General features: G+C 43.9%; 2 protein-coding genes across 12 annotated transcripts; both read right to left on the reverse strand.

Moving 5' to 3' along the window:
• Positions 1 to 5,026: 5,026 nt before the first annotated feature.
• Positions 5,027 to 52,875, reverse strand: LOC143794005 (uncharacterized). Of its 11 annotated transcripts, none has more exons than XM_077280920.1 (13): positions 52,738 to 52,861; positions 30,395 to 30,502; positions 27,459 to 27,524; positions 26,379 to 26,526; positions 25,516 to 25,633; positions 12,681 to 12,731; positions 11,958 to 12,035; positions 9,852 to 9,908; positions 8,544 to 8,603; positions 8,385 to 8,449; positions 7,312 to 7,399; positions 5,388 to 5,446; positions 5,027 to 5,312 (listed from the first exon to the last, which is right to left on the reverse strand). In XM_077280920.1, the coding sequence occupies exons 3-13, from the start codon at positions 27,475 to 27,477 to the stop codon at positions 5,081 to 5,083; spliced, it is 975 nt and encodes a 324-aa protein (XP_077137035.1). In that variant the 5' UTR covers positions 27,478 to 27,524; positions 30,395 to 30,502; positions 52,738 to 52,861; the 3' UTR covers positions 5,027 to 5,080. The 11 variants fall into 11 exon arrangements, with proteins under 11 accessions (XP_077137035.1, XP_077137032.1, XP_077137029.1 ...); XM_077280917.1 differs by having other exon boundaries at positions 26,379 to 26,529; XM_077280914.1 differs by having other exon boundaries at positions 26,379 to 26,552; positions 52,738 to 52,860.
• A 30,309-nt stretch (positions 52,876 to 83,184) lies between these two features.
• LOC143794007 (cryptic protein-like) lies at positions 83,185 to 151,685 on the reverse strand. Its single transcript, XM_077280926.1, has 6 exons — positions 151,355 to 151,685; positions 144,456 to 144,502; positions 137,968 to 138,144; positions 118,776 to 118,890; positions 89,253 to 89,365; positions 83,185 to 84,913 (listed from the first exon to the last, which is right to left on the reverse strand). Exons 1-6 carry the CDS (start codon positions 151,375 to 151,377, stop codon positions 84,798 to 84,800), a joined length of 591 nt encoding a protein of 196 aa, XP_077137041.1. The 5' UTR covers positions 151,378 to 151,685; the 3' UTR covers positions 83,185 to 84,797.
• Positions 151,686 to 288,358: the final 136,673 nt, after the last annotated feature.

The following is a 288,358-nucleotide window of genomic DNA, read 5'->3' on the forward strand; positions in this document are numbered from 1 at the left end:
GGAAACAGAAACCTGTGAAACCCATAAAGGCAACAGGTTTCTGCTAATAACCAAGAAAAATTATCTTTCACAATTGGTGCAGAATCCAACCAGAGGAGCAGCACTTTTAGACCTAATACTATCTAATAGACCTGACAGAATAACAAATCTGCAGGTGGTCGGGCATCTAGGAAATAGCGACCACAATATTGTACAGTTTCACCTGTCTTTCACTAGGGGGACTTGTCAGGGAGTCACAAAAACACTGAACTTTAGGAAGGCAAAGTTTGACCAGCTTAGAGATGCCCTTAATCTGGTAGACTGGGACAATATCCTCAGAAATAAGAATACAGATAATAAATGGAAAATGTTTAAGAACATCCTAAATAGGCACTGTAAGCGGTTTATACCTTGTGGGAATAAAAGGACTAGAAATAGGAAAAACCCAATGTGGCTAAACAAAGAAGTAAGACAGGCAATTAACAGTAAAAAGAAAGCATTTGCACTACTAAAGCAGGATGGCACCATTGAAGCTCTAAAAAACTATAGGGAGAAAAATACTTTATCTAAAAAACTAATTAAAGCTGCCAAAAAGCAAACAGAGAAGCACATTGCTAAGGAGAGTAAAACTAATCCCAAACTGTTCTTCAACTATATCAATAGTAAAAGAATAAAAACTGAAAATGTAGGCCCCTTAAAAAACAGTGAGGAAAGAATGGTTGTAGATGACGAGGAAAAGGCTAACATATTAAACACCTTCTTCTCCACGGTATTCACGGTGGAAAATGAAATGCTAGGTGAAATCCCAAGAAACAATGAAAACCCTATATTAAGGGTCACCAATCTAACCCAAGAAGAGGTGCGAAACCGGCTAAATAAGATTAAAATAGATAAATCTCCGGGTCCGGATGGCATACACCCACGAGTACTAAGAGAACTAAGTAATGTAATAGATAAACCATTATTTCTTATTTTTAGGGACTCTATAGCGACGGGGTCTGTTCCGCAGGACTGGCGCATAGCAAATGTGGTGCCAATATTCAAAAAGGGCTCTAAAAGTGAACCTGGGAATTATAGGCCAGTAAGTCTAACCTCTACTGTTGGTAAAATATTTGAAGGGTTTCTGAAGGATGTTATTCTGGATTATCTCAATGAGAATAACTGTTTAACTCCATATCAGCATGGGTTTATGAGAAATCGCTCATGTCAAACCAATCTAATCAGTTTTTATGAAGAGGTAAGCTATAGGCTAGACCACGGTGAGTCATTGGACGTGGTATATCTCGATTTTTCCAAAGCGTTTGATACCGTGCCGCACAAGAGGTTGGTACACAAAATGAGAATGCTTGGTCTGGGGGAAAATGTGTGTAAATGGGTTAGTAACTGGCTTAGTGATAGAAAGCAGAGGGTGGTTATAAATGGTATAGTCTCTAACTGGGTCACTGTGACCAGTGGGGTACCGCAGGGGTCGGTATTGGGACCTGTTCTCTTCAACATATTCATTAATGATCTGGTAGAAGGTTTACACAGTAAAATATTGATATTTGCAGATGATACAAAACTATGTAAAGCAGTTAATACAAGAGAAGATAGTATTCTGCTACAGATGGATCTGGATAAGTTGGAAACTTGGGCTGAAAGGTGGCAGATGAGGTTTAACAATAATAAATGTAAGGTTATACACATGGGAAGAAGGAATCAATATCACCATTACACACTGAACGGGAAACCACTGGGTAAATCTGACAGGGAGAAGGACTTGGGGATCCTAGTTAATGATAAACTTACCTGGAGCAGCCAGTGCCAGGCAGCAGCTGCCAAGGCAAACAGGATCATGGGGTGCATTAAAAGAGGTCTGGATACACATGATGAGAGCATTATACTACCTCTGTACAAATCCCTAGTTAGACCGCACATGGAGTACTGTGTCCAGTTTTGGGCACCGGTGCTCAGGAAGGATATAATGGAACTAGAGAGAGTACAAAGGAGGGCAACAAAGTTAATAAAGGGGATGGGAGAACTACAATACCCAGATAGATTAGCGAAATTAGGATTATTTAGTCTAGAAAAAAGACGACTGAGGGGCGATCTAATAACCATGTATAAGTATATAAGGGGACAATACAAATATCTCGCTGAGGATCTGTTTATACCAAGGAAGGTGACGGGCACAAGGGGGCATTCTTTGCGTCTGGAGGAGAGAAGGTTTTTCCACCAACATAGAAGAGGATTCTTTACTGTTAGGGCAGTGAGAATCTGGAATTGCTTGCCTGAGGAGGTGGTGATGGCGAACTCAGTCGAGGGGTTCAAGAGAGGCCTGGATGTCTTCCTGGAGCAGAACAATATTGTATCATACAATTATTAGGTTCTGTAGAAGGATATAGATCTGGGGATTTATTATGATGGAATATAGAAATATAGGCTGAACTGGATGGACAAATGTCTTTTTTCGGCCTTACTAACTATGTTACTATGTTACTATGTTACCTTTTCAAAGGATAAAAAAACCGTGTGTGATGCAACAAACTTGCATGAGTTGATCACATCGCACACGGTTGTGTATCCTGGCCTGTAGGGTCATAGCGGCGTTTCAGCAATACTTACCAAAGTTTCCTTTGTCTGTGGGTGAAGCGCTGTCAAAGCCATCCCACAGCGATCTTGCCACCTGATTCCACAGGTGCCTCAAAACAACCTGGTCCGCGTGCCGAGGGTCACGGCTGTCTCACAACGGGCCTCGCTCCTGGATACAGGCGACCATCATATTGATGTCTATTGACTCCTGTGGGTCCCGTCGTGGAACCTACAATAATTGTAAAACATTAATGTTTGCAAGCTAAATACAAATATTCCCCCACCTCCCCACACCACCCAAAAAAAAAAGTTTAACCATTGAAAACATTCCTATGTTGTTTTGAAAAATACTTACTCGCCGGCTTGCCACCACAGATTGGCCCCGAGATCGCTGCTCCTGCTGGTTCTCTTCCTCCTCATTTGAAGAAGCCTGTAAAATAGTTTACAAAAAATGTACTGAGACGTGTACAAATACAACGAATAGTTAAACTTGAACAACAGTACATCATGTACTCACCGAACTCCCCTGCGGTGTTGGTGTTGTGTGGTTTGAGTCACTGGCTATGGTCAAGATAAATTCTGCAAGGAAAAATTCAACAAATTTTTACATTTACCACATAGCAGAAAATCTTTGGAAAACCATACATAAACATTACGACCACAACGAACAGTGCACTCATAGTACAATGCCAACTGAACACGCGCTGAGCAAACAACACTGCCATACACTGAAAAAAAAAAACAATGGCAGAGACGACACAATGGCAGACTATAGCAAAAACAGAACACAACAGTCCCAGATAAGAAAAAAAACATACAGCCCCTATGTACAAATCTTTAAAAAAAACAAATATATCTTTTAAACCAAAAAGGCACAAGGCAAGGCAATACATATAAAACACCATATTTTACAATTTTCTTAAGAAAAAAGAAAGCCAAGATAACGTAAACAAAGAACCCCAGAAATACATCAGAACCTGATAAGAAAAAATACATTTCTATTAAAAAAAAAAAAAAAGTGGAACAACCGCATGCAAAACATAACAACCCAAAAAAAATATTAAGCACCATAAAATCATTGACAAATCCAAAATAAAACACCCAACAAAAAAAGGGAAAAGAAAAGTAAATCCTAGATAGACCACCATACTTTACAATAAAACCAACAAGGCCGGAGACAATGAAACGCCATCATATAACGGCAGAGATACATCACAACTACAATTAAAAAAACACCAATTTGCATTAACCAACAACAGTATAGCCGGAATACAGTACAGTACAACATCCACAACTTGCAATAAAAATTTTCAAAAAATAAAACACAAATAAAATGCACAGAATCCATTCTATACTTACAACTCTTGAAAATATTAAGCACAACTCATAGAAAAAACCCAAAATAAAACATACAAACTAAAAAGGGAAAAGAAAAGTAAATCCTGGATAGAACACCATACTTTACAATAAAAAACCAACAGGGCCGGAGACAATGAAACGCCATCATATAACGGCAGAAATACATCACAACCAGAATAAAAAAACACCAATTTCCATTAAACAACAACAGTATAGCCGGAATAAAGTACAGTACAAGATCCACCAATTGCAAAGAACATTTTTTGAAAAGAACACAAAGAAAATGCCCAGATTCCATGCTATACTTACATCTCTTGAAGAGAGCTTGTCTGGTCTGTCTTCAATGCTGGAGGCAAACTGGCAAAACAATGCATCAACCTATATTTATTATCTCTGTTGTTTGTCACTGTCTAGACACCGTCTAGACACTTCATTTGGTTATTTTATTGAAAGACGCATGCGTCGCACAACGCGCTGCAACGCATGCACTTGCGTCGTCTGCGTCGTCAATTGATTTAAATGGGGAAAAAAACGCATTGACGACGCAAAACCGACGCATGCGTTTTTTTAATAAATTTTGCCGCTACAAAAATGCAACATGTAGCGTCGGCCGCGCCCCGGCAGATGCGGCTAAACGACGCATGCGGCGGACAACGCATGACAACGCATACAAACGCATGCCCTTGCGTCCCCAATGTTAAAGATAGGGGCGCACGACGCATGCGTTGATATGCGTCAACGACGCTGCGGCGAAAGACGCAAATGTGAACGTAGCCTTACAGAGTGCTCACACTCGCACAGCATTTCGCTTTGAGAATTAGAGAGCTGTCAATCAAGCTCAAGAACAGTGCTTGATATGCAAACTGGAGGCCGTAACGGTGCACCGAGACATTGGCCATGCCGAGGGTGCACCCTCAGTTGCATATGGATTAAAAGTGACATTTTTGGCAACTACATCTCTAAAATGTATGTTACTGATGTGTTTTTTTTAAAGGAGATAAGTCCCTTATATAAATATTTTAGCAGCTAAATTTGAATTTTGGGGTAACAGACTCCCCTTAAATAGTGTAGATTAAAGGTAATTCTAGTAAGCCATCTCCACTCTAGAACAAAGGAAGGTTGTTGAGTTTCTTTATTAAGCACACTTAAATTGATACATTTTTCAGCCTGACTATGTGGGTACTACACCTGAACCTAAGCGCTGCAAACATGGCTGTAGAATATTCTCGATTGACTCAACTGCTTCTGAAGAGAAGACGCTCCGTATGAACCAACCCAGATAACCGGGATCATTACCCTTGCTGAGTGGTAATAGGTAGTTAAGCAACAGAATGAAGAAGCCAGAGAAGAAGAAAACCTTGATGTTATACCACAGAACCTTCAGCATTATGGCATACAGCAACCTGGAAAAAAACAGCTGTTATAGAGCATAGAAGATTATTATAATATGTGAATGAAGTTACGGCAGTAGAACTCACTTTTGCCCCCAAAAGCCCCAGTCTTTCTGTTGTTCTGCCTTTAACAGCTGATCCTCATCCTGAAAATGCAGAATGTATAGATTATTAGAGATTAAGATAGAATTAGTTAGAATTGGTTAGTCTTCTTAGACAATATCAGCTCCAGTATTGTAGAAAGCTCTTGGGTTTACAGTACAGAAATCATGAAGTGACTAGAACTTACAGTATATAGTTAGCTATTCCTTAATGTGGCCAAGTGTGGCTGTTATTCAATCCATACACTTACCAGCTCCAACAATATTTTGTTCAATATAATTTGACATTTAAAAAACAGAATTTGTGATTGTACAATTTAAAACGAGGTTTAATTATCATTTTAGTAATTATGTCAAGTGAATTGTCAACTAAAATGAGCACATTCAGCTTCAGCTCTGAGCAAACCTAGGATGAAATCAGAGGCTAAGGAGTTAAAATGTGATATGGTAACTGGGCTGAACTTGTCAAGTAAAGATGAGCGGATAGAATTTGAGTCGAATTTCTTCAAATTTGCAGATCCCGGTGAATTTGACCACTTAGTGATTCTAATCACAGGGATCACATAAACACATGCCTGGTGCCATTTTTAAGATTGCAGCAGTCACAGCTAATGATGTAATACGTGTCCGTGGCCTTACAGCTTTCACATCCCAAGATCTAGCACAGCCAATCAGAGGGGACTATCACAGCCAGTTTAAAAGCTGAAGGTCGGACAAGTAGCGGCATTTTCACATTTTACAGAAAAAAGGCCAAACCTGATTGTGCTCAAGTATATTGAAAATTGGAGTTGTAGTATCAGACTAATAATCTGAACATTCAAATAATAAATTTGTTGTGACTCAAATTATTTAGGAAAATTCAGCAAAGCTGGAGGATTTGAATTTCAATAGATTCTCCCATCTCTAAAGACAAGCCAATGGTGTGTTAGACGAGGGCTGCCTAAATGCTCAAGCACACCATAAGGTGGCTCTGCACATTAAATAAAAAAACCTATAAGATGTATTTTCCATGTCACTAAGTACCCCTTAAGGTTCTGGGTGGGGTTATACAGAGCTCAGCTTTTAGAGAACTGGTTGATCGGCAGCAGAGAAAACAGTTTTTAATTAAAACTGCAGCAAGCAGTTCAGTAAGTGATACATTTCTAGAAGTAGGGTCTCTACCCGTATATTATGCTGCTCCCAGCAAAAACTGGTGACAGATTCCCTTTAAGATTCTGGAAACATAGAGCTTGCTACCTCTTTGTGAGTGTCTTCTGTGTATGTCTGCATTTCTTCCATTATTACTAATACTCTCTCACAGTACCCTACATTAAATTTAAAGGGGCATACTACCACCCAACACAACCAGCCCCCTACATGGAGCCATCACTAGCAGGAGTTTAGGAGTCAGCTGCACATTATTACTCATCTCACTTAATAAAAAACAATGCCGCGAGCACATAAGGATGCAATATTTTACAAGGAAGTCTACATAGGGGTGATGGTTCTCCGCATTAGAATAATGCAATGCAATAAATATTGTCATTTTATGTTAAATGATTCCTTTTTTTTCCCCCTGCCAAACTTATTTTACAAAAGTAATTAGTATATAGAAGTGTATGTCTATAGGGGCATATTGCAGTCTTCATTAAAGTTGTATGTTAGATTATGTTTCTTACCCATAACTTCCATTAAAGCAAAAAAAATCTAAGTCTGAACAGAATCTAAATTGTAGATGCTATTTTAAATACAGTACAGAGAGATGTGATTACAATCACGCAAATTAGATCCCCTGGGGACTTTGGAATAGTGAAAAGGATATTTGTGTTTTCCACGCTATCAAAGAGTCATCATGACAAGATGGAAAGGTTATGTAGGAGGACACAACTTTTGCAGTCCTGAAAGGACACGGAGACTTGAATTCTACTCACAAGCTTGACCTGGATTAACTCATGCATAAAAGTGCCATCAACCGGGGATTGTGCAGACTTTCTAGAACATTCATCTATTGCATTTCTCCTAAGACAAAAGACAAATCAATCACATACCTCGAAACCCACCTTAGGGTCCATTTACACTGCCGAATGAGCAGGGTTAAAGGACAACCAACCGGCAATATGTTTAATGATCAGCAGCTGTTCAATAGTCTTCTTAAATAAGCCAAAGCACAGTCTGTAATAGATGGCTCAGCTCATGTAGGTTGTCATTGTTCTCTGTAGTGCATGTCCGGTTTACACAGCACTATGTGCTGCCGAGAACAATCACAATTTTTGTGCAGAACAAAGATCACTTTAGCCAGGAAAACAGCATTTTGCCCATTTTTCGGTTGATTGCCAGCCTATTTGCACTGCATGAAACGAGCACTCCTATAAATGCTCATTCACAATAATCATGCATTGTAAGTATATGGACAGGTTTGGACGACACTCTAATCTAGATGGGGTCAACAGTCAACTGATTATCAGAACAGATGTTGATAGGGCATGTCCAATTTTGATCTACTTATCGTATTGTCTCTCAGACATAAGCTGCCGGCAGAGATGTCTGTCGGAGGCTTTCCTGTATACAGTACTCCTGTGTATGCACGAGCTGGCCGAGACAGCTGTCATCTGAAAGATCAACTGAAGCATCATTTGGCTGAGAGTCGTCTAATGTGTATGAGGGGCTTTAATGTAATTGAATTATTTGGGAGAATTCAGAAGCATTGAATTTCCACATTAGTATCAATGAGTCATTTACAAGGTTCCATTGTTTTTCTTATATCAAATCAAGTACTGCCTCCATATTTTGGAAACACTATCGTTTAAAGGGCAATTCACTTATGTACAGGTCGTAACAAGGCACAATTTAGCGGAATGATCATAAAACCTCACTAATTGTTCATCTAAAAATAGGAAAACAAGAAATTTGTCTTCTGAACTCCAAATGCAAAATTACAGTCTCAATAAATCTGCAATTCTATTTGATTTAATCTGAAACAAGATTGAGTCTTATAGATACTAACAGGGAAATCTCTTGGAAGGATTCTTCTACTTTGGTCTGTAAAGCGTCCATCTTATTATTCAGAACCTGGATAGGACAAAACATAAAGAATTGTGTTTTATAGAACAGTTGGCACCACACGTTATCTAGCATTACTTCCATTACTGAAGCTAAAGCTTACCTCTATAGCAGTTGCATACTCCTTCAAGGTGGTGGTCACATATTTCTTTATGGATTCCCTCTAAAATAGACCAAAACTCCATTGTCAGTAAGTTACATCCTCATTTCATCTTCCAGGCTTCCCCTAATAATTTTACGCTGAGATGAATTAACGAGCATCAATTGATTTTATAGCTGTCTGGGCCAACGTTGCCATGATTTAATAAACCAACAAATTAGTCTAAGTTCACGTTTCCATTTGACCATCCCATTTCACTGTTCAGACAAACAGAATTCATGTGTAACAAAGATTCATTGGATTAGTGGCACAAACAAAAGCAGAGGGATCACATTAATTATTTGGGTGTTCCATTTTGAGTCAGTTTGTAGAACACGAAGAATAAGGGCAGCATGTAGAAAGTTCTGGCACAACATAACCTGAGGGAACCTATAACCCTTTACTTCTGCAATGCAACAGTTTTGCACATACTTTCCGTTTGTCTGATCCTTTAAACACACAGAGAAACAAAAATTGCCAGAAAGAAAATGTGAACATAGTCTTTTTATGTTCACATTACATTAGATCCTATGGTCCGTGGCTCCATTGGGACTTACAACCGAACCTCCGCAAAAGAAAATGAGAGTGTATGTACTGGTGATGAATAGTGATGAGCGAGTGTGCTCGTTACTCGAGATTTCCGATCATGTTCGGGTGTTCTCCGAGTATTTGGGCGTGCTCATAGATTATGTTTGTGTCCCCGTAGCTGCATGATTTGTGGCTGTTAGACAACCTGAACACATGCAGGGATTGCCTGTTTGTTACAGAATCCCCACATGTATTCAGGCTGCCTAGCGGCCGCAAATCATGCAGCTACGGGGACACAAACAAAATCTAGGAGCACACCCAAAATACTCGGACACTATCCGAGCATGCTCGGAAATCTCGAGTAACGAGCACACTCGCTCTTCACTACTGATGATGAACCATTGACTATAATGATGCAGATGGAGTCACCTTGTATTCTGTCACACATCATTTTAGGCCATATATGTCTATTGGAGGCGGGCAGCATGACAAAGCTGACTACGTGTTGCTGCCCATTCCATTAGGTATCTACAGCCAACAATTATGTACAGTGGGGCACACAGTGACTCCGTCTGTAGTCTTATACTCAATGGCCCCATCAGTGCAAACACCCGAATGCCACTTTGCGGAGGTTCAGATGTAAGCCCCGACAGAGCCACTGAACGCAGGTCAAACAATGTGAACCCAGTCTTAGACATGCATGGTTCCCCGATATACAACCCATTCCATCTACTGCTCACTTACTTTATGTGCAAGTTCTTCTATTTCCTCTTGCTCTAGTTTCTTCTTCTCCAGCCTATCCTAAAATAATAATAATAATAAGCAGAATTTCATGGTATAAATCTGAATTTCTACTATAAATGTCCTTATTTGTCTAAAAACTAACTATTTGGCTAATAAAAAAAAACTTCACAAAAATGCTTTTCAGATGAGAGTTACTTTTGCCTTTCTCACATCCCCCTCCAATCATGTGACATATGAGTTGGAGACAATGCCCAGCTTGGAACTGTTATTATACTATGGGGGTCATAGATAGTGGGGCATATTAACTAACGGTGTCTAATGTACAGAGAGTATAGACTTAGACTGAAATACACAGGTTTTATCATGGTGTCTCATGGGAGATGATACATTTTATGCATCTGTAGGCTAGGATCACACGACCATAGAGTCTCTCATTCGAGAGAATCGGGACGATTATGCAAATGACACTGTCATCAAACTCTGATCAGAGTGTTGACATAGTATGATCCAGTTCTCTCAGATGTGGGAATAGGAGCACACTGTGAGGAGAAGATGGGGAACAAAATTTCTCTATTCTATCAGTGTGTGGAGATCAGACTGCACTCAGACATCATCTGAGTGCAGTTCGATGTTTTCCATGGACTTAATGACCTGCATGACCACGTGTGATCTGATAATTGGATCAAATTCAGCCATGCCATGATTTTCTTTCCTCGGACTATCCTAGTCCGAGGAAAAGAATCAGACATGTGCGCTGCCCCATAACCTGATAATGGTCCGGGTGCAATTTGATGTTTTGTTGCATTGTACTTGGACAGAAAGTAAGGTGGTGAAAGCAATCTCTTAGACTGACATATTTAAACTTATATAATGTGGTACGGGGCGGTAGCCATGGGCGAAGTAGTCATCTCTTATGCCCGTCACATGAAAGTGAAGGTCCTGGCTGGGTGTGTGGACTTGTGCTGTGAGGGCACTACAGGCCGCATGTAACCGATGTTGCTGGATTGCCAGGACCAGATGTTCCACAGTTCAATAAGGGATAGCACCATTCAAAAATAACCTTTTTACTGAACGAGAACATGGTAGGGAATATATACAAGAGATACCAGGCACAGTTTGTGAACATTTACTTTACAACGAAGCATTTTCCCCACAGTTTCCTTCCTTCGTTTCTCTGCTGTTCTCTATGTCCACTGTTTCTCACTACTTCATTACTTCATTTAGCACTACAGCCCTACATAGCATGAGTAGTTTACTCGTCCTGCTGTTTGTTGTCCTCCTTTCCCTTTTTAGGGTGCAAGTATGGGCGGTAATGCTGAAGCTCTGCAACTTCCGCCTGGGACACTTTACTCATCCCATGAATCCCGTTCTGTTTAGGCCCGTTACCTTCAAGACATTATAAGCTCGGCTTCCTCTCCCATGCCCCGTTTCCGGAAGGTCACTCTGTCTCTTAGTCACTGCTGCTCCAAATCTCGGTATCCCTTTTTTTCGGTCTCTTCTCACTTAGAGTCACTCCAGAATGCGGCACTGCTCACCCTAGAACTTCAGGTCCACTTACAATGAACCTAATGTCCTATCTGACACTCTGACCAGAAATTGTCACTTTTCCTGCAAATAATCCCCTCCCACTCTGGGCTAGTCCTGAACATTAACTCTAATTACCCCTATTGTGAAACCACACACATTATCAATTTTGCTAACATCTTTAATGCGTGTCACAATTCATATCACATCGCATAACATTTTACATCACATAACATTAAAACTTGTTGTTTCGAGAGGGAAATGTGGGCAGGATGTCATCTCCTTACACTTACACCATCTATTAGTTGTCTAACTGAGCCTAGCGCTAAAACTGTGGTGCACAGTGTTACATGTTAATTTACACTCTTTCCAAGGTAAACCACCTTTTTTTTTTTTACTGGCACAAATTTCGCTGGAATTCTGGTACATTTATCTTATCAAACACCCTCATTATTTGTTTCTGGATGTTAGAGGAGTATATCTAAATGTATAATATGACAAGAATAAATCAATTCTATCCTCAAGCAATGACCAGACAAAGTTTGCAGATTCTCCTGCTGAGTTCCTCCTTTTATAACTCACCTCCTGGTCAATGATCTGGTTCTTCCGGATAGTGATTTCCTTTTTCAGTACCAAAGTTTCATGCTGATAGTTCTCAAACTGTGACAAGGAGAATAACACAGAGGTAGTAGGAACATGGTAATGCTAAAGTCCAGTTCACACCACAGTATTTTTGGTCTGAGAGCTGTCCGTGAAATAAACGCACAGCCCCCAGACCAATGTTATTCAATAGGGCAGTGCAGATGAGCGATTCTTTTTTCATTGACCAAATCTGGGCGTGAGAAAATTTGCAGCGTGCTCGAATAATATGTTCGAGTCCCCGCGGCTGCATGTCTCACGCCTGTAGGACAGCCGCAACACATGCGGGGATTGCCTAACAAACAGGCAACTAAAGAGGACTTGCACATATTTTTGGAGGACGCGGAAGAGACTCGGGTAGCACCTGAGCGTACTCGGATAGCACCTTATGGGAGCACGTTCGCTCATCACTACTACTCAGCTAACCATACCTGACATTATGACCCATATGCTATTGGCCCGTTTGATGTCACCTACATCTCTAATGCAATTCTTTACATTTTACACTTTAAGGTTACTGCGTTTTTTCAGGGCATGACCTAAAAGAAGAATCTGTGGTGGAGAACGTGAACATGGTATCAGGTTTTACTTCTTTCCAGGGCTAATGCAGAAATGTCAGGACAGGGAATATATAATTGTTGTCATAGAACACAGGATTACTTTTACCTGGTTTACTAGTTGATCTACTCTCTCTTCTATCTGCAGACATCTTCTTTCCTGTTAATAGATACATGTATATATATAAATATAAATATATATATATATATATATATATATATATATATATATACATGAAAATTATAGATGAGGAAATATTTCAAAATTCAGATTTAAAGAGGGGGGGCTGTAATGGGCGCAGCTGGATGGAAGCCCCCACATGACTGCGTTGCCAAGAAGGGGGTTTGGAGTTTTTGAATAAAAACAGTGATCATAGAGGGATTGGTCGGAATTGTGAATAAGGGGTGTGCTTAGGGGAGCAAGGAGGCGGGGGCTGGAATAAGTGCGGGAAGGATCACTTGTGCGGTGAATCACGAGGAGAGAAGACCTCTCACAGCTACTCACCATGTCCTCCATAGATAGCCTTGTGGAGCAGCTGCGCAGAGAATCCAGGTCCAGGAGCGATAGATGGCTGGAGGAGCAGCTCACCAGGCTGCTGGGCGTTAGCGGGAGCCAGGGCAGCAGAACCAGGAGGACGCGGCCCCCGGAAAGATTATCCCCTGAGACTACACCGCGTGGCAGGCGTAGGCCACGGAGCCCCTCCGGGGACCCTGCGGGAGCTGCGGGATGCGGCGCGACCATCCCGCCCACTCCCCCCTCCGGCAGGAATCCACCTCGTGGCTCTGCCGGCGCGAGTCGGCGACGTGGAGCGGGGACCAGTCAGGCGCGGCCCGAGGCCAGGGCCGCAACGGAAGCCAGGGCCACACCGGAAGTGCGGCCTAGTCCAGGGAGCAGAGGAAGTGCGGCGCCCTCTAGTGGCGCCAGGAACAGCCGGACCACAGCGCGGGCAGCGGCGGCAGCAGCGACAAGGGGAGCCAGGAGCCCAATGACGCCGGCGGTGATCGGGAGTTCCAGGGCAGCGGGTGCAGCGGCAGGCTCACCTCCCCCAGGTGGGCCTGGCATAGGCACCGGACGGCAGAGCAGGGCGACGGGCAGGCTGGCATCAGCGGTTCAGCTTGGCCTTGGACGCGGAGGTCGAGTGGCGGGTGCCGGTCGAGCCAGTTTTGCAGGAGGCCGAAGGGACGTACAAACAGCCGTAAGGTCAAGATCCGCCAGGAGGTCCAGCAACAGGAGCGTTTCGACAGTCTCGGTCCCCCCTGGTGACCTGGAGGCCAGGGGCGTGGGCCTGGGGCACCTCAGCGGCAGCGATGACCCCGGATCTGGGAGCGAGCATCTAGACGATGGAGCGCAGCGGGATTCCGGAGATACGGCTGGTGGGGACACAGCACCTGCACAGCCTCGTGAGTATATGTCTATTCCTCTTTCGGTGCCGGGTACGGCGGGGTTAGCGGAGGGGGTAGGGGAGGCTGGTTCAGGGCTTCCTGGTGTTAGAGAGCTTTTAGCGGGTATGGCGCATATTTTGAGGAGATTGGATGCGGGGGCAGCAGGCAGCGTGGGAGGGTCACCCGCGGGGGCTTGGTTGGTGGATTCTGGTAATACAGCCAGGGGGGGCTCTGGCGAGGTAGCGAGGTCTGGGGCTGCCACGTCGGCTCAGGCAGCTGGGGTGTCAGTGTCGGTTCAAACGGAAACGGGTAAGAAGGATGAGGTTAAATTAGATGATCGGGCAAAAGGGGAAGTTTTTGTGTGTTTTGAGGGTCCCCTCGGTGCCCATTTAAAGAAGGAGGTGAAGGAGAAGATTTGAAAGGACGAATTTGTGGAGATTTTCTCCCTCCTCCCTTTGGAAAAATTTAATTTGGACAAAGGGAAGAAGGATGATAGCAAAAAGGAGGAGGAAGAGAAAAGGCGTTGGCGTTTGATTCCGCAAACGTTTGTGAATTGGCAACAGGCTTTTGCTATCTTGGCCAGTGTGATACGAGAGAAATTTCCGGAGAATTGTTTGGGCCTTTTCTGTTATTTTGATTCTATTGGTGAGGCACATCGTACGTACGGGGGCCAGGCTTGGCTGCGGTACGACGAGCAATTTAGGCAGCGGAAGGCGGTTAGGCCCGAAATAAAATGGGATCAAAAGGACATTGGATTGTGGTTGAAGGTGATGGCCCCTGTGCGGTACGGGCAGTCCTTTCAAGGGGGTGGGGGGGGTAGTAGTCAGCAGTCAGGTCAAGTTGGAGGAGGAGGACAGGGGTCACAGGGGGCAAAAGACAAAACGGGCATGTGTTGGCAGTTTAATGACGGCCAGTGCAAGTTTGGCAATACCTGCAAGTTCAAGCACGTATGCTCCCATTGTAGCGGAGCCTCACATGGGGCTTCAAAATGTTTCAAAAAAGCAAGGGGCAAGCCAGCAGAGGGTAGCGGTCATGGGGGTGACGCCGGTGAGGCTTCAAAAGATGGCCCCTTATCTAAGTAGATATTCGGACCGGTTGAAGGCAGTGGTTATTAGGGATGGTTTTGCTGAAGGTTTTAGGATTCCTCATCCGGCTCATGCGGTCCCCTTTTCTATAAAAAATCTGAGGTCTGCAAGTTTACACGCGGATGTTGTTTCGATCAAGTTAGCAAAGGAGGTGGAGTTAGGGAGAATGGCGGGCCCGTTTGTTTCGTTACCTATGGAAGGGGTGATTGTTTCTCCATTGGGCGTGGTGCCCAAGAAGGAGCCAAATAAGTTTCGTTTAATTCAGCATCTGTCGTATCCAAAAGGTTGTTCGGTTAACGATGGCATTGCAGAGGAATTATGTTCGGTTGTATATACGTCGTTCGATGCGGCAGTGCAGTGGGTTCGTATGTATGGTGCGGGGGCCTTGATGGCAAAGACAGACATCGAGTCTGCCTTTCGGCTTCTGCCGGTGCATCCGGAGAGCATTCCGTTACTCGGTTGTTTTTGGAAAGGAGGTTTTTATTTGGACAGGTGTTTGCCAATGGGCTGTTCGATTTCTTGTTCGTTGTTTGAAACTTTCAGTACTTTTCTGGAATGGGTTGTTAGAGACGTTTCTGGTGTTCCTTCGGTCATTCATTACTTGGATGATTTTTTGTTTGTCGGTCCCCCTGACTCTGCGGTGTGCGACAATTTATTGGCCACCATGGAATGGGTGGCCAGGCGTTTTGGGGTCCCTTTGGCGCAGGAGAAAATGGAGGGCCCATGTACGGTTTTAAGTTTTCTTGGGATTCTTATCGATTCTGCTAAGATGGAGTGCAGGTTGCCCGATGACAAATTGTTGTTACTGAAGCAGGAGGTGTCCAGAATCGCACAATTGAGAAAAGTGACATTGAAGGAGTTGCAGTCGTTGCTGGGTCGCCTGAATTTTGCTTGCTGTATTATGCCCTATGGGACGGATTTTTTGCCGAAGGTTGTCCAGGGCTACGGCGGGAGTCACTGCAGCTCATCATTTCATACGTTTGAGCAGGGAGCATAGGGATGATCTGTTGGTTTGGCGGTGTTTCTTGGAGAATTACAATGGCAGGGCATTGATTCAGCAGGAAGATTTGAATGCCTTTGATTGTGAAATTTATACGGACGCAGCGGGGGGAGCAGGTTATGGGGCCTACTGCGGAGGCAAATGGAGCGTCGGAGTGTGGCCGGAAGAATGGCGGCGAAACGGGCTTACCAAAAATTTGGCGTTGTTGTTGTTCCCAATTGTGGTGGCAGCGTTTATTTGGGGCGACAATTTTAAGGATCGCCGGGTACGCTTTCATTGCGATAATTTGAGCGTGGTGTCAGTTATCTGCAGTTTATCTTCTTCTTCTCCCCCTGTGATCAGGTTGGTCAGGGAATTGGTGTTGAGGTGTTTGGAATTGAATTCATGGATTTCGGCAGTGCACGTGCCAGGTGTACAAAATACTATAGCCGATGCTTTATCTCGTTTACAGTGGGATCGATTCCGGGAACTGGCGCCGGATTCGGAACCTACAGGAACGGGATGTCCTTCGCATCTGTGGCAGATTGTTGCGGACGGGGAGGTCGTTTGATACAGTCCTCACTGTCGAGTCAGACATGGTCGGATTATGAAGCTGCATGGGAGATGTGGGAAGGTTGGTTGGTCCAATGCGGCCCAGTTGAGTCTGATAGCGATAGGACCATGGCTCTGTTGGCATTGATGGGTAAGGCGGCCGAATGGGGATGGTCCGTGTCAAGGTTAAATAAAGTTATTGCGGGTTTGGCCTTTGGTTTTCGTTTGCAAGGCTCAGCCGATGTGACAAAAGATTTTTTGATAAAGCAGGCTTTGAAGGGTTTCAGGAAAGGTAATGTGTCTTTTGATAAGCGCAGGCCGATTTCTTTTGGGTTGCTGGAACGGCTCGGGGAGGCTTTGGGTGGTATTTGTAGCTCTCAGTTTGAGGTCTTATTGTTTCGGTTAGCCTTTTCTTTGGCGTTCTTTGGGGCCTTGCGCTTGGGGGAGCTGGTGTCCCCGAATAAGTATAAGGCAGGTGGTCTGTTAGCGGAAGATATTGATTTTTGGGCAGGGGGTATTGTTTTTTGGATCAGGCGTTCTAAGACTGATCAATTCGGTAGGGGTAGGCGAGTGGTGTTGGGAAGAGTTGGTGGTAGTGGGATGTGCCCGCAGTACTGTTGGGAGTCTTACTGGGGTCTGTGGCCGAGGAGGGCAGGCCCTTTGTTACAACACCAGAACGGGGAATTTTTGTCGCGTTTCCAATTTACGGCGCTATTGAAGAGGGGTTTGGGATTGCTGGGTGTTGACCCGGGGAATTTCGGGTCCCACTCTTTTCGAATTGGTGCGGCGTCCGAGGCTGATGGGTTGGGCTTGGGCGCGGATGTGATCAAGAGGATAGGCAGATGGAGTTCGAATCGTTATCTGTCTTATGTTAGGCATTAAGCCTGGGGATCGGTGGCGAGTTATGTTGTGGTGTTAATCTTTGTTATGTTGTTTCAGGTAAAACATCCCTCCTGGCCTGGCTTGTTGGACATTCATTTGTTCACTGGGGTGCGCTTCGGGCGGACGCTAGGCCAAATGGTAGGCAATTAGGCTTTGCACGGGATTCTGTTGTTATTAGATGGTTGGGTTTTCGGGGTATGTTATGGGGGAGGTTGTTGGCGGAGGTTGCCAATGCCGCTAGACTTGATCGCCCCCCGGATATTTTAGTGGTTCATCTTGGTGGAAATGATTTGGGAATGAGGCCAGTGAGGGAATTGATTCGAGACATCCGTTTTGATTTCCTAAGGTTGTGGATATCTTTCCCGGGTGTTGCGATGGTTTGGTCGGACATTGTGCCACGGCAGAAGTGGCGGGATGCACGTTCCCACAAAGGGATTAATAGAGCCCGGGTGAAGCTTAATAGGGCGGTGGCGAGTTTTGTGTCTCGGAACGGAGGTATTGCCGTGAGACATTTGGAGCTGGAGGCTGGAGTAGGTAATTATTGGAGGGATGATGGAGTGCACCTTAATGATGTTGGTATGGACTTATGGGCGCTCGGTCTACAAGAAGGTGTGGAAAGAGCTCTAGTGGTGGTGGGGCACTCACGAGCCTGAGGTGGTCAGGGCTGTTCGTGTGTGGCGGGGGGTGGGGTTCTTGGAGTTGGTGATGATGTGGTATGGGGTTGATCTGGCTTTTGTTTACGGGCTCTGGACGGGGAGTTTACCTCGGGAGCTTTGGGGTTTTTTTTGCCCGAAATGGGTTACATGGTGCCCTTGAGCTGGTGGTTAGGTTACGGCTGAGGGTAAAGAAGTGTTTGGTTTTTCAAGTTTAATGGTGGCTTTATGCCTATTTTTTGAGCCAGATTTCTTAGCTCCAAGAACCCTCCCCTCAAGGTTTTATACATATGGTGTACATGTTGTTATTCATGTTATTGTTTGTTTGTTTTAATAAAATGGCCGCTGTGGCCAAATTATCCAAAAGAAATTTATGTGTTGTGTCTTAATTTTAATGTTTAGCAGGAGGAGAGGAGAAGGGGGACCTGGGTATGGGGGGGGATAGGAAGACTGGGTACGGAGAAGACCCAGTTTTTGGCGATACGCGGTCAAGAGGGGGGCTGTAATGGGCGCAGCTGGATGGAAGCCCCCACATGACTGCGTTGCCAAGAAGGGGGTTTGGAGTTTTTGAATAAAAACAGTGATCATAGAGGGATTGGTCGGAATTGTGAATAAGGGGTGTGCTTAGGGGAGCAAGGAGGCGGGGGCTGGAATAAGTGCGGGAAGGATCACTTGTGCGGTGAATCACGAGGAGAGAAGCCCACCCTCCCCCCCTTTTTTTCGTTTAGTTTTGAGTGAACAGCAATTTTTTGTTAACATCGTCACAGTGGCAGATTGGCGGGGGGTGGGATTCTTGGAGTTGGTGATGACGTGGTATGGGGTTGATCTGGCTTTTGTTTATGGGCTCTGGACGGGGAGTTTACCTCGGGAGCTTTGGGGTTTGGTTTGCCCGAAATGGGTTACATGGTGCCCTTGAGCTGGTGGTTACGGCTGAGGGTAAAGAAGTGTTTGGTTTTTCAAGTTTGGTGGTGGCTTTATGCCTATTTTTTGAGCCAGATTTCTTAGCTCCAAGAACCCTCCCTCAAGGTTTTATACATATGGTGTACATGTTGTTATTCATGTTATTGTTTGTTTGTTTTAATAAAATAGCCGCTGTGGCCAAATTATCCAAAAGAAATTTATGTGTTGTGTCTTAATTTTAATGTTTAGCAGGAGGAGGGGAGAAGGGGGACCTGGGTATGGGGGGGATAGGAAGACTGGGTACGGAGAAGACCCAGTTTTTGGCGATACGCGGTCAGGGATTTGCTCACATTTGGTCTGGAAAATCAATTTGGATGAAAATCATTTTAGGTGAATCAAAAATGTCTTTACTAAGAGGATGTTTATTATGCTATGGGGTCTCTGCAGACCCTAAAGTATAATAAATGGAGGACCAGGAAGGGGCAAAAAAAGAATAAAATATTATACTCACCTCGTCCCTCACCTTTCCTGACGACTCAGCTCCTTATCTGGTCCTCCATTCGCCCCTTTCAGTTTTCTCAGAGCTGACTCCTAGGACTCCGGTATGTCCTATACTGACTAGGCTGCATGAATGTCATTAATGTTTATGATCGGCGTTATGTCCCTCCATTCCAGAGCATGATGCACATCTGATGTATACGGCCTAGTCAGTGAGTGATATGCTGGGGATACTGAGGAGTCAGCGCAGTAAGACTGGAGGGAGCAAACAGAGGACCAGGCAGCGAACTGCAGGACAGCTGAGAAATAAATCACTCATTCGTAAATCACCATATGCAAAGTTTAAGCTTAATATGCTGTAACTTTTTCTGTGCTTTTAAAAGGCTAGACTCAGCTGAAACATCTATCTATCTATCTATCTATCTATCTATCTATCTATCTATCTATCTAATTATATATGTATATTTTTTGAAAATTCCAAAGAAGAAATTCCAAAAATCACAGGTACTCCAGTTACCCTGAAAAGACATATCATAGTCTCCTAGGACTGTATCCAACCCTTTTTCAAGATCTTTAGCACAAGCATAGAATTAGCAATATCAAAGTCACTTCCACATATATGGATAAGGCTAGGTTCACATTGCGTTAGGGCAATCTGTTTAGCGCATACGCAATGTCCCAAAAGGGATCACGTTTGGCAATCCCGCTAGCGCAGACGCCCGATCTGCGCTAGCGAGGAATGGACCTCGGACGCTGCAAGCAGCTTCGAGGTCTGTTCGAAAATAACGGGACATCGCTAGTGCATGCCAAAAATGGCATGCATCAGCGATGCGTTAGCGACCCGTTAGCACATTGTGGTCCCGTTACATAGCGTTAATTGCGACAATTGTGCCATGTAACGGAGTCCGCTAGCGGACACCCATTAATGCAATGTGAACCTAGCCTAATATCCACATACAGGTGCTTCTCACAAAATTCAAATATCATAAAAAGTTAATATATTTCAGTTCTTCAATACAAAAAGTGAAACTCATATATTATATATAGTCATTATAAACAGAGTTGTCTATTTCAAGTGTTTATTTCTGTTAATGTTGATGATTATGGCTTACAGCCAATGAAAACCCAGAAGTCATTTTCTCAGTAAGTTAGAATAATTAACAAAAAACACCTGCAAAGGTTTCCTAAGCATTTAAAAAGGTCCCTTAGTCTGTTTTAGTAGGCTCCACAATCATGGGGAAGACTGCTGACTTGAAAGATATCCGCAAGGCAGTCATTGACACTCCACAAGGAAACTAAATTTAGCATTTTCCGTATATACTCGAGTATAAGCCGAGATTTTCAGCCCACTTTTCGAGTCATTGTCGGTGGAGGGGTCGGCGGGGGAGGGGGAGCGGTGCTGTGACATACTCACCTGCTCCTGGCGTGGTCCCTGCATGTCTGATGGTCTCCAGGCAGCTCTTCCTGTGTTCAGCGGTCATGTGGTATCGCTCATTAAAGTAATGAATATGGACGCATATTCATTACTGTAATGAGCAGTACGTGAACGCTGAACACAGGAATATGCCGCCGGCTACCGGAGACCATCTGACAGTGAGATGCTGCCAGGGACCGCGCCGGGAGAAGGTGAGTATGACAGGGGAGGTGAGCATTGCGCGATAGTCACCTTCCTCGTTCCACCGCTGCGCGCTGCTCTGTCTTCCATCCTCTGCACTTACTGTTCAGGTCAGAGGGCGCGATGACGCGATTAGTGTGTGCGCCACCCTCTGCCTGAACAGTCAGTGCGGAGGATGGAAGACAAAGCGGTGCGTGGAACGAGGAAAGTGACTATCGCAAGTGCCGGAGGCCTGAGCGAAGAGAGGTGAGTATGTGATTATTTTTTATTTTAATCGCAGCAACAGCATATGGGGCAAATGTGTGGAGCATCTTATGGGGCCATAATGTATGGAGCATCTTATGGGACCATAATGTATGGAGCATCTTATGGGGCCATAATGTATGAAGCATCTTATGGGACCATAATGTATGGAGCATCTTATGGGGCCATAATGTATGAAGCATCTTATGGGGCCATAATGTATGGAGCATCTTATGGGCAATAATGTAATAATGTATGGAGCATCTTATGGGGCCATAATGTATGGAGCATCTTATAGGGCCATAATGTATGGAGCATCTTGTGGGGCCATAACGTATGGAGCATCTTATGGGCCATAATGTATGGAGTATCTTATGGGGCCATAATGTATGGAGCATCTTATGGGGCCATAATGTGTGGAGCATCTTATAGGGCATAATGTGTGGAGCATCTTATGGGCCATAATGTGTGGAGCATCTCATGGGGCATAATATGTGGAGCATCTTATGGGGCATAATGTGTGGAGCATCTTATGGGGCCATCAGCCTTTATGCAGCATTGTATGGGGCAAATGTTTCTATGGAGCATCTCATGGGGCCATTATTAACCTTTGTGAAGCATTATATGGGGCAAATTTTAATATGGAGCATTATATGGGGCATATTTTGTATGGAGCATCTTATGGGGCCCATCATGAACTGTATGGAGCATTGTATGGGGCTCCTGATTCAATATGGATATTCAAAAACACTTAACCTACTGATGTCTCAATTAATTTTACTTTTATTGGTATCTATTTTTATTTTTGACATTTACAGGTAGCTGCTGCATTTTCCACCCTAGGCTTATACTCGAGTCAATAAGTTTTTCCAGTTTTTTGTGGCAAAATTAGGGGGGTCGGCTTATACTCGGGTCGGCTTATACTCCAGTATATACGGTAATTTGGAAATCAAGATCCCAGAGTCTGGAGGAACAATCCAAGCTGCTTGAGGTCTAGTGTGAAGTTTCCACAATCAGTGATGGTTTGGGGAGCCTTGTCATCTGCTGGTGTAGGTCCATTGTGTTTTATCAAGACCAAAGTCAGCGCAGCCGTCTACCAGGAAATTTTAGAGCACTTCATGCTTCTTTCTGCCGACAAGCTTTTTGGAGATGAAGACTAAATTCTCCAGCAGGACTTGGCACCTGTCCACACTGCTAAAAATACCAATACCTCATTTAAAAACAACAGTATCTCTGTGCTTGATTGGCCACAAAACTCGCCTCACTTTATCCCCTTAGTGGGTTTATGGGGAATTGTCAAGAAGGAAGATGAGACACCGGACCCAACAATGCAGACGAGCTGAAGGCTGCTATCAAAGCAACCTGGGCTTCCATAACACCTCAGCAGTGCCACAGGCTGATCGCCTCCAAGCCAAGCTGCATTGATGATGTAATTGATGCTAAATGAGCCCCGACCAAGTATTGTGTGCATTTACTGAACATACATTTCAGTAGGCCAACATTTTGAAATAGATCCCTCTTTTTGTAATGACTCTATATAATATATGAGTTTCACTTTTTGCATTGAAGAACTGAAATAAATTAACGTTTTGCTAATATTCTAATTTTGTGAGATGCACCTGTATATGGGTAAACAAATGGTAATGATTCTTCACTGCTGTTTGGTTACACACTGTCTCTAGTGTATGTTCATAGTGTTTTTTTTTTTTTTGCTTTTTCTCCCTATGTCTATTGCGAAGCTGTAAGTTGTGACAACCTTTCACTGAACAGATTCACCTTAAAATGGTTGCTGCTCTGGATTCCTTGCCTAAGCTTTTGTACAAGATGTTATATAGGCTGTGCTATACTATGTGATAGCTGTACGATGCTAAGTTATGCAAACTATCTGTTCAGAGAGGAAGAGAACCTAAACTCTAGTGTCACCTATTGGAAGTAGCAATCCTAAAAGCAAATACCAAGTCTTTAATGAATCTTGGCATGCGATTTAGGATAGAAAACAAACCATACTTTTATTTGCAGACAAGTGTTTTCTGGTATTTTCCCTTCATCAATGCAAGCCAGTATGATTTGGCTAGATGAGAGGCCTCTGACAAGGGGTCTAGGGAGGAACATTTCTCCTTTTGGAGAGTGCCAAGCCGACAAAAGGGGACTTATAGGCCATGCAAATGCTTCTCTGGGAATTTAAATATTGTGATATAACTGCAAGACTTTATTGGGAAACTCGCTTCGTGTTGCCCAAGGTTATGTAGGCCTTTCTGGCTGATATAATCTTCTGTATTATATAAAAAAGTGGTGGTCATTTTTGTCAATTTATGAAAATTAAGTCCAAAAATGTTTAAAGGGAACCAATCACCCCCAAAATCGAAGGTGAGCTAAGCCCACCAGCATCAGGGGCTTATCTACAGCATTCTGGAATGCTGTAGATAAGCCCCTGATGTATCCTGAAAGATGAGAAAAAGAGGTTAGATTATACTCACCCAGGGCGGTCCCCTTCCGGTTCTGGTCCAATGGGCGTCGCGGTCTGGTCCGGGGCCTCCCATCTTCGTAGGATGACGTCCTTTTCTTGTATTCATGCTGCGGCTCCATCGCAGGCGTACTCTATCTGCCCTGTTGAGGGCAGAGCAAAGTAGTGCAGTGCACAGGCGCCGGGAAAGGCCAGAGAGGCCTAGCACCTGCGCGCTGCAGTACTTTGCTCTGCCCTCAACAGGGCAGACAAGGTATGCCTGCGATGGAGCCGCAGCGTGAATACAAGAAGAGGATGTCATTGTAAGAAGATGGGAGGCCCCGGACCGAACCGCGATGCCCATCGGACCAAAACCGGACCAGGACCGCTCCTGGGTGAGTATAATCTAACCTCTTTTTCTCATCTTTCAGGATACATTGGGGGCTTATCTACAGCATTACAGAATACAAAAACACTCACAGAAATTATATGGATCCCATACGAAACATATGTAGATCTAGATAAATATCTGACTATACCCATGTAAGTATAAGGACAGTGAGGTATACTCCCAATAATCTTAATAGCAACAAAAAAATGGAGTTCTATACACAAGTTGTAATAATAAAAGTATATTTTTATTACATAAATTAGTTGACAATAAATTAACAATAAATACAAAAAAGAAGCGGCAAGGAGACCCTAGTAAAGAACATCCTAGTCCCAGGCACAGGACTATGTAGTCATAGTGTCACCATGGTATTTAGTAAGAAGCACCAAAAAATAGTATGGTGGGTACCCATAAATAGCTAGCTTGCATTAGCATATAATATAAATCACCATACATAAATAACTAGCGATAGTTTCAATAAGAACAAGTGTCACCCAAATGGAGAGGAAACTAAGGCAATTAAAGTGCATATGCGGTGCAAAATGTCTTACCCATGGTGCAAGTAACCAGCGCCTGGAATCCTGAGAAAGTTACGCGAAACGCGAGTTAGGGGGGTCTATCCAGGATTCCAGGCGCTGGTTACTTGCACCATGGGTAAGACATTTTGCACCGCATATGCACTTTAATTGCCTTAGTTTCCTCTCCATTTGGGTGACACTTGTTCTTATGGAAACTATCGCTAGTTATTTATGTATGATGATTTATATTATATGCTAATGCAAGCTAGCTATTTATGGGTACCCACCATACTATTTTTTGGTGCTTCTTACTAAATACCATGGTGACACTATGACTATATAGTCCTGTGCCTGGGACTAGGATGTTCTTTACTAGGGTCTCCTTGCTGCTTCTTTTTTGTATTTATTGTTAATTTATTGTTAACTAATTTATGTAATAAAAATATACTTTTATTATTACAACTTGTGTATAGAACTCCATTTTTTTGTTGCTATTAGCATTACAGAATGCGGTAGATAAGCCCCTGATGCCGGTGGGCTTAGCTCACTTTTGATTTTGGGGGCAACAGGTTCCCTTTAAATTCACCAGGTCCAGTTGATTTCCTAAAATTGGACACAAATGTATTTTGCATTTAATTGATTCGCACATCTCTAATCAGTACTAAACATAAGGGAGTAGCGCTAAATGTGGTGGTGAACCGGGTTCTGGTGTTTGAAGAGCATCAGAAGCAAAAAAATTCTAAGTAGCAGATGAAACAGTAGTAGGAGGGCCAGTACAATCTCTGCATTCGAGTCCTCATACCTTTTCATTCTTGGATTGCTGATCCAACTCTGCTTCAAGTTTGTTTCGCATTATTTTAAAGTTAAGATTTTTCACCATTTTCTTCAAATCTGGTAACTGAGCTATAGCCTTCTGTAGTCTGAACAAAAATAAGATTTTATTACTATGCTTTCAGTTTTCTGTGTAAAACTGTGAATTTAATGTTGGCTGCTATGGGCAATTGTTCATGTAGTAACCCTTCCAACAACATGAACAATAATGGAGGAGTGTTTACACTAGTATTGTAAGATTCGTTATATTACTAGTTATCAAAAATGGTGTAAATTGTGCCAAAGTTAGGCTGGTTTCACACATCCATTTTTTAGTGTATGGGCTATCCATTACTTTTGCAAATAGATTGCGGACCCATTACAATCAATGTGCCTTTCACATGTCCTTTTTTTTGGTGGACAAATTGTCCTCAAAAACACAATGGAGACAGATTGTACTTTGATCTATGTTGCAGGATCAACGTCAACAGTGCTAGTCGATAGCCCTGTGAAAAAAAAAGATTAGAACAAGGGTGTAATCCATGTGCTGCCCATATTTTACCATATAATAGGTGGGAGAAGATGAGATTTTTTTTTCATACGTGAAAAATGGATGCAACAAAGATTGTAAAAAGTGGGACACACACCAAAAATGGATCCAGCACATTGAAAATAAAGACCGTCTTGTGTGAAAGTGAGCTTACTTGAACAATATCTGTTTGGAGTAAGCTCAAGGCTTACAAGTATTTTGAAATATAATTGTGATGTACCTCCAACGAAAATAAACCAATGTGTACGGTAAAAGTTGGAAGTAATATATGGTTGAGTAGAGGACGAACTAGTGATAAACTAAACCTTTTGTTTTTTTCTTGTAGCAATGCAGTTTCTTGAAACAATTCATGTATCTCCACTTCACCTTTCTCCAAGGTATCTTCTAGATAAGTGTTTTTTTGTCTAATTCTGGAACACTGTCCTTCAATTTCCAATAGGTCTTCTTTGTCTCCTGCTACCCAATGGAACAATGGCGGACTACAACATCAATTGGGAATGATGCAGAGATGTGTGAAGAAGTAAAGGTTACCATTCAATTTGTAGGATAACAATGTCCCTCTCAACAGAAGGGTGGCCTAGTCGCGCATCGGGAAATATAATAAAATCTATATAGAAGCTGCTATGATGGTGCAACAATGAAATGAACTTTATTTTAGAATGTCTAAGTGAGGATTATACCCCACAGAGCTCTGGACTCTTTTTTTTGAAGATGTATATGGAGAGTATTTCACCAAGTATACCTCTGATACAATACATTGAGGTATGTTGCTACAGAATATGAGAACAAAGTGGCATACTGTACATCGCATATAGCTTATAGGGTGCCATTGCTAAAAATGTATGCCATGTAATAAACAACATTTTCAAGTTGCATGCCAGTCCGGCACATGCCCAAAAGACCTTCGTTTAGCATTTATTGAGTCAATGCGGACCTATGGAAACATTTGGCATGATATCTCACACTAAGGCCGGTGTCACACTTGCGTGTGCAAGGTTAGAAACTCGCATGAGTCTCTCGCATCAATACCCGGCACTGCCGCCGGCACTCGGGATTGGAGTGTGCGGCTGCATGTATTTCTATGCAGCTGAATGCTCCGGTATGAACCGCCGGTGGCAGCGCCGGGTATTGAGGCAAGAGACTCGTGCGAGTTTCTAACATTGCACACGCAAGTGTGACACCGGCCTTAGTGTGAGATCCTTTGGTGATGCACACAGCCAATGTTCACACAGAAAACACAGAATAGTGTGAGGATTTGGTTTCTATGAATTTGTAAAGCGTAAATATAGGGTTTGGGATCAATGATCAGTCTATGGAAATAGAATACTTACTAATTGGTGCAGGTGCAGGATCAGGTAACAGTACGTATAGTTCACACTACTTACCTAGCACATAAGGGAACATTATGCAGTTCAGGGAAATCTGATGTCATGCTGTTCTTCTGTCTTTAACTATAAAATATTCACTCATCAGTCATTTGTCCATTTGATAAGGTTGAAAAAACAAAACAGTTCTACCAATCTATAATAATAGGAAGGCATAAATCCTATAGAGCAGATGCTAATTTTATTCATGTTATAGGAAGAATCCCTTCCCGCCTCCCAACAATGCAATCAGAATTATAAAAAATAATTTTCATACATTTTATTGTTTGTGCGCTTAGAAAATGCCAGCAATTTTTTGGGACTCTCATAAAAGTAAATGGAGAAAGTCATAAATGAGTGGCCACCTCTCTGGCCACTGTTAGAGAGCAATAGTTAGATTGACATCTATCAGACACTTATGGCATATTATGTATATATGCCATGAATGTTTCATTTGGGATTAATCCTTTATAAAGGATAATAATATACATCTGATTTTATATACTGGAGCCAGTAGTGCACAGATATAATAAAATATGTCCATAATAATATATAATAATAATTTTTATTTATATAGCGCCAACATATTCCGCAGCACTTTACAATTAAGCGGGGACATGTACAAACAATAAATTCAATACAGGTTAAGACAATTTAAACAGTGACATTAGGAGTGAGGTCCCTGCTCGCAAGCTTACAATCTACAAGGAAATGGGGGGACACAATAGGTGTAAAGTGCTTGTTATTTCAGGTCTGGCAATTATAATACATAGGGATTTTCATACAAAGCTGCATGATCCGGTCATCAGCCCGTGTGTTTAAGTGCAATAGTCAAGTATCAAGTGCAGTTATCGTGTGCATGGAGGATGTGGAGACAGATGAATAGTAGGGTGCAGATTCAGAGTAATATTTGGAAGGAGGGAACAGGGCAAAGTTAGTTTACTGAGTAGTTGGTGTGGTAGGCTTGTTTGAATAGATGGGTTTTTAAAGCTCGCTTGAATAGGTCGGGGCTAGGTATCAGTCTGATCGTCTGGGGAAGTGCATTCCAGAGAGCTGGCGCAGCACGAGAGAAGTCTTGGAGACGGAGGTGTGAGGTTCGGATTACGGGGGATGTTAGTCTTAGGTCGTTAGTAGAACGGAGGGCACGTGTAGGGCGATAAACAGAGATGAGAGAGGAGATATAAGGCGGTGCAGAACTGTGGAGAGCTTTGTGGGTGAGAGAGATGAGTTTATACTGGACCCTGTAGCAAATGGGTAACCAGTGTAATGACTGGCACAAGATGGAGGCATCGGTGAAGCGGCTGGACAGAAATATGACTCTGGCTGCAGCATTCAAGATGGGTTAGAGAGGAGAAAGTTTGGTAAGAGGGAGACCGATTAGAAGAGAATTGCAGTAGTCCAGACGAGAATGAATAAGAGCGACAGTAAGAGTCTTAGCAGTTTCAACGGTGAGAAAAGGACGGATTCTGGAGATGTTTTTAAGATGCAGATGACAAGAGCGAGTGAGTGATTGGATGTAGGGAGTAAAGGAAAGTTCGGAGTCGAATATGACCCCAAGACAGCGGGCATGCTGCTTGGGAGTTATGGTTGATCCCTCCAGGGTAATTTCGATGTTGGGTGGAGTGAGGTTAGTAGAAGGGAGAAACACAAGAAGTTCCGTTTTGGAGAGATTTAGTTTCAGGTAGAGGGAGGACATGATGTTAGAGACAGCAGACAGACAATCCTTGGTATTTTGAATTAGGGTAGGGGTGATGACAGGGGAAGAAGTGTATAATTGGGTGTCATCAGCATAGAGATGATACTGGAACCCAAATCTGCTGATTGTTTGTCCAATAGGGGCCGTGTAAAGAGAGAAGAGGAGGGGGCCTAGGACTGAGCCTTGCGGAACCCCGATAGTAAGGGGACGAGGAGAGGAAGAGGAGCCGGCAAAAGATACAGTGAAGGAGCGGTCAGATAGGTAGGAGGAGAACCAGGAGAGGGCTGTGTCCTTGAGGCCTATGGAGTGGAGCATAGTGAGAAGGAGCTGGTGATCCACAGTGTCGAATGCGGCAGATAGATCCAGGAGAATCAGCAGAGAGCAATGACCTTTGGATTTAGCTGTTATTAGATCATTAGAGACTTTAGTGAGGGCAGTTTCAGTGGAGTGTAAAGAGCGGAAACCAGATTGTAAGGGGTCGAGAAGAGAGTTATCCGAGAGATAGCGGATTAGATGGGAGTGGACCAAGTGTTCCAGGAGTTTAGAGATGAAGGAAAGGTTAGAGACAGGTCTGTAGTTAGCAGTGCAGTTCTGGTCCAGGGATGGCTTTTTAAGTAAAGGGGTTATGATGGCATGTTTAAATGAGGAGGGAAAGATACCTGAAGAAAGAGAGAGGTTAAATATTTTAGTCAGGTGAGTGGTGACCACTGGCGAGAGAGACTGCAGGAGAGGTGAGGGAATGGGGTCACTGTTGCAGGTTGTAGGCCGAGCAGAAGCGAGGAGCTTGGAGACTTCTTCTTCTGAAACAGGCTCGAAGATGTCTAGTGAGCTTGAGGTGCGGTAGGGAAGGGGATCCAGGCACTGAGGAGATTGCGCTGAGATATCCTGATGGATGAGGTTGATTTTTTCTAAGAAATAAGTGGCCAGATCCTCACCGCTGAGGTTGGTGATGGGGGCCTGCACTTTAGGTTTCAGGAGGGAGTTTAAGGTTTCAAAAAGTCGTTTTGGGTTGTTGAATAGTGAGGTGATGAGGGTGGTGAAGTAGGATTGTTTGGCCAGATAAAGGGCAGAGTTGTAGGTTTTAAGCATAAACTTATAGTGGATGAAGTCTTCTGCTAAGAGAGATTTTCTCCACTGCCGCTCTGCACACCTTGTATAATAGATACTCCATCATACTGTAGTATAACACTTCCAGTATTACATGATACACCCAGTTACGGACCAGGCAGATCAATAGTTCTGAAATGTTTATCATACTCACGAGAAAGCCCCACACACTGTACTATGCATTCCTCCACATTCTAAGACTGTCATTCTCTCTGTCATTGTGAAGTCACCATGCGTTGACCTCACAATAAGCCAAATTCACCTGAAGAGAGAGATAGATTTACAATGCATAAAAGGAAAATTAAGTGTTAATGAAAAATATGTCAAAAAGTTACTGAGGAAAGCGGGTCAAGGTCATTGTCTGGAGGAATGAGTATGACCCTCCAAAGTGAGACAATAAGTGTCTCAGAATGTATACCAAATCAGCACGTAATTGGAGACGATTTTCAGAACAAGACATATAGTGTTGAAATACAGTACGCTTAACTCCACAATTATCTTTATGGCCCGAATAAATGTCATTAGACAAGTTGGATCTCTAAGGCTGGACATGAATAATAGGAGGCAGTTGGCTAAATGATGATTCAGCTGATCGTTCAACTGACAGCCATCTCAGCCGACACTCGTTCGGTCGAGAGCTCCACATCAGCCAGCAGCTTATCTCAGGGAGGACAGTGTGATGGAAAACGCACGATCAACATCTCTCCTGGCCATCAGTCGTCTGGTACCCCAATACACATTCGATTGTTGGCAGAACCTGTCGATATCGGAGGGTTCAGCCAACTTACAGCCCCACTTCATGTTTTGTTTTTTTTCAGCCCTGGACTGGTGCTTTAAATATAAGCGCCCATCCCTCATTGACATACTCACCCTCCGGCGCCTTCCCTGGATTTCAGCATCGCTCTGGTCCCGCAGCGACATCTTGTGAGCGCAGCCAGAAGTCTGAAGCCACTTCACAAGCTCTCAATACAAGTCTATGAGAGCCCGAACGAGCTCGCCGGCAGGCCACTTTTCACCGGAGACAGACCGAAGTGGCGGGAAAATGGATGAAGATGGCGGAAAGTGAGTATATGACAGGGGCAGGGGACTGACATTTAAAGTACCATTCCAGCAGTATAATAAAAAAAATGCTGGAGTGGTGCTCTAAGTCTAATATGTATAGTGAAGGTCACCGCCTATGGGGATGAGTTCTGCTACCATTCCAGCAGTATAATAAAAACACTGGAATGGTGCTCTAAGGCTAATATGTATGGAGGCCCCGTGTATAGTGAAGGTCACTATGGGGATGAGTTCTGCAATTTACTTCCCTTTTATTCAAGCCTAAAGAAAGGTACAATGAATGTTCCTCTTACTCGCTGGCCAAGAATAAAGACTAGGTGTTCCTCATTCTCAGCAAAGGAGAGGATCTAGAGATTTGTGCCCCCAACCTAACTAGCTTTTGTATCCTGTCTAAACTCCTTTATCTGGATTATGAAAGCCTTTGACGTGAATGGGAACTGCATTGCAGCACCTGAGAATGGCCATTACACAATATTTAATACACACCATACCCAGCTGATCTGTCAAGCTGCCGGGCATCCATCCCCCACAATCTGATACTGGAGACCTTTCCCATGGATAGGTCATCACTAATTTAGTCCTGGACAATCCCTATAATGTAACACAAATTTGTAACCGACTTTCCACAGATCAAGTGCAGACCAGACAGTGTCCTGAGTCCGTCGGCCTCATAATACTGAATGGCTCTATCTTAGTTTCCCCAAGTCATTGCTCAGTGGAGAACGCTGAATTTGAAAGAATCAAGCCTGAGATGATTTAGCATTTATTCTTTTGGCATATTGTAAATCACTGGCGTACTGTGCCAGTTCACCACTAGATGTCAGTGTCACAGTTTTTATATAATCTACTAGCACAAACTGACCTTGGCTGAGATTGAAGATTGCAAGTACAGGTAAATAGATCCAATTAGCCAGCGATAACTTTGGAGATGTTTCAGGCAACTCCATTTATACTCAGAATTGCACATTTTTAATCTACTATCTCCAAGTCATTTTGCATGACCTTGCCTACCATTTAAAATAAGGATGAAAAGATCCATTCTAGTCGTCCTGGATCTTGGAATGAAAAAAAAATTGAATCGAAAAAAACCCCAAAAAACCAACATTGTTAAATTTCTATTCTACGCAAATCAGTCTATTGATTTCACTAAATATATAGATACATATTTCAGCAGCCCTGTCACTAGGCTTTATAATACCAATTGCAAATGTTACAAAAGGAAATAGAAAGGACGCGCACCCAGCTACTAGTGAGGGTGCTGAGAAATCCAGCTAAACAAATTGAAGATAGTCAGCCACACTCACAGAGATTTTGCGGTAGTCATAAACCACAGTGTTCAAAATAGTAGATAATTGGTAGAGCGATATAAAGCTTACATTTCGACCCAGGCTGGGTCTTTTTAAAACATTGCTAAAAAAAAGAGATATATACACTATATATATACTATATACAGAGATTATTGTGCTGTACACATATATAGTAAGATACATAACACAAAAACATCCAAAATTCAATCCATGTAATTACAAAATAAAAAAAGTAAATAAAATAAATTAAAACACAACCACCAAGAATAAAATGTGTTAGGCCGGAGTCACACTAATCGTATGAAAAATAGATCCGAGTGTCCCTGCCGAGAGTCGCATGAGTGTCATGTGAGTACAGTCCGATTTTTCACCCCTATTATCCGATTTACATCCAAAAGCAATGGGATTTTAACATGAGCTATTACATACAGCAGTTCTCTATGTCATTCACACATCGTTTTCAAAGGAAATATTCTTCAAAACACACACATACTGTACATATATATATATGCAGTATATATATATATATATATATATATATATATATATATATATATATATATATATATATATATAACGTATATACTCGAGTATAAGCCGACCCGAGTATAAGCCGACCCCCCTAATTTTGCCACAAAAAACTGGGAAAACTTATTGACTCGAGTATAAGCCTAGGGTGGGAAATGCAGCAGCTACCGGTGAATTTCAAAAATAAAAATAGATGCACCATACCGTTCATTATGGCCTCATAGCTGTGCCATATAGTGCTCACCACCATTCATTATTGCACCATAGCTGTACCATAGAAAGCTGTGCCATATAGTGCTCTGCACCGTTCATAATTGCCCCATAGCTGTGCCATATAGTGCTCTGCACCGTTCCTTATTGCCCCATGGCTGTGCCATATAGTGCTCTGCACCGTTCCTTATTGCCCCATAGCTGTGCCATATAGTGCTCTGCACCGTTCATAATTGCCCCATAGCTGTGCCATATAGTGCTCTACACCATTCCTTATTGCATCATAGCTGTGCCATATAGTGCTCTGCACCGTTCATTATTGCCCCATAGCTGTGCCATATAGTGTTCTGCACCATTCATTATTGCCCCATAGCTGTACCATAGAAAGCTGTGCCATATAGTGCTCTGCACCGTTCATTATTGCCCCATAGCTGTACCATAGAAAGCTGTGCCATATAGTGCTCTGCACCGTTCATAATTGCCCCATAGCTGTGCCATATAGTGCTCTGCACCGTTCCTTATTGCCCCATAGCTGTGCCATATAGTGCTCTGCACCGTTCCTTATTGCCCCATAGCTGTGCCATATAGTGCTCTGCACCATTCATTATTGCCCCATAGCTGTACCATAGAAAGCTGTGCCATATAGTGCTCTGCACCGTTCATAATTGCCCCATAGCTGTGCCATATAGTGCTCTGCACCGTTCCTTATTGCCCCATAGCTGTGCCATATAGTGCTCTGCACCGTTCCTTATTGCCCCATAGCTGTGCCATATAGTGCTCTGCACCGTTCATAATTGCCCCATAGCTGTGCCATATAGTGCTCTACACCGTTCCTTATTGCATCATAGCTGTGCCATATAGTGCTCTGCGCCGTTCATTATTGCCCCATAGCTGTGCCATATAGTGCTCTGCACCGCTCCTTATTGCCCCATAGCTGTGCTATATAGTGTGCTGCACCGTTCCTTATTGCCCCATAGCTGTGCCATATAGTGCTCTGCACCGTTGCCCCATAGCTGTGCCATAGAAAGCTGTGCCATTGCTGCTGCTGCTGCTGCAATAAAAATAATAAAACACATACTCACCTCTCTTGCTTGCAGCTCCTCAGCGTCCCGTCCCGGCGTCTCTCCGCACTGACTGATCAGGCAGAGGGCGGCGCGTACACTATATGCATCATCGCGCCCTCTGACCTGCACAGTCAGTGCGGAGAGAGAGACGCCGGGAAGACAGAGCGGCGCCCGGCGTGTGGAACGCGGACAGGTGAATATGACATACTTACCTGCTCCCGGCGTCCCGCTCCTTCCCCCGGACAGCTGGTCTTCGGTGCCGCAGCCTCTTCCTCTATCAGCGGTCACCGGCACCGCTGATTAGAGAAATGAATAGGCGGCTCCGCCCCTATGGGAGTGGAGTCCATATTCATTTCTCTAATGAGCGGTCCCACGTGACCGCTGAACAGGGGAAGACCTGCGGCACCCGGAGACCGTGGGACGGGCAGGGGGAGCGCCAGGAGCCCCGGAAGCAGGTAAGTATGCCTCAGCACCCTCTCCCCCTCACCCGCCGACCGTGACTCGAGTATAAGCCGAGAGGGGCACTTTCAGCCCAAAAATTTGGGCTGAAAATCTCGGCTTATACTCGAGTATATACGGTATATATATATATATAGATATATAAATTGACAGATAGAATAAAAGCTGGCAATTCATGTGCCGCATACAGTAATATCACAGCGTGGCAGGTTAGAATAGAATATTTAGAATAGATATATACACGTGGGATACACAGATATATAGATGCAAGTGACACACACATACAGTGGGTATGGAAAGTATAAAGACCCCTTTAAATTTTTCACTCTTTGTTTCATTGCAGACATTTGGTAAATTCAAAAAAGTTCATTTTTTTCTCATTAGCGTACACTCTGCACCCCATCTTGACTGAAACAAAAACCAGAAATGTAGAAATTTTTGCAAATTTATTAAATGAGAAAAACTGACATATCACATGGTCATAAGTATTCAGACCCTTTGCTCAGTATTGAGTAAAAGCACCCTTTTAAGCTAGTACAGCCATGAGTCTTCTTGGGAATGATGCAACAAGTTTTGGGGATCCTCTGCCATTCTTCCTTGCAGATCCTCTCCAGTTCTGTCAGGCTGGATGGTGAATGTTGGTGGACAGCCATTTTCAGTCTGAATACTTTCCGTACTCACTGTATATGTATATATATATTACATACAGGGCCGCCATCAGGGCATTACTACCCTTACTGCTGTATGGGGCCTGGTGAGCAGCAGTACAGAGGGGGTCCACGGGTCCAGGGCCCCGCTCTTGTGCTTCTGCTCTCCAGGCCACATCATGCACTAAATTTCTGTGTGCTGCGGCACACACAGCAGCACTGGGGCCCGGGAGCTTTCTTGGAGCTGTGTATGGCCGTCTAACCTTGACGGCTGCATAGCTCCTGTTTCCTCCTTCTTCACTGTACTTCCAGTCAGGTGATGACACATATGCGATGACATCATCATGAACTTGACCACATGTACCTGACGTTAGAAGCATAGATGCGCCCACAAGGGATCGTCAGGGTGGTAAGCATAAAAAACATTTTGTTTTATTTATGAAATGAATTAAATGGGAAAAGGGAGGAGGAATGGGACTGCAAATGATGACGTGGGGGGAGGGGGGCTGCAAATGATGAAGTGGGGGGACTTCACATGATGAAGTGTTTCTGAGGGAGGACTGCACATGATGAAATGGGGGGATTGCACATGTTGAAGTGTGTCTGAGGGGTCTGCACATTATGAAGTGGGATGAGTGGGCCTGCAAATGATGAAGTGAGGGGGAGGGGGACAGCACATGATGAAGTGTGTCTGAGGGGGGACTGCACATGATGTAGTGGGGGGAGGAGGGGGACTGCACATGATGAAGGGGTAGTGGGGCTGCACATGATGAAGTGTGTCTGGGGGACTGCACATGATGAAGCAGAGGGAGGGGGACTGCACATGATGAAGTGTGTCTGAGGGCGAACTGCAAATGATGAAGAGAGAGATAGGGGGCTGCAAATGACAAAGTAAGGCGGACTGCAGATGAAGTGAGGGGGGATGAGGGACAGCAAACCATGAAGTGAGGGGGGATAGGGGACTGCAAATGAATTAAGGGGGACTGCAAATTAAAGTGGGGGGAGGGGGATTGGAAATGATGAAGTGGGGGTGAGGGGGACTGCAAATGATGAATTGATTGTGATGGATGGGGGGGCAGCAATTGAATTGAAGGTGGGAGGCAGGGAGAGCAAATGATGACCTGGGGGAGAACAAATTATGATGAATTTTGAGGGTGGGGGAGTAAATGATGTATTGAATGTGGGGGAGAGCAGTTGATAGTGAATAGAGGGTGGGAGAGAAAGATGACATTGAATTGGGGCAGAAGGGGCATGTGAATATAACTAATCGGGGTTAGAGTGGGAGGTACATAGTGGAGGGCGTTGAAGATGCAGTGACTGGTAATGAATTGATGGAAAGAGTGCAGGTGTTAATTAATTTATATATTATTTGGGGAAAGTCGCTATGTATAGTTAGTGGGGGCACAGAGGTCTATTATAATTTATATTTGGAATGGTGGGTTGCATAATAACCAGTTATATATTAATCACGGGTATATGTCTGTATTCAGATACATAATCATCAACATAAACAGAAATAAATATTTGAAATATATCACTATGTTTGTAATGACTCTATATCATAGATGAGTTTCAGTTTTTGTATTGAAGAACTGAAATAAATGGACTTTTTGTTGATATTCTAAATTAGTGAGAAGCACTTGTACCAGACCAGGACAGAGGTCATATATACTACACACATGTGGCGCCCCAGGGTCCAGGTCGTTACAGTAGCATTGCTTTCCTAACGGGGGGAGTGACGTTGCGCTTGAAGGTAAGAAGGGATAACTGTAAGGGTATGTGCACACGATGCGGAAAACGCTGTGGATCCGCAGCGTTTCCGCAGCTGCGTGTCCGCAGCAGTTTCCAATGAGTTTACATTACAATGTAAACCTATGAGAAACAAAAAACGCTGTGCTGCAGAAAAAAACGCATGGAAACGCAGCGGTTTACATTCCGCAGCATGTCTGTTTTTTCTGCGGATTCCGCAGTGGTTTTACAGCTGCTCCTATAGAAAACCGCAGTTGTAAAACCGCAGTGAAATCCGCAGAAAAAAACATGATAAATCCGCGGTAAATCCGCGATAAATCTGCAGCAAAAACGCAGCGCTTTTGCCCTGCAGATTTATCAAATCCGCTGCAGAAAAGTCCCCAGTGGACCAATATACTGTACGTGTGCACATAGCCTAACCAGGTACCACAAGCATGCAACACATTCACACTCCAGACCACCAGGGGGAGCTTTTGATCCTATTTACTAGTTGACTCTCTCTCTCTCTCTATATATATATATATATATATAGTAGTCTGTAGGGAAAGTCAGAACAGTTCTTGCCAGGAAACAGACTGGATCAGTCTGAGGCAGAGGAGCTGTGTAGCCGCAGTGCAGCAGTTCCTGGAAAGAGACATTTAGGAAGTCGAATACATTGCAGTGAACGTGCAGGAGAGCAAAGCACAGGAGAGGATACCAGGGGGAGACCAGCCCTGAGCAGGCTGCCTCCTTTTGAGGAGCAGAGACCGGTAGCTGGAACACCAAGGATCGTAAGGCTCTCCACGACTTACATTAGAGACCGGCAGGACAGCTGAATTCCACGTTCGCTGTCCACCTTAGTAACCAGGAGGCACGGTGACACCCTTAGAGGCTGGGGCAAGCTAGAGTCCTTATAAACCGCCTAAAGTCACCAGTCATACGGGTCGTGTCCTATCCTATACAGGGAACAGAGAGAGAGAACATCTGTGAGGACCTTATGTGAAGCCATAGGCAGTAAGGGACTACAACACCATGGTGCTAGAGGAAGGCTTTGATTTCCACCTGGTTAAGGGGACTCCTAACTTTCCTCCAAGCCAGCCGGACCCTACCTGCCCTGTGATCTGGTGCTCTGGACTGTGGCTGCCTGAAGACTTCAGTAAACAAGGTAAAGAGACTGCAAACCTGTGTCCTCGTCCTTCACTGCACCATTCACCATCTACACATCGGGAGTCCTGGGGATATACTTCACCTGTGGGAAGTTATACCATCTAGCTGCCATAACATCACCCCAGAGGACCTCTTAAAGCAGCGTCGGTCCCCACTGACCGAATACCACAGGTGGCATCACGAACATAAACTTTATTCCCTTTAAAGACCTTTCCCTTTTACATGGGCTCCCAGGGCCACGGACCGGGTCGCCACCGTGACATCCTCATGTGAACTGCAGGACCCGGTACCCAGTACCCCACGGCCCTTGTGGGCGACACATCTTGGCGTCACGAACAGGATGGACTGACCCAGCAAATTGGGTCATGTGCACCTAAAAGACTGTGCCTGAACCGTGCTTTATTGAGAGACTGTGTACTGTGAATTGCTGCCAAAATTACTTCCACTACAGTGCCACAAGGAGCACCGGAGAAGAAGGGTGTGCCAGCGTGGGCGGTCCCAGCAGAGCAGCGCAAGGAATATGCCCGTCCCCTTGCCAGCACTGTGAAGAGAAGGAGGAGGCAGAACCGGTAATCAAGATGGTGGAGGGAGGTGGGCAGACCCCGGAGCGTGAGAAGGAGCAAGAGGACTCTCCCAGCCAACACCTGCAAGAACTGCACCCGTCACCGCTGATGAGCCCGGACCTTCTGTGGAGAGAGATGGAGGAGCTGCCCGACGTCTCCTGCGGACCCAGATGACAGTGGTGACTGCACGGAAGGAGTTCCTGATCAAAAAGATGATGACCGCACAGCGCCAAAACTTATCACCAGCGCTCACAACCCCAACGGAGCCAGAAAGTAAGACACCGCCGGAAAGCGAGATGCTGCAAATGGAGATGACAATGCCGCAGCACAAGGCCCTGCAGCCTGCAAACCAGGCACCGCAACAAGTGATCCTGACCCCAGCAGAGGAACAGATCGGCACTGGAGGGACCACATCTGAAGCAAGCATAAAGAACGACCCTGCCCCAGTGACTGACCCCGCTCCAGCGACTGCTCATGCCATAGCTACTGACCCGTTCCAGTGACTGACATTACCACGGGCACCGACTGTGCCACGCTGCAGACCAAAGAGTCACTGATAGGCTCACTCCCAGCACCATCAGACCCCCGACCTGGTTGGGGCCATTACAACATTCCCTGGGACCAAAGCTCTGGTATGGAGAAACAGCAATTCCTGGCCCAGCAAGCATAAGAGAAAGTAAATAAAAAGAAAGAATGTGACTGTAAATAGTTAAAAGTTTGCCCATTGATGCCAACAGTTTAAAAAATGACTGCTACAAAAAGTTTGTTAAACCTGACCAGGTTTCTACTTAAAGGGGTCCTTCATTTAAAGGGATCCTCTGTTTAAAGAGTTTCGTTTTGGTTCAAGGACATTTGGATCATGGACGGTGAATGATTCACAAACTGTCGTGTAAATAGTTTGCACCTTCTTAAAGGTGTTTCCTACTGGTTTTACAAATGAGCTTTTGAAAAGACTGCTTCTAACATTGCTCTGAAATTTGCTTTGTTTTACAGAGACTGAAAAAAAACCCGTTTGGCGCGGCAGGATTCCAGATCTGGATATACGCCTTGGATGGTCCGAAATCGGACCAATTGGATCCTTACCATTCCTTACGATGAATTGTCGAAAAAGAGATGGGGGATCCCATATTCATCAGACTATGGGCCAAACTCACCAATATGTGCAATCTAATGTGTGGGGGGGTCCATGACATCTAACAATATGCGTTAAGTCACGTCTCACTGTGCTAAATGTGCTTCAGATGGCCTGCACTAAGTATACGCTGTCTATTATCTTTAGTACATGTAGGCCGAAGGGTCCTTCTTCTTTTAAATACATTGCACATTGCTATCACTTTTACTATTGTATGGTGGATGCAGCTGATATTTTAGCAGATATCTACATCTTGTAGAATGTGATTAACATAGTAAATACCTTAAGATAACTTTTGTTATATTGAATCAATGCTCTTGAAACACACTAGTGCTTTTATGGGAAAAATCATTTATTCTCATACCTAAATCCTGTACCATGCCTAGGCCTTGAAGGCAAACAAGTGTCAAATTGAAACTATTATCATCCCCAGGTACAGCAGTTATTCATGCGGATATACTGTGCTCTTTGCGGCTGAAAAGCATCTCTTTGGTTCACGGGAGTGTCACACCATACAAATACTTAGGAATTACAACACGTTCCCTTTGCACCTGCTTTAACTTTACAGTGGAGATGGTTTTGATGACCAGTGCTGTGATTCATAATATATATGATAATTACATATTACTTACGGACAGACAGAAATCTTTGCTTTTACAAAGAAACATGAATCTCTGAAATCACTTCCATTTTTTTAATGAACTTTCACACTTAAATGCAGAAGAAGAAAGACCTAGATTCTCAGAAAAGTAGACACTACTACCCCATGCTACTGAATGTTTGGTCAGCAGCAGTTCTAGCCTCCGCCACTTTGTGGCACTGTGTTATGCTGTGCATGATATGCATGATAAATCAGGACTGATATGGCAGGACTTCATCACACATAAGATAAGCATGGAGTGAATAAGTACATGAAGAGAGTGGGTCCGTTTGTCATTTGTGAGGGGATTTGACTTTAACCTCTCTTTTGCTAGTATGTTTATTGTCCCTATCTTCTATGTTTAGCTCTTATGTCTCCTTACACCGGTTTAGCACTCTCCACAAGGAAACCTGTCAGTGGCCTCTCATCCAGCCAGATCAGATTTCATGCTTTGCACTAATGAGAGGCAAACACTCTGAAGCACTTGTCTGCAAAAGGAGTACCTGTATGTCTTCTAGAGGACTTGAACTTTAGTGCCATCTATTGGATGATGCAATCCTATTAACCTTTTAACAAGCCTTGCAATTTGAATATTTAATTACCTAGAGCAGCATGTCATAGCCTATAAGCCTCCTTACCATGGCATGTCAATCTCCACAAGGAGAAATGTTACCTGTTAGATCCAGTCAGAGGCCTTTAATACAGACAAATCAGATTTCATGCTTTGCACTGAAGAGGGGCAACACCTCCAAACACGTATCTGCAAATTGAGATTCTGGTTTGGCTGTTATCCTAAATCATGTGGCAAGGCTCGTGAAATTGTCACTAATGACTTTTAGGATTGCCACTTCCAACAGGTGGCCTTAGAGTTTAAATCCTCTTCCTCTCTGAAGAGACAATTTGCACATCAGAAAGATAAATAAATGTTTCTGCAAACAAAAGGTTAACTTCCATCTTATCCTAAATGATGCCTGTATAATAATAATAATAATAATATTAAGCTTTATTTTTTATAGTAAAAGTATAGTTTTCAACACTTCACATGAATCTTCTCCAGTGTCACATCATTACCAGTAAACATGCAATTTTTCATGGTTCAGTTAGAGTATTAAATTGGGAGTATGGTCTGTGTTTGTGGGGAAGGTGCGAGAAAAAATGAGAAATTTCTCATGGCTCACAAAGTTTGCCACCCTCTGAAGTTGTTTCTCAAAAGTAGGCACAGTAAAGTTTTGATCAGTGATAAATCATGATATTTTCTTATGCGGGCATTGAATTAAACAGCATCTTATTCACTTTTAGTGCCTGTTGACCCCCTTTTAAGAACAGTTCATTCAGACGTGCATGAATCAAAGACATCTATTTCTCTCTGAAGGTCTTCGGGATGCAGTTAATAGATATGTTGAAAGAGAGCTTTGGCCACTCACATTCAATGTTGTTCAGCGGTCATATTATAGGTTATTCCACTGTCAGTTTGTAGCCTGAACATTGGAATGCAAGTGAAGAAAGGGGGTGATATGGCTGATGTGATATATGGTACTGCACTGTGGAATGTGTGGTTGATATAAAACATGAACAGATGAAGAAGATACTTGTATAATCTTAAGGATCTGAACAGAGGATCAGCTAATAAATATCTAGGAAAACTTTCTTAGATTATTTTGTTAAAAGCAAGAAAATCACAATATGAAAACATTACAGAGTGTAGATTATCTTTACTAAATCAACCTAACATGGTTGGCATAAAAACATCGAAAAGAACAATTTGATGTCAGATTCCCAGAAGGCAAATGAACAATCAGATGAAAAAAGAAAAAAAGACACAATTGCATTTCCATCAGCTTATTATCCAAAACAAGTATTCTTAAAAACGCTCGTTTCCAGATAATTGGCCACTTTAAACAGGCTGCCAATCACCTGATGGACAAGCAAAGCACTCATTCATCAGATGAAATGATTTTAAGAATACTCAAAAATTATTGTTTTCAGCAGCACATGTCATGTGCAAAAAGAACATGTGCTGCCGAGAGCAATGATATTCTACGGTATGTTAAAAAACTGATTGTTCATTGGCAGTGGCAGTCGGTCTGTCCAGGGCTGTCACTAGGAATTTCGGCCCCCATACTGGCAAAATTTTCGGGGCCCCCTTGAGACTCTGCCCTCAAACTGTCCACAGCCCCACCGCTCTCTCTTGGAAAAACTCCACTTCTCACCAATCACACATTAAGAGTATGTGCACACGTTGCGGATTTGGCTGTTGTGGATTAGCAGCAGTTTTCCATGCGGTTTACAGTATCATGTAAACCTATGGAAAACCAAATCCGCAGTGCCCATGGTGCGGAAAATACCGTGCGGAAACCCTGCTGATTATTTTCCGCAGCATGACAATTCTTTGTGCGGATGTGCGGATTCTGCAGCGTTTTACACATGCTCCTCAATTGGAATTCGCAGGTGTAAAAATGCAGGTGAAATCCACACAAAAAACGCAGGAAATCTGCGGTAAATCCTCAGAAAATCTGCAGGTAAAATGCAGTGTGTTTTACCTGTGGATTATGCAAAAACTGAGCGGAAAAATCCTCACAGAAATCTTCAATGTGGGCACATAGCCCAACAGTTCCCATTACCAGATTTTTTAAGCTGCCACCACAACACGATAGATTCTTTTGGCCGGGCCCTACTCTATCTACTCTAACCTATTAAAGGGAACCTGTCACCCTCCCCAGGCGTTTGAAACTAAAAGAGCCACCTTGTGCAGCAGTAATGCTGCATTCTGACAAGATGGCTCTTTTAGTTCTGGGTGCTGTAACTGCAGAAATAATCCGTTTTGTAATTTGTCAGAAAATACCTCTCTTCAGTCAAGGAGGCAGGCCTTTCCCCCCTGCTGCAGATGCCACACAGCCGTCACTCAAGTCTTCTTGGCGCCAGGCGCCGCCTCCTCGGCGCTGTTTTGAAATCAGCCAGCGCCTGTGCTCTTTCCTCCTGCCTTGGGCAGGCGCAGTGAGCGCTGCCCGTCCTCATATGCAGTCTAGCTGACTGCGCCTGTGCGGCCGCCCTGCCTGTGAATCCCCGCCCCGCAGTGTCTTCTGATTTATTCACATTGCAGGGCTGGGATTCAAAGGCAGGGCGGCCGCACAGGCACTCGGCGCCAAGAAGACTTGAGTGACGGCTGTGTGGCATCTGCAGCAGGGGGGAAAGGCCTGCCTCCTTGACTGAAGAGAGGTATTTTCTGACAAATTACAAAACGGATTATTTCTGCAGTTACAGCACCCAGAACTAAAAGAGCCACCTTGTCAGAATGCAGCATTACTGCTGCACAAGGTGGCTCTTTTAGTTTCAAACGCCTCTGGGGGGGGGGGGTGACAGGTTCCCTTTAAACATTTGGTAAAATATGCAATACAATGTAGGTGTGTTTTTAAAATAACCAATAATATCACATAGGGACAAATACCACCGTACCATGACCAGACACCATATTACCACCACATAGTGACCTATAATACCGCATACAAAGAACAAATACCGCCACACCATGTCCAGACCACATATTAAAACCAGTGACCGAATAATATCACCTACAAGGGACAAATACCACCACACCGTGACCAGACCACATATTACCACCACATGGTGACCAATAATACCACATACATGGAACAAATACTACCACACCATGGCCGGACGACATATTACCACCACATAGTGACTGAATACTACAATACTGATCAGTAATAAAAAAAAAACACAATACTAATATCACCATATGTGCCATTATACATAGGAGATCTGTACTTAGTATGCAGCGTCAGTGTAAAGGTAATACAGTGTTCACTGGTGACATTGTACACAGGACCACTGTATATACTGTTCAGTGTATAGTATCGGTGTATAGGTAACACACTGGCTCACCAGTGACTAGGGTTGAGTGAAACGGGTCGGCCATTTTCAGAAGTCGCCGACTTTTGGCAAAGTCGGGTTTCATGAAACCCGACCCGACCCCTGTGTGGGGTCGGCCATGAGGTCGGCGATCTTCTGAATCTGGTATCGGAATTCCGATACCGAGTTCCGATATGTTTGCGATATCGGAAATCGGTATCGGAATCCACATTTAAGTGTAAAATAAAGAATTAAAATAAAAAATATTGATATACTCACCTCTCCGGAGGCCCCTGGACATCACCGCTGGTAACCGGCAGCCTTCTTTGCTTAAAATGAGCGCGTTCAGGGCCTTCCATGACGTCACGGCTTCTGATTGGTCGCGGCTGCCCATGTGACCGCCACGCGACCAATCACAAGCCAAGACGTAATTCTCAGGTCCTAAATTCCTAATTCTAGGAATTTAGGACCTGAGAATTACGTCACAGCTTGTGATTGGTCACGTGGTGGTCACATGGGCGGCCGCGACCAATCACAAGCCGTGACGTCATCTAAGGCCCTGAACGCGCTCATTCTTAAGAAGGAAGGCTGCCGGAAAGAAGCAGGGCGCGTCCGAGGGTGAGTATATACCTAATAGGAATATACTCACCCTCGGCTTCTTTCCGGCAGCCTTCCTTCTTAAGAATGAGCGCGTTCAGGGCCTTAGATGACGTCACGGCTTGTGATTGGTCGAGGCCGCCCATGTGACCGCCACGCGACCAATCACTAGCCGTGACGTAATTCTCAGGTCCTAAATTCCTAGAATTAGGAATTTAGGACCTGAGAATTACGTCACGGCTTGTGATTGGTCGCGTGGCGGTCACATGGGCGGCCGCGACCAATCAGAAGCCGTGACGTCATGGAAGGCCCTGAATGCGCTCATTTTAAGCAAAGAAGGCTGCCGGTTACCAGCGGTAAGGTCCAGGCTGCGTCGGAGAGGTGAGTATATCAATATTTTTTATTTTAATTCTTTATTTTACACATTAATATGGATCCCAGGGCCTGAAGGAGAGTTTCCTCTCCTTCAGACCCTGAGAACCATAGTATCCCATTGCACTGCATTGGGTTTCGTGTTTCGGCCGACCCCGACCCCGAATTTTTTATAGGATCGGCCGATTTCACTCGACCCGACTTTTGAGAAAGTCGGGTTTCGTGAAACCCGACCCGATCCTATAAAAATAAAAGTCGCTCAACCCTACCAGTGACGCCTCTAGGTGAAGTCTTTCATCTTCATCCAGCACAGATCAATGTCACTTCTTCCAGCCAGGGCTCGTCTCTGCAGGAAATAACACAGTTAGCTAGAGCACCGCTTGCAGAACACATTACTTATTGTTTTCCCAACTTCTACACTACACCAAATGAAGAAAAAAGGTGACAGGGCTGCCTCCCCATTTAAAACAGTATACTCAAAATATAAGATAAATACATCATTGCAGTAATAATATCCCTTAATTAGCCCCTATGGTAATAATATTCCCCATCCTGGCACTCGTGTGTCTCACTCCTGGCTCTAGCCATATGTTCTCCCATCCAGCCCTCATGAGTATCCATTCTGCCCCATGTGAGGTCCCCATCCTGCCCCGTCTATCCCGTGATCCTGCCACAACTGTCCCATTATCCTGCCCCATCTGTCCCATTATCCTGCCACATCTGTCCCATTATCCTAAGCCATGAACCTGCACCATCTGTCTCCATCCTGCCCGATCTGTCTTCATCCCACACCAAGTCTCCAATCATGCCCCCTGCGTCTCCAATCCTGCCCCCATCTTTCATCCTGCCACCATGTCTCCAATCCTGCCCCCATATCTTTAATTTTGCCCCTGTGTCTCCAATCATGCCCCCTGTGTCTCTATTCTTGCCCTGTGTCTCCATTCTGCCCCGTGTCCCCATTCTGCTCCTGTGTCTCCATTCTTACCCTGTATCCCCATTCTTGCCCCGTGTCTCAATTCTTGCCCCGTGTCTCCATTCTTGCCCCATGTCTCCATTCTGCCCCCTGTCTCCATTTTTGCCTCTTTTGTCTCCATTCTGCCCCGTGTCTCCATTCTGCCCCGTGTCTCCATTCTGCCCCATGTCTCCATTCTGCCCTGTGTCTCCATTCTTGCCCCTTATCTCCATTCTTCTCCTGTGCTTCCATTCTGCCCTGTGTCTCCAATCCTGCCTTGTATCTCCATTCTTACCCCTGTGCCTCCATTCTTGCTCCGTGTCTCCATTCTTGCCCCGTGTCTCCATTCTTCCCCTGTGTCTCCATTCTTGCCCCCGTGTCTCCATTCTTCCCCTGTGTTTCCATTCTTGCCCCTGTGTCTCCATTCTGCCCCGTGTCTCAAATCTTGCTCCGTTTCTCCAATCGTACCTTGATATCTTTCACCCTGCCCTGTCTTCATTCTTGCCCCATGTCTCCATTCTTCCCCGTGTCTCCAATCCTGCCCCATGTCTCCAATCATACTACGATATCTTTCACCCTGCCCCGTATCCATTCTTGCCCCATGTCTCCATTCTGCCCCGTGTCTCCAATCATACCCTGATATCTTTCACCCTGTCTCCATTCTGCCCCGACTCTATTCTGCCCCCTTGTCTCCATCCTGCCAGCTTGCCGCTTTCTATAAATTAAAAAAAAAAACCTTCCCTCTTACCTTGCCGCGCTCCTGCGGCAAGCGATTTTCCCTCCAGGCTGAAAACGTGCACTCGCCGGCAATTGACGATGACGTCAGACGCCGGTGACGTGTGCGCTAACGTCAACTGCCAGCCTCCTATTGGCTGGCCGCTTTAACTATTGCCATGAGGGCCCGGGTCAGGTCTGCATGGCAATGGAGTGTAACTGAACCCTGCGTCTCGGACACCGAAGAAGTGTTTCATGTGTTTCACGTGGGTTGGGGCGGCGGGAGCACCTACATCAAACTCTACTTATACATGTAAGTCCATTATAATTGAATGTGTAGTGTTTAGTGCACTTGGATTCTAAGCACTTTACTACTGAAATGCACTTTACAGTATATCACTGTATCATAGAATATTTATATGCATGCTTTAAAGCAGCAGTTTATATTTTTTGTTGTGCATGTGTAATTACAGCGCATTACACTGTAAATTAGGCACTTTACATGCATTTCAAGCTAAAAAACATATACACTGTGTGCAGAATTATTAGGCAAGTTGTATTTTAGAGGATTATTTTTATTATTGATCAACAACTATGTTCTCAATCAACCCAAAAGACTCATAAATATCAAAGCTTAATATTTTTGGAAGTTGGAGTGGTTTTTTTTTAGATTTGGCTATCTTAGGAGGATATCTGTTAGTGCAGGTAGCTATTACTGTGCAGAATTATTAGGCAACTTAATAAAAACCCAATATGTTCCCATCTCACTTGTATATATACACAAAATTTAGAAATAAACATTTCTGACATGCAAAAACAAAACCCCAAAAAATTAGTGACCAATATAGCCAACTTTCTTTATGATGACTCTCAACAGCCTTCCATCCATAGATTCTGTCAGTTGCATGATCTGTTTACAATCAACATTGCGTGCAGCAGCCACCACAGCCTCCCAGACACTGTTCCGAGAGGTGGACTGTTTTCCCTACCTGTAGATCTCACATTTTATGTGGGACCACAGGTTCTCTATGGGGTTCAGATCAAGTAAACAAGAGGGCCATGTCTTTATTTTTTCTTCTTTGAGACCTTTACTGGCCAGCCATGCTGTGGAGTAGTTGTACACATGTGATGGAGCATTGTCCTGCATGAAAATCAGGTTTTTCTTGAACGATACCGACTTCTTCCTGTACCACTGCTTGAAGAACTTGTCTTCCAGAAACTGGCAGTAGGTCTGGGAGTTGAGCTTCACTCCATCCTCAACCCAAAAAGGTCCCACAAGTTCTTCTTTGATGATACCAGCCCATACCAGGACCCCACCTCCACCTTGCTGGCGTCTGAGTCGGAGTGGAGCTCTCTGCCCTTTACTGATCCAGCCTCTGGCCCATCCATCTGGCCATATCAAGAGTCACTCTCATTTCATCAGTCCATAAAACCTTTGAAAAGTCAGTCTTAAGATATTTCTTGGCCCAGTCTTGACGTTTTATCTTATGTTTCTTGATCAAAGGTGGTCGCTTTTCAGCCTTCCTTACCTTGGCCATGTCCCTGAGAATTGCACACCTTGTGCTTTTTGTCACTCCAGTAATGTTGCAGCTCTGAAATATGGCAAAACTGGTGGAAAATGGCATCTTGGCAGCTTCATGCTTGATTTTCCTCAATTCATGGGCAGTTATTTTGTGCCTTTTTTGCCCAAAACGCTTCTTGCGACCCTGTTGGCTATTTGCCATGAAACGCTTGATTGTTCGGTGATCAAGCTTCAACAGTTTAGCAATTTCAAGACTGCTGCATCCCTCTGCAAGACATCTCACAATTATGGACTTTTCAGAGCCCGTTAAATCTCTCTTCTGACCCATTTTGCCAAAGGAAAGGAAGTTGCCTAAAAATTAAGCACACCTTATACAGGGTTTTGATGTCATTAGACAACACCCCTCCTCATTACAGAGATGCACATCACCTGATTTACTTAATTGGTAGTTGGCTCTCAAGCCTGAACAGCTTGGAGTAGGACAACATGTATAAAAAGTATCATGTGATCAAAATACAACTTGCCTAATAACTCTGCACACAGTGTATGCACAAATAGCACATTTTTCTGATAATGCTATATGCGCTATTTTGCACTTTTTTTTAGCAGCTCCTTTTATGTGAATAACTTCCTGCAGTTAGTATTTATCTATATGAACTTGGACTTTAATATAGCTTAAGATGAACTGCCATTGGATTTGCAGCCTCTGTTTTGGCCTGTATTTTGTTACTGTTTCTGTATTTTTCTATTTTTATTGTGCATAAAAATAAAAAAACTTTTTATTTCTTCATTACTGTACTTATGCACTTTTCTTTTTTGGAAGATAATTCATACTTTAGAGTTGTGTACAATAATCTGTGTTATTTGGGTATTTTTTGCATATCAGTTAATGTCTTGAGATGTTGCTTCAGGTTTGCCACATAATCTTCTTTTCTCATGATGCCATCTATTTTGTGAAGTGCACCAGTCACTCCTGCAGCAAAACAACCCCAAAACATAATGCTGCCACCTCCATGTTTCACAGTTGGGATGGTGTTCTTAGACTTCCAAGCTTCTATTTTTTTCCTCCAAACGTAACGATGGTCATTATGCCCTAAAAGTTCAATTTTAGTTTCATCAGACCACAAGACATACAGTGGGGCAAAAAAGTATTTAGTCAGTCAGCAATAGTGCAAGTTCCACCACTTAAAAAGATGAGAGGCGTCTGTAATTTACATCATAGGTAGACCTCAACTATGGGAGACAAACTGTGAAAAAAAAATCCAGAAAATCACATTGTCTGTTTTTTTATCATTTTATTTGCATATTATGGTGGAAAATAAGTATTTGGTCAGAAACAAACAATCAAGATTTCTGTCTCTCACAGACCTGTAACTTCTTCTTTAAGAGTCTCCTCTTTCCTCCACTCATTACCTGTAGTAATAGCACCTGTTTAAACTTGTTATCAGTATAAAAAGGCACCTGTGCACACCCTCAAACAGTCTGACTCCAAACTCCACTATGGTGAAGACCAAAGAGCTGTCAAAGGACACCAGAAACAAAATTGTAGCCCTGCACCAGGCTGGGAAGACTGAATCTGCAATAGCCAACCAGCTTGGAGTGAAGAAATCAACAGTGGGAGCAATAATTAGAAAATGGAAGACATTCAAGACCACTGATAATCTCCCTCGATCTGGGGCTCCACGCAAAATCCCACCCCGTGGGGTCAGAATGATCACAAGAACGGTGAGCAAAAATCCCAGAACCACGCGGGGGGACATAGTGAATGAACTGCAGAGAGCTGGGACCAATGTAACAAGGCCTACCATAAGTAACACACTACGCCACCATGGACTCAGATCCTGCAGTGCCAGACGTGTCCCACTGCTTAAGCCAGTACATGTCCGGGCCCGTCTGAAGTTTGCTAGAGAGCATTTGGATGATCCAGAGGAGTTTTGGGAGAATGTCCTATGGTCTGATGAAACCAAACTGGAACTGTTTGGTAGAAACACAACTTGTTGTGTTCGGAGGAAAAAGAATACTGAGTTGCATCCATCAAACACCATACCTACTGTAAAGCATGGTGGTGGAAACATCATGCTTTGGGGCTGTTTCTCTGCAAAGGGGCCAGGACGACTGATCCGGGTACATGAAAGAATGAATGGGGCCATGTATCGTGAGGTTTTGAGTGCAAACCTCCTTCCATCAGCAAGGGCATTGAAGATGAAACGTGGCTGGGTCTTTCAACATGACAATGATCCAAAGCACACTGCCAGGGCAACGAAGGAGTGGCTTCGTAAGAAGCATTTCAAGGTCCTGGAGTGGCCTAGCCAGTCTCCAGATCTCAACCCTATAGAAAACCTTTGGAGGGAGTTGAAAGTCCGTGTTGCCAAGCGAAAAGCCAAAAACATCACTGCTCTAGAGGAGATCTGCATGGAGGAATGGGCCAACATACCAACAACAGTGTGTGGCAACCTTGTGAAGACTTACAGAAAACGTTTGACCTCTGTCATTGCCAAAAAAGGATATATTACAAAGTATTGAGATGAAATTTTGTTTCTGACCAAATACTTATTTTCCACCATAATATGCAAATAAAATGATAAAAAAACAGACAATGTGATTTTCTGGATTTTTTTTTCACAGTTTGTCTCCCATAGTTGAGGTCTACCTATGATGTAAATTACAGACGCCTCTCATCTTTTTAAGTGGTGGAACTTGCACTATTGCTGACTGACTAAATACTTTTTTGCCCCACTGTATCTTCAAAAATTAAGGTCTTTTCTCCTGTGTGCATTTGCAAACATTAATTTGGCTTTTTCCCTCTTCTTTTGGAATAATAGCTTCTTCCTGGCTGTGTTAGGGTTGGAGTTAGAATTGGGGGGGTCCACTGTTTAAGTACATCAGGGGGTCCCTAATCGCAACATAGCGCCCACCATCGATTCCAGACAATTTTGAGATAAAAAAGTCAAACGGTGTTCCTTTCCTTCTGAACCCTGCCATGTGCTCAAACAGTGGATTTTCCCCACATATAGGGTATTCATGTACTCAGGAGAAATTGCACAACAAATTTTGTGGTCCATTTTCTCCTGATACCCTTGTGAAAATAAAAAAGTTTGGATCCAAAATAATTTTTTTGTGAAAAAAGTAAAGAGTTCATTTTTCCTTCCATGTTGCTTTAGTTCTCGTGAAGCATCCGAGGGGTTAATAAACTTCTTGAGTGTGGTTTTGAGCACCTTGAGGAGTTCAGTTTTTAGAACGGTGTCACTTTTGGGTATTTTCTTTTATATTGACCCTCCAAACTCACTTCAAATGTGAGGTGGTCCCTAAAAAATGGTTTTGTAAATTATGTAAAAATTAGAAATCGGTGGTTAAATTTTAACCCTTATAATGTCCTAATGAAAAAAAAATTGTTTAAAAACGTGTACTGATGGAAAGTAGACATATGGGATATGTAAATATTTTGTGTGACATATCTCTTATTTAAGGGCATAAAAATAAAAAAATAGAAAATTGCAAAATTTTCAAACTTTTTGCCAAATTTCCATTTTTTAAACAAATAAACCCAAGTCATATGAAATAAATTTTATCACTATCAATATGTCACGAAAAAACAGACTCAGAATCAGGGTGATCCGCTAAAGCATTCCAGAGTTATGACATCATAAAGTGACAGTGGTCAGAATTGTAAAAGTTGGCTTGGTCATTAAGTACAAAATTGACACTAAGAGGTTAATATTCGCAGTACTTTTAACCTGGTGATAAATAGGGCCATTCCTCACCTCCTGTGAGATGGGTGATTGGGTTGATGAGAGGAAATGAGAGCCTCCCCTAGAGGCTTGTAGAGTTTCAAAATTAAATATACTTTGTTTAAAAAAAAATGTTGCAGGCCCTGAATCACAGTGCCCTGGAGGTGTGTACAGTATAAAAGGTGAAGTTCACACTATATAGTATATACACCACAGTCAGTTATAGACACACACTCACCTAGCAGTGGCCGCACACTTCAGAGGCAGAGGACCGGGTGCCTTGGAGATCCAGCGTGCTCAATGATTGGATCTTCTCTTCAACGTCATCCTTCAGCGCTCAGCTGTGATTGGATCTTCTCTCCGACGTCATCCTTCAGCGCTCAGCTGTGATTGGATCTACTCTCTGACATCATCCTTCAGCGCTCAGCTGTGATTGGATCTTCTCCCTGACGTCTTTCTTCCGCTGCAGTCTGTCTTTGTACTGTGCATGGCATCCTCTTCAGCGCATACACAGTACAAACTTCAGGATCATTCCTTTTGAAGGGTGCTTTTTTCTGCTGAACGCTGCAGATGGCAGAGAAAAGAACTTAGTTTTTACAGACTGTCTGTAAATTTATAGATGGTTTGCAACCTAGAGGGGCATGTTTATTTATTTTCTTTTTGTGAGGTTCATCATACTCAGTAGGTATTTTCCAAGTAGAAGTTTTTTCCAATTATCTTATCAGTCATTTTTTTGAGGGCCACATAATCTGTACAGGGGAGCTGTGGGGCACCCATACTGTATATGGGGAGCTGTGGGGGCATCATTCTCTACATATTCTATATTGGCTGCTCCAGAGACCATCATAATGGATATAGGGGAGCTGTGGGTATAACATACTGTGTGCAGGGGGCTCTGGAACCCTCATAGTGCACATAGGGGAGCTCTGGGGTAATTTTGCTGTATATAGGGGCTATGAGGTCATATTTTTTATAGGGAGCTATAGGGCCCCATACTGGATATATGGAAGTTGTTGGGGTATCATACTGTATATAAAGTGCTTTGAGGCCCACATACTGCAAGTATGGGAGATGTGGGTACATCATACTGTTTATAGAAAGCTGTAGGGCCCCCATACTCCATATATGAGAGCTGCGAGGGCCAGTATACTAAATAAAGGAGAGATATGAGATCATCATGCTTTATATAGGGGAGCTGTGGAGACATCATACTGTATTTTGGATGATGTGGGGCCATGACACTGTATATAAGAAAGCTGTAGGGACATCATACTGTGTAGAGTGGGGCTCTCATACTGCACATAGGGGAGCTGTAGGAAAATCATACTGTATGTAAGGACCTGTAGTTCCCTAACACTGCATATAGAAGAGCTGCATAAAGGGGAGCTGTGAGGGCCATCATACTCCATATAGGGGAGTTGTGGGGCCCCCATACTGCATATAGAGGGGCTATGGAGGCCTTAATACTTTATATAGGGGAGCCTCAGGGGCCATCACACTATATATAGGGAACTATGAGGACATCACACTGAATAAAAGGGAGCTATGAGAGTATTGCATATAAGGGAGTGGAGTGGCTCCCCACCTGACATACAGGGGAGCTGCAGAGGCCATTATATTGTATATATAAAGCTGCAGAACATCATGTTGCCTATAGGGGAGCTGTGATAAAGGGTAGTTGTAAACCATCATACTGATAAAGAAAATAATTAATACAGCTATTGTATGTAATCCATAAATTGCCAATATGTTATGTTACTTTTTATATGCCAGCTATAATATATATCTACGTTATTAAATCATGCTTTTTTCAGCTAAATGAAACCTAGGCTTGGCCTGAAGATCTAGTTAGAATGTTCTGTAGGAAGCTGCTCTATAAATTAGATATTCTCATAGACACCAAGGGCACCCAAGTCTTTTCAGATCAATCTTTTGACCCTTAAAAATTTATAATTGTTTATATTTTCATTTCATTGTTTAATTATTGCTTGTGCACAACATTCTTTGCTTTGAGCAGGCACAGAAACCAATGGCTGTCAGCCAGAACTAGTTTTGCTCTGAATTATTAAAGATAATGTTAGGGCTAGCAGAATGCACCAAATAAATATAAAGATAACAATAAGGTGCGTTCGCAGCCTGGGGTCCACCGTGCAGAGATGGAACCTGCTGCTAAGTAATGGTGGAATAAGATGGCAGATGAACGCTGAACAGACGCAGGTTAAACATCACCCGGTGTGAATAGAAGTGAACTCTTACTCCACAGAGTCGCAATAGAAACGCTGTGCCCTGTTAGCAGTCACAGGGTGCAGCAGGTGGACGCTAGTGCGATCCATAGAATTCACCCCCACTACGCTCTGAACCTCGGTGGCTTTTAAGCCCGCGCCTGAGGACACCCTGAGCAGATGCTGAGTCCAAGCGGCAATTCCCACCCTACGCTGACAGAAGTGTGAATGCAGCTGTGAAGCCACTTATTAGGCGCTGACTTGTTTGCTCCACTCATCCTAATACCCAAACAACAACCAGGGGGCAGGGGATCATTTAGGAGCATTCACCAGAGTCAATCTCACAGCACACACATACATTGTCAGGTCTATACTAGCGCATGGCTGAGCGGCAATGCAAACCTTTTATAGTCGCAGGCTTCTGGGACCTTCCTGGTGGTCCAATCAGAGCCGCTACAGGACCTGAGCTTGTGACTTCCGACCTCCAATGAGAGGTCATCCCACAAGCATGCTCAGTAGACAAAAAGCAGTCCCTGGAGCATCTGCTCGCTGCTGAATAATGCTGGTTATATTAGCTGGACCTGGAATGGCAGCAGTAACCAGGCATACAGAATTAGCTTCAGCAAGACACTGGCACCAATATCTCTGCTGAGCAGGCTCCTCTGCAGCTGGGGTTCTCCCTGTACAGCTGCGGGAACTCGACACCTAATATGCCCCCCATCCTTGGGCCTCGCTACGTTTGAAATCTGCAATGAGCTGAGGAGCCCGAATGTGCTCAATAGGCTCCCAGGTCCTGTCCTTTGGGCCATGACCCTTCCAATCCACCAGATAATAGTTTTTACTACGTACCACCTAGGAGGGACACGTGAAAGGTGTTGGTGATACCTAGGCGTGGAGGAAGGGCCAACCGATAGACCACAGGGTTGACTTGTTCCAGGACCATGAGGGGGCCTATTTAGCGAAGCGCAAGCTTAGTGCACTCAAATCGCAGCCTGATGTTATGGGAGGAAAGCCACTAAGTCGCCAGGTGCAAAGGTCAGAGCGGGTCGCCGGTGTGCATCTGCAGAAACCCTCATTCTCTCCTTGGAGGCCCGGATGACATCCTGTGTGTGGTCCCAAAATGTCACATGCCTCCACCGCTGTCAGGACTCTGAACATTTTTTATAACCTTTTGTGCATTACTGCCCTTTTCCAAGATGGCATCTTTGGTCTCATGTGCACTGTGTCTTCCTGCTATAAAACTCCCCCCCCAGCCTTCAGTCTGTGCTAGAGTATTCTGCCTTGCATCCAGCTCCTGACCTCTGGTGACTCCCTGGCTATATACCTGCTCCTGTGAACCTGTGTGGTGATCCTGCTACTCAGCTCTGAGTTCCTGCTGCATACACCAGTTCCAGTAATCCTCCTTCATCTGCTGCTCGTGTTTACTTCCATCTGCATTTGCAGGACATGTAAGCTGTTTCTGCTCTGCAAGAACCTGAGACTATTGCCCAGACCTCCCTGGTTGAGCTAAGATATTATTTGAACTGCCTTATAAGCATATTTATCTGTGTTTTGGACTAACCAAGGACTTATTCGTGTCAAGTATCCTCAAGAATAATTGTGCTTCATAGACTTTCTGCATGATTGCATTTTCCTCTGAAGTTTCCTATAGACCGCTGAGCTGCATTTGATATTTGCACCAAGTGTTGTGGACTTGAGTTTCTCTCTGCACCTGTTTGAATCACCGTGTGATAATATAGACTTTACCACTTATAAAACTGTGTCCTGTAGTTGTCTTGTTCCATGCAAAGAGTCTCCTGAGTTATCCCCTATAATTATTACAACGACCCAGTCTGCCACCCTAGAGTCGGTGGAGGACACGGGCATGGGTACAGGAACCCACGGATGCTGGCCATAGTTAAGGAGGAATCGGGTCTGCCCAGTGGAGTCTGCCACGGCGTTGTTCAGTGCAAACTCTACTCACGGTAGCAAGGATGCCCAGTCATCATGCCTAGCCAAAACAAAATGTCACAGATATGTGACCAGGGTCTTGTTGGCCCTCTCTACCAATCCATTCATCTCAGAATGGTAAGCTGAAGAAAGATTCAACTCAATGCTGAGTAAGCGACAAAGCTTTCTCCACAACCGAAACGTGAACTGGGGACCCCGGTCACTGGCAATTTTGTCAGGCATGCCATGTAGGCCGAAAATATGCTTAATGAACAACGCCGCCAAAACCCATGCAGAAGGTATCTGCGGGAGAGGCACCAAGTCCACCATTTTGGAAAAATGGTAGATAACTACCCAGATAATGGTGCATCTGCGAGACTTGGGTAAGCCGAACACAAAGTCCATGCCAACCATTTCCCAGGGCATATAGGGGTAAAAGTAGCCCAGCAGGCCATTCCTGGGGAGACCAGTTATTGGTGCAGGAGACACATTCCTGAATATAGTCTCCAACATCACGGGCCATATGTGGCCACCAATACGTCCTCGCCAGGAGCTCAGATGTCCTCTTGGTCCCAAAATGTCCACCCACCCTGGATGAGTGAGCCCATGAGAGAACCTCCAGTCACAAATTAGGTGGTACAAAAGTCTTGCCCAGAGGCACAGACTCTAGGGAGACTAGGGCCACAGCTCTCAGGCTCTCTGAGGGGACAATTAGCCGAGGCTCCTCCTCCTCCTCTACTGATGACACTCTGGAGCTGGAGACAGCATCGACACAGATGTTCTTCTCCCCAGAAAGATAATGAAGTGGAAGCGGGAGAAGAACAAGGACTATCTAGCCTGGCAAGAGTTTAGTCACTATGCAGTCAGTAAATAAACCAAATTTTTGTGGTCGGTATACACTTGGAAGGGAAAACGAGCCTCTTCCAGGAGATGTCTCTACTCCAAGAAGGCCAACTTCATAGCTAGCAACTCCCGGTCCCAGATGGAATAATTCCTCTTCACCGGTGTGAAGGTCTTGGAGAAAAAGAAGCAAGGATGCTTCCAACCTTGAGCATCCTTTTGGAAGAGGACTGCTCCAGCACTGACGGATGCGGTATCCACCTCCATTATAAAATGTTTTTTCTACATCAGGGCGATGTAGGATGGGAGCACAAGCAAAATGAGACGTAATAGAGAAGAAGGCCTTGGAGACCTCCTCCAACCACAATTTGGGAGTTGCTCCCTTTTTGGTGAGGGCTACCAAGGGAGCTACCAAAGTTAAGAAATGTGGAATGAGCTGGCAATAATAGTTAATGAACCCCATAAAGAGCTGCACCGCTTTAAGAGAATGGGGTTCCTGCCAGTCCATCACAGCCTGTAGCTTGGCAGAATCTATAGTTAATCCCTGAGCAGAGATAATATAGCACAGGAAAGGCAAAGCCTCCTGCTCAAACACACACTTCTTCAACTTGGCATAGAGGCAGTTTGCCCGTAGGAGGTCGAAGACTTTGCAAACATCTCTCCGGTGGGAGTCTATATCTGGAGAGTAGGTGAGAATATCATCCAGGTAGACTACAACCGAGGTGGAGAACATATCCTGGAAGATGTCATTTACAAAGTCCTGGAAAATGGCTGGGGCATTACAGAGCCCGAAGGGTATAACCAGGTACTCGTAATGGCCGTCCCTGGTGTTAAATTACATTTTCCATTCGTTTCCCTCATGGATGCAAATCAGGTTGTAAGAACCTCACAGATCAAGTTTAGTAAAAACCCTCACTCCTGCAACCTATCAAACAACTCAGATATCAGGGGCAGAGGGTACTTGTTCTTAAGGGTGATGGCAATAAGACCCCTGTAATCTATGCATGGATGTAGTTCTCCGTTCTTTTTCTGAACGAAGAAAAACCCCGCTCCTGCAGGTGACACTGACTTCCTTATGAATCCTCTTGCCAGATTCTCCTGGATGTATTGAGTTATTACCTCCATCTCTGGGAGAGATAGTGGATAGACCAGACCCCGGGGAGGCTCAGCACCAGGAAAGAGGTCAATAGGGTAGACATAGGGGCGGTGAGGCGGAAGGGTCTCTGCAGCCTTCTTGGAGAACACATACACATAGGACCAATAGTGTTTGGGGAGAGAGGAGAGATCTGCGGGTACCTCTGTAGTAGCAACCTGAACACACTCCCTCTGACATCTACCCTCACAAGATTTACTCCATCCCAGAATTCTCCCTGAGGACCACTGTATATGAGGAGAGTGGTAGCGTAACCATGGTATCCCTAAGAGAATCTCATCAATTCCCTCGGGAATGACTAGGAGGGAGATGATCTCCTGATGAGATGGAGATATGGATGGAGCAGATAGGATGGTCTGATGAGTTATCTGTGAGGGCAGTGTCGACCCATTTACCACCCATACTGTCACTGGATTTGCGAGCATCACCAGAGGAATTGCATGCAGTTGGGCGAAGGCAGAAGACATAAAGTTGCCCTCCGCCCCGAAATCCACACAAAGCTCTACTGCATAAGTGGATGGGCAAATGGTAAGGATGTTTTCCTGACCGCTGAGGACATCTGGAGGCAAGATGTCCTGACTGCCGGCAGACATGACAGACCTTGAGTGCATGAGCAGTCCGGGCCTTAGATCCCATTCGTGACACCTCTAAGGCCTCATGTGGCTCAGATGCCTGGACCAGAGATTCCAGAGGTTTGGCGAAGGTGGGAGCCAGCCGAAACCTCTGCCTACACTGGGCTCGCTCCAACCTTCTCTCATTAAAAGGAAGGTCGATGCGAGTTGACACTGCTATTAGCTCCTCCAGTGTGGTGGGAATCTCCCTAGTGGTCAAAGCATACTTCACATGGTCAGCTAGCCCCCTTGAAAATACAGGGATGTGGACTTTATCCGGCCACTCCAGATCAGATGCTAAAGTCCGTAAGTGGATGGCAAAATGGCTGATCAAGGACGAGCCCTGTGTCAATACCAGCAGTTGGAGCGCTGCATCATGGGTGACTTGAGGTCCCAAAAAGACCTGTTTTAGAGTGCTTAGGAACTACGGAGCACTCTGCACCACATGATCGTCGCACTTCCACAGCGGCGTAGCCCACTTCAACGCCCTGTCCGACAGGAGGGATATTATGAATCACATCTTTGCCCGCTCTGTGGGAAAACGTGCAGCCAGGAGCTCAAGGTGCATTGCACACTGGCTCATGAATGCCCTACACAGCTTACTGTCACCAGTAAACTTATCTGGCAATGGGAGGTGGGATAAGGTCGGAACAGGGGTGGCAGTAGACAAAATAGCTGCAGCCATGCTAGCAGCTTTAACACCTACTGCGGTAACATCCACAGCTGAGGTTGTGCGCTCAAGAACCGCCTGCCCTCCAGCTGCTGGATGTACAGCTGCAGTCGCTGTTCGTCCATCATTACTAACCAGACCCTGGCGCTAGTATAATGTTAGGGCTGGCTGAATGCACCAAATAAATATAAAGATAACAATAAGGTGCGTTCGCAGCCCGGGGTCCACCATGCAGAGATGGAACCTGCTGCTAAGTAATGGCAGAAAAAGATGGCGGATGAACACTAAACACACGAGGGTTAAACGTCAAATGGTGTGATTAGAAGCGAAACGCTGTGCTCTGTTAGCAGTCACAGGGTGCAGCAGGTGGATGCTACTGGGATCCCTATAATTCACCCCCACAACGCTGGTGGTTGGACTCGCTCTCACCCTCGGTGGCTTTTAAGCCCGCACCTGAGGACACCCTGAGCAGATGCTGAGTCCAAGCGGCAATTCCCACCCTACTTTGACAGAAGTGTGAACGCAGCTGTGAAGCCACTATTAGGCGCTGACTTGTTTGCTCCACTCACCCTAATACCCAAACAACAACAGAGGGAAGGGGATCATTTAGGATATTCACCAGTAGTGTTGAGCGATACCGTCCGATACTTGAAAGTATCGGTATCGGAAAGTATCGGCCGATACCGGCAAAGTATCGGATCTAATCCGATACCGATACCCGATACCAATACAAGTCAATGGGACTCAAGTATCGGACGGTATCCCTGATGGTTCCCAGGGTCTGAAGGAGAGGAAACTCTCCTTCAGGCCCTGGGATCCATATTACTGTGTAAAATAAAGAATTAAAATAAAAAATATTGCTATACTCACCTCTCCGACGCAGCCTGCACCTTACCGAGGGAACCGGCAGCCTTCTTTGCTTAAAATGCGCGCGTTTACTGCCTTCCGTGCCATCACGGCTTCTGATTGGTCGCGTGCCGCCCATGTGACGGCGACGCGACCAATCACAACAAGCCGTGACGTAATTTCAGGTCCTGAATGCCTAATTGTAGGCATTCAGGATTTGAAAATTACGTCACGGCTTGTGATTGGTCGCGTGCCGCCCATGTGACCGCGACGCGACCAATCACAACAAGCCGTGACGTAATTTTCAGGTCCTGAATGCCTAATTGTAGGCATTCAGGATTTGAAAATTACGTCATGGCTTGTGATTGGTCGCGTGCCGCCCATGTGACCGCGACGCGACCAATCACAACAAGCCGTGACGTAATTTTCAGGTCCTGAATGCCTAATTCTAGGCATTCAGGATTTGAAAATTACGTCACGGCTTGTGATTGGTCGCGTCGCCGTCACATGGGCGGCACGCGACCAATCACAAGCCGTGACGTAATTTTCAAATCCTGAATGCCTAGAATTAGGCATTCAGGACCTGAAATTACGTCACGGCTTGTTGTGATTGGTCGCGTCGCGGTCACATGGGCGGCACGCGACCAATCACAAGCCGTGACGTAATTTTCAAATCCTGAATGCCTAGAATTAGGCATTCAGGACCTGAAATTACGTCACGGCTTGTTGTGATTGGTCGTGTCGCCGTCACATGGGCGGCACGCGACCAATCAGAAGCCGTGACGTCACGGAAGGCAGTAAACGCGCGCATTTTAAGCAAAGAAGGCTGCCGGTTCCCTCGGTGAGGTGCAGGCTGCGTCGGAGAGGTGAGTATAGCAATATTTTTTATTTAAATTCTTTATTTTACACAGTAATATGGATCCGATACCGATTCCCGATATCACAAAAGTATCGGATCTCGGTATCGGAATTCCGATACCCGCAAGTATCGGCCGATACCCGATACTTGCAGTATCGGAATGCTCAACACTATTCACCAGTCAATCTCACAGCACACACATATATTGTCAGGTTTATACTAGTACATGGCTGAGCGGCCATGTGAACATTTTATAGTTGCAGCCTTCCTGGACCTTCCTGGTGGTCCAATCAGAGCCGCTACAGGACCTGAGCATGTGACCTCTGACCTCCAATGAGAGGTCGTCCCACAGGCATGCTCAGTAGATGAAAAGCAGGACTTAGTCCCTGGAGCGTCTGCTCGCCGCTGATTAATGCTGGTTACATTAGCTAGACCTGGAGCGGGCTCAGTAACCAGACGCACAGTATCCGATTTAGCAAGATGCTGGGACTGACGTCTCAGCTATGAAGGCTCCTGTGTGGCTGGGGAAAAATGGGAGACCGCAGAGGACATGGCTCGAGATTCCCCTTGTGCAGCGGTGTTAACGAGACACCTAAGGCCTCTTTCACTCTTCTGTTTTTTACAATCAGTCACAATCCATCAAAATGTTGAAAAGACGGATCCTGTGCAGATTGTAAAAAACTGATGCACTGGATCCGTTTTTATGGCGGATCCATTGAAGCAGTTGTTGCCAGAATTTAAGGCTATGAGCACACGTTGGGTATGTGTCTTCGTTGCGATTTTTCACTGTGAAAGCGCATACACAACCCATGTTAAAAATAATTTAAAAAAATTAAAAAATCATGATATTCTTACCTTCCGGCGTCCCCCACAGCCTTCCAGATGCTCGCGATGCTCCCGGCTGCTCCCGTTCCCAGGGATGCCTTGCAATACAATGACCTGTGATGATGTAGCAGTCTCGCGAGACTGCTACATCATCTGGTTGCTATTGGTTTTGCCATTCACCAAAGACATCTGCTTGAAAGAAGCAACCTGATTAAATTGCTGCCAATAACTATAATTTTAAAAGCTCCTAGTAGGAAAATGATGGCTATAGCGCAGAATAAAAAAAAATAAGGTTGCTAAATAGAACAAAATATAAATGGCATACTAGTGAGAGTGAGAGATGGCAAATTGCCTTCACCATATGCGAAAAGTTCATAGTGTGGCTATATCATGAAAGATTTGTAGTAGTTACCCCATGAATGTAGCAATTAGATTCATTCAACCTGTGGTGTATGTGTAGGGGATGTGATAGTTTGATGCCTGGTTCCCCTCCCCCTTAACCCACTGTCCACTTGTCATGTGATACTGCTACATTATTTAATGTATTATCACTGTTAATTTATGTATAGTACTGCTACACATTTAATGTGTATTACCAAGGTTGCATACAGGTATTGTTACACCTTAGGTGTACTACCTTTAAGAGTCTAAATGTGTATTACATTGTCATGCTGTTGTTCCCTTAAATTGCATAATGTTGCTTAGGGAAAGTAAGTGCCCCAGGTCCGTATAGTGTTAGGGGAGTAGTACCCCAAGTTGGCCACTAGATGGGGGCATCATAGATATTAGCTATAGCATAGGGAATAGTCAGATTAGGAGGGGCACAGTGGGAATAAGTTAGTAAGAGCTTTCTGTTTTAATTAGTTGGGGCCAGGGTGCCTGTACAGCTCACAGAGGGCTAGCTAGCCCAGGGCACTTTGCACCCCACATTGTTCTTCTAAGAAGAGTGGGCCCAGCAGTAATATCCAGGGGGCCAGAACAAAGAGCAGAGAGTGCAGGATCAGCAGTGCAGTATAAGTGGGACTACAGCTGCTGAATAGAAGAATGCTGAGCAAAGTGGGAGAAAGTGCACCAAGATGTGGCAGGTTTTTGCGTGGGCTGCTATTCTCTGGACCGGGGCAAAATGCAGGGATTGCCCCCATGGAAGGCAGAAATACTGGACATTGAGGACACTGAGGGACTGTATAGTATGGACCGTCCCGAACACAGGCTTAGCGACAGGCAAGGGTCAGAGATACCAGTGTCTGACGCTGTACCAGTGTGTGCCCTGGATGGCAAGTTGCTGAGTAAACATGTTGAAGTTGAAGCAAAACCGGACTGTGCCTCTTTATTCTTGGAAACGCCTGCAGAGGTAACTGTCCTGTGCCAGGAAGACCCTGATGGCGCAGAGGAACAGCACCGAGGTACTCAGAGAGGCACACATGTTTGTATGGAGGGGGAAGGCCAGAGAGTGATAAAGGGATTGCTATCGGCCATGACTATTGTCCTGGCTCCCCCTTTCTACACTTGGCATAGTCGGCAGGATCTAAAAAGCTTGTAGCATGATCTTGGATCAATCTGACGGTATGCAGCGAGGCTTGCCACTGGCAGTACAGTTAAAAATTGCACCCACAGAGCATGTCTCCAAATTTCCCCCACAGAAGTTGATAACAAATTTCATACCCAGATAATGGCCCACAGTACCCCCACAGGCAGGGTTGCAGAGTACACACAGCGGCTTTTGGCAAACTGCTCTCACAGATATGGGTTCAAGAATGCACACATCACTCTCACGGACTCAGTTGAAGATTCTAAAAAGATTTGGGTATGCACAGTACTATAACAGAGACGGGTGCAGAGAACACGTAGAGAGTGTTTTAGTTGTCTAGTCATCAAAAGGTATGGACAAGTTGCCTGGGGTCCATGCTGGGCACATTTTAAGGAATATTAGGTTACCCACATTGGATGTGGACAGGCAAATAGGACTGTCTATGATGATCCCCCCTGCCGTGCTAAACGCAAGTTCTGACAGTAAAATTGGAACATAGCAACATAGTATTTAATGTTGAAGGAAGACTTTAAGTCCATCTAGTTCAACCCATACTCTAACATGTTGATCCAGAGGAAGGCAAAAAAAAAAGCCATGCGGCAAACACTAAGCTCCACATTGTACACTTGCTGCCGGGCAGGCCAGCACCTCCAAAGCATAAAGGGCAAGATCAGGCAATGTGTTCAATTTGACGCAGAAGTTATATGGGGCAGAGCCTTCCATGTAGACAGGTAGTCTTCTATCATGTTTTTGTTTTGCTGCCTCCTGCTAATACGGACCATATAAGATGGTGGTGCCGGATGTTGTGCTTATAAAGTTTTTACACATTTTGGCCATGCTAACCCTGCCTTTCAAGATGCTGGTGCCTCCTCCCCATCTCCTCATCATCATCATTATCCTCCCAAACTGTCCGCTGCCTATACATTTGGGTACCTGACCACCACTCTGCACTGATGAGAGTGATAGTTAATGACAGTATAAGAACATCCAGCATTCGCAGGCCAAGGGAGGCATCGCGCATGCGCAAGATTTTAATTATCACTAACTATAATCCCAGCCACCACTCTGCGCTGAAGAGAGTAATAGTTAATGACAGAATAGGAATACCCTGCATTTGCAGACCTAGGGAGGCATCGCGCATGCGCAAGATTTTTACTATCCCTGATATCAGCTCAGATTGGTGGGTGGGATTATGGTAAGTGATAATTAAAATCTTGCACATTCGCGATGTCTTCGCATGCTGAGTATTCCTATACTGTCATTAACTATCACTCTCATCAGCGCAGAGTGGTGGGCGAGATTATGATCAGTGATAGTAACAATCTTGCGCATGCGCGATGCCTCCCTAGGTCTGCATATGCTGGTTATTCCTATACTGTCCTTAACTATCACTCTGATCAGCGCAGAGTGGTGGGCGGGATTAGGGTCAGTGATAGTTAAAATCTTGCGCATGCACGATGCTCTCCTAGGTCTGTGCATGCAGGGTATAGCTATTCTGTCATTTACCATCACCGATGGCAGCACAGAGGGGTAAGAGGGATTATGGGTGTGGGGAGCAGCGCATATTCATTTTGGATTTACATATGCTTGACTAGCCAGTGCACGGCTGTGAATTCTCCCATATTTACAGCTAGAAAACCTACAGCAATAAATGTTACCAATTCTGAAAGTGCTGCCCAAGCCCTATTTCAGGATATTATTATTATCCTACTAAAAATATCACCTAACAGATTCCCTTTAAAAATGATTTTTTTTCAAAGCAAAGGTTTCAGTATTGATAAGATGCATTTATATGACACACCGTAAATTCAGTATAGTACTTTGGTTCTTTATGGATGATCATTATCCACATTAATAGTCTCCATAGTTGGGTCGCATCCTATGAAGTCTTCCATCTTTAGAAGCAGGAAGCACATAAAGCATGACTCCTGAGATCAGCTGGCTGCTGGTATACAACACATCTGAGAGCAGTTTTATTGCATTTTTTACTGTTGCAAAATAAGTTAGACATTTTGTTGGAAACTTTTTATTGATGATGTTGGAAATTGAGTACTTGTATAGAACGTTCTTCACTTTAATCTACGAATGGGTATTTTTTTCTTTTAGGATGTTACAAAATACACAAAACTGACATTGTGAGCACTTTAGAGAAGTTGCCTATTTTTTTCTCATCACTGGACTAGGAAATTTTCATTTTTTTTCTGTGTCTCTGGTGTCAGATGATTTTGCAGTCTTGGGTTGTATGATTCATTGCACTAACTTCCATTCTTATTTGTGGGAAAACACTGCAAACACTAAATCATAGCAGCAAAAGTCCTAGAAATACAATTCTAAGTGAGGAATATAACTCATGGGTAGTCACAGACAGTTACTTATTCAGAGTCAAGATGCTTATAAATTGCCAATTATTTCATTATACAGTAAGGAAATATTCAGAAAAATGCATGAACATATTAACCCATGAAGTGTAATGTTATTGCTAACCACTTATGCTAAAGGGACATTAAATCTCAAATCTACCCATTCTGAAATATTTTGTCTTCATGTATCTAGGTCGAAGAATCTTTAGAAACATTTACACACCTATTTTGTGGATAATAGTAGCAGCTCTTTTTACAAGTTTTACTTCTATAATCTGCTGACCTGAGGTTTAGTGGCTCCTTTAAAAAGCAGCTGTTCACTTATTAAACTATAAGTTGCTTTTTAATGTTGCGGCCAGTAATCACAAAAACGCGGCCTATGAGTTTACTACAAGCCAAGGACATCACTGATGCTCATCATAGCCCAATTTTCATGAGGCATGACCAATATTCACTGCACTCCGGATAGAAATAGACTCGACTGTCTCATTAGTTGAGTAGGGTCCAAAATCACTTATTCTTTTGGAGTAAATAGTAAATACCATAGCAATGCTAATGATTTGCTAAAACAGAAAAACATTCTATTAAATTACCGAGATTTTCATCATGTTCTGAGCTGCTATAATAATAAATAGGTATTGCTTATAAAGATTTATTTCAGTCATTTCTGGAATATGTATTAGAATAGGAAAGTAAAAATTGCATGCCCCTTAGATGAATCATCTTAATTGTCTGAATTGGGAAAATATCTTTTAACACCGTAAATAAAACAATAGACATAAGGCTTCTAGATAGTATTTTATTACGGAAGTGTTCAACCTCCATGTTGGGTGTAGCTATTCTAATTAACTAACATAGCAGAGAAAAATGGATGAGAAGAAATATGTGTAGTAGTATAAGTTTAGATATCAGCAACACTGACACGTGATGAGAAATCAGCTGGCCTGATCGAAGATGACAACCGGCAAAAGGAAACGGCAAAGATCAATATGATTAGGCACAGGTGTAAGGTGTATTTACCTTGGCCATTAACTGACCACTATTCAACTATACTGTAGGTAAGCAGATTGGCAGTCCATTAATACCCTGTACTTTCTTGTAAATAGAGCAGTCGGTAAAAAGATCGTTCTGTGCGTATAGAATATCAGTGTTCTCGTCATCATACAGTTAAGTCAAGAAATATTTGGACAGTGATTGAATCGCCGTGATTTGGTATCTGCATGTCACTAATCTTGATTCAAAATGAAACAACTTAGATGCAATTGAAATGTAAACTTTCAGGCTCAGTTAACCCCTTCCCGACCTGTGACACAGCGTATGCGTCATGAAAGTCGGTGCCTTCCCGACCTGTGACGCATATGCTGTGTCACAGAATGATCGCGTCCCTGCAGATCGGGTGAAGGGGTTAACTCCTATTTTACCCGATCTGCAGGGAGAGGGGGAGTGGTACTTCAGCCCAGGGGGGGTGGCTTCACCCCCCCGTGGCTACGATCGCTCTGATTGGCTGTTGAAAGTGAAACTGCCAATCAGAGCGATTTGTAATATTTCACCTATGAAAATGGTGAAATATTACAATCCAGCCATGGCCGATGCTGCAATAGCATCTGCCATGGCTGGAGACCCCGATCTGCCCCCACCCCAGCCCACCGATCGCCCCCCCAGTCGTCCTTTTTGCCCCGATCTCCGTTCCGCTCCCCTCCTCCCTCCTGTCGGCTCCCCCGGTCCTCCTGTCCGCTCCCCAGGTCCTCCGATCCCCCCCCCCCGTGTTCCGGTCCCACCCCCCCATACTTACCTAGCTCCGATGTCCCTCCCGGTGTCCGGCCGTCTGCTTCATGGGCGCCGCCATCTTGGAAAATGGCGGGCGCATGCGCAGTACGCCCGCCGAATCTGCAAGCCGGCAGATTCGTTCCTGCACATTTTGGTCGCTGTGATAAGTTCTATCACAGCGATCAAAATAAAAAAAATAGTGAATAAATCACCCCCTTTATCACCCCCATAGGTAGGGATAATAATAAAATACAGAAAATATAATTATTTTTGTTTTTCCATTAGGCTTAGGGTTAGGGGTAGGGTTAGGGGTAGGGTTAGGGGTAGGGTTGCACTTAGGGTTGCACTTAGGGTTGCACTTAGGGTTGCACTTAGGGCTAGGGTTGCACTTAGGGTTGCACTTAGGGTTGCACTTAGGGCTAGGGTTGCACTTAGGGTTGCACTTAGGGTTGCACTTAGGGCTAGGGTTGCACTTAGGGTTGCACTTAGGGCTAGGGTTGCACTTAGGGTTGCACTTAGGGCTAGGGTTGCACTTAGGGTTGCACTTAGGGTTGCACTTAGGGTTGCACTTAGGGCTAGGGTTGCACTTAGGGTTACACTTAGGGTTGCACTTAGGGTTGCACTTAGGGTTGCACTTAGGGCTAGGGTTGCACTTAGGGTTGCACTTAGGGCTAGGGTTGCACTTAGGGTTGCACTTAGGGTTGCACTTAGGGCTAGGGTTGCACTTAGGGTTGCACTTAGGGTTGCACTTAGGGCTAGGGTTGCACTTAGGGCTAGAATTAGGGTTAGAATTAGGGTTAGAATTAGGCTATGTGCACACGGTGCGGATTTGGCTGCGGATCCGCAGCGGATTGGTCGCTGCGGATTCGTATCAGTTTTCCATCACGTTTACAGTACCACGTAAACCTATGGAAAACCAAATCCGCTGTGCCCATGGTGCAGAAAATACAGCGCGGAAACGCTGCATTGTTTTTTCCGCAGCATGTCAATTCTTTGTGCAATTCCGCAGCGTTTTACACCTGCTCCATAATAGGAATCCGCAAGTGAAATCCACACAAAAAACACTGGAAATCCGCGGTAAATCCGCAGGTAAAGCGCAGTGCGTTTTACCTGCAGATTTTTCAAAAACTGCGGAAAAATCCACACAAATCCGCAACGTGAGCACATACCTTAGGGTTGGAATTAGGGGTAAGACTAGGGTTAGGGGTGTGTTGGGGTTAGGGTTGTGGTTAGGGTTGGGATTAGAGTTAGGGGTGTGTTGGGGTTAGTGTTGGAGTTAGAATTGAGGGGTTTCCACTTTTTAGGCACATCAGGGGGTCTCCAAACGCGACACGGCGTCACCATTGATTCCAGCCAATCTTGCGTTGAAAAAGTAAAATGGTGCTCTCTCCCTTCCGAGCCCCGACGTGTGCCCAAACAGTGCTTTACCCCCACATATGGGGTACCAGCGTACTCAGGAGAAACTGATCAACAACTTTTGGGGTCCAATTTCTCCTGTAACCCTTGGGAAAATAAAAAATTGCGGGCTAAAAAATTATTTTTGAGGAAAGAAAAATGATTTTTTATTTTCACGGCTCTGCGTTATAAACTTCTGTGAAGCACTTGGGGGTTCAAAGTGCTCACCACACATCTAGATAAGTTCCCTTGGGGGTTTAGTTTCCAAAATGGGGTCACTTGTGGGGAGTTTCTACTGTTTAGGCACATCAGGGGCTCTGCAAACGCAACGTGATGCCCGCAGAGCATTCCATCAAAGTCTGCATTTCAAAACGTCACTACTTCACTTCCGAGCTCCGGCAAGTGCCCAAACAGTGGTTTACCCCCACATATGGGGTATCACCGTACTCAGGAGAAACTGGACAACAACTCTTGGGGTCAAATTTCTCCTGTTACCCTTGGGAAAATAAAAAAATCAGGGCTAAAATATTTTTTTTGAGGAAAGAAAACGTATTTATTATTTTCACGGCTCTGTGTTATAAACTTCTGTGAAGCACTTAGAGGTTCAAAGTGCTCACCACACATCTAGATAAGTTCCCTTGGGGGTTTAGTTTCCAAAATGGGGTCACTTGTGGGGGGTTTCTACTGTTTAGGCACATCAGGGGCTCTGCAAAAGCAACGTGATGCCCGCAGAGCATTCCATCAAAGTCTGCATTTCAAAACATCACTACTTCACTTCCAAGTCCCGGCATGTGCCCAAACAGTGGTTTACCCCCACATATGGGGTATCAGCATACTCAGGAGAAACTGGACAACAAATCTTGGTGTCAAATTTCTCCTGTTACCCTTGGGAAAATAAAAAAATCAGGGCTAAAAAATTTTTTTGGGAGGAAAGAAAACGTATTTATTATTTTCACGGCTCTGCGTTATAAACTTCTGTGAAGCACTTAGGGGTTCAAAGTGCTCACCACACATCTAGATAAGTTCATTTGGGGGTCTAGTTTCCAAAATGGGGTCACTTGTGGGGGGTTTCTACTGTTTAGGCACATCAGGGGCTCTGCAAACGCAACGTGACGCCCGCAGAGCATTCCATCAAAGTCTGCATTTCAAAACGTCACTACTTCCCTTCCGAACCCCGACTTGTGCCCAAGCAGTGGTTTACCCCCACATATGGGGTATCAGCGTACTCAGGAGAAACTGGACAACAACTATTGGGGTCAAATTTCCCCTGTTACCCTTGGGAAAATAAAAAATTCAGGGCTAAAAAAAAATTTTTGAGAAAAGAAAAAATATTTTTTATTTTCATGGCTCTGCGTTATAAACTTCTGTGAAGCACTTGGGGGTTCAAAGTGCTCACCACACATCTATATTAGTTCCTTGGGAGGTCTAGTTTCCAAAATGGGGTCACTTATGGGGAAGCTCCAATGTTTAGGCACACAGGGGCTCTCCAAACGCGACATGGTGTCCGCTAATGATTGGAGCTAATTTTCCATTCAAAAAGCCAAATGGCGTGCCTTCCCTTCCAAGCCCTGCCATGCACCCAAACAGTGGTTTACCCCCACATATGGGGTATCATCGTACTCAGGACAAACTGGACAACAACATTTGGGGTCCAATTTCTCCTGTTACCCTTGGGAAAATAAAAAATTCTGGGCTAAAAATCATTTTTGAGGAAAGAAAAATTATTTTTTATTTTCACGGCTCTGCGTTATAAACTTCTGTGAAGCACTTGTTGGTTTAAAGTGCTCACTATGCATCTAGATAAGTTCCTTGGGGGGTCTAGTTTCCAAAATGGGGTCACTTGTGGGGGAGCTCCAATGTTTAGGCACACAGGGGCTCTCCAAACGCGACATGGTGTCCGCTAACGATTGGAGCTACTTTTCCATTCAAAAAGTCAAATGGCGCGCCTTCCCTTCCGAGCCTTGCCATGCGCCCAAACAGTGGTTTACCCCCACATATGAGGTATCGGTGTACTCAGGAGAAATTGCCCAACAAATTTTAGGATCCATTTTATCCTGTTGCCCATGTGAAAATTAAAAAATTGAGGCTAAAAGAATTTTTTTGTGAAAAAAAAGTACTTTTTCATTTTTACGGATCAATTTGTGAAGCACCTGAGGGTTTAAAGTGCTCACTATGCATCTAGATAAGTTCCTTGGGGGGTCTCCTTTCCAAAATGGGGTCACTTGTGGGGAAGCTCCAATGTTTAGTCACACAGGGGCTCTCCAAACGCGACATGGTGTCCGCTAACGATGGAGATAATTTTTCATTCAAAAAGTCAAATGGCGCTCCTTCCCTTCCGAGACTTACCATGTGCCCAAACAGTGGTTTACCCCCACATGTGAGGTATCAGTGTACTCAGGAGAAATTGACCAACAAATTTTAGGATCCATTTTATCCTGTTGCCCATGTGAAAATTAAAAAATTGAGGCTAAAATATTTTTTTTGTGAAAAAAAAGTACTTTTTCATTTTTACGGATCAATTTGTGAAGCACCTGGGGGTTTAAAGTGCTCACTATGCATCTAGATAAGTTCCTTGGGGGGTCTAGTTTCCAAAATGGGGTCACTTGTGGTGGAGCTCCAATGTTTAGGCACACGGGGGCTCTCCAAACGCGACATGGTGTCCGCTAAAGATTGGAGCCAATTTTTCATTCAAAAAGTCAAATGGCGCTCCTTCCCTTCCGAGTTCTGCCGTGCGCCCAAACAGTGGTTTACCCCCACATATGAGGTATCAGCGTACTCAGGACAAATTGGACAACAACGTTCGTGGTCCAGTTTCTCCTTTTACCCTTGGGAAAATAAAAAAATTGTTGCTAAAAGATCATTTTTGTGACTAAAAAGTTAAATGTTCATTTTTTCCTTCCATGTTGCTTCTGCTGCTGTGAAACACCTGAAGGGTTAATAAACTTCTTGAATGTGGTTTTGAGCACCTTGAGGGGTGCAGTTTTTAGAATGGTGTCACTTTTGGGTATTTTCAGCCATATAGAACCCTCAAATTGACTTCAAATGTGAGGTGGTCCCTAAAAAAAATGGTTTTGTAAATTTTGTTGTAAAAATGAGAAATCACTGGTCAAATTTTAACCCTTATAACTTCCTAGCAAAAAAAAATGTTGTTTCCAAAATTGTGCTGATGTAAAGTAAACATGTGGTAAATGTTATTTATTAACTATTTTGTGTCACATAACTCTCTGGTTTAACAGAATAAAAATTCAAAATGTGAAAATTGCAAAATTTTCAAAATTTTCGCCAGATTTCCATTTTTTTCACAAATAAACGCAGAAATTATCGACCTAAATTTACCACTAACATGAAGCCCAATATGTCACGAAAAAACAATCTCAGAATCGCTAGGATCCGTTGAAGCGTTCCCGAGTTATTACCTCATAAAGGGACACTGGTCAGAATTGCAAAAAACGGCAAGGTCATTAAGGCCAAAATAGGCTGGGTCATGAAGGGGTTAAAGGGGTTGAACAAAAGTATCCTGTGAAACGTTTAGGGATTTCAACGATTTTTATATAAAGCCTTCTCATTTCAGGGGCTCAAAAGCAATTGGACAAATTCACTTTTCCATAAATAAAATGTTCATTTTTAATACCACTGATTATGAGATACTTTTTTCATGACACATTGTACTTTATGTTAGTGGTAAAATTTCTTCAATATGACTTTTATGTTTATTTGTGGAAAAATCGGAAATTTTGGCAAAAATTTAGAAAATGTAGCAATTTTCAAACTTTTAATTTGTTTGCCCTTAAATCAGAGAGTTATGTCACAAAAAAATTAATAAGTAACATTTACCACATCTACTTTAAATCAGCACATTTCTTGAATCATAATTTTTCTTTCCTTAGGAAGTTAGAAGGGTTAAAAGTTGACCAGCGATTTCTCATTGTTACAACAACATTTAGAAAACCAATTTTTTCAGGGACCATATCACATTTGAATCCACAATATGACAGTAAATGCCCAAAAGTAACACTATTCTAAAAACTGCGCTCCTCAAGGTGCTCAAAAACACATTCAAGCAGTTTATTAACCCTTTAGATGTTTCACAGGAACTGAAGCAATGTGGAAATAAAAAATGAACATTTAACTTTTTTTCACAAAAATTGTATTTTATACCCAATTTCTCCAGAGCATGCTGATACCCCATATGTGGGGGAAAACTAGTGTTAGGTTGCACAGCAGGGCTCGGAAGGAACTCCATTTGACTTTTTGAATGCAAAATTCACTGGAATCGTTAGTCACGTCGCGTTTGGAGAGCCTCTGATGTGCCTAAACAGTGGAAACTCCCCAGAAGTGACTGCATTTTCAAATTAGACCCCTTAGGGAACTTATTCAGATGTGTAGTGAACACCTTGAAGCCCCAGGTGCTTCACAGAAGTTTATAACATAGAGCTGTGAAAATAAAAGAACATCACATTATGCCCCCAAAAATGTTTTTAGCCACATTTTTTTAAATTACACAAGAAAAAAAAGGAGAAATTGCACATCCAATTTGTTGTGCAATTTCTCCTGACTACGCTGACACCCAAAATGTGGAGTAAAACTACTATTTGGGTGTGCGGCAGGGCTCGGAAGGGAAGGAACGCATTCGAATTTTTGAATGAAAAATTTGCTGGAATAATTAGCGGATGCCATGTCGAGCTGGTGAGCCCCTTATGTGCCTAAACAGTGGAAACCCCCATAAGTGACCCTATTTTGGAAACAAAACCCCTCAGGGAACTTACCTAGATATGTGGTGAACATATTGAACCCCAAGGTGTTTCACAAAAGTTTATAGCGTTGAGCCGTGAAAATAAAAAAAATCTCATTTTTTCCAAATTTTTTTATTTTCACAAGGGTAACAGGATAACATGGACACCAAAATTTGCTATGCAATATCTCCTGAATGCACAGATACCTCACATGTGGGGGAAAACTACTGCTTGGGTGAACAGCAGGGCTCAGAAAGGAACGAGTGAACTATTGGAATACAGGTTTAGATGGACTGGTCTGCGGGTGACATGTTGCATTTGGAGAGCCCCTGATGTGCCTTAACAGTGGAAACCCCCTCAAATTACCCCATTTTGGAAATGAGACCCCTCAAGGAATTTATCTAGACATGAGAAGAGCACATTGACCCGTCAGGTGCTTCACAGAATTTTACAACGTTGATACTGGTGCTTCTCACAAAATTAGAATATCATCAAAAAGTTAATTTATTTTAGTTCTTCAATACAAAAAGCTAAACTCATATATTATATAGAGTCATTACAAACTGAGTGATCCATTTCAAATGTTTATTTCTATTTATTAGGATGATTATGGATTGTAACCAATGAAACTCAAAAGTCATTATCTCAGTAAATTAGAATACTTTATAGCACCAGCTTTAAAAATGATTTTAAAATCCGAAATGTTGGCCTACTGAAATGTATGTTCAGTAAATGCACTCAATACTTGATCCAAATCCGAAAAAACTTGGCACTCTAGATGAATAATTATCATATGCAAAAGGTTTATTGATGTGCATCCATAAAGGCAAGTCGAACGTTTTCGGTCCACATCCGGACCTTCATCAGAACAAATATACTGGATGCAGCAAGAAGTCCTGTCCACGTAGGCGCACGTGTGATGCGACCGGAGTCACTGGGTAAATGGCGATCTATTATTGCATTCAATACTTGGTCGGGGCTCCTTTTGCATCAATTACTGCATCAATGCAGTGTGGCATGGAGGCGATCAGCCTGTGGCACTGCTGAGGTGTTATGGAAGCCCTGCTTGCTTTGATAGCAGCTTTCAGCTTGTCTACATTGTTGGGTCTGGTGTCTCATCTTCCTCTTGACTATAGGATAACAAGAAGGTGAGTTTGCTGGCCAATCAAGCACAGTGATTTTTGAACCAGGTATTGGTACTTTTGGCAATGTGGACAGGTGCCAAATTCTGCTGGCAAATGAAATTTCCATCTCCAAAAAGCTTGTTGGCAGAGGGAAGCATGAAGTGCTCTAAACTTTCATGGTACATGGCTGCACTGAAATTGGTCTACATAAAACACAGTGAACCTACACCAGCAGATGACATGGCTTCCCAAACCATCACTGATTGTGGAAACTTCACACTAGATCTCAAGCAGCTTGGATTGTGTGCCTCTCCACTCTTCATCCAGACTCTGGGACTTTGATTTCCAAATAAAATGCAAAATGTACTTTATTCTTAAAACAACACCTTGGGCCACTGAGCAACAGTCCAGTTCTTTTTCTCCTTGGCCCAGGTAAGACACTTCTGGTGTTATCCATTGGTCCTGAGTGGCTTGACACAAGGATTGTGACACTTGTAGGCAAGTCCTAAATATGTCTGTGTGTGGTTGCTCTTGAAGCAATGACTCCATCAGCAGTCCACTCCTTGTGAATCTCCCCTTCATTTTTCAATGGCCTTTTCTTTACAATCCTTTCAAGGCTGCTGTTATCCCTGTTGCTTGTGCAGCTTTTTCTACCACACTTTTTCCCTCCACTCAACTCTCCATTAATATGCTTGGATACAGCACTATGTGAACTGCCAGCTTCTTTAGCAATGACATTTTGAGGCTTACCCTCCTTGTGGAATGTGTCAATGACTGTCTTCTGGACATCTGTCAAGTCAGCACTGTCTTCCCCATGATTGTGGAGCCTGCTGAAACAAACTAAGGGACCTTTTAACCCCTTCATTACCCAGCCTATTTTGACCTTTATGACCTGGCCATTTTTTGCAATTCTGACCAGTGTCCTTTTATGAGGTAATAACTCAGGAACTCTTAAACGGATCCTGGCGGTTCTGAGAACGTTTTTTCGTGACATATTGGGATTCATGTTAGTGGTAAATTTAGGTCGATAATTTTTGCATTTATTTGTGAAAAAAATGGAAATTTGGCAAAAATGTAGAAAATTTTGCAATTTTCAAATTTTTAATTGTTATTCTGTTAAACCAGAGAGTTATGTGACATAAAATAGTTAATAACTAACATTACCCACATGTCTACTTTACATCAGCACAATTTTGGAAACAATTTTTTTTTTTGCTAGGAAGTTATAAGGGTTAAAATTTGACCAGCGATTTCTCATTTTTATAACAAAATTTACAAAACCACTTTTTTTAAGGACCACCTCACATTTGAAGTCAGTTTGAGGGGTCTATATGGCTGAAAATACCAAAAAGTGACACCATTCTAAAAACTGCACCCATCAAGATGCTCAAAACTACATTCAAGAAGTTTATTAACCCTGCAGGTGCTTCACAGCAGCAGAAGCAACATGGAAGGAAAAAATGAACATTTAACTTTTTAGTCACGAAAAAGATCTTTTAGCAACAATTTTTTTTATTTTCCCAAGGGTAAAAAGAGAAATTGGACCCAAAAAGTTATTGTACAATTTGTCCTGAGTACGCCGATACCCCATATGGGGGGAAACCACTGTTTGGGCACACGACAGGGCTCGGAAGGGAAGGAGTGCCATTTGACTTTTTCAATAAAAAATTGGCTCCAATCTTTAGCGGACACCATGTCGCGTTTGTAAAGCCCCTGTGTGCCTAAACATTGGAGCTCCGTCACAAGTGACCCCATTTTGGAAACTAGACCCCCGAAGGAGCTTATCTAGATGCACAGTGAGCACTTTGAACCCCCAGGTGCTTCACAAATTGATCCGTAAAAATGAAAAAGTACCTTTTTTTCACAATAAAATTATTTTAATCTCAAATTTTTTTCATTTTCACATGAGCAACAGGATAAAATGGATCCAAAAATTTGTTGGGCAATTTCTCCTGAGTACACTGATGCCTCACTTGTGGGGGTAAACCACTGTTTGGGCACACGGCAGGGCTCAGAAGGGAGGGAGCGCCATTTGACTTTTTGAATGAAAAATTAGCTCCAATCGTTATCGGACACCATGTCGCGTTTGGAGAGCCCCTGTGTGCCTAAACAGTAGAAACCCCCCACAAGTGACACCATTTTGGAAACTAGACCCTTTAGGGAACTTGTCTAGATGTGTGGGGAGCACTTTAAACCCCCAGGTGCTTCACAGAAGTTTATAAAGTAGAGCCTTGAAAATGAAAAATCACATTTTTTCAACAAAAATGATATTTTCGCCCCCAAATCTTTATTTTCACAAGGGTAACAGGAGAAATTAGACCCAAAAATTTGTTGTGCAATTTGTCCTGAGAACGACGATACCCCATATATGGGGATAAATCCCTGTTTGGGCACACGGCAGGGCTCGGAAGGGAGGGAGCGCCATTTGACTGTTTGAATGAAAAATTAGCTCCAATCGTTAACGGACACCATGTCGCGTTTGGAGAGCCCCATTATGCCTAAACATTGGGGCTCCCCCACAAGTGACCCCATTTTGGAAACTAGACCTCCCAAGAAACTAATCTAGATGTACGGTGAGCACTTTTAACCCCCAAGTGCTTCACAGAAGTTTATAACGCAGAGCCGTGAAAAAAAAAATCATTTTTCATTCCTCAAAAATTATTTTTTAGCCCACAATTTTTTATTTTCACAAGGGTAACAGGAGAAATTGGACCCCAAAAGTTGTTGTCCAGTTTGTCCTGAGTATGATAGTACCCCATATGTGGAGGGGAACCACTGTTTGGGAACACGACGGGGCTCGGAAGTGAAGTAGTGACATTTTGGAATGCAGACTTTGATGGAATGGTCTGCGGGCGTCATGTTACGTTTGCAGAGCCCCTGATGTGCCTTAACAGTAGAAACCCCCCACAAGTGACCCCATTTTGGAAACTAGACCCCCAAGGAACTTATCTAGATGTGTGGTGAGCACTTTGAACCCCCAAGTGCTTCACAGAAGTTTATAACGCAGAGCCATGAAAATAAAAAATCATTTTTCTTTCCTCAAAAATTATTTTTTATTCCACAAATTTTTATTTTCACAAGGGTAACAGGAGAAATTGGACCCAAAAAGTTGTTGTCCAATTTGTCCTGAGTTTGCTGATACCCATGTATGGGGGAACTACTGTTTGGGCACACGTCGGGGCTCAGAAGAGAAGCAGTAATGTTTTGAAATGCAGACTTTGATGGAATGGTCTGCGGGTGTCACGTTGCGTTTGCAGAGCCCCTGATGTGCCTAAACAGCAGAAACCCCCCACAAGTGACCCATTTTGGAAACTAGACCCACCAAGGAACTTATCTAGATGTGTGGTGAGCACTTTGAACCCCCCAAGTGCTTCACAGAATTTTATAACTCAGAGCCGTGAAAATAAAAAAAATCATTTTTTTCCCCACAAAAATAATTTTTTTGCCCCAATTTTTTTTATTTCCCCAAGGGTAACAGGAGAAATTAGATCCAAAAGTAGTTGTGCAATTTTTCCTGAGTATGCTTATGCCCCATATGTTTGGGTAAACCACTGTTTGAGCGCACGTTGGGGCTCGGAAGGGAGGGAGCACCATTTGACTTTTTGAACGCAAGATTGGCTGGAATCAATGGTGGCGCCATGTCGCATTTGGAGACCCCTGATGTGCCTAAACAGTGGAAACCCCTCAATTCTCACTCCAACACTAACCCCAGCACACCTCTAATCCTAATCCCAACTCTACCCATAACCACCACCCTAACCCCAACCCTAACCATAACCCTAACCACAAGCATAACCCTAACCCTAATCTTAACCCTATTTCCAACCCTAACCCAAATTCCAACCCTAACTCTAATTCCAACCCTAACTCTAACTCCCTAAGGGTTGAGGAATGTGACTATCGCTCAAGGCTCACCTCCCCCGATATACTCACCTGCTCCCGGCGCGGTCCCTGGCAGAGTCTCACTGTCAGATGGTCTCCGGGAGGCGGCGGCATCTTCCTGTGTTCAGCGGTCACGTACCGCTCATTACAGTAATGAATATGCGTGCATATTCATTACTGTAATGAGCGGTGCCACGTGACCGCTGAACACAGGAAGAGCTGCCTGGAGACCATCGGACATGCAGGGACCACGCCAGGAGCAGGTGAGTATATCACCGCGCCACTCCCCCTCACCCGCCGACCCCTCCCGCTGACACTGACTCTAGTATAAGCCGAGAGGGTCACTTTCAGCCCAAAAAAGTGGGCTGAAAATCTCAGCTTATACTCGAGTATATACGGTACCTTTAAAACCGGCAGGTGTTTGGAATTTTTGGACATATCGATTGAAGCATCTATGGAGGGTATAATCCATACAGACGTATATAGAAAACCCACGGCCACTAACTCTTACCTCATGGCAGATTCGGCGCATCCAGCAAGCACAATTAATGGCATCCCCATTGGCTGGTTTTTGAGGGAAAGGACAATTTGTTCGGATTCCGTTTCATTCGAAAAACAGTGTTTTGTTTTTGAAGATAGAGGATATAGTCGCAGAATGATTCATAGAGGATACAGAAGGGCCTAATCTACAACGAGGGATGAGTTGTTATATGGCAGGAAAAAGGTGATTACCAGTAAGGATACCTCACAGGTACGCTTTATCGCTTTATTTCTTCATTTAATGGACAATGGTACAATTTGAGGAACATTGTTGACAAACATTGGTGTGTTCTACTTACGGACCCGATATTTAAACAGTTGTTACCATCCTCTCTCCAATATATGGCCCGACGTTCGGCTAATCTTAAAGATCTTTTGGTGCGTAGCCATTATGAAGTCTCCAGAAAAAATAACAGTTATTCAGTGACGTGGGGATTCTTTCCATGTGGCCTATGCAAGGCAAGTTTAAATCTTGTTAAGACTAAAACCTTTAAAAATGCTGATGGATCGCGCACGTATAAGATCAGAAAACATCAAAGGGGGTTATCTACCACGCCGAATGCCCCTGTGGAAAAGTGTACATAGGTCTCACCACTAGGGAATTTAAACTTAGAGTGAGGGAACACGTGCTGGACATCGAGAAGGCTGCCACAGCAGAAGATGATACTTGTTTGAAAATGTTACCACGGCACTTTAAAAGGCACCATAAATGTAATCCCAGGGGTCTACATATTAATGCTATTAATCAGTTGGATCTAGGCATTAAGGGTGGGGACCTGGGTAGGGCCTTGGCTCAATTAGAGTGCCATTGGATTTATCGCCTTGGGACGCTCAGTCCGAGTTGTCTTAATGAAAACATGGGTTTCTCCGTCTTTCTTTAAATTGGCATTCTTTTATGGGTGAGGGTTTTTTGTGTTTATCATTATTCAGGGTTTTTTATTTGATTTTAATCTATTCCTTCTCTTTTTTTAGTTTGTGTCTATTTCCAGGGATTTGGGAGTGATGAAGTGGATGTATTTATTTTAGGACTCTTGGCGAGCACTGGAGCAGAAAATAGTGGAGTTTCATCTGCAGGACGCATTTGTGAGTTGCTCTACGTGAACAACACCTCTTTACTACCAATGAGTGGGCCTCCACGCGGGACATATGTAATGTGTTGCGCTGCTTACAGTACTCCACCGTCATGCTTAGTACTGATGATGCCATCATAAGCGTTACTATCCCACTTCTATGCCTGCTTGAAAAATGCTTCAGGCGGTGATGGATGGGTAGTGGTACAGTAGGAAGTTGAGGAGGAACAGGGACTGTTCACACCATTATCAGGCCAGTGGTCCGCACATGACTTGAAGGGTGGAATATTGTATCAAGCAGCCAGGCACACAAATGTCCAGCCAGGGGACTGTTTTGGAGGATGATGATGAGAAGAAACCATGGTCACAGTAGGATGGCACTCAAAGGAGCTCACGGGCATCACTGGAGGGTGGCTGGGGGGTTTACAGAGGACAGAGATGATACACCTCCCTCCGAAGACATCTTGTCGTTGCCTCTGGGCAGCCTGGCACACATGAGCCTATACATGCTGCTGTGCCTGCGCAGCGACCACTGAGTTGCCTGTATTGTTACAATTGCTGATTACTGGGCGGTCACCCTGCTGGATCCCTGCTACAAGGACACCGGCATCACTTTGGGAGTGTAAACATGGCAGAAATGTGGAAAATCTTCTCCAGTAAGCCACAACATCTGGCTCCACCATCTGATACCATCCGTATTAGCAGCAGGCAGCATTTCAACAACATGGTGGAAGGTTACATGTCCAGACGTCTCCACATACTGAGTGATGGGTCTGCCAAATTTAACTTCTGGGTCTTTAAAATGGACACATGGCTTGAGCTTGCAAATTACGCTTTGGAGTTGCTGCCCTGCACTGCTGTACGTGTACTGGTGGAACTCATGTTTGCACGGCAGCGGGTGTGATCACAAACTGTCACATGAGCCTGTCCACAACCACAGCCAAAGTGGGCAAGCTCACATTCATTAAAATGAACCAGGCGTGGATCCCACAGAACTTGTCCACACCTTTAATTGACTGGAAAAAGCAAATAAACAAAAATAACAATGTTGGCTACCTCCTCCACCTCTTCCACCCACAAAGCCACATCCATCTCTACCTCCTCCCCAGCCTCTTCATCCACTTCCACCTTGTGTTTTTTTTATTGTTTTATTTTCAGCCATTTCCCTAAAAAAGTGCCCCCCCCAAAAAAAACAAAACAAACAAAAAAAAAAAAACAGTGTTGGCTACTTCCACCTCCACCACCACATCCTCCCTCACCTCTTCACCTTCTCCTCCACTTAGACCTTCGCCTTCTGGTTCGAGATTGTTGTAGGTTTGCTTTTTTGTTCTATGTTATTTTAAGACATTCCCCCCCCCCAAAAAAAAAAAAAAACAAATAAAAAAAGTGCTATCTACCGCCTCTGCCTGTTCCACATCCACCTCATCCTCTACTTGTTTGCAGGGTATTGTCATGTCCTTATCTTCATTTTGCTTCCTTTTCAGCCTCCTAGCCCTTACTACTAACATTTTAGAGCCATTTTACAGCACCAAAGTTTGGGTCCCAATTGACTTCTATTGGGTTTGGGGTCAAGTTTGGCTCAAGTTCTGATGCCCAAACTGAACTTTTGACGACAGTTCACCCAAACCGGTTGAACACGAACATCCACGGGTCCTTATCGATGTTGAAATTTCAATGTTAGCATGTAATATCTTATTCTTTTTCTGTAAGAGATATTTTTCTAATAGTGTAAAATATATATTTTTCATTTTCACTTCTTCAACCTTCTCTTGGCCAGGAACTTGTACAGTGAATGACTTTAATCATAATCTTTGTCCCTTCTGTTTATCTTACCTTTAAAAAAAAGCCCATTCAAGCAGATCAGAGGGAGATTTCTTTGTACCTTCTTCTGTGACACTTATTTTGCATCTTGTAAAATTACAAGGCTCATACTTTTACAGAGCCGAGCAGTGTAAAATGTTTTTCTACAGAGTCTTGTAAAATGTAAACTTCTTCTGTCACTTTCTTCCCAGCTGCACACAGTAAAGGTTAGAGATTTCACACAAGTGACAAAACCACTCCAGGACTTTGATTGCATGGACCCGTCCAGGTCGCACAAAGGTCAGAATTCTTCATTGCCTGTTTTTTGTCAATTTACTTGTTCTAAAAAATACAGTTGCTTTCAGACATGTCACACCATACCCCTTCATTTTGTCACAGATAATTCCTAATGGAAAGTATAGAACACTGGTTTACATCAGCAAAAACCATGACCCCTGGTTACATCAAGAAGTAGCAGATGAGTAAATACGCTATGTAAAACATTAATGGTACACTCAAAACGCATAGATACATATAATAGAATACAGATCTTTATTAGCGCAATACAAATATACTGCTGTATTAAATTAAATATATCATTAATAAATATTTCAATTCAAGACATAGTTCTTCCATAGGAAGAGGAAATATTATATCCATGCTTTAAAAATGTATTTTGCATATAGATGGATTAACGTGACCCACTTATATAACTAAACATGACCTGGGCCCCGGTAAACAGAGTATGAGCAGTACACCATGCTATGATGGGGATACTGGGGCATGCCTTTTGGTGGGTTACTGGGTACACACTGAGTTATGGGTTACCAGGTGCACTCTTCCAGGTGGGTTACCATGAAGCTGAATCACCAAGCAGTCTATCCAAGAAAAAGAAGAAGCACAAAAAAAGTGCATTTGTAAACCGATTACAAACACAGTGGTTTTGCATTGAAGCTTGAGAGTGCTGCCTCTTCTTCTTTTCCATGAACAGAGCCCCATCCAATATCAATTTGAAAACTATTGTTTTACAGCCAACATACATATTAGAGAAAGTTGGCCCAACCAGCTGATTTCAGCAGAACTGGTCAACCATCTAATATGCATTTTGGTCTCCTGATTCTCCTGAAGCAAGAAGGATAGTGTTTGATGAATTTCAATGTCTGATCCTTTTATGTTTCTGTCAGGAATATTTTCAGATTCCCTTTTAGATAAGCCAAAAACCGGCTTGTGTAAAAATGCCAGCAATCACCCTATGATTGGAAAAACATGGCAGTATTAAAGCCCCCCTCCTGATAGTGTTTTTGTCTTAGTCTTAGCATTTGAGTGGTGGCACTAATCTAAGTGTCCTACCCCTAGCATTATACTTACTGGCCGCCAGCTTTGGCTCTTTCTAATGCCGTTCTGGTCCCATTATACCATCTTGTGGCCATGACTTCTGACTGACCGCAACAACCAGAGTCAGAGGTAACAGTTGCGATCGCTCAATGCAAGTTTATAAGAGCCTCGTTCTGGCTCTCATAGATTTACAATGAGTTGTGACTTCCGGATTGCTCCAGCAAACACTGGAAGTCACAAACTGTTGGAGACCAACTGGAGCAGCTTAAGACAACAGCTGATAAGTGTGAGACTAAATGCAGGGAACTAAGATTAGAAGCACCACTCCAGGCTGCAAAAAAACAAAACAAAAAAACACTGGCTGGTGCTTTAAAATCATCGGCAGCACATCATTCCGTGTAAACAGGATAATGATGATATTCTATATACATAAAATGATTGTATTATTGATTGCTCTGTGCACAATCAAACAGGTCTAAACAGGTCATTAAATGACCGCCGATTGACTTCTTTATAGCTGATCTGGTGGTTATTCAATAGTGGTGGTGGGCAGATTTCCTTATTCAAAACATATTACGCTTGGCCAAATTTGTATGTATGTCATGGAGAGGTCAGTTCATGCGGCCAACAGGCACAGTTATGGATAAAGGGCATTAGATCAATTTTTTTTATGCATTGGATATATCAATCATTGGAGCCATGGATGCACTGACATTTTTGGATGTTCTGGTAGTTCATAAAAATTGTGGAATGTCAGCAAAACCTAAGCAGATGATCTATATGTCTATAGAAGTCAAATGGTTTTAAAATCATTGGCAAAATCCAATGCATTTTCCAATTAACAGGTGAAATATAATAAATGTCAGCAAATGTAACATTTTTCCACAGAAGTATGATTTCAGCTGGCTGCCATCACTTGTAGGGTCTGTGAAGAGATAAATGGAGGCAAATCAATACATATAAGTCTACATTTTTTTCTTGGGAGGGGGGCTCTATATTTATTTACTGTATTTTGTGGACTACAAAGACACACTTTTTTCGCCAAAACTTGGAAGGAAATTTTCTTGAAGAACACCGCCAGAGCATACCCTCCTCCCAGCCAAGGGCCCATAGCATCGCCCCACTCTTGTTGCTGCCGACTTCCTGCAGCGTCGACCCTTCCACCTGTGACCATGCTCCACCGCCACATCTGCTCACCCCCTACGGTAAGCTACATTCGGACTATAAGTTGGGCTCACATTTGACACATTAAGCAAAAATGTTTTAAATATTTTTTCCCCACTTTCCTCCTCAAAATTTGGGGCAAATCTTATGGTCTTGTGTGTCTTATAGTCCACAAATTACATATAGTTACATAGTTACATAGTTATTAAGGTTGAAAGAAGACTGTAAGTCCATCTAGTTCAACCCATAGCCTAACCTAACATGCCCTAACATGTTGATCCAGGGGAAGGCAAAAAACCCCATGTGGCAAAGAGTAAGCTCCACATTGGGGAAAAAAATTCCTTCCCGACTCCACATACGGCAATCAGACTAGTTCCCTGGATCAACGCCTTATCAAGGAATCTAGTGTATATACCCTGTAACATTATACTTTTCCAGAAAGGTATCCAGTCCCCTCTTAAATTTAATTAATGAATCACTCATTACAACATCATACGGCAGAGAGTTCCATAGTCTCACTGCTCTTACAGTAAAGAATCCGCGTCTGTTATTATGCTTAAACCTTCTTTCCTCCAGACGTAGAGGATGCCCCCTTGTCCCTGTCTCAGGTCTATGATTAAAAAGATCATCAGAAAGGTCTTTGTACTGTCCCCTCATATATTTATACATTAACATAAGATCACCCCTTAGTCTTCGTTTTTCCAAACTAAATAGCCCCAAGTGTAATAACCTATCTTGGTATTGCAGACCCCTCAGTCCTCTAATAACCTTGGTCGCTCTTCTCTGCACCCGCTCCAGTTCAGCTATGTCTTTCTTATACACCGGAGACCAGAACTGTGCACAGTATTCTAAGTGTGGTCGAACTAGTGACTTGTATAGAGGTAAAATTATGTTCTCCTCATGAGCATCTATGCCTCTTTTAATACATCCCATTATTTTATTTGCCTTTGTAGCAGCTGCCTGACACTGGCCACTGAATATGAGTTTGTCATCCACCCATACACCCAGTTCTTTTTCATTGACGGTTTTGCCCAGAGTTTTAGAATTAAGCACATAGTTATACATCTTATTACTTCTACCCAAGTGCATGACCTTACATTTATCCCCATTAAAGCTCATTTGCCATTTATCAAATGAGCTTTAATGGGGATAAATGTAAGGTCATGCACTTGGGTAGAAGTAATAAGATGTATAACTATGTGCTTAATTCTAAAACTCTGGGCAAAACCGTCAATGAAAAAGACCTGGGTGTATGGGTGGATGACAAACTCATATTCAGTGGCCAGTGTCAGGCAGCTGCTACAAAGGCGATTACGATATATTAAAATCATTATTTAATAAATTAAATATAAAAAAAACACAGAAAAACATAAACAGCAATGTTAATTGACTTCAGTTAGATGTTTTGGCCAGTAATCTGTGTACATGAGGCCATGTCCATTTTGCTTTAAGGCAGTTAATTTGCTTCCCACTTGAGAAAAGTTGTGCTGAAGACAACCAGCTGCTATCACTTCTCCGCAGACACCACTAGATTAGGTGAATGTTGAGTTTAATTGCCAGAATTAGGGGTGATGACTGGGGGTGCACAAAATGTTTGGCCAGCTTGTTAATAGACTCCTTCAAGCTGGATTTACACTATCCAATTATTATAAAAGAGCACTCCTAAAATACTCATTCCCCAATAATCAGGCAGTGTAAACAGGCTGTCAATCAGCCATCGAACAAGTAAAACTACTGGTAGTCAGGTGAAATGATTTTTAAAGAGGCTTAAAAACTGTAATCTACGGCAACATGACTGACCAAATCTCCTTTTATGACAATGGATTGGATAAAATAAAACAGGAAAAGGAAACTAACAATTGCCATTACATATCAAATTGTTGTTTGGTAGAATATGCACAAATCCATGTTCCCACCTTCGGTATTTGGTCAGTATTTTACATCAGTCTTTACAAGCCAAAGCCAGGAATGAGTGAAAAATGCCAAAGTGGTGACGTGTTTCTATTATACTTTTCCTCTTATTGTTCCCCTCCTGATTTTGGCTTACAAATACTGATGTGAAACCCTGACCAAATACTGAAGGTGGGAACATGGCCTGAATGTAATAGTATAACTGCAGTGTGGGTGAAAAGTCTAGAATTACCTTAGCACTTTGTAATGGACATGTAATGTGAATCTATCATAGGGTAGGTTCACATGACCGATTTCCCACTTACGTGAAAAACAGAATGATTATTATTATCAGACTTTGACCAGAGTATAATCAGAGTTTTTACAGTGTGGCATCACTTCTTCTCGTATGTGGAATTTTTCCCCCCCGAGTTCTCTGAGTGCAGTCCGATTTTTTTCACAGACTCAGACTTGCTTTGCCAATTTTGATCTGACCCATTAAATCAAAATCGTGCATGTCTCCATTTTTTTTTACATGAACCAATAGGTCTGAGGAAAAAAATGGACATGTGTACTGTCCCATAGAATATCACAGGTATGATTCTTTACCGTGAATGCCACGAATAGCACTCGTCTGAGAAAATCGGTATTGTGCATGAGCCCATAAAGAAAATTTTTCAAAAAGGAAAATGTAGAGTGATGGCAACAGTAAAATTTGGAAAACATTTTTTTTTTTTTTTAATTCTACCTGGAATCTTTCAGCTTTCAAGATTTTTTACACAAGATTTTTGGATATTTAATTATGCTTTTTTTTTTTTTTTACCCAAAATGTAGAATGGTTCCTCTAGATGAGACATCAATAACTGTATCAAATCAGCACTGTACAAATCTGCCTTTAGTTTCAGACATTTTACTTGTATAAATAGATTGGTCCCAAGTGCAACAACAATTTATCATCTAAAAACTAATCTCAGTCAAATCCTAAAGATGATGGTGTAAATTTAGTAATCTATTCATACCTCAAACTGGTATGGTAAGTTGTGGAGAGATATGAGACAAATTAGGCTGCTCTTGGACCACTACTCACAGAGAAAAAAAGCAGAGATGGTTACCTGCTGAAGCCTCCAAACAAATGCACTAGCAGGGCGCATCGGACCCGATTAATGATGGCAAAAACACAGGTGCAAAAAATACCAATGAAACAACCACTTTCAATCCAGTATTGGCTGTTTGGCATCAGTGCACAAAAAGATAAGCGATAATAGTCTGTATGTGGCATTGTTCACACAAGCAATGCAGAGCATCTGGTCTACAGCCTATTACTAACGCACCTACAGGCGGGCCGCCCAGTGCTACAAAATGCATGCTGTGTGAATAGAGGCCTACAGTTTACAGAGCCATCTTGGTCCGACTGAGCCCTGCAAGATCCGATGCGCCCTGCTAGTGCATTTGTTTGGAGGCTTCAGCAGGTAATCATCTGCTTTTTTCTCTGTGATTTTTTTCAATTTTCTGGAGGATTTTTAAGTCCTCTTTTTGTGTCTGTGATCTTGGACCACTACTCTTGTAATTGCTGTGCCACTAGTACTATTCAACAAAATTGTGGTTCTGTATACTCAAGTGGGATAATTGGATTCCTCTTCGGATAACCATATTTGTACTCCCCATTTAAATAACATCTATTCTTTGAGTTGCAGCATACTGTTCCTCTGATATTCCTCCCGGAAATGTATGACTAAAATGTTACCAGTCCCACAGTCAATAGGATGTATCTGACAGACTGTGATACATCCAATTGAAAGAGGAACAGTAACACACAGTTGTCAATTTAATAATACATTTCCAGCAGGATTAATCAAGATTATACAGAAGAGTTCTAAGGAAATATTCTAAAGAATTAGCATTCAGAAGGAATTACAACTGCTCAATCAGACATGCAGGAGAGATGGCTGGTTGACCTTCATTTATTCTTGGTCAAGGTACTTATAAAATGATACAATCCATCAGGGACTGCCATGCTCTCCTTATGTAATAGGCACTTATGTGAGGGGTCTGACCCACCAAACCACTTCTCATCCTCTACTTTTCCTCTGATTTCGATATTAAGTGCAGTCACTTCTACATTATCAGGATCAGAATATTCAACCTTTACTTGACAGCTATAACTTTGTATCTACTGTAGTTTAGTTTGTTAGAACAGAATGCCAGCTCACCACAATCAGGTTGCAATTCTTCTTTCAAGCAGCTAAGTAAGCCATATGTACAGCGACACAGCCTGCAGCCGCGCAGCACCCAGTCTCCATGTTTGATTCGGTCCACACAATCCCTAAATGCAATAAAAGGCAATAATTACTAGGTGGCATTGATGTTTAGATACAATGGTGTCCCCAGATTTAAGCAAATATGAACAATGTTCTTGTCCTGTTGTGAAACAAATAACATATCATGAGTAATAAATCAGGGGTGCCGGAAGGTCTCTGTAAGGCTGTGTGCACTCAGTTTATTTACGGTGGTCAAAAACAACGAGTATTCTAGTGGAAACTCCTTCAGGAAACACTCCTTTTTTCAAGAGTTTTTGCAGGAGTTTTTCATTTCCTGAAGTAGTTTTTGAAGAGTTTTTAAAGCATTTAGGAATAATTTTGTCCTGAAACAGTTTTTGCAGTCTTTTAATTGGACAGTGCCTAGTTTGGAGTGGATTCCATAAGGAGAGGCTTCTTAGAAGTGACATGCACATTCTTTTTTTTGCCATCAGGCATGTTTCAATGCCTAAAAAAAAAGCTCAAAAGGCTCACCGCAACAAAGTGATTATGTAATACAAATGTATAGTAAGAATCTTCCAAGCATTCCAAGTGGTTTCTCATTGTTGCTTTTTTTTTTTTTTTTTTTTTTTTTTTTTAAAGTAGACCTGCTACAAAAGACTCCTCAAAAAATCCAGTGTGCGCATACCCTAAAGGGAACCTGTCGCTTAAAAAAAAAAAAAAAAAAAGCTGCAGGTTAAAAGCGTTCAGAAGCTGTCCTCTGCCCGCACTTTATTCCACTAGGCAGCCTTGGGCTTTCTTTCATAGTGATGAGCCTGTGCAGCTTTAGGCTCTGTGCACACGATGCGAATTTTGCTGCGGGTCCGCAGCAGTTTCCCATGAGTTTACAGTACAATGTAAACCTATGGGAAACCGAAGACGCTGTGCCCATGCCCATGCCCATGATTCATTGTGCAGAATCCGCAGCGGTTTTACACCTGCTCCATAATAGAAAACCACAAGTGTAAAACCGCAGTGGAATCCGCACAAAAAACGCGGTAAATCCGCAGTAAATCCGCGATAAATCCGCAGGAAAAGCACGGTAAATCAGCAGTAAATCCGCGATAAATCCGCAGGAAAAACACAGTGTTTTTGCCCTGCGGATTTATCAAATCCGCTGTGGAAAAATCCGCAGTAGACCATTCTACGTGTGCACATACCCTAAGTCACCACTGAGTACATAGTGTGCGACGTAGCCTGTAACCTTACCCTCCTGGCACATGACAGGTTCCCTTTAAGGTATGTTCACACAGAGTTTTTTCTAGGAGTTTTTGGAGCAGAAACTCTCCAGATTCTATTAAAAATCTCAAAACTGCTCAAAAACTTGGGAGTTTCTGCTCAGTTTCCACTCCAAAAACTCAGCAAAAATACTCAAGTGTGCACATATGTTAAGTCTTTTGATTAATTTTTCACCTGATTCTTGGTAGAATTGCATCAAAAAGTGACACAAAAAGACTGCAGCATTAAGAATAAAAAAAATAATAAAAACATGCTATGGCTAAAACTAACCTAACAGCTAGGTTGTGTAAGGAATTTCAGTATTTCAGAATTGAATAGATTGCAAATGAGAATGGAGCACATAGGAGAGAAATTACATTTTATTTTCGTCAACTTTACTATGGGCAAAAAAGGAATTGTAAATGACTTGCAGAATGAAATAAGAATGCCAGGAAAAAATATATATTTTAAATGGGTACAGTAAGTATGGCAGCAAAAGCAATAACAAGATGATCACATTAGTAATGCCCCATAAACTTTAATACAAAACTTTACAAAAAAAGTTGCCCAAACTGGATACAGTTAGTGGTGTAGCTAGACTTGTCATCAGGCACTAAGATGTATCCACATATTCATCATTAAACTTGGCGCCATGCAGGTATAAGCATAAATTATAACGCAAACATTAACTTGACATCACATTACATAGAAAATGTTGAATTAATGTTTGCCTTATCATGATATTTGACACTATGTTTAGTTATAGTTACATTATATTAGTCCTTCCTGGAGAGACAGCTGTCCATTAGCATTAATGCTGCTCATACTTATACGATAGATGACAGTTATATCTCCTGACTCCCCCCATACATGGACAAATGTTTGTACCTTCTCAATGAGGAGAGTGAAGAAAGTTAATGCCAAACAGCTCTGGTGGTGAGTTTCTACCCCCATTCAACCCCCATTAAAAATAGAGTTGGGTGTTTGAATTAAAACTATCTGATTATTCCGTTCCCTGACATCATCTATCAGGGGTGAGTCCAGAGGCACACATCAGACACTCATGGGGAGTCTGACCAGGCAAACCATTTTCCATTTCATATCTACTGGTATCCCTAAAATTTCGATGTTAACTGCAGCCACATCTGAAATTTGAACTTCAGGATATTAATTTTACATTTGAAATATAGCATTATTACTATGATTTATTATCTGTATTATTTTGATTATAGTCATAAATAGCTAATTAATACTTTAATGTAGTGGATTCACCCCTAAACTCTTTATATGTGCATGTACAGTGACATGTCAAAGTTTGTTCACCCTTAGTCAAAATTACGGTGATTGCGAAAAGTTAAGCAAGCTGAAGATGAAATGATCTCTAAAAGGCACAAAGTTAAAGAAGACACATTTCCTTTGTATTTTAGGCAAAAATATATATATTGTCAATTTTTACATTTTAAAAATTAGAAAAAGGAAAATGGGTCAATGCAAAATCTTAGGCACCTTTGGATATTTAAGAAGAAATATGCACAGGGTAAGGTACGTGAGGTAATAATAATTGTAAACCATATATAGGAATAAAAGTAACATATAACCGCTATCACCACGTGAAGGACTGAAGTGTACTATTATGGACAGTCGGATAAAATCAATAAAACCAAAAAAAGAGAGCACCACTGACTGACCAGAAAGTCCAAAAATACAGATTTATTAAGTCAATCATAAAATACAAGAAGTATAAGCACTGGGAAATTATCGGTAATTAAAACTATATAAAATACATCAGGTTTATTATTATTATTATTATTATTATTATTTATTTATATAGCACCATTGATTCCATGGTGCTGTACATGAGAAGGGGTTACATACAAGTTACAGATATCACTTACAGTAAACAAACTAACAATGACAGAACCCTGCCCTTGCGGACTTACATTCTACAGGATGGGGGGGAAGGAGACAATAGGTTGTGGGTTGCTGCAGCTCCGGCGTTGGTGAGGCGGTAGCTTCAGTAGTGATGAGGAGGCAGCAGGGTCAGTGCAGGCTGTAGGCTTTCCTGAAGAGATGGGTTTTCAGGTTCCATCTGAAGTGTCCGAATGTGGTTGATAGTCGGACGTGTTGGGGCAAAGAATTCCAGAGGATGGGGGATATTCAGGAGAAGTCTTGGAGGCGATTGGATGAGAAGCGAATAAGTGTGGAGGAGAGAAGGAGGTCTTGGGAGTACCGGAGATTACGTGAGGGAAGATATCGGGAGATTAGTTCAGAGATATAGGGAGGAGACAGGTTATGGATGGATTTGTAGGTCAGTATTAGTAATTTGAACTGGATATGCTGAGGGAATGGGAGCCAGTGAAGAGATTTGCAGAGGGGGAAGTAGAGGAGTAGCAAGGAGAGAAATGAATTAGTCGGGCAGCAGAGTTAAGGATGGACTGGAGAGGTGCAAGGGTGTTAGAAGGGAGGCCGCAGAAAAGGATGTTGCAGTAGTCAAGGCGGGAGATGATGAGGGCATGCACAAGCATTTTAGTAGATTGACGGTTGAGGAAAGGACGGATTCTAGAGATGCTTTTGAGCTGGAGGCGACAGGAGGTGGAAAGAGCTTGGATGTGCGGTTTGAAGGACAGGACAGAGTCGAAGGTTACTCTGAGACAGTGGACTTCCGGTATGGGGGAAAGCATGATGTCATTGATTGCAATAGATAGGTCAAGTAAGGAAGATCTATGGGATGGAGGAAAGATGATTAGTTCAGATTTGTCCACATTGAGTTTGAGGAAGCGAGAGGAGAAGAAGGAGGATATGGCTGATAGGCACTCTGGGATTCTGGACAGCAGAGCTGTGACGTCTGGGCCAGAAAGGTAGATCTGAGTGTCATCAGCATAGAGGTGGTACTGGAATCCATGGGACTTTATGAGTTGTCCCAAGCCAAGTGTATAGATTGAGAAGAGTAGGGGTCCTAGAACAGAGCCTTGGGGGACTCCAACAGAGAGAGGATGGGATGAGGAGGTAGTGGGGGAGTGGGAGACACTGAATGTGTGGTTGGAAAGGTACGAGGAGATCCAGGATAGGGCGAGGTCTTTGATGCCAAAGGAGGAGAGGATCTGTAGTAGGAGGCAGTGGTCAACTGTGTCGAAAGCAGAGGACAGGTCTAGAAGGAGGAGTACAGAATATTGTCCATTAGCTTTGGCAGTAAGTAGGTCTTTAGTGATTTTGAGCCTTTGATTGGTTTTTGTATGCACGGTTTTTGCACTTATACCTTTTCCACTATATGATTGATGTTACACATTGTAATTTATATTGTTTCACAGTCACATTCTTTTGTGGCACTACCATGGATTACTATGGAGTACCTACAGTTTGTTGGTGGATTTAACTCAATGTCAGCAGCAGCCCTTTTTTGGGACATTTTTAGACTTTACATATTTGCCGTGACTCTTACTGCTGTTTTGATACTTTCTCTGTATTTACATACATTCTCCTGATTGCATCCTTTTTTCAGTATTTATGGGTAAATGTACCTGATGTATTTTATATAGTTTTAATTACCTGTAATTTTCCAGTGCTTATACTTCTTGTATTTTATGATTATGACTTAATAAATATGTAATTTTGGACTTTCAGGTCGGTCAGTGGTGCTCTCTTTTTTACCTTTGGATATTTGCATGCTCAATAAATCTGACAAAGGTTTCATACCTTAATTAGCTTGTTAAGCTTATCGTTTGTTCACTATAATCGTTATGAAAGGCCAGGTGATGCAAATTTCACAGCTTTATTAAAACCAAGCCTCCTCTAACCTTGTGCAAAAACCTCAGCCATGGTATGTCAGAGGCTGCAGGCAGTCGCACAGCATCTGGCTGCGGGAGGTCTCTGTGGTTGGCTTTGCAGATGCCTTACTAGTCCTTCTGATTCTTGGACTCAGTGGCTCTAATTGACACACCAGAACATGGGTGTTTATAGACTTCCTGTCTACTTCTGGGAATCGCCAGTGATCTTCCCATTTGCCGCTGTTGAAGCTTGGAGCTATAGCAGTTGGCTATCATCCTCTCAGGTGCTGCTGGAGGATGTCTTTGTTATCTCTCTGAGTCTACTCAAGATAAGTGTTCGCCTTGTTTGTCTATCCCAGCTGTGTTTAGTTGTAGTGGGGATTGACTAATACACCCCTTCCTTCCTTTAGCAGGGTTTATTACCAGGGTCAGGCAGGGATTAGGCTCCTGCTCGGTGATAGGTGCAGAACTCCGACTCCCCTCTTCCCTAGTGTTGGGCTCCCTTTCTCCATCCCTTCGTGTTGCACTTAGTCTTCCCACACTGTGTGTGACACATGGGTTCTAAGCAGCTGTCAAGCACTCTGAACATGAGAATATTGCAGGCCCACAAAGCAGGAGAAGGCTATAAGAAGATAGCAAAGCGTTTTCAAGTTGCCCTTTCCTCAGTACAATATGTAATTAAGAAATGTCAGTTAACAGGAACAGTGAAGATCGAGATAAGGTCTGGAAGACCAACCAAAATTTCAATGAAAGGTGCTCATAGGATTGCTAGAGAGGTAAATCAGAACCACCAATTGACTATAACAGACCTTCAGAAAGATTTAGCATACTCTGGATTTGTGATACATTCTTCTACTGTTCAGAGACACTTTCACAAATAGTCTTCATGGAAGAATTATCAGAAGAAAACCTCTCCTGTCATGATCTCAATGGCAAGAGATCATAGCATCAGCATATATAGGAACTAGCTCTTGGAAGATGGAAACTGAGCTGACCATGAACTAAACCTAACGCACAACTAGCAGTGGCCGGGTAGCATGCCTACGTTGATTCTAGATGCCCAGCACCAGCCGGAGGACTAAATAAAGCTAGCAGAGGAAAATATTAGTCCTAGCTCACCTCTAGAGAAATACCCCGAAAGGAGACAGAGGCCCCCCACATGTATTGGCGGTGAATCAAGATGAAATAACAAACGTAGTATGAAAATAGGTTTAGCAAATTTGAGGTCCACTTACTACATAGCAGAAGACAGAAAGGACACTTTCATGGTCAGCTGAAAACCCTATCAAAACACCATCCAGAAATTACTTTAAAACTCTGGCATTAACTCATAACACCAGAGTGGCAATTCCTGTTCACAAGAGCTTTCCAGACACAGTAACGAAACTACAGCTGTGAACTGGAACAAAATTGCAAAAACAAACATGGACAAGAGTCCAACTTATCTAGTAGTTGTCTAGGAGCAGGAACAAGCACAGAGAGGCTTCTGATAACATTGTTGACCGGCAAGCAACTAACAGAGCAGCAAGGTTATATAGCGACTCCCACATCTTGATGGGAACAGGTGAACAGAGAAGATGAAGACACCAGTTCAATTCCACCAGTAGCCACCGGGGGAGCCCAGAATCCAAATTCACAACAGTACCCCCCCTCAAGGAGGGGGCACCGAACCCTCACCAGAACCACCCGGGCGATCAGGATGGGCCCTATGAAAGGCACGAACCAGATCAGAGGCATGAACATCAGATGCATTCACCCAAGAATTATCCTCCTGGCCGTATCCCTTCCACTTGACCAGATACTGGAGTCTCCGTCTGGAAACACGAGAGTCTAAGATTTTCTCCACAACGTACTCCAACTCACCCTCAACCAACACCGGAGCAGGAGGCTCAACGGAAGGCACAACCGGTACCTCATACCTGCGCAATAATGACCGATGAAAAACGTTATGAATAGAAAAGGATGCAGGGAGGTCCAAACGGAAGGAAACAGGGTTAAGAATCTCCAATATCTTATATGGGCCGATGAACCGAGGCTTAAACTTAGGAGAAGAGACCCTCATAGGGACAAAACGAGAAGACAACCACACCAAATCCCCAACACAAAGCCGAGGACCAACACGACGGTGGCGGTTGGCAAAAAGCTGAGTCTTCTCCTGGGACAACCTCAAATTGTCCACCACCTGCCCCCAGATCTGATGCAATCTCTCCACCACAGCATCCACTCCAGGACAATCCGAAGATTCCACCTGACCAGAGGAAAATCGAGGATGAAACCCCGAATTACAGAAAAAAGGGGACACCAAAGTGGCAGAGCTGGCCCGATTATTGAGAGCAAACTCCGCCAATGGCAAAAAAGCAACCCAATCATCCTGGTCGGCAGACACAAAACACCTCAGATATGTCTCCAGGGTCTGATTAATCCGCTCGGTCTGGCCATTCGTCTGAGGATGGAAAGCGGACGAAAAAGATAAATCTATGCCCATCCTAGCACAGAATGCCCGCCAAAATCTAGACACGAATTGGGTCCCTCTGTCAGAAACGATATTCTCAGGAATACCATGCAAACGAACAACATTTTGAAAAAACAGAGGAACCAACTCGGAAGAAGAAGGCAACTTGGGCAGAGGAACCAAATGGACCATCTTAGAGAAACGGTCACACACCACCCAGATGACAGACATCTTCTGAGAAACAGGCAGATCTGAAATAAAATCCATCGAGATGTGCGTCCAAGGCCTCTTAGGAATAGGCAAGGGCAACAACAATCCACTAGCCCGAGAACAACAAGGCTTGGCCCGAGCACAAACGTCACAAGACTGCACAAAGCCTCGCACATCTCGTGACAGGGAAGGCCACCAGAAGGACCTTGCCACCAAATCCCTGGTACCAAAAATGCCAGGATGACCTGCCAACGCAGAAGAATGAACCTCAGAGATGACTCTACTGGTCCAATCATCAGGAACAAACAGTTTATCAGGTGGGCAACGATCAGGTCTATCCGCCTGAAACTCCTGCAAGGCCCGCCGCAGGTCTGGAGAAACGGCTGACAATACCACTCCATCCTTAAGGATACCTGTGGGCTCAGAGTTACCAGGCGAGTCAGGCTCAAAACTCCTAGAAAGGGCATCCGCCTTAACATTCTTAGAACCCGGTAGGTATGACACCACAAAATTAAACCGAGAGAAAAATAATGACCAGCGCGCCTGTCTAGGATTCAGGCGCCTGGCGGTCTCAAGATAAATCAAATTTTTGTGGTCAGTCAATACCACCACCTGATGTCTGGCCCCCTCAAGCCAATGGCGCCACTCCTCAAAAGCCCACTTCATGGCCAAAAGCTCCCGATTCCCAACATCATAATTCCGCTCAGCGGGCGAAAATTTACGGGAAAAGAAGGCACAAGGCCTCATCACGGAGCAGTCAGAACTTTTCTGCGACAACACTGCCCCAGCTCCGATCTCAGAAGCGTCGACCTCAACCTGAAAAGGTAGAGCAACATCAGGCTGCCGCAACACAGGGGCAGAGGAAAAACTGCGCTTAAGCTCCCGAAAGGCCTCCACAGCATCAGGGGACCAATCAGCAACATCAGCACCCTTCTTAGTCAAATCGGTCAATGGCTTAGCAATATCCGAAAAACCAGCAATAAATCGACGATAAAAGTTAGCAAAGCCCAAAAATTTCTGAAGACTCTTAAGAGAAGAGGGCTGCGTCCAATCACAAATAGCTTGAACCTTGACAGGATCCATTTCAATGGAAGAGGGGGAAAAAATATATCCCAAAAAGGAAATCCTCTGTACCCCAAAAACACACTTAGAACCCTTCACACACAAAGAATTAGACCGCAAAACCTGAAAAACCCTCCTGACTTGCTGGACATGAGAGTCCCAGTCATCCGAAAAAATCAGAATATCATCCAGATACACAATCATAAATTTATCCAAATAATCGCGAAAAATATCATGCATAAAGGACTGGAAAACTGACGGAGCATTTGAAAGACCAAAAGGCATCACTAAATACTCAAAGTGGCCCTCGGGCGTATTAAATGCGGTTTTCCACTCATCCCCCTGCCTGATTCGCACCAAATTATACGCCCCACGAAGGTCAATCTTAGAGAACCACTTGGCCCCCTTTATGCGAGCAAACAAATCAGTCAGCAACGGCAATGGGTATTGATATTTAACAGTGATTTTATTCAAAAGCCGATAATCAATACATGGTCTCAAAGAGCCGTCTTTTTTTGACACAAAGAAAAAACCGGCTCCTAAGGGAGATGACGATGGACGAATATGTCCCTTTTCCAAGGACTCCTTTATATATTCACGCATAGCAGCATGTTCAGGCACAGACAGATTAAATAAACGACCCTTTGGGTATTTACTACCCGGGATTAAATCTATGGCACAATCGCACTCTCGGTGCGGAGGTAACGAACCAAGCTTGGATTCTTCAAAGACGTCACGATAGTCAGACAGGAACTCAGGAATTTCAGAGGGAATAGATGATGAAATGGAAACCACAGGTACATCCCCATGAGCCCCCTTACATCCCCAGCTCAACACAGACATAGCTTTCCAGTCGAGGACTGGGTTGTGAGATTGCAGCCAAGGCAATCCTAGCACCAAATCATCATGTAGATTATACAGCACCAGAAAGCGAATAATCTCCTGGTGATCCGGATTAATACGCATAGTTACTTGTGTCCAGTATTGTGGTTTATTATTAGCCAATGGGGTGGAGTCAATCCCCTTCAGAGGAATAAGAGTCTCCAAAGGCTCTAAATCATACCCACAGCGTTTGGCAAAGGACCAATCCATAAGACTCAAAGCGGCGCCAGAGTCGACATAGGCGTCCGTGGTAATAGATGACAAAGAGCAAATCAGGGTCACAGATAGAATAAACTTAGACGGTAAGGTGCAAATGGAAACAGATTTACCAAGCTTTTTAGTGCGCTTAGAGCATGCTGATATAACATGAGTAGAATCACCACAATAGAAACACAACCCATTTTTCCGTCTAAAATTCTGCCGCTCGCTTCGGGACAGAATTCTATCACACTGCATACTCTCTGGCGATTTCTCAGTGGACACCGCCAGATGGTGCACTGGTTTGCGCTCCCGCAAACGCCTATCGATCTGAATAGCCATTGTCATGGACTCATTCAGACCCGCAGGCACAGGGAACCCCACCATAACGTCCTTAATGGCATCAGAGAGACCCTCTCTGAAAGTCGCCGCCAGGGCGCACTCATTCCACTGAGTAAGCACAGACCATTTACGGAATCTTTGGCTGTAAATTTCCGCTTCATCTTGCCCCTGAGATAGGGACATCAAAGTTTTTTCTGCCTGAAGCTCCAAATGAGGTTCGTCATAAAGCAACCCCAAGGCCAGAAAAAACGCATCCACATTGAGCAACGCAGGATCCCCTGGTGTCAATGAAAAAGCCCAGTCTTGAGGGTCGCCCCGGAGCAAGGAAATCACAATCCTGACCTGCTGTGCAGGATCTCCGGCAGAGCGAGATTTCAGGGACAAAAATAATTTGCAATTATTTCGAAAATTCTGAAACCCAGATCTATTCCCCGAGAAAAATTCCGGCAAAGGAATTCTCGGCTCAGATACAGGTGCATGACAAACAAAATCTTGCAAATTTTGTACCTTCGTGGCGAGATTATTCAAACCTGCAGTTACACTCTGAAGATCCATTGCAAACAGGTGGACACAGAGCCATTCAAAGGAGAGAGAAAAAAAAAAAAAAAAAAATTTCAGCAGACTACTTATTACTCTCCTTTCGCAGCCAAGGATTTTAACCCTTTAGTGGGCCGGTCAAACTGTCATGATCTCAATGGCAAGAGATCATAGCATCAGCATATATAGGAACTAGCTCTTGGAAGATGGAAACTGAGCTGACCATGAACTAAACCTAACGCACAACTAGCAGTGGCCGGGTAGCATGCCTACGTTGATTCTAGATGCCCAGCACCAGCCGGAGGACTAAATAAAGCTAGCAGAGGAAAATATTAGTCCTAGCTCACCTCTAGAGAAATACCCCGAAAGGAGACAGAGGCCCCCCACATGTATTGGCGGTGAATCAAGATGAAATAACAAACGTAGTATGAAAATAGGTTTAGCAAATTTGAGGTCCACTTACTACATAGCAGAAGACAGAAAGGACACTTTCATGGTCAGCTGAAAACCCTATCAAAACACCATCCAGAAATTACTTTAAAACTCTGGCATTAACTCATAACACCAGAGTGGCAATTCCTGTTCACAAGAGCTTTCCAGACACAGTAACGAAACTACAGCTGTGAACTGGAACAAAATTGCAAAAACAAACATGGACAAGAGTCCAACTTATCTAGTAGTTGTCTAGGAGCAGGAACAAGCACAGAGAGGCTTCTGATAACATTGTTGACCGGCAAGCAACTAACAGAGCAGCAAGGTTATATAGCGACTCCCACATCTTGATGGGAACAGGTGAACAGAGAAGATGAAGACACCAGTTCAATTCCACCAGTAGCCACTGGGGGAGCCCAGAATCCAAATTCACAACACTCTCCTGTGTCTTCACCATAAGACTTCCTTAACACTTCCTGGTAATTCCTGTACAAGAAAAATCAGCACTGGTGAGATACGTGGTCCATGTTTGTGTGCCATCAGTATGTACGTATGGGACATCTGTGTGACATCCGTGTTTCTGTGTGCTTTCCATGTGTCTGCAGGTCACATCCATGTGCCACTCATGTGATACATAACGGTGCCTGGGAAATGCAGTATAGTTTGCACTGATCCCAGGCGATGGCTGCTGAAGGCAGCCCTCATCATTGTTGCCTTCTGTCCCTATGATCAGAGCGACCAGGCAACAATAAGAGTTGTATTCAGCGCCCACTGTGTACATCCTGTGCAACCAGCAGAGGGAAAGCTCATGGCTGGTAGCTAATGTCAATAATCTGGGAAAGATGACATTCTCCCAAAAGGTTCCCAGGGTATTAATAACAGCTCACAGCTGTTTAAATAGCCTTTACTGGTGAATTTACAAGACCCCAGAAAAAAATTATTAGGGTGCTCTAGGCTTGAAGTCAGCTGACAATACAAAGCTGACATCAACCCCAACCCAACTACTCTACTGCCCTCTTGCCAAGGCAAGTGGGAACAGCGAGGCTAAGCACCAGATTTGGCAAATCTTCTGGATGCACCATTTCTAGGGCTGCTGAGAGCTGATGTTGGAAGCCCAGGAAGGAGGGCGGGTAAATATCTCTGGCCTCTTCCTAGGCTACAAGTATCAGCCCACAGCTGTTTAGCCTTTGCTGGTTTGAATTAATAGGGAGACCCTACATCATTTTTTTTCTAGGGTCCACCTGTAAAAGGCTAAGGAAACAGCTTTGAGCTGTTATCAATAGCCGTGGGCTTCCCTCTGCTGGTTATGAAAATTACACGGGAGACCAATCCATTTTTTTTTTATTTAATTCTTAATTTTACAAGATGTACATAGTGTACAACTCCCATCATTGTCGCCTGGTCGCGCTGATCACAGGTAGACCAGTTGACAATGATGAGAGCTGCCTTCAGCAGCCAGTGCCTGGAAACAGCGTGAACTAACGCTTCTTACAAGGTGCCGGTACGTGTCATGCTGATGACATACGGATGTTATCCATGTATCATGAGTGTGCATGTGAGCAGGATGAATTTTGTCTGTGAGACTGATAAAAAAAACTGACATGTCTGCGGGTTGTTCATATGTACACACGCTCCGTGAGAAAAACCTGACGTGTGCAACACCATTGAATACAATGGGTGTGCGTCAGGGCCGGACTGGCCATCGGGCAGTTTTGGCAAATGCCAGAAGGGCCGGTGCCAGCATTGGGCCACTGCCGCCGACTCACCCTTCCCTCCCCCCGCACCGCCACTGCCTTCAACTATACCGGCATCTATGACGCTGGTACAGTTGAATGCAATGATGGAGGAGAGAGCATCACCTGATGCTCCCTCTCCCATCATTCCCCCCTCTGCCTCTGACACTGCGGGTGTGCGTGCACTCACTGTATTCCAGACAGTGCAGTGGCAGCCGCCGAGACAGGAGCAGGGAGCAATGCGGGCACGAGGAAAGATGAGGAGTGTGTTTTTGTTTTTTACTGTACTGTGGGGCCATTCTAGGGGGGAGGAGAGATGTGGGCTGTGCTGTATACTACTATGCGGGCTGTGCTATATACTACTGTGTGGGCTGTGCTGAATACTACTCTGTGGGCTCTGCTGTATACTACTATGTGGGCAGTGCTGTATACTACTGTGTGGGCAGTGCTGTATACTACTGTGTGGGCTGTGCTGTATACTGCTACGTGGGCTGTGTTATCTGCTATGCGGGTTGTGCTATATACTATAGGGGGTATATTATATTCTGTGGGGGAGGCCATGTTATATACTATGTGGCTGTTATATACTATTGTGGGGGTATATTATATTCTATGGGGGAGGCTGTGTTATATACTATGGGGGGCTGCAGTATATTCTATGGGGGCTACGTTATATATTATGGGGAGGTGGACTGTATTATATTCTATGGGGTGGCTGCATTATACTCTGGGGTGGCTGCATTATACTCTGGGGTGGCTGCATTATATTCTGTAGGGTGGTGGCTGCATTATACTATATGTGGGCTGCATTATACTGTATCAAGGACTATGGGGAATACGCTATACTATATGAAGAACTATGGGGTGCATTATACTATGGGAAGTGAATTGTACGACATGGATGACGATGGCGGTGCATTATACTATATGGAGCACTATGAGGAGTGTATTATGCTATATGGAGGACTATGAGGATTGTATTATGCCATATGGAGAACTGAGCAGTGTATTTTAATATATGGAGGACTATAGGGTGTGTATTATACTATGTGGAGGACTGTGGTGCACATTATAATATATGGAGGACTATGGGGTGTATTTTACTAAACAAGTAAAATGCTGCATATTCAGATTGTTTTTGCTGGAACAAAAATCATTGTTCTCAGCAGTACATCACCAGCGTAAACTGTAGATGTGCTGCTGATAACATGATACTGTATGGTGATCTGTTAGTGATTGTTCTGTCCCATCATTATTCCTCAGCTGGTAGAAAGAGGCCAGGAAACAAGCGTTGAACAACTTCAGTATTGTCGATCAAACTCATTTAGCGGCCTGAGATTAACGCATGTAAATACAACCGAAATGCTTTTGTGTGATGTGCAATATGTTAGCATTGGGGGCCCCATTATAAACTTTGCCTAGGTGTAGGGCCCCACTTTGCCTTAAACCGGCCCTGCCTACAAGTGTACAAAGATATTATACAGTCACTATGTGACAAGTGGGCCTGTGTAACTTCAAATGCCAGGGCTGAATTTTAGTCCCAGTCCGGCCCTGGTGTGCGTATATCCATATTTGTGGTCCTTAAAAAAGGGAAACAAAAAATGGACTTATGAATTGGGTCTAAAATTCAGAAGTATGCAAAAAACACATCTAAACAAGCCTGATGCATTTTGGAAATAAGTCCTGTGGACTGATGAGGTTAAAATAGAACTATTTTGCCACAATGATTAAAAGGTATGTGTGAAGAAAAAAGGCTCAAAATTTCAGTTTCACTTCACCAACTATTAAGCATGAGGGTGCATGAATCATGCTTTGGGGTTGTGTTGCAGCTAATGGCACGGGAAACATTTCATAGGTAGAGGAATGAATGGATTCAATTAAATTTCAACAAATTCTTGATGCAAATAACGCCTAAAAAGCTGAAGTTGAAAAGAGCATGGCTTCTACAAATAGATAATAATTAGTGATGATCGAATAGTGAAATATTTGGATTTAGGAAAATCGTCCCGAATAATTTTTAATATCCGTGTTTTTTTACCGAATAATGAATACAATGCAAGTTAATGAGAAAGCCAAATATTTTTCTGCTGGACCCAACAAACAGGTCTGGGGGCCTGAAAAAAAAGCTGAAATGGGAAATTGCTAAAATTAAATAAGAACAGCATGGAGAAGATGCCTGCATGCCTTTCTGACTCACATATGGTATCTGGGAATAATGTTGTCAGACCATTATGCCAGTTTTACAGATTTTTAAAAAGACCTACCAAACCAAACCTAAATTTTGTTTAAAGGGAATAATGCTAAGAAACATTTTTTCCTTCATAATTACATGTATATAGCGCAAAATAAAAATCCCCCCCAAAATTAAACCTCCCCTTTAGCATATGTTCACACGGAGCATTTTGCCTTTAGCTTTTCCTTTAACCCCTTTCTGACCTTGGATGGGATAGTGCGTCCGAGGTCAGAACTCCCGCTTTTGCCGGAGACACACTGGTGCGAGATACGGCCGAGTCTCGCTGGTTAAAAGCAAGCTGTGGCACCTGCACTCCGGAGCGGAGCGTGCAGCTGCATAGCAATACATGGAGCTGCACGCTCCGCTCCGGAGTGCCGGTGACACAGCTTGCTTTTAACCAGCGAGACTCGGCCGTATCTCGCACCAGTGTGTCTCCGGCCTTAGATGCGGGCTCCGGTTGTGAGCCTGCATCAAAGCCGGGACATGTCAGCTGTACAAAACAGCTGACATGTGCCCGAAATAGCGGTGGGTGGAATTGCGATACACCCGCTGCTATTAACTAGTTAAATGTCACTGTCAAACGCTGACAGTGGCATTTAACTAACGCTTCCCCCCATTGGGCCGGAAATGCGTGCATCGCTGACCCCCGTCACGTGATCGGGGGTCAGCGATGCGACGTCATGACAACCAGAAGTCTATTGAAGACCTCTATGGTTGTTGATGCCAGATTGCTGTGAGCGTCACCCTGTGGTCGGCGCTCATAGCAATGCGGCAATTCTACTATATAGGAGCGATGTGAACATTGCTCCTATGTAGCAGAGCTGATCAGGCTGTGCCAGCTTCCAGCCTCCCATGGAGGCCATTGAAGCATGGCAAAAGTGAAAAAAAAATCATTTAAATATATGAAAAAAATAAAAATAATGACCAGGAGAATCATAATGGCAGGTCAGACTTAGCATTTAGTGAACCTAGCAAATAAGCCAAACAAAAAACAAGTGTGGGATTGCACTTTTTTTACAATCTCAACGCACTTGGAATTTTTTCCCGTTTTCTAGTACATGACGTGCAAAAACTAATGATGTTGTTCAAAAGTACAACTTGTCCCACAAAAAATAAGCCATCACATGGCCATATTGATGGACAAATAAAAGAAAGTTAAGGCTCTGGGAAGGAAGGGAGCAAAAAAGCTGGAGTCATAAAGGGGTAAACATTTGTGAGGGCTCTCACTCCTACATTTGGGAGGTCCCTCCCTCATGCCAAATAGTTAGCAAGATAGTGGAATACATATTTCAAATCCCTTTACAATTCAAATTCAAACTTGCCCATTTGAATTTTGGACTTTTGACAGCAACCTAGAAAGAGATACTGTCACCTTTGGATGTCTCACGGCCTTGGCGGACACCACCACATCCACATGCCTTAACGTCACCCTTTCTCATCTTTAATGAATTATGATTATGAAAGAAAAAAATACTGCCCTTATTTTTCACAACTACACTTAAGGTTTTATTTTGAAATTCACTGTATCTAGCAATGTGCGGCTATTTTTTTGGAGTTCGTCACTTGAGTATACACTTCAACAGCAGACTGATTAATTACAGGTAAATAGTCACGTTTGCGTATCTCTGCAGGCGTTGTGCCAGTCGCACAACTGCTAAAGAAACACAGTTTTTTAAAGCAAGAGAAAATTATAATTTTTTTCTCAATCGCCTTGCTGATACACTTCAAATGTGGAGTAATGAAGATTATTGCCCCTGAAAAAATTGTCAAGTAAGATTATCTTTACTCAGTTTGCACCAGTCGCACCTCAAAATAGCAGTGCATGCAAGATGACACCAGGAATCACAGAACTGAAAGAATTTTCCAAGGAAGAATGGATGAAAATTTTTAAAATGTAAAAGATGAGAATTTTTTTTTTCTTGTAGGGAACCAAACTCACTTGGCTTCAGTTTAGGCAGGCACAGGAAGCAGTTTTACTGGAATGTCCAAGCAAGTTTAATTAAATGGCATAAACTGCCTTGATTAGAAAAAACAAATGAACAGCCTTGTTCCGGCACAACGTAGAAACAAGCAGAAAATAACCAGTCCATATAGCACTGCGGGTCCGCCCGCTCAGGTTAGTGTCTTCAGCAACACACACACATTGAGGACTCCACAACTTCAGCCACAGACACTGAATGAGGCAACTGGCCTCCATTTAATCAGCCAAACCACGCCCCTGGGGTGGGGATATGTGAACACTCATTCCCACCCATCTTTTACTTCCGAGCTCACATCACCACAGCTAATAGCTGCGATGACACATATCTTGCCTCCAGGACAGGACTCATCCGGTGGCCATCTTACTAATATATATATTGTAAATGGTTTGACCATAAATTTCACATGCTGTTGTGCAAATTGAATAGACACCAGATGGAAATTTTTGGCAATTATCAAGACACACTCAATAAAGGAGTGGTTCTGCAGGTGGGGACCACAGACCACACCTCAGTACCAATGCTTTCTGGCTGATGTTTTGGTCAATTTTGAAAGTTGGTTGTGCTTTAACACTTGTGGTAGCATGAGATGGACTCTACAACCCACACAAGTGGCTCACAGTGCAGCTTATCCAGGATGGCACATCAATTCGAGCTGTGACAAGAAGGTTTGCTGTGTCTGTCAGTTTAGTGTCCAGAGACTGGAGGTGCTACCAGGAGATAGGCCAGTACACCAGGAGATGTGGAGGGGGCCGTAGGAGGGCAACATCCCAGCAGCAGGACCTCTACCCTCAGCCTTTGTGCAAGGAGGAACAGGAGGAGCACTGTCAGAGCCCTGCAAAATGACCTCCAGCAGGCCGCAAATGTGCATGTGTCTGCCTAAACGGTTAGAAATTGACTCCATGAGGATGGTCTGAGTGCCCGACGTCCACAGATGGGGGTTGTGCTCATAGCCCAACACCATGCAGGGTGCTTGGCATTTGCCACAGAACACCAGCATTGGCAAATTCACCACTGGCACCCTGTGCTCTTCACAGATGAAAGCAGGTTCACACTGAGCACGTGACAGAAGTGACAGAATCTGGAGATGCCATGGAGAGTGATCTGTTGCCTGCAACATTCTTCAGCATGATCGATTTGGCAGTGAGTCGGTAATGGTATGGGTTAGCATTTCTTTGGAGGGCCGCACAGCCCTCTGTGTGCTCGCCAGAGGTAGACTCACTGCCATTAGTTACCGAGAGGAGATCCTCAGACCCCTTGTGAGACCATATGCTGGGGTGTAGTTGGCCCTGGGTTCCTCCTAATGCAGGGCAATGCCAGACCTCATGTTTCTGGAGTGTGTCAGCAGTTCCTGCAAGATGAAGGCATTGAAGCTATGGACTAGTCAGCCCGTTTCCCAGACCTGAATCCGATTGAACACATCTGGGACATCATGTCTCGCACTATCCACCATTGTCACGCTGCACCAGACTGTTCAGGAGTTGGCGCATGCTTTGTCCAGGTCTGGGAAGAGATCCCTCAGGAGACCATCTGCTGCCTCAATAGGAGCATGCCCAGGCATTGTAAGGAGGTCATACAGGCACGTGGAGGCCACACACACTACTGAGCATCATTTCCTAGTCTTGAAGCATTTCCACTGAAATTGGATCAGCTTGTAACTTCTTTTTCCACTTTGATTTTGAGCATCAGTATATTGCACAGCCACGTAGTATATTGCCCAGTTACATAGTATATTGCCCAGCCACGTGGTATATTGCCCAGTCACATGGTATATTGCCCAGTCACATGGTATATTGCCCAGTCACGTGGTATATTGCCCAGTCACGTGGTATATTGCCCAGCCACGTGGTATATTGCCCAGCCACGTGGTATATTGCCCAGCCACGTGGTATATTGCCCAGCCATGTAGTATATTGCCCAGCCACGTAGTATATTGCCCAGTCACATAGTATATTGCCCAGCCACGTAGTATATTGCCCAGCCACGTAGTATATTGCCCAGCCACATAGTATATTGCTCAGCCACGTAGTATATTGCCCAGCCACATAGTATATTGCACAGCGACGGAGTATGCAGCACAGAGCCACGTAGGTATATTGCCCAGCCACGTAGTATATTGCACAGCGACATACTATACAGCACAGAGCCACGTAGTATACAGATTGCAGTAATATCATTCTCCTCTAGGGGGAGTGATGTTACATTTGGAGGCAATAAAGGAGATCCCACTACCAGGTAGCACCAACACACAGCACAATTCATACTCCAGTCCACCAGGGGGAGCTATGCTCCTATTTATTAGAGCACTCTTCACAATTAGGTAAAACTGGTGGTCTGGATAGGAAGAGAGGCAGATGCTAGCTGAGCTTCGCTCAGACAGTTGCTGGCTGAGCTTTGGCTCAGGTAGTTGGTCCCTGACAGGGGTGGGATCCTGTCAGAGGCCTAGACTGAAGGCCACGGAGCTGCGCCTGCCCCACGTGCGGCAGCTTCCAGAAAGTGACATGAACAGAGAACTGTATTGTAGAGGGTGAGAAGAAGTCATAGCAAAAGTAGAGGAACCAGAAGGAGTTCTGCCCTACACAGGCTGCCTCCTTCTGAGGCGCAGGATCCCGGTAGCCAGAACACCAAGGGAACAACAGTTCTTTATGCCTTGCTCCAGAGACTGGCAGGACAGCTAATTCCACATTACCTGCCCGCCCTATACCCAGGAGGCAAGGTGGCACCCACGAGAGGCTGGGGCATGATAGAGTCCCTGTAAAAAGCCTCACACCACCAGTCATACGGGTTTGTCCTATCCATCTGGGGGACAGAGAGAGACACAAAATCTAGAACATCTACAACAGTTGTGAGGACCTTATGAGAGGCTCAGCAGTAAGGTACTACAACACTCAGGCGCTAGAGGAAGGCTACTGATTTCCACCTGGATAAGCGGACTCTGGATTTGCCTCCAAACCAGCCGGACTCTGCCTGCCCTGTGATCTGGTGCTCTGGACTGTGGATGCTGAAGCCTTCAGTAAAAAGGTAAAGAGACTGCAACCTTGTGTCCTCGTTCTTCACTGCTCCTCACACCATCTACCACCTACACACTGGGAAGCCCTGGGGACATACTTCACCTGTGGGAAGGTATACCATCTAGCTGCCATAACATCACCCCAGCGGACCCCTAAGCAGCGTCGGTCACCCTGACCGAATACCACAGGTGGCGTCACAAATATTTCCCCTTTAAAGACATTTCCCATCTTTCAATGGACCTCCCGAGGGCCACGGACCAGGTCAACCACTGTGACATCCCCCTTGAGAACCGAAGGACCCAGTTCCGAGTACCCCTAGCCCTTGGGGGTGCTCCATGAGTCACTTTATTGCACAGGACCCTTTATGTGATGCAATTTGAATTGACATCATTGAACATTGAGAGTAAAGCTTCAAAATCTGAAATTTTATGCACTTTTTTGATATAATGTTTAATAAGGATTGTTAAGAACCATGTATATATACTCACCTGTGTGTAGATCACTGCCTGAGAAAGGCTTAATGTGAGACAAAACGTTGCCACACCATGTGGGTTTGAAAAAAAACACATTTTTTCACCTGAAATTTATGGAGTCCTGCCTTCATTTTTTCCTCTGTCTGAATTGGGGAAAGTATTGGATGCCTTGTTGGTATTGAGCTGTTCCATTTATTTGTATATGTGTGTGTGTATATTTCCCAATACTTGCCCCAATTCAGACAGAGGAAAAAATGAAGGCAGCACTCCACATTTTTTCACCTGAAATTTATGGTTTGTTTCAAACCCACATGGTGTGGCAATGTTTTGTCTCACACTGAGCCTTTTCTCATGCAGTGATCTACACACAGGTGAGTATATATACATGGTTCTTAACAATCCTTATTCACCCCTTCACGACATGTGCCGTACTAGTACTGCGCATGTCGTGTCTTCCCCTTTGATGTGGGCTCCGGCGGTGAGCCCACATCAAAGTCGCGACATGTCAGCTGTTTTGTACACCTGACATGTGCGCGCATTAGCGGCGGGTGAAATTGCGATTCACCCGCCACTATTAACCTGTTAAATGCCGCTGTCAAATGCTGACAGCGGCATTTGACTACCGTTCCAGCCGCGCAGCCGGAAATGAGCGTATCGCCGACCCCCGTCACATGATCGCTGCTGGCAGGTACAGGCCCCCCGTTCACTATATGCCCCCCTGTGCTGCTGGCAGACACATGCACCCCGTGCTGCTGGCAGACACATGCCCCCTGTGCTGCTGGAAGACACATGCCCCCCTGTCATCACTGTGCTGTGCCGATCACATGATCAGATGTCAGCACAGACACAGGAAGCGCAACAAAGGAGTTGTGAGCAGGGAGCCATCATGGGAAGGTGAGTTAAGTGTTTGTAATTTTATCATGTGCCAGCCAGCAGCACAGGGGGGAAGCATGTGTCTGCCAGCAGCACGGGGGGCATATAAGAGTCATGATGGGAGGGGGGAGATGCAGGCACATGTGAGGCCATGTGCACACGTTCAGTATTTTTCGCGTTTTTTTTCGCGTTTTTTCGCTATAAAAACGTGATAAAAACGCGAAAAAAACGCTAACATATGCCTCCCATTATTTTCAGTGTATTCCGCATTTTTTGTGCAAATGTAGCCTTTTTTTCCGCGAAAAAATCGCATCGCGGAAAAAAAAGCAACATGTTCATTAAAATGCGGAATTGCAGGGGATTCCGCACACCTAGGAGTGCATTGATCTGCTTACTTCCCGCACGGGGCTGTGCACACCATGCGGGAAGTAAGCAGATTATGTGCGGTTGGTACCCAGGGTGGAGGAGAGGAGACTCTCCTCCACGGACTGGGCACCATATAATTGGTCATAAAAAAAGAATTAAAATAAAAAATAGTCATATACTCACCTTCGATGTCTTCCCGCCTCTCCGCTGCATGCTGCTGCTTCAGTTTCTATAGCTGGTGTGCGGTGAAGGACCTGCGATGACGTCGCGGTCTTGTGATTGGTCGAGACCGGTCATGTGACCGCTCACGTGACCGCGACATCATGGAAAGTCCTGAACCACACCGGCATCTATAGGAACGGACGCCTGCAGGTGAGTATAACCATTTTTTTTATTTTTTTTATTATTTTTAAACATTCTATCTTTTACTATAGATGCTGCATAGGCAGCATCTATAGTAAAAGGATGGTCACACTTGTCAAACGCTATGTTTGACAAGTGTGACCAACCTGTCAGTCAGTTTTCCAAGCGATGCTACAGATCGCTTGGAAAACTTTAGCATTCTGCAAGCTAATTACGCTTGCAGAATGCTAAAAAAACGCAAAAAAAAAAAAAAAATGCGGATTTCTTGCAGAAAATTTCCGGTTTTCTTCAGGAAATTTCTGCAAGAAATCCGGACGTGTGCACATACCCTAATATTCGCTGCTCCCCTGTGAATCAACTTGGCACAGGTTCAGCACGGAGGTGATGGACAGCAGGTGCAGTGAATATTATGGAGCGCCCCCACACCGCCGCAGGGCCGAGGGGTACCCGGAGCCGGGCCTCTAGGTCTCAGTCCTGGGGTTGTCACGGTGGCTAGACCCGGTCCGTGGCCCTGTCTGTCAGTGGGGGACGTCCGGTGCAATAAGTGGTGTTGTAACGGTGCAGTTGTGGGGTGCAGGTCGCGGTAAATAACGAGGACACCAGGTTGCAGTCTCTTTACCTCTTTACTGGAGATCTCTGAGTCCTCAGTCCAGAGTACGGTTCACCAGGCTGCGCAAGTCCGGCCGGTCCAATGGCACTTCCAGAGTTCTCTTCACAGGTGGAAATCGGTGCCTTCCTTCTTAGCGCTATGTGTTGTAGTCCTCCCCTGCTGTGCTTACGGAAAGTACCACACAACTGTTGTGTCTGTTTCTTAAGTTCCCTCACAACTCGATTAAATGATGTTCTTCTAATCGTCCGTCCCTTCCTGATGTTACAGTTGGAACGGCACCCGTTTGTCGGATAGGCCTGGAGTTCTTCCGGGACCCTAGAGACGCCCTTCTCCCGCAATTGCCTCCCAAGACTTCATAGGTGATATGTGTTAGACAGCCCACCTTAAACTGACTGTCCTGCCGCTGTTTAGAGTATTGCTTGAAGCTGAATGTTATAATACTCCCTCGGCGTTCCGGCCACCGGTAATGCGCCTCAGTAGGGTGTTGCTCCGGTCTTACAGCACGACCCCTACTGGAATTCTCCTATTGCTTGATCTCGTTTCTCACTCAGCACAATCTATCTCGCTTCTAGTCCTTTCTTAGGGCACCGCCGCTATTCTGAGCAGGCACGGTCCCGTTACGTTCTTTCCAATGCCAAGCCTCTGCCAGGATCCCACCCCTGGCAGAGACCCTACTGTCTCTTCCTCCACAACACCCTCTGCCACTGAGTGTTGCTTCGTCCAATCCAGTCAGCTTTCTGATCTAACTTCCTGCCTGACCCCCAGTTTACCCACTATGGTGGGGAGTGGCTTAATGAATAGAACCCTTAGCTCCCCCCGGAGGCCCTGCGGTGAAATGTATTGGTGTCTGTGATACCTGATCAGATGAACTCCTTCAGTGCCATCGGACGCACCATGGCTCCCCATAGTGGCGGAGCCACCGTACTGCAACGACCAGGACTCTGGGGCGCTGCACTCCCCCCTGGTTAAACACAGTACTCCGGGACTGGGAAGAAAACAACAATACAGGTTAGCAAAAAGACATACAATTTTGTTGAGTGCAAAACAATAAGTATACTTGAACAGGCTTCCCTTTATGGGAGGTGAGGACACTTTAACGTTACAAACATAATTAAATATCATAGCAACAGGCTACAATTAACTCTCATTACCCAACCGGGTATTCTACTAAGTGCAATTAAATGAACAATAATTTAACATTGCCTTCAAGGAACATACACTCCTAGCTCGCTAAAGGCCTTCCCATAATCACATTACAGGGCAAGTTAACTTTTCATTCTCCTACTTTGAACCTGCAGGACCGCCTGTCCCTATGGCACCAGACCTACTGCCTCTCCTTTCTTTTTCAGGACCGCCCCGTTCAGCCAGGGCCTACTGCCTTTCTCTACTATACATGGTATAGACATAACATTCCTTTCAATTAGAGAACATGGAGCCGGCTCTACTTGGCTCCTATTAGGACTCACTCACTAACCCCTACGGGTTCACTTTCTGTCCTTAGTAACACATTATTAACTTTCTATGGGGACTCAGGGTTTACCTTCTATCCTCACCTTCATTATTACTTTCTTACTTTCACTTAAGCAGAACTCTTAGGCCATGTGCACACGTTCAGGATTGTTAGCGTTTTTTTCGCGTTTTTTCGCTATAAAAACGTGATAAAAACGCGAAAAAAAACGCTTACATAAGCCTCCTATTATTTACAGGGTATTCCGCATTTTTGGTGCAAATGTTGCGATTTTTTCCGCGAAAAAATCGCATAGCGGAAAAAAAAGCAACATGTTCATTAAAAATGCGGAATTGCAGGGATTCCGCACACCTAGGGGTCCATTGTTCTGCTTACTTCCCGCACGGGGCTGTGCACACCATGCGGGAAGTAAGCAGATTATGTGCGGTTGGTACCCAGGGTGGAGGAGAGGAGACTCTCCTCCACGCACTGGGCACCATATAAGTGGTCAAAAAATAAGAAATAAAATAATAAACAGTCCTATACTCACCCTCGATGTCTTGCCGCCTCCTCGCACGCTGCTGTTCGGTTTCTGTACCTGGTGTGCGCTGAAGGACCTCGCCGAATGACGTCACTGTCCTGTGATTGGTCGTGAGCGGTCATGTGACCGCTCACGTGACCGTGACGTCACGGGAGGTCCTGTGCGCACAGACCAGCTATACGGAACGGACGCCGGTGAGATGTCTGGGTGAGTATAAGCATTTTTTTATTTTTTTTATTATTTTTAAACATTCTATCTTTTACTATAGATGCTGCATAGGCAGCATCTATAGTAAAAAGTTGGTCACACTTGTCAAACGCTATGTTTGACAAGTGTGACCAACCTGTCAGTCAGTTTTCCAAGCGATGCTACAGATCGCAGGGAAAACTTTAGCATTCTGCAAGCTAATTACGCTTGCAGAATGCTAAAAAAACGCGAAAAAAAACGGAAAAAAAACGCAAAAAAAAAAATGCGGATTTCTTGCAGAAAATTTCCGGTTTTCTTCAGGAATTTTCTGCAAGAAATCCGCAACGTGTGCACATACCCTAAATCTGCCCCTACGGGCTTTCTGCATCTTTCTTTTTCAAAGAACATTATCTAGGTTTCACATTTTAAACAAATTGAACACACATAACTTTCCTATATGCAAAACAGTTACATTTCTTCCAGAGCATCATCATCAGTATTTCTTTACATTTAACCAGTTAAAACACATACAACTTTTCTCATTCCAACATTACCATGGCATTACTGTTCTTAAAACAGTATCTCTCGTAAGTACGCTGTTGGACATCCCCTTTAAAAGAGGATCAAGTCTTTCTGAGGTAGCTCGTCTTCTCAGCCTACCAGTCTTTGTTCAGCAAAGGTTCCAGAACGGTATCTTCGCAAAGAGTCTTTAAATAAAACCAGTAGGAAGCGCCTTTAATAAGGTGCAAACTATTTACAAGAAAGTTTGGATCATGCACTGTTCATGATTTCTCAGTTTGTAAAACTCGTGCAAAACTGTAGAAAAACAAACAATAAGGATCCCGGGTCAACTAAGGGATCCATAAATTGTTAACCCTGGACGGGTTTAGCAACAAACAGTTCACAAACAGTTAAAAGGAGAACTATTTGCATTTTCAAAAGAAACAGTAAAACCTTACTGTGGTGAAGCGGAAGGTGGTCTCCTATCCGGCCTCACCAGGCCAACAGATCGCACTGGTGAGCCAGGACGCCGTTCCGGTCCCAGCAGTGATAAAATCCCTCGCCGGGAGGCCCTTCTTACTGGCAGGCGCACACGTTCCTCCGGGGCACGGCGAGGTCGGGCTTCTTGTGGTTCCGCGGGGCCGGGCTCCGCTGCTTTTCCCTTGGGATCACCTTCTTCCGGTGCTTCAGCAGCAGCCTGGAGGGCGATGCACCGCTGAACACCTCGCGCCACCCAGCCAGCTTCTCCCGTAGCCCTCCTCCATTGGGTGTACGTCACCGCATCACCTGGCTCCAGGTCGCGGAGAAATCTTCCGCTGCAGGGCTCCACTTCTTCCCGTTCCACGTGGATTTGCAGCGGCTCCCCAATCTCCTGGATGACCCCGCGTCCATATTGGGGGTTAAAGGAGACCACTACACCCCAGTGGGACAAGGGGGGCTCCGCAACAGTGAGCAAGTCTACCTGGGGTACCGGTTGTGGCCGGGCTCGCCATGCAGCCATCATGTGCCGCAGGTGTTCGGCTTCAGGCAGGAGCTTCAAGCCTGGTGTCAGCGGCGCACTTCCAGCCGCGACCGGGTTGAGAGGATCAAGGGACACTGGAGACAAGCAGACCTCCGTGGGCCGGCCCAGCCGAGCAGTCACTCGAGCATCGGCCTCCAGGCGAGCAGCGATCTGCCGGGCCTCGGCTGCGGCCACGCACTCTTCCGACGGCGGCCTGGGGGGTCGGCCCATCGTTGGCTCCGTGAGGGTCAGCTCCCGCAGCGGCGGCGTATCCTGAGCCACACCGGGCTGTCCAGCCTCTCTCGGAGTTCGACCATCCCCATGCGGTGCTTCTGGTGTCGCCATCTTTATCTCCTCTCCAATGTCTTCTTCCCGCGGTCTCTTTCGTGGGCGGCCCCGTCCCCATGGTCTCCACCCTCCGACCAGGATCAGGAGGCGGACCTCGGCTGTTGACGGGCACGTCCTCAGGACACAGAAATACTTAGACTGGGCGGCCATTGCTGTTCGCGCTCTCCAGCTTGCCTACGCCCCCTTCACGCCCCTCTTCTCTCCCTGCGCTCTCCTCAGCGCTACAATGGCGGCGGATTTTGGCGGCAAATGGCACAGCACACAGTCCTCTTAATAAAGTACAGTCCAAGCACAACAAATCACAGTCTCTAGGCACACATGACCTGATTCTTCAGGCTTAAGTAGATCCTGTTCGTGACGCCAAGATTTGGAGCGCCCCCACACCGCCGCAGGGCCGAGGGGTACCCGGAGCCGGGCCTCTAGGTCTCAGTCCTGGGGTTGTCACGGTGGCTAGACCCGGTCCGTGGCCCTGTCTGTCAGTGGGGGACGTCCGGTGCAATAAGTGGTGTTGTAACGGTGCAGTTGTGGGGTGCAGGTCGCGGTAAATAACGAGGACACCAGGTTGCAGTCTCTTTACCTCTTTACTGGAGATCTCTGAGTCCTCAGTCCAGAGTACGGTTCACCAGGCTGCGCAAGTCCGGCCGGTCCAATGGCACTTCCAGAGTTCTCTTCACAGGTGGAAATCGGTGCCTTCCTTCTTAGCGCTATGTGTTGTAGTCCTCCCCTGCTGTGCTTACGGAAAGTACCCCACAACTGTTGTGTCTGTTTCTTAAGTTCCCTCACAACTCGATTAAATGATGTTCTTCTAATCGTCCGTCCCTTCCTGATGTTACAGTCGGAACGGCACCCGTTTGTCGGATAGGCCTGGAGTTCTTCCGGGACCCTAGAGACGCCCCTCTCCCGCAATTGCCTCCCAAGACTTCATAGGTGATATGTGTTAGACAGCCCGCCTTAAACTGACTGTCCTGCCGCTGTTTAGAGTATTGCTTGAAGCTGAATGTTATAATACTCCCTCGGCGTTCCGGCCACCGGTAATGCGCCTCAGTAGGGTGTTGCTCCGGTCTTACAGCACGACCCCTACTGGAATTCTCCTATTGCTTGATCTCGTTTCTCACTCAGCACAATCTATCTCGCTTCTAGTCCTTTCTTAGGGCACCGCCGCTATTCTGAGCAGGCACGGTCCCGTTACGTTCTTTCCAATGCCAAGCCTCTGCCAGGATCCCACCCCTGGCAGAGACCCTACTGTCTCTTCCTCCACAACACCCTCTGCCACTGAGTGTTGCTTCGTCCAATCCAGTCAGCTTTCTGATCTAACTTCCTGCCTGACCCCCAGTTTACCCACTATGGTGGGGAGTGGCTTAATGAATAGAACCCTTAGCTCCCCCCGGAGGCCCTGCGGTGAAATGTATTGGTGTCTGTGATACCTGATCAGATGAACTCCTTCAGTGCCATCGGACGCACCATGGCTCCCCATAGTGGCGGAGCCACCGTACTGCAACGACCAGGACTCTGGGGCGCTGCAATTACATGAGGCTAATGAGCGCGAGCACAGAACCTCCTGCTGTCTCTGCAGCCCGCAGGCAGCCCACTCCAGCCCCCTGACACCACTCCAGAGCCACCCCCCTCCTCTACAGCACAGCATAGCACACAGATTCGGATTATAAGACGCACCCCTCACTTTCCCCAAAAATTTGGGGGAACAAAAATGCGTCTTATAGTCAGAAAAATACGTAATTTTCATTGCCAGTTCATTCCTCTGTTACTTGGAAATCAGCATTTAAATTTATGTACAAATGTAGCTTAAGAGCTATTTGTAGATCTGAATCCTCTGTCACTTTGGCTTTATTCCCAACCCAGTGTTGCCTCCTTCTATTTGATTACTTTGCCTAAAGTCTCACTGATTTCACAGTAACGGAGGAAAAGACGGGCCATACAATTTACTTGCTGGACTGGACTTGTCTTTGAATGAGCTATATGCACATATAAATACTGTAGTTTAGGGGGGAATCATGCTAACTGATCTCTTTAAGCAAAATAAAGGAGAAAAAAATTATTCCTAAAGTGAGTGGGAATTCTAATAGTGGCCAACTTAAGGTACCTTCACACGAAGCGACGCTGCAGCGATAGCGACAACGATGCCGATCGCTGCAGCGTCGCTGTTTGATCGCTGGAGAGCTGTCACACAGACCGCTCTCCAGCGACCAACGATGCCGAGGTCCCCGGGTAACCAGGGTAAACATCGGGTTGTTAAGCGCGGCCCTGCGCTTAGTAACCCGATATTTACCCTGGTTACCAGCGTAAAACATCGCTGGTATCGTTGCTTTTGGTGTCAAACCTGACGATACACGCCAGTCTGACGACCAAATAAAGTTCTGAACTTTATTCAACGACCAGCGATATCACAGCAGGATCCAGATCGCTGCTGCGTGTCAAACACAACGATATCGCTAGCCAGGACGCTGCAACGTCACGGATCACCGTCGTTATCGCTGCAAAGTCGTTTCGTGTGAAGGTACCTTTAGCTGTCACCAGATTTTCATAGAAGCAAGAATAACTGAGAATTAGAATGGATAATAGCTGGGGACATCTCAGGTACTGATATTAATTGGAAGAAAACATGTTATAATATACATATACACATATACATGGTATATATCCTGTGGATACAGGAGTCTTACCTTTTCCTTTCATCATCTTCACAGTATCTCCCAGTGAAATATATTGGACAGATACAAAAACTTCCTAAAACGCATGTTCCTCCATTCATGCAACAATTTTTGCTGAGTTTGCTGCCTGGAGTAAAAAGAAAATTGAGGGACACACTTAGCACCTTTGCCCATAGATAAATCTTGTTGTGTCCCTGGTCACCAAAGAATCTTTAAAGGCTTACATTTAGGGTATGTGCACACGTTCAGGTTTTTTTGCGATAAAAACGCTATAAAAACTCATGAAAAACGCATACATTATGCATCCTATCATTTAGAATGCATTCTGCATGTTTTGTGCACATGGTGCGTTTTTTCCGCGAAAAAAACGCATTGCGGTAAAAAAAGCAGCATGTTCATTAATTTTGCGGATTTTCCGCGTTTTTACCGCAATTCTATGCATTTGGAAATAAACGCACAAAAACGCGACAAAAACGCGGTAAAAAAAGTGGTAAAAACGCATGCGGATTTCTGGCAGAAATATCCGGTTTTTGTCAGGAAAATTTCTGCCAGAAATCCTGACGTGTGCACATAGCCTTATTGTCTTGTAAAGCTGTAAAATTAGCTGCCTGTTAGACGTGTTTGTTCAGAGAAGACAGTTTTGTTTATCCAAGGATTAAAGGACAACTACTAGAGATTAGTACTTCTCCTGTGGACACTAGCGAGCTCCAGCCTGGGGGCATTACATGGTTTCCTCTAATTATTTATGTTACTGTTAAGTGGAGATTTATGGGTGGATGTTTGGAGCCATACAGGCTATAAAGGGTAGAGGATTTCTTAGCATAGTGAATTAAAGAAGGATCAATAAGCCTGACATCAATGATTAGGACAGAGTGCTTTTGCCACATTGTACTTAGGTATAACTAGAACCCAGCAAAGACTGGCCGAAGATTTAATCCATTATAACTTAGTTTATGCTTAAAACATACAAATCTGTCCTTCATCCATCCAAACAAACCTACTCCAACATACTTATCAACTCACTGTCCAACAATTCTAAACGACTCTTTTACACTTTTTATTCTCCTATTAATCCACGATGCAGACCCCACAACTGACCACAGCACTAACAATCTGGCCAATTATTAAAACAAAAAAAATTACCATATCCGACAGGAAATTTTCTCGCAATCCCCTAATTTCATGCATTCTCCTCCCTCCCGCACTGCTTCTAGCTCACTTACTGTCTTTGAACCACAATCACAGAAGAAATTAACAGGCTCTTTGTATCTTGTTGCCCTACTACCTGCACCATTAATCCCATTCCCTTACATCTCCTTCAGTCCCTTCCAAAGCTGTCACAACTCACCTAAATAAAATATTTAATGTCTTTTCATATGGTGTGTTTCCCTCCTCATTCAAACACGTAATCATAAATGCATTACTTGAAAAATCAGCCCTCGACCAGAACTGCAGTACTAACTATGAACCTTTCTCTAATCTCCATTTAATTTCTAAACTCTTGGAATGTTTGGTTCATGCCAAGTTGTCAATGCCATCTAATTCGCTATCACATAACTCTCTTCTTGACCCTTTACAATCTGGTTTTGCCTCCTTAAATTCTACTGAAACTGCCCTTACTAAAGTCTCTAATGATTTACTAACAGCTAAATCTAATAATGGTTACTACTCCCTGCTGATTCTCCCGGATTTCTCAGCAGCATTCCACACTATGGATCACCAGCTCCTCCTCACTATGCTCTGCACTATGAAGCTCATGGATAATGCTCTTTCTTAGTTCCTTCACTGTATTTTTTGCTGGTTCCTCTTCCTCTCCTCTTCCCCTTAATGTCGGGGTTCCTCAGGGTTCAGTCTTAGACCCCTTCCTATTTCATTTATTTACTGCCCTTATTGGACAAACTATCAGTAGATCTGGTTTTCACCCTACCCGTGACTACCATTCTGCAAATGACCTAAGACTTACATTCTCAATAATCCAAAACTACGGTTGCATCTCCAAGACTTCTCGCATGCTACACCAATTCTCTGGAATGCACTACTTACGACAATTTGATTAATTCCCAATACCTACAGTTTTAAGAGTGGCCTAAAAATACATTTCTTCAGACTGGCCTATCACCTCACTTATCTAAGTATTCCCGTTTTGCCCTTACAAAATTGTCATCCAAATCTGGTCCATCGTAGCATCTCTTCACACACCCTCCATGCCCTTAATAGCACTCTGTGTCTGTACTTTACACATACTGGCTGGTGACCAGTTCATGCAACATTATTTGAATATCTTATTTATTATATTCTGAGAAAAGGACATGGACCGCACATCCAAAAATCATAAGTCAATCTAATGCCGCACGGCAAAAATACACATAACTGAACAGTTATTATAAGTTTATGCTTAAAACATACAACTCTGCCCTTCACCTCTCCAAACAAACATACTTCAACACCCTCATCACCTCACTATCCAACAATCCTAAATGTCTGTGATGTTTCTTGACTCTTTTTCATTCCCTCCTCAATCCAAGAGTGCAGGCCCCACCCACAGATCTCAGCGCTGACAATCTGGCCAATTATTTCAAAGAAAAAATTGACCATATCAGACAGGAAATTTTCTCCCAATCCCCTCATACCATGCACTGTCCTCCCTCCCCCACTGCACCTAGCTCACTCTCTGTCTTTGAAACAGTCACTAAAGAGGAAGTGATCAGGCTCCTTGCATCGTCTTACCCAACTACTTGCACCAGTGACCCTATTCCCTCACATCTCATCCAGTCTATTTCCTCAACATCTTCTCCAGTCCATTTCCCCAGCCGATGCCACTCACCTAACAAAAATATTCAACCTCTCTCTCTCTTCCGGTGTCTTTCCCTCCTCATTTAAACACGCCAGCATACATCCATTACTTAAAAAAAATTCCTCGACCAAAACTGTGCTGTTATCTATAGACCTGTCTCTAATCTTCCCTTCATCTCTAAATTCCTGGAACGTTTGGTCCACTCCCGTCTTCATTTCTCAGATCATCTCAGATCACTTTCTTCTCACTACAATCCAATTTCCTCTCTTTATACTCTACTGAAAGTGCCCTGACTACAGTCTCTAATGATCTACTAACAGCTAAATCTAATGGTCACTACTCATTGCTGATTCTCCTGGATCTTTCAGCAGCATTTGAAACTGTGGATCACCAGCTCCTTCTCACTATGGTATGCTCCATTGGCCTCAAGGACACAGTTCTCTCCTGGTTCTCCTACTACCTCTCTGACCACTCCTTTACTGTATCTTTTGCTGGCTCCTCCTCTCCATTCCCCATTGCTGTAGGGCTTCCTCAAGAACAAGTCCTAGACCCCCTCCTCTTCTCCTTGTATACTTCGCCTACTGGACAAACAATCAGTAGAGTTGGCATCCAGTACCATCTCTATGCTGATAATGCCCAATTACATATCTCTACTCTTGACATCATGCTTGCATTATTGCAAAACATCAGTGATTGTCTTACAGCTGCCTCCAACATCATGACCTATCTGAAACTGAACCGGTCAAAAACCAAACTCCTTGTGTTTCATCCCTCCACTAACCTATCTATGCCTGACATTGCCATTTCTGTGTGTGGTTCTATCATTACTCCCCACCAACACGCCTGCTGTTTTGGGGTCATACTTGATTCAATGCTTTCATTCACCCCCCACATCGATCACTCTTTCGCTATTGTCATCTACACATCAAAAAGAATTGAGAATAGAATTCAACCTTTTCTTACTTTTGACTCTGCAAAAACTCTTACTGTAGCTCTTATTCATTCTCGTCTAGACTATTGTAACTCTCTTGCTAAACTCCCCCCTCTCCAATCTGTCTTGAATGCTGGAATATTCCTAACCAACCACTACACAGATGCCTCTACTCTTTACCAGTCATTGCACTGATTACCCATCGACTCCGTTCAATATAAACTTATCACTCTCACCCACAAAGCGCTTCATGGTTCAGCACCACCCTACATCTCCTCCATTGTCTCAGTTTACCACCCTTCCCATGCCCTCCGTACTGCTAATGACCTAAAAATAACATCCTCAATAATCTGAACCTCCCACTCCTGCATCCAAGACTTTTCACATGTTGCGCCAATTCTTTGGAATGCAAATTCGATTAATCCCCAATACCCACAGTTTTAAGTGTGCCCTAAGAATACATTTCTTCAGACTGACCTACCACCTCAACATTTTTATCTAACTATCCCTATGTTGCCCATTCAACATTTTCTTAAAAACCTTGACCCTTATACCATCTGTCCTCACACCCTTTATGCATTTAATAGCCTTCTGGGTTTGTACTTTTACACATACTGATTGGTTACTGATTCATGCAGCATTACATGAACACCCGATTGCTTACATTATGGCTGGTCAAAACAATGAAAGCAATTGTTACCATTAACCTTTCCTGTCTCCCCTATTTCCTCATAAACTGTAAGATTTTGAGCAGGGCCATCATTGCTCTTGGTATCTGTTGCTTATTATTATTATTATTATTCTGTAATGTCTTTTATTCTCTGTGCAAGTAGAGCGCCCCCACACCACCGCAGGGCCGAGGGGATACCCGGAGCCGGGCCTCTAATTCTCAGTCTCGGGGTTGTCACGGTGGCTAGACCCGGTCCGTGGCCCTGTCTGTCAGTGGGGGACGTCCGGTGCAATAAGCGGTGTTGTAACGGTACAGGTCGCGGTAAATAACGAAGACACCAGGTTGCAGTCTCTTTACCTCTTTACTGAAGATGTTGGAGACCTCAGTCCAGAGCGCTGTTAACTGGGTTTTCAGAGACCGGCCGGTCCAAAGGCACATCAGGAGTTCTCTTTACAGGTGGGAATCAGTGCCTTCCTTCTAGCGCTGTGTGTTGTAGTTCTTCCCTGCTGAGCTCTCGGGATAGTCCTCACAACTGTTTCTTTCTGTCTCTACTGTTCTTTCTCCGTCCTCCAGGTGATATGGTAGGACGCACCCGTATGACGGGGTAGGCCTGGAGTTCTTCCGGGACCCTAGAGTCGCCCCTCTCCCACAGCTGCCTCCGTTGTCTGCTTAGGTGTTAAGTGAGACAGCCAACCTGTAATTAGCTGTCCTGCCGTGGTTTGCAATGTACTTAAAGTCTCTTACTTGCTCGGCGTTCCGGCCACCGACTGTTTGCGCCTCAGAAGGATGTTGCCTCGGTCTAACAGCAAGACCCCTTCTGGTATTCCTCCTTTTCTGTATTCCCGTTGGTTACTGGTTAGTTCTGCTCTGAGGAGTCTGCCAGGATCCCATCCCTGACAGGTCCTCTCACTAGCTCTTCCCAGCTACTTCTCCCTGTCTTCCTGTCCAACCCCCAGTTTTACCAGTGTTGTGAGGAGTGGCCTACTAGATAGGACCACCCCCCCTGGTGGCCGGAGTGTGAAGTGTGGTGTGAGTGTACCTGGTCAGAGAAACTCCTTTAGTGCAATCAGACGTACCACAGCTCCCCATAGTGGCGGAGCCACAGTACTGCAACAACCAGGACTCTGGGGTGCTGCACTCCCCCCCGGTTAAATCCAGTACTCCGGGACTGGGAAAACAAGAACAATAATACATGTTAACAGGAAACACACAAACTTTTGAAATAGCATAACAATTGAACATAACAAGGCTTCCCTTTACGGGAGGTGAGGATTCTTGAACGTTGCAAAAGTTAGGTCATGCACAGTTTATGACTCTCAGTTCAGTGATTGAAACAGCGGGGACCCCGGGTAAACAAAGGGGCCCCCCTTTTTGAAAGTTTTTGAGCAATTCACCGTCCATTACTCTATTGTCCATTTAAAAACCTGTAACAAAAAGATATATATACAACATTTTCAATTAAATAGCAGCCCTTATTAATACCTCCAAAGTTTGTAGCGGAGGGGAGTTTGATTTTGAGTGCTGCGTGTGGACCTTCGCAGCGCAGGGGTTGCTATTGGCCTAACAGGGCCCGCTATGCTTGCTACCGCTGGTGTAGTGCGCTGTCTTCTAACTACACTTCTAGTGAGTCTGGGTAGCACTGGCAGGTTGGGGCTCTCAGAGCTGCTGCTATCAACAGTGGGTACGGCAGGCTCACTGATAGCAGAGGGAGGATTTGCCGGTTCAACGGTTGGCATGGCTTCTTCAGGCAAGGCTTGTTGAGGTTGCGGGGCCGGATGATCTGGTACCACCGTTGTTTCTGGTGGGTCCGGCTGTGGAAACGTTAGAACAGGTACCGCGATGGCCTGATTTATCTGAGTCCAGGACTGGGGAAAGTCACCAAGGACAGTATGGAACATCTTCTCCTTTTCTACCGGCGGGGAGATTTCTGGGGCCGTGCCCCTCTCTTTCAACTTATCGGGGCAGACCTTAAGGTGATCCCTGGATACCGCTGTCGAGGTCTCCCCTCTGTCCTTGCTGATGAGACAGACCTTAGTGTTGTCGAAGTCGGATGGCAAGATGGTATACGGTTCCGCTTCCCATTGGTCATCAAGCTTGTGTAACCTCCTCTTTCGTTTAAGCACTTGCTCACCAGGTGACAGGGGAATCGCAGGAGCGTGTTGATTGTAGTCCCTTTCTTGTTTCTGCCTAGCCTGGGCGAGACTTCTCTCCACACACTCCTGTACTTCGCGGTATCTTCGCTGCCTTTCTGTATCCCAATCTGCCTCCGGCGAGGTATCTTCGGGTACTAGGACCCCCATGTCCAGATCAACGGGTAACCGACTAGACCTTCCTCGCATCAGGTACGCTGGAGTACAGTTGGTGGAACTTACTGGGATGTGGTTGTACATATCCACCAAGTCAGGCAACTTTGTCGGCCACAGGTTCCGTTCCTCCACAGGCAAGGTCTTCAATAAATCGATTACTACCTGGTTCATCTTCTCGCACATCCCGTTGGTTTGGGGGTGGTACGGTGTAGTTCTGATCTTCTTACACCCGTACAACTGGCAGAATTCTTGAAACACTTCCGCTTCGAATGCAGGCCCCTGATCGGTCAGTACTTTCTCTGGGTAGCCATGGGGTCTACAAAAGTGCTGCTGGAAGGCCCTGGCGGCAGTCCTAGCTGTTAGATCCTTGACAGGCACAACCACCAAAAACCTGGAGTAGTGGTCCACGATGGTAAGGGCGTAGATATAGCCCGACCGGCTAGGCGTCAGCTTCACATGATCCAGCGTGACCAGTTCGAGCGGCCGTTTGGTGATGATAGGCCGCAGGGGAGCCCGTTGACTGTCACGGTCCTTCCTTCGCAGACTACACGGACCACACTCTCGACACCACTTCTCAATGGTTCTCTTCATGCCAATCCAATAGAACCTCCCTCGGAGCAGCTTCTCTAGCTTCCTCCATCCGAAGTGTCCGGCTCCATCATGGTAGGCTCCCAGAACCATGGGCGCATCTCGCCTTGGCACCACTATCTGCCACACCAATTCATGAGTACGTGGGTCGATGCTCCTCCTGCACAACTTGCCATCATGGATAAACAGTTTGCTTCTCCCCTTCCACAGCTGTTGAGTTTCTTGTGGATCATCTGGGCCAGGGTGCAACCCAGCCTGCGTCAAGAGTTCCTTCACCTGACGGACCGCGGGGTCACTATCCTGGGTTTCTGCCCATCCGTGGTGGGGCAGGGGATTCAGCGTGGCATCCGGTTGGTTCTTGTGCCTGTTCTTCACATGGTGAGAGTTCTGAGTGGCTTTGGGGCGATGGAAGGCAGGCAGCTCCACCTCTTCAAGTGCCTCCGGGTCTTCTCCCACTTCTGGTAGATTGGGCATTCGGGACAGAGCATCGGCATTGGCATTCTGGTGTCCTGCCCGATATTTGATGGTGAAATCATAGTTGGACAGCCGGGCCATCCACCGCTGTTCCAAAGCCCCGAGTTTGGCAGTATCCAGATGCGTTAGCGGATTGTTGTCCGTGAAGACGGTGAATTTCGCAGAGGCCAGGTAATGCTTAAATCTCTCTGTCACTGCCCAGACAAGGGCAAGGAATTCCAGTTTGAAGGAACTGTAGTTGTCAGGGTTCCTTTCCGTGGGACGGAGTTTCCTGCTGGTGTAAGCGATCACCCTTTCTTTGCCGTTCTGAACCTGGGACAGCACGGCTCCTAATTCCACATTACTGGCATCTGTGTACAGCACAAACGGTTGATCGTATTCGGGGTAAGCCAGTATCTCTTCTCCCGTCAGTGCCGACTTCAAACAGGTGAAGGATTCCTCCAGCTCTTCGTTCCAATCAAAGGGGGTTTTCCTCCCCTTGGTCTTCTTTGGTTGGCCCACCAGCAGATTTTGCAAGGGTGCGGCCTTCTTGGTGAAATCCTTAATGAATCTCCGATAGTAACCTACCAACCCGAGGAACTGCCGGACTTCGTGGAGGTCACTGGGCTTTGGCCAGTCCTTGATCACTGTGACCTTGTCGGAGTCTGGGGCCACTCCTTCAGCGCTCACCACATGGCCCAGGTACTGCACTTTAGGTTTCAGCAGATGACACTTGGACGGTTTCACTTTTAGGCCGAAGTTGGACAAGGCTTCGAACACCTCGGCCAGGTGCTTCAGATGGTCTTCGTAGGTTTTAGAGAAGACTATGACGTCATCCAGATATAGCAGTACGGTTTCAAAGTTCAGGTGTCCCAGGCAGCTCTCCATCATTCTCTGGAACGTTCCGGGAGCATTGCACAATCCGAAGGGCATGTAGTTGAACTCACAGAGGCCCATTGGCGTCGTGAAGGCCGTCTTCTCTTTGTCCGCCTCCGCCACAGGAACCTGCCAGTACCCACTGGTGAGATCTAGGGTAGAGAAGTAGTTAGCAGATTTTAAAGCAGCCAGAGATTCCTCTATCCTGGGCAGTGGGTATGCGTCCTTATGTGTAATGCGATTCAACTGCTTATAATCAACACACATCCTCATTGTACCATCTTTCTTTTTAACGAGGACTAACGGAGCTGCCCAGGGGCTACAGCTGTCTCTCACCGCCCCAGCCTCCTTCATTTCCCGCAACATGTCCTTGGCACACTGGTAATGAGCTGGGGGTACAGGGCGATATCTCTCTTTTATGGGTCGGTGATCTCCCGTGGGGATGTGATGTTGGATCCCTTTCACCTGCCCAAAATCTGAGGGGTGTTTGCTGAATACCTGCTCGTACTCGTGTACTACCCTGTAAGCCCCCTGTATTTGATGAGATGGGGTAGAGTCAGTGCCCACATGCAATTCCCGACACCAGTCTTTCGAGTGCTCTGCAGAACCTTTGTTCTCCGCCACGTTTGACGGGACCAAGGGTCCAGGTGTCTGTATTACACTATTATTGACAGTGAACAGTTTGGCGAGCGTGGTATACTTGGTTAGGTGGACCTCTTCCTCCCCACAATTAAGGACACGTACGGGCACTCTCCCCTGTCGGACGTCGACCACCCCCCGGGCTGTCAGAACAGTAGGCCTTTTGTCTGAATATACAGGTTCTACCAAGGCCTGGTAGTCCCTACCCCTGAGGCCTATGGCTGCTCGACACCATATTAACATTTCACTCTTGGGAGGTATCGCGATGGGGTTTGAATCACTTACAGTGACACGACCAATCTCACCACCAGTCAGCTCTACCTGCTGTCTCTGCATCAGAGCTCTGATTTCCTTCTGCAGGGCACGTTGCTCACTGTGGCCAGCGTTTTCTGCCACCTGTTGCAACAAAACAATCACTTCTGCAAGACAATTTTCTATAACATTAGTACCAAGAGTCATCATGGGATTACATTCTCGACGATCAATATCTACAATCACAATCCCTTGGGCTTTCAATTCCACCCGCCCCACTTTGATGGTGACCTCCTTATACCCCACTTGTGGCAACGGCTGACCATTACTGGCGATTATGGTGAAATCATCGTCAGGGCCACGAGTAATATCAGCGTCCTCCCAATACCGTTTGTAGAGCACGTAAGGTATAGTCGTCACCTGAGAACCGGTGTCCAGCAAAGCATTCAAGGGGATTCCATCAATCACTACAGGGAGAACTGGTCGTCCTCCAATATACTTGGTTCTCCAATGCTGCGGGCCTGACCGTCCTACTCCTGGGGGTTGGCCCTTTGCCCCAGGGGTTGCTCGTTTAAAGGACAGTACCTTGCAAGATGGCCCACCTGGTGACAGCGGCGGCAGATGGGTCGTCCATCCTGGTGGAAGCGGTCGTCGGGCCGGCTCCTGGTCGGCGGAGTCCTCCTCTGTCGCATCCAAGGGACATCCTCCGGGCTGGAAGCCAACTGGATCTTCTCTTTGGGGGCCTCCTGTAGGGACTGCACCGTCCGGGCCAGGGCAGCAACGCTCTTGGTTAGCTCTTGCATCTGGAGACGAAGTCCTGCAGGGGAGTCGTCCTCGAAGCTCTGGGCGTCGGCCTCCGCGGCAACTGGGGTATCCGATGCCACCTCCTGGTGGTATGTGAGAGCGGGGCGCCTGGGTGGTACTGCGCGGCTGGGCTGTCGCTCCTGCAATGCCTGGATAGCTTTATCTTTAAACTGCGCAAAAGTCAAGTCTGGATTTTGCATGGCCAGGAAGTGCAATTGGCCCCGCTGGTGACTGCACAGGAGCCCCTAAATGAACCGCTCCTTCAGGATTTTATCTTCATCCTGCATGCTGCCGGGGTCACTCTGCTTAATGGCCCGCATCGCCTCCTGGAGATTAAGAGCATAGTCCCGCAAGCTCTCCTGTGACCTTTGTTTGCATCCATAAAAAGTCAGTTTAATTTCTGTAGCAGTGCGAGTATCAAAGGTGGCTTTAAGCTTGGCAAAAATCTGTTGTGCAGTTCCTTTATCCTCAGCGGGCCAGGATTTCACTTCTCTCAGAGCCGCCCCAAAGAGTTGGCCGGTTATCATATGGACCTTCTGGGGCTCGGTTAGGGGATAGAACTCGAGCAGGCTGCAGAGTCCTTCTTTAAAGTCAGTGAACGTATGCGCCTCCCCAGAGTATCGTGGGAGCCAGGCCGCTCCGGGCAGGTAGGGCATGGAGAAGGGCATTATGGCTTTTGCATTAGCGGCAGTGTCCGACTGGCTGATGGGAGCAGCGGGTTCTGCGGCAGCCGGTGGTGGTATTAGGGCCGCGGCTTCGCCCGCTGCGGGGACCGGAGCTGCCCCTGCGTCCGCGGCTGCGACCGCCACCTCCTCTCCTCCCGACTCGGACATGGCCGTCCCTTCCTCCCACTAACCTGCTGGAGGTCGGAGTTCCTCTTCCGGGATGGGCGCCTCACCGCGCTTTCCGTTCCGCGCTTCGTTTGGCCGATCCCGCCCACGTAGCTAAGGCTCCTCCCTCCGCGCGCGGCAATGGCGAATTTTGGCGGCAAATGGCACAGCACAGTCTTTTCAATAAAGTACAGTCCAAGCACAATAAATCACAGTTCCAAGGCACACATGACCTGATTTTTCAGGCTTAAGTAGATCCTGTTCGTGACGCCAAGTTAGAGCGCCCCCACACCACCGCAGGGCCGAGGGGATACCCGGAGCCGGGCCTCTAATTCTCAGTCTCGGGGTTGTCACGGTGGCTAGACCCGGTCCGTGGCCCTGTCTGTCAGTGGGGGACGTCCGGTGCAATAAGCGGTGTTGTAACGGTACAGGTCGCGGTAAATAACGAAGACACCAGGTTGCAGTCTCTTTACCTCTTTACTGAAGATGTTGGAGACCTCAGTCCAGAGCGCTGTTAACTGGGTTTTCAGAGACCGGCCGGTCCAAAGGCACATCAGGAGTTCTCTTTACAGGTGGGAATCAGTGCCTTCCTTCTAGCGCTGTGTGTTGTAGTTCTTCCCTGCTGAGCTCTCGGGATAGTCCTCACAACTGTTTCTTTCTGTCTCTACTGTTCTTTCTCCGTCCTCCAGGTGATATGGTAGGACGCACCCGTATGACGGGGTAGGCCTGGAGTTCTTCCGGGACCCTAGAGTCGCCCCTCTCCCACAGCTGCCTCCGTTGTCTGCTTAGGTGTTAAGTGAGACAGCCAACCTGTAATTAGCTGTCCTGCCGTGGTTTGCAATGTACTTAAAGTCTCTTACTTGCTCGGCGTTCCGGCCACCGACTGTTTGCGCCTCAGAAGGATGTTGCCTCGGTCTAACAGCAAGACCCCTTCTGGTATTCCTCCTTTTCTGTATTCCCGTTGGTTACTGGTTAGTTCTGCTCTGAGGAGTCTGCCAGGATCCCATCCCTGACAGGTCCTCTCACTAGCTCTTCCCAGCTACTTCTCCCTGTCTTCCTGTCCAACCCCCAGTTTTACCAGTGTTGTGAGGAGTGGCCTACTAGATAGGACCACCCCCCCTGGTGGCCGGAGTGTGAAGTGTGGTGTGAGTGTACCTGGTCAGAGAAACTCCTTTAGTGCAATCAGACGTACCACAGCTCCCCATAGTGGCGGAGCCACAGTACTGCAACAACCAGGACTCTGGGGTGCTGCACAAGTTCTCTCTAAAATGTAAAGTGCTGCAGGATAGGTTGGCACTATAGAAATAAAATTATTATTATTATAGGAGGTTCTTAGTTTAACATTCTAATCAGACTGTATGAAGCCCACTGCAACGTCATGGCGAACCTTTCAGTCCTAACTTTTTATAGCCTTAAAGGAGGGGTGCAACGTATGATCTTTGGAAGTGCAGTCCATGTCCTTTTTCAGCCTATTTATTATATGATGACTGGACCACACAATACAAGCACTTTTTATCATTTACGTTTCATGTCTCCCCCTATTGCATGATAGATTGTAAGCTTGCAAGCAGGGCCCTCACTCATTTTAGTACCTGAGTTATGTGTCATTCTCTAATGTCTTTACTCTCTGTACTTGTCCCCTCTGTAGTGTAAAGTGCTGCGGAATATGTTGGCGCTTTATAAATAAAAATTATTGATATTATAATTAAGGCTAAAATATCTTCTATGCTGAATAGTCCTGATGTTTGCTCAGTGATAAGATACTTGCTAACATTAGCAAACATTTCCTGGCCCAAAAATCTAAATTTCACAGCAGAACAGGTATGCTGAGGAATTAAAAATCTGCATTAGATCTGTGGTAAAATTCTCCTAATTCTGGATGGGTTATTAAACCCACTCTGAACTCCCACGACGAATCTGCACACTGATGTTATTTTTATCAGTGTTTTTCATCCAACTTTCATCAGTGCTTAATGAGTGTGTCAGTTTTTACCATCAGTGATTCATATGTGATTTTCAAGAATAAAGAATTAAACCCTTAATGACAGCAAATACGTCTTTTTACTGACCTTTCTGCAGCTTTCGACACTGTTGACCACAATCTCCTACTTTATAGGCTCCTGTCACTAGGCATTAAGGACACTGCTCTCTCCTGGTTCTCTTCTGACCTTTCTGATCGCTTCTTCAGTGTTTTGTTTGCTGGCCCCACTTCCTCTCCTCTTCCTCTCACTGTCGGGGTACCTCAGGACTCAGTCTTTGGCCCCCTTCTCTTCTCTCTCTACATGGCCCCAATTGGACAGACCATCAGCAGATTTGGCTTTCAGTACCATCTTTATGCTGATGACATACAACAATACACGTCATCCCCTGACCTTACCCCGCTGTACTACAGAATGCCAGTGACTGTCTGTCCGCAATCTCCAACATCATGTCCGCTCTCTATCTGAAACTCAACCTCTCCAAAACTGAACTTCTTCTGCTCCCGCCATCTACTAACCTCCCTAAATCTGACATTTCCCTTTCCGTGGGTGGCACCATAATAACACCCCGGCAGCAGGCGTGCTGTCTGGGTGTTATGTTTGACTCTGATCTCTCCTTCACATCCCATATACAATCTCTTGCCCGCTCTTGCCGCTTGCACCTAAAGAACATCTCTAGAATCTGCCCTTTTATCACCATGGAAACAACAAAAACCCTCACTGTCACCCTGATCCACTCCCACCTGGACTACTGCAATGCTCTATTAATTGACCTCCCCCTTACTCAATTTTCCCCTCTCCAGTCCATCCTTACTGCAGCAGCCAGGGTTGTCCATTTAACTAATCGGTATTCAGACGTGTCCACTCTTCGCCAGTCATTACACTGGCTGCCCATTCATTACAGAATACAATTCAAAGTACTTGTTCTCACCCACAAAGCTCTCCACAGTGCAGCACCCTCATACATCTCCTCCCTCATTTCAGTCTATCGGCCTAACTGACCTCTGCGCTCTGCACACGACTTTTGACTAACCTCTGCACTAATCCGTACCTCCCACTCCCGACTCCAAGACTTCTCCCGTGCTGCGCCAATCCTCTGGAGTGCTCTACCCCAAAATATTAGGACCTTCCACAATTTGCATAGTTTTAGGCGCTCCCTCAAAACACATTTGTTCAGAGCGGCCTACCACATTCCCTAATCAAAGTCATTGTATGTTTGTGTGTGTGTAGCCCATTCACTACTTCCATCTATCCCCCATTCCCTGAAGATGGCTGGACCATCATTGTAAATACACCATTGTAAATACTCACCTGTACTTTGTATCTCCCCCACCTCATTGTAGATTGTAAGCTCTCATGAGCAGGGTCGTCTTATTTTGCTTTAATTATTGTATTGTTAACGTTGTTACTTATGACTGTTGTGTTTGAAGCTGTTAAACTGTAAAGCGTTGCGGAATATGTTGGTGATATATAAATAAAGATTATTATTATAATTATTATTTACTGACCTGAGTTATAAGAGAATATCATCCCCATACAGGTGACAATCCAGCAGCTGTCAACTGTACACTATAGCTGACAACTTGCTGCATCAGCCACAATCAGTATTGGCACCGCCCATATCTGTTTAACCCCTTAGTTGCTGCTGTCAAAAGTGACTATATCATATGTGGGGGCTTCCGCTTTAATCTAATTGACACACCAAGATCATGATTGTGTGGTCCTGATGTTTGCCATAACAGTTCATGGCCAAATAGCGGCCTTAGGCTATGTTCACACGTTGCGGTTTTGACGCTCCGGATCCGCAGCAGTTTTCCATGCGGTGTACAGTACAATGTTACCGTATGGAAAACAAAAAACGCAGTGCACATGCTGTGGAAAATTCCGCGCGGAAACGCTGCAGAAAAAAAGAAGTAGCATGTCACTTCTTTCTGCGGATTCCGCAGCGGTTTTCAACCTGCACCAATAGGATAGTGCAGTTGAAAACCCGCAGAGGAATCCGCAGAAGAAACCGCGTGAAAATCCACAGTGAAAACCGCAGTGGTTTTGCACTGCGGATTTTCCAAATCCGCTGCGGAAAAATCCGCAGCAGAATCCGCAACGTGTGCACATACCCTTAGAGTCTCCCGGCTATAGCAGCCAGTTCAGAAGTTAGTGACTTTTATGTGGTAAACAAACACTTTTTCATTCCTGCTATAACACTCTGCATTAATTCCTGAAAATCACCTGAAGGGTTAATATACTATCTGACAGAAGTTTTCAATATGTCAGGGGGTGCCGTTTTTAAAATGGTATCACATTTGGGGTTTTTCCAATATATGGGACCCCCAAAGTCACTTTAAACCTGGATAGGTCCCTCAAAAAAATAAATGTTGTAAATTTCCTTGAAAAAATGAAAAATTACTGCTACATTTTGAAAATAAATTAGCATTTTAAAAATTGTGCTGATGTAAGGTACACATGTGGAAAATGTTATTTATTCATGTTTTCTGTGATATGACTATGTGGATTAAAGGGATTATCATTCAAAGTTTGAAAATTGCAATTTTTTTACATTTTTGTCAAGTTTCTGATATATTTTTTTATAAATAAACACAAAACATATCGACCTAAATTTAAAATTATCATAAATTATAATGTGCCGCGGAAAAAGAGTCTGAAAATCACTGGGATTTGTTGAAGCGTTCCAGAGTTATTACCACCTAAAGTGACACTGGTCAGAATTTAAAAAATTGGCCCTGTCACTAAGGAGTTAAACAGATTAATGCATAGGAGAAGCTATGTAATTTATCACGGAAAGCACACTGATTGCACACGGATGCCAGTATGTATTGTAACTGATTTTTCACCGACCCACGTTTAAGAAAAAAATACATCTGAATGAGGTCTAAATGTATTCCAGCCATATACAGACTGTTGCGTGAAACAGGGAGAAAAAAGGACATAGCACTCAGCAGGCACCAGTGTTCAGACTGTTACACATAAAATTTGACATTTCTTTTTAATATGTTAGTAGCTAATTAAAATTACAGTGACCTTTTAGACTGGAGTCATACTAAATGTCTAAAAAAATAAAATTACAAAAATGTAAAAAAATCGTTCCGAATCTCACTACCGAGAGTCGTGTTCTCCGCATGGTTATCCGTGAATAATGCGTTTTCAATGTGATGATGCATAATATACCTCATTTTACAAACTACACTCCCCAATCAATTCATCTAGGGGTGCAGGAATCATATTGAGTGCGCCAATACCCTATATGTAAATGGGAAACACTTTTCATGCACAGTTCAAAGCTCAGAAGAGTGTGCCATACTATAGTGCAGATTTTACTGGACTGGCTTGCGGGGGAGCCCCTGAGGTGCCAGAACTGCAGAACTCCTCATAAATGACTATATTTTATAAAATACATATCTTGATGAATTAATCTATCATATTGACACCACTGGTGTGTCACAGAATTTTATACCATTGGGCAGTGAAGAAAAAATAATTACATTTTCACCACAAAAAAATAGTTTTAGCTCCAGATTTTACATTTTCACAAGGAGAAATGGGTAAAAATGGCACCAAATTTCTCACAATTTCTGGTAAATGTAGAAACACCTCATATGTGGCTGCACAGTACTGCATAGTCACACAGAGAGACTCGGGAGGGACGAAGCGCTATTTGCCTCCAGGAGTGTAGACTTTCCGAGAATAGTTTGCGGACTCCAAATACAGAGCCGCTAAGTGCTAGAAGAGCAGAGTCTCCTCTCAAGTGACCCCATTTTGGAAATTATAACCCTTTGGAAAATTATCTACAGGTGTAGACACGATTTTAACTCCATGGATGTTTTCCTGAAACAAGCAGCAGTGGATGTTACTGACTAAATTGCAAACTGCTATTGTAGTGACATACATTGCAGTGACCAGTACGCTGTAGTGACCAGTATGTTGTAGTGACTAGTACATTGTGGTGCCCAGCTCATACTTCTGGAGACACGCACCGGTAAATTAGGTGGCATGTCATCGCTACAGAAATGCCAAACATGTGGACACTAAATTTGGTTTATGCACACTATGGGGCTCAGAAGGGATGGGGGCATTTGGATTTGTGAGCACAGAATTTGCTGGATTCCTTTTGGGGTGCAAGGAGCCATAGCGCTTTTCCAGAACCTTTGTGCTACCAGTAATGTGGAAGCCCACTATATTTCCATTGACAGGTGACGGACTTGCTCTTTTTGTGGATTGAGTCGAAGCTTTTATTGGGAACATTTTACATAACTTTTGAGATCACATTTATCCTGCGCTCTACACGGAGCACTTACTTTGGGGTTTCCAATCTAAATCACCATGTGACGTGATTCAGATTAAACCTCTGAGAGATCCACTCACTATAATGAGGCAGTAGAGTTACTCTGGACTCCGTCTGGCCTATATTCAGAGGTTTCCCTCTTTTCAGAAGTACACAAAACTGTGGCTGACCACGTTTTTATGCACACCTAAAAAACGTCCCCCGCTTTTATGCTGCTTCTTGTGGCAAAATTGATTATGCAGTTTTATTCTTCAGGTCAGTATGATTACAGCTATACCACATTTATATTTTTTTATGTTTTGGCGCTTTAACACAGTAAAAACTATTTTATAGAAAAAAAATATTTTTGCATCACTTTATTTTGAGAGCTATAACTTTTATTTTTCAACTGATGGAACTGTATTGTTTTTTTGCAGGACAAGATGACACTTTCAGAGATACCTTTTGCATTTACATTTGTCTTTTTGGTTCTGTGTTATTCCACTTTTTATTCGGTGACATAATGAAAAAGCATAGCTTTTCCCCCGTTTTTCTTTACTGTGTTCACTGAAGGAGTTAACTTGTGGGACAGTTTTATGGGGCTGGTCATCACGGATGCAGCGATACCAAATGTGTACTTTTTTTCTTGTTTTGCGACGATACCAAATGTGTACTTTTTTATCGGAATTTTATGTAGAAATTTATTAGTACAATATATATTTTTAATTTTCTGGGTTTTTTAAATATTTTTTTTACATTTTTACTTTCTTAAACTTTGTCCCACTGTGGGACTTTCACTTTCACCGTCCTGATGACAATTATTGCAATGCACGAGCATTGCAATGGATTATAACTGTCAGTGCTGCACTGACACAAGCCTCTTAGACCATGTCCTGCGCATGGTTTGAGGGGCTTATAGTAGCCTGGTGACCCGGATGTCATCATGATGACATCGGGCCACCATTGCAACAATCAGGCCCCGCGATGATACCATGGGGTGCCGATCGGAGTACAGAGGGGGTGGCCTCCCTCGGCACACCTGCTAAATGCTGCGATTGCGGTATTTAGGGGGATAAAGTGCTGGTAGCGGTGCGGACACTGCTCCTGCAGTGAATGCTAGGTGTAAGCTGTCGGAATCAGCTGACACCTGGCAGCAATCGCGTGCGCACAGCCTCTGCTTGCAAAATCATATGGCTAAGGTAAGTGCTAGCCAAGGTTGGAAAGGGGTAAAAAAACGGACTAGCTGAATCCATATAAACTCTATGTAGAAACAAGAAGTCTATTTTCAAGGCACAAGTAATGAGTCAATGCGAAAGTCTATGGAAGAGGGCAGGGGTGGATTAGCTCGGTGAGAAGTTGAAGAGGGGGATGATAAATGCAGGGACAAGAGAACAATTAGCTGGGTAAAAAGGCAAAATGAGCAATGGTAAATACACAGTGCTATTTAATATGATGATTGCATTATATTACGGGGATAAAAACTTCGATGGGAGGAGGAGTGCTTCTCTAAGTTTGCCATGGCCTGCTCTGAAAACATGCTTTAGGTCATTTAACTTCCTTCAAAATTGGTGTAGAGTTTGTTTCAATTAAATACAGGGGGTCAATGTGATCTGATTACTATGATTGAATAAGAAAATCTGAAGGCATAAATTCACTAATTTAACAAGGTAAGAAGCACATGATTCATATTTTTCGTAGGATTTTGATTGTGGGCATCTGAACTGTTCGAACAAAACCACAATCACAATATTTACCAAGAATCAATACCACTTAAGGAAAAGTCCAAAATATTGGTGGGATACTCACTGTCAGTAAGGCCAACGAAAGGTATAAGTGCATCTGTATTTTGTGGCTTTCTTACTCCAGTGCTCCCATTGCTTTCTATTAATGTATCCAAGGACATGGTATCATTCCGTTGCTGAGCCTTCAATGTTGCATCTAAGCTGACTCTTCTAAGGGCTTCAGATTGTTCTTCTGTACTGACTAAAAAGAGCAAACAAGAAAATATTATTATAGGCAAGGGTTAAAACAACTTTTACGGTACATGTAAAGAATTGGTGGTGGTGGACACTTTTGGTGCAATGTTGCAGCAATCAAAGTGAACACATGGCTCAAGCACTAGAAATACATGAATAATGCACATATGTCTAGGTAAATATCAGTGATATAAGCAGATAAGTCTGCTACTAATAAAAAATATATGGTGGCATATTCTAGTAAGTCCCATATATACATTAGAATATCAATAGGGATGAGCGAATAGCTTCGGATAACTCCTTATCCGAATACCTATAGCGCTTACCGAATAGCTGCATCGGTAACCCATGTTACCCATCTGGAGCGCTCCCGATAATCAGCTGTTCAGCGCCACAGCTGCATGTGTCTCGGCTGCGTGACAGTCACAACACATGCATGGTGAGCCAAACACACAATAAGTTCGGTAAGCGCTATGGCTATTCGGATAAGGAGTTATCAGAAGCTATTCGCTCATCCCTAATTATCATGAAAGAGTTAGTTTATTTCCGTTCTTCAATACAAAAAGTGAAATTCATATATTATGTAGTCATTACAAACAAAGTGATCTATTTCAAGTGTTTATTTCTCTTAATGTTGATTATGGCTTACAGCAAATGAAAACCCAAAAGTCATTATCTCAGTAAATTAGAATACTTTATAACACCAGCTTGAAAAACGATTTTAAAATCCGAAATGTTGGCCTACTGAAATGTATGTTCAGTAAATGCACTCAATACTTGGTCGGGGCTTCTTTTGCATCAATTACTGCATCAAAGCGGTGTGGCATCGAGGCAATCAGCCCGTGGCACTGCTGAGGTATTATGGAAGCCCAGGTTGCTTTGATAGCAGTCTTCAGCTCATCTCTATTGTTGGGTCTAGTGTCTCATCTTCCTCTTGACAATACCCCACAGATTCTCTATGGGGTTAAGGTCAGATGAGTTTGCTGGCCAATCAAGCACAGTGACACTGTTGTTTTTAAACCAGGTATTGGTACTTTTAGCAATGTGGACAGGTGCCAAGTCCTGATGGAGAATTACATTTCCATCTCAAAAAAGCTTGTCAGCAGAGGTAAGCATGAAATGCTCTTAAATTTCCTGGTAAACTGCTGTGCTGACTTTGGTCTTGATAAAACACAGTGGACCTACACCAGCAGATGACATGGCTCCCCAAACCATCACTGATTGTCGAAACTTCACACTGAACCGCAAGCAGCTTGGATTGTGTGCCTCTCCACTCTTCCTCCAGACTCTGAGTTCTTGATTTCCAAATAAAATGCAAATTTAATTTAATCTGAAAACAACACCTTGGACCACCGAGCAACAGTCCAGTTCTTTTTCTCCTTGGCCCAGGTAAGACGCTTCTGGCATTGTGTATTGATCATGAGTGGCTTGACACAAGGAATGCGACACTTGTAGCCCACGTCCTGGACATGTCTGTCTGTGGTGGCTCTTGAAGCAATGACGCCAGCAGCAGTCCACTCCTTGTGAATCTCCCCTAAATTTTTGAATGGGCTTTTCTTAACAATCCTTTCAATGCTGCGGTTATCCCTGTTGCTTGTGCACTTTTTTCCTTACAGCACTTTTTCCTTCAACTCAATTTTCCATTAATGTGCTTGGATACAGCACTATGAACAGCCAGCTTCTTTAGCAATGTCCTTTAGTGGCTTACCCTCCTTGTGGAGTGTGTCAATGACTGCCTTCTGGACATCTGTCAAGTCAGCAGTAGTGTTGAGCGATACCGTCCGATACTTGAAAGTATCGGTATCGGAAAGTATCAGCCGATACCGGCAAAGTATCGGATCCAATCCGATACCGATACCCGATACCAATACAAGTCAATGGGACTCATGTATCGGACGGTATTCCTGATGGTTCCCAGGGTCTGAAGGAGGCTGGACACGCGCGCATTTTAAATTACTGGTTTCGAATTTCCCTCTCAATCTCTGTTCTTTCTCCGTCGGATTATTACCGGCCCCTCTGCTGTAGCGGCGGTCGCTGTGTTTTTTTAAATGCGCGCGTGTCCAGCCTCCCGGCTTGTGATTGGTTGACCGCGAGGCAACCAATCACAAGCCGGGACGTCACGGGAGGCTGGACACGCGCTCATTTTAAAATGCGCGCATGTCCAGCCTCCCGGCTTGTGATTGGTTGATCGCGACGCAACCAATCACAAGCCGGGACGTCACGGGAGGCTGGACACGCGCCCATTTTAAAATGCACGCGTGTCCAGCCTCCCGTGACGTCACGGCTTGTGATTGGTTGCGTCTCCCATGTGACTGCAACGCAACCAATCACAAAGCCGGGACGTAATTTTAAAATCCTTAAGGACCTGAAATTACGTCACGGCTTGCTGTGATTGGTTGCGTTGCCCATGTGACTGCGACGCAACCAATCACAACGCCGGAACGTAATTTTAAAATCCTGAAGGACCTGAAATTACGTCACGGCTTGCTGTGATTGGTTGCGTCCCGGCCACATGGTCGGCACGCGACCAATCACAAGCCGGGACTTCAGTAAAGGAAAGAAAAGCGCGAATTTTAAACAAAGAACGCTGCCGCTTCCCTCGGTAAGGTGCAGGCTGCGTCGGAGAGGTGAGTATAGCAATATTTTTTATTTTAATTCTTTCTTTTACACATTTTTACATTAATGTTGTTTCGATACCGATACCCGATGCCACAAAAATATCGGATCTCGGTATCGGAATTCCGATACAGCAAGTATCGGCCGATACCCGATACTTGCAGTATCGGAATGCTCAACACTAGTCAGCAGTCTTCCCCATGATTGTGGAGCCTTCTAAAACAGGCTAAGGGACCTTTTTAAATGGTTAGGAAGCCTTTGCAGGTGTTTTTTGTTAATTATTCTAATGTAGTGAGATAATGACTTTTGGGTTTTCATTGGCTGTAAGCCATAATCAACAACATTAACAGAAATAAACACTTGAAATAAATCACTATTTTTGTAATGGCTCTATATAATATATGAATTTCACTTTTTGTATTGAAGAACTAAAATATGTTAACTTTTTGATGATACTCTAATTTAGTGAGAAGCATTTGTAGGTATTACCACTAGGAAAGCATATCCCCAAAGTGTGATGCTGTAGAGTCATTAAATGGTGGAACTGTAAAGCTATATTCCTACCATGAGTTTCTAGTGAATATTTGGTGTTGCAGATTTTCCGCACCATTTTTATTCCTAACAGGTAAATTAGGTTACCTTTGTATTTTTCTTTGCATTTTAATATGCATTTACTTACATGCAGTTTCATCTCATTTTTGCCTCTGCCATTTTTGTCTCTTTTTGCGAGACAATGTCCTGTGATGACGTAGTGGTTTCGTGAGACCGCTACGTCATCGGGTCATTTTCACAAGCTATCAATGGGAACGGGAGGTGCCGGCAGAATTGCGAGCATCGAGAAGGCTGCGGGGGATGCTGGAAGGTAAGAATATCACTATTTTTTTTTTTATTATTGTTTTTAACATTATATCTTTTTACTATTGATGCTGCATAGGCAGCATCAATAGTAAAAAGAGAGAGAGCAAGAAAGAATCTCCCTGATGGGAAATTCTTCCAGGCAGTTTCAAAAGATGGCATCTGTCGCTGGATTCCTGCTTTTGACTGTCAGCGACAGATCCTGCGTCCATAGGCTTCCATTATAGCCAACGACGTACAGCGAAGGATCCGTCGCTGAGCGATTTTCCGATGTACACAAAAAACGTTTCTATGTGCGTTGTCTCCGCTTGACGGACAGCAATTTTACGACAGATACAGCGCACGACGGATGAAACGGAAGGCCATCCATCACAATCCATTACTAATACAAGTTTATGAGAAAAAAAACGGATCCAGCAGAAACATTTGCTGGATCCGTTTTTTCACAAAACGACGCATTGTGACGTAAAAAGAAAGACGGAACTGTGAAAGAGGCCTTAAAGGGAACATTTTAATAGCGTTCTGAACCTGCCCGGCACCTGCACTTAGAGCACCGCTGGCCATGGGGAAATGAATTTGTATTACCCCCTGCAGCGTTCGGCTTTCAGTCATAGGGATGGTGCCTGCATGGCTTCAGTCACCGCTCTATCTAATATATAATTGCCTAGAATACTACTTCCTGCAATTTGTGCCAACTTCCGTGGCTTTGTCCGGAGCTAATGTCCGGAGATAATGTCCGGAGCTAATGTCTGGAGCTAATGTCCGTAGCTAATGTCCGGAGATAAGTGACGTCACCAGTGTCCTACACCCAGGCAGAGCACAGGGGCCCCAGGCAGCATATGGGCCCCAGGCAGAGCACAGTGGCCCCAGGCAGAGCACAGGGGCCCCAGGCAGCATATGGGGCCCCAGGCAGAGCACAGTGGTCCCAGGCAGCATATGGGGCCCCAGGCAGAGCACAGGGGCCCCAGGCAGCATATGGGGCCCCAGGCAGAGCACAGGGGCCCCAGGCAGCCTATGGGGCCCCAGGCAGAGCACAGTGGCCCCAGGCAGAGCACAGGGGCCCCAGGCAGCATATGGGGCCCCAGGCAGAGCACACTGCTGGGGGGTAATACAAGTGCCAGCACCCGGCAGGTTCAGAACACTATTAACTGGCAGACTAACCCCATATCTGCAGGTTAATAGCATTGTTTTACATGACAGATTTCCTATAAAGAATTTGGAGTATGTTATTAGTGGCATGCGCCTCACCAGAAATGATACTTCAAGGACTGAAGTAATATATTTAGCATAAGAAATGCTGGCAGTTTTTGAATTAGATGCATAGGTGTGACCATCCTGCCCTGGCTCCTCTATAGCTTCACCCATTTTGGCAGAACTGGTTTAGAAACGCGAAATGTTGCACAATTTTTTGCACATTCTCACACTGTGCAAAGATTTATGTGACTTTTGAAAGCACTTCATGACAGTTTTCTGGTTAAAAAAAACTCTTGTGAATCTCCCTCATTTTTTGTAGTAGTGGGGACTTCATTAGCTATATTGATGCTGCTTGGTTTGGCCACCCTAACCTGTTTGAGTTTATCTTGGTTTATCTATGTTTTTTTATCTTAATACCAAAAATAAATGACTCGGAAAAGTGCAATCCGATAAAAAAAAAAAAAGGATAGCATTCGGCCCAATGTCATTCAGTGAGGCTGAGCAGATCTGCGTACTTTTCCTCAATTGTAATCTAGCTTGAGAAAAAAAAAAAATCACAGCATTCTATTTTGAATGGGTGCAAGAAAAAAAAATCTGATGTCATACGGACCTGATGGCATCTGATTTTTACAGATACATTACAGTTCTGTAGCACAGGAAACTGCAAATGGTCCTGTAAAAAGATTAATAACTACTGTACTGAGTTAAAAAAAACAGTAAAACAACAGAAGGCAAACGGATGAAAAGTGAGAAAAAAATTGTTCCACTTTTTTGGGTAAAAAAAAATAAAAATTGGATCATTTTTTTTTTTTTTTAAACATTTGTGTGACACCGACCTAAGGCCACTTTTACACGTTCAGTATTTGGCCAGTATTTACATCAGTATTTGTAAGCCAAAACCAGGAGTGGGTGATAAATACAGAAGTGGTGCATATGTTTCCATTATACTTTTCCTCTGATTGTTCCCCTCGTGGTTTTGGCTTACAAATACTGAGGTAAAATACTGACCAAATACTGCTAGTGTGAACATGGCCTAAAGATGAGTATACAGATCAGATAGCGGTGGGTGAAATGCAAACATGTACTGTATCTTTTGATCATCCATACACATACCAGTCTGGTGCAGCCGAGCATGCATGTCTTCTCAATGGAGAAAGTGGATAAGCCACTGCCAGTCACCTATGTTAACTGCTTACCTCTTGGAGAACAAAAAAACAAAATGGTGGATCCATCTCTCTTCTGATATTATCTGTCGGGCCCCTCATACACATTAGATGGCTCGTGGGTCCTGCCATCCAACCAAAAACAGTGGGCAGTATCACCTTTTATATATATGGGAGCCTTTAGACTAATTTTGGCAGTGATCTGACAATATTTATTATGAGAAATGTCTGATCAATAATGGACCTATCTGAAAGCAATAGCATGCCAGTGGCCCCATACACAATAGCTAGCTGTCTGACATTATTTACTATGTATATGAAGTGTTAGGAGAGCATATAATGCAGGTGTCTAAATAACTGAGCCCACGTAGGTTACTGAATAATGTGTTACCTTTTTTTATACATTGAATATTCAAAGGTCCTGGGGTTATTTCAATCAAGGAGATCAATGTCAGTTAGCAAAGCCCAAAGTAGGAAATAATTACCTTACCTTTTCTATAATGGACGGCCAACAGTGTAAATGTTATTACAATGAGCCTGATAAATAAAGAGAAAACAAGATGTGTCAGGGAAAGTGCCACAAACCTCTGGGTCAACAAACTGAAAGACTGTGGATGACGGATCTTGGATAATACATGTTTGCCAGAGATCCCGGTGGTTATCATAGTGTCATTGGGCCTTTTCATATTTCTTTATAGCAATATTTGCATTACGATATTGGCAAGTCCTTGTTTTTTGGCTGCAGAATTGGTATATGCATACAGTTCAGGTAATACACACAAATGCTGTACATAATGCCTCCTTCACACATCAGTATAAAACTCGTATGTGAAAAACAGTATTGGCATCATCAGTATTTTCCATCAGTGTGTCATCCGTGTGGCCATTTTCCCATAAGCGTGTCTTCAGTGCCTCCACTTTGCAATGTTAAACAAAGACAGGATATATAGATGACACCTCGATGCCATCCGTGTGATATATGTGTTTTCATAGACCCATATGAATTGGCCCTTGTCATCTGTGCTGCCAGAAAAAATGGACATGCGTGTCTCTGTGTATTTTGCATGGACACAAAAACATGAACATGTGCATAACACCATAGGTTATAATGGGTATATGGGGGATTCATGAAAAAATGGATACCACACGTACTGGAAACAGGAACGTGTGAAGGAGGCCTATCAGAGTGGCAGATTATAATATCTATGATTTCCACTGTTTTACCACACGTTTTGTTCTTCACACTAAATGGCTTGATCTATTTGTTTTCGATGTTTTATTATATTCTAATTTAAAACTACTGTATATTTTCAGTGCTTCCCTTTTTCCCCTTCTTGCATGTTCTAAAGCTATGTTCATAAATGACAAGTTTTTTGAGGTGTTCAAAACTGAGACATTTTTCAAACAGAAACCGCTTCAGTTAGTCAGAGTTGTCAGGCATAGATTCACAGGATCCTCTCTAACAGCTGGGTCGGTAAGCACTTGACGATGGATATTAACCCTGAAAGCCAACTCTTATCTCCGACATCTGTGGCTTTTCTTTTCATTAGCCAGCCTGGCAGAATATCATGCGTGTGTCATGCTGCAACAATGATTTTGCACCAGGTCAGCTAACCACAAGGAAAACTGTGGCTACTAGGAGGTACGAGGTGGTTCTCAAGGTTTCCGTCTAGTAGCCACAGATTGTGGACGATGCTATTGAACTTGGCTCTGCAAATCGATTCATACCAACTCTATGCGTCAGGAAATGCTTCAAAGGAGTTTTATCGATTAATACTGGTTTTCCTCCTCAAACATACTTGGAAAAACCTTCCTACTAATTTCTATTGGAAATCCACTTTGCTGTTCATATGAGGCATTTGAGTGTTAAAATGTAACAATGTAGTGGATACCGCCTGTTTATCAAAGGGTGCCAGCCAAAAACACATTTAAAACAAATGCAATAAACAGAAGAGAAAAGATTTGTGCAAAAGATCCTTTGCACTTCCTAAATGTAAAGGCCACATGCACACGATGAGTATTTGAAGAGTTTTCTATCTCTGTATCTGTAAGCCAAAACCAGGAGTGAGAGATAAATACAGAAGTGGTGCATATGTTTCTATTATATTTTTCCACTAATTGTTACTCTCCTGGTTTTGGCTTACAGATACTGAGGTAAAAAAAGATTAACCAAATACTCAACGTGTGTACGTGGCCTAAATCTGTACTAGGTAACAAGCCCAAAAACCTAGAGAATACAGATAAAAACATTTAAAATTGTGCCATTTTGCCAGACCCTAGGTCAAAAATTGGCACTGGAATACAACCCATATGACCAGTATGATAACCAATAGAGCTATGTGGGGAATATCTGAGATACACATAAATGGACAATACTCCTAATTAGTGATGAGTGAATATACTCGTTACTCGAGATTTCTCGAGCACGCTCAGGTGACCTCCGAGTATTTTTTAGTGCTCGGAGATTTAGTTTTCATCGCTACAGCTGAATGATTTACATCTGTTAGCCAGCATAAGTACATGTGGGGGTTGCCTGGTTGCTAGGGAATCCCCACATGTAATCAAGCTGGTTAAGAGATGTAAATCATTCAGCTGAGGTGAAGAAAACTAAATCTCCGAGCACTAAAAAATACTTGGAGGACCCCCGAGTGTGCTCGAGAAATCTCGAGTAACGAGTATATTTTCTCATCATCACTACTCCTAAAGTGATGTCAAGTAGTATTCAGTAAAGAAGAAAGGTGCACGTGCAGTCACCCAAGTGAGATATTGCACGATGCATATACCGTATATCTAACCTACCTATTTGTTGTTAAATTAGAGCCTCCTGCCAGAGCGACATACAACTACGACATATAAACAGACCCTGAACCTGTAGCAAGTAAGGTCTTATAGATTTTCAGGATTTTCTTTTTCTATAAAACTTAATGTGGTCATAATCAAAAGCTAAATAAACTGGAATCAATCATGTAACTTACTGAAGGCTCGTATTTCTCCATATAAGAGACATGGAAACCCAACGTTTGTCCCATTCCCTTTTCCCTTAGGCAAACATATCAAGTAATAAAATATGGCAACCACTTCTGAGCTATGGTAATCATTGCTAATTAGATATCCCAAATACCAAGTCCTATAATGCCAACCTGCTAGAGCGTAGGCAATGAAACATTTAATCAGGTTGACAAAAGAACATGAAATAAAAAGCAGCGAAGGCGAGTCAGACACCTGAAGTGGAGAGGTATATAATGAAAAGGAAGGATTGTGGTGCTGCAGCTTCTTGCTAGTGCAGCCATGTGTGAAAATGAAAATCTTAAAAGCCCAGGGCTATATTTACAGGTCATTGCAAAACTCTATCAGAAAGCGTGGCTCTTAACACACTGTTCTAGGAAAACTCTGAAACAATTAGTATTAGCATGAGAGCACACCACAGTTGATTTGGCAGAAAAGTTAATTGTTTTTATCCACCCGCTTAACAGAGTAATTTTGTCTCAGCAAACATCAATACCAAATCATTCCCCGTTTCTTCCCGGCCGCTTTCTAGGCTCCGCTCAGGCTTCTATCTGTGCCCCGCACTGAGAGCTCTCCTAATTGGAAATTGACATTTTCAATGTAGCAATTGACATCCAAATCTGTAGATTCCCACAGTGTTTAAAAAACATTTCTGAGCTGCTCAAGATGTTCCAATGCCTTACTGTGTTCTAATAGATAAAGTATACTTCATGAAATTACGATTGTGCCCGGAGAGGCTCTGTCATCTGCTGTGCAGGAAATATATTTGGAAATGACAAACTAGACAGCTGAGACTTTGTGAAGGCAATGGACAGTGCCACAAACGATTACATTAGTTTTCGTCCTAAATACATTTTGTACCTGGCGTAGGATAGGTGAAAAATCGATGATCACTGTGTTTGACCTTTGGGACTCCGATTGACCCCAATAATGGCGGGGCCAAAACCTTCCTGTTTAAAATCTACTCCATTAACTTGCATACGACTGAAGTGAATGGAGGCGATGGAGCATATGCAGCACTGCTCCGACCATCCAGTGGAGTTCCTTGTGTGAAACTTCCAGCGATTTTATAGGATTATCACATATTGGATAAATGTACTTAGTGGGAAATCAATTTAAGTGCTGGTGTCACCAATGTACAATTATGTGATTTTGAAGGATACTTTGTTGTTTAAGTCCTGTTGAAAATATAGCACCAAGATAATTCAAGGTCTAGTGAGGTGAATAAAAAAAACATTTTTTTGCACAGTCTCATGCAAAAAAAACAACATAGATATAATGGAACAAATGCGTTTTTCGATCCAGTAGTTGGATCTTCATTAGGTTTTAGACACCATTATCAAAAACGTGTTTGTTCCATTAGACATTTTTTACCCTAGCACCATTTTTATTTTGCATTCATATTGATCGTTAAATAAAATAGTGGCTTTACTCTACAACAGAGATTTTTGGTTTTTTTTGCATGAGACAATGTCAAAAAATATCTTCCATTTCTTTCACCCCACTAGATTTCTACTATGCATCCTCTCTGGTAATCTGGCTAGAAGACAGCAGTAGTCTCAATATTGCATAGCTCACAAGGTGACCATGTGTGATTTAGTATCTAACTATACGAATTGTATCTACAATACTACTCATTAGAGTATCCTTGTTCCTACAACTTTTTTATTTTTAAAGAAGCACTCCCACTAGTATTTTTATTGTTTAAGGCTGCCGTCACACTAGCAGTATTTGGTCAGTATTTTACCTCAGTATTTATAAGCCAAAACCAGGAGTGGGTGATAAATGCAGAAGTGGTGCATATGTTTCTATTATACTTTTCCTCTATTTGTTCCACTCCTGGTTTTGGCTTACAAACACTGAGGTAAAATACTGACCAAATACTGATAGTGTGACGGCAGCCTAAATGTGTGTACATGCATGTAATTTAGGGTACCGTCACACAGTGGCATTTTTATCGCTACGACGGCACGATTCGTGACGTTCTAGCGATATCGTTACGATCTCGCAGTGTCTGACACGCTACTGCGATCAGACACCCTGCTGAGAATCGTACGTCGTAGCAGATCGTTTGAAACTTTCTTTCGTCGCTGGATCTCCCGCTGTCATCGCTGGATCGTTGTGTGTGACAGCGATCCAGCGATGCGTTCGCTGGTAACCAGGGTAAACATCTGGTTACTAAGCGCAGGGCCGCGCTTAGTAACCCGATGTTTACCCTGGTTACCAGCGTAAAAGTAAAAAAAAAAAAAACAGTACATACTCACCATCTGATGTCCGTCAGGTCCCTTGCCGTCTGCTTCCCGCTCTGTCTGTCTGCCGGCCGGAAAGTGAGAGCAGATCACAGCGGTGACGTCACTGCTGCGCTCTGCTCTCACTGTACGGCTGCACTCAGTCAGAGCAGGAAGCAGACGGCAAGGGACCTGACGGACATCAGATGGTCAGTATGTACTGTTTGTTTTTTTTAACTTTTACGCTGGTAACCACGGTAAACATCGGGTTACTAAGCGCGGCCCTGCGCTTAGTAACCCGATGTTTACCCTGGTTACCAGCGAACCTCGGCATCGTTGGTCGCTGGAGAGCGGTCTGTGTGACCGCTCCCCAGCGACCACACAACGACTTACCAACGATCACGGCCAGGTCGTATCGCAGGTCGTGATCGTTGGTAAATCGTATAGTGAGATGGTACCCATAGTGAGAGTGTATTAACATACTCAGCTACCACCTCTTTCTCCAGGATTCAGCACCGTTCTTCTCCTCTTCTCAGTGACGTCGCTGTTCTGTAGATTTCTCTGAGTCATAATCCGCTCTGCGTGACCTGAAAGTGACTTTCACAGTGTAAGTCTATAAAGCATCAAAATAAAACTCCTTAGGCTTTCATTGTAACAGTTACTTCCGGCTCACATATAGACTGGAGAATGAGCTGGCAGGTCTCATGTGTGGTGATGTCACTGAGAAGAGGAGAAGACCGGCACTGGCTCCCAGAGCAGCGGTAGGCGAGTATATTAATACACTCACAAAACATTTCATGTATGTACACACACACACACATTTAAACTATAAAAATGTTAGAGGGAGCTCTTCTTTAACTTCTAAATATAATCCAAGGAGCTCTATTTAGATCTTGAAGAAACCTAAGTATTTATTTTACTTATTTATACAGCACTTTACAGACATAATTGACACTGTCCCCATTGAGGCTCACAATCTAAATTCCATTTTAGTATGTCTTTGGAGTGTGGAAGGAAATGGGAATGCCCAGAGGAAACCTATGCCAGCACATGGAGAACATACCTTGAGAACATCCTTGAAGATGTTGTTGTCCTTGGTGGGATTTGAACCCAGGACCCCAGCCCTGCAAAGAAAACAGTGCTAACCACTGAACCACTGTGCTGCCCAGTACCTGGAGTAAAATTAAGCAAACACGTGAGAAACATATGAGGATGTCATATCCCCTTGCCAAATTTAAGCCCAGGACACTGTGCTGTAAGGCTACTATGCTCTCTAACCACGGAGTCAAGACAATGCTTATGTAGTAGCTTGTTCGTTTGAGACAAGAATATTTATGTTTATAAACAAATATTACACATTGCTAATGAATGATAGAACAAGCAACGTAATATTGCCAGAAAGTGAAAAGCTGTAACATATACTTCAATCAAAAAACTTCATTTGGCCACACTTATTTAAAAAACATGACCTTCTTTCTATGAATTTCTTACAAAGAAATAAGCCATCATATAGATATCTGCTTTTCCATGATTTTCATCAATAGAACTTGCCCTCATGATAGTGTATGTGGCTGTTCACATGTACACTTGAGTTTTCAGCAAAAAAAAATAAAAAATGGAAACTTGGCTATGCAAGTCTGAGGGTCCATGAAAAATTTGAAAAATCGGGTGCCATGCTTGTTGGACTTTAGTGCTGTCTGGTTTTCAGGTTTATGTGATAGAAAAAAAACTTTCTTGTATAAAAAAAGTTGCTGAAACTCTGATAATAAAAATGGACAAAATGACCAAACACTAATGAAAATCAGCCTGCTACTTCCATAGGAAACTTTACTTGATCCTGTATATTTTTTTTAATAGTCGGTGTATAAAAACAAATGCCATATGGATATAAAAACCCTAAATACATGTGACAGTCAGATAGACTATGGATGATAGTCCTGATGAAAATCATTTTTTCTGAGTGAAAAACAGATGGTCTTTTCATACACTTGTGTGAACCTAGTTCAAGTCTGATATTTTTTTTTTATATCTTGGAAGTAAAAAGTGTTTTCTTCTTATATCAACGTTTGTCAATGTTCTGATTTACTAAGCCTCATAAGCAAACATACATTCCATAAGTATTTATCTTAGGTCAAAGTTCACAATAAATCCTTACCTCACATGGTCTCTCCAGAACATTTTCCAGAAAACAAAACTTGATGTGAAATTCCTCCTTCCTCTCACAGTGCTGCTTGTTAATCAATATGTATACCCAGAAGTAAAAGGTTTTCTGTATTTTTTTCTCTGGTGGATTTAATCCATGATCATATAAGGCCTTCAAATTAGGAAATCATAAATCCAAGTTAATGATACGAAGAATAATTGGTCTTTTTCCATAGCAAACAGCCACAAGCATCACAAAAGGTCCTTCCAAATATGTTCTCTGTGGTTCCTGGTCAAGGGAAAGACTTGTCTCCACTGACTGCTCCTCCTACACATCATTAACAAAAGGTGGAGCAGGCCACACAGGGGTTGTGTAAACTGTGCAAAGAGATTAATCCTGTGCCCTCATTGATAATAGTGTACAGTAGAGAGAATATTTATAGCACTATTTGTAGATTTAAGCTTCCCATACCTCCAGCTGTGAGCTATCTCTACCAAGGCCACCACACCAGCAAAGCTGAGTGCTCTGGAGTTCTCTATGAGATATCAGCGACAGGACACTTTAGGAAACGACTTAACCAGAAAAAAAAGGTCATCGGATTCTTATTACCTCCAATATAATCTGTGGAGGAGAAGAAAGTTGGCCCAGTAAAAAACCCTTTAGACTGCTGATATTGGCGGGTTTGGTCGATATTAGTTTGCTATGTATAGGAACCTTGGCATAGTACTGACTGTAAAAAAGTGCATCATTAAAGACTGTATTTCAGCTCAAACAAGCAGACACCTTTAAAGAACCTTTCCAAGAGCTGCACCATAAGGCCGCCGTCACACTAGGCGTAAGACAATACGGTCCGTTTTTTACGGCCGTAATATGGCCGTAATACGGAGAAATGTTCCCAAAATAGTGGTCCATATGTCATCCGTAGGCAGGGTGTGTCAGTGTATTTTGCGCATGGCATCCTCCGTATGTAATCCGTATGGCAGCCGTACTGCGATATTTTCTCGCAGGCTTGCAAAACCAACATCTAATGGATTTATGTGCTCAAATGTTCGGTAAAACATATATACAGTGTATATATATATATATATATATATATATATATATATATATATATATATGTCATTGAGACACATATATATATATTCTGTATTTATATTTAATTCAGCGCGATATATGTGAAAAGCCGGTAAATCAATTGCCGGCTTCTCATTTCTCCTTCACAAACCCGACATGATATGAGACATGGTTTACATACAGTAAACCATCTCATATCCCCTTTTTTTGCATATTCCACACTACTAATGTTAGTAGTGTGTATGTGCAAAATTTGGGTGCTGTAGCTGCTAAAATAAAGGGTTAAATCGCGGAAAAAATTGGCATGGGCTCCCGCGCAATTTTCTTTGCCAGAGTGGTAAAGCCAGTGACTGAGGGCAGATATTAATAGCCAGGAGAGGGTCCATGGTTATTGGCCCCCCCTGGCTACAAATATCTGCCCCCAGCCACCCCAGAAAAGGCACATCTGGAAGATGCACCTATTCTGGCCCTTGGCCACTCTCTTCCCACTCCCGTGTAGTGGTGGGATATGGGGTAATGAAGGGTTAATGTCACCTTGCTATTGTAAGGTGACATTAAGCCAGATTAATAATGGAGAGGCGTCAATTATGTCACCTATCCATTATTAATCCAATTGTCTGAAAGGGTTAAAAAACACACACACATTATTAAAAAGTATTTTAATGAAATAAACAAACAGGTTGTTTTAGTATTTTATTGCTCTCTCAATCCATCCGGAAGACCCTCGCTTGGCAAAATAATAAACCAACAATATACATAACGTCTGATGAACTGTCAGGTCCCACGAAGCAAATCCATCTGCAGGGGTTAAATCATTTTACAGCCAGGAGCTGCGCTAAAGCACTGCTCCTGGCTGTAAAAACCCCGGGTGCTGAAAGGAAAGCTGGGTGATCTGTACTTACATTGAGTCGCGGTGAGGCGCCCTCTGGTGGATGAACTCATATGAACTCGAGTGTGGGAACTTTTCCAAGGCTGCAGTTCATGAGAACATCCACTTTTACAATGGTAACCAGGGTAAATATCGGGTTACTAAGTGCGGCCCTGCGCTTAGTAACCCGATATTTACCCTGGTTACCATTGTAAAACATTGCTGGCATCGTTGTTTTTGCTGTCAAACACAAAGATACACGCCGATCTGACGACCAAATAAAGTTCTGGCCTTCTAGCTCCGACCAACGATATCACAGCAGGATCCTGATCGCTGCTGCGTGTCAAACACAACGATATCTCTATCCAGGACGCTGCAACGTCACGGATCGCTATCGTTATCGTTGTTAAGTTGTTCAGTGTGAAGGTACCTTAAGGCTGCTGTCACACTAGCAGTATTTGGTCAGTATTTTACATCAGTTTTTGTAAGCCAAAACAAGGAGTGGAACAAATAGAGGAAAAGTATAATAGAAACATATGCACCACTTCTGCATTTATCACCCACTCCTGGTTTTGGCTTACAAATACTGATGTAAAATACTGACCAAATACTGCTAGTGTGACGGCAGCCTAATGCTTTTGATTAGCAGGAAGATATGCCAAGTGTTAGGGTACCGTCTCACAGTGGCACTTTTGTCGCTACGACGGCACGATCCGTGACGTTCCAGCGATATCCATGAGAATCGTACGTCGTAGCAGATCGTTTGGAACTTTATTTCGTCGCTGGATCTCCCGCTGTCATCGCTGGATCGGTGTGTGTAACACCGATCCAGCGATGCGTTCGCTTGTAACCAGGGTAAACATCGGGTTATTAAGCGCAGGGCCGCGCTTAGTAACCCGATGTTTACCCTGGTTACCATCGTAAATGTAAAAAAAAACAAACAGTATATACTCACATTCCGGTGTCCGTCAGGTCCCTCGCCGTCCGCTTCCCGACTGACTGCCGGCCGTAAAGTAAAAGCAGAGCACAGCGCTTAGTAACCCGATGTTTACCCTGGTTACCCGGGGACTTCGGCATCGTTGGTCTCTGGAGAGCTGTCTGTGTGACAGCTCTCCAGCAACCACACAACGACTTACCAACCATCACGGCCAGGTCGTATCGCTGGTCGTGATCGTTGGTAAATCGTTTTGTGTAACGGTACCCTTACTCTACTACAAAACACAGAAATGCCAGGTCCTGTGTATGGGGAAGTCGGAAGAGATAAGTGTTGGCAGAACAACAGTTATCTAATGTGTATGGCCAGCTTTTCAATTAACCCTTTAAACCCCGGAGATATTTTCATTTTTGCGTTTTCGTTTTTCACTCCCTCCTTCCCAGAGCCATAACTATTTAATTTTTTTGTCAAAATGGCCAAGTTAGGGCTTGTTTTTTGCGGGACAAGTTGTACTTTTGAACGACACCATTGGTTTTAACATATCGTGTACTAGAAAATGGGAAAAAAATTCCAATTGCTGTGAGATTGCAAAAAAAGTGCAATCCCACAGTTGTTTTTTGTTTTGCTTTTCTATTATGTTCACTAAATGCTGAAACTGACCTGCCATTATGATTCTCCAGGTCATTACAAGTTCATAGACACCGAACATGTCTAGGTTCTTTTTTGTCTGAGTGTTGAAAAAAAATCCAAAATTTGTTAAAAAAAAAAATTGCGGCAGTTTCCTATACCTTTAGCGTTTCTATTTTCCATGATCTGGGGATGGGTGAGGGCTTATTTTTTGCGCGCCAAGCTGATGTTTTTAATGATACCTTGTTGGTGCAGGTATGATCTTTTCATCTCTCCATTATTGCATTTTAATGCAGTGTTCCGGGGACCAAAAACCATAATTCTGGCGTTTTTACTTTTTTTCTCACTACGCCCTTTAGCAATCAGGTTAATCATTTTATTTTATTGATAGAAAGGGCAATTCTGAATGCGGCAATACCAAATATGTGAATGTTTGATTTTATTTAATTGTTTCATTTTGAATGGGGCTAAAGAGGGGTGATTTGAACTTTTACATTTTTTATATATATTTTTTAAAAAACATTTTTTTTTACTTTTGGCAAGCTTCAGTAGTCTCCATGGGAGACTAGAAGCTGCCATAACCTGATCAGCTCTGCTACATACAGGCTATGATGAGATTGCCCGTATGTAGCAGAAATGCTCACTTGCTATGAGTGGCGACCACCAGATGGCGCTCATATCAATCCGGCAGTGACAACCAGAGGTCTGCAGGAGACCTCTGGTTGTCATGCCAACCCATCGGTGACCCAAGATCATGTGACTGGTCACCGATGGATGGATTTCTGGCCCAATTGCCTGAAGCGCATGTTAAATGCCACTGTCAGAGTTAGACAGCGGCCCAGATACCTTAAATTATGCCTTTCTGCTGAAGTCTGTAAAAACACAATACTTTGTACATGCTAAGTATTGGGTAATGAACATCATAGATGAGTGTCCCCTACTTACCCCTTTATTATTATTATCCAGTGGGAGACATTTACTAAGTGTTTTTCTCTTAAAAGGAACTTGAGACCAGGCCACCAACTTTAAGGCCTCTTTCAGAATATTATAGTAAGCTGTATGTATGTCCCCAATCCCCTTTGCATAATGCAAAAAAAATAAAATAAAGTTCACTATATGGTGGGGTTAGATGGGCATTTCTGTTCTTCCTTTGGTGCCTCCTATCTTGTCACAAGCACAGTCATCCTGCCCTGCTTCATGTGGATGACACAAGGGCAGAGTAAAGTATAGTAATGCACATGCTGGTGCTCTTCGGCTTCTCCCTGCGCATGCTCATGACAATATTTTGTTATGCACTCATGAGGGCATAGAGAAGTGTGCTTTCACAGGATCAAGATTGGGGATAACGGTGTGGATACGTAGTACGCATCATCCACATGAAGCAGGGCAGGAGGACAATGTTCATTAGAAAAGAAGAGGAGCTAAAGCAAGATCAGTGACGCCCATCTGACCGGACTGCACTGCACGGCACCATATGGGGATATAATTCAAGTTATTTTTTGTACTATGCAGGGATGATTGGGGACTTACATACAACTTACTAGAATACGAGAAAAGAGGCCATACTTGGTGGTGGTCATACTTTATATTGGGAAGACCTGGTGGCAGGTTCCTTCTAACATAGTATTCTGGATCTCAGTTGTTTGGTATTATCAGTATTTTTTGTTCTGCTGTTATATAATGTAGTATTTCATCTAAGGGGTAGAAACATTAATAAATTCTTTTTTTCAAGACATTTTTCCTTTCAAGATCATTTTAAACAACATTTTTCAGCACACTGAAAGACAAAATACAGTTAACGTTCCTGATTCATTCCCTTTAGGATACAAAAAAGGAATATTGAGAGCAGCTATTAGCTAGAACATTATATGGTACGGTATTGATATTTCATTTTCAAGTGTTCATCTAAAATCCATAGCAGCATGGATTCTGACACGTAGACTTTATATCAATGTGTAATGCTTTCAGAAAATCTCAGCTACCATCTGTTATTTTATTTATAGATAGCAAGTTCCAAGTGATAGCGCTTAGGGATAACTTGCTGCCATGTAAACAGGTATAAAGTGTTGATTTTTGCAAGTCAGATGTATCACATTCTTTCAATATGTGGCACTGGACTGGCTCCTACACTGCATTTCACAATGTTGAAATGTTTTACAATCATGCTGCTTACAGTGACTGGAAAGATGGAAAGAGATTCAATAGAACTGTATAAATAGGGTAAAAAGCTTCATGTTACCAATATTTTTCTGCAACCCACAGCCGAATGATAGGGGGAAAAAAAGGAGTAATTTTATAAGGTCTTCCTCCACATAGGAACCTCGACCACCCATTCTCTTGTATGGCTGACAGCTATCTCTCCTGATCCTACCATATGCATACGCAATCAGTTTGCCAAGTACAAATGTGTCCTGACACTGACTGTGGCGACCCCTCCAAACCCACATGCCCCACCAACCCCAGGAATCCCCTCTCCCAAACCTCCCCAAAGACCATCCGACTAAATAACCAAACACAAAAAGCTGATGGGCGAAGTCGATCACAGCTAATTTTTGTGTAACATATTTAACAATAAATAATAAACTGAAGCACTTAAAACTTTACAAAAGACCAGTAGCAAATGCCCTGCAATTCTACAGGCAAGTCAGCCTACATAGCCGCAGTATTCCAGTGCTTCCTTTATTTCAAAATGCTGCTGTGACTTTAACCTGAAAAGACAAAATAATATTAACTATACAAAATGGAGGGAGGGTGGGACAAGCACCTCCGGGACCCAAAAGGGAAGAGGAGGAACCAGGCTATTACCCTGACCTATATCAGGTGAAGGAGGGGTTTCAGGGCGAGGATCCAGCCCCAACAGGCTACCATTGGTCAAAACGAACCGAACCATACCAAATAACATAACAAAGGAGGGGGGAAGGAGAGGGGACCTTAAGTAAAGCTGAGGGGGAGGGAAAAGGAGGGCACCACAGTCAGTGGCACGTTCCTTAACCAGTGCAGTGCCAACCATTATAATAAGACACCTCAAGTGATATCAAGTGCAGTTAAGAGGAGGGTCCTAACCTTGGCCTTACCTGTGCACTGCCCATGTGACAACTGCTGCTTTACTTAGTTTGTAATAATTTACCTGGTATGTTGGACACCAGTCAAGCCAGAAGGAGAACTGCCTAACTTGACCATTCAAGAGTGCAGCTCTAACCCTATGACTTCTTGAATAAAGTTATTATAGCTATATTTCTCTATTATCCTGAATCTACCAAAAGGTAGATGTTTATTAGACTTGAGCTCTATTCTCCTCTTTCTGACCTGTATTGCCCCTTTAACTTGAACTAAAAGCCCCCATACACATTACATCAAAGTTGTTCAAAGCCAATGATTTTGGTGGGATCTGCCAACCATCTCATATGTATTGGAGCCTCCCAACACTTCACCTAAAAGATGCTGAGATGCAATGAAAGATTGAATCTTAATGTTCGATCTATTTGGTTTCAGTCGAAATAAGCCAGTGACAGATGAATCTGGCTGGGGTTTTCTCCTTTCTCATGTGTATGGAGGACTAGAAAAAGACAATTGGCTTGTCGGCAAACAGTTACCTCCTGTGCATGGCCTGCCTAAGTAAAAGATATGTAAGGGTAGAACATGCACATTAATTGCCAGTAGGAATTAAGTAACTTTCAGAGACAGGTAATGAATACTAAATCTTCTAGCCTAGATGCCCGATTGTTATGCTATTTTTGCAGTATAAGGAATTTTGGAATAGGGTTTTTACAATACATTTGCACATGTTTGAAGTATGCTTACACATTTTTAGATCATAAGAAGAGTATAAACGAGTACTTTAAAAACACAATGAAGTGGGCAAGGAAACAATATGGTGGTAAACGGTGACCATGATCCCGATTGTTGTACTTGACTTAAACAAAAAAACAAGCAGAACTACAAAAAAAAGCATGAAAGTTAAAAAAAAATTGAGTCATGCTGAAAATTGAGTATTTATTTTTAGCACCTTTTGACACAATTAGAGGCCTGTCAAAATTACAAAAACAATAATTTTGACCTAATTCTGGTACAGGAAAGCGGCACGTACATAGTGAAAATGTGTGCACAAGCCCGACTCAATTAGCCAATTGGTTCTAGCGATATCGTTGCCACAGATTTGAAAAAAGTGGTTTTGTGAAAAAACTTAAGCTTTTCATACTTATTGCACACGTGTACTTATGATCAATAAGCTATTCCATTGAGTAACCCTTCCTCGTGCTCATAAAATTCCAGTAGAGCTGCTCTCCTTTCTCCAATGAGATCTGTTGTATTGAACGAAGTCAGACAAATGCCGCTCCGAGCGACTTAAACGAGTCTCGTTTTGAGTGTATACATACATCTTCGCTTGCTGCCCAATAATCATTCCCAACACATCCATTACTTTAAGAATTGGCATAAATCCCTTGTTAAAGATAAGTAATGCCAAAAAGGCATCTATGTTCACAATCTTTGCACCTGAAGATGTTTAGGAGCAAAAGTCAAAATGAGTGAGTTGATCGATTTGTTGTTATTTTGCATTGCTGCTCCAACACAGCGTTCCAGCAAATCATTATCCTATTAGATCTCTGATCAATGGGTGCTGATTACTAAGGGTCATAATACTAAGGACTGTTTTTTTAAGTGCCACCCCAAAAAATGACTATCTATTGGGCATGTTAAACCAAAAGCTAAGAAAGTGCACACACACAAGGCAGGCGGAATGCTCCACTGTTTGTTGTGTGGTCTGAGCACACATCGGAGATCCCTCACAATAAGGGCACATTACAATAAAACCATATTTGAACTATTAGCATTTTTAAAAATATGAAAGTATAAGATTTGCATATTTTGCTACTAATCCATGGCCAAACTGTAATGGAGTTCACTGCAAAATTTGACTTTCCTAAATCTTTACTTCACGTAAATTTTGAAGCAGATTTTTTCATGCAGGTTTGAGGATAAGATTTGTTAAAATCTACTGTTATTGTAATTTGTAGCGGATTTTCTGCCAACTCAACGCCACGTGCATATAAAACCTAACCTCACCGATCTCTGGATATCTCTTTTACATAGTTAACAGTTCATGTCTAGCAAACTCATTCCTCTTCATTTATTTGATTCTATTATTCCTCATTAGCTGCAGTCAGGATGTGTCTACTTTTCTAGAATGTCTAAGAGGCTCAACACCATGGATGAGACAAGCTCTTTTGGTGCCTTATGTTGGGGTTTCATTATGAACCTTATTAACCTCGGTCCTTAAAATCCTATACAATAGCTGTCAAATAAACAGTCTACTTCCGACCTCTTGTCATGGTCTAGGTAGAGTCACTCATTGGCAACTGTCCCTAAAGTGGGAGCAGTTTTTAATTTGTTGATAATGGGCAATTCTGGCCTAATTTTTTGGTGTAAATTGTCTCAAAACGTTGGATTAAAGTCTGCTGACTGGACTAGTGATCCACCCAATATGTATGTAGACCAACTAATGTTCCTCTAAAAGATGATGTCAGGGGGGAAAAATTAAGTATATAAGCTACTGCCAGAGGTTTCTCAAGGGGAGGCAGATGTCTGGTAGCAGCTTTTTTCCCCTGGCACCTCTGAATGTATATGATCATTCAGTCGAACGCAGGAATCATGGAAAATAGCTGTCCACCGAATGAGCATTTGGATGACAGCTATCTAAGGTGTATGAGTACTTTGAAGCTCACAGTTGTACTATTTTCTAATGAGCGCAATAAAAAATTATGACGATTTGAGCTTTTGAAGGCGAGGCTTTCTTTGCATTGCATTTATTATACCTCTTAAAGGGAACATGTTACATCATTTTGCTCAGCTAAACTGCCACCCAAGGTTGTAGATGTCATGTAATGTGCATCCATAACGTGGGTCTATAAAGCTATACACTGCAATATGTATGTAAACAAAAAACACTTTATAACTTTCTTGCCCTTCTATTTAATTTCCTGGCTTCCAGTCATATGGCGTTGTTCAGTCATGCTCACTGCAGTTTGAATGATGGGCTCAACTGCCGCAATATCACAACCCTCTCTAAGGAAATCCCATGCCTGTATACTAGAAAAATATTTAGAATTGAGAGTCCTCAGTCCACTGAGGACTCTCAATTCTAAATATTTTTCTATCTACTGGCTAACACGGTACCAAGATATATTTCTTTCCTGTATCATCATGCCTGTATACTGACAGCCAGCTCTCTCTAATAATAAATAATAATAATCTTTATTCTTATATAGCACTAACATATTCCGCAGCACTTTACAGGTTGCACACATTATCATCTCTGTCCCTGGTGGGGCTCACAATCTAAATTCCCTATCAGTCTGTCTTTGGAATGTGGGAGGAAACCAGAGAACCCACGCAAACAGGGGGAAAACATACAAACTCCTTGAAGATGTTGTCCTTGGTGGATTTTGAACCCAGGACCCCAGTGCTGCAAGGCTGCAGTGCTATCCACTGAGCTATTGTGCTGCCCTCTGTATGAGAATTAAAGTTGGGAGCACACGACAGTCATGGTGCAAAGTCTCTAAGAACCAGCAGCTTCCAGAGCATACACATATTAAACATATTAAACATGAAGCTGGGGAAGTACTTTCAATTTCAGTGAGCATGCCTGTGGAGCTGAGTGTCAATGTGCAGACATGGGATTTCCTTGGAAAAAGCCATGACATATGGGAAGTGCAGCTCATCAAATAAACTGTGGTGGGCGTCACTACTGGTCTGAGAAACCATCATTCACTGACACCCACATTACTGAAAGCCAGGCATTTACATAGAAGGTGACTAAAGATGAATGCACATTTTAGAAAATGTGTTCATTGGTGGACCAATAAGACCAATAAGGTCTTGAGTGGTCATTATCAAGTCAAAGATGGCCGCCAGGAAAGTTAAACAGATCATGGTCAATAATGAGACCAACTTTCCTGTTTCAATAGATCTTTCTGTCATTTTAAATACATTCTTTTTTCACTCAGTTTAAAGAAATCCTTTTTATCTTCTGTTCTTGGTGCCAAAGGTGATACAGTACAAAGATACAAGCTAGTCAAAATAGGTGTCGTGGGCTCCATGTGACACCATTTGTTAGAGGAGAAGTCAGCCCGAGGAGTCAAAGACCTGGGAAGTCGTAAAGCATTTGATGGATGTTATTTACCAGGGGATTTCTGGCTGCTCTTATTGCCTGGTGTTTATACAAGTAAATACGCTGGAATAAAGTAGATGCTACAGATGTGAGGTTGCTAGGATGCCATGTTTAGTTAGTAGGAATATAAAAGTCAAAGAGATGTAATAAATAAAAATCCCATCATTATCCTGCAAGGCAAACAAAGGAGTAGTCAGGGAACCTGTCTCACAAAGGAATTACATTTAAAATACTGTGTGTTTGATAGGAAAGAAGTGAGAAACAGAAGATAAATCTTGATTTATGAAAAACTTGGCTTGAAGTTGTGCAGCTAATTCCTATGCCAGGCCTGAATGAAGGCCCGCTGGATAATTCACCTGCTATAAGTATTAGGAACTACTATTAAAAGCCCCTTCAGTTGTCTGATTTCTAAAAGCAACTTTAACCCCAAGTTTTCATTTTTTACCACTTTTTTTTCCAAACGCCATACATTTTTTTTAGCATTTTTGTAGACATATGAGATTTTTTTTTGACAGATGAGTTGAAGCATTTAATGCCACATTTTATTTTCCAGAATGATATTTAGAAAATTGAAATATCTTTGGAAGTACAAGAAAACAGTGATTCTTTTGTGTTTTTACAACATTACCTGTACTGTACAAAGGTTATGTTAAATTATTCTATGGGTTCTATGATTACAGTGACAGCATGCGATCTTGTAACATGGGGGCAATGTGGTAACAAACAGTGCTGCCATCACCTTTGTGTTACCCACTTAAAGGGAACCTGTCACCAGGTTTTCCCCTCTAAAGTATGGCAACTACCTTTCAGGTCTCTTTTACAGCATTTTAGTATGCTGTATGCATGTCCCCAACTCCCAGTGCATAGCAGAAAAAATAGCTTTTATTATACCCACAGTCCAATAAGTGTCTCTGGCCGTGATCCAGCACCTCCTCTCTTCCAACTATGGCTGTTCTCATTCCCTGCTTCATGTGGCTGACACATCCTATGTCATAGGCACTGTCCCCCATCGTGCTCCTGCGCAGAAGCGTTGAGAACTCCAGAACTGCTACATCTAAAATCCAGCTTTTTTTTAACAACCACGCTGCAAACATAATAAATATGCAACGCTGTGTTAGCAAAGCCTGCAACAGATCAGAAATGTTTCAGTCTGGAAAATTCCCCTAAAGCAGCTATTCTTCCTAATTAATAGCTTCTTAATCCAGCTTTTTTTGGAATATGTGTTTCCCCACTGAGAATCATCGTTTTGGTTGGCAGTCTCCCTATATTTACTTGTTTACTCTTGTATAATGTTCAGCCACATCGAACTGTAATAGCTGCCATATATGTTTAGTATTATATCTGCACAAAGAAGCTTCCGATGTGTTCTGCACTAAGAGATGAAGGGTTCCTGAGAACATTGCAATAACAGGCTGCAACCATGTCGAAGATCCTATTCCAATACATAGTAAGTGTTATAATAATAATATTAGCATAAAAATATTAGCAAATACATCAAATTAAAATCTAGCGTAGTTCTTCTGGTTGGCTATACCTCTTTCTTCATGTGCAGGCAATGCAGTAGCTTAGGTATCCTTGGTTATCAACATTCTTATAATTACGGTAAGTTAAGTAGTTGAAGTGGTCTCAATTATGGATACCTAAGCGACTGCAATGTCCTGCACATGAGGAAAGAGACATAGCGAACCAGATTACATTTATTGGATGTAGTTACTAATATTTTTATTATTACACCTTTTACACATTGGGATCGGATCTTGGACATGGTAATATCGCTTTAAGTTATGTGTAATAATGAGAAATTACACAACCAAAAGGTATTAGACATAAGAAGAATGGTCAACCAAAGAAGATGAGTGCAAAATGCTCAGCATCATATCCAGAGGTTCTCTTATCAAAATAGATGTATGAGTGCTAACAGCATTGCTGCAGAGGTTAAAGGGGTGGGGTGGGGGCTCAGCCTGTCAGTGCTCAGGCCATACGCCGCATCAAATTGGTCTGCATGTCTATCGTCCCAGAAGGAAGCCTCTTCTAAAGATGATGAACAAGAAAGCCCACAAACAGAACCATGTCCTGTGATCTGATAAGACCATGATAAACTTATTTGGTTTAGATGGTGTCAAGCGTGTGTTGCAGCAACCAGGTGAAGAGCACAAAGACAAGTGTGTCTTGCCTACGGTCAAGCATGGTGGGGGTAATGTCATGGTTGGGGCTGCATGATTGCTGCCTGCTGCAGGCAGCTACATTTCATTGAAGTAACCATTAATGTCAACATGTACTGTGACATACTGAAGCAAAACATAATCCCTTCTCTATGGAAACTGGATTGCAGGGCAGTATTCTAACACGATAATGACCGCAAACACAGCTCCAAGATGACCACAGCGTTGCTAAAGAAATATCTCAAGAAATAAACCCTATTGATCATCTGTGGGGCATCATGAAATGAAAAGTGGAGGAGCACAAGGTCTCTAACATCCACTAGCTGGTGATGTTGTCATGGAGGAGTGGAAGAGGAATCCAGTGGCAACCTGTGAGCTCCAGGCCCAATAGAGTTAAAAGGAAGGTACTGCTTTTTTCCCTCTATCACCAGGACCTGTAACAGAAAGCTGTACTGTTTACTTCCTGTATGAGAGGTCCTGGGTTGCAAGGATATCAGGAGAGCAGCAGACAGCAGTTAATTGTGGACCTTAGGAGCAGCAATGACTTCATCCATTGGTAAGTATCAGGGCTGCGGCGGTGAAGGGCCAGGCATTGTGCTTTTGTGCAGAGGCAACATATGAAGGGGTGGAAACATGGAAAGTGCTGTAGTGGGAGAGACATGTAAAGTGCTGTGGGGAGAGAGACATGGAAAGTGCTGTGGGGGGAGAGACATGGAAAGTGCTGTGGGGGGAGAGACATGGAAAGTGCTGTAGGGGGAGAGAGATGGAAAGTGCTGTAGTGGTAGAGACATGGAAAGTGCTGTGGGGGGAGAGACATGGAAAGTGCTGTAGGGGGAGAGACATGGAAAGTGCTGTGGGGAGAGAGACATGGAAAGTGCTGTAGTGGGAGAGACATGGAAAGTGCTGTGGGGGGAGAGACATGGAAAGTGCTGTAGGGGGAGAGACATGGAAAGTGCTGTGGGGAGAGAGACATGGAAAGTGCTGTGGGGGGAGAGACATGGAAAGTGCTGTGGAGGGAGAGACATGGAAAGTGCTGTAGTGGGAGAGACATGGAAAGTGCTGTGGGGAGAGAGACATGGAAAGTACTGTGGGGGGAGAGACATGGAAAGTGCTGTGGGGGGAGAGACATGGAAAGTGCTGTGGAGGGAGAGACATGGAAAGTGCTGTAGGGGGAGAAAGATGGAAAGTGCTGTAGTGGGAGAGATATGGAAAGTGCTGTGGGGAGAGAGACATGGAAAGTGCTGTGGGGGGAGAGACATGGAAAGTGCTGTGGAGGGAGAGACATGGAAAGTGCTGTAGGGGGAGAGAGATGGAAAGTGCTGTAGTGGGAGAGACATGGAAAGTGCTGTGGGGGGAGAGACATGGAAAGTGCTGTGGAGGGAGAGACATGGAAAGTGCTGTAGGGGGAGAGAGATGGAAAGTGCTGTGGGGGGAGAGACATGGAAAGTGCTGTAGTGGGAGAGACATGGAAGTACTGTAGTGGGGAGAGAGACATGGAAAGTGCTGTGGGGAGAGAGACATGGAAAGTGCTGTGGTGAGAGTGACATGGAAAGTGCTGTGGCAAGAGACTGATTTGCATATTCCATGTCTCTCTCCCCCCTCATATTTTGCCTCTGCAGAAAACCACCATGCCTGACCCTGATACTCACACTGTCTCATCCTTGATACCCACCAATGGTCCAAGGTGCTCCTCTGGCCCAGTAGCAAGTATAGATCACAGCGCAGTATAATATATTGATATTGAGCTCATTATACTCCATGGTGCACTATGTGGGGCCCATTGTAATATATGGAAGGAAATGTGGAACCCATTGAACTATATGGAGTAATATATGGGAATCTAGGTGGTTCAATAAAACAAAAAATTACTTTGTAAAGGCTGCAAAGTTATGAAATATGCTCTTCCATGATCCCGATGAATGTTACCCCCACTCTGTCCATTTCTATGGGAGCAGTGGTATAATGTGTGACCATGCTTCACCCACTTCTATGGGAGTAGTAATATAGTGGACAGCAAGGGGTCACACATTACACCACTGCTCCCATAGAAGTGGGTGAAGCAGTGTCACACATTACATATATTAGATACTGTGTATCTAATCCCATCCTCTATTATACACTTCGCTGAGCTCAATAACTAATCCCATCATGTGATAAACTAGACTTAGCCCTGTATCTAATCCCAGCATGTTACTCTTAGCATATGTAATTATTACGCATGTAACACACTTCACGTATCTAACACCAGCTTATGATACAGCGAGCAGACTAACTAACAGTATTGGTGCCGTCGTCAATCCTTGGTGACACGGGCTAATTTCCACTATCACTTTACGGTCACCAACAAAATGGCTCCTCGCTTTGATCCTAAATGTCATCCTTTCTTATTGATCCTAAATGTCATCCTTTCTTATCCTTTTATCAAACACCCAGGTTACATCACACAAATGTTAGCAGATTCAGCCCACAGCACTAAAAAGCAGGACACAATGAGCTGCTGCAGAAAATTTTCTCACATATGGTGATCTCATTGAGGTCACCGCAGTTTATAGGGCTGCTCACAGTGAACTGCACACTCAACAGTTCATTTTCTCCTATTTTTCAGCGTGAACGTTTGCATCATGGCACCATTCATGTTGAAAATCAGATCTCGGAGAGGTGGATTACGGCATGGGACCATATGGCTTATTTTCACTTCTAACAGGTAAGGGATATGTTTGTTTATTATTTTTGTTTTCATACAGGGGACATGGGCTTCGGAGGATTATCTTCACACCTGACAGGTGTGAGGGATATGGTTGTTTATTATTTTTGTTTTATTACAGGGGACAAGGACTTCAATAAATTATTATTATTATTTATTATTATAGCGCCATTTATTCCATGGCGCTTTACATGTGAGGAGGGATATACATAATAAAAGCAAGTACAATAATCTTGAACAATACAAGTCACAACTGGTACGGGAGGAGAGAGGACCCTGCCTGCGAGGGCTCACAATCTGCAAGGGATGGGTGAGGATACAGTAGGTGAGGGTAGAGCTGGTCGTGCAGTGGTTTGGTCAATCGGCGGTTACTGCAGGTTGTAGGCTTGTTGGAAGAGGTGGGTCTTCAGGTTCTTTTTGAAGGTTTCGATGGTAGGCGAGAGTCTGATGTGTTGTGGTAGAGAGTTCCGGAGTAGGGGGGATGCACGAGAGAAATCTTGTATGCAATTGTGGGAAGAGGAGATAACAGGTGAGTAGAGAAGGAGATCTTGTGAGGATCGGAGGTTGCGTGCAGGAAAGTACCGGGAGACAAGGTCACAGATGTATGGAGGAGACAGGTTGTGGATGGCTTTGTATGTCATGGTTAGGCTTTTGTACTAGAGTCTCTGGGTAACGGGGAGCCAGTGCAGGGATTGACAGAGGGGAGAGGCCGGGGAATAGTGGGGGGACAGGTGGATTAGTCGGGCAGCAGAGTTTAGAATAGATTGGAGGGGTGCGAGAGTGTTAAAGGGGAGGCCACAGAGCAGAAGGTTACAGTAGTCGAGGCGGGAGATGATGAGGGCATGGACTAGGGTTTTTGCAGATTCTTGGTTTAGGAATGTACGGATCCGTGAAATATTTTTGAGTTGGTGGTGGCAGGAAGTGGAAAGGGTTTGGATATGTGGTTTGAAGGAGAGATCAGTGTCAAGGACTACCCCAAGACAGCGGGCTTGTGGGACTGGGGAGAGTGGGCAGCCGTTTACTGTAATGGATAGGTTCGTTGGGGAGGTCATGTGAGATGGGGGAAAGACGATGAATTCTGTTTTGTCCATGTTAAGTTTTAGAAATCTAGCGGAAAAGAAGGATGAAATAGCAGATAGACATTGAGGGATTCTGGTTAGTATAAATGTGTTTCTTATTTTTAAATAAATGTGTAAAACAGAGTGTTTCATTTTAATTCAAATAAGGATTATATTCTTGCTGTGTGTTTATTTCCAAATTTACTGTGGGCTTAGTTACAGGGTCTTATAGATGCTTCTCCATTACTAACCCCTGACAATGATGTCGCCTAACAATAGAAAGGTGCCATCAACCCAGCCCTATTATTCCACTTGCCACCGCCTCAGGGCACATGGGAAGAGTGTGGCTAAGCGCCAGATTTTGGTGCATTTTATGGATGTACCATTTCTGGTGCAGTTGAGGGCTGATATTGGAAGCCTGGGAAGGGGGGGCAATATCTCTGACCCCTTCTCAGTCTATTAATATCAATCCACAGCTGTCTGTTTAGCCCTTGCTGGTTTTAATTTATAGGGGCACCAAACATCATTGTTTTTCTGGAGTCCCCCAAAAATGTACCAGGAAAGGCTGAGAAAACAGCTGTGAGTTGTTATTAATAGCCTGGGAACCTTATGGGATATTGTCCCTTTTCCCAGATTATTAACCTTAGCCCCCAGCCATGGGCTTTGCCACTGCTGGTTATGAAAATTGTGCTGGAGCACACTCCATTTTTTTAAACTTAATTCTTTATTGTACACATGAGTGACACAGGGGGTGCTGAATATAACTCCCATCATTATCTCCTGGTTGTGCTGATCTCAGTGCAAGCAGGAGACAGTAATGAGAACTGCCTTCAGCCGCCGGTGCCTGGAAACAACCTGAACTGTACCTCTTTTTCCCAGGCGCCGGTATGTGTCATACAGACTGCACATGGATGTGAAACACGGACAGCAAAGGACACACAGACGTCACACTGATGTCCCATACCTACAAAAGGGATGTCACATGGACACGGACTATGGATTTCACCAGTACTGTCTTTTTCTGTACGATACTCACCAGGATATGTTAAGGAGGCCTCAGTCAGTGTTTGAAAATAATGGTGGGCACACAAGATATTGACACTTTGGGCACAATTTGGCCTCATTTTCATTGCAGCGGTTTAAACATCAATGGCTGTGTTGAGTTATTTAGATGGTGCACCTAATTTACACTGTTATACAAGCTATACACTGACTACTTTACATTGTTTGTAAGTGTCATATCTTCAGTGTTGTCCCATGAAAAGATATAATAAAATATTTGTAAAAAATATGAGGGGTGTACTCATTTTTTAAGATACTGTATATATATTTATGCATTCTTTTTAAAAGAGCTTATCACAGCCTACCAAAATGAATATTTAATGGAGAGAGAAACACTAATGAAAAAGACAAATCAATGCTTAAACACAGGTTTCAGAGCAAGCTGACAGAGGAGGTTGGCAAAGTGATTCTGTTCTCTTATCAAATGTTAGGCTTCCACCCCAGCTGTAGATAAGATGGAGAGTCAGCTCCTAATAGGCAGCAGCCAGAGAACTGTCTCCTGCTGTGCATGAGCAAGCATATAGGAGATGCTGCCATCATCCAGAAATAATGATAGCAATAGCACTTAGAATCAATGCTTTTTATGTTTAGAACTAATTACCACTTGAGGAATATTGTTACGAGATTTCCTTTTTTGTTACTGCAATATATTATGTTGATATATTCATCTATCACAAAACTTTAATTATTTTGCTTTAACAGTCTTGTAAATGAGAACAGTAATAAAACTAATAAGAATGAATAGCAAGTGTATACTAGTCTTCAGCATATAGTGGATATTCAAACTCTGTAGAACAGAAATAACTACTTCTAGCAGCCAGCTTGATAATATTAATAAGCTGATTTTATGTCAGATCTATGCCTGCCGTTAGCATGTATCAATTAGCCTAATTTTCAGCTGAAAGTATTAATTATTAGGTCAATGTTTCTTCTAATTGCTTCACAGCCGGATACATCAGAATATGTTTTCTACAGACACTAAGACTATTCAGGTGATACGCTCAGTATAAATAATACATTGAAAAACTGCTTTATTTTTCCATGGTTTATTCAGTCACAATGTGATCCCTCGTTGGGATATTGTTTTTAGTCTAACTCACATAGAGAAGATTATTGAAACATAGGGTGAGCTTTATTTCTACTGACATTTCATATGCCAGGCTTAAGCAAAAGTGTGTTGGCGTAATTTGCGCAAAACTTGTTATGACGCTTCATGTAATGTCTCAAAAGAAAAAGGTGTAGATTTGTATTAAAATTTCCAATACTTATGCATTTAATAAATGAATAATAAATCTTCTAGAAACCTGGAATGATCATGTTTACTCCCAGATAACCCACTCACGTTTTCTTGGCACTTTCAAAAGATTTGAGAAAAGTTGAAAAAATTATTTTTTTATTTAGTATTTCAAAAGGACACTGTTTTGTCATCATTCAGGAACATGATACCCTAGGAGTATGTCCAGATACATGCAGACCTTAACAAAAGAGATATAAAATAGATATGTACATTCTCAGGTTAGGTTAACAGAATCCATTATAGAAAACAGGTGAAATGACTGCAATCATTATATATTATTCTCTGATCTACATAAAGATTCACTATGTGACCACAGCCTTACTACCAAGAGCTTCTCTTGAGTATCCCCCATCCTCTGGAATTCTGTGACCCAACATGTCAAATTATCCATCACATTTGGAACTTTCAGGCAGAACATGAAAACCCATTAAAGCGAACCTCTCACCAGGTTTGAATGGTATGAGATATGGCCACCACATTTCATGCCTGATACTGTATGTATATCTACCCCCAACCCGACCTGCAAGACAAGAAAAATACTTTTTATTATGCTCTCCTGTGGGGCGATTTGGTGTCGCCGAGCTTGGCCTGGCACCTCCTTCATACTTGTGATGCCATCCTACTTCTTGCTTTGTGTGGATGATGCGTCCATACATCATACACACAGTCTCCCATCGGCATCACTCTCCTGTACAGGCATACTTCTCTGCCCTAACAAGAGCAAAGTACTGCAGGCGCAGGGAAAGATGAATGAGCCCTGCTGCCTGTGCACTGCAGTCCTTTTTTCTGCCCACGCAGGAGTGCAATCCCAGGAACACTGTGTGGATGACATAGGGACTCGTTATCCATATGAAGTAAGAAACTCTAAGAAGAGCATGGACCTGACTCAATGATGACTTCTCACAGTCACAGCTCGTTTCTACAAGCTTCCATCTTCTCTGTTTTTTTTGCAGCACATCCCAAAACAGTGCCCTTAAAAATAACAGAGTCATTTAATATTACCGAATAAAATTAACCACCCACGCTGTGCCCTAAATAAATGATGGCCTGACAATGTGCTCCCCACTCAAAAATAATGATCCTACACTGTCTCACTTATGGTACATGGTCTCCACAGTATTCTATCTTTTAAAATATTACCACCACACTGTCTGCCTAGTAAAATATGACAACCACACCACCCCCTCATAAATTAAAACCACCACACTGTCCTCTGCATTATAAATTATACACTTACCTCATGGAGTAGGCTCTGCACATTGTCCCCACTCCATGCAACCCTCTCTTCACTGTTGCCCTCATGTTGTCCCTACTCAATCCTGAGCCCCCATGCTATCCATTTTCTATTTTGAGCCCCCCATTCTCCATACCGAGCCCCCATGCTACCCATTCTCCAAACCAAACCCCCCTATTCTTCATACCAAGCCCCCTTGCTAGTCCAGTCTCTATACCTAGTCCCTCCTATCTCATACGACATACTAAGCACCTCTCATTCTACTTCATTTTCCACACTGAGCCCCCCCATGCCACCCATTCTCCATAATGAGACCCACTATGCTGGCTCTATTATTTATACCGAGCCCCCTATGCTACTCTATTTTCCATACTGAATTCCTCCCATACTACTCCATTTTCTTTACCGAGCCTTCCACTGCAACCCCTTCTCCATACCAAGCCCTCGTTACAACCCTTATTCTCCATATTGAACCACCACATGCTACTCCATTTTCCATATTGAGCTCCCCATGCTCAATGCCAAGCCCACCATGCTACCTTTCTCTATTCAGAGCACTTCCCACGCTACTCCATTCTCCATACAGAGCCCCTTCAACGCTATCCCACTCTCTATACCAAACCTCTCCCATACTACCCCTATTCTCTATACCAAGCCCCCATGCTACTCCATTTTCCATATCGAGCCCCCACACCACCCCTTCTCAATATCGACCCCCATCTCCTTACCGAGATCCTCCCATACTACCCCATTCTCCATGCCAAGCCCCTCCCACACTACCCAGTTCTCTATACCAAGTCCCCCTCATGTTCTCCATACCAAGCCTCAATATTCTCCATATCAAGCCCCTCATGTTCTCCAAACAGAGCCCTCCATGTTCTACATACTGCATACTGCTCATGTTCTCAATATCAATCTCCCAATGTTCTATATACCTAGAACCCCATGCTCTCCATACTGAACTCCCCCATATTCTTCATACTGAGCTCCCCCATGTCCCCATATCGAGCTCCCCCTCATATTCGTCATACAAAGCCCCCATGTTCTCCATACTGAGCTACCCTTAAGTTCTTCTTACCGAGCAACCCTCATGTTCTCCATACAAAGCCCCCATTTCTCCATACCAAACTCACCCCATGTTCTCCATACTGAGCTCACCCCTTGTACTCCATAACAAGCTCAACCCATGTTCTCCATACAGAGCTCCCCCTGTGTTCTCCATACAGTGCTTTCTCCATGTTCTCCAAACTAATATCCCCCCATACTTTCCATGCAGAGCCCCCCTTCTTCTCCAGACAGAGCTCCCCCATGTTCTCCATACAAAGCATTTACCTGTTCGAGGCTCCGCCTTGTCCTCCTCTCTGCATTGATGTTGCCAGCATGATGAAGTCACCGCATTGTGCTACCGTGACCTCAACAGTGTGTTCATGCCCCTGAACGTTGGATCAAGGAGCTAATTGGAGCTCTACTGATCCTGGAAGTGCAGGCACTGAGTCTCAATTGTAATTGCATCTAAAAGACATCAATACAAATAAATAAGGAACGCACCATCCCTCCTTTTTGACCTGGGAGCTGCTCCCTGCAACCCAGCGCCATAGGTAATGGAAATCCGGTGTCTAGTGATAAAAACTGGCCTGGATCTCTGATATAAAGTTTTTGATCTTTATCGCCTGTGTTTTATTTGCATGTAACTCTTCTTTTCATTTTTTTGAAAAGTCTATTTTATGTGTTTGTTTTTTATTTAGTTCTCCATTGGGGTAGGGTTTTAGGTTTCTAGATGTTTTTACCTGATTCAACTTCTGCACCTTTTTTGTGCATATTTATTCCAGTTACCTATTCAAATGATTTTACGTATTCCAGAAATGTTTGTCCAATTTTTGAAACATGCAACTATTTAGCACTAAAAAGTTTAATGACTTTTTTTTTACTTTCACTAAATTTTTGAACCATGCGAACAATTTTCAAGAATTTGTGGCAAAAAATGGCAACAAATTGCACAGGACAAGAAGTGACTTATAAAAAAATGTAAATGTTGAATTGGGGCCTCAGTATCTGATAAAAGTTAATCTAGTGTTATTTTTAGATGATTATCCGGTAGGTTCAATTTTAGGTTTGACTGGACAAGCACTTGGGCTTCCAGCTGCTTACACAACCCTGTTTATTTTACACGTAGGGTTAGTCTGATTAGCACTGCACACAAATGCGTGAAAACAGATGAGAAACTACATTCATCCCGGATTTGTTCTGTTCTTCTTATAAAGAGAACAAAATGTGTACTGAGTGTAAAGTGATTGATGTGATCTCTGCCAGTGGTCAGTGAAAGGAAGCTGTACATGAGTAAGGCAGCCACATCCTTACAAGTTAAGATGTCCCATAATGCTAAAACCTTTGTGAGGAATGATCCTTTTTCCCTCTTTATTTACAGGAGTATCACATAAAGAGGCTTATAGGATGATACCAGACTTGTTTTAATTATTTTCGTGTATGGATTAGTCAGACCCTGCTAGCTTCAAATTACATTGAGCTGAGATGGCTACAAGGAATGCATCCTACGAAGAGGCACACATAAAAGATGCTTTAAATCCCTCTTGGACAGCTCTCTGTATTCATCGATAGCGGGGCCTTCATTTATACCTGGCACATGGTTATCTACAATATTCATGTTTCCACCACAGCAAGTAGGGCATCAAAATCATTATTATGTTTGCAATTTATTATTGAAATATGTAGATCAGCCAAGACTACCGAATACCACACAAGGCAATCTGGGCACAGACCTTTCCTTTTCCTAGCTTACCTACAGTATATGCTGCCTAAATGTATCACTGCTACCTTCTCGGGAAGTGTCTCGTAAATGGAAATTTATGAAAAGTGCCTTGTAATATTTTGAAGGCAGAAGACTGTCTAATAAAACTGAATAAAGAAATAATTTATTAGTAAAATATTCAGTCCCCCTGTAGAATGGAGACATTAATGATATATTTCTTGTCATTGGCTTTATGATTGCAGTTCTGCTTATTACCTTTCGACAGTGAGTGCCGAATGTTATTACGCCTCCCTGCAATAAAAATGGAAGTTCACTACTACAGTGCCTGTAAAAGTCATGACATGGCGACGATGAATAGAGACTAAGTTTTCCCTTTCTTGCAGTGCTAACACAAGAAAATTAAAGGGGCTGTCCAGTTTTCTTTTATTTGTTTTTTTTCAAGATACATTCAAAGCAGGCAAATGTAATAAAAAAATTCAATAACTTTTACTTGCCTGGTAAATCTTCTGCTACTACACCACCACCGTTCTCTCAGGTCTTTCTAAACTTTCCTGCATGATGACATGCCAATGATGTCTCGGCTACAGACAATCACTGTTGTCAGCAGCTACATGTCAGTCATATTACCATCTCAGCTTAGACCAGTGATTGGTCGGCAATTTTTACTTCAGAATTGTTCACTAAGCTTGACAGGTCAAATGAATTTACAAGACAAATAATAGTTGCTTGAAGATTTTTCTTTTGCATTATCATCTTTGGACCCATTTGTCAAAAATCAGAGACCCCTAAAAGCACTACACAGTTTTAATTCAATGGTTTGTCTATGTAATTGGGTGCAGGGATGCCAGTGCTTTAAGGAGGCATGCTATAGGCAGATGCTCATGATTCATTAAAAGATGCATGCCTTTTAATGACTAAGAAGTGTCTGTCTATGGGCGTGCGCTGTAGCATTACGCCTCCGTCTCACCCCAGGTCTGTCCACTTTGGCGGTGCTAGGCAAAACTGGAGTGAAAACGTCAAAAGTTATAAAATCTAGTTGCGTAAAAAAATGACTTTTGAAAGTTTTTTATGTCAAGCATTTGAGAATTTATTCTACACACTTACATAGCGCCATTAATTTCACAGTTTTCTCTATGAATTCCCTATCCACATGTTCCCTACCAATAGACAACTTTGCTACAACAGATTCATTAAAAAGCTTTGACAAGTATCCAGGGTTGAGCAGCAGCATCGTAAGAGCACACACTCGCAAAAAGACTTCACCACATTCAAAACAACAACGTTCACATTCAAATAGGCCCTCACCTCTGCTAAACAGGTCTATTTTATAACCCTTGTATTGTTTTATCCCTCAACCCTTAACAGTTATTCAACACTTTTAACTCCATCCTCCGACTTCCACTTCCTCTCCAACCTCCCTCACCTCTGCAGAAGACTTCGACTCACATTTAAAAAATAAGGTCGAACAAGGCAAGTCTTTACTGCCCATCCACCACAACCCTTATGTCTAAAAGACCACTTCCCCTCCACCATAACCTTAATCCCCACCATCACTGAAGGAGAGCTCATTCATCTCCTCTCCAAATCGCACTTCACCACTCGTGCACTTGACCCCATCCCACCTCCTCCCCAACCACACCACCACGCTTATCCCAGCCCTAACCCATCTTTTCAACTTATCACTAACTTCTGTAACTTTCTCTTCTACTTTGAAACATGCCAACTTTCTCTTCTACTTTGAAACATGCCACGGGAAATCAACTTTTTAATGGACACATTAAACAATCAATATAAACCATTAAGATTTTTAGTGATACATGTCTGCAGACCATAAATTAGCATCAGCTGCATTCACTGTGAACTGTAAAAGAATGATAATTACAATTAAAAAAAAAATCAGTATCAGTCTCTACAGTTTCCAAAAAATCATGGAGACAACTAATTTTTAACAGACTGGGAAAAAAAGTGCCGTATTTTTATGGACTGTCCATGAATTTCTGGACAATTGGCAACCCTGACTCCAAGGTAACATACTTATTTTCTTCTTTTAACCCCATCGACTGTTCCTGCTTAACCCCTTCCAGCATGTCTACTTTCTGTGTTCTTCATCCTTGGTAGGGAATGCTTTGTCTGCATTGCTTGTGGGCTCAATAATGAAGAGCACAAAAGGAAATGAAGATTACAGAAGCTGGACACACTGACAGACATTGTGCTATAGCCCAAGAAGGCTCTATAAGGATAAAGGATGATAAAAAATCATTGCACAGCAATTTTTGATGGGGTAACAATTTAAAATATTCTAATTATTGTCGTCTATGATATTTTAATTGCAAATTCAACTTGTAGGATTACCCTAATATTATAAAATTAGCAGAATAAGGCCTAAAAATAAGCAGGTCCCATTTCCTTTTCCTAAACCAACATCCATAAATACAGCCTGATTTTTCTAACCTGTTTCTTAAAAGCTTGAAATTCACTGACTTCAGAGACTACTCCGTATATTGGTTCTGACTTATTTATTACAGCAATATCCTATGTGTATCGCTCTGAACTGTTCTTTTACTTCAACATGCCTCTTTATTAAATTAGGATTTCCCTTAGCATCAGAGACATTTTACATTAGCTATGCTTAATAAAACAAAAGTATAAAAATAAAGGGGGTAAAAAAAAAATTGGAGGGTGTGATTTTCTTTAATGGTTTTCATCTCATCTTGGAAAGTTAATTAACTTGTAACTTTTGTTTGAGTTGCATTATTGATGTTTGTACTTATCTACTGTTGTTTTATTGAATATCTCATTTGTTTTGGCCCCAGTATTCCCTTGTATTGAACTTTCTGCTAATATACTGTTTGCAATTGAATATTTAATTTATTTGTCTTTGTCTTGAAGCATGTGCTTATATTTTGTTGTTTTATAGAACGTTGAATTCATTTGAGTCAGACATATTTATTTAGCCTTATGTTTGATATTGCTTTTTATTTGAACAGCGCCCTGGTGTAAACAGAACTGGTGCTAACTCTGGAAACTGGCATTTTGCTATGTACACACATGATATAGGGAGCTTTACTTTCTGGGAAGCATATGGCTGATCAAGTAAAAATATAAAGTACAAGTAAAATAAAAGTATAAAGCACATAAAGGTTCCTACTTATTAGCAGCATAGAAATATCTCATGTTGTTTATTAGATCTAGAATATTTTCCAACATTCACATTTCCTAGTTACCTGTGACCAGTACTAGATCAGGCTAACATTATGGCCCTGACTCATCATTGTATTTGTGCCTTTTATCTAGAGTAAAAATGGTTCTAGGGGTAAGCATATAAAAAATTGGAGTTTCATTCAGAAACGATTTTTTCCATACCCATCATCCATGTGCAGTTTTATACAATCGTTTTTTTTTTTTTTTACATAAACGGCTGTTAATCATACACAGGACTAGGAATGAGTGAGTAGTGAAATTTTCGGACTTGCTATACTCTTAATACTTGGGTATTCGTAGCGAGTAGCGCGTCCAATGCAAGTCAATGGGAAATGCAAGTAATTTTATGCTGGACCCTGCAAAGCGGTCTGGGAGCCTGAGGAAAAGGCTGAAATGGGTTCATGATTGTTTGAAAGCAGGCGGTAAAAAGCTGTGTGTTGGTTAACGCAGGAAGAAGCCACCCATCATCATCACAAGGGGTTCACAATTCTAAAGGTTGGACTACTGTCCTTGTTGTTCCACTGCCGCTGCACAATGTGCAGGCAGAGTGTCTTCAAAAAATTAGCCCTAGGGGCTGTATCATGATTGACGCAGGAAGGAGGCCTCAAGAGCCAGACAATTATGAAATTAGACTACTAGCACGGTAGTTCAAGTGCCCAATGTGCAGCCATAGACATAGTGTTTCCAAAAATTATCCCAAGAGGCTACCATGGTTGATGCAGGTAGGAGGTCTCATCACAATTGCCTCCGATGGGAAATATTAATGAATGGAACCTTGTTTCTAGCTTGTTGACCATGAGGTACATGAGACAGAAGCAGGAGTAGGATACACATGTAAGGCCGGAGTCACACTGGAGCGTAATTCGGCGAGTGCAATGTGATAAAAAATCGCATAGCACTCGGACCAATACTAATCTATGGGGCAGCTCCCCTCATCCGTTTTTTCTCGGCCGTATTATATGTGCGAGAGAAATCGTAGCATTCTGCGATTTGCACCATATTACGGCCGAGACTCGCCAATACAAGTCTATGGGTGCGAGAAAAACTCGCACACCACATGGACTATCAGTGTGACTTGCGAGAAATACACACCGGTGTCTTTTAGAAAAGCCAGCAAATCAGTGCGGTGTACAGTAAAATCACACTGACAGCTTACAATAGATTAGATAACATAAATGTGTACACATAGTATAGGTGTGTATATAAATATATATGTCATTGACACACACATATATATATCTATATTTGTATTTCATAGAGAGTTAGGTAACAGATTAGCCGATAATTCAATTGTCGGGTTCTGTAAAATCATTGCAGAAGCTGACAAGATATGACACATGGTTTACAAACAGTAAACCATTGCATATCAGTTAGATTGATATATGTACCTTACTAATAATGTTAGTAGTGTGTGTAGGTAAAATTTTGGAGCTGTAGGTGTTAAATTAAAGGATTAATTCATGCAAAAATCTGGCGTGGGCTCCAGCGCAATTTTCTCCACCAGAGAGGGAAAGCCAGGGACTGGGGGCAGATATTAATAGCCTAGAGAGGGACCATGGTTATTGCCCCACCTTGCTAAAAAAATCTGCCCCCAGTCACCCCAGAAAAGGTGCATCTGTAAGATGTGCCTATTCTGGCACTTAGCCTCTCTCTTCCCATTACCCAGTAGCGGTGGTATATGGGGTAATAAGTAGTGATGAGCGAATATACTCGTTACTTGAGATTTCCCGAGCACACTCGGGTGACCTCCGAGTATTTTTTTAGTGCTCGGAAATTTAGTTTTTCTTGCCTCAGCTGAATGATTTACATCTGTTAGCCAGCATAATTACATGTGGGGGTTGCCTGGTTGCTAGGGAATCCCCACATGTAATTAAGCTGGCTAACAGATCTAAATCATTCAGCTGAGGCAAGAAAAACTAAATCTCCGAGCACTAAAAAATACTCCGAGGTCACCCGAGCGTGCTTGGGAAATCTCGAGTAATGAGTATATTCGCTAATCACTAGTAATAAGGAGTTAATGTCACCTTGCTATTGCAAGGTGACATTAAGCCTGGTTAATAATGGAGAGGGTTCAATAAGACACCTATCCATTATTAATCCAATAGTATGAAGGGGTTACAAAACTACACACACATTAAGTCTTTTAATGAAATAATTAAACACATAGGTTTGCCATCTTTAAAGGGAAGGTGCCACAAGTTTTCTTGAATTTTTTTTTTTTAATGAAATTAAGTTTAAAATAGTAAATAAAATGTACTAATGCAATATTTGCACTGTTTGCAAACATTTCTATATGAAAAATATTATATATTTTCTTACAAATATATATATTTACCACTAGGGGGAGCATTTTCCGTTTTAGACCTCAAGCAGCTATAGTAAGACTTACCAGCTTTACTGTTAGCTGGAAAATTGGGGCAGTACCTGCTGACATCACCATTTCCCTCCCCTTTTGGGTGGTCTAATATCCCTGGGGCAGAATGAAGAGCAGCATCACAGGGCAGAGCCATTTTGTGTGTGACTGCTCCATGATCTGCTATCACACAAGTGGTGTGTGTGTGTTAGTGATGTGTCGTTCGTGAACGAGCCAACACAAAGAGCCGGCTCCCTGCTGTGAATGAAAGGAGTCGGCTCTGCAGCGTGAGTTAGCCGAGTGTTATTTTTTTTCTTCCTTGTCTGTGCCTGGCAGTTTCTCAGATTCAGCCAGTGAAGTGTGACTGTGACTCCTGTGGGAGGAGCAGAGAGGTAGAGTGGAGTCTGTGGACTGTAGATAAATACATGTGTTACCATGTGACCCAAATAAAGGTGCAATATTACACTGGCTTGAGTGGCTTCCTCCCTTGTATGTGACTGTAGGAGGAATGACAAATTGTATGATCATCATCATCAACTGCAATGACCTGTGAGTTACCTTTTGTCCCAAATAAAGATACACTTTACTGTGGCCTCATCCATGGCATATATACATATATGGTACTAGATGGTGGCCCGATTCTAACGCATCGGGTATTCTAGAATATGCATGTCCACGTAGTGTATTGCCCAGACACGTAGTATATTGCCCAGACACGTAGTATATTGCCCAGCCACGTAGTATATTGCCCAGCCACGTAGTATATTGCCCAGACACGTAGTATATTGCCCAGACACGTAGTATATTGCCCAGTGACGGAGTCCAGCCACGTAGTATATTGCCCAGTCACGTAGTATATTGCCCAGACACGTAGTATATTGCCCAGACACGTAGTATATTGCCCAGCCACGTAGTATATTGCCCAGTCACGTAGTATATTGCCCAGACACGTAGTATATTGCCCAGACACGTAGTATATTGCCCAGCCACGTAGTATATTGCCCAGACACGTAGTATATTGCCCAGACACGTAGTATATTGCCCAGCCACATAGTATATTGCCCAGCCACAAAGTATATTGCCCAGACACGTAGTATATTGCCCAGACACGTAGTATATTGCCCAGACACGTATGTAACAGGTTAAAAAAGAGTTAAAATAAAAACTAAACATACTCACCTTCCGAGGGAGCCCTTGTAGTCCTGTCGCCTGTGTGCGGTGCACGCGGCAGCTTCCTGTCCCAGGGTTGGATGCGCGCAGGACCTGTCATGACTGAGCGGTCACATGACCGTGATGTCATGGAAGGTCCTTCTCGCATACCATCCTTGGCACTGGAGCCTGCCGCTTGCACTGCCGAGGAGAGGACGCGATGACGGAGGGTGAGCATAGCAGGTTTTTTTTTTTTATTATTTTTAACATTACATTTTTTTTTTACTATTGATGTCGCATAGGCAGCATCAATAGTAAAAAGTTGGGGACACACAGGGTTAATAGCAGCGGTTACGGAGTGCGTCAAACACGGCATAACGCGGTCCGTTACCGCCAGCATTAACCCTGTGTGAGCATGCCTGCCGGGGAGTTCTGTACGGCCTGCCGGAGGATCTGTACAGCCTCTCCGGGGGGTCTGTACGGCATCTCCGGGGTCTGTACGGCCTGCCGGGGGTCTTTGTGTCTGTGCAGGCATCGTCCGATGGGACTACAAGGCCCATCGGACGATGCCTGCTAGACTGACAGTGATTGACACATTAGCCAATGATGGGACAGTAGTAGTCCCATCATCCGGGTAATGTGTTGAATATAAAAAAAAATACTCCATACATACTCCATACATGCTACATACATACATACTACATTCATACTCCATACATACTACATTCATACTCCATACATACATACTACATACATGCTACATACAGTACATTCATACATTACATACATGACATACATATAGACATACAGTACATTAAACATAGATTACATACTCACCGTTACTTGTCACTTTGTTCCCCAAAGCCAGTGTCATCTGTAAAAAATATGAAAAAAACAAACAACCAATATACTACCTGTCCGCAGAAATCCACGAGTGTCCCACGACGATCTCCCGTGGAAAGCAGCAGCATCAGATAAAAAAACGGATCCGGCAGGAAAAACGGATCCGGTTGAAAAAAAGGATCCGGCGAGAAAAATGGATCCGGCGGGGAAAAACGGATCAGGCGGGGAAAAACGGATCCGGTTGAAAAAAAACAGATCCGGTTGAAAAAAAGGATCCGGCGGGAAAAACGGATCCGGTTGAAAAAACGGATCCGGCGGGAAAAACGGATCCGGTTGAAAAAAAGGATCCGGCGGGAAAAACGGATCCGGTTGAAAAAAGGATCCGGCAGGAAAACGGATCCGGTTGAAAAAAGGATCCGGCGGGAAAAACGGATCCGGTTGAAAAAAAACGGATCCGGTTGAAAAAAGGATCCGGCGGGAAAAACAGATCCGGCGGGGGAAAACGGATCCGGCGGGGGAAAACGGATCCGGCGGAAAAAACCGGATCCGGTTGAAAAAAAAGGATCTGGCGGGAAAAACGGATCCGGCGGAAAAAAAACGGATCCGGCGGAAAAAACGGATCCGGCGGAAAAAGGATCTGGCGGGAAAAAGGATCCGGTTAAAAAAGAATCCGGCGGGAAAAACGGATCCGGCGGGAAAAAAGGATCCAGTAGGAAAAACGGATCCGGTTGAAAAAAAAACGGATCCGGTTGAAAAAAAGGATCCGGCGGGAAAAACGGATCCGGTTGAAAAAAAGGATCCGGCGGGAAAAACGGATCCGGTTGAAAAAAGGATCCGGCGGGAAAAACGGATCCGGCGGGAAAAACGGATCCGGTTGAATAAAGGATCCGGCGGAAAAAACGGATCCGGCGAAAAAAAACCCGGATCCGGCGGATAACAGGATCCGGCGGGAAAACGGATCCGGTTGAAAAAACGGATCCGGCAGGAAAAACGGATCAGGTTGAAAAAAGGATCCGGCGGGAAAAACGGATCCGGTTGAAATAAAGGATCCGGCGGGAAAAACGGATCCGGTTGAAAAACGGATCCGGTTGAAAAAAAGGATCCGGCGGGAAAAACGGATCCGGTTGAAAAAAAGGATCCGGCGGGAAAAACGGATCCGCAGAGGAAAACGGATCCGGCGGAAAAAAAACGGATCCGGCGGAAAAAAGGATCCGGCGGGAAAAACGGATCCTGCAAATGTGCTCGCAGGATGTGTTTTTTACCCATAGACTTGTATTAGTGACGGATTGTGACGGATGGCCACACGTCGCGTCCGTCGTGCAACGGATCCGTCGTGTTTTGGCGGACCGTCGGCACGAAAAAATGTTCAAGTGAACTTTTTTGTCAATCGCGTCCGTCATTTTCTACCGCGCATGCGCGGCCAAAACTCCGCCCCCTCCTTCCAGACTTCAGAATGGGCAGCGGATGTGTTGAAAAACTGCATCCGCTGCCCACGTCGAGCACAAATTTCACAACGTGCATCGGTACGTCGGCCCGATGCATAGCGACGGACCCATACCGACGTAAGTGGCCTTTATGAGCGTTGAATTTAAAAAAAAAAGAAAAAAAACAGAGTGGGCTCCCGTGCAATTTTCTGTGCCAGAGGGGGAAAGCCGACGGCCGGGGGCCAATATCTGTAGCCTGCTATGAATATCAGCCCGCAGCTGTCTGCATAGCCTTTACTGGCTAGTAAACTAGGGGGACCCCCCACAAAAAAATTACGTGGGGTCCCCCTATATTTTATAGCCAGAAAGGCTACGCAGACAGCTGCGGGCTGATATTCATAGCCTAGAGAGGGGCCATGGATATTGCCCCCCTCCCGGCTACAAATACCAGTCCACAGCCGCCCCAGAAATGGCGCATCTGTAAGATGCGCCAATTCCGGCACTTAGCCCCTTTCTTCCCACTCCCGTGTAGCGGTGGGATATGGGGTAATAAGGGGTTAATGTCACCTTGCTATTGTAAGGTGACATTAAGCCGGGTTAATAACGGAAAGGCGTCAATAAGACGCCTATCCATTATTAATCCAATAGTAAGAAAGGGTTAATAAAACACACACACATTAGGAAAAAGTATTTTAATATTCTTCATTTCACCATACTTACCATACTTCAGCGCCTGCAAAAAAAGTAAAATAATAAACCGTATACTACCTGTCTGCCGTAGTCCAATTAATAACGAGTGTCCCATGACGATCTCCCCTATAGAACAGTGACATCGGGTGATGTCACTGCTCTATAGGACCCTCAGTGACACACTGACAGGAGACAATGGCTCCTGCAGTGCATCACTGAGGTTACTAAAGTTCAAAGTCTTACTTAATGGCAAAAAGCTGCCTGGGAAAATGTCTCACCCAGCAATGCCATAAAGTGAGCCTAGGGACTTTTTTTTTTTACAGCGGCAGAGGAATACAGTGGTGGAAGGATACCTTCCTGCCCTCATTGTGTTCCTTGAGCCCCTGGAGAGCAGTCGCATTATCTGTTGCTGCTGCTCTCCACGGGAGATCGTCGTGGGACACTCGTGGATTTCTGCGGACAGGGAGTATATTGGTTGTTTGTTTTTTTCACATTTTTTACAGATGACACTGGCTTCGGGGATCAAAATGACAAGTAATGGTGAGTATGTAATCTATGTTTAATGTACTGTATGTCTATATGTATGTATTGTATGTATGTATGCAGCATGTATGTAGCATGTATGGATGTATGTATGTAGCATGTATGTAGCATGTGTGTAACATGTATGTATGTAGCATGTGTGTAGCATGTGTGTAGCATGTATGCAGTATGTATGTAGCATGTATGGATGTATGTAGCATGTATGTGTGTAGCATGTGTGTAGCATGTGTGTAGCATGTGTGTAGCATGTATGCAGTATGTATGTAGCATGTATGTGTGTAGCATGTGTGTAGCATGTGTGTAGCATGTATGCAGTATGTATGTAGCATGTATGTATGTATGTAGCATGTATGTATGTAGCATGTATGGATGTATGGATGTATGTATGTATGTAGCATGTGTGTAGCATGTATGTAGCATGTATGGATGTATGTATGCAGTATATATGAAGCATGTATGGATGTATGTAGCAGGTATGTATGAAGCATGTATGGAGTATGTATGGAGTATGTATGGAGTATTATTTTTTTTCATTCAACACATTAGCCGGATGATGGGACTACTACTGTCCCATCATTGGCTAATGTGTCAATCACTGTCAATGTAGCAGGCATAGCCCGATGGGACTTGTAGTCCCATCGGACGATGCTTGCACACACACATAGAGACGGGGAGAGAATGCAGGGAGGAGAGGAAGGAGAGCGACACGGGGAGAGAACGACATGGGGGGGGGCGGGGAGAGAACGACACGGGGGGGCGGGGAGAGCGACACGGGGGGGGCAGAGAATGCAGGGGGAGAGGAGGGAGAAGGACACGGGGAGAGAATGCAGGGAGGAGAGGAGGGAGAGCGACACGGGGGGAGAGAATGCAGCTTACCGGGACCGTGTGTGAGGAGGCGGAGACATAGAAGCAAAAGCACCAGGGAGGGCAGCGTGTGAGGAGCAGAGGATGTCTGCTCAGAACGTGCAGTGCTTGGAGTACAGACAGAGGAGCAGGGAGATAAATCACTCGCACTCTCCGGCTCCAGTCAGCATTTTTGTCCTGCAGCGATAGAGAGCAAGTGTATCTGGGCAGATAGCACTGGGCTATAGTAAAATGGCTGCTAGTCACACCTACAGCAGTGAGTTGTGCAGCCCACAGAGGCGTGCCCAGCTCACTGCTAACGCCTCTCCAATGTTAAAGATAGGGTCCGCGGCGGTCTATTATCTCCTGTGTCCATGGGGTGCCGTATTCTGACACTGATATTGACGTGCTACTGCTGTGAAACCAAGATGTCAGCCCCCAGTTCCTTCTTTCTACTGGTATAACACACGAAATCTGTTTTACATGCATTCAAATCTTGGTTATAACAGCATGTTATGCTACATTACATTGATTAATGAATGATCTACAAACGCGGTACCTTACCTTTAATACACTCTCAATCCAAGCGAAGCTCTCGTTCTTCTGTAAAAAAAAATCCAAAATAAAAAAGCAACAATATCCCATACCTGTCCGCTGTACAGTCGAGTCCCATGCTGCAATCCATCTCAAGGGGTTAAATAGTTTACAACCAGGAGCGGTGCTAATGCTACTACCCAGACTGTAAACCACTGTGTAATGAATGAAAAGCTGCCTGCATAGCCTCCCCACCTGACCGGACATGAACTCACTAGCTTGGGAAAGTTTCTGAACATTTTCCCAACCTGTCAAGTTCACCTCAGGTCAGTTTTTTCCATGAATGAATCCTTTAATTTAACACCTGCAGCTCCAAAGTTTCACACACACACACACACACACACACACACACACACACACACACACACACACACACACACACACAGACACACACACACACACTACTAATATGATTAGTGAGGGACATATACAAATCTAACAGATATGCAATGGTTTACTGTATGTAAACCATGTCTCATATCCTGTCGGGTTCTGTAATGATTTTACAGAAGCCGACAATTGAATTATCGGCTATTCTGCTATCTAGCTCTGTATGAAATATAAAGATATACTGTCTGCAGTGTTGAGCATTCCGATACCGCAAGTATCGGGTATCAGCCGATACTTGCGGGTATCGGAATTCCGATACCGAGATCCGATACTTTTGTGGTATCGGGTATCGGTATCGAAACAACATTAATGTGTAAAATAAAGAATTAAAATAAAAAATATTGCTATACTCACCTCTCCGACGCAGCCTGGACCTCACCGAGGGAACCGGCAGCGTTGTTTGCTTAAAATGCGCGCTTTTACTTCCTTCCGTGACGTCACGGCTTGTGATTGGTCGCGTGCCGCCCATGTGACCGCGACGCGACCAATCACAGCAAGCCGTGACGTAATTTTCAGGTCCTCAAAGCCTAATTCTAGGCATTCATGATTTTAAAATTACGTTCCGGCTTGTGATTGGTCGCATCGCGGTCACATGGGCGACGCGACCAATCACAAGCCGTGACGTCACGGGAGGCAGGAGACACGCGCATTTTTAAAATTATGTCACGGCTTGTGATTGGTTGCGTGCCGCCCATGTGACCGCGACGCGACCAATCACAGCAAGCCGTGACGTAATTTCAGGTCCTGATGCCTATTTCTGCATTCAGGACCTGAAATTACGTCACGGCTTGCTGTGATTGGTCGCGTCGCGGTCACATGGGCGGCACGCAACCAATCACAAGCCGTGACGTAATTTTAAAAATGCGCGCGTCTCCTGCCTCCCGTGACGTCACGGCTTGTGATTGGTCGCGTCGCCCATGTGACCGCGACGCGACCAATCACAAGCCGGAACGTAATTTTAAAATCATGAATGCCTAGAATTAGGCATTGAGGACCTGAAAATTACGTCACGGCTTGCTGTTATTGGTCGCGTCGCAGCCACATGGGCGGCACGCGACCAATCACAAGCCGTGACGTCACGGAAGGAAGTAAAAGCGCGCATTTTAAGCAAACAACGCTGCCGGTTCCCTCTGTGAGGTCCAGGCTGCGTCGTAGAGGTGAGTATAGCAATATTTTTTATTTTAATTCTTTATTTTACACATTAATATGGATCCCAGGGCCTGAAGGAGAGTTTCCTCTCCTTCAGACCCTGGGAACCATACAGGATACCGTCCGATACTTGACTCCCATTGACTTGTATTGGTATCGGGTATCGGCATCGGATTAGATCCGATACTTTGCCGGTATCGGCCGATACTTTCCGATACCGATACTTTCAAGTATTGGACGGTATCGCTCAACACTAACTGTCTGCATTCTCTGTAGACAGCCGTGTGTGTGTGTGTGTGTATCTGTGGTGATTGCCCCAGCAGCACTGAAAACATGCTCTGAAACCACACTAGCAGCAGGGCAGGCCAGCACCTCCAAGGCATATAAGGAGAGATCTGACCAACTGTACAGCTTGGATACCCAGTAATTAAATGGAACCAAAGCATCAGGAAGGACACAGGTATGGTCACTTTGATACTCGTTGATCATGTTGTTCAACTTCTGCCTCCTTGACATTTTTACCGGTCCAGATAGCCCTTGCTGATGAGTCTGTTTATTGAAGATGGCCCAGTTTGTGGACATTTCCCCCCCACACCTCTGTTGGACCTGCTGGGCATGTCTCTCCCCATTAATGTATGCTGTTGCAAAGAGCTGTTACCTCTGCTACCAGCGATGTCTGAGTCTGATGTTGTCATCAAATGATCGACAACGGCCCTCTTGATGGATTCAATTGTGACACCCCTTGGTGACTGCAACTAGTGAAGGAAATTTGTCCTTGTACCGTGCGTTGAGAAAGGTGGCCAACCAGTATAGGCTGCTGTTGAAAATGTGGATCACGTGAGGGTCTTGGGATGAAAGTCTGCAGTCACTCTATGTGACTGCAAGCTTCTAAATTCTCACAGCACATGCAATGCACACTTTTAGGATTCTTCCTTGCCGGTGGCAAGAGTGGACAGTCCTGTCAGCACAAGTATGTGATTTGTATAATTCTGGCCACATTCCGACTAGACATGTCCGGTCTCCCTCAATTCATTTTCTTTGAGTGAGGCCATGCATGTCTTGTTGGCATGTGACCATATGTATGTAAATCGCCACCATGAGAGAATCCTGACAGAGTGCAGTGTGCACTGTGTGAATTCACAAGTCCGCAGTCACATAGAATGACTGTGGACTCATCACAAACTTGGGCAACCAATTTAATGCTCATAACATAAAAAATTAGAATTAGTCAGTATCACAAAAAAATGTACATCCATGTTCCTGATAGATAATGTAGTCTCTGATTTGAGTCATTCTCTTTCTTTTCTTCATCTTGTCCAGACTCCATGATGACTTTTCAGTCACAGCTCATCTCTGCAGATTTACATCTTGTAAGGGGGTTATACTCGCTCAGGTGTGACGGCTGACACTCAGGAGGCACGTTCCATGAAATGTTCACAGGTTTATTGCTCCATAAACCACATAGTAAGAACAGAAAACAAATAGCCTTTAGCTCAGGAAAAGAAAACACAAATGTCCAGTCCTTCAGGCTCAGTCCTGGAGCCTTAACACACTGTGGAGGCTTTCTCCTCCACACACACACTTCCTATGTTAAGCATTAGCCTGTCTTTTATGGATCTAACCACACCCAGGAACCCATCACATGATTAGACATGTGGATATGACATCACCACAGGTCCTGAAACACACATAGATTGGCAAGGTTATGCCCCTCACCCAGGGGTGAGGTATATGGGTAGCCAGACCCTCCCATCTCTCATAGCTACCCATAACCCAGACCCAAGTATACTAAACAATTCCTTATTGCTTTATGTGCATTAAAGAAAACACTCCGGGTTACATCACAGCGACAAGCCATCTCTGTGACACATACCTCCCGTCGACTATACAACCTTTAGCCACGCTACATACCTCCCCCCTCTGCCTAAAGCCGTGGGGCTTGGCACTTGTCCTAAACTGACCAGAGACCCTTCTCAGTCGTCCCTGACAGTCAAACCATCTGTCTAAGTCAGGGCCTGTTACTGAACCCTTTCGTCGGCATTCTTCATCCATTTCCGTCACATCCTTTGATAAAGATGACCCCTTGTCATCTCGTCTGCTACAGGATCTCCGGCTTAGGTCACTGTGCCCTGAGGAGTCACTATTTCTAGCTCTTCCCTCTGGCCACCTTCGGTTCTCCCTCTGTTGGTGATCTCTCCCATTGTCTTTCTTTGGAGAGCAGTTCTTCCCTTTATCTCTATATCCTCTGTTAGCTTGAGGACTTCGAGTCTTTAGAGAACCTCTTCGTCCCTCTATACCACAAGTTGAAGGTGGTGGCAATCTGTTTGCCAATTCCCGCAGCTCTATATTGACCTGCTCCCTCTCACATCTTAGCTGCTCAACTTCTATTAGTTCTATTAGGGTGGCACCGCAGAATCTCGGCACCCCTTCAGGTAATATAACTTCATTACTTATGACCTACTGGTTTCTGTTTGCTCCTTGGTTTTGGGATGGTTTACAGCTCTCCCTATATACCTTCACTGTCTGTAACTTTTGCATGATTATTTGGGAATCTCAGAGCATACTGTTAGTATTATGTGGTAAGCTTGTTTGGGTCCTGCGGTTCTGTGGTGCCATCCACTCATGGTTATCCCTGTCAAAACCCTATTTTTATCTCTTGTATTTGTCTATTTGGTACTGTGTCCAATAAACTTTTGTTATATTATTTTTCTATGGTGTTTTGTTCTTGTATGATTTCTTGTTAATTTCTGGCACCTAATGTGATTATTTTCTGCACCGTCCTTGGATATTCTGGGGTGCAGGTCGTGTATTTTCTGATTCTTCAGTAATACTGTGTATTTTTCACAGATTCTTGTGCTCGGCTCTATGGATTACAAATCTAGGGATTTAGCCTGGCAATCACAAGTTGCGCAGGTTTTTGACAGTGGTTCCATGGGTATAGTTCCAGGTGAACAAGGGAATGTTATAAACCTCCAAACTCAAATTAAAAAACTTCTGCATAAACGGACTAAAATTTGGTGGAATAGGGCGTTCTTGGACAATTACATCAGGAAGGGGTTAATACCACGTGGCCTGCGTATTCAGGTGTTCCCTTCTTTCCCGGTATCCGATGAATCATTCATTTCTAAGTGGGAGGAAGTATGCTCCAAGGCCTCGACTCAATTTATGGAATTATTAGTTGAATTTAATTTAAAATCTGTGTCACTATTGGAAACAGAAATAGATAGTCTCTTTGTGGTATAAAAGATTGGCTACTCCTGAATGTATTGCGGCCTTCAATGCCAGTCTGGAGAAAAACTCTGTGGACTGGAAAACCCAAATTAGGACTACACAAGCTAAAAAAGTCCTCCGAGACAGCACTGATTTCCAACGCAAGACAGTGTATAGGTGGAGAAAAATAGTACCCTATAGTAGGGGAGAAAGATCAACTTCGGTGTCATCTGTTTCATCTTCTGGGGAAACATCGGACTCCTCCCAGAGGTCAATGCAGACCCGTTTTGGCAATTCGGGTAAACGTAAATGGGAACAGAGACCTAACAGTAATAAGCGTGGTCCTGACCGCCCAAATGGGCAGAAGGACACACCTAAGGTAATCAACCTGTCCGAACACGTTTTCAGTCCTGATGAGATTGGTTTACTTACTAAAGGTCTTACTTTTTCCCCCAGCATGCGATTTGACCCTTTCACAGCCCTTAAGGACCTACATTTGTTTGCTAGGTCTCTTATTTTTAAAAAATGGCATCATAGCGAGGATATCCAGCAGGCTTTTCCGCTACCGGAGGAACAGGCGGCTTTGAGGGTTCTGGAGGAGCTGGCTCAGGAACACGTTGGTCCTAATTTGGGTAGGTTGCCGCCATCTCTGCGCCCTAGGTCCACCAGGTTCCCGCCCTTGTCACTTTGCCCTAACGTTGATATTTTCGTCAAACTTGTGTCGCATGAGTTTGACAGGATACCAAATTCTATTTATTGTGATAATTTAACTAGAGCAGAAAAATTGGGTCTTGATCGGCTCAAGAAGCTAGATGATGTAGTTTTCAAACCGGCTGACAAGGGCGGGAATGTGGTCGTATGGCCTAAAAAGATGTACCTTGCAGAGGCATCACGGATGCTTAAGGATGCCTCGTGCTACAAAAAATTAACCTTTAACCCTTTGATTTCCTACAAGGGAGAATTACTTAAGATTTTACAGAGGGCCGTTGATGTCGGTATCATATCCACTCAAGTACGGGATGTTCTAGTGGTCAAGGACCCGCGTGTACCTACATTGTACCTCCTACCAAAGGTGCACAAGAGCGTTTGCAATCCTCCAGGTAGGCCAATCATCTCTGGGGTGGGTGGGCTTACGGAGGGCATCGGCAGATACATTGACTCCTTCCTCAAACCCCTGGTGGAGACTACTCCTTCTTATTTGAAGGATACTTCAGAGTTTTTAAAGAAAATAGACTCCGTACACATTGATGATGATATGATTCTTGTCACCTGTGACGTTGAGTCGCTATACACAAGTATTCGCCACCAGGATGGTTTGAGGGCGGTTAGGTATTTTCTTTCAATGACCAGCTTCTCCTCCGGTGACAATGATTTTTTGATTGAGTTGTTACATTTTCTTTTGACAAAATTTTTTTTTCTTTTTAATGGGTCCTTCTACCTGCAGCTCCAGGGAACTGCAATGGGCGCGGCTTGTGCGCCGGCTTATGCAAATTTGTTCCTGGGGTTGTGGGAGAGGGACCTATTCTCGTCGGATCGTGACTCATCAATGGAGCGGGTCATTTTTTGGACCCGCTACATTGATGATATTTTCATGATCTGGCGAGGTACTCCACATGAGTTACAGTCTTTCTTTTCTGGTTTGAATTCAAATAATTTGAATATTCATTTAACTTATAAATTTGACTTTACTTCTATTGATTTTTTAGATGTCACCGTGAGGAGGGGTGTTGGCGGTGTTTTGTTTGCTGATGCCTTTCGTAAGGATACTGCGGTCAACTCTGTTTTGCATGCCGCATCTTCCCACCCGCCCCATGTGATTAATTCTGTTCCCGTAGGCCAGTTCCTCCATATTAAAAGGATATGCACAAGTAATGAGGATTTTGAAGAGAGGGCCGGCGAAATGATGAATCGTTTCCAGGAAAGGGGATATAGTAAGAGGTGTCTTAAGAGAGCTTACAACCGTGCTCGAAATACTGATAGGCATCAACTCCTCTACTCTTCCCGTACTAACAAAGCAGACACACAGGTGAGACTAGTCACACAGTACCACTCTCAGTGGAAAAATATGCTTAATGTGATCTCCAAATATTGGCCGATCCTTTTGGTGGATCCGATCCTTAAACAGTACTTGCCATGTAAACCCTCTATCACGGCACGCAGATCCCAGAACCTGGGAGATCATCTTGTGAGAAGCTATTTGGTACCCCCCCCTCCACCTCCAATTTTTCCAGGCTTTCCTTCCCGGGTTAATACTTGGGGCTGTAAACCTTGTGGCAGGTGCGTGGCATGCCCAAATATCTCGACAGCCCAGGATTTCCCCTCCTCAGATGGCCGTATTTTTAAAATTACACAGACAATTACATGTACAACCACAATGGTAGTGTATCATGCTTCTTGCCCGTGTGGTAAGATATATGTGGGTCTTACCACACGAGCCCTTAAAGTGAGAACTAGGGAGCATGTTCGCGATATACAGGCTGCTGCTGAGGAAGAAAATATGGAAATCTTGAAAACTATCCCACGCCATTTCAAGAAATTCCATCTCTGTGATCCCTCTGGCCTTCGGGTAGTGGGCATTGACCGTATTGTTCTGGGTCTACGTGGGGGTAATGGTAGCCGCCTTTTGTCTCAGAAAGAATCTTTTTGGATTTGGAAACTTCGCACTTTACAACCACATGGGCTAAATGAAGTTTTGAGTTTTGTTCCATATTTAAAAACTCCCTGAATCCCTTGTTGAACTTTTGTTTTTAATTGGCATCTTTATTTATGATTTTAACAGCTGTTTTTCTCTTCTTTTATACTCCTTAGTTTTTTGGAGGGATTATTTGCCTTTATTCAGTTTTAGGAGGTGATAATTTCCATCCCATTCACCTTCTTCATCATGGACACAAGCTGGACACACTTTATGAATTTTTGTAATAACGTGTTCTGTATATTGTTTTTGGTACATGTGGTGTTTGTTTTTTACATATTTATACACCTTATTATGGATTTATGCTGAATTTTGATCAAATGTATGTTTGTTAATGTCTGTGTAGCCATATGCACATTGTCTTTTCACTTTATGCGCATGTATTATTCATATATATATATATATATGTGTACTTATTCACTTTATTGTTATCAATGTATTATTCTGTTTTGATTTATTGATGTATGTAATGAATATCAAGTGCACAGTTGGATACACTTCATATACTTAATCATGTATTTTGTATATTGTTTTTAGCACAATAGGTGCATGTATTGTATGTTTTTTATATATTTATACATTCTTTGATGTTGGGTTTTTATCAAATGTATTCTCTGTGTATGTAGCCATATGCACATTGTTTTTTGCACTTTATGCGCATGTATTATATCTATACGTGTAGTTATTCACTTTATTATCTTGTATATTGGTAGTAATACGTATGAATTTGTCTTCATTTACTTAAACATGTTCTTAATATTAATGTGCACATTATGCACGATTATCATTGCACCGCACTTTATTATTTCTCCAGCCTGTGTCTCCTTACTATCACCGCTGTGCGCATGTGCGCCTACCTCTGGTGGTTGGGCTCCTGTGACGGCGTCTCCCCCTTGTGTTTCTTTCTGCTCGCTGGGCTTCGCTCACGTGTTGTGGGCGTGGCTTCGCGGGCGGGCGGACTCACTTGGTGACGTCCTCGCTGGCGCCCACTTCCGATTGTGTCGGCGTTCACATGCGCCGCTGCATGCGGTGTTCATTACAGCTGGTTCCAATTTCATTAGGCATTTTCCCTTCATAAGGAGCGTTGTATATTCTGGATGCCATCCCCCGGAAGAAGGCTCATAGCGCCGAAACGCGCGTTGGGGAGGGTGGCACCGCAGAATCTCGGCACCCCTTCAGGTAATATAACTTCATTACTTATGACCTACTGGTTTCTGTTTGCTCCTTGGTTTTGGGATGGTTTACAGCTCTCCCTATATACCTTCACTGTCTGTAACTTTTGCATGATTATTTGGGAATCTCAGAGCATACTGTTAGTATTATGTGGTAAGCTTGTTTGGGTCCTGCGGTTCTGTGGTGCCATCCACTCATGGTTATCCCTGTCAAAACCCTATTTTTATCTCTTGTATTTGTCTATTTGGTACTGTGTCCAATAAACTTTTGTTATATTATTTTTCTATGGTGTTTTGTTCTTGTATGATTTCTTCTCAACTTCTATTAGGTAACCATGCGATACCCCAGGAGCATCTGGATACTTTCAAGACTCTCCATGGATCTGACAACAAGGAATGGAACCATCCCATCTACACCCACGACCTGGGCTTTGTCATCACCCAGAACCCTCAGTCTCTTCACACCGGATCTATTTACAATCTCCTGCATCACTCGCCCAAGCCTCCCAATGACTTTTCCCACCAAATTTCTGGGTACCAGAATGATGTCTTCCACCAAGCCGAGCCGATTTTGAGCTTCCCTCGCTAACTCCAGATGTCGAGCGGCTTCCTCATCCTTCAACGTGATCATTTGTTTTGTGCGGAGGAATTGTAGATGCATCTCTCTCAGGACAGCCACCCACTTCAATGTGACTTCCCTAGTCGAAAGTATGACCAGTTGATGAGTCTCAGGTGCCCAGTGCACCCTACACGCTTTGACCGCCTTTTTAAAGACCTCATGCACCTCCTCACTGGAACACACTTCTTGCATGTCTTCGGGTACGTCTATTACACATTTGAAAACTGAAGTCTCACCTTCTTGGCCATATTGTTGGACCTCCTCGTCCTTAGGATCAGTGCAGTTATCCAAGACCTCAATGTCCTTTGTTCGGCCATCTGCATGGCTCTTCCCTTGCTGGATTTCTTCCTCCGTAGAGGCCCCTTCTTTGATCAGCCTCTCCAGCTCACTCTCTTTCATTGCGTTAAGATCGGGAGAGTGCAACAGTTCAGTGTCACGGTCATCCGTGAATTTCTGGAGTTGGGGATTAGTCACCTTTATCTTGAGCTCTTGGAGAACTTTATCTTGCTCCTCTGCCAGGCAGCGACACTCATCCTCTCTCTGAAGAAGCACCTGCTGATGCTTCTCTTGGGCTTCTCTGAGCACCTCCACATCTTTCCATATGGCCTTATTCATAGTTTGACACGCTGATAGGTGACCTCTGAGCTCAGAGACTTCCTTCTCCAGCTCATCCACTCTGTGCTCAATCGCCAGTCTCAGGACCCTTTCTTGCTTGACTGGCTCTGTAAGCAGCTCTATCTCATGGTCCTGCTCTCTTTTGGCCAGCACATGTTGCACCACCAATTCTCTAATTAGATTTTCAGATGGGCTCTTGCCCACCCATAATTTGCTTCTTCAGAGTTCCACCTGTTCCAGCATCTGCCTCTATGGACTCCGTGGGGCTCTCTGTCAGAGGTAAAGTGACCTCCTTATCAAGGACAGTAACCTGATCTGTACCTGACCCTGTCTCTTCCTCATCATCTCTCTTCTCAGAGGGTATAACCTGTCCCGCCTTTCTGCGGCCCCGCGATGAGATGAAGATCTGTGATTTTTACTCAGTTCCTCCTTACTGCACTCTTTTCCCTTTGCGCTCAAATCACAGTCTGAATAGGAGTCACCCCCTCTCACCCTGTCATCCTGGAACAGCAAGTCCCCACTTAAACAAGTGTCAGACCCACACTTTCTTCCAGTCACCTGGAACTCTGGACTATCGACCTTAGGTGTCTCTATCTCCTTTTCATACATCACACCACTCGGAATCACTACAGCCGCCTGTTGTGGTGGGGCTCCCTTAGGGTCATTCCGACTCCGTTCTGAGCAATCAGACACTACCCTTTCCTCCAACAAGTCCCAAAACCTTTCAAAGTCCTGGCCTATTACAACAGGGAATGGCAAGTATGGGACTACAAGTACATCATGGCTAGCAATAATAGTGGGCGTCTCAATGATTACCCTGGACACCGGATAATCCCTAGCAACCCCATGAACGCAGTGGACTTCCATCTTCCTTCCGGGAATCAGATAGACAGTGAGTGTGGCGCTCACCAGCGTCACCAGGCTCCCTGAGTCCAGAAGTCCAGTCATGCACACTCCATTGACTTCTACAGAACAGCTCTGTGACATCTTGTCAGATGGAAAGTTAGTACAATATTCTGGACATGCGCTGTTCGAACACTGAACCCGGCAACAGTTCATCAACGAATTCACCGCCGCCCCTTTTTGGGCCACCACACCTATTTGGGTCGCTGCCCCCTTTTTGGACTCCACCCCCTTTTGGGTTACTGCCCCCTTGTGGACCATTTTCTCCTTTAGGGCCACCACCCCTTTTAGGGACTCCACCCCCTTTTGGGCAACTACCTCCTTTTGAGACGCAGCCCCTTTTTGGCCAACCATAATTATTTGGGGTCACCGCTCCATTTTGGGACGCCACCCCCTTTAGGGACACCACCCCACTCTGGCGTACACCCCATGGACTCCCCCACGGCACTCACAGGCCCCAACAGTACCACAGTACACTTAGGTCTTTTCTAGGCCATTGCTCTTTAAGAGTTTGTGTGACATGGTTCACACTGTCCTTTTACAATACCTCACCAGCTCCTGCTGGTACTGCCACAGCTCTTATTGTAGTCACAAACCTCCGGCTGCCGACCGCAAGCCGCTGCTGCTGCCACTGCAACTCCGGCTGCTGTAGAACCTCTTGCTGCAACCACACTGTACGTAACCATCACAGACTTCATGGACCCGCCGATCCACAGCAAACTTCGTAACCCCGCTGAATTACCGCCAGATGCCTTCAGTCTTCGTGGCTCCGCCGAGCCACAGCAAGTTGATCAGAGAAGCAAAAAAAGTAATAATTCATGGACTCGCCAGTCCACAGCAAACACCTGCACACGTGCTTTATAGATAAAACAGTCTCTCACTGACCCCGGTCAGCACAGCACAGACTCCTGTCTGTTACACACCCATCTTTACAGCCCAAACAGTTTCTCACTGACCCCGGTCAATAGCACATGGACTCCTGTCCGTTACCTGTTGGTGTTGGCCACACAGGTTCCTGGAACCCTCTTCTCCTCAAAGGTATCCCACAAACAGCAGTTCTCACTGACCCCGGTCAGTATCACACAGTTGTCAGACTGTTCACTCCTTCTGGCTCAGACCAGCCAGCGCTGCAACATGTGCTCTTGGATCGATGCCCGCATCCGAAACACCAATTGTAAGGGGTTATACTCGCTCAGGTGCGATGGCTGACACTCAGGAGGCACGTTCCATTAAAAGTTCACAGGTTTATTGCTCCATAAACCACATAGTTCACATGACCTTATCTTGCTGCTGACATCAGTCAGAGCTTCAATTCTACTCACGTCTGAAAGACACAAGTACAATTCATGACTGGAGCTGGCAAGCTGCCGTCGGGGAGAGGCACTTCAAACTGCTGCAGTAGGTGGCTGTGCCTGGGGAACATGCCCCACCTCCCCCCTCCCAGATATGTCTCAGGAATAAGTGTCATGCACAGAGATGCACACACTTGATATTAATGAGATTATTGAAGCTTGTCTGAGCAATGTCCTGCCACACTGAATGCACTTTTGTACGCAAATCTTCAAAATTTGTTGCTGTCAGCAACTAGTGCAAGTACCGACCAATAAAATCCCAGATGTACTCAATCTCCGACAAGTCCAAAAACACTGCAGGGCCATGGAAGCACATAAAGGCCAAACAGGCTGCTCACAATGGGGCAAGCAGCATATGGCCTGGCGTTGTTGTGTTAAAAAAGCGGCTCCTTTGAAGAAATAGACATACCACTAGTTTTATGATTGATCCATTCTATGTCGCATACAAAATGTGACATCATATACCAAGCCTAAGGTGTCAAACAATGTTTATACATATCATCAAAAGGCATTTCCACGACATTGGAAATGAGTCCCAGTTTAGTCTTAAATGCAGTGATAGCCAGGAATTGATATGTAGACCAAGTGGGCAACAGCATGAAGAGGCCTTCACAAGGGAACATCACACCAGTCCTAGTTCTGAAATTATGGTATGGGGTGCCATAATGTACGTTAGCTGGGTTCTAGTCTTCATTCCAGATACATTAACAGCTCGAAGTTGCATTGATTTTGTAATGGAATCAGTGATTTTACTGTAATAACTCCACAACTTTTACATCTTGGTGTTGCAATTTCAATATTAAGGAATGTATAAACCTAAAGGAGATTCCCCTTGAGGATCTGCCACCTGTCACCTTCATCGTTCAGCTGATTGAAGAGCTCGCATAATTCCAATTATTGTCATCAGTCAGTTTTTTTCATTTTTGAACTGAGAAAAAAGGAATGATTCAAACTTTTATTTTAACAACTATTTTTTCTCAAGTTTTACTTTAGTATTAGTAGGGGACTTGAACCTGCAATTGTTTGTTTGCTTGCTCTGTGCACTACACTGCAACACCATAGAATTGCAATATATAGAAGAATTAATGATCCCATATGAAGTCCGGCCTATGACTTGATGGGACAAGAAACATTGCAGATTTGGGGAACCTCAGTAGGCACACAGATGCTATGACATATCCTTTATACAAATATTACACTACCCTTGTTCACAAATTTACCTATATCACTATATAATAATAAAGGGTAGTTTGGTTAATGAATGATGAAATGCTGCTTTTTTCTGTACAGAGTGAATCAAGTGAATTATGACAAGTACTGCCCATACAGTGGGGTTTGGGGCCCAGGTCTGCACAGGGGCCCACCGGCGATTCCCCTGTTCCCCTGTGGGCCAGTCCCAATCTGCATTCACATGTCAGTATTTGGTCAGTATTTTGCATCAGTGTTTGTAAGCCAAAACCAGTGGTGGAACTTACAAATAAAAACTATAATTGAAGGATTGATACATGTTCTGTATTTTGGAGACACACCTGGTTTTAGCACACAAATACTGATGAAATACTGATCAAAAATACTGATGTGGGAATGAAGCTTTAGAGACTGGCTGTGTAACATATCTGGCATGTATGGAGCAGGCTCAACACTTGTGGTACATTATGTATGGCTTTTCTCATAGGTCTTTTTTATCATATAGCACACTATTGGCACATATTAATTAAAACTTTTTTTTTGGGGGGGGGGGAAATTGTGAGATTTCACCTCTTGATGTATTATTTCTGCTAAGTAAATATCTTTCAAACTAAATCCACACTAGACCTGCACAACATTTTATTCAATAATCTTCAAATACATTGTTAGTTATAGCTTTGCAATTAATAGTATGAATTTTCAATTAATTTTAAAAGGTCAGTATTATTTAAAAGCATTCTCATTTTTGTTTCTCCTCTTAAATCTATTACTGGTGACTAAAAGCATTGAATATTAAAACTAGAAACAAGAGAATCTTTTGAAATTCGAACTCGCCAGCTTTGCTGAATTTTACCAAAATTAATTTGCTGTGAATCTCAATGCTGCCTTTGAGTGCCTGGAAATTATGTGTATAATACTTTGAAGTCTTCCAGTAATGTATTGAATCCCTTTTTAAGATTTTTTAACACAAACGCAAGATTGGAATAGAGGAGCATTAAACTGCCCATATTGTTTGTAGTACATCAAAAATAAAAAAAAAGTTCTTATTTAGGTGTTATACTAGATTATATCCCAGATCAGTAATTTCACACTGACTATGCAGGTCCAGCACTTTCATATCATTTGAATCTTTGGATTATTCAAAGAATACGGGCTCGTTCCCACTTGCAAAGCAATCGGAGGATTGCAATCCGATAATTACTCTACGGTGCAGCTCACATCCGTGATTATTTTCTCATGCCAAATTGGCATTCAAAAACAATCCCAGTATGCTGCAATTGTGCTCAGAAATGGATCATATTCACCCTTATAAGTCTATGTGTGCGTGTGAAACTTGCACTGCACTCGGATATTGTCACAACACAGTTGTCGGGTGACCTGGGACCAGGGGCTCCTTCCCTGTCCCTAACACTAGGGGGCACCTGAGCTCACCATAGTCCTCAGGATACTTCTGAAGATGAAGATGCCGGAGCTTCCACTATTACCTTATCTCCTGAGTTAGCCATCCGCCTGTTCTCTTCCCCCATCCAGGGAAGAGGGGCGCTACAGTGAACCGTAGTACACCAACCCGACAAACAAGGCAATGCAAACAAGGGTTAACAGAAAAGTCCAGGCATACAAAATATTCACTCACATATAACAGGGGTCTTGGAGGTAAGGGAATAAACCAAAATAGAGAAGGATGGGGAATTACCAAACATACAAACCAAGCAGCAGTCACAGATAACTCCTCTAACTGTCCTTCTCATAAGAACTACTCTCCCTCCATTAGCCATGCAGCAAATGCTAGCTCTGACAAAAATTTGTAACAGAGCCCAGATTATAAAGGGGAAAGGAGTGGCTAACCAAGCTCAGCTGTGAACACAGGGATTTTCAACATGGCCGATTAACCCCTGTTCTGCCAGAAGAAATAAACACATTTAAATTCAAGGAGAAGTGCTTCTTCTCAGCCCCAAACTAGGAGCAATTAAATGCTGTGGTCTTTTGGTTCCACTCTGTCCCTGTAACCCCGTGACAGATATTACCCGAGTGAAGCGCGATTCCTGCCATTGCCAGGAGCAGAGTAGATGGATAAATTAATTTTTCTTTGTCCTCCCCAGCTGTGCTTCAATCCTGTCATGCGAGATGATCAGCATATCACATAGTGTGATGCTCAGATAGGGAGAGTCGTTGGCCAGTCCGAGCATTGCATTGTGATCCTCGTCTGAGTTATAAAGCCATCTGACTCCACCCTTAAACGTAAAATAAACACTTGTGTTCTTTCGAAACAAAATATCTTTCATTATTTTCTTTCAAACTGGGGGTGATGTGTTAGGCTTGGGAGGTCTCAAATAATATTCCTAGTTTGTTTTGTTCTCCTTTGCAACATTCATTACGCTTTCCAGTCTATTAAACAAAAGTCTTAAAAAAAAAGAAAAACTAAAATGTATTCCTATTGCAAATGGAAGATCTGTGCTATATTTGACAATAGGGTTGCTTTTGCAGCATGCACATGTTTTTTTATACACCAGTTTTGTAAGAATGAAGCAGTTGCAGACGAATATCACCCATTCAGTACCTCATTTACTGGCAGACATATGGACAACCCAACCTGCGCCATAACACCTTTCTCTTCAGTTGTATTCTCAGTGAGTCCTGCTATAGGAGGCAGCTTGGTTTAGTTGTAACTAGAGTTCAGCAAATTTTTCAAAATTTGTTTTCGATTATGATCGGCGGCAAATATTGTTTTTGCAATATTCGTCGAATACAGCCGAACGTCATTGGAGTCAATGGGAGTTGAAATGACTTAGTATGTTTGGAACTGATCATCAAACATAAATTTGGCACAAATAACTTACCAATATGGCATGAATATGGCAAATTCAGATTTGGCGACTGATTTAGAACATATTCGCTCAACTGTAGTTGTAACGTATTGCATCTATACTGTAAAACGTTAATTTACAAATCCTAAAGCTGTTTTTATATTTTACAAACCACAAAAGGTACATTGCTATAGACAAAAAAATGGGGAAAGATTCTGGCACAACTATCCAGGGAGAAAACTAAATTGAATAAAGAATCCGGAATCTTTCCCCATTTTTTTGTCTACCTTCCTGTGACCACCAGTGGAAACGACACCCTCAGGAGGAACTCCGGGTCAAATTTCCAACTACACATTCTCAGCGTGGTAAGCTCCTTCGTCCTTCTCTGTACATTGCTATATTCTCGGCTGGTGACACTGCATCAGATTTACTAATCTAAATTAGTTTCTAGATATTGTAAAAACTGCTTTTTGTTTCGTCAGTGATTTTGATCAGATTTTCTTTTGAGTGTCATATTCAACCATTTTTGCTCCAAAAAAATGATGCCTGCAAGTAGTCAATGTGATGCATTTTACAAACACACTTTGCCACCTGCCTTTCTAGACACCATAACAAAGTGTCTAAAAAAAAGTCTTAAACTTTTTACAAATGCTACACTTGTAAGCCTGAATTCTGGCTCAGATTGAGACAGACTTAGAACATTTAGTTAGTAAACTTGCACTAATATCTCCATATACACAAGAGCCTGAAGGAACCTGTAAGGAGCAAGGAAATGTGAATGGAAAGCTGGCTGAATGCCTATTTATCAAGACATTTCCCTATCTAAAAGTCTATTTCCTTTTCTTGCAAAGTTATTCATATGGAAATGCTAAAGACTTCACCTGTGTCCAGTACATCTGCAATGTAATGTCCTGCACCTTTGCAAATAATCCTAAGACTTGCTATGGGTTTCTTAAGGACTTAAAACTGAATTTACATATAAATACCATGGTTTCCATAATGCCTTGTTTGTCTTGTTTTTAAGCCCTAACGTAATAAACTGGTCCCTCTAAGGGCTCATTCAGACATCTTTTTTCTCATACAAGTTCTCACGGAAACATATTATTATTATGTTATATTATTAATATGTTATCTCATATTATTGACTCAAGTGTTTGAAATCAGCAATGTAAGTTTATGGGTCTATGAAAAAAATCAGACAACACTCAAATGCCATCCATGTACTATCTGTTTTTTACATACTGCTAAGATATACTTACCTGCACTGGTGCACTACATGTTTTCGTATTTCTTCTTAAATAAATATCTTTACAATCAGATCGCATGCATGATTATATTTGCCCTATCACCGCCTCCTGCGTTTTGTCGCCAAGCCTTATTCTGAGTGACTCACTCTGTTTTTAACCTTTTGTTAATATGATACAAATAAAATAAATTTTTGCTTATATCCTTTGTGGCTATATGTACTGTGTGAATAGGTTCTATATAGAAACCCTAGACTATGCAAGGTACAAATTATATCCTTGAAAAACATAGAAAGAAGTTATTCAGAAAAAATGAACATCTGAATGAGCACTAAGTAATAAGAATGGCATCTTACATCATGTATCCATCATCCATTTGATGTCACTGTATTTGACAGTACACAATACTTGTACAGGATTCCTCTTATAGCCTGTATTACCAACCTTTATGCAATATTGTTAGGCTAGGTTCACATTGCGTTAGGGCAATCCGTTTAGCGCTAGCGGATTGCGCTAACGCAATGTATTTTGAGGGGTCGCGTTTAGGGGCCGCGTTAACGTCACCGCTCTCACAGATCCCCGATCTGCGAGAGCGGGGAACGGACCTCGGGCGCGCCGCGAACGCTGCAAGCAGCGTCCGAGGCGCGCCACAGAAGAACGGCACATCGCTAGCGCGAGCCGAAAAAGGCACGCGCTTGCGATCCGCTTGAGGCAGAAAGAACATTGCTGTCAATGGGTGCGCTAACGGACCCGTTGCACGGCGTTAATTGCGACATTTTCACCGTGCAACGCTGTCCGTTAGCGATCACCCACTAACGCAATGTGAACCTAGCCTTAGATTCATTCAGTTTCCTGAAACTATAGTGCAACCAGACTAGCCCTAGCCAAATAAATGAAAAAAGAGTGTCCCTTGGCTCCCTTTTTCTTCAGGTGTATTAGAAAAACATGCTTATGAACACAGCCATTTTTCACTGTTTTGTGTCCTCATAGCCATGTGTGGAATTATTTTTGAGGGACTAGTTGTATTTTTTACATTATACTGTAGTGCAAAATCAAGAAACAAATACAAATGTTTATATGCCATCAGGAGGCTCATGATTTCATTGTTTGCAGCTGTATGGATGAATGAATGAGGTTGTCTGAAGGGAACACTTGCTGTCATGGGCAAACACACCGCATGTGCAGCAGGTGCGGCCGCACCAGGGCCCAGAGGTAGGGGGGCCCTGCAGAGTGGCTGACACTGAGGGCAATCTGACCTGAGGGGCCCCTAGTCAGATTGCCCTCATGTGCGATAAGCAGGAGTGGCAGCGTTGTGGAGCTGTACAGATCCGTCCTGCATCCTGGCCATGCTTCCTGTCTGATACTTCAGTGCGGCTGGATGATCTTAGCATTCAGCGCATGGCTGTGGCAGAGAGAAAGCTGCCAGCAACAAAGATGGGGCAGCTGTTGGGGAACGTCCAGAGAGGTGAGTGGTGCTGTGTGTGTGTGTGTCTGTCTGTCTATGTGTGCCTGTCTGTGTGTATGTGTGTGGCTGGTGTGGCTGCAGGGAATATGCAGAAAAGTGACTGGTGTATGTGTGTGTGTAGTGGGCAATGATGGTGGTCGTGGAAAAGACAATGATGAGGGTTGTGGGGGAGAGGCAGTGTTTGTGGTGGTGGAAAGGGCAGTGATGGGGGTGGTGGGGGAGGGAGCAATGATGGAGGTGGTGGAAAGGGCAAGGATGGAGTGGTGGGGAGGAAAGCAATGATGAAGGTGTTTGAAAGGGCAATGATGAGGTTGGTGGGGGAGAAGACAATGATGGAGGTGGTTGAAAGGACAAAGATGGGGATGGTGGGGGAGGAGGCATGATGGTGTTGGTTGAAAGGACAATGATGGTAGTGCAAAGGGAAATGGTGGGGTGGTGGGGGAGAAAGCAATGATAGAGGTGGTGGAAAGGGCAATGATGGGGGGTGTTGGGGAAGAAGGCAATGATGATGGTGGTGGAAAGGACAATGATGGGGGTTGTGGGGGAAAAGGCAATGATGGAGGTGGTAGGGAGAACAATGATGAAGGTGGTGGACTGGGTAGTGATGGAGGTGGTTGAGAAAGCAATGATGGAGATGATGGGAACAACAATGATTGGGGTGGTGGAGTGGGCAATGATTGGGGTGGTGCAGAGGGCAATGATGGAGGTGACGTGGTGAAGAGGACAATGATGGGATGTGAGAGGGGGAGGAGGACATAGAGGGGTGTGGGGGATTGGGATGGGAAGAAGGAGTATTTATAATTGACTTATGAACAGGAAGAGGGGGAGGAGAACGTTAGATAGGGATGTAAAATGAATTGGGTAGTGGAAGAGGGTGCTAAGCCCCTGATAGCGTCCTTCCCATCTCACAATTCACTGTGATGCTATCAGGGACTTCAAACTTATTGGGGATTGGGAGAGGAGGGGGTAAGGTGCATAGGACACTTTATAATGAACTGAATGGTAGGAGAAGACGCTGTCAGGGACTTGTAATGAATTGGGAGATGGTGGAGGATGCTCAGTACCTGATGGCGTTTTCTCCCACTTCCAAAATCATTATGATGCTATCAAGTACTTATAATGAATGAAGGGGACACAGGACAAGGACAAAAGCTATGTCCACATGTTCATTATTTGAAGGAGAAAATTCTACTGCATATCTCAATGTGTCGGCAGGAAGAAAGTTGCGTAAAATACATTTATTTTTTTTCCACATTTTTGTCATGCTTTTGTTACGTATCTTTCCCCATTAGTACAGGAAAAATATGCTGCAAGAATTGAGATTATGCAGATTTTAATCTGCTTCAAATCTGCAAGGAAAAAATAAGCAACGTGTGCATGAGACTTCAGCGATCTTGTTCACTTCGATTGTACTGTAAAACCTTGCATATTTTCTGAGTGCACCTAGCTGAACAATTAATTAGGGAGAGTCAGAGACTGAATAATTTACAGTGCCTTGCGAAAGCATTCGACTCCCTGAAACTTTTCAACATTTTCCCACATATCATGCTTCAAACAAAGATACCAAATCTAAATTTCTGGTGAAGAATCAACAACAAGTGGAACACACTTGTGAAGTTGAACCAAATTTATTGGTTATTTTAAATTTTTGTGGAAATTCAAAAAATGAAAAGTGAGGTGTGCAATATTATTTGGCCCCTTTAACCTAATACTTTGTTGCACCACCTTTTGCTGTGATTACAGCTGGAAGTCGCTTGGGGTATGTCTCTATCAGTTTTGTACATCAAGAGACTGAAATTCTTGCCCATTCTTCTTGGCAAATAGCTCGAGCTCAGTGAGGTTTAAAGGAGATCGTTTGTGAACAGCAGTTTTCAGCTCTTTCCACAGATTCTCGATTGGATTGAGGTCTGGACTTTGATTTGGCCATTCTAACACCTGGATACGTTTATTTGTGAACCATTCCATTGTAGATTTTGCTTTATGTTTGGGATCATTGTCTTGTTGGAAGACAAATCTCCGTCCCAGTCTCAGGTCTTTTGCAGACTCCAACACGTTTTCTTCAAGAATGGTCCTGTATTTGGCTCCATCCATCTTCCCATCAATTTTAACCATCTTCCCTGCCCCCGCTGAAGAAAAGTAGGCCCAAATGATGATGCTGCCACCACCATGTTTGACAATTGGGATGATGTGTTCAGGGTGATGAGCTGTGTTGCCTTTATATATCGTTTGGCATTGTTGCCAAAAAGTTTGATTTTAGTTTCATCTGACCAGAGCACCTTCTTCCACATGTTTGGTGTGTCTCCCAGGTTGCTTGTTGCAACCTTTAAACTACATTTTTATGAATATCTTTGAGAAATGGCTTTCTTTTTGCCACTCTTCCATAAATGCCAGATTTGTTCAGTGTATGACTGATTGTTGTAATATGGACAGACTGTTCCACCTTAGCTGTAGTTCTCTGCAGTTCATCCAGAGTGATCATGAGCCTCTTGGCTGCATCTCTGATCAGTCTTCTCCTTGTTTGCGATGAAAGTTTAGAGGGACGGCCGGGTCTTGGTAGATTTGCAGTGGTATGATGCTCCTTCCATTTCAATATGATCACTTGCACAGTGCTCTTTGGGATGTTTAACCCCTTCCCGACATGTGACGGTATAGTACGTCACATGTCGGGACCCCCGCTTTGATGTGCGCTCCGGCGGTGAGCGCACATCAAAGTCGCGACATGTCAGCTGTTTCTTACAGCTGACATGTGCGCGCAATAGCGGCGGGTGAAATCGCGATCACCCGCCGCTATTAACTAGTTAAATGCCGCTGTCAAACACAGACAGCGGCATTTAACTACCGCATCCGGCCGTGCGGCCGGATATGAGCGCATCGCCGACCCCCGTCACATGATCGGGGGTCGGCGATGCATCAGGACAGTAACCATAGAGGTCCTTGAGACCTGTATGGTTACTGATTGCCGGTGGCTGTGAGCGCCCCCCTGTGGTCGGCGCTCACAGCACACCTGCAATTCTGCTGTGTAGCAGCGATCTTATGATCGGTGCTGCATAGCAGAGCCGATCGGGCTGTGCCTGCTTCTAGCCTCCCATGGAGGCTATTGAAGCATGGCAAAAGTAAAAAAAAAAAGTTTTTAAAAATGTGAAAAAAAAAAAAAAACATAAAAGTTTAAATCACCCCCCTTTCGCCCCAATCAAAATAAATCAATAAAAAAAGCGCCCAACCTACACATATTTGGTATCGCCGCGTTCAGAATCGCCCGATCTATCAATAAAAAAAAAGCATTAACCTGATCGCAAAACGGCGTAACGAGAAAAAAAATCGGAACGCCAGAATTACGTTTTTTTGGTCGCCACGGCATTGCATTAAAATGCAATAACGGGCGATCAAAAGAACGTGTCTGCACCAAAATGCTATCATTAAAAACGCCAGCTCGGCATGCAAAAAATAAGCCCTCACCTGACCCCAGATCACGAAAAATGGAGACGCTACGAGTATCGGAAAATGGCGCAATTTTGTTTTGTTTTGTTTTTTGCAAAGTTTGGAATTTTTTTTCACCACTTAGGTGAAAAATAACCTAGTCATGTTAGGTGTCTATGAACTCGTACTGACCTGGAGAATCATAATGGCAGGTCAGTTTTAGCATTTAGTGAACCTAGCAAAATAGGCAAGCAAAAAACAAGTGTGCGATTGCACTTTTTTTGCAATTTCACTGCACTTGGAATTTTTTTCCCGTTTTCTAGTACACGACATGCTAAAACCAATGATGTCGTTGAAAAGTACAACTCGTCCCGCAAAAAATAAGCCCTCACATGGCCATATTGACGGAAAAATAAAAAAGTTATGGCTCTGGGAAGGAGGGGAGCGAAAAACGAAAACGGAAAAACGGAAAAAGCTCCGGGGGTGAAGGGGTTAAAGTTTTGGAAATCATTTTGTATCCAAATCCAGCTTTAAACTTCTCCACAACAGTATGACGGACCAGCCTGTTGTGTTCCTTGGTCTTCATGATGCTCTCTGTGCTTCAAACAGAACCCTGAGACTATCACAGAGCAGGTGAATTTATACGGAGACTTGATTACACACAGGTGGATTATATTTATCATCATTAGGCATTTAGGACAACATTGGATCATTCAGAGATCCACAATGAACTTCTGGAGTGAGTTTGCTGCACTGAAAGTAAAGGGGCCGAATAATATGGTACGCCCGACTTTTCAGTTTTTGAATTTCCACAAAAATGTAAAATAAAAAAAAAAAATGTTGATTCGTCACCAAAAATTTACATTTAGTATCTTTATGTTTGAAGCATGATATGTGGGAAAATGTTGAAAGGTTCCAGGGAGCCGAATACCTTTGCAATGTACTGTATATTAATGGGAGTCAGAGATTCCAGGTAATGAGAGGCACAGTGCTGATTATCTCTTTATATTTTTAATGGTGTGTGGCTAATATTATATTAATGGTGGGGTACATATCTGTATTCAGTGGGAGACACATGTATGTATACAATGTATGTAACCTTGTTTTTTGCAGGGCTGTGACGATCATCGTGACAAGATAAGTCGTGGCTGGGAGATGTCGACATGACACTCTGACCAGATGGAGAACAAACAGGAGAAAGTGTCTCTAATCAGACGAGACATCAGCGGTAAGTGCCTGGATGTAGATATTACTGTGTGATGTGGAGTGATAATGTTATCTGTAAAATCCCTTATTCTACATTCTCACATTTGTGTGAAATGTCCATGTGCTTCCAGATTTTTTTATCGGATGGCACATGGGCTTGTAGAGTTTTATAGGTTTATTCACACATACATGAAAATCACGGATCTGAGAATGAGATCCGTGAGGGTCAGAGAATGTCCTCTTCTGATCGGATTTTGAGGATCAGAATAGGACATGCTCAATGCATCTGTAAAAGTGGGCACCACACCAACACAGCGCACAGATACAGGGATATATCCTTATTATGTATAGCACAGTACCTTAGTATATAGTGTACTCACTTATTATGTATAGCAAAGTCCCTTAGTATATAGTGTATTCGCTTATTATGTATAGCACAGACCCTTAGTATATAGTGTACTCACTTATTATGTATAGCACAATCCCTTAGTATATAGTGTACTCACTTATTATGCATAACACAGTCCCTTAGTATATAGTGTACTCACTTATCATGTGTTGCAGTTTCTTAAGGCCCCGTCTCACTAAGCGATTTACCAACGATCACGACCAGCGATACGACCTGGCCGTGATCGTTGGTAAGTCGCTGTGTGGTCGCTGGGGAGCTGTCACACAGACAGCTCTCTCCAGCGACCAACGATCAGGGGAACGACTTCGGCATCGTTGAAACTGTCTTCAACGATGCCGAAGTCCCCCTGCAGCACCCGGGTAACCAGGGTAAACATCGGGTTACTAAGCGCAGGGCCGCGCTTAGTAACCCGATGTTTACCCTGGTTACCAAAAAAAACAAACACTACATACTCGCCTTTCGGTGTCCAGGTCCCTTGCCGTCTGCTTCCTGCTCTGACTGAGATCCGGCCCTACAGTGAGAGCAGAGCGCAGCGGTGACGTCACTGCTGTGCTCTCACTTCTCACTGTACGGCGGCAGTCAGTGAGAGCAGGAAGCAGACGGCAAGGGACCTGGACACCGAAAGGCGAGTATGTACTGTTTGGTTTTTTTGGTAACCAGGGTAAACATCGGGTTACTAAGGGCGGCCCTGCGCTTAGTAACCCGATGTTTACCCTGGTTACCAGTGAAGACATCGCTGGATCGGTGTCACACACACCGATTCAGCGATGTCAGCGGGGCCTCAACAACCAAAAAAAGGTCCAGGCCATTCCGACATGACCAGCGATCTCGCAGCAGGGGCCTGATCGCTGGTACGTGTCACACATAGCGAGATCGCTATGGAGGTCGCTGTTGCGTCACAAAACTTGTGACTCAGCAGCGATCTCGCTAGCGATCTCGCTATGTGAGACGGGGCCTTTAGTATACAGTGTACTCACTTACTATGTATAGCACTGTCCTTAGTTTAATAAGTTTCATCTTTTATGTATCACATGTCCCTTATTGTGTAGCATCCTCTTTAGTTATATATGGTGCCGTCCCTTATTATATACTGTAGCTTCGTTTGCTGTTATGTACAGTGCTGTAACCTGCATAGTTCATTCTTGTTATTTTAGTTATTCACAGCGCCCTCTCTTATTGCATAGTCCCCTCCATTGTTAGATATAAAATGACTGCTGTTGGAGCAGTCGGTGACCAGATGACCAGTCCTCCATTAGAAAAGAAGCTTTCCCATGCTCCATCATCTGTACGGTGCTGTACATAACAAGAGGGGGCACTGTGTAATAAGGGGCAGCAAGATACATAATAAAGCAGACTATGTAATATATATATATATATATATATATATATATATATATATATATATATATATATATGTTATGACCCCAATGGCAGGGGGTCTCAGAGACAATAGCGAAGTCTGCAAACATAAAACCCAGCTCATAGGGCAGTGGTAACTGGGCTGATCATATACCTGAACCTAGCACACAAATAACAGCAGCCGGGGGAACGTACCTACGTTGATTCTAGACGTCTCGCGCCAGCCGGAGAACTAACTAACCCTAGCAGGGAAAAGAAAGACCTTTCTTGCCTCCAGAGGAAATACCCCAAAAAGTTGGATACAAGCCCCCAACAAATAATAACGGTGAGGTAAGAAGAAAAGATAAACGCAAGAAATGAACTAGGTTTTAGCAAAGAGAAGCCCGCTAACTAATAGCAGAATATAGGAAGATGACTTATATGGTCAGCGAAAACCCTCACAAAAACTCCACGCGGAATATTCAAGAACCCCCGAACCGTCTAACGGCACGGGGGGCGAACATCCGCACCCTAGAGCTTCCAGCAATATAAGGAATCACATTTAGTACAAGCTGGGCAAAAATAAGAGCACAGAAAATAACCAAAAACAAGAAAGCAGGACTTAGCTTAATTTTGCATAGAACCAGGACCAGCAGATAGGAGCAAACAGAAGGATCTGATTACAACGATGCCAAGCACCAGACTGAAAATCCAGGAAGTTCAAATAGCGACACCCCTGGACTAACGAGGCCAGGTGGATACCAAGCAAGGCAAGGAATATCAAAGTGTCATATCACTAGTGACCACAAGAGGGAGCCAAAAGGTCAATTCACAACAGTACCCCCCCCTTAAGGAGGGGTCACCGAACCCTCACCAGGACCACCAGGGCGATCAGGATGAGCAGCGTGAAAGGCACGAACCAAATCGGCCGCATGCACATCAGAGGCGACCACCCAGGAATTATCCTCCTGACCATAGCCCTTCCACTTGACCAGATACTGAAGCCTCCGCCTGGAGAGACGAGAATCCAAGATCTTTTCCATCACGTACTCCAACTCGCCCCCAACCAACACCGGAGCAGGAGGTTCAACAGAAGGAACCACAGGCACAATGTACCGCCGCAACAAGGACCTATGGAACACGTTGTGAATGGCAAACGACACAGGAAGTTCCAAGCAAAAGGACACTGGATTAAGAATTTCCAAAATCTTATAAGGACCGATGAAGCGAGGCTTAAATTTAGGAGAGGAGACCTTCATAGGAACAAAGTGAGAAGACAGCCACACCAAATCCCGAATGCGAAGTTGGGGACCCACACCGCGGCGGCGGTTGGCAAAACGCTGAGCCTTCTCCTGTGACAACTTCAAGTTGTCCACCACATGATCCCAAATCCGCTGCAACCTATCCACCACAGAATCCACCCCAGGACAGTCAGACAGCTCCACATGTCCCGAGGAAAAACGAGGATGGAAACCAGAGTTGCAGAAAAATGGCGAAACCAAGGTAGCGGAACTAGCCCGATTATTAAGGGCAAACTCAGCCAACGGCAAGAAGGTCACCCAATCATCCTGATCTGCAGAAACAAAACATCTCAAATAAGCCTCTAGAGTCTGATTTGTTCGCTCAGTTTGGCCATTAGTCTGAGGATGAAAGGCAGATGAAAACGACAAATCAATGCCCATCCTCGCACAAAAGGATCGCCAGAACCTGGAAACAAACTGGGATCCTCTGTCAGACACGATATTCTCAGGAATGCCGTGCAAACGAACCACATTCTGAAAGAATAACGGAACCAGATCAGAAGAGGAAGGCAGCTTAGGCAAGGGCACCAAATGGACCATCTTGGAAAAGCGATCACATACCACCCAGATGACAGACATGCCCCGAGACACTGGAAGATCCAAAATGAAATCCATGGAAATGTGTGTCCAAGGCCTCTTCGGGACAGGCAAGGGCAAAAGCAACCCGCTGGCACGAGAACAGCAAGGCTTAGCCCGAGCACAAGTCCCACAGGACTGCACAAATGACCGCACATCCCGTGACAAGGAAGGCCACCAAAAGGACCTAGCCACCAAATCTCTGGTGCCAAAAATACCCGGATGCCCTGACAACACCGAGGAGTGAACCTCGGAAATGACTCTACTGGTCCATTTATCAGGAACAAACAGTCTGTCAGGTGGACAAGAGTCAGGTCTATCAGCCTGAAATCTCTGCAACACACGTCGCAAATCCGGAGAAATGGCCGACAAGATTACTCCCTCTTTAAGAATACCAACTGGCTCTGAGGCTCCAGGAGAGTCAGGCACAAAGCTCCTAGAAAGAGCATCAGCCTTAACATTCTTTGAACCAGGCAGGTACGAGACCACGAAGTCAAAACGGGAGAAAAATAATGACCAACGGGCCTGTCTAGGATTCAGGCGTTTAGCAGACTCGAGATACATCAGATTTTTGTGATCAGTCAAAACCACCACACGATGCTTAGCACCCTCGAGCCAATGACGCCACTCCTCAAATGCCCACTTCATGGCCAACAACTCCCGATTGCCAACATCATAATTCCGCTCAGCAGGCGAAAATTTCCTAGAAAAAAAAGCACATGGTCTCATTACTGAGCAACCAGGGCTTCTCTGCGACAAAACGGCCCCTGCACCGATCTCAGAAGCATCCACTTCAACCTGAAAGGGAAGCGAGACATCAGGCTGACACAAAACAGGCGCCAAAGTAAACCGGCGCTTCAGCTCCTGAAAAGCCTCCACGGCTGCAGGAGCCCAGTTAGCAACATCAGAACCTTTCTTGGTCATATCCGTCAAAGGTTTAACAACGCTAGAAAAATTAGCGATAAAACGACGGTAGAAGTTAGCAAAACCCAAGAACTTCTGAAGACTCTTAACCGACGTGGGCTGAGTCCAATCATGAATAGCTCGGACCTTGACTGGGTCCATCTCCACAGCAGAAGGGGAGAAGATAAAACCCAAAAAGGGAACCTTCTGCACACCAAAGAGACACTTTGAGCCCTTAATAAACAAAGCATTCTCACGCAAAACCTGAAACACCATCCTGACCGGCCTTACATGGGAGTCCCAATCATCAGAAAAAACCAGAATATCATCCAGATAAACAATCATAAATTTATCCAGATACTTCCGGAAGATGTCATGCATAAAGGACTGAAACACTGAAGGAGCATTAGAGAGCCCAAAAGGCATCACCAAGTACTCAAAATGACCTTCGGGCGTATTAAATGCAGTTTTCCATTCATCTCCCTGCTTAATGCGCACAAGGTTGTACGCACCACGAAGGTCTATCTTGGTGAACCACTTGGCACCTTTAATCCGGGCAAACAAGTCTGACAACAGAGGCAAAGGATACTGAAATTTAACAGTGATTTTATTCAGAAGTCGATAGTCTATACAAGGTCTCAAAGATCCGTCCTTCTTGGCCACAAAGAAAAATCCCGCACCAAGAGGGGAAGAGGATGGACGAATATGTCCCTTCTCCAGAGACTCCTTAATATACGAACGCATTGCGGTATGCTCAGGTACAGACAGATTAAATAATCTTCCCTTAGGAAACTTACTACCTGGAATCAAATCTATAGCGCAGTCACAGTCCCTATGAGGAGGAAGAGCACTGGACCTGGACTCGCTGAATACATCCTGATAATCAGACAAATACTCAGGAACATCCGAAGGAGTAGAGGAAGCAATAGACACCGGCGGGGAATCGCAATGAATTCCCTGACAGCCCCAACTTGACACAGACATAGCCTTCCAATCCAAAACTGGATTGTGAGTTTGTAACCATGGCAGACCCAAAACGACCAAATCATGCATTTTATGCAAAACAAGAAAACGAATCACCTCTCGATGTTCAGGAGACATGCACATGGTCACCTGTGTCCAAAACTGCGGCTTATTTTCCGCCAATGGCGTAGCATCAATTCCTCTCAGAGGAATAGGATTAACCAAAGGCTCCAGAACAAAACCACAGCGCTTGGCAAACGACAGATCCATGAGACTCAGGGCAGCACCTGAATCCACAAACGCCATAACAGGATAGGAAGACAATGAGCAAATTAAAGTCACAGACAAAATAAATTTAGGTTGCAAATTACCAATGGCGACCGGACTAACCACCTTTGTTAAGCGTTTAGAGCATGCTGATATAACATGTGTAGAATCACCACAGTAGAAACACAACCCATTCTGACGTCTATGATTTTTCCGTTCAATTCTAGTCTGAACTCTATCACATTGCAATAACTCAGGTGTCTGTTCAGACAACACCACCAGGGAATTAGCGACTTTGCGCTCCCGTAAACGCCGGTCAATTTGAATAGCCAACGCCATGGAGTCATTCAGACTTGTAGGAACGGAGAAACCCACCATCACATTCTTAATGGCTTCAGAAAGGCCATTTCTGAAATTTGCGGCCAGAGCACACTCATTCCACTGAGTAAGCATGGACCATTTCCGAAATTTTTGGCAATAAACTTCAGCTTCATCCTGGCCCTGAGAGATAGCCAGCAAAGCTTTTTCTGCCTGAATTTCAAGATTGGGCTCCTCGTATAGCAACCCAAGCGCCAGAAAAAACGCATCAACATCTGCCAAAGCCGGATCGCCTGACGCCAACGAGAAGGCCCAATCCTGAGGGTCGCCCCGTAAGAAAGAGATAACAATTTTTACTTGCTGAGCTGAGTCTCCAGACGAAAGAGGTCTCAGAGATAGAAACAAGTTACAATTATTCCTGAAATTTCTAAATTTAAATCGGTCTCCAGAGAACAATTCCGGAATAGGTATTTTAGGTTCTGACATTGGACTGCTAGTAACAAAATCTTGAATACTCTGCACACGAGCAGCAAGCTGATCCACACTAGTAATCAAGGTCTGGACATTCATGTCTGCCGCAAGGCTCCAGCCACTCTGAGATAAAGGGGAGGAAAAAAAAAAAACCTCAGAATTTCCTTTCTTATAATCCCACTTCTGCAATGCATTAAATATTCACTTATGGCCTGGCATACTGTTATGACCCCGATGGCAGGGGGTCTCAGAGACAATAGCGAAGTCTGCAAACATAAAACCCAGCTCATAGGGCAGTGGTAACTGGGCTGACCATATACCTGAACCTAGCACACAAATAACAGCAGCCGGGGAACGTACCTACGTTGATTCTAGACGTCTCGCGCCAGCCGGAGAACTAACTAACCCTAGCAGGGAAAAGAAAGACCTTTCTTGCCTCCAGAGGAAATACCCCAAAAAGTTGGATACAAGCCCCCAACAAATAATAACGGTGAGGTAAGAAGAAAAGACAAACGCAAGAAATGAACTAGGTTTTAGCAAAGAGAAGCCCGCTAACTAATAGCAGAATATAGGAAGATTACTTATATGGTCAGCAAAAACCCTCACAAAAACTCCACGTGGAATATTCAAGAACCCCCGAACTGTCTAACGGCACGGGGGGAGGACATCCGCACCCTAGAGCTTCCAGCAATATAAGGAATCACATTTAGTACAAGCTGGACAAAAATAAGAGCACAGAGAATAACCAAAAACAAGAAAGCAGGACTTAGCTTAATTTTGCATAGAACCAGGACCAGCAGATAGGAGCAAACAGAAGGATCTGATTACAACGATGCCAGGCACCAGACTGAAAATCCAGGAAGTTCAAATAGCGACACCCCTGGACTAACGAGGCCAGGTGGATACCAAGCAAGGGAAGGAATATCAAAGTGTCATATCACTAGTGACCACAAGAGGGAGCCAAAAGGTCAATTCACAACATATATATATATATATATATATATATATATATATATACAGTGGGGCAAAAAAGTATTTAGTCAGTCAGCAATAGTGCAAGTTCCACCACTTAAAAAGATGAGAGGCGTCTGTAATTTGCATCATAGGTAGACCTCAACTATGGGAGACAAACTGAGACAAAAAAATCCAGAAAATCACATTGTCTGTTTTTTTATCATTTTATTTGCATATTATGGTGGAAAATAAGTATATGGTCAGAAACAAACAATCAAGATTTCTGGCTCTCACAGACCTGTAACTTCTTCTTTAAGAGTCTCCTCTTTCCTCCACTCAATACCTGTAGTAATGGCACCTGTTTAAACTTGTTATCAGTATAAAAAGACACCTGTGCACACCCTCAAACAGTCTGACTCCAAACTCCACTATGGTGAAGACCAAAGAGCTGTCAAAGGACACCAGAAACAAAATTGTAGCCCTGCACCAGGCTGGGAAGACTGAATCTGCAATAGCCAACCAGCTTGGAGTGAAGAAATCAACAGTGGGAGCAATAATTAGAAAATGGAAGACATTCAAGACCACTGATAATCTCCCTCGGTCTTCACGCAAAATCCCACCCCGTGGGGTCAGAATGATCACAAGAACGGTGAGCAAAAATCCCAGAACCACGCGGGGGGACCTAGTGAATGAACTGCAGAGAGCTGGGACCAATGTAACAAGGCCTACCATAAGTAACACACTACGCCACCATGGACTCAGATCCTGCAGTGCCAGACGTGTCCCACTGCTTAAGCCAGTACATGTCCGGGCCCATCTGAAGTTTGCTAGAGAGCATTTGGATGATCCAGAGGAGTTTTGGGAGAATGTCCTATGGTCTGATGAAACCAAACTGGAACTGTTTGGTAGAAACACAACTTGTCGTGTTTGGAGGAAAAAGAATACTGAGTTGCATCCATCAAACACCATACCTACTGTAAAGCATGGTGGTGGAAACATCATGCTTTGGGGCTGTTTCTCTGCAAAGGGGCCAGGACGACTGATCCGGGTACATGAAAGAATGAATGGGGCCATGTATCGTGAGATTTTGAGTGCAAACCTCCTTCCATCAGCAAGGGCATTGAAGATGAAACGTGGCTGGGTCTTTCAACATGACAATGATCCAAAGCACACCGCCAGGGCAACGAAGGAGTGGCTTCGTAAGAAGCATTTCAAGGTCCTGGAGTGGCCTAGCCAGTCTCCAGATCTCAACCCTATAGAAAACCTTTGGAGGGAGTTGAAAGTCCGCGTTGCCAAGCGAAAAGCCAAAAACATCACTGCTCTAGAGGAGATCTGCATGGAGGAATGGGCCAACATACCAACAACAATGTGTGGCAACCTTGTGAAGACTTACAGAAAACGTTTGACCTCTGTCATTGCCAACAAAGGATATTTTACAAAGTATTGAGATGAAATTTTGTTTCTGACCAAATACTTATTTTCCACCATAATATGCAAATAAAATGATAAAAAAACAGACAATGTGATTTTCTGGATTTTTTTGTCTCAGTTTGTCTCCCATAGTTGAGGTCTACCTATGATGCAAATTACAGACGCCTCTCATCTTTTTAAGTGGTGGAACTTGCACTATCGCTGACTGACTAAATACTTTTTTGCCCCACTGTATATACTAGATTGTGGCCCGATTCTAACGCATCGGTTATTCTAGAATATGCATGTCCCCGTAGTATATGGACAATGATGATTCTAGAATTCGCGGCAGACTGTGCCCGTCGCTGATTGGTCGAGGCAACCTTTATGACATCATCGTCACCATGGCAACCATTATGACATCTACATCGATACTGTGCCCGTCGCTGATTGGTCGAGACTGTGGCCAGATTCTAACGCATCGGGTATTCTAGAATATGCATGTCCCTGTAGTATATGGACAATGATGATTCCAGAATTCACGGCAGACTGTGCCCATCGCTGATTGGTCGAGGCAACCTTTATGACATCATCATCGCCATGGCAACCATTATGACATCTACGTTGATACTATGCCCGTTGCTGATTGGTTGAGGTGAATTCGCGGCAGACTGTGCCCGTCGCTGATTGGTCGAGGCAACCTTTATGACATCATCGTCGCCATGCTGTGCCCGTCGCTGATTGGTCAAGGCCTGGCGGCCTCGACCAATCAGAGACGTGGGACTTCCAGGACAGACAGACAGACAGACAGAAAAACCCTTAGACAATCTATATATATAATTGTCTAAGGGTTTTTCCGTCTGTCTGTCTGTCTGTCTTTCTGTCTGTCTGTCGACGGGCACAGCATGGTGACGATGATGTCATAATGGAAATCCCACGTCTCTGATTGGTCGAGGCCGCCAGGCCTCGACCAATCAGCGATGGGCACAGTATCGATGTAGATGTCATAATGGTTGCCATGGCAACTATGATGTCATAAAGGTTGCCTCGACCAATCAGCGACGGGCACAGTCTGCCGCGAATTCTGGAATCATCATTTGTCCATATACTACGGGGACATGCATATTCTAGAATACCCGATGCGTTCGAATCGGGCCACAGTCTAGTTATATATATAATATTATAAATAGCTCAAAATTTTCATGGATTTCATCATAAATTTAAAACCCTTTAGCCCCAAGGCTGTTTACCACAGTCATTTTATGTAATAAATCTGGAACGCTTCCACAGATCCCCCTGATTCCGGGAATGTTTTCTCATGACATATTGCACTTCACAATAGTGTTTAAATTTCTGCGATATGACTTGCATTTACTTGTGAATAGTGTTGAGCGATACGATCCGATACTTGAAAGTATCGGTATCGGATAGTATCGGCCGATACCCGAAAAGTATCGGATATCGCCGATACCGATACCCGATACCAATACAAGTCAAAGGGACACCAAGTCTCGGAAGGTATCCTGTATGGTTCCCAGGGTCTGAAGGAGAGGAAACTCCTGAGTATGCTGATATCCCATATGTGGGGGAAAACCACTGTTTATGTGCACAGCAGGGCTCGGAAGGGAAGGAGCTCCACCTGACTTTTTGAGCGCAAAGTTGGCTGGAATTGAGAGCAGACATCATGTTACATTTGGAGAGCCCTGATGTGCCTAAACAGTGGAAACCTCCCACAAGTGAACCCATTTTGGAAAGTAGACCCCTCTAGGATCTTATCTAGATATGCAATGAGCACTTTGAACCCACCACAAGTTCTTCACAGAGGTTTATAACTTACAGCCGTGCAAAAAAACCCCACATTTTTTGCACATAAATGATCTTTTAGCCCTATTTTGTAATTTTCACAAGAATAACAGGATAAAATGGACCCTAAAATTTCTCATGAGCATACTGATTCCTCATATGTGGGAGAAAACCACTGTTTAGGTGCACGTCAGGGCTCGGAAGTGAAAGAGTGACGCTTTGGAATGAAGACTTTGATGGAATGGTCTGCTGGCATCATGTTGTATTTGTAGAGCCACTGATTTGCCTAGACAGTGGAAACCCCCATAATTGACCCCTTTTTGGAAAATAGACAACTCAAGGAATTTATCTAGATACAGTACAGACCAACAGTTTGGACACACCTTCTCATTTAAAGATTTTTCTGTATTTTCATGACTATGAAAATTGTACATTCACACTGAAGGCATCAAAACTGTGAATCAACACATGTGAAATTATATACTTAACAAAAAAGTGTGAAACAACTGAAAATATGTCTTATATTCTAGGTTCTTCAAAGTAGCCACTTTTTGCTTTGATGACTGCTTTGCACACTCTTGGCATTCTCTTCATGAGCTTCAAGAGGTAGCTCCCAGGAATGGTCTTCCAACAATCTTGAAGGAGTTCCTAGAGATGCTTAGCACTTGTTGGCCCTTTTGCCTTCACTCTGCGGTCCAGCTCACCCCAAACCATCTCAATTGGGTTCAGGTCTGGTGACTGTGGAGGCCAGGTCATCTGGCATAGCACCCCATCACTCTCTTTCTTGGTCAAATAGCCCTTACACAGCCTGGAGGTGTGTTTGGGGTCATTGTCCTGTTGAAAAATAAATGATGGTCCAACTAAACGCAAACCGGATGGAATAGCATGCCACTGCAAGATGCTGTGGTAGCCATGCTTGTTCATTATGCCTTCAATTTTGAATAAATCCCCAACAGTGTCACCAGCAAAGCACCCCCACACCATCACACCTCCTCCTCCATACTTCACGGTGGGAACCAGGCATGTAGAGTCCATCTGTTCACCTTTTCTGCTTCGCACAAAGACACGGTGGTTGGAACCAAAGATCTCAAATTTGGACTAATCAGACCAAAGAACAGTGACTCTTGGTCTTCCTTTACTGGGGCGGTCCTCATGTGAGCCAGTTTCTTTGTAGAGCTTGATGGTTTTTGCAACTGCACTTGGGGACACTTTCAAAGTTTTTCCAATTTTTCGGACTGACTAACCTTCATTTCTTAAAGTAATGATGGCCACTCGTTTTTCTTTACTTAGCGGCTTTTTTCTTGCCATAATACAAATTCTTACAGTCTATTCAGTAGGCCTATTAGCTGTGTATCCATCAGACTTCTGCACAACACAACTGATGGTCCCAACCCCATTTATAAGGCAAGAAATCCCACTTATTAAACCTGACAGGGCACACCTGTGAAGTGAAAACCATTTCCGATGACTACCTCTTGAAGCTCATCAAGAGAATGCCAAGAGTGTGCAAAGCAGTCATCAAACCAAAAGGTGGCTACTTTGAACAACCTAGAATATAAGACATATTTTCAGTTGTTTCACACTTTTTTGTTAAGTATATAATTCCACATGTGTTAATTCATAGTTTTGATGCCTTTAGTGTGAATTTGCAATTTTCATAGTCATGAAAATACAGAAAAATCTTTGAATGAGAAGGTGTGTCCAAACCTTTAGTCTGTACTGTATGTGGTGAGCACCATGAACCTCCAAGTGCCTCACAAAAAAATTATAAAGTTGAGTCATGAAAATCAAAAAACCTTATTTTTTTCCACAAAAATTATCTTTTAGCCCCCAGATATTTTTATTTTCACAAGAGTAACAGGATAAAATGGACGCCAAATTTTATTGTGAAATTTCTCCTGAGAATATCGATATCCTGTATTTGGGGGAAAACCATAGTTTGGTCGCACTGCAGGGCTTGAAAAGTAAGGGGTGACATTGTGGAATGCAGAGCTTTTGGCATGGTCTGAGGGTGTTATGTCACATTTGGAGAGCCCCTGATGTGCATAAACAGTGGATATGCCCCCCAAGTGACCCCATTTTGGAACTGATCTACTGATTCCTGGTAAGACAATTTTATAATGTAGTGGCATATGCAAGTTGTATAGAGTGCATCAATGTGAAATGTGTAGAGTTCGTCATGTTGGCATTCATGAGCTATGCAGTGTTCGTCAGTTTGGCATACATGAGTTTTGTAAGTCAGAAAAAAATTATTAGATGTGTTTGTACATTCTGAGGCATTCTTTTATGCACAGGTCAGGTTTGTCAGGGCATGTGTCGTATTCTTAAGTGGTATCCTTGCGTATCCCCCTTCTGTACCTCACTCAGCACCTCTTTTGTGACCTTCCTTTATTTGTGCTTTGAGTGACCTCCCTGGAGAAATGTTGGCCTGCTCGAATAAGAGCATCTTCGGTTCCGGAAGTACTGAGGCCCACTCCTTCCTGATCTGCACTGGTTAGGACATTGATCACTACCTCCTGGAACTGAAGGTACAACATACTGGTCTGGCCTGCACATCGTGATAGTACAAAAGCATTGTGCATTGCCAGATTCTTGTATCACACCTTGGCTTTTCTCATGGCACTCTACGACTAGAGGACTTGATCAGAAAGATCAACTTCCCCCATGTTCTTGTTGTACACCAGTACACATTGTGGTTTGTGGAACTGTGTAGAGGTACCTTGCACAGTGCTGGGGGTGCTGCCATTACCATGTATGGTGGTCAAGCAAAGGACATCCCCCTTGTCCTTGTACTTTACCACCAGCATGTTGTCATTACATTGGGCTTTGTTCTCACCCTTTCTGAGCACTTGCCCAACTAGTGTCTTAGGGAGGCCTCTGTGATCTTTGCGGACAGTACCACATGCTGATGTAGCTCGCAAAGAGAGGGACTTGCACAGTGGGATGCTGGTATTAAAGATAACCTTGATCCAGCAGTGGGTGCACCAAATCCCACACAATTTTCCCACTCACTCCCAGGATGGGGGGCATTCAGTGGGTTCAATTTGGGAGTTCTTCCCTTCATAAACTCTAAACTTGTGGTTGTATCACGAAGTACTCTAACACAGTTTGTACAGCTTAATCCCGTAACTGGTCCTCTTACTGGACAGAAATTGATGGATTTTGAGCCTTCCCTTGAAATAGATTAGGGACTTATCCACACAGATGTCCTTTTGTGGCAAGTACACCTCAGCAAACTTGTTATTGAAGTGCTCAATGACCGTCCGTAACTTGAAAAGACGGTCAATGTTGGGATCATCTCAGGGAAGACATTGTGCATTATCATTGTAATGTAAAGCAAACATTTTTGGATGGTCTCAAAATGTTTACGGGTAATAGCTGTGTGGAATAGTGAATGTTGTATAAAACATCAACACTCCAATATTGTCGAAGTTCTGGCTTCTTCACTATCCCCATGTGACTAATCAGGCCCCAAAACTTCATTATTTCTACTGTGCCTACAGTAATCCAGTTAGAAAATGATGAAAGCCGGTTTTGTGCAAAAAATTGCTGGACGTACAAATTTATTTGAGCCACCATGAGATTTACAAAATCCTCAGAGAACAAAACTTTGAAAAGCCAATTTCTGTGAGGCCAGTGGTGTCAAATTTGATTTCTGATTGTGCAACAAAATCAGGAATCAGTGTCTCATAATCTTAAGGGGTGATGTCTATACAGGATCAGTAACGGTGGGCGCTGGTTCAGTGTTTGTCCTGGGGTATCTGCAAGGCAGTTTAGTATCACTTCAGGAAGAGGATGATGAGGTAAAATAAAGGAAGATGGGTTCCTCTTCCTCATTATCAATGTCAGAGGCAAGGAAGGCATATGCCTCCACCGCTGAATACCGGGTTTGGGACAAGCGGGACATTTTTTTTTACATATGTGGGGTTTGAGTGAGTACCACATTTTATTCAGGTGTGTGTGTGAGTGCTTGGTGTAAACTTTTTTTTATTTATCAAAGAAAAAAATAAAATAAAAAAGCAACAATCGGAGGTTGGTCACTGATGTGCATCAGTGATCAGCGCTCGACAACTGTAGGATGGACACACGGATGATTTCTTTTCTGCATTGACACTATCTTAATTCAGTAGAAAATACTGTAGTAGACAATGATTACTAAGAAATATTTTTATGTTTTTCTAGCTGACATTAACTCATTTCAGTAAAAAATACTGCAGTAGACAACAATTACTGTAGTATGTTATTACTGTCCCTAGTCTAATGCGATCAACTAATATAATTGATTTTTTAGTTAAGTCTTTTTTCACGCAAAACAAAAGCAACTGGAGGCCTGTCAGTGATGTTAATCACTGACCAGCACTCGATGGCTGTAGGACACACACATGGATGTGGTGCAAAAAGGGGATAAAAATAGACAGGAAAAAAAGTCCTTGCCAAAAATGAGCATGGGTAAACAGTGGTGTATGTCTGATCAGCGGCTTGGCGCTGTAGGAAGCATATGCAAAGTGGTGCAAAAGAGGGAGGGAAAAAATAGTGAAAAAGAATGCTGTGGAAAGCAATGAGCCCAAGTGCAAATCAGTGATTTGCATCACTGATCAATGCTCAGTGGCTTCAAGATGCACACACGGAGGTGGTGCAAAGGAGAGGTGGGGGAAAATGGAAGGGGACAAAAAAAAGTCCTGATCAAGGCTTGGCAGCTATAGGACGCAGGAAAAAAACAGCTACCAAAATTGAGCAATTAGGCACTGATCAGCGATCAAGTTCTGATCAGCGCTTGGTGGCAGAAGGTGGGGTGGAGAGGGTAAAAAGGGGCGGAAAGGAGTAGGATTGGGGTGGATTAGAAAAAATCTGGCAAGCATCTCGGAGGGATCAGGAGCGGTTCTTTCTTCTTTTCAGCAGGAGGAGAGAAGGAGCACAGGCAGTAGAAGCAAGTGTGATGTCACAGGCTTCTGAGGCATCACAAGGTCCAGCACGTAGCACAGAGGGACAAAGTGACCAGCCCTGTACAATTCCTCAGCTACAATTAGGAAGTAAAGGGCCATCATTGCCAGGTCACACTGCGTCTGTGCGATCTGATTGGTGCGCTCAAAGTCATTGTCGACCGCACCAATCAGAGCTGGGCCTGGTGAGACTAGGATTGCTAGGCATCAGCCTATAATCGGTGCTCGTACAACACCAATCATGGACTGGACATCAGTGTTTGAACAGCCAATCACAACGATCATAGTAGTGAGAAGGCGTCACCACCCCCTGGGATGATGACTCCATGTGGCCTGTGGTAAGATGACAGCGGAACTTTAATAAGATCACCACGGTACTGCATTAAATACATCACGTATCCATATGTCCAAGATCTTTAAGTACCAGGTGACTTAAGGTACCTTCACACTAAACGATATCGCTAGCGATCCGTGACATTGCAGCGTCCTGGCTAGCGATATCGTTGAGTGTGACACGCAGCAGCGATCAGGATCCTGCTGTGAAATCGCTGGTCGTTGGTTAAAGTTCAGAACTTTATTTGGTCATCAGATCGCTGTGTATCGTTGTGTTTGACAGCAAAAGCAACGATACCAGCGATGTTTTACAATGGTAACCAGGGTAAATATCGGGTTACTAAGCGCAGGGCCGCGCTTAGTAACCCAATGTTTACCCTGTATACCAGTGTAAAATGTAAAATAACAAACAGTACATACTCACCTTCTGCTGTCTGTCACACGTCCTTCGCCGTCCGCTTCCTGCACTGACTGAGCGCCGGCCGTAAAGTGAAAGCACAGCACAGCGGTGATGTCACCACTCTGCTGTTAGGGCCGGCACTCAGTCAGTGCAGGAAGCGGACGGCGGGGGACGCGAATGTGAGTATGTACTGTTTGTTATTTTACATTTTACACTGGTAACCAGGGTAAACATCGGGTTACTAAGCGCGGCCCTGCCCTTAGCAACCCGATGTTTACCCTGGTTACCCGGGGACTTCGGCATCGTTGGTCGCTGGAGAGCTGTCTGTGTGACAGCTCTCCAGCGACCACACAGCGACGCTGCAGCGATCGTCATCGTTGTCTGTATCGCTGCAGCGTCGCTTAGTGTGAAGGTACCTTAAGTCGTATGGAAAAATGTGGATTTCTCTGGAACAACGGAAGGCAGATAAGAATGAATCATTTTATTCAACTTTAGATGACCTACATGTCCATATAGACAGTTTAGAAAGATTGATCCTACTGACAATTTCCATAGTATAGAGAGAAAATAAAAAAAAGAGAAAAAAAAGAAAATCACCTGACAAGTGAACAAAATGCTTGTTTGTTGAGTTAAAGGATTTCAAGCTTGCTTAAAGATCTTCATTCTCAGCAGCACTTCATCCGTGTCAATAGGACTGGTGTTTCTGAGAACAATGGTAGCCTATCTAAAAAGGATTACGGCCGTTTTGCGCTGCAAGCGTTTCCTCGGGTCCAAGGCCTATCTATAAAGGATTTTTCTGAGTGCATCAGAAGGCTATTAAATGATGGCTGATCGACTTCTGTTTAGCCAATTGGTTGTTATTTGTGGCCGTCAGTTAGCCAGTGTAAACAGTAAAGCACCTATCAGCCGTCTGGGGCTGCTATTTTTATTTATCTTGATAAATATGACCAAATATGTCTTGATCAAGTAATTCCTGCCAAGGAAAGAGCCAATTCCCTTGTGTTGACATGCAGAGAAAGGTCTTGATTTCTAATCTAACAATAATAGTGTCTGTATGTGAATTCTGGTTTTCTGCTGCAGGGGTTAATGCTTTGGGCCTCTCTCTGGTTCTGGGAGGGCTTTAAATAGCCTCTATTGGGCTCTGTCCATTGTCAGTGATACTTTTGACCTCGGCTTAGTTCCTGACCCCTGTGTATCTGTGGATACTGTCTGCCTGTGTATGCTTGCTTGTGTATGACCCGGTCCGTTCCTACTTCTGATATTTCTACCTGGCTCTGTACTTGTTTCACCTCTGTGTTATGCCTGTCCTTGACCTTACAAGATGTGGGTCATAAAGACCCAGAAAAACGACCAAACACCCAATATAGAAATATATAAACTTTATTAGTACTCAAAACTACATATATAACAGTATCAGATATAAAGTATAAAAAGCCGGTGAGGTTCAGTACCACAGGGTGTACAAAGACAACACTGAAAGAGCTTGTAAAGGACGCACGGAACCCAGATCAAAGAATCACTCATACTTATAAAAGGTGGACCATAAGGTCCATACCACAATGAGTACCGCCATGCATAAACAAAGGCACCCAGAGGCCCAGACTATTTAATAGTTAATACATACACATTACCTCAATGGGGCAGGCAGGTGATCCAGATCAGGGGTCCGTGCGTCCTCCCCAACGCACGTTTCGGTGAAACAACCTTCCTCAGGGGGACATACAAAAAAGTGAGATGTGTGTCCTTTTTATACACTAAAACCGGAAGTGGAACAGCGCCGCAACCGGAAGTGAAACATAGCCGGAAAAAAGCCTCCCAAAGATAACAAAAAATGAAGCGATAATATCCTGCTATCCCAAGCGCCAGCAGGTACGCCGCACACCGCCGCACGCCGGGTAGGCACAGGGCCCTGTGTCTCCCAGCGGCGAGAGTGTAGCAATGCAGCCGCAGTACAAGGAGGAGCAGGGGAAAAGACGCGCATGCGCAGAGGCAAGATTAAGACACAAGACGCCATATTGGAATAGGGAGAAACCGCTGCTGTCGGCTGACAATAAAAAGATGCAGGTGATAACACAAAAACAATATATAGACATACAGCATATGAAAAATAGGAAATAAAACAGAAAGAATAAACACGTAGCTGTCACATGACAGTAATTGCTCACAAAAATGAAAAAACACCCGCAAGTCCAATTGGCACAAATAGGGCCATATATATTCAGCGGTTATTTAGTCCATATATAGCATAAGGAACAATAATGTCAAATCCATACAATTGTTTTTATATATAAATAGCAAACAATTTATGATCATGTAACGCATCATGATATTCAGCCCATAATATTCCAAGAACGCCGAAAAGGAACTTATTGATGATGAAGTCCATAGCTCTATAGTAGAAAGACGGCCATCAATGTAGAACATCTGATCCAAAGACGAAAAGAAATCCATATGTTCATATTGACGTGTCCCAGCATCAGTAGAAAAATGAGAACCACACAACTACACCTAAATGTAAATATAAACATACAAATATGATTAAAATCAAAAATAAATACAAAAATACTAAAAATAAATAAAAACAGAACTCAAACCATGTCCTGCACACATGTGCAGCAGAAGGGAATCACAAAAAGGATGAGAAGTTAAAGTGCTCATTCAGTCCCCGTGGATGGACTGAATCAAGTGTCCAGATCCATCTAGATTCTAATTGGGAGAGGCGCTGAGAGATATTGCCACCCCGGATACCCAGGTCGATAGAATCAATGCCCATTACACGGAGTGCTCTACCATTACAACTATGATGGATCTTGAAATGTTTAGGAATTGTTTTTAAAAGTGACAAATCCTCCTGCTCGCTAGCCGCCTCTATGCCACGCACGTGCTCCCTGACCCGTACCTTCAGTTGGCGCGTGGTAAGGCCAACATAGATCAGGGAGCACGGACACGTGGCATAATAGATAACATTTCTTGATTCACATGTAATAGATTTATCAATTCTAAAACTCTTGTGCCCAGAAGAATCGACAAACGAGTCCCCACGCTCAATATTACAACAGGCGACACAACGCCCACAGGGCCTACAGCCTCTCCTTCTAGGGATATCGTCAAGGAATGTATGAGGAGGTGTACCTACGTAATGACTTTGTACAAGCCGATCCCGCAAATTTTTAGCACGGCGAAATGTTATAGCGGGCTTTTTTGGAATGATTTTAGCAATGGTATCATCAGTCATTAAGATGGGCCAGGCTTTAGTTAGAGCAGCCCGCACAGATTCGGACTGGGTGGTGAAACTAGTGACGAACCTCATCACATTCTCATTTTTGATGTCAGTATGAGTGCGATATAATAGAGAGTCCCTATTGGACCATTTGGCCCTGTGATAGGCTCTCTTAATGGCCCTACGACTGTATCCTCTCTCAAAGAACCGCCGGCTAAGTTTCTCTGCCTCCACCTCAAACACTGCTTGTGTGGAACAAATCCGCCGGAGTCTTAAAAATTGACCCACGGGTACGGCGCGGACCATATGTCCAGGATGCGAGGAGGAGGCATGCAGCAGCATATTGGTAGACGTAGGCTTCCGGTAAATATTAGTGCCAATTTTACCATCAGCCTCCCTACACAAGGATACATCAAGAAACTCGATCCTATCCCGGTGTCGGTTAACGGTGAGACGAATATTAAGATCATTGTCATTGACTCCCTCAAAAAATAAATCAAGAGATGAAGAGGTACCCTGCCAGATGAGAAATACATCGTCGATGTACCGCGCCCAATGCAGGACGCAGCCCACCGACGACGGTCGCTCATCTGACAGGAAGAGGTCCCTCTCCCACAGCCCCAGGAACAAATTAGCATACGAGGGGGCAAAGGCCGCCCCCATAGCTGTGCCCTGGAGCTGGAGGTAGAGGGACCCCTTAAAAGTAAAAAAAATTGTGAGTAAGGGTAAACTCAAGCAAATCCAATACAAAAGCCCTAAACCTGGGGGAGTAATCGGATGTATCCAAAAAGAATTTGACGGCCCGCAATCCGTCATAATGCCGGATGTTTGTATACAAAGATTCGACATCAGCCGTAGCTAAAAAAGTGTCTGAATCAAGGGTAAGCCCATCTACAGTTCGAAGCAGCTGTGTCGTATCCTTGAGGAAGGAAGGAAGACCCACCACCAAAGGCTGTAAAATGGAATCAATCCATTTATTAATATTCTCCAGGAAATTCCCCCGGCCAGACACAATTGGGCGTCCGGGGGGAACACTGATGTTTTTGTGTACTTTAGGGAGGAGATAAAAGGTGGAAATGGTAGGCTCCTTGACCACCAATGCTGCAGCCAAGTCCTTTGTAATGACCTCATCATCTACAGCAGCAGCCAGGATGATGGAAAGTTGTGCACAATAGGCGGACAAGGGGTTAAATGTAAGTTTCTTATAACAAACCTGATTTTTCAACTGATGGAAGGCCTCGCGTTCATACATACTATTAGGCCAAATTACAATGTTACCCCCCTTGTCCGCCGGCTTAAACACCACCCCCGGGAGCTGCTGCAGATGACGAAGACGTTGTCTCTCCTCCCCAGTGAGATTATCACCCCGGATGTGCTGAGGGATTTTCTCAAAGTCATTAGTGACTACCTGCACAAAGAGATCAATTGCGCTACAACTGGAGAGGGGGGGGAATTTCCTGGAGCGTGGTCTAATCGATGGGGGTATCCTACCTCCCTCAGTGGACTTATGTTCATCAGACAACTCCTCCAGGATCCTCAGGGCTGTTTGCTCTTCATCTGTAGGGAAAAGAATATGTAAATTATTATCAAAAAAATGTCTTTTAAAAAGTAGGGACCGAGCAAAAAGATGTAAATCCTTGATAATAGAAAAAGTGTCAAGGCCTGCTGCAGGTGAAAAAGAAAGGCCCCTATTTAATAAAGACAAGTCAGAGGGAGTCAATTTATGTTCACTAAGATTAATCACCTTGTTACTATTCTGTTCCTTGTCTGGAGAGCGACCACCATGGCGTCTATAAGGATGAAAATTATGTTTGCGAGATCTCTTATAGCCCATGCCTTCTGCTGCACATGTGTGCAGGACATGGTTTGAGTTCTGTTTTTATTTATTTTTAGTATTTTTGTATTTATTTTTGATTTTAATCATATTTGTATGTTTATATTTACATTTAGGTGTAGTTGTGTGGTTCTCATTTTTCTACTGATGCTGGGACACGTCAATATGAACATATGGATTTCTTTTCGTCTTTGGATCAGATGTTCTACATTGATGGCCGTCTTTCTACTATAGAGCTATGGACTTCATCATCAATAAGTTCCTTTTCGGCGTTCTTGGAATATTATGGGCTGAATATCATGATGCGTTACATGATCATAAATTGTTTGCTATTTATATATAAAAACAATTGTATGGATTTGACATTATTGTTCCTTATGCTATATATGGACTAAATAACCGCTGAATATATATGGCCCTATTTGTGCCAATTGGACTTGCGGGTGTTTTTTCATTTTTGTGAGCAATTACTGTCATGTGACAGCTACGTGTTTATTCTTTCTGTTTTATTTCCTATTTTTCATATGCTGTATGTCTATATATTGTTTTTGTGTTATCACCTGCATCTTTTTATTGTCAGCCGACAGCAGCGGTTTCTCCCTATTCCAATATGGCGTCTTGTGTCTTAATCTTGCCTCTGCGCATGCGCGTCTTTTCCCCTGCTCCTCCTTGTACTGCGGCTGCATTGCTACACTCTCGCCGCTGGGAGACACAGGGCCCTGTGCCTACCCGGCGTGCGGCGGTGTGCGGCGTACCTGCTGGCGCTTGGGATAGCAGGATATTATCGCTTCATTTTTTGTTATCTTTGGGAGGCTTTTTTCCGGCTATGTTTCACTTCCGGTTGCGGCGCTGTTCCACTTCCGGTTTTAGTGTATAAAAAGGACACACATCTCACTTTTTTGTATGTCCCCCTGAGGAAGGTTGTTTCACCGAAACGTGCGTTGGGGAGGACGCACGGACCCCTGATCTGGATCACCTGCCTGCCCCATTGAGGTAATGTGTATGTATTAACTATTAAATAGTCTGGGCCTCTGGGTGCCTTTGTTTATGCATGGCGGTACTCATTGTGGTATGGACCTTATGGTCCACCTTTTATAAGTATGAGTGATTCTTTGATCTGGGTTCCGTGCGTCCTTTACAAGCTCTTTCAGTGTTGTCTTTGTACACCCTGTGGTACTGAACCTCACCGGCTTTTTATACTTTATATCTGATACTGTTATATATGTAGTTTTGAGTACTAATAAAGTTTATATATTTCTATATTGGGTGTTTGGTCGTTTTTCTGGGTCTTTATGACCCACATCTTGTTGGATCTATATGCGATAGCGACTTACCCATATATTCATATTAGTCCGTTTGCATAGTTCTTTTGATCTTGATTGATTTTTTATTATTATCTGTTGCTATGCATATTTTTGTTTTGTGTTTGGTTATTTACTATATTCTTGCTGTGTTTTGCACAGGTTTTTTGCATGACAAAATGGACTATAGAGCCAGAGAACGTGCCTGGCTTGGACAAATGGAACAGGTGTTTGGTGACAGTGCTGCTGGGGTGCAGCGGGCGGGAGATCACAAGTGGGATGAGAAATGTGGCACGGTCCAGAATCTATTGATCAAGCGCACCAAATTATGGTGGAACCGTGCTTTTTTAGAAAAGTATGTATCGTGCTCTATGATCCCTAGGGGCCTGAGGGTTAGAGTCGCCCCTGCTTATCCGGTCGAGGATGCGGCGTTTGTTGGGGAGTGGGAGGAGGCATGCAGCAGCTGTTCCAAAACTTTGATGCAATTACTTATCAAGTTGAATACAAAATCAATTGATGATCTTGATAAAACCATCGATGCAGCACAGGCGGATCTTCGGACTATGGGTACTGACGATAAAATACAGAGTTTTGAATTGAGTTTGGAAAAAACTTTAGATCTAACCTTGAAAACAATACATGAGAATCAAACGAGCAAGTTTAATCGTGATACTAAAGACTACCAACTTAAGACTGTGTATCGATGGGTTAAAGCTACACCACAACCTCATGGGAGGACTCGCATTGGCTCATTTTCATCAGTATCCTCAGCTGGCGACACTTCAGATGCTTCTGTGTCTTCTATGGTGACTCGATCTGGCATGGGCTATAAGAGATCTCGCAAACATAATTTTCATCCTTATAGACGCCATGGTGGTCGCTCTCCAGACAAGGAACAGAATAGTAACAAGGTGATTAATCTTAGTGAACATAAATTGACTCCCTCTGACTTGTCTTTATTAAATAGGGGCCTTTCTTTTTCACCTGCAGCAGGCCTTGACACTTTTTCTATTATCAAGGATTTACATCTTTTTGCTCGGTCCCTACTTTTTAAAAGACATTTTTTTGATAATAATTTACATATTCTTTTCCCTACAGATGAAGAGCAAACAGCCCTGAGGATCCTGGAGGAGTTGTCTGATGAACATAAGTCCACTGAGGGAGGTAGGATACCCCCATCGATTAGACCACGCTCCAGGAAATTCCCCCCCCTCTCCAGTTGTAGCGCAATTGATCTCTTTGTGCAGGTAGTCACTAATGACTTTGAGAAAATCCCTCAGCACATCCGGGGTGATAATCTCACTGGGGAGGAGAGACAACGTCTTCGTCATCTGCAGCAGCTCCCGGGGGTGGTGTTTAAGCCGGCGGACAAGGGGGGTAACATTGTAATTTGGCCTAATAGTATGTATGAACGCGAGGCCTTCCATCAGTTGAAAAATCAGGTTTGTTATAAGAAACTTACATTTAACCCCTTGTCCGCCTATTGTGCACAACTTTCCATCATCCTGGCTGCTGCTGTAGATGATGAGGTCATTACAAAGGACTTGGCTGCAGCATTGGTGGTCAAGGAGCCTACCATTTCCACCTTTTATCTCCTCCCTAAAGTACACAAAAACATCAGTGTTCCCCCCGGACGCCCAATTGTGTCTGGCCGGGGGAATTTCCTGGAGAATATTAATAAATGGATTGATTCCATTTTACAGCCTTTGGTGGTGGGTCTTCCTTCCTTCCTCAAGGATACGACACAGCTGCTTCGAACTGTAGATGGGCTTACCCTTGATTCAGACACTTTTTTAGCTACGGCTGATGTCGAATCTTTGTATACAAACATCCGGCATTATGACGGATTGCGGGCCGTCAAATTCTTTTTGGATACATCCGATTACTCCCCCAGGTTTAGGGCTTTTGTATTGGATTTGCTTGAGTTTACCCTTACTCACAATTTTTTTACTTTTAAGGGGTCCCTCTACCTCCAGCTCCAGGGCACAGCTATGGGGGCGGCCTTTGCCCCCTCGTATGCTAATTTGTTCCTGGGGCTGTGGGAGAGGGACCTCTTCCTGTCAGATGAGCGACCGTCGTCGGTGGGCTGCGTCCTGCATTGGGCGCGGTACATCGACGATGTATTTCTCATCTGGCAGGGTACCTCTTCATCTCTTGATTTATTTTTTGAGGGAGTCAATGACAATGATCTTAATATTCGTCTCACCGTTAACCGACACCGGGATAGGATCGAGTTTCTTGATGTATCCTTGTGTAGGGAGGCTGATGGTAAAATTGGCACTAATATTTACCGGAAGCCTACGTCTACCAATATGCTGCTGCATGCCTCCTCCTCGCATCCTGGACATATGGTCCGCGCCGTACCCGTGGGTCAATTTTTAAGACTCCGGCGGATTTGTTCCACACAAGCAGTGTTTGAGGTGGAGGCAGAGAAACTTAGCCGGCGGTTCTTTGAGAGAGGATACAGTCGTAGGGCCATTAAGAGAGCCTATCACAGGGCCAAATGGTCCAATAGGGACTCTCTATTATATCGCACTCATACTGACATCAAAAATGAGAATGTGATGAGGTTCGTCACTAGTTTCACCACCCAGTCCGAATCTGTGCGGGCTGCTCTAACTAAAGCCTGGCCCATCTTAATGACTGATGATACCATTGCTAAAATCATTCCAAAAAAGCCCGCTATAACATTTCGCCGTGCTAAAAATTTGCGGGATCGGCTTGTACAAAGTCATTACGTAGGTACACCTCCTCATACATTCCTTGACGATATCCCTAGAAGGAGAGGCTGTAGGCCCTGTGGGCGTTGTGTCGCCTGTTGTAATATTGAGCGTGGGGACTCGTTTGTCGATTCTTCTGGGCACAAGAGTTTTAGAATTGATAAATCTATTACATGTGAATCAAGAAATGTTATCTATTATGCCACGTGTCCGTGCTCCCTGATCTATGTTGGCCTTACCACGCGCCAACTGAAGGTACGGGTCAGGGAGCACGTGCGTGGCATAGAGGCGGCTAGCGAGCAGGAGGATTTGTCACTTTTAAAAACAATTCCTAAACATTTCAAGATCCATCATAGTTGTAATGGTAGAGCACTCCGTGTAATGGGCATTGATTCTATCGACCTGGGTATCCGGGGTGGCAATATCTCTCAGCGCCTCTCCCAATTAGAATCTAGATGGATCTGGACACTTGATTCAGTCCATCCACGGGGACTGAATGAGCACTTTAACTTCTCATCCTTTTTGTGATTCCCTTCTGCTGCACATGTGTGCAGGACATGGTTTGAGTTCTGTTTTTATTTATTTTTAGTATTTTTGTATTTATTTTTGATTTTAATCATATTTGTATGTTTATATTTACATTTAGGTGTAGTTGTGTGGTTCTCATTTTTCTACTGATGCTGGGACACGTCAATATGAACATATGGATTTCTTTTTGTCTTTGGATCAGATGTTCTACATTGATGGCCGTCTTTCTACTATAGAGCTATGGACTTCATCATCAATAAGTTCCTTTTCGGCGTTCTTGGAATATTATGGGCTGAATATCATGATGCGTTACATGATCATAAATTGTTTGCTATTTATATATAAAAACAATTGTATGGATTTGACATTATTGTTCCTTATGCTATATATGGACTAAATAACCGCTGAATATATATGGCCCTATTTGTGCCAATTGGACTTGCGGGTGTTTTTTCATTTTTGTGAGCAATTACTGTCATGTGACAGCTACGTGTTTATTCTTTCTGTTTTATTTCCTATTTTTCATATGCTGTATGTCTATATATTGTTTTTGTGTTATCACCTGCATCTTTTTATTGTCAGCCGACAGCAGCGGTTTCTCCCTATTCCAATATGGCGTCTTGTGTCTTAATCTTGCCTCTGCGCATGCGCGTCTTTTCCCCTGCTCCTCCTTGTACTGCGGCTGCATTGCTACACTCTCGCCGCTGGGAGACACAGGGCCCTGTGCCTACCCGGCGTGCGGCGGTGTGCGGCGTACCTGCTGGCGCTTGGGATAGCAGGATATTATCGCTTCATTTTTTGTTATCTTTGGGAGGCTTTTTTCCGGCTATGTTTCACTTCCGGTTGCGGCGCTGTTCCACTTCCGGTTTTAGTGTATAAAAAGGACACACATCTCACTTTTTTGTATGTCCCCCTGAGGAAGGTTGTTTCACCGAAACGTGCGTTGGGGAGGACGCACGGACCCCTGATCTGGATCACCTGCCTGCCCCATTGAGGTAATGTGTATGTATTAACTATTAAATAGTCTGGGCCTCTGGGTGCCTTTGTTTATGCATGGCGGTACTCATTGTGGTATGGACCTTATGGTCCACCTTTTATAAGTATGAGTGATTCTTTGATCTGGGTTCCGTGCGTCCTTTACAAGCTCTTTCAGTGTTGTCTTTGTACACCCTGTGGTACTGAACCTCACCGGCTTTTTATACTTTATATCTGATACTGTTATATATGTAGTTTTGAGTACTAATAAAGTTTATATATTTCTATATTGGGTGTTTGGTCGTTTTTCTGGGTCTTTATGACCCACATCTTGTTGGATCTATATGCGATAGCGACTTACCCATATATTCATATTAGTCCGTTTGCATAGTTCTTTTGATCTTGATTGATTTTTTATTATTATCTGTTGCTATGCATATTTTTGTTTTGTGTTTGGTTATTTACTATATTCTTGCTGTGTTTTGCACAGGTTTTTTGCATGACAAAATGGACTATAGAGCCAGAGAACGTGCCTGGCTTGGACAAATGGAACAGGTGTTTGGTGACAGTGCTGCTGGGGTGCAGCGGGCGGGAGATCACAAGTGGGATGAGAAATGTGGCACGGTCCAGAATCTATTGATCAAGCGCACCAAATTATGGTGGAACCGTGCTTTTTTAGAAAAGTATGTATCGTGCTCTATGATCCCTAGGGGCCTGAGGGTTAGAGTCGCCCCTGCTTATCCGGTCGAGGATGCGGCGTTTGTTGGGGAGTGGGAGGAGGCATGCAGCAGCTGTTCCAAAACTTTGATGCAATTACTTATCAAGTTGAATACAAAATCAATTGATGATCTTGATAAAACCATCGATGCAGCACAGGCGGATCTTCGGACTATGGGTACTGACGATAAAATACAGAGTTTTGAATTGAGTTTGGAAAAAACTTTAGATCTAACCTTGAAAACAATACATGAGAATCAAACGAGCAAGTTTAATCGTGATACTAAAGACTACCAACTTAAGACTGTGTATCGATGGGTTAAAGCTACACCACAACCTCATGGGAGGACTCGCATTGGCTCATTTTCATCAGTATCCTCAGCTGGCGACACTTCAGATGCTTCTGTGTCTTCTATGGTGACTCGATCTGGCATGGGCTATAAGAGATCTCGCAAACATAATTTTCATCCTTATAGACGCCATGGTGGTCGCTCTCCAGACAAGGAACAGAATAGTAACAAGGTGATTAATCTTAGTGAACATAAATTGACTCCCTCTGACTTGTCTTTATTAAATAGGGGCCTTTCTTTTTCACCTGCAGCAGGCCTTGACACTTTTTCTATTATCAAGGATTTACATCTTTTTGCTCGGTCCCTACTTTTTAAAAGACATTTTTTTGATAATAATTTACATATTCTTTTCCCTACAGATGAAGAGCAAACAGCCCTGAGGATCCTGGAGGAGTTGTCTGATGAACATAAGTCCACTGAGGGAGGTAGGATACCCCCATCGATTAGACCACGCTCCAGGAAATTCCCCCCCCTCTCCAGTTGTAGCGCAATTGATCTCTTTGTGCAGGTAGTCACTAATGACTTTGAGAAAATCCCTCAGCACATCCGGGGTGATAATCTCACTGGGGAGGAGAGACAACGTCTTCGTCATCTGCAGCAGCTCCCGGGGGTGGTGTTTAAGCCGGCGGACAAGGGGGGTAACATTGTAATTTGGCCTAATAGTATGTATGAACGCGAGGCCTTCCATCAGTTGAAAAATCAGGTTTGTTATAAGAAACTTACATTTAACCCCTTGTCCGCCTATTGTGCACAACTTTCCATCATCCTGGCTGCTGCTGTAGATGATGAGGTCATTACAAAGGACTTGGCTGCAGCATTGGTGGTCAAGGAGCCTACCATTTCCACCTTTTATCTCCTCCCTAAAGTACACAAAAACATCAGTGTTCCCCCCGGACGCCCAATTGTGTCTGGCCGGGGGAATTTCCTGGAGAATATTAATAAATGGATTGATTCCATTTTACAGCCTTTGGTGGTGGGTCTTCCTTCCTTCCTCAAGGATACGACACAGCTGCTTCGAACTGTAGATGGGCTTACCCTTGATTCAGACACTTTTTTAGCTACGGCTGATGTCGAATCTTTGTATACAAACATCCGGCATTATGACGGATTGCGGGCTGTCAAATTCTTTTTGGATACATCCAATTACTCCCCCAGGTTTAGGGCTTTTGTATTGGATTTGCTTGAGTTTACCCTTACTCACAATTTTTTTACTTTTAAGGGGTCCCTCTACCTCCAGCTCCAGGGCACAGCTATGGGGGCGGCCTTTGCCCCCTCGTATGCTAATTTGTTCCTGGGGCTGTGGGAGAGGGACCTCTTCCTGTCAGATGAGCGACCGTCGTCGGTGGGCTGCGTCCTGCATTGGGCGCGGTACATCGACGATGTATTTCTCATCTGGCAGGGTACCTCTTCATCTCTTGATTTATTTTTTGAGGGAGTCAATGACAATGATCTTAATATTCGTCTCACCGTTAACCGACACCGGGATAGGATCGAGTTTCTTGATGTATCCTTGTGTAGGGAGGCTGATGGTAAAATTGGCACTAATATTTACCGGAAGCCTACGTCTACCAATATGCTGCTGCATGCCTCCTCCTCGCATCCTGGACATATGGTCCGCGCCGTACCCGTGGGTCAATTTTTAAGACTCCGGCGGATTTGTTCCACACAAGCAGTGTTTGAGGTGGAGGCAGAGAAACTTAGCCGGCGGTTCTTTGAGAGAGGATACAGTCGTAGGGCCATTAAGAGAGCCTATCACAGGGCCAAATGGTCCAATAGGGACTCTCTATTATATCGCACTCATACTGACATCAAAAATGAGAATGTGATGAGGTTCGTCACTAGTTTCACCACCCAGTCCGAATCTGTGCGGGCTGCTCTAACTAAAGCCTGGCCCATCTTAATGACCGATGATACCATTGCTAAAATCATTCCAAAAAAGCCCGCTATAACATTTCGCCGTGCTAAAAATTTGCGGGATCGGCTTGTACAAAGTCATTACGTAGGTACACCTCCTCATACATTCCTTGACGATATCCCTAGAAGGAGAGGCTGTAGGCCCTGTGGGCGTTGTGTCGCCTGTTGTAATATTGAGCGTGGGGACTCGTTTGTCGATTCTTCTGGGCACAAGAGTTTTAGAATTGATAAATCTATTACATGTGAATCAAGAAATGTTATCTATTATGCCACGTGTCCGTGCTCCCTGATCTATGTTGGCCTTACCACGCGCCAACTGAAGGTACGGGTCAGGGAGCACGTGCGTGGCATAGAGGCGGCTAGCGAGCAGGAGGATTTGTCACTTTTAAAAACAATTCCTAAACATTTCAAGATCCATCATAGTTGTAATGGTAGAGCACTCCGTGTAATGGGCATTGATTCTATCGACCTGGGTATCCGGGGTGGCAATATCTCTCAGCGCCTCTCCCAATTAGAATCTAGATGGATCTGGACACTTGATTCAGTCCATCCACGGGGACTGAATGAGCACTTTAACTTCTCATCCTTTTTGTGATTCCCTTCTGCTGCACATGTGTGCAGGACATGGTTTGAGTTCTGTTTTTATTTATTTTTAGTATTTTTGTATTTATTTTTGATTTTAATCATATTTGTATGTTTATATTTACATTTATGTGTAGTTGTGTGGTTCTCATTTTTCTACTGATGCTGGGACACGTCAATATGAACATATGGATTTCTTTTCGTCTTTGGATCAGATGTTCTACATTGATGGCCGTCTTTCTACTATAGAGCTATGGACTTCATCATCAATAAGTTCCTTTTCGGCGTTCTTGGAATATTATGGGCTGAATATCATGATGCGTTACATGATCATAAATTGTTTGCTATTTATATATAAAAACAATTGTATGGATTTGACATTATTGTTCCTTATGCTATATATGGACTAAATAACCGCTGAATATATATGGCCCTATTTGTGCCAATTGGACTTGCGGGTGTTTTTTCATTTTTGTGAGCAATTACTGTCATGTGACAGCTACGTGTTTATTCTTTCTGTTTTATTTCCTATTTTTCATATGCTGTATGTCTATATATTGTTTTTGTGTTATCACCTGCATCTTTTTATTGTCAGCCGACAGCAGCGGTTTCTCCCTATTCCAATATGGCGTCTTGTGTCTTAATCTTGCCTCTGCGCATGCGCGTCTTTTCCCCTGCTCCTCCTTGTACTGCGGCTGCATTGCTACACTCTCGCCGCTGGGAGACACAGGGCCCTGTGCCTACCCGGCGTGCGGCGGTGTGCGGCGTACCTGCTGGCGCTTGGGATAGCAGGATATTATCGCTTCATTTTTTGTTATCTTTGGGAGGCTTTTTTCCGGCTATGTTTCACTTCCGGTTGCGGCGCTGTTCCACTTCCGGTTTTAGTGTATAAAAAGGACACACATCTCACTTTTTTGTATGTCCCCCTGAGGAAGGTTGTTTCACCGAAACGTGCGTTGGGGAGGACGCACGGACCCCTGATCTGGATCACCTGCCTGCCCCATTGAGGTAATGTGTATGTATTAACTATTAAATAGTCTGGGCCTCTGGGTGCCTTTGTTTATGCATGGCGGTACTCATTGTGGTATGGACCTTATGGTCCACCTTTTATAAGTATGAGTGATTCTTTGATCTGGGTTCCGTGCGTCCTTTACAAGCTCTTTCAGTGTTGTCTTTGTACACCCTGTGGTACTGAACCTCACCGGCTTTTTATACTTTATATCTGATACTGTTATATATGTAGTTTTGAGTACTAATAAAGTTTATATATTTCTATATTGGGTGTTTGGTCGTTTTTCTGGGTCTTTATGACCCACATCTTGTTGGATCTATATGCGATAGCGACTTACCCATATATTCATATTAGTCCGTTTGCATAGTTCTTTTGATCTTGATTGATTTTTTTATTATTATCTGTTGCTATGCATATTTTTGTTTTGTGTTTGGTTATTTACTGTCCTTGACCTTCCATTCTGTTACTCCTGCCTGTACCGTACTGTTATCTCTGGTTTCCAGACTCTGCTTTGTGACTGACCTCGTCCCTGTCTTGCCCCTCCTGTACCGTGCCATCTCCTGGTTTAGACCCACGTCTGTCCGACTACTCTCTGGGCATCTCTATCCCAAATGCTGGTCTCCAGAGTGCCGGGGCTTGTCTCCGCCCCCAGACACTCCCCCAGCAGTCACATGCTTCAGGTCCTGTTTGCTTGAAGCACGCATCTCCACCGCTGCCACCCCCACTCCACAAGTATCTATGAACATAGTTTGTTCAACTCAGGACACGCGCACTGGCTCAGTGAGCAAGTGCAATGCAGTGTTTCTGACAAACAGTTGCTGCAAGAGATAAAAAGGATGCTCAAAGCCTCTTAAAGACAAAAAATACCAATATGAGATTGAATTATAGGTGGATTACTGGGGAATATGCTCACCTCTTGATGTTGTGCAAGTGCAGGCATGATGATGGTAAAGGCTTGTAGAATTAAGGTCTGTGAGCTGCTACTCTTTTTCTGAGCAATGGCAGACAAACATCGGAAGCAAAGGGTGGTTATTAACGGAGCACACTCGGACTGGGTCGCGGATAGCAGTGGGGTACCACAGGGGTCAGTATTGGGACCTGTTGTTTTTAACATATTTATTAATGACCTTGTAGGGGGCACACATAGCAAAATTTCAATATTTGCAGATGACACTAAACTCTGCAGAGTAATCAATACAGAGGAGGACAATTTTATATTACAGGATGATTTGTGTAAACTAGAAGCTTGGGCTGATAAATGGCAAATGAGCTTTAATGGGGATAAATGTAAGGTCATGCACTTGGGTAGAAGTAATAAGATGTATAACTATGTGCTTAATTCTAAAACTCTGGGCAAAACCGTCAATGAAAAAGACCTGGGTGTATGGGTGGATGACAAACTCATATTCAGTGGCCAGTGTCAGGCAGCTGCTACAAAGGCAAATATAATAATGGGATGCATTAAAAGAGGCATAGAAGCTCATGAGGAGAACATCATTTTACCTCTATACAAGTCACTAGTTCGACCGCACTTAGAATACTGTGCACAGTTCTGGTCTCCGGTGTATAAGAAAGACATAGCTGAACTAGAGCAGGTGCAGAGAAGAGCGACCAAGGTTATTAGAGGACTGGGGGGTCTGCAATACCAAGATAGGTTATTACACTTGGGGCTATTTAGTTTGGAAAAACAAAGGCTAAGAGGTGATCTTATGTTAATGTATAAATATATGAGGGGACAGTACAAAGACCTTTCTGATGATCTTTTTAATCATAGACCTGAGACAGGAACAAGGGGGCATCCTCTACGTCTGGAGGAAAGAAGGTTTAAGCATAATAACAGATGCGGGTTCTTTACTGTAAGAGCAGTGAGACTATGGAACTCTCTGCCGTCTGATGTTGTAATGAGTGATTCATTACTTAAATTTAGGGTATGTGCACACGTCAGGATTTCTTGCAGAAATTTTCCTGACAAAAACCGGACATTTCTGCCAGAAATCCGCATGTGTTTTTTCATGCATTTTTGACACGTTTTTGACGCGTTTTTTGTGCTTTTTTTCAAATGTATAGAATTGCGGGAAAAATGCGGAAAATCTGCAAAATTAATGAACATGCTGCTTTTTTTACTGCGATGCGTTTTTTTTTGCGGAAAAAAACGCACCATGTGCACAAAACATACAGAATGCATTCTAAATGATAGGATGCATAATGTATGCGTTTTGAATGAGTTTTTATAGCGTTTTTATCGTGAAAAAAACTCAAAAAAACCTGAACGTGTGCACATACCCTTAAGAGGGGACTGGATGCCTTTCTTGTAAAGTATAATGTTACAGGTTATCAGGGCCGGACTGGGACTAAAATTCAGCCCTGGCATTTGAAGTTACACAGGCCCACTTGTCACATGGTGACTGTATAAAATCTTTGTACACTTGTAGGCAGGGTCGGTTTTAGGCAAAGTGGGGCCCTAGGCAAAGTTTAAAATGGGGCCCCAAATGCTAACATATTTCACATCACACAGAAGCATTTCGGTTGTATTTACAAGCGCTGATCTCAGGCCGCTAAAAGAGTTTGATCGACAATACTGAAGTTGTTCAACGCTTGTTCCCCGGCCTCTTTCCACCAGCTGAGGAATAATGATGGGACAAAACGATCACTAATAGATCACTAACAGATCACCATACAGTATCATGATATGTATGTATCAATTCACTTCCCATAGTATAATGCACCCCATAGTTCTTCATATAGTATAATGTATTCCCCATAGTCCTTAATACAGTATAATGCAGCCCACATATAGTATAATGCAGCCACCACCCTACAGAATATAATGCAGCCACCCCAGATTATAATGCAGCCAACCCAGAGTATAATGCAGCCACCCCATAGAATATAATGCAGCCCCCCATAGAGTATGATGCAATCACCCCTCATAGTATGTATAGCACAGCACACACAGTGGTATATACAGCACAGCCCACACAATGGTATATACAGCACAGCCCACACAGTGGTATATACAGCACAGCCCACACAGTGGTATATACAGCACAGCCCACACAATGGTATATACAGCACAGCTCACACAGTGGTATATACAGCACAGCCAACACAGTGGTATATACAGCACAGCCCTCACAGTGGTATATACAGAACAGCCCAGACAGTGGTATATACAGCACAGCCCACACAGTGGTATATACAGCACAGCCCACACAGTGGTATATACAGCACAGCCCACACAGTGGTATATACAGCACAGCCTACACAGTGGTATATACAGCACAGCCCACACAGTGGTATATACAGCACAGCCCACACAATGGTATATACAGCACAGCTCACACAGTGGTATATACAGCACAGCCAACACAGTGGTATATACAGCACAGCCCTCACAGTGGTATATACAGAACAGCCCAGACAGTGGTATATACAGCACAGCCCACACAGTGGTATATACAGCACAGCCCACACAGTGGTATATACAGCACAGCCCACACAGTGGTATATACAGCACAGCCCACACAGTGGTATATACAGCACAGCCAACACAGTGGTATATACAGCACAGCCCAGACAGTGGTATATACAGCACAGCCCACACAGTGGCATAAACAGCACAGCCAACACAGTGTTATTGGTATATACAGTACAGCCAACACAGTGGTATTGGTATATACAGCACAGCCCACACAGTGGTATATACAGCACAGCCAACACAGTAGTATTTACAGCACAGCCAACGCAGTGGTATATACAGCCCAGCCAACACAGTAGTATTTACAGCACAGCCAACGCAGTGGTATATACAGCACAGCCCACATTTCCGATAATGGCCCCACAGCCCAGTTAAAAAAAACAAAAAAAACACTCTCCTCACCTTTCCTCTTGCCCGCGCTGTTCCCTGCTCCTGTCTCGGCGGCTGCAGTCTGCCCGGGACCCTGCAGGTGCGCGATGATATGACGTCATCGCGCACCCGCAGTGTCAGAGGCAAAGCGGGGAATGATGGGAGAGGGAGCATCAGCAGACGCTCTCTCCTCCATCATTGCATTGAACTATACCGGCGTCTATGACTAGTTGAATGCGGCGGTGGTGGCGGCACTGGTGGGGGGAGGGGGAGGGGGGACAAGAGTGCAGCGGCCCACTACTGGCAACGGCCCTTCTGGCATTTGCCAGAAGTGCCCGATGGCCAGTCCGGCCCTGCAGGTTATACATACTAGATTCCTTGATAGGGCATTGATCCAGGGAACTAGTCTGATTGCCGTATGTGGAGTCGGGAAGGAATTTTTTTCCCCAATGTGGAGCTTACTCTTTGCCACATGGGTTTTTTTTGCCTTCCTCTGGATCAACATGTTAGGGTATCTTAGGTTAGGCTATGGGTTGAACTAGATGGACTTAAAGTCTTCCTTCAACCTTAGGCCATGTGCACACATTCAGTATTTTTCGCGGGTTTTTTTGCGTTTTTTCGCTATAAAAACGCGAAAAAAACGCTTACGTATGCCTCCCATTATTTTCAGTGTATTCCGCATATCTTGTGCAAATGTTGCATTTTTTTCAGCGAAAAAAATCACATCGCGGAATAAAAAGCAACATGTTCATTAAATTTGCGGAATTGCGGGGATTCCGCACACCTAGGAAAGCATTGATCTGCTTACTTTCCGCATGTGGCTATGCCCACCATGTGGGAAGTAAGCAGATCATGTGTGGTTGGTACCCAGGGTGGAGGAGAGGAGACTCTCCTCCACGGACTGGGCACCGTATAATTGGTAAAAAAAAAGAATTAAAATAAAAAATAGTGATATACTCACCTTCGATGGCCCCGGATTCTTCCCGCCTCTCAGCGGTGCACGCTGCCGCTTCCGTTCCTATAGCTGGTGTGTGTGAAGGACCTGCGATGGCGTCACGTGACCGCGACGTCATCGAAGGTCCTACACACACCATCTATAGGAACGGAAGCCGCTGAGGAGATCGTCTGTCTGCAGAAGGTGAGTATAACCATTTTTTTTATTTTTTTTATTATTTTTAACATTCTATCTTTTACTATTGATGCTGCATAGGCTGCATCTATAGTAAAAAGTTGGTCAGACTTGTCAAACACTATGTTTGACAAGTGTGACCAACCTTTCAATCAGTTTTCCAAGTGATGCTACAGATTGCTTGGAAAACTTTAGCATTCTGCAAGCTAATTACGCTTGCAAAATGCTAAAAAAACGTGAAAAAAAACGGAAAAAAAAGCAAAAAGAAACCTGCGGATTTCTTGCAGAAAATTTCCAGTTTTCTTCAGGAAATTTCTGCAAGAAATCCTGACGTGTGCACATACCCTTAATGACTATGTTACTATGTAAACAACTCTGCAAGATACCTAACAATAGAGAAGAAAATACAAGGTATGGGCGCTGCTGATAATGACCAGCCAAAGAATGAAGGGTATAGTTAAAATAAACATACAGACTATTTGTTGCACGGGTGCTCCAAGCGGCCAATTCCTGATTGCAGGTTGGCTGCATTGGTATTATTTGCACCTGTGTATTTGCTATCTTTACTTGGGCCTGGTGCACCCTGGGTAGTGCAATTGTTGGAGGCCTTGAACAGGTAAGCATCTCTGCCTGTGTTCTGGTGTTTTTTTGTTTAGTATAGTGGAGGTTTTTCCTCTTATGGTGTTTTTTTTAGATTAGGACTGCCAATATACAAGGACCCTTGACGTGGGTTGGCAGCTTAAATATTGTGGCCATAATATCAACCAATACCTTGCATATATTGTTATGTTTTTGTGCACTGTATATTTTTCCAGGGTGCGACTGGGCCCTAGGTGGCTCTGTACACTGTGGCCTCTGTTCACACAGGATGCATCATGGTTAGCCCGCTATACATATGGCGTCATTAATAGGCTTTGTACCATATACTTTGCATTCCTGTGTGAACATGCCACATACAGACTATTTGTTGCACGGGTGCTCCAAGCGGCCAATTCCTGATTGTAGGTTGGCTGCATTAGTATTATTTGCACCTGTGTATTTGCTATCTCTACTTGGGCCTGGTGCACCCTGGTTAGTGCAATTGTTGGAGGCCTTGAACAGGTAAGCATCTCTGCCTATGTTCTGGTGTTTTTTTGTTTAGTATAGTGGAGGTTTTTCCTCTTATGGTGTTTTTTATAGTTAAAATAAGGTTCCTTTATTGGTAAGACATTTAGTCTTCACGTTTCTATACTGAATTGGTATCTTCATCAGGTGAGCGAGTATTTGGCCTAAGCTTTGAAACGTGTAGCCTGGGTGTCTTACCAATAAAGGAACCCGAACTACATTCCTCATTCTTTGGATTCACTGAATCTTTCAGTCTTAGGTCACTTTCACCTATCTGACACTCACGCATCAGACTTTCTAACTGAACCAATCTCAATAGTTTTGGGATTGCTGAATGTGGCTCAGGAGAGCAAAGGCTGGTCTGGGCATCGTGGACTGTTCATGAATCGTGAATGCTGTACTTATGAACCAGCTTACGACACTGCCCTGCACATAACTGTTTAGGAGAGAGGGGTGGCCTCAAAAAATGCTACTGACTACAACTACAGGGTTCTTTCTGTAGATATGTACATTTTTACTGTTTCTTTGTATATGGCACCCTATGTGTAGAATAGACTAAATAAAACAAGGCGTCCTTTAAATTTATGCAACATAAGATCAATAGTTTATTAAATTCATTCTTTTTTTTACTCAGTGCCTTTTTTGAAATAGAACCAAATCCCAAGTTAATTCTGGTCTATTTTCTCCAACGCAGATACTTATCCTTAATAAGTTCAGAAGCACAGATACAGGATTATGAGTCATCCTGAACAGTGAAGCTTCTCCTGTGTAACTTCTTGGCTTCACTGGTCCATGGACTTTCCTGCTGTGCACAGTAGGGGATGGAGCCAATATTTAGACTTCTGTGGAGAGGATACCAGGAGCCATTGGCTAATTTCAATGCATCACACGTATTTAAGCATTTCTCTTTGAAAAACAAATCCATAAACTGTAGGTAAGCATATTTATCATTATAGCAGATGTGCAAACTCATCCAAAATATAAATCTGCTATTGTGTTTCAATTGAATTGTTTTTGAAAAAAAAATCCTTGCTTTATAGTGTCTGTAATAATAGATGTATTTAAATGTAAAGTGCAGGAATGAAGACTTGTACAAGGTCTATTATATAGCTGTGCAGAAATTCATGGCACTCCACCAGTTGCCGACACTAAGGTCATGACTTCACTCATCACTCTGACCTTCAGATGCTTGCCACTGTTCAGTGCTGTTCCAGCTCCTTGTCATGACTTTCCTCATCTATCCATCTCACCCTCTACGTTTGGAGTCAGACAGACTACTGTATCGCTGACTCTAGCAGATTCTGCCAGGATTCATATTGAAATGTCACTCCTGCTGTATCTCAGTAGTCAGGCTGCAAAGAAGGAATCTATAAGTACAAAGAACATGGTATTAGATGGTGCCTAGCCACCTCCGTAGAATTGATTAGTCCTGATGAATGATAGATGTAGCTTCCCATGAATTGTATCAGATGTCTATAGATACGGTATATTGGGAAGGGTAGGATATAATTTTGTATTAGTCCCCCCTAATTAATGCTGACAATGCCGTAATGCCCTTAAATATTTTGGGAATTTATTAATTACCATTTGTTGTTATACCTGTAACGGCTCAGAGGTTAACACTGTTGTTCCTCGGATCCTGAGTTTAAATCCTATCAAAGACAACATTCGCAAGGAGTTTGCATGGGGTTCCTCCTATACTCCAAAGATATACTGATAGGGAATTTAGATTGTATGCTCTAATGGGGACAGTCATGATGTCTGCACAACGCCATGAAATGAATGGCACCATATAAGTGAGTAAAAAATAGGTAACATTAGCACTGTGAGTATCTACCACTTATCTACCCTTAACATTTGGACGATAAACCCTATTTGAATTAATCATAGTAGTCTGTAGTTTTGCACTCAGTCATCTGTACAGGTATGTTTTTTAGAATATAGATGTGGCTAATGCTTCCACTAATTGTATTAATCTAATTTCTCAACATGAGTGACAAATTTGCCAGCTTCAACAATTTTTCCCAGGAAATTCTACTTGCTGTGAATGGAACAACTTAAAAGCCTCCAATAGCCCTGGAAGGATGAATGTAACAGTCTGGGGTCTCCTAGGGCTGTCTTTGACTGGAGTATGATTTTTGGGGTAAGAAATGCCATAACTTGTCTTTAAGTAGATGAGCAGTGGCATCACAGCCCCATCATGCACTCGTCTTGCCACAGGTCTGCCAATTTTGGCTGAGCTAGGAGAAAATGGTGTGAAAATGCCAAAAGTCACTAAATTTTTGCTCAACTCCAAATGATGAAAAATCTTTGTGACTTTTCAAAGCAATATCAATAGTAGAAGAAAAAGAAGTATGCCAATGCATCGGGATCCCATATAAAATATCTATTTTTATTATTGATATGAAAAGACAAAAGTACACTACACAAGTATAAAAGCAATAAAAAATGCCAATAGGCAATATATATTTAAAATTAGGTGTGCTTACAATAAAGCAACCACTGTGTCAAGGCCAATAAATATAAGTGACATAATTCAAATATTCCACAAATAATAATACCAAATAGGATGATGTGTTGCTAGTGTGAGGATATGGACTGTCTTACCCCTTCCCTACCCTGAAGACAACCGCCATATGCATATGTGTAATAGGAACAGTGTTATGCATTTTATGCATGTAATGTGTACAGTATGTGTATAATCCCTATGTAATATGTTATGGTAATGTGTAGAATAGCAGGGCAAATGCCGAAACCCCATGATAGTGTAAAAAGATAAATGTTTTATAGATTAAAGGAAGCAACGATTATTAGTAATATACTGTAGAGCTAGGAATAGATAAGGAATAGCTAATGTTAGGAACAGGCCCACAGATGGGAGGGGAATAATGTTAATAAAAGGATAGGTACTTTCTGGTTTTGTATGGCTAGGAGTAGTGGAAAATTTAAGCAAGCTCATCATGGTGTTCCAGTGCAGTGAACTGCTAGGGCCAACATGGACCTATCATTTGAGTCAGTGGATTGCCATAGAGCCCCTCCATGTGGATCCATTGGTCTATTTCATTCATCCATTTTCCTATATCAGCACCATAGATACTTATACAGTTGAAAGCAATGATGGGCAAGGGAGCGTTACCCAAAGCTCTTTCCTCCATCATTCCCCATCTGCGTTTGACTCAGCGAGCATAAAGACATCACTTCATTGCACTCCACGCTGTGTCAGGCAGTAGAGCTACTGAGTAGACACGCTGCAGAGACTGGAGCAGCGAGGGTAAGGGGAGAGGTGAGTATTATATTTATTGGTTTTTTTTAAATCAGTGATTACATGGTGGCCTTAATACTGGAGGACTATGGGGCTCCATCATACTCTATGGGCTGCATCATATTCTGTGGGACTGCATCATACTCTATGCTCTATGGGGCGGCATCATACTCTTTGGAGCGGCATCATTCCCTATGTGGGATGCATTATACTGTATTGCATACTATGGGGAATGTATTATACCGTATGGAGAACTATGGGGAGTGAATTTTACTCTATGGAGGATATGGGGTGCACTATACTGTATGGAGGACTATGGGGAGTGTATTATACTATATGGAGGACTATGGGGAGTGTATTACACTTTGTGGAGGACTATGGGGCATATTATACTTTGTGGAGGATTATATGGGGACAGCACAGTGGCTCAGTGGTTAGCACTGCAGCCTTGCAGTGCTGGAGTCCGGGGTTCAAATCCCACCAAGGACAACATCTGCCAGAAGTTTGTATGTTCTCCCCGCGTTTGTGTGATTTGGAGGACTATGGGGAGTCTGCAAAGCGCTACGGAATATGTTAGCGCTATATAAATATATAGATTATTTATTTATATTCTATGAAGAACAGTGGGGTGTGCATTATACTATATGGAGGAGTATGGGGTGTATTATACTAACTAAACAAGCAAAATGCTGCTTATTCATTAAGTGATTGGATTGTTTATGCCGGAACAAAAATCATTGTTCTCAGCAGCACATCGCACGGTGAAAACTGCAGATATGCTGCTGATAACATGATACTGTACGTTGACCGATTGAAATTCTAGCGATCTTTCTGTGCCCGTCATTCTTCCACAGTCAGTATAAAGAGCAGGGCTTTGGAGATGGTAAGCCAAACCTCCGACCTCAATTTTCCTGACTCCCGAATTCGACTGCACAGCACTGGCCACTACTGAGAATGTATATAATGTGCAGCACAGATTAATCTCAACTAAAAGCCCAGATCCTTAGATCAGGAATAGACCACACATTTATGGTACATTTCATAACTTTCCCAAATTCTTATGAAAACATTTACAGCATATACTGCATTGAACTACTGTAAGCAATTTATTAGATATTTTAGTAGTCTGAGTCTGTCCATTTTAAACTAACTTTGACTCAACTAAAATGGACACCGAATATGTTAACATTTGGGGCACCACTTTAAACTTTTGTCCAGGGCCACACTTTGTCTAAAACCAGTGCTGTACCTACCCAAGGATAGGTGATGACTTGCTGATTGCTGGACATTGGAACCCCGAAAATTGGGCTTTGCTTCCTTGTCCTTAATGGAGTGGATGTTTTCATGCTTGGCTTCTACTTAATTCATTGTCTATAGGACAACCAAGAACAGTGCCAGTCACATAGACCATAAGTAGAGTAAATGTCGAGCAGGCACACCTCTACTCCATTCAAGATAGGGCTGCATAGTCCCATACTTGCGGTTCCAGATCCCTGATCTTAGGATCAAGAGAGGTCCAATAAGTCGAACCCACACTCATCAGCAAATTATCCTCTATCCCTTGTGTTAGCAGTGAATTAATCTCTGTACTGTCCAGCCGTTCAACAGTAAAAAAAAAATTTATTCAGGAACAATGATAACACAGCTTACAACTGGTAGTTATTATAGCTTAGGATCTTAACATCTCATTTGTCTGTTTACAAAGTGAAAGTAAAATGTGCTTCAGCTACACACACACAGGGAACAGGAACTTCCTTTTTTAACAATGTATTACTGGCAATATGACACTATTGCTGGAAACAGAAACTCGTGCACTATTAAAGTAGTAAGTAGTTGCAATAAATGCAATAATAAGCATGATTCTGACACCTTGGATAGGGGAACACATGTTTTTTGACAATAACCTTTTAGTGATTTTCATGCACAACCCTAACAACTTTTCATCATCCAAAGAATAATATCCGGCGAATCTAGAAAACAACCGATCCGTTTTTTTTCTCATAGAATAGTATTAGTGCCGGATTGCGCCGGATGGTCTAACATTTCATCCGCTTTTTTGCCGCATCCATCCAAAATTTGTCTCTCTCTCCCCTTCCCGGATCAGGAAGTCCAAACTCTATCCCCGGGTATAAAAAAAAAAAAAGGATTTAGCAGAAAATCGGATCCGTCGCATCAGTTTTTCACAATTTGCAACGGATCCGTTTCTTTTCGAAAATTAGCCGGATTGTGCCTGATGGCTAAAAACTGATGTGTGAAACAGGCCTTAGGCTCCAAGCTCCTCTCCTCTTCTCGTCCGACTACATGCACCACCGACCCCATTCCCTCACACCTCCTCCAGTCTCTCTCTCCAGTCGTCACAACTCACCTAACTACAATTTTTAATCTCTCCCTTTCCTCTAGCATTTTTCCCTCCTCCTTTAAACACTCTATCATTACTCCATTACTAAAAAAAAACACCCTTGACCCATCATGCACAAACAACTACAGACCAGTCTCCAATCTCCCCTTCATCTCAAAACTCCTGGAACGCCTAGTCTACTCCCGCCTTACCCGTTACCTCTCCACTCGTTCCCTCCTAGACCCTTCACAGTCCGGGTTCCGCCCCCTACATTCGACAGAAACTGCACTCATCAAGGTGACCAATGTCCTTCTGACAGCAAAATGTAATGGTGACCACTCTCTGCTCATTCTCCTCGATCTTTCTGCAGCTTTCGACACTGTTGACCACCCTCTCCTACTCTCTAGGCTCCAGTCACTAGGCATCAAGGACACTGCTCTCTCCTGGTTCTCTTCCTATCTTTCTGAACGCTCCTTCAGTGTTCTGTTCTCCGGCTCCACTTCATCTCCTCTTCCTTTCACTGTCGGGGTACCTCAGGGCTCAGTCCTTGGCCCCCTTCTCTTCTCCCTCTACACGGCCCCAATTGGACAGACCATCAGCAGATTTGGCTTTCAGTACCATCTTTATGCTGATGACACACAACTATACACGTCATCCCCTGACCTTACCCCCGCTGTACTACAGAACGCCACTGACTGTCTGTCCGCAGTCTCTGACATAATGTCCGCTCTCTATCTGAAACTCAACCTCTCCAAAACTTAACTTCTTCTGCTCCCGCCTTCTACTAACCTCCCTAAATCTGGCATTTCCCTCTCCGTGGGTGGCACCATAATAACACCCCGGCAGCAGGCACGCTGTCTGGGTGTTATGTTTGACTTCCATCTCTCCTTCACCTCCCACATACAATCTCTTGCCCGCTCGTGCCGCTTACACCTAAAGAACATCTCTAGAATCCGCCCTTTTCTCACCATGGAGACAACAAAAACTCTCACTGTCGCCCTAAGGCTAGGTTCACATTGCGTTAATGTGTGCACGCTAACGGACAGCGTTGCACGGTGAAAATGTCGCAATTAACGCCGTGCAATGGGTCCGTTAGCACACCCATTGACAGCAATGTGAAGTTTCCCTGTAGCGCATCACTAGCGCGTGCCTTTTTCGGCTCGCCCTAGCGATGTGCCGTTCTTCTATGGCGCGCCTCGGACGCTGCAAGCTGTTGCGCGCCCGAGGTCCGTTCCCCGCTCTCGCAGATCGGGGATCTGCGAGAGCGGGGACGTTACCGCGACCCCCAAGGCGGCCCCTAAATAAACATTGCGTTAGCGCAATCCGCTAGCTCTAGCGCTAAATGGATTGCCCTAACGCAATGTGAACCTAGCCTAATCCACTCCCGTCTGGACTACTGTAACGCTCTGTTAATTGGCCTCCCCCTCACGCGACTTTCCCCTCTCCAGTCTATCCTTAATGCAGCAGCCAGGGTTGTCCATCTGGCTAATCGTTACTCGGACGTGTCCGCTCTTCGCCGGTCGTTACACTGGCTGCCCATTCATTACAGAATACAATTCAAAGTACTTGTTCTCACCCACAAAGCTCTCCACAGTGCGGCACCCCCTTACATCTCCTCCCTCATTTCTGTCTATCGGCCTAGTCGACCGCTGCGCTCTGCAAACGACTTTCGACTAACCTCTGCACTAATCCGTACCTCACACTCCCGACTCCAAGACTTCTCCTGTGCTGCGCCAATCCTCTGGAATTCTCTACCCCAAGATATTAGGACCATCCACAACTTGCATAGTTTTAGGCGCTCGCTCAAAACACATTTGTTCAGAGCGGCCTATCACGTTCCCTAATCAAACTCATTTTATGTTTGTGTGTGTGTAGCCCACTCGCTATCTCCATCTACCCCCCACTCCCTGAAGATGGCTGGACCATCATTGTAAATACACCATTGTAAATACACACCTGTACCTTGTATCTCCCCACCTTATTGTAGATTGTAAGCTCTCACGAGCAGGGTCGCCTTATTTTGTCTTATTCTGCTTTATTACTGTATTGTTAACATTGTTACCTATGACTGTTGTGTTTGAAACTGTTAAACTGTAAAGCGCTGCGGAATATGTTGGCGCTATATAAATAAAGATTATTATTAGGTGTAATGTGCAAACATTCACGCTTCTATCTATATTATACTAATATTGTACTGTATTCTAAATGTGAAATCCTTTAGCATTCCTTATTTAATATATAAACACATTCCTGGATGCAGTCATTGGATCCATAATAATGTGCCTGAGTCATCACTATGGCACCATACATTTCCAGTGTTGGTCCCTCATTGTAGGCTTTCAGAACCGTAAATGCTTAGGACGAGTCTTTAACAGTGTTAGAGCTGGCGGAACGCACCGAGTAAATATAGAGATGTTATTTGGTGTGTTCGCAGCCCGGGGTCCACCATGCAGGAAAAGAACCTGCTGCTGGCAAACGGCGGCACTATATGGCGGTAGAAGCGATCTCTGTTGCTTCACAGACTCGCTATAAAGAAAGGACTGTGTCCTGTTAACCCCTTAATGACAGCCAATGTCTTTTTACTGACCTGAGATATTAGGGAATAGCCTCCCCATACAGGTGAAAATCCAGCAGCTGTCCACTGTCCACTATAGCTGACAAATTGCTGTATAAGCCACGATCAGTGTTTGCCCCGTCCAAATCTGTTTAACCCCTTAGATGCTGCTGTCAATAGTGACTACTTCATTATAAATGGTTAACAGAGTGTGGGGGCTTCCTCTTTATCCCAATTGGTGCCCTCAGATCATGATTGTGTGGTCCTGATGTTTGTCATGGCAATTCATGACCAAATAGTGGCCTTAGAGTCTGACTGCTGTAGTAATCTGTTCAGAAGTTAGAGGCATTTAGGTGGTAAAAATACACATTTTCATTTCTTCCATGCCACATTGCATTAATTCCTGAAAAGCACCTGAAGGGTTAATAAACTACCTGACAGCAGTTTCCATATGTCAGGGGGTGCTGTTTCTAAAATGGTATCACTTTTGGGTGTTTCCCAATATATAGGACCCCTAAAGGCACTTCAAACATGGATTGGTCCCTAAAAAAATTAATTTTGTAAATTTCCTTGAAAAAATGAAAAATTACTGCTACATTTTTAAACCTCCTAAAATGCTAACAAAATAAAAGAACTTTTTATAAATGGTGCTGATGTAAATCAGACATTAGGGAAATGTTATTTATTAATGTTTTGCAGTGCTATGATGATCTTGATTAAAGGGATAATCATTCAAAATTTGAAACTTGCTAATTTTTTAACTTTTTTCAAATTTCTGATTTTTTTTATAAATAAACACAAAATATATCAACCTAAATTTACCATTATCATAAAGTATAATGTGTCCTGAAAAAACAATCTCAAAATCACTGGGATTTGTTGAAGTGTTCCAGAGTTATTACCACATAAATTGACACTGGTCAGATTTCAAAAATTTGGCTCCGTCACTAAAGGGTTAAAATCCACAGGAATACACAGTAACTGCTGAGCAGATAGCAGCTTGTGGTCACGCAGTCAAGGAGGCAAACATACAATCTCCTCACCGGAGGAGTCGGTATTCTAGGTGGCTTATTTCAGCCGGGGCCCTGAAACCATACACACAATCTCCTCACCGGAGGTGCCGGTATTCTAAGTGGCTTATTTCAGCCGGGTCCCTGAATCCACACAAGCGTGACCACATTGGCGCAAAACTCATAACATGCATTGATACTAGCCCATGGCCGTGCAGCCATGCAAACCTTATATAGCTGCAGCAAGTACAAGACCTTCCTAGAAGGACCAATGAGAGGCTGCCACAGAGCCTGAGCACCTTCAGGACCTTCCTGGAGAACCAATGGGCTTTGCTGCAGTATCCAAGCATGTGACCCTCGATCTCCAATGAGAGATCTTACCCTGGGCATGCTCAGAAGGAGAAAAGCAGGACTTAGTCCCAAAAGCATCTGCTCGCCGCTGCCCAGCACTGGCTTCAATGGCCGAAGTTGGAAAAGCAGCAGTAACCCTTTGCACAGAGTCAGACTGAGCGAGACACTTGGACCGACATCTCCGCTGAGCAGGCTCCACTGCGGCAGCAGAAGAATGGGAGACCGCAGCGGAGATGGCCCGAGATTCCCCCCGTGCAGAGGCGGGAACTCGACCCCTAACAAACAGGTTCTTTAACATGCTGTTTTTTAGTTGGATTTATTAATTAAAAATATTAAATTAAATGAGTTGACACCTGTCCATTACTAAGCCAGACTTAATATCACCTTACAATACAAAGGTGACATCAACCCCTCATTATCCCATTTGGCACCGCTACAGGGCAGTGGGAAGAGTGCCAGAATTGGTGCATCTTACAGATGTGCCTTTTCTGGGGTGGCTGGGGGCAGATGTTTTTAGCCGGGGGGGGCAATAACCATGGTCTCACTCTAGGCTATTAATATCTGTCCTCAGTCACTGGCTTTCCCTCTCTGGCGCAAATTTTTTTCACTGAAAGAATTCTTTGATTAAATACATACAGGTCCGAAATTTGACACACACATACTACTAACAACATTAGGCACTGACACATATAAATCTAACTGTTCTGCAATGGTTTGATGTATGTAAACCATGCCTCATATCCTGTCGGCTTCTGCAATGATTTTACAGAAGCCGACAAATGAATTATCGGCTATGCTGCTATCTGTCTATGAAATATAAATATATATATATATATGTGTGTCACTGACACACACATATATATATACAGTGCCTAAAAGTAGTATTCAACCCCCTGCAGATTTAGCAGGTTTAATAAGATGGAAATAAGTTAGAGCCTTCAAACTTCAAACAAGAGCAGGATTTATTAACAGATGCATAAATCTTACAAACCAAAAAGTTTTGTTGCTCAGTTAAATTTTTATAAATTTTAAACATAAAAGTGTGGGTCAATTATTATTCAACCCCTAGGTTTAATATTTTGTGGAATAACCTTTGTTTGCAATTACAGCTAATAATCGTCTTTTATAAGACCTGATCAGGCCGGCACAGGTCTCTGGAGTTATCTTGGCCCACTCCTCCATGCAGATCTTCTACAAGTTATCTAGGTTCTTTGGGTGTCTCATGTGGACTTTAATCTTGAGCTCCTTCCACAAGTTTTCAATTGTGTTAAGGTCAGGAGACTGACTAGGCCACTGCAACACCTTGATTTTTTGCCTCTTGAACCAGGCCTTGGTTTTCTTGGCTGTGTGCTTTGGGTCATTGTCTTGTTGGAAGATGAAATGATTGACGACCCATCTTAAGATCCTTGATGGAGGAGCGGAGGTTCTTGGCCAAAATCTCCAGGTAGGCCGTGCTATCCATCTTCCCATGGATGCGGACCAGATGGCCAGGCCCCTTGGCTGAGAAACAGCCCCACAGCATGATGCTGCCACCACCATGCTTGACTGTAGGGATGGTATTCTTGGGGTCATATGCAGTGCCATCCAGTCTCCAAACGTCACGTGTGCTGGCACCAAAGATCTCGATCTTGGTCTCATCAGAACAGAGAACCTTGAACCAGTCAGTCTCAGAGTCCTCCAAGTGATCATGAGCAAACTGTAGACGAGCCTTGACATGACGCTTTAAAAGTAAAGGTACCTTATGGGCTCGTCTAGAATGGAGACCATTGCGGTGGAGTACGTTACTTATGGTATTGACTGAAACCAATGTCCCCACTGCCATGAGATCTTCCCGGAGCTCCTTCCTTGTTGTCCTTGGGTTAGCTGTTGTGAATTCCGTTCTTGAACTCCCTCCTGTGGTCATGAATGATACTTCAGCGAGTTCTGTCCGTGGACTCCCTCTTGTGGCTGTGAGTGGAACTGCTGGTTCTGAGGTTGCTTCCTCAGCTGCCCTCGTTTGCAGCTGGGCTGGCTTCTCTATTTAACTCCACTCAGATTGTTACTCCATGCCAGCTGTCAATGTATCAGTACTGGTTCAGATCTCTCTCGGATCTTTCTGATGACCTGTCTACTCCAGCAGAAGCTAAGTCCCTGCTAGTTCATTTGTTGTTCATTGTGTACTGAATATATTTCTTAGTACTTGCTAAGTTCTTGTCCAGCTTGCTAACATGATATTGCCTTGCTAGCTGGAAGCTCTGGTTTGCAGAGTGGCACCTCCGCACCGTGAGTCGATGCGGGGGTCTTTTTGCACACTCTGCGTGGCTTTTTGTAGTTTTTTGTGCTGACTGCAAAGATCCCTTTCCTATCCTCAGTCTATCTAGTAAGTCTGGCCTCCTTTGCTGAAACCTGTTTCATCCATGTGTTTATGACTTTCCTCTTAACTCACAGTTAATATATGTGGGGGGCTGCCTTTACCTTTGAAGAAATTTCTCTGAGGCAAGGTAAGGCTTATTTTCCTATCTTTAGGGGTAGTTAGCTCTTAGGCTGGGAAGAGGTGTCTAGGGAGAGTTAGGTACGCTCCACAGCTATTTCTAGTGTGTGTGTTATAGGATTAGGATTTGCGGTCAGCAGAGTTCCCACTTCCCAGAGCTTGTCCTGTCTTCTAGTTTAACTATCAGGTCATTCCAGGTGCACCTAACCACCAGGTCCATAACAGTACAGCTGGCCCACAAAGTGTTAATGCATCTCAATAGAGGGATAAGAGAAGTTCTGAGACCATTTTTTTTCTCTGCAGTGTGTTTTGTCTTTCTTTTCCCCTTAACCTCTGGGTGGTTCAGGACTCAGGTGTAGATATGGACATTCGAGGTCTGTCCTCTTGTGTTGATCACCTCACTGCGAGGGTACAAAGCATTCAAGATTATGTAGTTCAGAATCCTATGTTAGAGCCTAGAATTCCAATTCCTGATTTGTTTTTAGGAGATAGATCAAAATTTCTGAATTTCAAAAATAATTGTAAACTGTTTCTTGCTTTGAAACCCCGCTCCTCTGGTGACCCCATTCAGCAAGTAAAAATCATTATTTCTTTGTTACGTGGCGACCCACAAGACTGGGCATTCTCCCTTGCGCCAGGAGATCCTGCATTGCTTAATGTAGATGCGTTTTTTCTGGCGCTTGGATTGCTTTATGACGAACCTAACTCTGTGGATCAGGCAGGGAAAATCTTGCTAGCTTTGTGTCAAGGTCAGGATGAAGCGGAGGTATATTGCCAGAAGTTTAGAAAGTGGTCTGTGCTTACTCAATGGAATGAGTGTGCCCTTGCAGCAATTTTCAGAAAAGGTCTTTCTGAAGCCCTTAAGGATGTTGGGGTTTCCCACGCCTGCTGGTCTGAATGAATCAATGTCCTTGGCCATTCAGATCGATCGGCGCTTGCGTGAACGCAAGGTTGTGCGCCATTTGGCGGTGTCCTCTGAGCAGAGGCCTGAGCCTATGCAATGTGATAGGACTTTGACCAGAGCTGAACGGCAAGAACACAGACGTCAGAATGGGCTGTGTTTTTACTGTGGTGACCCCACTCATGCTATCTCTGATTGTCCTAAGCGCACTAAGCGGTTCGCTAGGTCCGTCACCATTGGTACTGTACAGCCTAAATTTCTTTTGTCCATTACTTTGATTTGCTCTTTGTCGTCCTACTCTGTTATGGCATTTGTGGACTCAGGCACTGCCCTGAATTTGATGGACTTGGAGTTTGCCAGGCGCTGTGGTTTTTTCTTGGAGCCCTTGCAGTATCCTATTCCATTAAGGGGAATTGATGCTACACCTTTGGCCAAGAACAAGCCTCAGTACTGGACTCAGTTGACCATGTGCATGGCTCCTGCACATCAGGAAGATGTTCGCTTTTTGGTGTTGCATAATTTGCATGATGTGGTCGTGTTGGGTTTGCCATGGCTACAGGTCCATAATCCAGTATTGGATTGGAAATCAATGTCTGTGTCCAGTTGGGGTTGTCAAGGGGTACATGGTGACGTTCCATTGTTGTCAATTTCTCCTTCTACTCCTTCTGAAGTCCCTGAGTTTTTGTCGGATTACCGAGATGTATTCGATGAACCCAAATCCAGTGCCCTACCTCCTCATAGGGATTGTGATTGTGCTATTAATTTGATTCCTGGTAGTAAATTTCCTAAGGGACGGCTTTTCAATTTATCTGTGCCGGAACACGCCGCTATGTGGAGTTATATAAAGGAGTCCTTGGAGAAAGGGCATATTCGCCCGTCGTCGTCACCGTTGGGAGCAGGGTTCTTTTTTGTGGCCAAGAAGGATGGCTCTCTGAGACCTTGTATAGATTACCGCCTTCTCAATAAAATCACGGTCAAATTTCAGTACCCTTTGCCTCTACTGTCTGATTTGTTTGCTCGGATTAAGGGGGCTAGTTGGTTCACCAAGATAGATCTTCGAGGGGCGTATAATCTTGTGCATATTAAACAGGGCAATGAATGGAAAACAGCATTTAATACGCCCGAGGGCCATTTTGAGTACCTGGTGATGCCATTCGGGCTTTCTAATGCTCCATCTGTGTTTCAATCCTTTATGCATGACATCTTCCGAAAGTATTTGGATAGATTCATTATTGTATATTTGGATGATATTTTGGTCTTTTCTGATGATTGGGAGTCTCATGTGAAGCAGGTCAGAATGGTGTTCCAGGTTCTTCGTGCTAATTCTTTGTTTGTGAAGGGGTCTAAATGTCTCTTCGGAGTTCAGAAGGTTTCCTTTTTGGGTTTAATTTTTTCCCCTTCTACTATCGAGATGGATCCTGTTAAAGTTCAGGCCATTTATGATTGGACTCAGCCTACATCTGTGAAGAGCCTTCAGAAATTCTTGGGCTTTGCTAATTTTTACCGTCGTTTCATCGCTAATTTTTCTAGTGTTGTTAAACCGTTGACTGATTTGACCAAGAAAGGTGCTAATTTGGTGAATTGGTCCTCTGCGGCCATTGAGGCTTTTCGGGAGTTGAAACGTCGTTTCTCTTCGGCCCCTGTGTTGTGTCAGCCAGATGTTTCGCTCCCTTTTCAGGTCGAGGTTGATGCTTCTGAGATTGGAGCAGGGGCTGTTTTGTCTCAAAGATCTTCTGATGGCTCTGTGATGAAGCCATGTGCTTTCTTTTTTAGAAAGTTTTCGCCTGCTGAGCGTAATTATGATGTTGGCAATCGGGAGTTGTTGGCTATGAAGTGGGCGTTCGAGGAGTGGCGACATTGGCTTGAGGGAGCCAAGCATCGCGTGGTGGTCTTAACGGATCACAAAAATCTGACTTATCTCGAGTCTGCTAAGCGGTTGAATCCTAGACAGGCTCGATGGTCGCTGTTTTTCTCCCGTTTCAATTTTGTGGTTTCATACCTTCCAGGTTCTAAGAATGTGAAGGCCAATGCCCTTTCAAGGAGTTTTGTGCCTGATTCCCCGGGAGTTCCTGAGCCGGCTGGTATTCTCAAAGAGGGGGTAATTCTGTCTGCCATCTCATCTGATTTGCGGCGGGCGCTGCAGGAGTTTCAGGCTGATAGACCTGACCGTTGTCCAGCAGAAAAACTGTTTGTCCCTGATAGATGGACTAGTAGAGTTATCTCTGAGGTTCATTGTTCGGTGTTGGCTGGTCATCCTGGGATTTTTGGTACCAGAGATTTGGTGGCTAGGTCCTTTTGGTGGCATTCCTTGTCACGGGATGTGCGTTCTTTTGTGCAGTCTTGTGGGACTTGTCCTCGGGCCAAGCCCTGCTGTTCTCATGCCAGTAGGTTACTTTTGCCCTTGCCAGTCCCGAAAAGGCCTTGGACGCATGTTTCCATGGATTTTATTTCAGATCTCCCTGTCTCTCAAAGGATGTCGGTCATCTGGGTGGTTTGTGATCGCTTCTCTAAGATGGTCCATTTAGTACCCTTGCCTAAATTACCTACCTCCTCTGATTTGGTTCCACTATTTTTCCAGCATGTGGTTCGTTTGCATGGCATTCCGGAGATCATCGTGTCGGACAGAGGTTCCCAGTTTGTTTCAAGGTTTTGGTGGTCCTTTTGTGCTAAGATAGGCATTGATTTGTCTTTCTCTTCGGCTTTCCATCCTCAGACAAATGTCCAAACCGAACGAACTAATCAGACTTTGGAGACCTATCTGAGATGCTTTGTTTCTGCTGATCAGGATGATTGGGTGACCTTCTTGCCATTGGCTGAGTTCGCCCTTAATAATCGGGCCAGTTCGGCTACTTTGGTTTCGCCTTTTTTTTGTAATTCTGGTTTTCATCCTCGTTTTTCTTCAGGGCAGGTTGAGCCTTCGGACTGTCCTGGTGTGGATTCTGTGGTGGACAGGTTGCAGCAAATTTGGACTCATGTAGTGGACAATTTAACATTGTCCCCGGAGAAGGCTCAACGTTTCGCCAACCGCCGTCGCTGTGTTGGTCCCCGACTTCGTGTTGGGGATTTGGTTTGGTTGTCGTCTCGTCATGTCCCTATGAAGGTTTCTTCTCCTTAGTTTAAGCCTCGTTTCATTGGTCCTTATAAGATTTCTGAAATTCTCAATCCTGTGTCGTTTCGTTTGGCCCTTCCAGCTTCTTTTGCCATCCATAATGTGTTTCATAGGTCATTGTTGCGGAGATATGTGGCGCCTATGGTTCCCTCCGTTGACCCTCCTGTTCCGGTGTTGGTCGAGGGGGAGTTGGAGTATGTGGTGGAGAAGATTTTAGATTCTCGTATTTCGAGACGGAAACTTCAGTAAATGGTCAAGTGGAAGGGCTATGGTCAGGAGGATAATTCCTGGGTTTTTGCCTCCGATGTCCACGCGGCCGAGTTGGTTCGTGCCTTTCATTTGGCTCGTCCTGATCGGCTTGGGGGCTCTGGTGAGGGTTTGGTGACCCCTCCTCAAGGGGGGGTACTGTTGTGAATTCCGTTCTTGAACTCCCTCCTGTGGTCATGAATGATACTTCGGCGAGTTCTGTCCGTGGACTCCCTCTTGTGGCTGTGAGTGGAACTGCTGGTTCTGAGGTTGCTTCCTCAGCTGCCCTCGTTTGCGGCTGGGCTGGCTTCTCTATTTAACTCCACTCAGATCGTTACTCCATGCCAGCTGTCAATGTATCAGTACTGGTTCAGATCTCTCTCGGATCTTTCTGATGACCTGTCTACTCCAGCAGAAGCTAAGTCCCTGCTAGTTCATTTGTTGTTCATTGTGTACTGAATATATTTCTTAGTATTTGCTAAGTTCTTGTCCAGCTTGCTAACATGATATTGCCTTGCTAGCTGGAAGCTTTGGGTTGCAGAGTGGCACCTCCGCACCGTGAGTCGGTGTGGGGGTCTTTTTGCACACTCTGCGTGGCTTTTTGTAGTTTTTTGTGCTGACCGCAAAGAACCCTTTCCTATCCTCAGTCTATCTAGTAAGTCTGGCCTCCTTTGCTGAAACCTGTTTCATCCCTGTATTTGTGACTTTCCTCTTAACTCACAGTTAATATATGTGGGGGGCTGCCTTTACCTTTGGGGAAATTTCTCTGAGGCAAGGTAAGGCTTATTTTCCTATCTTTAGGGGTAGTTAGCTCTTAGGCTGTGAAGAGGCATCTAGGGAGAGTTAGGTACGCTCCACAGCTATTTCTAGTGTGTGTGTTATAGGATTAGGATTTGCGGTCAGCAGAGTTCTCACTTCCCAGAGCTTGTCCTGTCTTCTAGTTTAACTATCAGGTCATTCCAGGTGCACCTAACCACCAGGTCCATAACAGTTAGCCTTGACTCTTCAGACAAGCCTGGCCTCGGCAAGGGAGGAAACTTTCAAAGGCTGTCCAGGCCGTGGAAGGCTAACAGTAGTTCCATAAGCCTTCCACTTCCGGATGATGCTCCCAACAGTGGAGACAGGTAGGCCCAACTCCTTGGAAAGGGTTTTGTACCCCTTGCCAGCCTTGTGACCCTCCACGATCTTGTCTCTGATGGCCTTGGAATGCTCCTTTTGTCTTTCCCATGTTGACCATGTTTGAGTGCTGTTCACAAGTTTGGGAGGGTCTTAAATAGTCAGAAAAGGCTGGAAAAAGAGATAGCTAATCCAAACATGTGAAGCTCATTGTTGTTTGTGCCTGAACTACTTCTTAGTACTTTAGGGGAACCAAACAGAATTCTGGTGGGTTGAGGGGTTGAATAATAAATGACCCTCTGAAAAGACTTTTCCCAATTTAAAAAAAAAATAAACAAAGAAATAACATTCTTTTTTTGCTGCAGTGCATTTCACACTTCCAGGCTGATCTACAGTCCAAATGTCACAATGCCAAGTTAATTCCAAATGTGTAAACCTGCTAAATCTGCAAGGGGTTGAATACTACTTGTAGGCACTGTATACATATATATATATACTAGCTATTGAACCCGTTCTACACCTGGGTGGCGAGCATTTATATTGGTATATGGTCTCCATCCTGGTATGTGCTGCTCCCATCTTGCTCTCCCATCCTGTCATGTGCTGCTCCATCCTGCGCCCCATCCTGTCATGTGCTGCTCCATCCTGCGTCCCCATCCTGTCATGTGCTCCCATCCTGTGCCCCCATCCTGTCATATGCTGCTCCATCCTACACCCCCATCCTGTCATGTGTGTGCCCTTATTCTGTCATGTGCTTCTCCCATCCTGTGCCCCCATTCTGTCATGCGCTGCTCCCATCCTGTCATGTGCTCCCATCCTGCTCCCCAACCTGTCATGTGCTCCCATCCTGCACCCCCATCCTGTCATATGTGCACCCCCATTCTGTAATGTGCTGCTCCCATCGTGCGCAATCATTCTATCATGTGCTGTTCCCATCCTGCGCCCCCATTCTGTCATGTGCTGCTCCCATCCTGGTGGTGAGTGCGGACGGCTGTGCGTGGCTGTGGTGAGTGCGGGCGGCTGTGCGTGGCTGTGGTGAGTGCAGGTGGCTGTGCGTGGCGGTGCTGAATGCGGGTGGCTGTGCGTGGCTGTGGTGAGTGTGGGAGGCTGTGCATGGCGGTGTTGAGTGCGGGCGGCTGTGCGTGGCTGTGGTGAGTGCGGGCGGCTGTGCGTGGCTGTGATGATTGCGGGCGGCTGTGCGTGGCTGTGGTGAATGCGGGCGGCTGTGCGTGGCTGTGGTGATTGCGGGCGGCTGTGCATGGCTGTGGTGAGTGCGGGCGGCTGTGCATGGCTGTGGTGAGTGCGGGTGGCTGTGCGTGGCTGTGGTGAGTGCGGGTGGCTGTGCATGGCTGTGGTGAGTGCGGGCGGCTGTGTGTGGCTGTGGTGAGTGCGGGCGGCTGTGCGTGGCTGTGCTGAGTGCGGGCGGCTGTGCATGGTGCAGCTGAGTGCGGGCGGCTGTGCATGGCGGTGCTGAGTGCGGGTGGCTGTGCGTGGCTGTGGTGATTGCGGGCGGCTGTGCGTGGCTGTGGCGAGTGCGGGCGGCTGTGCGTGGCGGTGCTGAGTGCGGGCGGCTGTGCATGGCGGTGCTGAGTGCGGCCGGCTGTGCGTGGCGGTGCTGAGTGCGGGTGGCTGTGCGTGGCAGTGCTGAATGCTGGCGGCTGTGCATGGCTGTGCTGAGTGCCAGTGGCTGTGCGTGGCTGTGGTGAGTGCCGGCGGCTGTGCGTGGCTGTGGTGAGTGCGGGCGGCTGTGCGTGGCTGTGCTGAGTGCGGGCGGCTGTGCGTGGCTGTGCTGAGTGCGGGCGGCTGTGCGTGGCTGTGCTGAGTGCAGGCGGCTGTGCGTGGCTGTGGTGAGTGCGGACGGCTGTGCGTGGCTGTGCTGGGTGCCGAGTGCTGGGGGCCTGAGCAGGCGGGGACACCGGCGCGCTGTTGGGGTCAGGTGCCATAGTCGCCGCTAGCTCAGGCCCCCGGCACTTGCTATATTTACCTGTCCTCCGTTCCATCGATGCGCACTGCTCTGTCCTCCACATCCTCTGGCTGTGACTGTTCAGTCAGAGGGCGGCGCGCATTAACCTCGTCATCGTGCCCTCTGAACTGAACGTCACAGGCAGAGGATGTGGAGGATGGAGCAGTGCGCATCGATGGAACGGAGGACAGGTAAATATTGCATACTCACCCTCCTGGCTCGTCCCTGCTTCTCCGTTGGAGATCGCGGTGTGCGTTCAGTGCTTACGCATACCGCGATCTCCTGGGAGCGTCACTCTGTGGGGTCCAGACTGCGCCGGCGCTTGTGCTTGCGCAGTCTATAAAGGCTTTGGACAGAGTGACGCTCCCAGCATTATATTATAGATATAGATATAGATATATATATATATATATATATATATATATATATATATATATATATATATATATATATATATATATATATACTATGTATTCTAGCTATTCTATTCTAACTTATTCTAACCTATTCTATTCTGTATGTGGCAGATCATTTGCCGGCTTTTAATCTATCTATATCTATCTATCTATCTATCTATCTATCTATCTATCTATCTATCTATCTATCTATCTATCTATCTATCTATCTATCCATCTATCTATATGTTTTGAAGATTATTTGGTATAAAACAATGTTTACAGTTGTGTTTTACAATGTGATTTTAACATGAGCTTTTACATAGAGAGAACTGCTGTATGTAAAAGCTCATGTTAAAATCGCATTGCATACAGATGTCATACGGATGTCACACTGTTACTAGATGTGAGGAAATCACATCCTCTCATTGCAAACAGATTACATACGAATCACTGTTCGGGAACGTTTGTGCGATTTTCTGCCATCAAAATCGGACCGATTTTTTTATACGGTAAGTATGACTCCAGACTTACTTTACAATATGTATGGTAAAATGTACGAAAAAAATGCACAATGGTTGCGCCAAATTTATTCTAGACTTCTTCCTGTTTTGACAATCAAGTGGCAACTTAAACAGGTTGTCCATTATTGGAAAAATATGGCTTTATTCTTCCAAAAACTGACCCATCTGTGCCTACGGGTATACAGGTAATTTGTTGTCGTGAATCCCTGCACTATTCCCTTCAATAGAGCTGACCTGCAATGCTATGCACAACCGTAGACCGGGATGGCGCTGTTTTAGGACATAGAAAGCCATGTTTTGTTTATCAAGGACAACCACCTATATTGTAGCATGTAAATTTGGTGCAATTTGTACCAAATTTTGTGTTTGTCCTCCATAAGGTAAGTTCACACAAATATGAATTTTATGTTTGTACATAATTAGTTGTAAACTATTGTCCCAAATGAATGTGCCATTAAAATATTTTTCCTACTGCCTTTGTACTCATTGGAACACATGTATAAAGTATCAGAAGACCATGTATACAGCTACAAAAATACAAAAAGTTGCTGCATTTTTAAATCCTTTGGCCATGATTTAATATTTACCGTAACTGCTCTATAACATAGCCCTAAATTTACATACATCTACATGACAACATTGGTAAATTTTGCACCAATTTTTATAACCAACTCACTTAGACACTTTTTTTTACAAGTTTCCCATTGTCTTTTTCTCTAGATACACATTAAACTATACTATATATAGTCTCCTATAATGAAGAGAACAAAAATAGTATATACTGTATCTATACTGATGCAATTTTATTCCCCCCAGCAAGCAGGTATATATTAATACTTTCAAGTGACTGCTGAGCAATCTGTATCCTTCTAAATGTAGCAGCAGATATCACTGTTCCTGCTGCTATTTAGACTTATGTCTGCAGCTTTCCATTTCCAGTTGCCATTCTGTCTTTATTAGAGAGCCAATAAAGATAAGAGAGTAGGAAATAACCGCCATTTAACATTCTGTTATATCAGGCAAAACAAATACTTAAAACAGTATGCAACCGAAACATTCCAAGATTGACTCAATACTGTCAAAACACTAATCCTAGGAAATATAATATTATTAGCATTGCTCATTTCCCGCACTGCATGTCCTCAATCAAGTCCTCAAATACAAAAGGAAATATTGCACCCACAATCCACAGATACTTGTGATTTACTGTTCCTGCCAACACAACCTTGCCTCTGATTCGCTCTATTTTAAATATATATTATTATGTTTTCACAATAGTTATCCTTTATCTACTTCTGCTGTATTCTATACAGCTGTATATATCACAATTGGTGTAAATGAAAAGAGACTGGTTGGGATTAATGTATCCACTGTTCTGTCCTTAAAGCGGTATTCTCATTGTAGACATTTATATCATTCTAAATATCTACTATATAATTGTCTAAGGGTCACTTCCGTCTTTCTGTCTGTCCTGTCTGTCTGTCACGGAAATCCCAAGTCGCTGATTGGTCGCGGCAAAACAGCCACGACCAATCAACGACGGGCACAGCCCGGTGGCAACATGGCCGCTCCCCACTCCCCTGCCGTCAGTGCTCGCTCCATACTCCCCTTCAGTCAGCGCTCACACAGGGTTAATGGCAGTGGTAACGGACCGCATTATGCCGCGGTGTAACGCACTCTGTTAACGCTGCTATTAACCCTGTGTGACCAACTTTTTACTATTGATGCTGCCTATGCGGCATCAATAGTAAAAAGATCTAATGTTAAAAATAATAAAAAAATAAAAAATAGTTATATTCTCACCATCCGTCGGCCCCTCGGATCCAGAACAGGCCTTTCCCGCTCCTCACGACGCTCCGGTGACCGCTCCATGCATTGCGATCTCGTGAGATGATGACGTAGCGGTCTGGCGAGACCGCTTCGTCATCATCTCGCGAGACCGCAATGCACTCTTGGGACTGGAGCATGCGAGAAGCATCGGTAAATGCTTCGCCTGGATCCAGGGGCCAACGAAAGGTGAGTATATAACTATTTTTAATTTTAATTCTGTTTTTTAGCAGGGATATGATGCCCACATTGCTATATACTACGTGGGCTGTGCAATATACTATGTGGGCTGTGCAATTTACTAAGTGGGCTGTGCAATATACTACGTGGGCTGTGCAATATACTACGTGGCTGTGCAATATACTACGTGGGCTGTGCTATATTTCATGTGGGCTGTGTTATACACTACATGGGCTGTTATATACTACGTGGGCTGTGTTATACACTACGTGGGCTGTGTTATACAGTACAGACCAAAAGTTTGGACACACCTTCTCATTTAAAGATTTTTCTGTATTTTCATGACTATGAAAATTGAACATTCACACCGAAGGCATCAAAACTATGAATTAACACACGTGGAATTATATACTTAACAAAAAAGTGTGAAACAACTGAAATTATGTCTTATATTCTAGGATCTTCAAAGTAGCCACCTTTTGCTTTGATGACTGCTTTACACACTGTATACTGCGTGCGTGGGTTGTTATATACTATGTGAGCTGTGTTATATGCTACGTGGGCTGTTATATAGTACGTGGCTGTGTTATATGCTATGTGGGCTGTTATACACTCTGTGGGCTGTGCTATATACTACGTGGCTGTGCTATATACTCCGTGGGCTGTGCTATATACTACGTGGCTGTGCTATGTATTACGTGGCTGTGCTATTTACTACGTGGGCTGTTATATATTACGTGGGCTGTGCTATATACTATGTGGCCGGCCACGAACAATCAGTGACAGGCGCAGTCTGTGTATTCAATGTATTATTCTAAAATCTTCATAAATAAACTACATACATATTTTAGAATACCCGATCCCTTAGAATCGGGCTACCATCTAGTTTTTAATAAATATGGATCCCTTCTCTGGGCTCTCACGAATAAAAATATGTTGGAGTTTCAGAAACACCCAAACATGCTTGTTTAGTTTCCCTTTTTATTCAAATGTCGGATATATATAGAGACACTCGCATGAGTGTCTCACATCAACACCTGGCGCTGCCGCCGGCACTCGGACCGATGTGAGCGGCTGCATATAAATACATGCAGCCGCACACTCTGGTCCCAAGTGCTGGGTGTTGATGCGAGAGACTCGCGCAAGTTTCTCACATCACACTCGCAAGTGTGACACCGGCCACACAGGAATATGTAATGTCATCCTTTCCTTTTTTTTACTAAATAAATATATTTTTTTTAAAAATGGCTTGGGCTCCCGTGCAATTTTCCAAACCAGCAGAGGGAAAGCCAGCGACTGGGGGCCGATGTTTATAGCCTGGGAAGGGGGGTAATACACATGGAGCTTCCCAGGCTATTAATATCAGCTCACAGCTGTATACTTAGCCTTTACTGGCTACTAAAATAGGGGGACCCCCCAAAAAATGATGTGGGGTCCCCTATAATTAATAACCAGTAAAGGCTAGGCAGACAGCTGTGGGCTGATATTAACAGCCTAGGAAGGGACCATGGATATTGGCCCCCCCAGCTACAAACAGCAGCTCACAGCCACCCCAGAAATGGCGCATTTCTAAGATGTGTCAATTCCGGCGCTTAGCCTCACTCTTCGTACTAGCCCTGTAGTGGTGACAAGTAATAGTTTGGGGGTTAATGTCATCTTTGTATTGTAAGGTGACATCAAGCCCGGTTAGTGGAGAGGTGTCAATAAGATACCTATCCATTACTGATCCTATAGTTGTTACATGGTAAATAAAGACACAGCCAGAATAAAGTATTTTAATGAAATAAAACACCACACAGTTTTCCCATATTTATTATTCTGCTAATTCCCCGAATCCCTCGATCTCCTTCAAAAAAATAAAATAATAAATCAACACAAATACTCCCTGTTCCAAAGTAGTCCTTAATAATGAGTGTCCCACGATGAGTCCAGCTCTGCTACATCTGGATGCCTGACATCCAGATGTAGCAGAGCTTATAGATGACCACTGGAGATAACTCTCCGGCGGTCACCTGCACTGCAGTTCTCACAATCAGCTGATCACGCGCCGCATGTCCAGATACACAAGTCTGCCGCCTGCATCTCCTAACGCATAGTGGAGATGGGATTTCATGAAATCCACTCCACTATGCTGTAACATCTTGACACTGCAGGTTTGATGCTGCAGCTGCACTCAATGTAAACCCACAGCGTTTCCTAACCGTGGAAACATACTATAACAGTCTACCCATTTCATTGTTATATAAATTTGTGATTGAGGATAATGTCCCTTTTGCATGTAGCTGAAAATTGGAGCCCAGGAATGGGTTTCCGGTGGGTCCTTGGCACCCAAGTCTGACACTGTGTGTATATACACTGCTCAAAAAAATAAAGGGAACACTAAAATCCCACATCCTAGATATCACTGAATGAAATTTTCCAGTTGCAAATCTTTATTCATTACATAATGGAATGTGTTGAGAACAATAAAACCTAAAAATTATCAACATAAATCACAACTAATATCCCACGGAGGTCTGGAGTTGGAATGATGCTCAAAATCAAAGTGGAAAATGAAGTTACAGGCTGATCCAACTTCAGTGGAAATCCCTCAAGATAAGGAAATGATACTCAGTAGTGAGAGACATGATGTCCCAGATGTGTTCAATCGGATTCAGGTTTGAGGAACGGGCCGGCCAGTCCATAGCTTCAACGCCTTCATCTTGCAGGAACTGCTGACACACCACAGCCACATGAGAACTGGCATTTTCCTGCATTAGGAGGAGCCCAGGGTCAACTGCACCAGCATATGGTCTCACAAGGGGTCTGAGGATCTCATCTCGGTACCTAATGGCAGTCAGGCTACCTATGGCAAGCACATGGAGAGCTGTGAGGCCCTCCAAAAAAATGCCACCCCACTCCATTACTGACCCACTGCCAAACTGGTCATGCTGAAGGATGTTGCAGGCAGCTGAACGCTCTCCACGGCATCTCCAGACTTTCTCACGTCTGTCACATGTGCTCAGTGTGAACCTGCTTTCAACTGTGAAGAGCACAATGCGCCTGGGGCGAATTTGCCAATCCTGTTGTTCTGTGGCAAATGACAAGTGTTCTGCACAGTGTTGAGCTGTGAGCACAACCCCCATCTGTGGACGTCGGGCACTCAGACCATCCTCATGGAGTCAGTTTCTAACAGTGTGTGCAGACACATGCACATTTGTGGTCGGCTGGAGGTCATTTTGCAGGGCTCTGGCAGTGCTCCTCCTGTTCCTCCTTGCACAAAGGCTGAGGTAGCAGTCCTGCTGGGTTGTTGCCCTCCTATGGCCACCTACACATCTCCTGGTGTACTAGCCTGTCTCTTGGTAGCGCCTCCAGCCTCTGGACACTACGCTGACAGACACAGCAAACCTTCTTGCCACAGCTCACATTGATGTGCCATCCTGGATGAGCTGCACTACCTGAACCACTTGTGTGGGTTGTAGAGTCCGTCTCATGCTACCACGAGTGTGAAAGCACAACCAACATTCAAAAGTGACCAAAACATCAGCCAGAATGCATTGGTACTGAGATGTGGTCCCCACCTGTAGAACCACTCCTTTATTGAGTGTGTCTTGATAATTGGCAATAATTTCCATCTTTTGTCTATTCCATTTGAGCAACAAAAGTAATATTGATTGTCAAAGTGTGTTGCTTCCTAAGTGGACAGTTTGATTTCACAGAAGTTTGATTTACTTTGAGTTTTATTCTGTTGTTTAAGTGTTCCCTTTATTTTTGAGCAGTGTGTATATCATGAATGCTCTTGATGAAAATGCCTCTTTAACCATTCAAAGACCAGAAAAATACGCTGTCCATTTTCAGTTACTAATCTAATTGTAGAGGCTGTCCAGTCACATCATATTGATGACTTGTCTATGATAGATCATCAATATGATATCAGTGGATGTCCAGCACCCCCACTGGAGACGATAACAGCTGATTAATGAGGAAACCAGGTATTGGACTCCCACCAATTAGCTGTTATTTGCTCTGGTCGCTGACTGCTTTAAATACATAGGGACTGATGCATCAAAGTTTTTACATCAGATGTAAAACTGAGCCATAAAAAGGTTTTAAAAGTTGTAAAGTTTTGGAACAACTTATTGAATGGACTAAAATTTGTAGCGAGACGCAGAGAGGTGCATGCCACTTTCCAGATGTGCAAGATTCAATAAAAGACTTAAGCCTATAAGGGGATGAAGGAATGAAGAGACACAAAGGACAGTGCTTAAGTCGAGTATCTGGACTGCAAGAAAACATTGCCGTCTACTGATGAAAGATGATAAGGAAAGTGAAGTGCATGTTTCCTCCAGAAAGGCACCAGGACAGGTGATACCAGTGGCGAAGTTAGTAAATATTAAAGGTCCATGAAGACAGAGTTGGCATGGTATGGTATGTGCGCACGTTGAGTAAAATTTTGTCAACATTTCTGCATCTCTTTTGCCTAGTTTTTGGTGCATTTTTACCCTGCGGTTTTAATTGATTTGATTGAAGTGAATAGTATAAAACACAGGGAAAAAATGCACATAGAATTGACATACTGTACATTATTTTCTGCATCAAATCTGCAAGTGAAAAATACTCAATGTGTGCTTGACACTTCAGGTTTCTCATTCACTTTGCTGGTATCAGGTTTTGCTTCAGGTTTTGTCACAAATCCGTGCAGAAAAAAAGACAAAAACACACCAAATCTGCAATGTGTGCACATAGCCTAACATGATGAAAGTGTGATATAGCAAGCTGGCTTATAGTCGCCATTATGAGGAACCAGATGCAAGTAAAGAGCAGACCCAAATAGATGCCAATGGAGACCTGAGAGACTAAATCGGGTGTTCAGAGGCCAGAGACAAGAGACCAGATCTAAGAGATCTGAGCTGAGTGGCCTGAGCCGAGGCCAGAGATAAGAGACCAGATCCGAGTCGAGTTAGCTGAGCCAGGGTTGAGAGAGGCTCTGCCTCAGAGGAAGGACCTTCGTGTGAGCTGTTGCTTTCAGCGTAAATGTACGGTACAGAGCGGGGGCCCGTACCATGGAACAAAAGTGATCAGTATGATGAGTGTATTGTGTACCAAGTAACTCACCTATCTGGGGCTTGCCTCCTAGGGGGACGTATCGTTGACCCTGTTAGCGCCTGTGTGATGATTTAAGCCATCTAGAGGAAAGTCAGTGGTGATGGGCCCAATAGTTAGAGGGATCCCAATTAGGTTGAGGCTTTAGGACTAGACAAAGCTTACAATAACAGTCTCTTAACTGTAAACAATAAAACACTGAGTATATATATATATATCTCCGTATAGATATTCTGTTTAATTGTATTACTGTGTTCTGATTGTGCCATATACTGTACCGTCATTGTTTACTTTTATCCTTGATACCATGCTTATATGTATATCATGTTAGCTAAATAAATAATTGTTTGCTTGCTAAGTACCAGTACCCTGTCTCCCCATTGTCTGCACTGTTGCATCCTTGTACCTGTTAACATGCCTGTTAGTGAATTAGAAGCATCTGACTCTACCATGCCTCCCCATCAAAACTAGGGTGAAAATAGTTTGTCTTGATAAATTTGGGCGAAGAACTGATCTTTACAGTTCATCTCTATTCATTGTGCAGTGGACGCTGTTGGGTAGCGCAGAACAGCTCCTAATAATACACATAGGTCATCAATTTAATATGACCAGATAGCACCTTTACGTGATAGGATTTGACCTTAGGAGGTATAAAGTACTATCTCCAAAAGAACTACATGATCTTGTTCCACAATCTACAGTCACGTAAGAACATAAAGCTTTCTGTTGCATTGCATTTTGCTTTTTGTGAGTGTTTGGCACAGTGGCCATGAAGCACTGGTAGCATGGTCCAAATGCAAACAAGGCACATAACAGGTATACTCTATAGTTGCATTGGTTTGCTGTCTGTGAACTAATCATAGAGGGCATTTGTATGGGCACACTGTGGACAGGAACCAAAATGAGTACAGTCCTGCAGAACCAATTATTGTTGTAGAAATAACAGCCAATAAATAAAATTTGATCTATAGATGTTTCGGGTAAATCCTATGAAAATGCATTCAAGTATTTTTCTCCCACTGACTGCTGCTTAAGCCACTGCAATAGAAACATCTAGCAATAAAAAAGAAATAATGCAGCAATTCACAGAGTAGTCCAGCAGATGCACTTATAAAGACCTCAAGGAACACTTGATTGAACAGCACTGCAAAACTAATAAATAAAATTTCCCATTAATCAATATCCACGGTAATTGGTCAAACACACTATATTGCATCTAGCCCTATATTACACCTATGAGTAAATCAAGATGCTAAAGTATCTCAGAAATCTGAAATCTATTTCAATTAACAAAACAATTTTGAGAAATATGGATTTTGGTCCTCTTGCAAGGTTTCCAATGGATTGGTTTGGAATTGATTAACGCATCACCTCATACATCAACATTTACTGTTCCTTTCAGTATATATTTACAATGATGTTTCAATTGCCTTTTTTCCTTAGGTATCATTGCACAGTTCAGTTAATTTTTTTGTCTTCTTGTAGTCTCTTAGTGACAGCAATGGAGGTCAAGAAACACCAAGATTGCTTACCAGTAGCCCATTTTTCCAGAACCCATGACTGCACACCTGCGAGAGGGATCCAACCAGCAAGGACAGGAAACCTACTGACATAACAGGGTGGTACCTCTCCCCCACTTCAGTTGGGTACAGAGCATGAGAGGACCTCCAGGTTAACTTACACACATAACTAACACCGCATTATAAAACGCCCAAACTATATATCTTATGCACACCCATAAGATGAGAAAGGAAGGGTATGCAGGTGCTGTCATGGGTTCTGGAAAAAAGAGCTACCAGTAAGATACCTTGGTGTTTTCTATTCACCCATGACAGCACACCTGAGAGATTTTTGGAGAAGAGAAGTCAGCAGAGGAGGACAGATTCAGTCTGTAGTGCTTAAAGAAGGTAGATGGCGAGAACAAGGTAGCAGCCTTACAAATCTGATCAATTAATACCACCTCTCTTTCTGCCCAGGAGGCTGCCACGGCTCCAGGGAAGTGAGCCTTGATGCCTTCAGAAACCAGAGCACCACTTGCAGTATAAGACAGACTAATGGCCTCCCTGATCCATCTGGCAATGTTACCCTTGGATACCCCATACCTCTTTCTGCTACCCTGAAAGGCTACAAACAGGGACTGGTCCTTCCTCCACTGACTGAAGGAACCTATGGAATCTTTCCTAGGGCTATCACAAAAGGAGGGCAAAATAATTTCTTGGCTCCTATGTAACTTAAGAGCCAATTTGGGACGGTACGCTGGGTCAGGTCTTAACCCCTTAACGACCGCCGATACGCCCTTTAACGGCGGCCGCTAAGGGTACTTAAACCACAGCGCCGTTAATTAACGGCGCTGTGGAAAAAGTGAAGTCGGATTTTCTCTGGGGTCTCGGTTGCCGAGAGTAGCCGAGACCCCAGAGAACATGATTCGGGGGGTTTTTACCGACCCCCGAGTTGCGATCGCCGGTAATTAACCGTTTACCGGCGGTCGCAACAAAAAAAACAAAAACGCAATTTGCCATTTAATTTCTCTGTCCTCCGATGTGATCGCACATCGGAGGACAGAGAAATAGTGTCCCCGATGCCCCCCAATAGCCCCCCAATACTCACCTATCTCCCCCGGTGCTCCTCGTGGCTCCTGATGGGCGCCGCCATCTTTTTTCCGGGAAAAAATGGCGGGCGCATGCGCAGTGCGCCCGCCGCCCGGCACCCGGAAGATTTTTGGGGTCTCAGCTGCCGGGGGTAGCCGAGAACCCAAAGAACATGATCGGGGTCGGTTTTTACCGACCCCTGTTTTGCGATCGCTGGTAATTAACTGTTTACCGGCGACCGCAAAAAAAAAAAAAAAAGCGATCTGTAATTCTCTGTCCTCTGATGTGATCGCACATCAGAGGACAGAGAAATAGGGGGATTTGGGGACCCTATCATACTCACCCGGTGTCCCCGAGTCCTCCTGCAACTCCTCTTGCCGGCCGGCTTCTTCCTCTGCAAAGAAAATGGCGGGCGCATGCGCAGTGCGCCCGCCATCTGCTGCCATCTGCCGGCCGGCAGGAGAGAGGAGTTGGGGCTAAAATTAGGGTTAGGGTTAGGGTTAGGGCTAGGGTTAGGGTTAGGGTTAGGGCTAGGGTTAGGGCTAGGGTTAGGGTTAGGGTTAGGGCTAGGGTTAGGGTTAGGGTTAGGGTTAGGGCTTGGGTTAGGGCTAGGGCTAGGGTTAGGGTTAGGGTTAGGGCTAGGGTTAGGGTTAGGGTCAGGGCTTGGGTTAGGGCTAGGGTTAGGGCTAGGGTTGGGGCTAAATTTAGGGTTAGGGCTAGGGTTAGGGTTAGGGTTAGGCTACTTTCACACTAGCGTTTTTTGGCTTCCGTCGCAATGCGTCGTTGGAGAAAAAACGCATCCTGCAAAAGTGCTTGCAGGATGCGTTTTTTTCTCCATGGACTTACATTAGCGACACATTACATAGTTACATAGTTACATAGTTATTAAGGTTGAAGGAAGACTTTAAGTCCATCTAGTTCAACCCATAGCCTAGCATGCCCTAACATGTTGATGCAGGGGAAGGCAAAAAAACCCCATGTGGTAAGAGTAAGCTCCATCATAGGGAAAAAAATTCCTTCCCGACCCCACATACGGCAATCAGACTAGTTCCCTGGATCAACGCCTTATCAAGGAATCTAATATATATACCCTGTAATATTATATTTTTCCAGAAAGGTATCCAGTCCCCTCTTAAATTGAAGCAATGAGTAACTCATTACAACATCATACGGCAGAGAGTTCCATAGTCTCACTGCTCTTACAGTAAAGAATCTGCGTCTGTTATTATGCTTAAACCTTTTTTCCTCCAGACGTAGAGGATGCCCCCTTGTCCCTGTCACCGGTCTATGATTAAAAAGATCAGCAGAAAGGTCTTTGTACTGTCCCCTCATATATTTATACATTAACATAAGATCACCCCTTATTCTTCGTTTTTCCAAACTAAATAGCCCCAAGTGTAATAACCTATCTTGGTATGGCAGACCTCCCAGTCCTCTAATAACCTTGGTTGCTCTTCTCTGCACCCGCTCCAGTTCAGCTATGTCTTTCTTATGCACCGGAGACCAGAACTGTGCACAGTATTCTAAGTGTGGTCGTACTAGTGACTTGTATAGAGGTAAAATTATGTTCTCCTCATGAGCATCTATGCCTCTTTTAATGCATCCCATTATTTTATTTGCCTTTGTAGCAGCTGCCTGACACTGGCCACTGAATATGAGTTTGTCATCCACCCATACAGCCAGGTCTTTTTCATTGACGGTTTTGCCCAGAGTTTTAGAATTAAGCACATAGTTATACATCTTATTACTTCTACCTAAGTGCATGACCTTACATTTATCCCCATTAAAGCTCATTTGCCATTTATCAGCCCAAGCTTCTAGTTTACAAAAATCAGCCTGTAGTATAAAATTGTCCTCCCCTGTATTGATTACCCTGCAGAGTTTAGTGTCATCTGCAAATATTGAAATTCTACTCTGAATGCCCCCTACAAGGTCATTAATAAATATGTTAAAAAGAAGAGGGCCCAATACTGACCCCTGTGGTACCCCACTACTAACCGTGACCCAGTCCGAGTGTGCTCCATTAATAACCATTCTTTGTTTCCTATCCCTGAGCCAACTCTCAACCCACTTGCACATATTTTCCCCTATCCCCATAATTCTCATTTTATGTATCAACCTTTTGTGTGGCACCGTATCAAAAGCTTTTGAAAAGTCCATATACACTACATCTACTGGGTTCCCTTGGTCCAGACCGGAACTTACCTCTTCATAGAAGCTGATCAAATTAGTCTGACATGATCGGTCCCTAGTAAACCCGTGCTGATACTGGGTCATGAGGTTATTCCTCTTCAGATACTCCAGTATAGCATCTGTTATGATCCTTAGTGGTTGAGGACCACAAATTACTCCAGCTAAGTAACAAACATAGGACAAGCTCTAGGGAGGTGGCAAACTGGACTGACCGCAAATCTGAACCTATCCAAACACACTAGAAGTAACCGGTGAACGTGCCTAAAAATCCTAGACGTCTCGAGCCAGCCTGAGGAACTAACTACCCCTAGAGAGAAAGAAAAACCTCTCTTGCCTCCAGAGAAATAATCCCCAAAGATATAGAAGCCCCCAACAAATAATAACGGTGAGGTAAGAGGAAGGCACATACACAGGGGTGAAAGCAGATTCAGCAAATGAGGCCCACTAATACTAGATAGCAGAAAACAGAAAAGGGAATCTATGCGGTCAGTAAAAAAACCCTTACAAAATATCCACTCTGAGATTTCAAGAACCCCCGCACCAACTAACGGTGTGGGGGGAGAAACTCAGTCCCCTAGAGCAAACAGCAAGCGAGGAAATCACATTTTAGCAAGCTGGACAAGAAACATGATGAATACTGATAATCAAAAAATGAACAAACAAAAACTCAGCTTGTCTTGGAGAGACTGGGAGCAAGGTAGTCACAAGGAATCTGAAGAGCACTGAATTCATTGATAGCAGGCAAGGAACTGAGTATCCAGGTGAGCTAAATAGGAAACCAACCAAGGATAACGAACCAGCTGATGCAGCCAACCTGCAGAAAGACAACACTACACAGTACCGCTTGTGACCACTAGAGGGAGCCCAAAAATAGAGTTCACAAAAGTACCCCCCCCTTGAGGAGGGGTCACCGAACCCTCATCAAGACCCCCAGGGCGATCAGGATGAGCCGCGTGGAAGGCACGAACCAAATCGGCCGCATGAACATCAGAGGCGACAACCCAGGAATTATCCTCCTGACCATAGCCCTTCCACTTAACCAAATACTGAAGCCTCCGTCTAGAGATACGAGAATCCAAAATCTTCTCCACCACGTACTCCAATTCGCCCTCGACCAGCACCGGAGCAGGAGGCTCAACAGAAGGAACCACAGGTACCACATACCTCCGCAACAAAGACCTATGGAACACATTATGAATGGCAAACGATGCTGGGAGATCCAAACAAAAAGACACCGGGTTAAGGATTTCCAAGATCTTATAAGGACCAATGAAGCGAGGCTTGAATTTAGGAGAGGAGACCTTCATAGGAACATACCGAGAAGACAGCCACACCAAATCCCCAACACGAAGTTGGGGACCCACACCGCGGCGGCGGTTGGCAAAGCGCTGAGCCTTCTCCTGTGACAACCTCAAATTGTCCACCACATGGTTCCAAATCTGCTGCAACCTATCCACCACAGAATCCACCCCAGGACAGTCAGAAGGCTCAACCTGACCCGAGGAAAAACGAGGATGGAAACCAGAATTGCAGAAAAAAGGCGAAACCAAAGTAGCAGAACTAGCCCGATTATTAAGGGCAAACTCGGCCAATGGCAAAAAAGTCACCCAATCATCCTGATCAGCAGAAACAAAACATCTCAAATAAGTTTCCAACGTCTGATTAGTTCGCTCGGTTTGGCCATTAGTCTGAGGATGGAAGGCCGACAAAAAAGACAAATCAATGCCCATCTTAGGACAAAAAGTCCGCCAAAACCTGGACACAAACTGGGATCCTCTATCAGACACAATATTTTCAGGAATGCCGTGCAAGCGAACCACATTCTGAAAAAATAGAGGAACCAAATCGGAGGAGGAAGGCAACTTAGGCAAGGGCACCAAATGGACCATCTTGGAAAAACGATCACACACCACCCAGATGACAGACATTTTCTGAGATACTGGAAGATCCGAAATAAAATCCATGGAAATGTGCGTCCAAGGCCTTTTCGGGACAGGCAAAGGCAAAAGCAAACCGCTGGCATGAGAACAGCAAGGCTTAGCCCGAGCACAAATCCCACAAGACTGCACAAAGGAACGCACATCCCGCGACAAGGAAGGCCACCAGAAGGACCTAGCCACCAAATCTCTGGTACCAAAAATCCCAGGATGACCCGCCAACACCGAAGACTGAACCTCGGAAATAACTCTGCTGGTCCATTTATCCAGGACAAACAGTCTCTCTGGTGGACAACGGTCAGGTCTATCCGCCTGAAATTTCTGCAGCACTTGTCGCAAATCTGGGGAAATGGCAGACAAAATCACTCCCTCTCTGAGAATACCAGCCGGCTCAGAAACTCCCGGAGAGTCAGGCACAAAACTCCTAGAAAGTGCATCAGCTTTCACGTTCATTGAACCAGGCAGGTATGAGACCACGAAGTTGAAACGGGAGAAAAACAACGACCAACGAGCCTGTCTAGGATTCAGGCGCTTGGCAGATTCGAGGTAAATCAGATTTTTGTGATCAGTCAAGACCACCACACGATGTTTAGCTCCTTCGAGCCAATGTCGCCACTCCTCAAATGCCCACTTCATAGCCAACAACTCCCGATTACCAACATCATAATTCCGCTCGGCAGGTGAAAAATTTCTTGAAAAGAAAGCACATGGCTTCATCACAGAGCCATCAGAGCTTCTCTGCGACAAAACAGCCCCTGCTCCAATCTCAGAAGCATCAACCTCGACCTGGAAGGGGAGAGAGACATCTGGCTGACATAAGACTGGAGCTGAAGAAAACCGGTGCTTCAGCTCCCGAAAGGCCTCCACGGCCGCAGGAGACCAATTAGTCACATCAGAACCCTTCTTGGTCAAATCCGTCAAAGGTTTAACCACGCTAGAAAAATTAGCGATGAAACGACGGTAAAAATTAGCAAAACCCAAGAACTTCTGAAGACTCTTAACAGACGTGGGCTGAGTCCAGTCATGAATAGCCTGGACCTTGACTGGGTCCATCTCCACAGTAGAAGGAGAAAAAATAAAACCCAAAAAGGAGACCTTCTGTACTCCGAAGAGGCATTTTGAGCCCTTCACAAATAAAGCATTAGCACGCAGGACCTGAAACACCATCCTGACCTGCTTCACATGGGACTCCCAATCATCAGAAAAGACCAAAATGTCATCCAGATAAACAATCATAAATTTATCCAGATATTCTCGGAAGATGTCATGCATGAAGGACTGAAACACAGAAGGAGCATTAGAGAGTCCAAAAGGCATCACCAAGTACTCAAAATGGCCTTCGGGCGTATTAAATGCTGTTTTCCATTCATCTCCCTGCTTAATGCGCACAAGGTTATACGCACCACGGAGATCTATCTTGGTGAACCAACTGGCACCCTTAATCCGAGGAAACAAATCAGACAATAGTGGCAAAGGATACTGAAATTTGACTGTGATTTTATTCAGAAGACGATAATCTATACAAAGTCTCAAAGAACCGTCCTTCTTGGCCACAAAAAAGAATCCTGCACCAAGAGGGGAAGAGGATGGGCGAATATGTCCCATCTCCAAAGACTCCTTTATATAACTCCGCATCGCGGCATGCTCTGGTATAGACAAATTAAAATGTCGTCCCTTAGGGAATTTACTACCAGGAATTAAATTTATAGCACAGTCACAATCCCTATGAGGGGGCAGGGCACTGGACCTGGGCTCATCAAATACATCCTGGTAGTCGGACAAAAACTCAGGGACCTCAGAAGGATTGGAAGAAGCAATAGACACCAACGGAGTATCGCCATGAATTCCCTGACAACCCCAACTTGACACAGACATAGCTTTCCAATCTAATACTGGATTATGAGCCTGCAGCCATGGCAGACCCAAAACGACAACATCATGCAAATTATGCAGAACAAGAAAGCGAATCACCTCCTGATATACGGGAGTCATGCACATGGTCATTTGCGTCCAATACTGAGGCTTATTCTCAGCCAATGGCGTAGCATCAATTCCCCTCAGAGGAATAGGAAATTCCAAAGGCTCCAGGACAAAACCACAGCGCCTGGCAAACGACAAATCCATCAGATTCAGGGCAGCATCCGAATCCACAAAAGCCATAACCGAGTAGGACGACAAAGAACAAATCAAAGTAACAGACAAAATAAATTTAGGCTGTATAGTACCAATGGTGACAGGTTTAGCGATTTTCTTTAAGCATTTAAAGCATGCTGAGATAACATGAGTAGAATCACCACAGTAAAAGCACAACCCATTTTGACGTCTATGACTTTGTCGCTCAATTCTGGTCAGAGTTCGGTCACATTGCATAGACTTAGGTCTCTGTTCAGAAAATACCGCCAAAGGATGAGCAGATTTGCGCTCCCGCAAACGCCGATCAACCTGAATGGCTAAAGCCATAGAATCACTCAGACTTGTAGGGGTGGGAAACCCCACTATAACATTCTTAACGGCCTCAGAAAGACCTTCTCTGAAATTTGCAGCCAGGGCACACTCATTCCCTTGAGTAAGCACTGACCATTTCTGAAATTTTTGACAATACACCTCTGCTTCATCCTGACCTTGAGAGATAGCCAGCAAAGCTTTTTCTGCCTGATTCTCAAGATTAGGCTCCTCATAAAGCAGTCCAAGAGCCAGAAAAAAATGCATCTACATTAAGCAATGCAGGATCTCCTGGCGCCAGAGAGAAAGCCCAATCCTGAGGGTCGCCACGCAACAAGGAGATAACAATTTTAACTTGTTGAGCGGAATCACCAGAGGAACGAGGTCTCAGAGATAGAAATAACTTACAATTATTCTTAAAATTTAGAAACCTAGATCTATCTCCAGAAAACAACTCAGGAATGGGTATCTTTGGTTCTGACATAGGGCTATGAATAACAAAATCCTGAATACTTTGCACCCGTGCAGTAAGATGATCCACACTAGAAGTCAGAGTCTGAACATTCATGTCTGCAGCTGAGCTCAAAACCACCCAGAGTTCAAGGGGATGAAAGAAGCTAAACAGACTGCAGCAAAGGAAAAGCTGGAGGAAAAAAAAAATGTACTCAGGTCTTCTTTTTATCCCACTTCTGCGATGCATTAAACACTTTTTGGCCTGCTATACTGTTATGATCCTTAGTGGTTGAGGATCACAAATTACTCCAGCTAAGTAACAAACATAGGACAAGCTCTAGGGAGGTGGCAAACTGGACTGACCGCAAATCTGAACCTATCCAAACACACTAGAAGTAGCCGGTGAACGTGCCTAAAAATCCTAGACGTCTCGAGCCAGCCTGAGGAACTAACTACCCCTAGAGAGAAAGAAAGACCTCTCTTGCCTCCAGAGAAATAATCCCCAAAGATATAGAAGCCCCCAACAAATAATAACGGTGAAGTAAGAGGAAGGCACATACACAGGGGTGAAAGCAGATTCAGCAAATGAGGCCCACTAATACTAGATAGCAGAAAACAGAAAAGGGAATCTATGCGGTCAGTAAAAAACCCTTACAAAATATCCACTCTGAGATTTCAAGAACCCCCGCACCAACTAACGGTGTAGGGAGAGAAACTCAGTCCCCTAGAGCAAACAGCAAGCGAGGAAATCACATTTTAGCAAGCTGGACAAGAAACAAGATGAATGCTGATAATCAAAAAATGAACAAACAAAAACTCAGCTTGTCTTGGAGAGACTGGGAGCAAGGTAGTCACAAGGAATCTGAAGAGCACTGAATACATTGATAGCAGGCAAGGAACTGAGTATCCAGGTGAGCTAAATAGGAAACCAACCAAGGATAACAAACCAGCTGATGCAGCCAACCTGCAGAAAGACAACACTACACAGTACCGCTTGTGACCACTAGAGGGAGCCCAAAAATAGAGTTCACAACAAGCATCCCTTAGAATGCCCTCCAGGATTTTACCCACAGTAGAGGTTAAACTTACTGGCCTATAATTTCCGAGTTCAGTTTTTGTCCCCTTTTTGAATATTGGCACCACATTTGCTATACGCCAGTCCTGTGGTACAGACCCTGCTATTATGGACTCTTTAAAGATTAAAAATAATGGTCTATCAATGACTGTACTTAATTCCTGCAGTACTCGGGGGTGTATCCCATCCGGGCCCGGAGATTTGTCAATTTTTGTGATTTTTAGACGCCGCCGTACTTCCTGCTGGGTTAAGCAGGTAACATTAAATTGGGAATTATTATCACTAGTCAAATTGGCTGCCATGGGATTTTCTTTTGTAAATACTGATGAAAAAAAGTCATTTAGCATATTGGCTTTTTCCTCATCCTCATCCACCATTTCACCCAGACTATTTTTAAGGGGGCCAACACTATCATTTTTTAGTTTCTCACTATTTATGTAGTTAAAGAATATTTTGGGGTTATTTTTGCTCTCTCTAGCAATGAGTCTCTCTGTCTCAATCTTTGCTGCCTTGATTTGCTTTTTACATAATTTATTTAATTTTTTGTATTTATTTAATGCTTCCTCACTACCTACTTCCTTTAATTCTCTAAATGCTTTCTTTTTGTCCCTTATTGCGCCCCTTACAGCTCTATTTAGCCATATTGGTTTCCTCCTATTTCTAGTATGTTTATTCCCATACGGTATATACTGTGCACAGGTCCTATCCAGGATGCTAATAAATGTCTCCCATTTTCTTTGTGTACTTTTATGTCTCAGGATATCGTCCCAGTTAATTGCACCAAGATCCTCTCTCATCTGTTGGAAATTTGCCCTCCTGAAGTTTAGTGTCCTTGTCACCCCTCTACTACACATCTTATTAAAGGAGACATGAAAACTTATTATTTTGTGATCACTATTCCCCAAGTGACCCCCAACCCTTATATTTGATATGCGGTCTGGCCTGTTGGTTAATATTAGGTCTAGCAGTGCCCCCCTTCTTGTTGGGTCCTGAACTAGTTGTGAAAGGTAATTGTCTCTCATAGTTGTCAAAATCCGATTACCTTTACTGGAACTGCAGGTTTCTGTTCCCCAATCTATTTCAGGGTAGTTGAAGTCCCCCATAATAATGACTTCTCCTTGAGTCACAGCTTCATCTATTTGCTTTACAAGTATATTCTCCATTGCTTCCATTATTTTTGGAGATTTATAACAAACCCCTATCAGTAATTTATTATTTTTGCCCCCTCCCCTTATCTCCACCCACAGAGACTCTACATTTTCATTAGATTCACCTATATTATCACGCAGGATGGGTTTTAAGGTCGATTTTACAAACAGACACACCCCACCCCCTCGCTTATCTGTACGGTCATTTCTGAAAAGGCTATAGCCCTGCAAGTTAACAGCCCAGTCACGGCTCTCATCCAGCCATGTTTCAGATATCCCCACCATGTCATCATTATGTTCCAACAACATTAGTTCTAATTCGTCCATTTTGTTGGCGAGGCTTCTGGCATTAGTATACATGCACTTGATGTTCCTCTCTGTACCTCTATTCTTTCTTAAATTACTAACTGTTCTAACCCCACCCCCCATGCCTCCGCCACCCCCAACTTCCTTATTTGTGCCCAGGTCTCTATCTGCACTATCTTCCCCACCTATAAAATGAATACCCTCCCCCCCATTCCCTAGTTTAAACACTCCTCCAACGTTCTAACCATTTTCTCCCCCAGCACAGCTGCACCTTCCCCATTGAGGTGCAGCCCATCCCTAGCGTAGAGCCTGTAGCCAACTGAGAAGTCGGCCCAGTTCTGCAGGAACCCAAACCCCTCCTTCCTACACCAATTCTTGAGCCACTTATTAACCTCCCTAATCTCCCGTTGCCTCTCTGGCGTGGCACGTGGTACAGGCAGTATTTCAGAAAATACCACGTTGGAGGTCCTTGCTTTCAGCTTGCAGCCTAATTCCCTGAAATCATCTTTAAGGACCTTCCACCTACCTCTAACTTTGTCATTTGTGCCACACGTCGCAACCGTCGTGCGACGGATGCGTCGTGCTTTGGCGGACCGTCGGCACAAAAAAACGCTACATGTAACTTTTTTGTGCGACGTGTCCGCTATTTCCGACCGCGCATGCGCGGCCGGAACTCCGCCCCCGCCTCCCCGCACCTCACAATGTGGCAGCGGATGCGTTGAAAAAACAGCATCCTCTGCACCCGTTGTGCGGTGCTTACAACGCTAGCATCGGTACGTCGGCCCGACACACTGCGATGGGCCGAGTAAGACGCTAGTGTGAAAGTAGCCTTAGGCTTCTTTGACACTTGCGTCGGTACGGGGCGGTCGCAATGCGTCAGCCTGACGTACCGACGCACGTTGTGAAAATTGTGCACAACGTGGGCAGTGGATGCAGTTTTTCAACGCATCCGCTGCCCAGTCTATGTCTTGGGGAGGAGGGGGCAGAGTTACGGCCACGCATGCGTAGAAATGGCGGACGCGATGTACAAAAAAAAGGTTACATTGAACTTTTTTTGTGACGACGGTCCGCCAAAACACAACGGATCCAGTGCACGATGGACGCGACATGTGGCCATCCGTCGGTAAGACAAGTCTATGGGCAAAAAAGGCATCCTGTGGGCACATTTGCAGGATCCATTTTTTGTCCAAAACGACGGATTGTGACGGATGCCACACGACGCAAGTGTGAAAGTAGCCTTAGGGTTAGGGTTGGGGCTAAAGTTAGGGCTAGGGCTAGGGTTAAATTTAGGGTTAGGATTGGGGCTAAAGTTAGGGTTAGGGCTAGGGTTGGGGCTAAAATTAGGGTTAGGGTTGGGGCTAAAGTAAGGGATAGAGTTGGGATTAGGGTTAGGGTTCGGATTAGGGTTGGTATTAGGGTTACGGTTGGGATTAGGGTTACGTTTGGGATTAGGGTTGGGATTAGGGTTAGGGTTGGGATTAGGGTTAAGGTTAGGGTTGGGATTAGGGTTAGGGGTGTATTGGGATTAGGGTTAGGTTTGAGGTTAGGGTTGAGATTAGGGTTAGGGGTGTGTTGGATTTAGGGTTTTGATTAGGGTTATGGTTAGAGTTGAGATTAGGGCTGTTTTGGGGTTAGGGTTGTGATTATCGTTAGGGTTGTGATTAGGATTATGGACCGGGCTGAGATTAGGGTTAGGGGTGTGTTGGAGTTAGGGTTGGAGTTAGAATTGGGGGGTTTCCACTGTTTAGGTACATCAGGGGGTCTCCAAACACGACAGACAATTTTGCGCTAAAAAAGTCAAATGGTTCTCCCTCCCTTCTGAGCTCTGCCGTGCGCCCAAACAGTGGTTTACCCCCACATATGGGGCATCAGCGTACTCGAGATAAATTGGACAACAACTTTTGGG

The sequence above is a fragment of the Ranitomeya variabilis genome, chromosome 1, assembly GCF_051348905.1.
Source record: "Ranitomeya variabilis isolate aRanVar5 chromosome 1, aRanVar5.hap1, whole genome shotgun sequence".
NCBI classification, from domain to species: domain Eukaryota; kingdom Metazoa; phylum Chordata; class Amphibia; order Anura; family Dendrobatidae; genus Ranitomeya; species Ranitomeya variabilis.

Excerpts from the sequence above, each read along its gene's own strand:
- LOC143794005 (XM_077280915.1), bottom strand. The coding sequence starts at position 27,505 with ATGACATCAGATTTCCCTGAACTGCATAATGTTCCCTTATGTGCTAG. Across the intron at positions 12,732-25,515 it reads AGCAATCCAAGAATGAAAAG|GAAAGAAGATGTCTGCAGAT; the intron begins GTATGAGGACTC and ends ATCTATTAACAG. Across the intron at positions 7,400-8,384 it reads TCCTTCCAAGAGATTTCCCT|GAGAAATGCAATAGATGAAT; the intron begins GTTAGTATCTAT and ends CTTTTGTCTTAG.
- LOC143794007 (XM_077280926.1), bottom strand. The coding sequence starts at position 151,377 with ATGTTCTGGAGAGACCATGTGAG. Across the intron at positions 144,503-151,354 it reads TTCTGGAGAGACCATGTGAG|GCTCATTGTAATAACATTTA; the intron begins GTAAGGATTTAT and ends TTTATTTATCAG. Across the intron at positions 118,891-137,967 it reads TTTCGTTGGCCTTACTGACA|GCAGCAAACTCAGCAAAAAT; the intron begins GTGAGTATCCCA and ends TTTTTACTCCAG.